The 288,358-nt window shown below is 38.2% G+C and overlaps 17 protein-coding genes and 1 long non-coding RNA gene across 24 annotated transcripts; 9 read left to right on the forward strand and 9 right to left on the reverse strand.

Annotated features, from left to right (window-relative positions):
• Positions 1–60,351: 60,351 nt before the first annotated feature.
• Positions 60,352–67,993, forward strand: si:cabz01068815.1 (solute carrier family 51 subunit beta). Its single transcript, XM_033987101.2, has 5 exons — positions 60,352–60,397; positions 61,250–61,633; positions 64,234–64,332; positions 66,341–66,431; positions 66,538–67,993. The coding sequence occupies exons 1-5, from the start codon at positions 60,358–60,360 to the stop codon at positions 66,929–66,931; spliced, it is 1,008 nt and encodes a 335-aa protein (XP_033842992.2). The 5' UTR covers positions 60,352–60,357; the 3' UTR covers positions 66,932–67,993.
• On the reverse strand, positions 67,943–82,611 carry rasl12 (RAS-like, family 12). The gene is made up of 5 exons (XM_033988780.2): positions 82,175–82,611; positions 80,124–80,180; positions 79,176–79,249; positions 75,855–76,045; positions 67,943–70,797 (listed from the first exon to the last, which is right to left on the reverse strand). The coding sequence occupies exons 1-5, from the start codon at positions 82,284–82,286 to the stop codon at positions 70,464–70,466; spliced, it is 768 nt and encodes a 255-aa protein (XP_033844671.1). The 5' UTR covers positions 82,287–82,611; the 3' UTR covers positions 67,943–70,463.
• Positions 82,612–84,614: 2,003 nt separating this feature from the next.
• kbtbd13a (kelch repeat and BTB domain containing 13a) lies at positions 84,615–86,274 on the forward strand. The gene has a single exon (XM_033991865.2). It carries the CDS (start codon positions 84,716–84,718, stop codon positions 86,204–86,206), a length of 1,491 nt encoding a protein of 496 aa, XP_033847756.2. The 5' UTR covers positions 84,615–84,715; the 3' UTR covers positions 86,207–86,274.
• A 1,531-nt stretch (positions 86,275–87,805) lies between these two features.
• Positions 87,806–99,273, reverse strand: ubap1lb (ubiquitin associated protein 1-like b). The gene is made up of 6 exons (XM_033989380.2): positions 99,237–99,273; positions 96,243–96,363; positions 95,243–95,809; positions 90,754–90,963; positions 88,960–89,061; positions 87,806–88,211 (listed from the first exon to the last, which is right to left on the reverse strand). The coding sequence occupies exons 2-6, from the start codon at positions 96,348–96,350 to the stop codon at positions 88,077–88,079; spliced, it is 1,122 nt and encodes a 373-aa protein (XP_033845271.1). The 5' UTR covers positions 96,351–96,363; positions 99,237–99,273; the 3' UTR covers positions 87,806–88,076.
• Positions 99,274–99,995: 722 nt separating this feature from the next.
• Positions 99,996–104,734, reverse strand: pdcd7 (programmed cell death 7). 2 transcript variants are annotated; one of them, XM_055230760.1, is made up of 7 exons: positions 104,485–104,734; positions 103,900–104,160; positions 102,911–103,641; positions 101,913–102,051; positions 101,017–101,247; positions 100,845–100,932; positions 100,107–100,325 (listed from the first exon to the last, which is right to left on the reverse strand). In XM_055230760.1, exons 1-7 carry the CDS (start codon positions 104,612–104,614, stop codon positions 100,181–100,183), a joined length of 1,725 nt encoding a protein of 574 aa, XP_055086735.1. In that variant the 5' UTR covers positions 104,615–104,734; the 3' UTR covers positions 100,107–100,180. The 2 variants fall into 2 exon arrangements, with proteins under 2 accessions (XP_033843141.1, XP_055086735.1); XM_033987250.2 differs by having other exon boundaries at positions 99,996–100,325; positions 102,911–104,160.
• On the forward strand, positions 104,735–112,709 carry spg21 (SPG21 abhydrolase domain containing, maspardin). Its single transcript, XM_033984546.2, has 9 exons — positions 104,735–105,039; positions 105,251–105,313; positions 107,991–108,152; positions 109,584–109,664; positions 109,749–109,894; positions 110,704–110,812; positions 110,931–111,038; positions 111,187–111,327; positions 112,220–112,709. The coding sequence occupies exons 2-9, from the start codon at positions 105,251–105,253 to the stop codon at positions 112,337–112,339; spliced, it is 930 nt and encodes a 309-aa protein (XP_033840437.1). The 5' UTR covers positions 104,735–105,039; the 3' UTR covers positions 112,340–112,709.
• Positions 112,710–113,339: 630 nt separating this feature from the next.
• Positions 113,340–120,055, reverse strand: shcbp1 (SHC SH2-domain binding protein 1). Its single transcript, XM_033984578.2, has 13 exons — positions 119,761–120,055; positions 119,197–119,409; positions 119,016–119,131; positions 118,616–118,824; positions 117,866–117,961; positions 117,329–117,559; positions 116,794–116,971; positions 115,883–116,003; positions 115,678–115,809; positions 115,484–115,602; positions 115,203–115,289; positions 114,962–115,100; positions 113,340–114,606 (listed from the first exon to the last, which is right to left on the reverse strand). Exons 1-13 carry the CDS (start codon positions 119,915–119,917, stop codon positions 114,296–114,298), a joined length of 2,109 nt encoding a protein of 702 aa, XP_033840469.1. The 5' UTR covers positions 119,918–120,055; the 3' UTR covers positions 113,340–114,295.
• A 706-nt stretch (positions 120,056–120,761) lies between these two features.
• On the forward strand, positions 120,762–124,386 carry tssc4 (tumor suppressing subtransferable candidate 4). Its single transcript, XM_033984567.2, has 2 exons — positions 120,762–120,848; positions 121,964–124,386. Exon 2 carries the CDS (start codon positions 121,992–121,994, stop codon positions 122,871–122,873), a length of 882 nt encoding a protein of 293 aa, XP_033840458.1. The 5' UTR covers positions 120,762–120,848; positions 121,964–121,991; the 3' UTR covers positions 122,874–124,386.
• Positions 124,387–126,260: 1,874 nt separating this feature from the next.
• Positions 126,261–141,716, forward strand: ano9b (anoctamin 9b). 2 transcript variants are annotated; one of them, XM_033990850.2, is made up of 24 exons: positions 126,261–126,594; positions 128,029–128,076; positions 129,540–129,665; positions 130,207–130,346; positions 130,515–130,564; positions 131,009–131,067; positions 131,140–131,219; positions 131,529–131,663; positions 131,854–131,947; positions 132,769–132,829; positions 132,924–133,006; positions 133,632–133,736; positions 134,435–134,599; positions 135,419–135,455; positions 135,543–135,654; positions 136,474–136,528; positions 136,623–136,720; positions 137,395–137,591; positions 138,199–138,351; positions 138,435–138,579; positions 138,921–139,043; positions 139,123–139,213; positions 139,884–139,996; positions 140,886–141,716. In XM_033990850.2, the coding sequence occupies exons 1-24, from the start codon at positions 126,526–126,528 to the stop codon at positions 140,917–140,919; spliced, it is 2,373 nt and encodes a 790-aa protein (XP_033846741.1). In that variant the 5' UTR covers positions 126,261–126,525; the 3' UTR covers positions 140,920–141,716. The 2 variants fall into 2 exon arrangements, with proteins under 2 accessions (XP_033846741.1, XP_055086498.1); XM_055230523.1 differs by lacking the exon at positions 128,029–128,076 and having other exon boundaries at positions 126,352–126,594; positions 140,886–141,175.
• On the reverse strand, positions 140,952–163,495 carry pkp3b (plakophilin 3b). Its single transcript, XM_033985446.2, has 13 exons — positions 163,138–163,495; positions 156,178–156,266; positions 154,807–155,420; positions 154,086–154,209; positions 153,801–154,005; positions 153,567–153,726; positions 152,950–153,058; positions 152,337–152,501; positions 150,455–150,637; positions 149,550–149,703; positions 148,765–148,960; positions 148,447–148,534; positions 140,952–142,736 (listed from the first exon to the last, which is right to left on the reverse strand). Exons 1-13 carry the CDS (start codon positions 163,343–163,345, stop codon positions 142,695–142,697), a joined length of 2,337 nt encoding a protein of 778 aa, XP_033841337.1. The 5' UTR covers positions 163,346–163,495; the 3' UTR covers positions 140,952–142,694.
• A 4,346-nt stretch (positions 163,496–167,841) lies between these two features.
• cd81a (CD81 molecule a) lies at positions 167,842–185,898 on the reverse strand. The gene is made up of 8 exons (XM_033985342.2): positions 185,705–185,898; positions 179,315–179,429; positions 171,974–172,071; positions 171,819–171,893; positions 171,202–171,324; positions 170,040–170,138; positions 169,705–169,788; positions 167,842–169,631 (listed from the first exon to the last, which is right to left on the reverse strand). Exons 1-8 carry the CDS (start codon positions 185,768–185,770, stop codon positions 169,569–169,571), a joined length of 723 nt encoding a protein of 240 aa, XP_033841233.1. The 5' UTR covers positions 185,771–185,898; the 3' UTR covers positions 167,842–169,568.
• A 1,672-nt stretch (positions 185,899–187,570) lies between these two features.
• Positions 187,571–194,497, reverse strand: LOC117393857 (tryptophan 5-hydroxylase 1-like). Of its 2 annotated transcripts, XM_033991866.2 has the most exons (11): positions 194,319–194,497; positions 193,552–193,701; positions 193,057–193,237; positions 192,883–192,983; positions 192,745–192,812; positions 191,857–192,053; positions 191,052–191,187; positions 190,256–190,382; positions 189,638–189,733; positions 188,862–188,995; positions 187,571–188,777 (listed from the first exon to the last, which is right to left on the reverse strand). In XM_033991866.2, exons 1-11 carry the CDS (start codon positions 194,403–194,405, stop codon positions 188,603–188,605), a joined length of 1,452 nt encoding a protein of 483 aa, XP_033847757.1. In that variant the 5' UTR covers positions 194,406–194,497; the 3' UTR covers positions 187,571–188,602. The 2 variants fall into 2 exon arrangements, with proteins under 2 accessions (XP_033847757.1, XP_055086361.1); XM_055230386.1 differs by lacking the exon at positions 193,552–193,701 and having other exon boundaries at positions 187,887–188,777.
• A 5,231-nt stretch (positions 194,498–199,728) lies between these two features.
• Positions 199,729–211,898, forward strand: LOC117386888 (AP-2 complex subunit alpha-2). 2 transcript variants are annotated; one of them, XM_055231149.1, is made up of 23 exons: positions 199,729–199,936; positions 202,274–202,342; positions 203,566–203,708; positions 203,787–203,980; positions 204,403–204,532; positions 205,017–205,118; positions 205,210–205,318; positions 205,409–205,559; positions 205,804–205,972; positions 206,613–206,750; positions 206,827–207,009; positions 207,857–207,954; positions 208,030–208,261; positions 209,115–209,294; positions 209,444–209,533; positions 209,641–209,777; positions 209,852–209,934; positions 210,036–210,124; positions 210,224–210,348; positions 210,423–210,539; positions 210,614–210,683; positions 210,828–210,962; positions 211,044–211,898. In XM_055231149.1, exons 1-23 carry the CDS (start codon positions 199,870–199,872, stop codon positions 211,119–211,121), a joined length of 2,889 nt encoding a protein of 962 aa, XP_055087124.1. In that variant the 5' UTR covers positions 199,729–199,869; the 3' UTR covers positions 211,122–211,898. The 2 variants fall into 2 exon arrangements, with proteins under 2 accessions (XP_055087124.1, XP_055087125.1); XM_055231150.1 differs by lacking the exon at positions 209,444–209,533 and having other exon boundaries at positions 199,730–199,936.
• A 329-nt stretch (positions 211,899–212,227) lies between these two features.
• On the reverse strand, positions 212,228–215,168 carry LOC117389825 (protein C19orf12 homolog). Its single transcript, XM_033987552.2, has 3 exons — positions 215,020–215,168; positions 212,759–212,920; positions 212,228–212,552 (listed from the first exon to the last, which is right to left on the reverse strand). The coding sequence occupies exons 2-3, from the start codon at positions 212,916–212,918 to the stop codon at positions 212,287–212,289; spliced, it is 426 nt and encodes a 141-aa protein (XP_033843443.1). The 5' UTR covers positions 212,919–212,920; positions 215,020–215,168; the 3' UTR covers positions 212,228–212,286.
• A 479-nt stretch (positions 215,169–215,647) lies between these two features.
• Positions 215,648–220,122, forward strand: si:ch211-260e23.9 (uncharacterized protein LOC555795 homolog). Its single transcript, XM_033985810.2, has 4 exons — positions 215,648–215,765; positions 217,617–217,747; positions 218,117–218,264; positions 218,599–220,122. Exons 2-4 carry the CDS (start codon positions 217,624–217,626, stop codon positions 218,834–218,836), a joined length of 510 nt encoding a protein of 169 aa, XP_033841701.1. The 5' UTR covers positions 215,648–215,765; positions 217,617–217,623; the 3' UTR covers positions 218,837–220,122.
• zgc:162297 (uncharacterized protein LOC555865 homolog) lies at positions 220,058–227,215 on the reverse strand. Of its 2 annotated transcripts, none has more exons than XM_033985820.2 (6): positions 226,681–227,215; positions 226,533–226,615; positions 226,276–226,456; positions 225,535–225,685; positions 224,849–224,976; positions 220,058–221,312 (listed from the first exon to the last, which is right to left on the reverse strand). In XM_033985820.2, the coding sequence occupies exons 1-6, from the start codon at positions 226,826–226,828 to the stop codon at positions 221,122–221,124; spliced, it is 882 nt and encodes a 293-aa protein (XP_033841711.2). In that variant the 5' UTR covers positions 226,829–227,215; the 3' UTR covers positions 220,058–221,121. The 2 variants fall into 2 exon arrangements, with proteins under 2 accessions (XP_033841711.2, XP_055088482.1); XM_055232507.1 differs by having other exon boundaries at positions 221,179–221,312; positions 224,849–224,956; positions 226,681–226,853.
• Positions 227,216–227,354: 139 nt separating this feature from the next.
• ccne1 (cyclin E1) lies at positions 227,355–233,935 on the forward strand. Of its 2 annotated transcripts, XM_033985799.2 has the most exons (12): positions 227,355–227,688; positions 228,214–228,262; positions 228,461–228,548; positions 228,839–228,901; positions 229,300–229,463; positions 229,574–229,709; positions 229,968–230,114; positions 230,205–230,300; positions 231,012–231,146; positions 231,326–231,437; positions 231,881–232,038; positions 232,983–233,935. In XM_033985799.2, exons 2-12 carry the CDS (start codon positions 228,249–228,251, stop codon positions 233,163–233,165), a joined length of 1,296 nt encoding a protein of 431 aa, XP_033841690.1. In that variant the 5' UTR covers positions 227,355–227,688; positions 228,214–228,248; the 3' UTR covers positions 233,166–233,935. The 2 variants fall into 2 exon arrangements, with proteins under 2 accessions (XP_033841690.1, XP_055086597.1); XM_055230622.1 differs by lacking the exon at positions 228,839–228,901 and having other exon boundaries at positions 227,379–227,688.
• A 17,005-nt stretch (positions 233,936–250,940) lies between these two features.
• LOC129457437 (uncharacterized) lies at positions 250,941–254,749 on the forward strand. Its single transcript, XR_008649255.1, has 3 exons — positions 250,941–251,021; positions 251,739–251,874; positions 254,676–254,749. It is a non-coding gene; the product is annotated as an uncharacterized LOC129457437 (long non-coding RNA).
• The last annotated feature ends 33,609 nt before the right edge of the window (positions 254,750–288,358 follow it).

Raw genomic sequence — 288,358 nt, forward strand, 5'->3', positions numbered from 1 at the left:
AGAAACTGTGAAAACATAGTGAGATAAAACAAATACAAAAGGGTAAAAGTTCTAAAACAAGGTGAACATCCTAAAAGACTAAAAAAAGAATGGACGTTCTGGTTTTAGTCTTTTGAGTGGACATCCTAAAAGACTAAAACCAGAATGTGTTAAAAAATAATTTATTACAAAAGCTAAAATATAATGAATAAAACAATTGGGCCCAATGATAAAATACGTGAAGTCCATTAAAATGGGATTCCAGGAATAAAATCCAGTGGACGTGCAGTCCGTTCTGTAAAACAAGGGAAGCAGGGGCAGTCAAACGTTCTTTACAATGGGGTTATTTAAAGCGCTGATGTGGCCAGGTAGTATAGTCCTGCCAGAGCTCTACAAAAATGGTACTTACAGGGCAGGCTGGCAGAGTTTCAGTGTCACGCTCTGGCTTCACTTCTTCTCTGTGTTCCATCCTCGCTCTAGTCTCCCAGATGGCCTCCTCGTCTCTAAGACAAGTACAGGCACTTTTTGACATGCACACAAAATAGGCAGCAGGGACAAATCAATCCTGCTGTATTCAGCATCACACTCTGATTTTACGTGGACACCTTGGCTCTGTCCACTGCTGCTCCTGGCTCCTCCCATGCACATGCCTTCTTTTGTCAATCCCACTGCGTCTGTCCTCCTTTGAATTTTCCCTTCCTATAAAGTGCTTGGTGCCAATTGACTTGCGCAAACAATCTGTAAGTTCATTGGCCAAAAACAGGAGGTAAAACTGTCAGCTACAGGTGAATAAAAACAGGAAGTAAAACACACAGCACTGCACACAGAAAAATAAAATAAAAAATAAAAGCATGTGGTATAAAAAAAACTAAACAAGTGTGCTGTGCATAAGCAACCTGTGACATTATGTAAATTTAACTTTGTACTAACTGAATACCAGCGATTAAGAGTATCACCAATTAAGAAAATAAAATTGGAGAACGAAGTAAGTACAAAGAAGTGGGCGCATATCGGGGACTGTGAAAACAGGAGTTGATGGGTAATATGGTGAAAATAAACAATTAAAGATTGCTCAAATGCATGAATGACTCCAAATATATCTTCGAGATCATAAATGGTGAGTGACAACAACTATAACATTGTTAAAAGGTCTAATAAGATGATTTTGTGTAATAGGTCTGGTTAACCATCTGCATCAGTCTTTGTCTCTTAACTCCAAATGTTGTGTTTTGTTTTGTTTATTTTTAGTTATAGTGGGATCAGACTGCACTGCTGTAACTGTCCTGCTTTGCTACAACAATGCTCAAACTTTTAGAAAACATTATTCCAGTGCATTTTGCAGGGAGAATCAAGAGTTGGTCTTGTTTCCTTTTCAGTGCCTTAGATGTCACTGTGCGTCGCATCGAATGAGATGACATTGTGCAAATGTGCAGAAAATCCATCACTGACTGCCAGATGAAGAGTGAGGGCAAAACACGGTAAGACTTCTTGCGTTGCACACAGGCTATAACCCGACCCTTAAGACCCCACTTTTCATCAGCCTTCTTTAACTTCTCTTCAAGATTATCAGCTGTGATATGGCGAGCAGGCATTGATCCTGTTAATAGGAAGAATGATTCTTATATCCCAGTCTGCGTTGATGTAATGGCTTGTGATTGGTAACTGGAGAACAGTCCAACAATACATAGTAATCATTACCCAATCCACTGACTCTAACTTCTCTTTCACTATATTTTTTTCTCAGATCTCCTACATACACATTGTGTGATTGCAGATCATGTTGTAATGGGGTTAAATTAGAGTCAGCTCTCAAAATTCCACAATGTCTGTGGGGATCAAGTCTTTCTCAGTTATACTGCAAATCCCCCAAGTTATTGATTTGACTTTTGCATCACTATGTTTTGACCTAACAACATGCTAATAGTAGATTTGGTCGAGGTTCTTGCAACCACACCAAAAATGGCCAAGAGCTAGCTTCTGAGGTGATGTAAAATGTGAAATATATTTAATCATGAGTATAGAACATGATTATTAATGAAGATGGTGGCTTAGAAAAAATGACTTCATCAGTAAACTCTTTAACTGCCATGTATCTGAAGTAAAAGTAGTTGTTATGTTGTGAATGATACACGGATATTCGAGTGAAGATGTCTTCCACATTTGAGAGACACAGGCTGCAAATTGCTGGCTGTGAGTGACACATCCCAAGGACAGTTGTTTGTGTGATTATAGACAGACTTTCTTACAGAAAGTAGGATGGACTGGCCGAGCAAAAAGATGTAATGACAATCCAATTTGATATAATTTCTGAGCCATTAATTATGCTAAATATGTAACCAAAAACATGTGCATTCCATTAGCGCTCGTTCATCTGTGACACACAACACTGTAATATTTGTTCTTCTTTGGGTGGGTTTGTTTGTTTTGGTCTTTTTAAGCCTGTCGTGATAATTACTACATCGACTTATAGTTCAATACATGATAGATGGAACAATTATTTTTGGACTTTTTCTTTGTACTAGTGGGGAACTTTTTGTTATTTTTCTGTACTTTAATAGGATTTGAGCTGTAGAGGGTTGAATAAATAACTTCTTTGAGTCATTAAATGTTTTGTTTATATACTGTAGTTCATTGTTAACTGTACACTTTGAGGTTTTGGGGGATTTTTTTTGGAGGAGAGGTGTCATTCAATATTATAGTTTATCATCTATAAGCAGTCTATCATACTTCAACGTGTTTGCTAATCCTCCAGCTGGGTACTCCTGGACATGACACTGCTACTGAGGAGTTGCTTTGGCAGAATTGAGGGACAGGTGAACTGCAATGTACAAATTTACCCCATAGGAACAATATAACCATTAACCTTATCTTGGAGCAATCTGCGTGTAGAGTTTGACATCAGATTCATTTTCTAAAATAAAATCTATCCATACACCCAGAGACGTACATACATTATTAAAAAGGTTATACTGAACTTATGAGCTTGTTATTGTGAAAAACACACCTCGAGTTGTTTCGTTTTATTCCTTCATCTGTTCCTTACACATGAGTACACTAGTCTGCTCTCATTCTTTTAAAATATTAGTTAAAAAGGGGGTATTATGCAAAATGTAGGTTTTTTTAGTTTCCTCCATGTTATATGTGACCGGTGGACTTCTGCGTTGTGTTGCGAGGTGCTAAGGAGCCACGAGACACAGCGGGAACTTTTGGAGACAGTCACCTTTAATCTGTTCCACAAAAGTACAAAACCTTATGAACATGTGTCAAATAAAATATAACCACAGATGTAAACAAAAGTAAAGATAATTACAAGAGGACACTTTAACATTGGGATCACAATAGATGACTGACCTCTTTCCAATACTGATTCGCAAAAGGAAGAGCCGGGAGTCAAACCCCGAATTTATACCAGGGGCAACACGAAGGACACACAAAAAAGAAAGTAAAACACAGAAGAAGCGGCTGGAGGACCAAGGCTGCACATAAAATTAAACAGCAGGTATGAACAAAACTGCGATAACAAAAGCAGCATTTTGTGTAATTAGACATATATATGAACCGGTTACATATATCATTCCCTCATCAAAAACATGTTGTCATCCATGCATGTTTCAGTAATTATCGATCTCTCCTGGACCCTATTCAATCCCTCCAGAAGGTTAGCTGTAAGATTTTGTCCAATGCTCAGCCCACAAACCTACATCAGTCACGCTCCCACACAGCAATTCTCCATAGATATACAAAAGCATGATACAAAACTGTACACAGCAACTTGACAAGTCTGATGCCATGAACAGTAGTTTCATTATAGGGAAAATGAAAAGGGGACTGACTTTGCGCAGGGAGCAAACAGAGGGGAGTCTCGGAGTGGCAAAAATGAAACTGAGAAATGAAAATGAAATATAGCATTTTCAAAACAATAAAAGATAATAACATGGTGATCTAAATATGTTATGTGCTAGCAGTTAACACCCCATAGAAGTAAAATACCCCTTCTTTAAAGTAAAAATAATGATTTTGCTGTTCAAAAGAGCACTACATGGCTGCCCCCTAGCTGCTGGCGTCTTCTTACTGCTGCTTTCAAATACTGGAGCTGGATTGGGTGAGGTGCATAGTGGGATTTGTCTTCACTATTTACTCTCAGGTCTACTGGAGACACTGGAGCTCTGCTTGGATGACCTCTGGCATTTTTCATCCTCTCCATCGTACATCTCTGTCTGAATTGCTTTTTAAAATGTAATGAGCTAACAGTGGTTGCAGTTGGGGGCACATGAAATAAGACTGTGGTCCAATATAAGGTTAGTTTTGTTATCAATGTAGGTGTTGTGTATTTTAAAAGTCCTATGCTATGCCAAAGAGACTATTTCAGCTTTTAATGGCAGGATAATGATGTTCCCTGTTTGGCAAATGTGTTTTTTACTCTACTGATTTCAAGATATTACAAATGGCGTGTTTTGATTCATGAATTCTTCACCCCAACATCTAATTTAAGCATTTCACCAACTCTGGAAAGTTTACTGATTAAACATTTTAGATGTATGATTAGTTCATTTTTTCATAACCAAATTCTTTCAACATTAAAATGCATAAAAGCACTGACACTGTTGTGCTCCTGCTGAGAAGGCGCACGCTTCCCACTCACAATTTTGAAATCAAAGTTAAAAGAGAACAGCACCTATTTTTGATTCTCTTTGTGGGACATTATAAAGCTGCATGCTACAGGTAGACTACAAATAGTACACTCCAAATAGACTACACTGACTTCAAGTGTGAAAGGCCAGGTTTTGGATACCATCACGTATATTACAAAGTGAATAGTTGGACAACAATAATCCTAAGGGAATTAAGCTGCTGAGTAATGTAATTGATGGAAGTCTGCAATGACAGAAAATTAATTTTAAAAATGAACTGCAAATCTGGAACCCGTCCACACAGCCTAAACAACTCGACTGTAAAAAATATGCAAATCAAAACAGGATATACTAACCTGGCCAGTAAGATGGATTCTCACTAAATTTATGAGGCTTCAACTGGTGCGACAGGGCCAAGCCACTAATGGGCTTTAGACTGGACAAGAGCAAAGGTGAAATACCCATTTGAACATAATTTTGTTTTTTAAGAAAAGGGAAGTGTATTTGTAGATGGGGAATATGTCTCCTTTTCTCTGAACTGTACCTAACCATAGATACAGTTCAGAGAAAAGGAGACATATTCCCCATCCACAAATACGCTTCCCTTTTCTTAAAAGAAAAAAAACAAAAAAACAACTGTATCTAACTATTTGCGGTAAAGAAGGAGCCGAGTCAAAAGCCAAAGCTCTCGATTTACCAGTCAGTTTATGTTCCCATCCTCACCTCTGGTCAAGAGCTTTGGGTAATGACCGAAAGGACAAGATCTTAGATACAAGCGGCCGAAATAGGCTTCCTCCGCAGGGTGGCGGCGTACTCCCTTAGAGATAGAGTGAGGAGCTCAGTCACTCAGGAGGAGCTCAGAGTAGAGCCGCTGTTCCTAACACATTAACAGGAACCAGCTCAGGTGGCTCGGGCATCTGCTCAGGATGAGGCCTGGACTTCTCCCTAGGGAGGTGTTCCGGGCATGACCCACTGGGAGGAGGCCCCGGGGAAGACCCAGGACACACTGGAGTGATTTGTGCATGTTGTACATGGATCGATGTATCTAACAAAAGACTGATCATTTGGCTTGTTGTGGTGCTTCGACCAATCAGCTGAACGTTACAATCACTGTTCCCTCTAAGCTGCGCGCGTGCACAATTGCGCACTGCTGACACGGTCTCCTTGCACAGAAAATCTGTACTGCACACAAAAAAATCAAACCGGAGTTGAAAATAAAATAAACACACAACAATTCATTCTGCGCTATTTTTCAATGTGAGTCAGTGAGTGTGACCGGTGACGAGCTGCTCCAGCCAATTATGTGATTCACATACGTATTTGCGCAGCTTATCGACGTCATTGAGAGGCGTCCTCATGTGCCGCTATCAGTGGCCGTGTCCCAATTCGCCAAACTGGCCTTAGGATCACGATTGGAAGTGCGCGTCGAAGGGCAGTTACGTAATGTCCGGCACGACAAGGGCTGTCCCATTTCAACCCACCCTACTGAATACGCCCACAAACCTGCCCTCCCCTTTCCACTGTTTCCATGGAGATCGGACGTGGCCGAAGCGTGCATCCGTGCACACTTCACGCACTTCTATATCCTATCATGCACCGCGACTACGTAAGAAAAAAGAAAATGGCCAGCATTGAGTACACACTTAAATGTAAGTACTGGTTCACGTGGATTCAACTGGTTACAGTGCGACATGAAACTGTTGCTACAAGAAACTGTTAGAATTAAATTCAGATCTGTATGAAGCGACTCAACTTAGTGAAGTCCTGTTAAATAGAGTTTACAGTAATCGCTGTGTAATGGGCTCGACACACGGGGAGCAACTAACGACAGTGTGCAGCGACACTCATCGCATAGGCTTTAAAATCGAACACACGGGCAGCGACAAACTGCAGCGACTAGCGGCAGCTTGTCACGTCGCGCTCTGTTCCAGAGCAGATCACGAGCCTCCTACATGTCTGATTGGCTGTTTATTTGGAGGGAATTTTGAGGTTAATAGCGGTAGATGGGAAAAAGACGCTAAAATGAAATCTCGTAAAGTTTTGCTTCATTTGACTAAAATATTACAATTGGTTGCACTCTACAAAACTAAAAACTAAAACCTTAAATAAATATATTTTTTTAATGTTGAATCAGTTTTTAATACATTTGGTTATTAGCCTCCATAGATTTATCTGAATTAACAAATTTGCGCATGTTAACTTACCACTCATATTCACCCTGGCACCAACGAGTTCCCAGGCAGCTGCTTTTTTTGATATATCTCGGTAGTCTCTTTGAGATATGTCAAAAAGAATTGGGAAATCTGACACCGTGAGTATAATTTTCTCCTCCATGATGTTTCTGAAGTGGACAGTGCATTGGCTCGTCAATCAAACTCTCGCTGATTGGCTGTTGTGCAGGCGACAGCGATAAAAGTAGAACATTTTTCAACTTTCATTAGTCGCGTTGCAGGCCCGTGTGTGCACGTCGACATGCACAAGCGCGAGGTTTTCATGTGCACAACTTTCGCTTGTTGCGAAGGTGAGAGAGACGAGCAATTTTGGCAGTGTCGCACAGAGACTATTGAAAATAAATGGAGAGCGAGCGAGGTCGCTTCCCGTGTCGAGCCCATTACTAACCAAACAATGATCGCTTACACTTGTATAATTGTGTATTAATCGTAATGTTTTATATTCTTCCTTATTTAAGAATATTCTTTTGTCTTTAGGGAGCAAGGAGCACACGGCGGAGCTCATCCGCCTGAGGGGGGAACATGCACACCTGTTTAGTGGGGCCAAATTCTCCACACAGGCGGCGTGGAAGTAAGGGCTAAAACACTGTGATATACCCAGATAATAAGAAGGACCCTAGAAATACAGACAAGTTGCCCTTACTGCGAATTTAATACCTTTACATTTGTACATATGTGGATAGTAATGACTTAACCTGCATTTCCCTATTTCATTCCCATCTTATCCACAGCCTGTACTTCTGTGAGCAGAAGCCTGTACTTCTGTGAGCAGAAGCCTGTACTTCTGTGAGCAGAAGCCTGTACTTCTGTGAGCAGAAGCCTGTACTTCTGTGAGCAGAAGCCTGTACTTCTGTGAGCAGAAGCCTGTACTTCTGTGAGCAGAAGCCTGTACTTCTGAGAGCAGAAGCCTGTACTTCTGAGAGCAGAAGTACAGAAGAGGCTAACTGATGGCCCTGAAGATGCCGATCTGAGATCATAGTGGAGAACTAAACGTACCCGTTTTTCAGTAGACTGTTGCTCACAAAAATGTGGCTATTATTCATTTGATCATCATCACAACTACCTTCTTTACCAAAGAAGACTCACAAATATGTTAAAACACACATAATGAACTACATAAATGGAATGAGAGAATGTTCTGCATAGTAACTGAACAAATGGAAATGTGTAACAGTGTTGTAGAACAACTGATTGTCATTGTATTATAGGCTGCTGTATTTATAATTGGGTAAATTGTGAATGATTTTCTGTCACTCAGAACAATACTGCAGAAGATGGGCCTGGAGGGGAAGGTGACACCCCTTCAGGCAAAAAAAAAAGGGGAAAATCTCCAAAAGAAATATAAAGTATGTACATGATCTGAATGTGTACTGTTTACATTTGTACTTATAAACCATTGTGTTAATGTTGTTTTCACATGTCTTGTATTAACATTTATTCTGTCAAAGGACTGCAAGTATCCAAAGAGCGGGGAAGGGGTGTCAGGGAAGGCCACTGCTGAGACTTGGCCCTGGTTTGTCCTCATGGATGAGGTGTTGGGGCAGAGGGCCTCCATCAACCCCCCTGTCCTCATCGCCTCTATCCCTGAGGACACACCAGGGCCAAGTACTGCCTGGCAGCAGCCGCTGGAGGAGGAGGAGGAGGAGGAGGAAGATGAGGAGGTGGTACAACAGCAGCAGGAGCAACAGCAGCAGGAGGAGGACCAGCAGCAACAAAAAGGAAGACGCAAAGGAAGAAAAGGAAACAGGAAAGTGAAATGGTCAAGCTATACCGTGAAGATTTACAAATGCAGCGGGAGCGTGATGAGAGGGATGCCCAGGAGAGGAGGGAGCGCTTTGATAAATTATTTGGTTTGCTTGAGAAATTAATTGATAAAAATTAAACATTTTGATTTTGAAACATTTATGAGTCTTTCTTTAAACATATTTACATTCATGTAACATGTGTTAAACAAAGGAAAATAAAGTACTATTTACAATTTCTTAACATAATAAGTTTAAACACTAAAGTAAAGTGCAAATGAATAAACCTGAGTGTGCCAGTGCCAGGTTTTAATCATGAAGACAGACTTCCAGGGAGCTTGGCAGTGCTAATCAACCTTCTCTGCCTGGATCGACTTGAGAGTGCTGAGATTGAGGTCTTCATCTTCTGGCTGGTAAGTGGGGCTCTCACACCGGGTGCTGCTCCACTGTCCACTGCATCGTTAATGGGCTGGGTTTGCAGGGCTGGCTGGGACAATAGATGACTGGCATGTCACTTTAGAGAAATCGGAAAGAATATTGATAATACTGCTCATGTTACATCATGTTACATGTATTTACAGTTACAGTGTTCAGTTGTACAGGTAATCACCCTGAAACACTTCCAATAAGAATTTTTAATTTTCTGTTATGTAAATACCTAGATATAATCATGATCCATGGGAAGCTCCTCCAGGGCAGAGACCTCCGCAGACAGCTGGTCCTGCCACTGTGCTCCAGCGACGGCCTCCACTTCATTGTCCCCCTCGTCCTCCACTACATTCTCCTCTGGCTCGTCCTCCAGGGCCACAGTGTCTCCTGCCCCAAGGCAGATGTTATGGAGGATGGCACAGGCAGTGATGACCTATGACAAGAAAATATGATTTAATCTTTCATCATCACATATTTCATGATATTTAATATTTCGCTTACATGTGGTGCAAAGGTGTGATGGACCTCCAGTGCATGAAAAAAGATGGCCTTGAATCTTGTGTTTTCATCATTCCAAAGGCATGCTGAATAATTGAACGTGCCTTGGAATGATGAAAATTGAACCGCTGGGCTCCCACACCTTGCACTGGCCGCTTGTAGGGAGTGATGAGGGGGAGTGGACGCTGGAGACAGGGGTACCCTGCATCTCCAAGGATGAAGTGCCCTGGAGGAGGATACAGTCCTCTCTGGTACAGAGGACTGTATCAAAGGACTCTGGCATCATGAACAGAACCAGGCCACCCCACGTAGGTGTCTATGAAGTGGCCCTGATGGTCACAGACAGCCTGAAGAATTATGCTGGGAAACAGTTTCCTGTTTCTGTAGCTCTGACCATCAGGGCCACTGGGTGGCCTGATTCTTACATGGCAGCCATCTATTGCCCCAGCTGCTCTCCTAAAGGCCTTGTGCCTCACCAGCCGTGCAAACCCAAGGGTCACTGCCTCAAAGTCATCATTGGTAAGGAGGTGGATGACTTTGTGACGCAGGGCCACCAGCTCCCCAGTGACCCTGTGGACGATGCGGTGGACAGTGGAGCGTGGTATCCCAAACACTCGGGAGACCACCCGGTATGACGTTCCACTTGCCAGCCATAAGAGGAAGACCAACACCTCAAGCTCAGCACCCCATCCATGCCGTCGGTCCAGCTCCAGAAGGCGCATTAGCACGGCCAAGGATTCCCTGCTCAGCCGAAAGTCAGGCCTTGTGTCTTCATGATTAAAGAACCATTCCAGCACTGGCACACTCAGGTTAATTTTGCAGTACAGTCTTCGGCGCTGGTTGGGGGAAAGAAACAGTTATATTCAATAAAGGTATTTGCAATTATTCCCTGACAATAAGAAGAAGAAGAAGAAGAATACATTATTCTTATTACAAGTTATTATTGCAGTAATAACAATGAGATGCAATTAACTGGCATAGAAGGTAAACAGCACTCTCTACTGGTATTAAACTGATTTAGCCATGGATCAAATCAAACCTGCCCCAAATATTGGACCATTAAAATACACAACATCCCACTTTGTACAAGTAATAAGTGTTGGTTTATAAACTGTGGTTTATAAACTATGAATGTAAAAATTATATTTGTTACCTCTGTTTCTGTTAGCGTATGGCGTATTAAGAAGGTATATTTTGTTAAAGTTATGAAGTAGCTACAAATGGGAAAACAATCACCTGGAACCTTACATTTGCCTATTGATATTCGACAGAAAACATGAATTACTTCTAAATCTAAAAAGAACTGAACACCTGCGATGACGACTCCTTAACTCTTCTTCTATCAAATGATGAAAAATTAAAAACAAAAACATCATTAATTGACTCTCCATTTTACACCTATGCTCACACATCCAACGGCGTATAGCTAATTAATCACCAGCCGTCACCTTTAGTAGGCATAACGTAAGCTATGTAACGTACACTCAAAGACAGCGTGGAAGTGCGGTCCCTGGTTTAGGCCTGTCCCACTTCAGCAAGATGGCGGCTACACTGAGGAGGACACACTCTCGACCGGAAGCTTGAAACCACACTTTGAGGAGTACCTCGAAGGGTCCCTTCAAAAGGTGCATTTGGCGAATTGAGACACAGCCAGTGTTTTAGCCGACGTGGAGTGAAAACTCGCTAATGATTCTAAGTGCTGTTTAACCCCTTTACGTTCCAACGGCCCGCCCTCTGGCAAAGATCTGCGCATAAAATTATGCACGCATAATTGTGTAATTTTACGCACTGTTTTGCAGCAGTTTTGCGTTTTAAACATGACGAAACGGACAGAACAAAGGGAGTACGCGACCGAGGACACTGTGGATGTTTGTACAAGTTAAACTAGAGGCATCTCGGACCTGGAGCGGTTCGTGGAACCGAGTGAAGATCTCACGGTGGACTGAGGAGTAGAGGACCTTATGATTTGATGGACTGGATGCTGTTCCTGATCGGTAAGCGTGGTTTATTCTGCTATTGACTTAATTGTGGGCCAAATGTGTATTATGTGTAATCATTAGCATTAGCTAATGCCAATCTGCGCCCCCGACCACCACCAATCATTCACTCACACACCACTTGGGTGAAGTGTCTTGCCTAAGGACAGAATGACAGAACTAAGGACACAATGACAGAAGTTGGTCCGAGCGGGACACGATCCTCCAACCTCTGTCACAGAATGACTGTCACACTGTCACATGTACAGTGTATTTTTAGTTTCCAGTGTGTGTTTGTTCACTGTTTGCAGTGTGTGGTTTGTAAATATATATATTTATTTTGACCCACACCACTTGTTTTGAATATATTTTATATACAAATACACATTATATATTGTGTTTTGATATGTTATGTAAATGTACAGTAATAGAGCAACTGTGCAGATACAGATTCCTCTCAGTGTGTATTGGTCGTTGAATACTGTCACTAGTTTATGAGTTGTAAAAATCAAATGATCGTGTCATATGCTGAAAAGAGTTAACGGACTGTCTCCCAGACACAGTAGGACAATCTCACGCTGCACAGCAGAAGCTTCACACAATGGCTTATACTCATAATACAAGTCAGAGCTTTATCATAAAAATGTTAAGTGTGTTTTCAACATTGGAGTTTACACTCATCTTGGTTTGGTTGGAAGCTCATGTTTTGCCATAATTAAAATTAAATATTTATATTTATTTATTGGTTTATTTGACAGGGACAATGTACATTAATAGTATTGCTGCAAATGCACCAGAATTAGCCAAAAGGCTATTTTTCATCTGTTGTCCCTGGACAGATGGCAGATGCCATAAAAACAAGAGTAAAAACATACGGCGAAAATTACAATACACTATAGAAAAAACATTAAAAACAGATATAACAAACACTGTCAACAAAAGTATTCAGAAACGACAAACAAAACACAGGCATCATACAAGACAGTCCACAGCCATTGCACAACATCCAACTCAAGAGAAAACACAAGTGCTCATCTGGTTAGTCAAGGGGAAGTCATTAGTATTGTTAATGCAGACATGTTTGATGTGTTATGAACCAGTTTTTTTAAATGTTTTTTTAACAGAATATAGGTGCTTATTTCTCTGATGTATACTTCCAATAGCATTAACATACTACACAGGTCATGAGCAAGATTTTTGTCATTTTCATTGTATAAGTGGCTAAAGCACTTAATTAAAAGTCTTATAACAGAAATGTAAATGCGGTAATTTGATTCTTTTAATAAACCATTTAACTTGGATGGATGCGATGCAGCATGACCACAGTGCACACGTCTGATGTCGCTCATAGTGGTCCATGGGATCGCTCAGGGAGTTTGTGTGTTTGCTCAGACTTGTGAAAAATTTGAGGGAACATTGGTTACAATGGTTTTCAGTGAGAGCGATTCCATATTGATGTGTAGAAATATTGTTCGGTATGCTACACATATCAGACATAAAGCTTTTAAATACAATTTTCTGTTTATTAAAGAGGTCAGAAGAAAACTGTTACTAAACCCTATTACTTAAAAATACTATAAAAGCTACAGTTTTAGTGTTTTACTTGTCTTTTCTTGGAGAACATTTCTTCTATCCAATCCATTGCTTAACCACAGCATTACTGCGAAGTGTGTGACAGTGACAGACAAGTCATTTCAGCTGACAGCCTCCCAAAATGAACTGACACAAAAACTGACAGAGGACTGATGAACACGAATCAGTGGGATGGAAATGCAACCCCAGAGATAGTTATGATATGTGGGCAGATCTGAACGTACAGGCCCCATAAATACTAATAGTCTGATATTTGAGCCAAAGAGCATAACAGAGAATGACAGGACTTATAGCAGCAGCCCGAGTCAAAAGGGAATGGAGACGTGGGTGTTGCCATGTCCAGTGCTACAGACTGACATTAAATATGAATATTTGCCTGGTGCTAAGGCGGCCTGTTAAAGCCAATCCAGGCACTGTTTGATCAGAACCCAAAGAGGAGAGTGACACCTCTGGCATTTCTACCACAAACAGTCACAGTCGCACTATAGCTCTAACAAGTCCATGGTAAGGTGGTGATATTTGCAAAAGGTGTAGGAAAGTCGACTTTTATTGGAGGAGAACTTTATCAAATGTGTCTTTTAAAAGTTCTTATTGTGATCACGGTGTCCAATATGAGCGCAAGTTCCCATTAACGCCACCACAACATGATGCTGAATTCTACATGTGTCACCGATTGACAAAATAAAATTAGATAATAAAGTAAGTACAAAGTATGTACAGTGACATCTTGAACACAGGCGTATAAAGATTACTCAAACGTGCATAAATCACTCTAAATACAACCTACATTTAATAATTTGATTTGCTACAGTCAACTACTATGCACAAAGTACTCCATAACTAAAATAGTATGTCTAAAAACTATCAATCTGTATCTGTGACTGCCACCATTAAAAATACATTTAAACAGATGCAAAGCAGGGGAAATGTATTGCCCAAGGACACAACAACAGTAAGCACTAGACGAAGCAAGGATTTAACAGCTGACTTTTTTGGGTTAGTGCGAAAACTATTTAACCATTGCACCACTGCCACTGAAGAGTGAACAAGTTTGGAAATTGCAGTCACTTAAGAATAACACCACAATGAAGTCAAAGCAACATGAGGCAAGTTTATTCATTTGAAATTCTTTGCAAAATTAAGTGAAAAAATAATAGAGTTGGTAATCAGTCAGATATTAACACATATTACATTACAAAAACACAATTAGATAATTACAATAAAGATGCATTTATGGAGATAATCTTTAAATCAAGGTAGAAAAGGTTTCAAAAGGTAAGACTAAGACCAGACAAATGAGGAATACACCAGCTCATAATTAAAATGCCTCTACCTGATTTTTTTCCGCATGTATTTGTGCAAAATGTCTCTTGCCCCAGAACAGATTTATTGTATAAGCAGCTTGTGAGGTTTTTTCAGTGACGTATGTGAAACGAAGGCCCTCATTGGTCACCTGTGTGGGGGAGCTGGCCCGATGTGGTCGAAGTAGGAGGCGGACTCAGAAAAATGTATGGTAAAGAATGGAAAAAATACATATTTCCAAAAAACTAGCTGTGCTCAACGAAAAACCAAAAGCAACAGAACTTAATGCCATGCTGGTAAACTGGACTCAAATGCAACACAAAGAGAACAGTCAAATGTCTTAGAAACTACAACAGAAAGTGTCCTTTAAGCAGGTAATTCAGAATATGGTAATTCAGGGACTAAACGACTGAGGAATAATGTCTTAATATCAACAAAAATCTCTTCCACACTGGGAATTCAATAAGGAAAACAGGCTGGGCAAAAAAACTCAGGAACAGGTAACTCAAACAGAGACAAATGCAGGTTCAGAATTTCAGAAACGCAAACAGGATAGTTCAGATATAGGGCTTTAGTGTTGCTTTTGACTGGTCAACAATCTCACAAGAACTGACAGAACAGAAGCCGTATATATAGACTACCCTGGGCTGATTAACAAAATGAGAGGCAGCTGCAGGGAAAACAGGGAGGTAACAAAAGAAGGGCCGGAACAGGCTGAAAAACGGAGCTGGACAGGGGAAAAAACATGCAAACAGGCAGGACTGTGACACTCAAGAAACTGAGGAAACACACTACATGTAACCTGGCTACACTGATGGTTTCCCCGAAAGACTGGCTTGCCCTTCTTTTATACCCTCTCAACCCAGAAGCAGCTCCCCCAGATAAACACCATTTAATTCTCAGGTATGGTAGGTACAACTTTAGCAGGATCTCATACTATACTGCTTTACTTATTAGGGTCAAAAAGTGTTTAAAATAAAACTATAAACACCTAAACATTACAAAATACAAAAAGACATTGAAAGAAAAAGAATTTAACTCAGTTCTTCGCTCATTGATTCTGCAGAGATCCGCAATTCTTTTCAGTCCCTGTGATATATTTTTCTTTTTGCCTTTCCATATTTGTTTTGATAGGGATGGATCATACATGTCCCTGATTGGCTAATCCACCTGTCAATCATGTCCACCTGAAAACTGGAAGATTCGCTGGTGACCTGATGCTCATCTTTGCAAGGAATTGATGAAGTGTGCATTCTGGGTGCCAGGCAATGTGAAAAGTGCTTTGAAACTCACCACAGTAAATAATTTGGATGTGCAGAATGCATAAGGTAAGTGAGGAATAACTCTGGACCGCTGCAGAATAGTTGTTTTTAAGAGAGTAAAAATCAGGTAGTGTCTTTAACTCCTCAAACAGCTCTGCATTAAAACAGTCAATATCAAATAAAGCTATGTACACATACAACCAATCACTTTTTATTCTCAAGCGACAGTTGTGAAAATTGGAATCTAGAGAATATGGCACGGAAGAATATTTCGTCTCCATGAAGTGCGAGTGCCAACTTTACAAAGCAAACAACAGCTGCTTCTAATAAATGCTGGCTTATGCATCGAAAAGTAGATGTTGCATTCTTTTTCACTTTCCTTTTTCCTAGTGAGGATGATTGTGGGATCTTTATTTATTTATTTATTTTGCAAACTTTAAAAACTGGAAGGTGGAGACGGCACAATACAGGAGCAGACGTAGGCAACTATTCAACTTCTCTAAATTGAAAAATCTTATCCTTTTTATTCAACGTAGTGATGCAGTGAGGCTCAATTGTGTTGCTTTGGTCTGCAGTAGATTTATTCAAACAGTTCAAACTCTTTTCAAGCTCTTTTATTTGTGGACGCTTACAAAAGATATAAAAGAGAAATATACTTAAAGGTGCTGTTCCTGATTTTTACGGTTTTAAAAATGGGAAAAATTGAATAAGTTGAATTGAAATTGTTTGCAGCGGCCCTCACTTATGCATTCCAAGCATCCTAATTATTCACCGCAATGAGTTTATAAGCTCTTTTCACAACTTCCAGAGACCAGAGCGGAGTTTTTTACCATCACGGCAACAGTAACAAGAACTAGCATGCCAACGTTCACTTCTTGATTCTCAAACTATGAAATACTTTATGAATAGACGCAAGCAGCATGAAATAGACTTTTACAATATAACTGTACTGGGGCAGTTATATTTGCTCGCTCAAACACGTGGGAAAATCGGGTACAGGGGCTTTAAATGCCCTTTCTTCACTTATCTACCACTGCCGGCTCTGAAAAATCCTTAAATCAAAGCAAACAAATCTTGGCTCTCAATTTGCTCCTTTCATGTTCTTGTATAATTATTCACTTGGCAGAAGCACACCTTAGTATTTTAAAAGTCGCAACGCTGTGCTATTTACATAAGCAAAGCTAATCCTGGGATTATTCCTCTAAAATATGTAATTACACTGAAAATATGTTCAATCGGCAAAGCTACACTTTTCTCCCTCATTTACACAGTGGCTCCCCAACGGGAAATCACTATGTACATACTTAATATTGGTTGGTATCATTTGGTCAGTTATGACATTGGCAGGTGGTGGTTCACTGTGGCAAAACAGATTCTGATATTACTACACTGTTTTTGTTTACAGTGTAGTTCTTTTGAGGTCCTTTATTTTGTTGACTTTTTGAGCATTTAACCGTATTACCATGTATCCTTATCCTTACCATGGAGGTTATTTCTGCTGTACTCCGCGGAGGAACATGTGGAAGTGTGTTGTGTGTTAAAACTGCTTTTTTAATGCTTACTGAACACCAAATCAAGGGGTAAATGGTTCAAGTGCCATTTGCTTATTTGTAACAGGAAAGGTGTAATTCTAACCAATCAGCTAGTGACCATTTTGCTGTTGGCAGTAGAACATTGACCCCTCAAACATAATAAACTGATGGAATTACACGCTTACTAGGTTGTATTTTCCTAGATAAAAATACCTCGGTGTGTCTGTTGTGGCTGTAGTACACATCCATCCATTTTCTTCTGCTTTATCTGAGGTGAATCATGGCGCAGCAGTCCAAGTGCACAAAAATACTTTCCAAACTAAATGTGAAAGGACATGTATAGGTTATTATTGCACATAGAAGCCAGCACAAAAGCATACAATGGCTAGTCTTTACCGTGGGCCATAAATGACCAACATGGCTGACCAATATGAGATATTGTTGGGGGGAACAATGTGCAGCAATTGTGTAGAAATAAGGAGAAAAATAAAGTGCACAGGCACTTCTATTCACTCCAGGTGCTTCAGATTCATGCATGCTCCTACACACATGTCTTTGGATGATGGAAAAAACCTCAGAAGCAATGGCAGCGGGTGAGAGAAGAACATCAAGACTGCACATGGAAAGCAGATCAACCTTACAGCTTTGAGGCACGAATGATAACTACCCCACCACAGCAGCTCCAGCACACAGTGGTCTTGGCATATTTCAAATCAACTGAGAATCAAAACTTTCACACCAAGTACAACCAAAGAAAAGATTTGGGTTTCTGAGAAATTAAGTGTATAACAGGACCATTATAGCTTTAATGTAGGACTAAACCAGGTCTAAATGTCATTTGTTGTTTTGAACAAGAAGTTATCCAAATGAAGTAAAGAAAGTGGATACAACTCTAAATTAGGCACAACAACATATGTACTACAGTTTGAGAAACACTTTCTCACTCAAATGGCTATGTGGCATATTTAACTCTACATGTTTGACCTGTAATGTGAATTGTTTCAGTTATACTGTCCAGGAGTCAAACTTCAACAGCCCCATCATCTGTCTGCCCACCACGGAGGCAATGAGAACTTCAGTATACGCAACAGGACTGGGGATGGGGGATAGGGGGTATGTGAAAGCAAACCTTTGAGTTCTAATACCTTGATTACAAGACAATATAGGATTACTAAAAGATGCATTAAAGTTATAATGTTTTTTATCATGTAATGTTTTCATTTTTATCTTTTTTATTATCTTATTATGTGTAAAAATTGCCAAAATTCACAATTTTTGGGACATTCAAAACAGAAATATGGAAAGAGCCAGGTTTAAGTTTCCTGCTTCTTTTTGTTGACATATTACATACTAAAAATATACAGAGGGAATTTTGAATATCTTATTTAGTGTTTGAGTGAACTAGATATGACAGAAAATTTGCCTAAAAATTTAAATTTCACTGAAATTTTTTGGGAGTTTGGAGTGTATAAAAAAATTTGAATTATACTTTTAAAAATACCATAAAAATACACACATTTTCAACAGTACTTGACTGTTTTCCTTAAAAGCTGTAGAATACCATATATTACCCAAGGTAATGCGCCGAAAGTCTGGGCAGGAGTCATAAGTTTGAATTAACGGTATAGTAATAATTGTCCTCTTGGAGCACATGTGTTTGGTCAGGTCTTTGTCTCATGACAGAGACATGACAGGGGTCAAAGTTCAGCTCTGATTCACCACTGCTGCACATGTATCTTCACATGGCTTTGGCTTTGTCTCTCCATTTGTAAAAAGGTCAGTGTAATCCTTTACATTAGGGGCAAATGTCTATGGGATGACTATATGGGATGACTTTGTAACAATATTAGTAATAGGATGGTTAATAGGATAGTTTATAACCTTCCTTTACCAACACTTGGTATTAACAAAATTTGTCAGATACGTTTTCTCAGAGAAACCAGCTGCACATTGTGTTAGTGTTAAATATGACGAGAGCAAAAGTGGCCAAAAGAGCAGAGGTCAGATGAATTTTACTCCCCCGTCTACTACACCCTGACACATTAAAACAGGATGGCATTGAATTTATAAAAGATGTTAGCGAGAATTTGTCAAAATATTCAGCTTGAAACAAAAGACAAATTACAGACAACACACACCTTCTTTATCCTACTTTATATTGTCCTTTAAATTCATTTTATTTAATATCATTGGTCAGAGATGCCTGAGAGACAATATGGAAGCACCACAAGTGACACGTGACTTGTGTTTTCAGGCTGCTACTTCTTGTTTGCACATGTGGGGGACGCAGGAGGAGCGAGTGTAGGTAAAACTTAAATATTTGAAATGACCTACATTTGACTTTGTTTTTTGGTATTTTTTTTAGATGGGAAGAAGTGGATTGATGTTTGTGCTTTTTTGTTTTCAGGTGTCCAGAGGATCTAAGATGTTATACAGAGGCAATATATTATCATAGGAATGAGACCATGTATAATGCATTGTTTCAAATATGTACAATTAACATTTAACTCTGTAAATGCCACAGCTGAGACAATACACTGTATGTGATCAGCACAATGACCAGTGCCCAGAGGAATAAATCGACTGTATAACATATTTTCAAATATGTACATGTTCCTGCAATCAAACTGATTAATAATTGTTGCATGGATTTGTATTTTAAATAAAACGTCATTGTTCCTAAGCTGCTGTGTATAAAGGAGATTTATTTTGAAAAGCGCAATAGCCTACCAATAAAGAGGCCGTACGATCTCCAACAGTAGTGGATGGTAAAAATAAAAATATGAATGGTAAGATACTGTACACCTGTATAAAGTAAGGAGTTTTTTCATCTTTCTTCAGTTCTTTCATCCATCATGCTTACCATAAACATACAGCTTTGTACAGGCAAATTTTACTGCCTGCCCTTTACCGTGTATTAACGCTAGTGTTTTTTACAGTGTAGACATAAAAAAAATCCTTCTGTACGTTTAGTCAAAAGTACAAGATTGGAAATGTTGGTGTACGTAGCCTCCCTCTGCCTGTCCGATCCTCAGACTTTATCGCAGTTTGAGATTAGACTGAAAACCCACCGCTTCTCCCTGGCAGTTAATACTAGCTAGACAGGATATCTTGGTGTTTTATTGTTCTTTTCCTTTGCGTCGTCTTATCTGTATATTTGTTTTTGTTTTTTTGTTTTTTTGTTGACTTTTATGTGAAGTACTTTAGTCAGCTGAGGTTGTTTTAAATGTGCTATGTAAAAATATATTATATTAAGTGTAGAGTGGAGAATTTTGTTGTTTCCACATGACCAAAAAACAACAAATTGAAAAAAAAAGAGTTTTACCTGTAGTGTCTCAGCCATAACATTTCCCTGGTGATAAAAGATGGTAGACTTCTTACCTGAAAAGTTTTGTAGTGCACCTTTAAATGAGCATGGATAACTTAAAACACAGAGCGAATACGTTTATTATTAGGGAGGAACATGGTTACAAGCTCATAAAAGTAGAATTAGCATGATATACCCACTAATCATTACTGCTGTGAAATTTGTACGGTACAGTAAACCCTTTTTGGCCACTGTCTTTTCAATATCCTTTAGTTCATTGAAAAGCAGGAAGCAGACACTTGTCCACTCCACTGTAATTGCAGCGTTTAGCGACTACAATTGGGCAAATTAAGAGATCGTGCGGGCGCGTGTGAGTGCATTAGTTATATCTCATCTCTTCTCAAAAAGACGCGAGACAGGCCCCACCTCCAATGTCTTTTCATAACACGTCTCCCCATCTGATACGTAACGCATTTGAACAGCGGTGTTGTTCGTAGGAGCACGCGGCTAATTCAGCGCGGCTTTATATTGTCGCCTGATCTTTCTGCATCTCATTTATAAACCAGGTATGGCGGAGGATAAGGATGGAAACGATTGGCTGATGAGTGCCTTCGCAACATAAGCTCCGTGCCCCCTTCAAGGAGAGGGTAATTGTCTGACCCTGGCTAATAAAGATTCCAGGAGGTGCGGAGATGGGAGTGATGAAGACACAAATGGACTAGGGAGCAATGTCACCTCCGCGCCACGCCATTCTTTGGGCAAACAGACACATTATATAGGCCTAATGGACACGTAACTGGCTTTTCTTTACCAGAAGCACTCCATCGGAAATTGCTGAATTATTTTCTCATTCTAAAGAGTATTTGTCAGGATGTAACTGAGAGCATTCAGTTATCGCCTGAAGCAATCTTTCTGCAAATGAAGTCCTAAGTAGTCCATTCTATCGCTCCACTCTTCATTTACAGTGGGGCAAGCGTTGGTTAAAGTGGTTCGGAAGGGATCATTGTCACTCAAATTTTTTGCTGCCTGTTTAAAGATGTTAGGGAAAGGCTTCTTCATATTCTGTAATGAAGGAAAGAAATGTATATTAAGTTGAAGAGTTTGAAAAAATTGGAAGTCAAACGAACAAAAGCTGATGAAAAGTAAAATCCATACCCTGCCTGGTTTGTATTATTCAATGCACCGTCTGTTTTAAGTACAACCTCAAATGGAGTAAGATGTGGTGCTTGGTTGGGTAATCATTTTTACTTTAGTTGTAACAAAGTATAAAAATTGCCTGAGATTACAGGCTCAGGACATTAACAAGTTCATTGTAGAGTAGATCGAGGCAAGGTTTAAACTTTTCATGACAGCATTGATTCTTTACAGTTGATTTTAAGTAGTTTTAACATCTCCATTGTTGTACTTCATTTCATCCTTCATCATCACAGTTCATAAAGTCCATTTTCTTGAAGTTTGTTGCACACTGGGGACATTTCATGGTCACAATAAGAGGGCAAGAAATTGGGAGTATGTCCATCGCACCTCATATGTAAACATAGATTATTACACTAATTAAAAGGCTGATGTCGACAGTGGGGTAAGTTTTGGCCACGAACCTGTAGCAGAGCAGTACACAGCTTTAACTTGAACACCCAGTTAATACACTGCATCATAATCTAAGCACAATACTACGCACTGCCGTCATCCACCCGGTACAGCTACAAACATCCTGGAGCTTGCCACATGCATTATACCATAGCGACACTTAAAAATACCAATTAATGTCACAACAAAAGTGCAACTCACGGATTAAGACTATATTTTCTCTACTACATGAGGATGAGGGTGACAGTAGATAACAACAAAAGGAGACCGGAAGTGTGTGAGGTCAGGGGGTGAGTGATATGAGTGAAGTGTGTATATTGACTGACAGCTGACAACCCATGAAATTAAAGCTCCTAAGTGGCAGATCCCGCCTGCAGCCTGTGCTGTCACAAAAATATACATACTTCACTTTCTCAATCAAGCTCCCCGTTTATTTCAAGCACTTTCTTAACATATGGTACGGATGGTTTCAGAAACAGTTATCTGGCCAATGTTTTTTTAATTGAGACATTTCGACTGCCATCCGTAAGTTATTTTCATTAGTATATCTGAATTTGTTCAGCTTCATGGCTTCAAAAGTTTAAGCACTGTTTATTATGCAAACAATGTTTTTCTTCCTTTTGGCCAAACTCCTAAGACAAAAAGAAAAATTAAAAATATAAATATTCAAAAAAGAAAGCCATTGTAGCTTTTTTTTTTTGGCATTCTACCCAGTTGGTTTCATATTAATTTAGTGGACTGTATTTTCATGTGCTGACGAAATTAACAGGCAGCACCACAGCCAAAAAGCCAGCTTAAATAAAAAGGAAAATGTAATTTTCAAAATTGTCCATTGGTCATGGAGACCAATTGTCACCAGTCCTTTTGTCAGTCTGGGAATCCAGCCTAAAGAAGTGAAATACCCTCCTATGGTAGTAAGTGCTCATATATTTCCCTGGAATCGAACGTTGTACACCACTTACTGGATGAGTTAGGCGAACCCTCTGAGGTATTTGCATAAAACGTATTTGACTGTCTGTTCCTCTACTTTTCCACATGACCTTGTTGACCTTTTTCGGGCCTGTGGAGAAATTACAGCAGGGGCATCAGAGGATGAATGAATACGATGGATCACTGGGCAAGTCTGTTACATTTATTTAAAAGATGAGCTGAATTCTTCCCTTTTGCACTCTGAGCACACTGTCTCTGCTGAGGGCCAGGGAAAAACATCCCTAAACTTCATCAATATAGAATCTGTAGCAAAGTTCTGTCGATGCGTTTGTTTACCCCAGTACTGGTCCATAAAGCTCCTCATTGGTCCCTTCTTCAACCTGAGTGCATTTTTTGTCAAAATTTAAGATTTAACTAGTTGACTTTGAGCACCAGCTTTTTCGTGCAGACAGGGTTTTCTATGTTTTATGAGACCCCTTTTTCCATTGTTTTCTCTTGGTGCAATGGTGATGCAATGTGGAGGACCGAGTAGTTGACACAATTTGCTTAAATCAGGACTGCAAGCTACAGATGAAGTGTTTACAGACACAGCTGCCAAAAGGACAGTAGTGGGGAATGTCTGTTTTCATTTTCATAAATCATCTGTCTTAGTGCAAACTGTGTGCTAATAGCTCAACAGTGTATTCTTACAGTAAAAGATATCTAGTGTCATCTTAACCTTAAAAGTACCTGGCTGCAAACTTTCTGTTTCTGATTTTGAAACTGACCTGTAATTGTCAAAGGAGCTTTATCAGATTTTTACTGTCTTAAAAACATGAAAAAGGCCTTATGCAGTTTCGGTGATGCCCCTTGACACTGCGAACCTTGAAATATGAAGTGCATATAAAACAAATTGATTATGGATAGCTTCTGACAAGAGACAAGACAATCAGTAACTGACTGACTGTGTTAAGGCCCTCACAAGTCTTCATTATCTGCTCAATTAAGGTAACAGCTGGGTTTTGGTAACCTGGCACATACACATTATCACTATGGGATGGCTCTAACTGAAAGTGGTCAGAAAACACGCAACATCGTGATGATTATTTCAGTCTGATTGACTGAAGTGTCATAACTTTTGTCCAGTTGTCTGTCCAGCTGAGAGAAAAGCACAGGCATCTTCTTTGTCCACAAACTTAACTTCTACATATTTTTCACAAAGAAAATAGTCTGTATTGACAGTAAAATAGACTGAAAAACGTCTGTTGGCATCACCATGTTTGTTTTAGTTCACTTGCGCACTTTGCCTTTGGCTTCAACACAAACCTCAATGGTGCTCTGTGATTGGTTTGCCCACCCATTTATCCTCACAGCGAGGACATGCCAAGATGGATTCTCATGAGTTTGTGAACTCACAAATATCGTGAGAATCCATCTTGCTGTGTAAGGTTAGGGTTTTGGGGAACCCCTGTAAAATTGTTTGCCCTTTTGAGTTGTTGTAAATATAATTTAGTTTTCTTTGTTTTGGTTGTTAACTCAGTGCCTCAACACACTTAAATCCCAGGGAATAGGTTGTAGGAGACAGTAGTTTTAGACATGTGAATGTGTGTGAATGGATGTGAGTAATTTTAGATTAGTTCTAACAACTTAAACAAAAATAAGTAAAAAAATAAGTAAATAAGTAAATTAAGTCTTAACTGTTAAATAAATATTAATCTAAATCATTTAGTTTCTCATCAGTTCACCTACTTGTATGACCTTAAAACGAGGTAAAGATTTAATTTTAAGGTTCCCTGTACTTTACCAAATCAGGGTGGTGGTGTTCAACTAAATTTGTCTGACCACTGTGGGTCAATTGTGGATCTACTTATTCTGGTTTAATTCATACGGCTACCAAACAGAAAGTATGCACCAGACATATTATTACCTCAAGAGCTGCATATACAATATATCTGTACTGGGGTAAGATACATTTTGCTGAAATACATTAGTAGATTTCTCCTGGGTTACAAAAGTGCTTTATTAGCATTGCCAGACAAGACCCTCTTCATACGCTTGAACGGAATCAATGATCTCTGGAGTTCCTATGTACAAGTACAGATATTTGTAATTTGATAATGTTGCAGCGCACATGCTAGCAGTGGGCAAAATATCTGGGTATAAATATCTAGCTTTTCAGAAAGTTTTCAGATAAAATAGTGTGTGGAGGGGAAAAAAACAATATACCAGTGCCTTGCGAGTGCTCTTAAGGTGTCTTAAGATGTGGATGTGTTCGGTGTTCTGTTTTGTTTTTTGTCTGTTGAACTGTTATTCGGCTGTCTCCAAATGTCAATGTCTCAATCTTTGGAGTTCGGATAAGTGGATTTGGGATTGACAGGTGCATTAGCCAAGAGAAACAGATAGTATGCTCTGTACCAAAACATTTGAAACAGGACCAACACAAAACACATGGAGGACTGCAGTAAAGAAGTAAAGAGCAGACTTCAGCTGAATCATCAGGTGAGGCACTAAACGCTGCTAATCAAAGGTTAGAGAACTTCACTGTGAATGATAGAGATAGTTTAGAGGAGATGGGACAGATAGTGCCTCTGTGGTGCTCAGAGTTTGTGACTGCGCTGCATGCACTGCCCTGACCAAATACACAAAATACAACCTTTTAAAAATTTCAAATTTAAGGGAGTGGAAGGATTTGCTGTGAAGAGAGCTTCAGACACTCCTGCTTTAACACGGAACGTAGAAGGGACGGCTGGCTTGCTAGGGTTTTACTCAAACTATAGAATGATTTTATAGAGCAGGGGTTGCCAGTAGGCGGCCTGCGGGCAAATCCCACCACCCAGTAGGATCCGGCTTGTAGTCCATTTGCCCATGATTTAATTTTAGTTTTTTCTGCAGTGCGAAGGGTCCCATTCATCTGATAACACTGTGTAAGTACACCTGTGCAATGCAGACACGGAGAATAATAATTGATGATTTGCTTTGAATGTAACATGCACAAGGGGCTCTGTGTGCTTTGAAGTGTGCTCGTTAACAAGGAGCATTACGTGCAACGGCATCAGAGAACTAAGGTTTGGACAAGTTTCGCACATGTCTGAGGCGTCATTGTTTGAATGGGGTTGACCTGTGACTGTGAGGTAGGAACACACTGCTGTACATGTATTAATAAAGCTGCATTTCTTCTTACTGTACCAATTAACAAAGCTATTTTATTGTGGTAGCCTGCTGTACTGGGCTCATAGCATCAACTGAACCAGATGTTGTAATGTCATTTACATTTAAGACCTGGGTAGTTCTGGTTTAGTCCTGCTTCAATGTTTTTAGACCTTTTTTAGGCTTGTTTAAGATGTGGTTAAGGCCTGATGGAATAATTTAGAGTAGCCCTACTCTAGACAAGGGTTAGTCTTGGTTCAGACCTGATAGTTCTCGTTTCTGCCGGAAAGAACCTTTCATTGAAAAAAATATACCCCATATAATTAATTTCCAATAATAAACTTTAATTTGCAGCTATAGATGTGCCGTCTGCTTCCTGAAATCAAAAACCACAGTTAAATCAGAACATCTCTGATCTTTCAGATTTCAGCCCATCTCTCCTGTCTCCCGTTGACCTAAAAAGTCTCTAGACGCCCAACCCTTTTTTTCTGATCTTTTGAACATTTTGAATATTACATGGCTCCTTGAAAACTAAAGTGAAGGACCTCTCACTTATATGCACTCAACGGTGCAACCTCCGACTTATAAAACAGAACTGCTTTTGGGATCACTTTCTTATATATTTTGAGTCTGTCTCGGACTAGTAACCCTACCTTCCACCTTATCTGATCTGATCCCCCCCAGGCGCTGACTTTTTGTTCAAAGCATTGCCGTGTCACTCACCCCGAAGCCCTTTCTGCCCATACAGCTGCTATAGACGCCCTTAAAATCTCGCCGCGGTGGCAAACGGAGCCGGAAACTTTGACACCTCTTGCGATTTATTCATGAGCCGTGCCGTATGAAGTGGAAAGAGTGCGAGAAGAAAAACACATTAAATAGAAATGTGGCATAAAGCGGAGATTGGTGAGAGCTGGCAGAATCGCATTAAGGGTAAAGAATCTCCGTGGAGCAGTGCGCGAGGAGGATTTAGGATCTGAGCCTTGCATATCATCGCAGGGTTGGGGCTGTATTTGTGAGTGGGCAGGCCTCTGACACATATTGTCGCTGCAAAGGGAGAGCAGACGAGATATGGAGAAGTGTGGAGAAGTAAGCGAAAATAAAGATTAAAGAGTAAAGACCCCGGTTGCACATGTACAGATATTTGTAATTTGTTATTTTCAACTGTTCAAGAATGTTGCAGCCCACATGCTAGCATTTGGCAAAATGTCTCAGCATAAATATTTCATTTTTCAGAAAGCTGTCACATATAATAATGTGTGGAGATTATTATTTTTTTTCCCCCACAGATAAAACAAATGCTACAATATACAGTGAGAAAATAGTCTAGTGCTTTGCAAGTGCTCTTAAGGTGACTAAGAGAAATACTACCAGCTGCTCTGTGAACCCTTACGTAAAATTAAAACTGCTGGATAAACAAATCAGATATAAAATTTAGGGCATTAGTCTTTCGAAGATGTGAATAGTATGTTTTTATTTACTTCTCTTTAACTGTTATTTACGCTGTCTCCAAATATAACGTCCGATAGAGCTGCATAATTTGGAAAAAATATATATAATTGCGATTAGTCTTACAAGTATTACAATTACACATATATTGCAAATCTAATTGTAATTCTGTTCAGTTCTCACTGTAAACAACTCTTGCAGCATTAACATTTGAGAGAAGACTGAAACATGAACTGATAAACTAATACAAGAATCCCATGAATTTCAGAATGTGTCTAAACTGCACATAAAAAGAGAGGAGATTTTGCTCTTTGCAGAGGACATTCTATTATCTAAATCACTGCAGGCTTTGTGGTTTTATAAATGCGCCAACTCAAATTTCAATTAGATTGAGGTATATTGTGCAGCCCTATTCAGGAGTCAGGACTATTACTTTTTATTTTTAGTGAGAATCATCCCTCGATAGACAAATTTGATGTAGTTTCTGCTACTGTTGTCATGATACTAAAATTTCAAACTTGATTCCGATACTAAGAAAGAGACTCGATACTCAATACCGATTCTGATACCGCGATAATAAAAAACACTCTTTATTTAGATAATGGAATGTCATTTTCAACATTAAATTGTAGTACTTTCCTTGATTCTACCATCAGGTCCTATATCTGTGTAATCCATCAAACGAACAGGTATGTTCCATAGTGGTTCATGGGCATTTATTTATGTGTGGTCTTTATTATGGCATTTATTATGTGGTCTTGTACTTGATCTGATACAGCTCAAAATCATGCTAAAGCTATTAAGGAAAGGTTCATATCTGTCCTGTGAATGTGACTTTTTTTGTATCAGCACCTGCTCAAATGAGTATATCGTTTGAGTATTAGTTTTTGTATTGATTAGTATCTGAGACCTGGAACATCAGCTGGTTTATGTTGGTATGACTTACCCACTTTCACGCTGATCAAAGCTGATTCTAATATCACACATGAATTAAAATAAAAAGATAAGAGCAGTGAGAGAAAGGGGGAGGGGCTGTGAGTGTAGCACATGCACTCATGTTAGCATTGGCACACGCTTCATCACGGCCCAGACACAGCTGATAAGGCAGCTCCAGCCCACTGCAAAGCAAATACCATTACTGTCGGATGAAGCAGAATTAATAAGTGCACGCTCAACCTTAACCGTCACTGATACATACCACTGCTCCAACCTCATTAGAACTCCCACTAATCCTAATTGTAACATTGGATCCTCCATCAAATTTCTTACCTTGAATTAACCCCATTCATTAACCTCTACTTAGGTTAAAATGCAATTTAACTCATCATATGATATTAGATCTAAGACGAAGGACTTGTATTAGACATGGTGTGTGGGTCAGGCAGAAGGGAGAGCTAACTCTAAGCATAGTAATTTTTAAAGTAATGACTTACAATGGCCTTGACTTATTGATAGCTCTATTAAAGATGTCATGTAAAACTGTGTTATATTTAAACACTGTAGAAATTTGAATGTTTTCATATTGTCACATGGTCTTTAGGACAGAGTATGCAAAGTCTTTTGTACAGAAAATTCATACATATTAAAGAACATTTTACTTATTGTGGCTTGAATTGCCTTTTAAACATGCTTTTGGTCACCTTGACACAATTTCTACTTCACTTTCTACTTCCTTCACATTTTCTAACTTAAAATAAAGCAAATAAAATATTTTATAAAATAAATAAATTTACATTAGAAAAATGTGCTCCATTTCCAATGAGGCATTTCGGCACTGGAGCTCCCTCTGCTGTCTGCAACAGGAATTAACATTTAGAAAGTAAACAGTTGAAGTCCTTATTCCCTATGAATGCTAGTCTAATAGGGCCATGCTTTGTTGTGAACACCATTTCATTGCAGAATGAGTCCGGTGAGGGCGTATGAGCTTAAAAACTGCACAGGAGAAGTCCTGGATTTTATTTATGACACAACTAAATGGGAAAATGCGAATAGAGCATTTTTGAGTACTTTAATTTTGGATTAAGGGATTCATTGAACAAGCATGAATTAAACAAAATATAACCCCAGGTATGTTTTGACAAGGGGACAGCATTATAATCAGGCTAAAAAGTTAAAGCCAGTTTTGCATAAAATGTGTTCTTTAAAGTATAAAAATATTCTTCACTCTTTTCTGGGACTAGAGGTTAAATGACTTTATGCTCTGTATTCCATTTTAGATGAGCAGATCATTATAGAGTTTGTGTTTCTTTTCATTGCAAAGGATATCATAAAACGATAGTAAAGTCGCGTTTCCACTTTTCACGTATGATTAACATAAGTACTAGTTTAATACTGTTTGTTTAAACCTTTGTGAAATTGGAATGTTTGTGGAAAAGGCTAATTGTTAACTAGTTTCTTATTAACTCCTCTGTTGAAGCAAATCGTTTCTGAGAGCCATTTGGTCTGACTAGTGTGAGCCAAGCTGCAGGAGTCCAAACTTCATGGAACCTCTCCAGCCTCATGTTGGTCCCCATAGACTCATTAGATTCTACTGCAGTGGTTCTACACTGGTTTTCTCTCAGAACCCAGATCTTTTTCCTTCTCATTTAGTTATGACCCACTTTTTAAAAGTTTTTGCTAATTTTAAAGGAGGAAAACTTTGTAAATAATTTTAACTTGAACATGCTATATTTCAGTATAGCAGACTAGCCATTAAAAGGCAGCAAATTATCCTGCAAAGAAAACAGCCGGACTACTTAAGATATTACAATACTACATATAAAGACACACTCCCCTCGAGGACTCTCACCTCACAACCAGAAGGTCAAATGTTCAGTTTGACCATTCTGATTGTCCAGCTCTTGAGTGAGGTTTGGTCATTACTATAGTTGAAAGATTTGCATTGTCAGTCATGCAAAGTAATAGCCTAGCAAATCCAGAGCACCACTTCGAGTCAGAACCAAACATGATCATGCAGTCAGATTTGTTTATTTCAGGGACACATGAGAAATGAAGGAGCTCATGGGTCACAAAAAAACATGACATTTTTCTCACCTCAGATTAACAGAGTTTAGTCCTTTATTCATTGATTCTGCAGAAATCTGCAATGATTTTCAGTCCCTTGCGATATATTTTTTTTTCATTTTCTACAGACGGACCATGCGTGTCCCGATTGCCTAATCCACCTGTCAATTATACCCATCTGAACTCAGGTAGATTCACTGGTGACCAGACTCACATCTTCATAAGATACCGAAGAAGTGTGTGTTCTGCATCCCAGGCAAGCAAAGTAAATTAAAGTTCGAGGTCATTTTGACCAAGATCCTGGCTTAAGATCCAGAGATGAGTCTGTGGGCACTGCAGTCACCCACAACATGTCTATATTTGTAAGTTATAATGTGCTATAGTTCTCTTAGCTTTTAGGTTGTTCAGTATTTTCTCTAAATATGTGGCAAATAAAAAGTAGAACATATTTTATACTATATGTTTTATAAGCCTGTATATACCACTTATAATCATAGCCCTAGAATATGATCATTCTAGCTTTTCCTGTTGCATCTTATTTTTGTTAAAGCTGGGATTAGGAGCTTTGAGTGCCCAAAGAATGCACCAGACAAAACAAATGTGTGTTCTGCCTTTGAGCATTCTGCACTGACCCAAAAGCAACGCACGCAGATGGAATTTTTTTTTACTTTTTATTGCTCTTAAGCTTTTAAACTGTATACATTTGTCTGCAGAGGAATGACCTAGAATAGCTAATTTAGCTATGACCTGAAAAGCATCACTCAAATTGCTAAAAAGCTCCTGTCTCCAACACAAGGTCAGTTGGACAGTTAGTGCCATTGATATTCATGAGTCGCTGGGATCAGTTGGTTTAGACAAATGCACATGAACAAAGCCGAAAAAAGTGAAAACCAATAAAAGGCGGAGAGAGCAGAATGGAAATGGACAAAGAGAAATTGACAGCCGGCTCTGTGCACAATACTTGGCAATCAAACCCATCATACATAATTAATTTCATGGAAAAACAATTATTGTCAACACAAACTGCGGAATAAATGCCACGTTTCATTGCAAAATGGTTGACAGCCTTGCTATCTTGATTGGGAGAGGGATATGCCAAGCAAGTTAATATACGGCATAGGCTATTAGCTTTACATTCTATACTCCAGTGCCGCAGTCTTCTGTATGATGACTAATTGAGCCCACAGTAATGTTCCCTGCCACCATATTGTACCACACACAAGGAAATCTTTCTACAAATGACAACTAATGGTGTGAAGAGGAGATAATGAATGGGAAAATTGCAGCAGTACAAACAAGACAAGCTAGAAACTTGGCTACATACTCATGGTTATTCCTAACAGCACACAGTGACGTAAACATGTAGCCCAGGAGTAATCAGTAGCCAACACTGACTTTTTAGGTGTCTTAATATTATTTATTATGCTTGCCCAAAACATAGGTCTATACTTAAGCCCACGCAACATCAGACCACTGCAAGAAGGAAAACCATCTCATGGATTGGGACAACACTAAATTCATAGACACAGAGAGCAACAAGTACCAGCATTGGATTGGGGAGGCCAAAGAGATCTGGAAACGCACCCACCAGACTGTAAATCGGGATGAAGGGGCATACCAACTTTTTCACACCTGGGATACAGTTCTGAAGAAGTCGAACTGCAGATGGCGCTATCATCCTGCTGCTCCAAGTAGGAAGACAACGCCAAAATCAGTTTAAATCAGCTGAGCAGACATGTCACAGCGGCATCACATGACACATCTGAGGAACGCAGTACAGCCAAAACTGTCAAGGAACGAAATATATAGAGGTATGTACATAAGAACCTAAAGTATAATTATATAAGAAGACTAAAAACCTGGATGTCAGACTGTTCCAGTGATGTCAGGATTGCCCCAACTACATTTTTGATAAATTCTCAATGCTCCAGTAGATGCAGCCTCAGGGCTCTCTGCTGATATTTAGTAGGATACAGATTTCATGCCGACTAAGGCTTGAAGACATGTCTAAAATATATTAGGCTACAGAAAATACTAAGGTTATGGTGCCCAGCAATGTAAAAAAACAAGTTTGATAAGTTCAAACCAAAAGGGATTTCATTCATTCAAACATAATTTACATTCATTTAAAGGCACTCTACCTGATTTTTGTTGTCTTAAATATGGGAAAAACTGAATTAGCCTACTTTATTTTGAAAGGCTTGAAGTGGTCCAAAGTTATTCCACACTTACCTTATGCATTCTGAGCAAATTATTCACTGTGATTTATAAGTTTATATGCGTTTTTCACCACTCTCAGAGGCTAGTAGTTTACATCACTGTAACACTAACAGCGTACTTCCTGGTTATTATAACAATAAAACACTTTATAATTACACACACAGTCTTATTCTTATCTCAAGATCTCCTTATACAATATATCTGTACTAAGGCAAAACAGATTTTGCTCAGTTATATGGAAAAAAAAATGGATACAAGCTCTTGAATAAGTTAACATTTAGTAAAGGTTATTTAATATCACCCAAACTAATGTTGAATGAATACTTGTGTCAGCATTTTTTTTATGTCCTTCCTACAGTTTTTTCTAACAACAAAGTAGCCGGAAAGCTAACGTTATACTTTGAGGTCCTTTGTACATAATTATAGTCTGTGTTATTACATAAATGACCAACATCAGGCAAGTATATTACCACCGAGGAGAAGTTTGTCTGCAGAATTTTGGGAGTAACGGCTGAGTGAAAGCAGTAATTAGGTAATTAACACATGTTCTCTTTCCAGATCATTACGGAGTCACAAATGTGGGGCATCCATCATTTTAGCAGTAGTTAACAGGACTGTGTTTGTGTCGTTTGTCTGCTGGATGGGCATACACCTCAGGCTTGGCAGCATTTCTGTACTATCAATGTCATTACAATTAATTATGCTACTCTATTATAATGGTTACATGTTGCCATTTACGCACCAGGTATTACTTCTCTGTTGATAGTCTATAGCCTATAACATCATAGAATGCAAAAGTTCTCAAATAACTTAACTGCAAACCTCTAGCTTTTAACTTAAAAAACATACCTGGAGTTGTTGTTTCATTTGCTCATTCAATCTCTCTAGACTTATTTTGGTGATTTGAGCTCTTTAATTTCCTTAGAAAAGAACCACAGCAAATTAGATTTAATGTTCACAGCTGCAACAACATCTTGAGTTCATTATTTTACGTAATGTGAAAGTGTCCAAAGATGTATAGTTTAAAAGGCTTCAATAATTAATGAAATAGAACCATTTAGCTCCTTTAGCCCACACCCCTTATAAGCAGTGTACATGTAAATACACGTACAAGAAACGCGTAATCAAAGTACACATTTTGAGAACTGTATTTTGCTACAGTTGCTCTTTTTTGGTGCTATTCAGAATGCAGTTATGTTCCTAAACAGCTCTTTGTGGTGCATGTGTGTTTTTTCTTCTCTATAAGAATATTTTAAGTACAGTGGTCCCTCGCTATATCGCGGTTCACCTTTTTTAGGGCAATTTTGCATGTTTTTTTTTTTGTTTTTTTTACACAAAACCCACAATGTCGATAAAACGTTCTGCACCGACAAATTTCAGAAACGCTTTGGACTTAAGTGTTTCTCTACACAGAGAGGCCGCCTCTGTAGATATCGCTGGAGCAGAGACACGTGAACAACAAATTTCAAGTGATCATCGAGGAAGGGGGATATAATATACAAATATACAACTTTGAGAGTGTTTAAACAAGAGAGAAATGGGATAAAATGTTAAATGAAAACACTAGGCCTACTATAATTGCCATGTAACAGAATACATTACAAAGTACATTTTAAAGCAACCCTAAGTTTCTGGAGATGTCAGTTTAATGATTCCATGGAATTAGAAAGTTAAAACCATAATTTGTAACTTTCCATGGAGATAAATGAGTTTTACGCCCTACTGTGAAAGACAACATTTCTATGGAGACAAGCAGGAGTAGGCCTTCCTTCAGGCCAAATGAGTGTCAGGTTTGTGTAGATGCAAGCCCGCCCAAGTAAGGACACATGTTTTTCTATGATTTTTAGTACAATAAAATGACATATACTGCTACTTTAATCCATGTATTCAGTATTCTCTATAAACATTTTCATAGTATCCCATATGCCCTATGAACATTTCCAATTTGTTTCATTTTCTCCATATATAAAGCGAGTTTGCAGACAGCTGGCTTATAGCAGGGCATGTGTTCATTCCTTGGGGCGATTTACTGTAGTGTCTTTGGGAGTAAACCTTTGAGAATCTATGATGGCCGCGGTGCTGTGATGTTAAATAATTAGCTGGAGATGTTCATGACAAAACACAAAGTGAAGCTGAAATTCAAATTATGGCAAACTCTTTGAAAAAATCCTCTACTCTCCGCTCTTTTGAAAATATGTCTTCTGTCCAGTCCTCTGCAGCATCCTTAATGAGCTCTTGGTGTTTCACTAGTGCCATCAACAGGACAAAATGTATATAAAACTAATTTCAAGTAAGGTCTGGTCTGATGAAAAATGTTCCAATTTGAATTAGCGGATCGATAAATGTTGTGTTTTTCGGCAAGATAATAGCGTTCATATCTTCTCTTATTTTGTGCAGTTTAATTAATCCCACAAGCTCTTTTGGCCGTCTGCAGCCCTGGTTTTACTTCATTTATCTGCTGTCAGCGCTAACGATTGGCAGCTAACCGAGAACCCTCCCAAGTGCATACAAGTGACCTTTTCAGTTTTGTGTTATTTTCTTAAACAGGTCATCATGATCAATGCTGAGCTCTTCTCTTTGGTCTTTTCTGAATTGATCGATAGCAATTAAAGGGCTGTGATGAAATGGTGCAGCGATAAATTGACAGCGCTCCCTCAGCCTCGTCTCCATTTACGGTCCGGTGGCAAGGAAAGTGCAGCCGCAAGAATAATTATGTACCTTTTACGGTTAATTGTGATTGATTGCATAGGGGGCTCATTTTAAAAACTGATACTCCCTGATTGAAACCCTGAGTTAGATTTTTGCATGAGGTATAGATGCAGATAGTACACAGCAGACTTATTTTGACCTCAAGAGCTACTTATATAATATATCTGCACTGGGGCAACACACATTTTACTGAAACACATGGGGAAAATTGGGTAACAAATTACACTGAAGTTAGAACTCCAATTAGGTTACATTCAGACCATTGTAAAAATGTTTGATATTATATTTTCAGATGGAGGGTGGGAGTATAAACCCCTATTGGCAATTCATTGACTTTGAAAGAAAACAGACCTAATAATCATAGAGATAGTCACTATACAATAGGTAAAAACATCCAGCAAAATCCTCTGGCTACGTAAAAGACAAATTCGGAATTTCTCCTGCTCAACTTTAAAATATGGGCTTAGAATGTTATGACATGACTTGAAGCAATTATTAAAAGACTCAACAATAGACATAAAACAGTAGACTAAAGCTATAAGGCTACAAAACTATTGTGCACAATAAGTGGTTATGGTTATGTATAATGCAATATATGGACAAGATTCAATAGCAAAATACACATTTTGACATGGCAAAATGTTTTATGATTTTTATTCTGTATATCTATTTGTTTGTAAAATTGCCTTATTATTGTTGTTTCCTTGGACCAGAAAGTATAATCCAGTGTTATTGATGCCCCGGAGGCATGGATAATATCACATCTTACACCCTATCACACCATAGCATCACTGGCTCATCTCTATAACATTTTACACTAGCCATCTGCCTGTGTTTCAGCCTTAGTGAGTCATTAATGACTCCTCTAAGTGAATAAAGTTTGTTCATTAATCTTAAAGCAAGCATTTGCATGATTCAAGTAGTAAAGATGACCCTGATTCATGCAGCTGAGGGACTTCTTTAAGGAATTTAAAGTGACATATTCACAAACATACTGTTCTTAGTCTGGTAGATCCTGGGCTAGAAAACAAACTCCAGCTTTAAACATACAGGTGTACGTCAATTTAATTTTACTTGTATGAGGGGAGAGTTAAGACCAGTGCACACAGCCATAATCTGACACTAATAGAAGTTGGTTAGCATTTAATTTTAACATAATTAGAAATAAATCATATTACATTTCTTGTTTAGCCTGGATGTTGACATGGTTTGGTGCTGTTCTAATCCTGGTGTAGTCCAGGTTTAGTCACAGTTTAGTACCATTTTTGTCATGTTGTGTGTATAAGTGTGTACCAAGTCTTACAGTGCAGCGCAGTAGACTATATGCAATGATTTTCAAAATAGTAATACGAAATATTTCTTAAATGGAATATCAATGACATTACCACATCTATTTTCAATCACATCTTATATTGTGTATCCATATATTTTCAGAAGACATAATGTTATAGGCCAATCATTTTTATTGTAGATGGGGGCAGCTAAAATGAATAGTGGGACATGGGACATGGGACATGCCCAGAACACCTCCCTAGGGAGGCATCCATGAGGCATTCTGAACAGATGCCTGAGCCACCTCAGATGGCTCCTCTCAAAGTGGAGGAGCAGCAGTTCTACTCCAAGCTCCTCTGGTGTGACCGAGCTACTCACTATATCTCTGAGGGAGCACCCAGCCACCCTCCAGAGGAAACCCATTTCGGCCACTTCTATCGGCGATCTTAAATAAAAACTTTGGACAAATGCCTTATCTTCCAAATTTTACAAGGTAGAATCATAAAACATGGGTTGCTTACACAAATCTCAAAATGACCTTTGTAGGCAGTATTAAACTTACACTCCCTTCTCTCCAGTACTTTTAGACTTTCTTCTTTCAGACTTCTTTCAGCAGACAGCCCATGTTTCTATGTGGATCAGTGGCTCTGAAATAATTTCCATGACCTTTTGTGAAGCCAATACTTTGAAGCTCACACTCTCAAATAAAAAGTGTCCTATTTCTAAAGTATGGGAAAGATGAATGAAAAGTGACGGCTTCTCAGACATTTCTTTAATTAGAGCGTCAATATGCCAGGATCACCTCACCACAATCTCCTCAGTAATAACGCTCAAGTGTCCAACTTCAATAACTCTTATTACCCAGGGCAAATAACTTTGTACAGCTCAGACGTGTCTGTTTGAGACTGGAGGGACTCAAAGCTGGCATCTTATATTGACCATTAAATATTAAAGATGATGGGATGAAAATACTGTTCCTGTGCATTGGGACAAGCTTTGCTCTACACAAAGCGACAGTATTGCAGTATGTTATAGGCGCAGTCTCCCACCAGCGAGATATGACATTTTTGCATAGTTATTTCCCATTTGCTCACAGACTTCAATCCTGGACAATTCTCATTTTGCAACAATGAAAGCAATTACAGTGCTGCTCTGAATACAATGTGCACAGTGAACTCCATGGGAACCCTAGCTTTAGAGCTCTACTGAACAGGGGTGGTCACTCAAATTAAAACTATTGTTTGGGAGTGATTTCACCTATTCAAGTCCATAAGAATGAAAGTGAGTTTTGCATTTTTCATATGATCTCTCTGAATCTCAACATAGTCAAGCAACATTAAACAACATTTTCAGGCTTTTATAACACAAAAAAAATAATAATCATAATAATAATAATCCATTCGATTGGTACAGGACTTTTTATATGTTCACTACATGGAACGTTACCATAACCACAGCTGACAGAAGTGAGGCTGTCAATCTGTGTCACTGGGCCCTCCAATCTCCCCAAATCACTCACACACCACTTTTATACTAGGTAATGTCATTGAAGTGTCTTGCCCAAGGACATAACGGCAACATTCACCAAACCACTGCTGCCCCACTAGGGAACCTGTCACTTTGATCAAACTGTATATGGGATTCTGATTAAGCATATGTACAAACACAAAACACAAATGTCCTCAGACTTGCTCACCAAAGTGGAAAATGTCATCTGTTTGAGCCTCATCTCTGAAGGCCCCAGGCAGGGTACAGAGTTTGTGGATTGCACATTTCAAGGTAAAATGGTCAGTAGTCACATTTTTATATAGCGCTTTTCCACCTTCAAGGCACTCAAAGCGCTTTACATCAAGAAACCGCTCACCCATTCACACACACATTCATACACCAGTGTACACAGACCCTGGAGGCGAGGTGGGTTAAGTGACTTGCACAAGGTCTCAATGACAGCATTTATCTGTGGAAGCTGGAATCGCACCGCCAACCTGTAGATCAGTGGACAAACACTACCAACTGAGCTACTGTTTCTCCAGTTGTCTTTTCAGTCACATCATCACATCACAAACCTAACATGAAAAGTTATGTAATAGTTTTGTATGTATTTAAGATTTATAAATGAGATCCAGTATTAACCCTTAGCTTCAGAAATCAGATGAGATTGGGCATTGTCATGGTCCTATGGCTTATGAATGTTCAATGCAAAGAATGACTTACTGTGTAGTAGATGTTTGGCGGAGTATTACATCAAATTGAAGAGATTAGCAGATTATATAAACAGATTTTGTGGCCAAACCTTGTCAAAGCCCGATCTCGTCAGATCTCAGAAGCTAAGCAGGGTAGAGCCTCGTTAATACTCACTGGGAATATCAGGTGCCACAGCAAACTGTTTTTGTGTCCATAGAAAAGATACTCCACTCACACAGCTTAGCATTAATGTGGTGTATGCTTGTGTTGGTGGTGGTCAGAGGAGCAGATGGAGCAGATGGAGCAGATCGGCAGCCTCTCTTCCATCAGTCTACCCCAGGGCAGCTGTGGTTACAATGGTAGCTTACCATCACTGGGTATGGAATGAATGAATGATGTAACAAAATTATTAAGCTATTGTGAGTGTTTGGAAAAGCATCATATAAGGCTACTCCACATGTCTTCAATGAGCAGAGTAAGATCAGCAAACCATTCGATTCTAGAAAGAGGGAACCAGTATAAGCTATACTGTATCCACTGTATGTCATCCCAGAGGACTGGAGTCAAGAGAAAGATCACCACAAGAGGCAAAGAGCTCTACTCAATCCATTCTCTTCAAGTCACTTCCAAAGCTCAGCGAATCACACGAGAGGATCAGACGTAAGCTTCCATCCACCTCCAAAGGCATAAGTGTGTCCATTGTGAGAGAGACCTCCACCATGAAGACTAGACATCCTATAGGGACTGGTACATGTCCAGGTTCATTCAAAAGTCAGAAGTTGTCAGTCAGTTATTATGCACTCAAGTGGGACTTCCAATGGACTTACTACTGTATCACTCCTCCGATGCTACATGTAGTTGCTTATGATTTATGGTATTGTAATTACACACAGGCACAAATAATGTTTTAGAATGTAAAATGGGCTACCAAACTTTTATCACTCAATTTTATAGCAGTATTTTGCAAGATAAGCTGAGGCTAATTACTGAGGCTTTTATTCAACGTGAAACCAGACGAAGGAGATGCGGGCCACTATTAAACTTTGGGATGACCGCTAATTGGTTGTGCAAAGGAAGGTTAGATTTTGGTTCAACCTTGTCCTAGTGAACAAGTAAAGCATGAAGACTCTATCTCCATATCTAAATCAGGATCACTGGAGGATTTGAGTATCGTGCATGTAGAGAACCTTTACTACTGGTACTACTCCTGCCATAACTAGTAGTGGTGTTTGGATGTGGCTGTAGCATTAAATTAGTGTGTAATGCACATCTCAACAATCAACCGTTGTATTACTTGTGAAGGTGTAAATCTATCTAACTCTCTATTACAAACAGCTCAAATAAACGACATGAATGAATGAAAAAAAAATAAATGCCCTGTACCTGATTATTTTGTACTTGAGCAAAATGTGTCTTGCCTGATTACAGATATTCTAAAGGGATGCAGCTCTTGAGGTCAGGAGGTAAAACAATTTATTGTATTAGCATCCTAACTGTTGTTAGCGTTACCGTCATGACAAAGAATGAAACTCATTGCGATGAATAGTTAGGATGCCTGGAACGCATAAGGTAAGTGAGGAATAACATTGAACCACTGCAAGTCAATTAAATTTAAATAATTATGTTTCTCACGTTTTTCAGACACTAAAAATCAGACACAGCACCTGCAAGTTTTAAGTTGATGTTACTCCCATCAACTTAAAACAATCAACTTTCTGAAGATTCTTATCATTTTCAAGGTATCCAGTACACTGACAACCAGGCTGAGGGCAGAGTCATTTTTTTTACCGTCTCTCTCTCCCACTGAATGATCTTGAGATGAAATCCAGGCCATGCTGACATTGTGAGTCCTGGGGCCAGTTCTCGGTGGAGTCTAATCCAAACATGATGCAATGTGCCTTTTACCTGTCAGCCCTACTTAGATCAACCCAAATATGTAAATCTATTCTCTCCCACGTGGATTCTGGATTGGTACACAGCCAGCACTTGGAATTAGGCTCATGGCAAAGAAATGAGGGTTTCTGTTTTTTCTCAAAATAATATTACTACTCGTTTTGATCTTGGCTTAAAGATACACTATGGAACATTAACTGTCACCGTGGAATTCCTGGGGTGTTCCACGTGTGTAATCAGACTTATCTATAATCAGGTAAGTTATAGGTCAGATCTGGGGAGAGGCGAACCTGCTCAATCTTTTCAAGGTATTTTTGAACCATAAAAACACTTGGAAACACTTGAATTGAAATAAATGTTAGATAAGTTTAGAGCTATACTGCAGAACATAACAAGCAAAACAATCATTTCTCCATGGAGTAGAAAAGTTACATAGTGCGTCTTTAATGGCTGGTATCAAATTACCTAACGTTTGAATTGCGCAGAGGATTATTTGTCATTGGAAGATATCTATGCAACTATGGGCCTTAGATAAGTTTTCTCTTAACACGATTTAGAGTCACCAACTTAACAAAAACACATCTCAAAGACTACATATAGAGTGGTGTTATGTTGGCAGTTGAAAATGACAAAGTTAAGGAAACTATTTGTCAGAGGAACAGCAGTCTCTTAATTAAGTCCTATAATGGAGGGGAAGGGGCGAGCCGGTTAATTAATGCAGATGGGAGGCTGGGGAATTGACTGATAATTAATAACTCCAGCGCTGCTTCATTGTCAAAGAGGGTGCAAAGCGTCACAAACAGGCACAGCACACAATAATACAATCCTCTTAATGGTAAAAACTGCTATTTACAATATTTCACAGAAGTTAGTATTGTCAGTAATTGTGTTTAGTTTATTGTTCTAGCTTTGTCTCATTACAATTGCAGTGTGCAGAAAATGACACAATTAGTCTTAGCACGTAATAATGATAGAAATAATGAGTCATTTTAACGGTGTTGGGCTTGGTAATAATGATTCACTATTCGTAAATAGGTAAAATTTACTGAGAGCAAGTCTTGTGAATGAAAAGAATATAGTCCTAGTTACTGACAGGATATGATATCACTCGAATTAAAGTTATAATACTGAACATTTTATATTGTATTTTTCCTGTAGTGGACACAAGTTTGTGGAACTAGTGGTTAAAATGCCATCTGCAGTCCAACTTCTTAAGAACTGTATCCAGGTGTGAGCCAGCAGAAAGGCCCCCTCATGCTGGTTTATGATCATGTGGGTGTGTTTTCTGTGTATTTCATCAAAATAATATTGCCTTACAAAGCACCACACTGTTATCATCGTTCATGCTGTCCTGGGGCAGGCCGATCAAAGCAAGGTTGTTAATCTGCACAGCCTTTCCGTTCACCTCCACTATCCCACGCACACCTAGGCAAAGTGTCTTGACTAAGGACACAACAACAATAACTTGGTCTGAGCGGTAATCAAAACTCAACCTTTGGATTGGTGAACAACTTCTCTAACCACTGAGCAACTGCAGCACCATTTCATATATATTTCATTCATACAATAAGTGTGTTATCCACTCTCCAAATAATATATATTTTATTTAGTGGGTGCAGTTTTGCTTTTTTTTTTTTTTGCTCCACAGTACATTCTGTTGCTTGTGGAGATATTCCTTTTAATTTATTCCTTTGTTCTTTTTGTGTGCTCATTTTTTGTGTTATCAAAATAGACATGTTTTATGCATGCCATACAGTGTGTGCAACTTTGTGGACCTCACATACACTAGTGTCTCAGTGGGGTTCTCAATTCATGATGAGGGAAAATACTCATGCCACTTGTCAAGACAAAAGACCCTTTAATAGAGACACTGTCTAAATTATGATACATGGAACGCTATTTCTAATTAAAACCTCACCCTACATTACCTTAACAAATTAAATATTTGAAGGCCACTTACGTCAACATTACCTTGATTAAATAGAGGTAGCAGCATGAGGGTCCTCTCAATGAGTCTGCGTGAAGCAAATCCCGAGCAGTGCAGTGCTTTGTAAATGCCACATCGTAAATGGTGTTTTATTAGTTCATGAAATAGACAAACTGGTACTGGAGAGAATAATAATCACGCGCCACATTTCTACACATCCCCCTTCTGCTACAGGCGTAGATAATAAACTGTCAGCTTCCCCACATCACACTGGCATCTCAGCTGTTTTTTTAACTCCCAAATATCTCCTTCCTGCGGGATTTGATTCTCTGCCGGCACATTGTAAATAATTAATTTCTCCAATAAGAAAGGGAGTCATTAATATATGTGACACTCCCAGCAGCTGTGATTTATTGCGGTCGCTGGTTAATTGCACATGATAAAATGTTGTTTACACCTTTTGCCCGTTTCTTTCTGGCCCCAAAGCTTTATTCCCGTCCACCGTATTTTTCACCTGCCAACGGCTGCGTCTGAATTATATGCTCAACTCATTGTGTTGGAAAGGATATACTAGTCTTTGACCTTGGAGTAAAAAGAGCAGAGCCCAGGTATGTTTCACCCAATTGTTCACCACTCGGCCGTAATTACACCTGTTTACTGCCAGTGGCGGCACTCAAGACAAATGACTAACTCCGTCTATTTGTTCCGGTTAACAAGTTAGGAAAGTTTTAAATGCAATGGAAAATTCTCACTGAAATGTTAGTGTAGCAATGATACATTGCGAGATATTAGGGCACAGTATTCTTACAGCTGCCTGGCATCCAGAATACACACTTCTCCAGTACTTTATGAACATTGTATTTTGGTCACCACTAAATTTCCTAGAGTTCAGATGGGCGTGATTGGGAGTGAGGTAGATTAGCCAATCAGAAGCATGCATGGCCTGTTTGTATCAAAACAAATATGCCACGCAAATATGCCACGCAAATATGCCACGCAAATATGCCACGCAAATATGCTTGTGAGGAAAAGGAAAGAAAATTAAAGCTGCAAGCGGCATTGAACGACCCTTGTAGACTGCGCTTCTCACTCCCTGACGCTGACTTGTCTTTGTTTTATTGTGACTTTAGACAGTACTTGTCACTAAACAAAGTCTACAGATGTTGATATGGGCATTTTGGCACATCGCCATGGCAACACGGTTCAAAAAAACAACATGGGTGTCATTGACCTTTTTGGGTTGGGATGATCAAGTGGAATTTTGCGTGAAGTTTCGCAACATTTCAGAAAACAACATTTTTGTCTCTCCATACAAATTTATTTGCTATTCTGTAGGGGGCGCTATCATGCCACTTTTGTTTCTTTCTTTCATTTAGGCAATTAAGTTGATTCAAATTTGAGCCCAATCAAATTTTGTATGCGCAAACGGGGGCAAATTTTGACATTTGAAAATGTCTAAAATTCGGATGGAATTTTGCGGCTTCGCAAACCATGATAAGCATCAAAATAAACTGGGTAACTTTTGATACCCCACTTGTCCAAATGATGTATAGTGATTTTCAACCCTGTCGGTGAAGCCCCCTCAGAGGAGTTAAAATGCAACATCAGCAAAAATGCTGACTCTGCAATTTGGAATTTTCAATCCAAGATGGCATACATCCGGTTTGTCAGGGGGCATGGCCATGATAATAATTTTTTGTTTGTCTACGGCAAAGTTGACATCGGTAAGTCTTCCAATGACATAATGTATTTAGACTTTTGCAGGTGGCGCTGTTGCGCCATTTTTTATGTAACGTATAAAAAGTAAAATTTTTCGGCAGACCTGAATTTTTGGGAGTTTTTGAATATGTTCAGGGGGTTCCTGCTCAAAGCGCAGAAGAATAAAAATTAAAGCTACAAGCAGCATTGAACGGCCCTTGCGCTTCGTACTCGGCAGACCCGGCACTCCCTAAGGGTGGCGCTAAAACACTGCTTGTCTCTGTGTTATAGTGGCTTTGAGCTGTACTTGTCACTAAATAAAGTCTACACACATTGGAAGGGCTGATGCACAAAATGCAATAACACAGGTTTTTGAGGCATTGTCATGGCAACATCATGGAAAATACTATCTTGGCTCCTCAGTCAATTTTCATGTTCTTCAATGAAGGTAATAAGCCATTATAAGACTTTGAAAATATAGGAAAATTTGGAAAATTTCCCATAAGGATAACATAGGGATTTGCCCTTTGACTCAATGTTGACGACGACGACATGTTCGCAAGAACAAATATGCATATGGCTACGGCACGGGTTGATAGGGTACTGGTGTCTGGGTAGGGGGAGAAGGAGTGGACAAAGTTGCGTGCCCATGTTTCGCCCATGCACTCATCGTTGCGGAACCAATAGGCCTTAGGCCCTATAGGGACTCCGGCCTAAAAAGAACACAGGGGACTGAAAAACATTGCAGATTTCTACAGAATCAATGCGCAAAACACTAAACTCTATTAATCTGAGGTGAGAGGAATGTCATTTTGTTCCAAATGATAGATGACCAATGAGCTCCTTTGTTTCACATGCATACTTATTCTGGCAATGGATACAATAGCTTATTATTAGATACTGACTCCACACTGCAATCTAATTTTGTCACATTGCTTTTTTCACAATATACTCTAAGGGAGAAAACACTAAATTTACTCATTTACAAGATAAGTATAGCGCTACTGGGTTTCACATTTTTTGCTAATTACATGTGTGTTTACAGCTAGTTTTGAAGCGTAGGACTAATGAGTAATTACGACCATTTGTTTCAGCTAACAGATTCCAAGTCTCCACAGGTATTGTTCATAACAAGCACAACAGCATTGCTTCGAAACTCACCTCCCAAGAGAGGCTTCTAAATGGGTGCCGTGCAAAGATACGCTGTGCCCCAAAGGCCCACATTCACACCATTCATTAATTATTCCCACTTGTTTTAGCATAAAAAATATAGCTGGAGGTTTTGAAAAGTTACTCATGCATTTTGGCACAGGGAAAGTAGAAATGTGCCCTGAATATATAGAGGGAAAAGCACTGTATAGGAAAATTAATGGTACAGGCTGGTAGCTTATGTGATTAATGAAAGATACAAAAATGCATTGTTTTTACCTAAATGTGACAGGTGCCAAATGTCAACAAATTGATATAGATTTGTATGATTATATGAGCTGGTGTCTTTTCCAATTGGGAATCCATGCAGAGAAAATTCAGTAATGGCCAACCCAGAGAGAGGCGCATGGAGTTTTTTTTTTTACAACCAATAAAGCATGTGGGAACATTGCAATGAAATACATTACAGTGTTCTTGTGGATTTTACCTGCACTATACAAGTGTAATGCCCCACAGTACAATTATGTAAGCAATGATATCTTTTGGGGTAACGATACAAGAAATACCAAACTGATTTTCAACTGACAATGATATATGCGTTTGTCTTTACTCATTTTGAAGCTTTACAGAGTGCTTTTGTATCTATATCGGCCCCTCTGACCATCAACAATCAATTGCTCTTTTACACACCACATTACGTCTAGTCAAGTTTGGTTAAGTATCATGACTAAACGGACTATTTGGTCGACCTCCTCCTGCTTGTTTCCATGGAAATATTGCTCCTTGGGTTATAATTTTCTAAAACTTACTGACTGACTGTTTTAACTTTCTATTTCCATGGAACTGTGAAGGTTACATACATGATTCATGAAAGTTACATACCATCGCTTAGTTAGTTATTTAAGATAAATACAGTGGTTTGCAATAAACTAAATATAAAATGATGAATATATCATATCATTTTGTGTATTTTCTTTATTTCAAAAAATGCATTTATAATTTTGACTGACTATTATCCATTGAAATAAATTCACATTATAAATCTTGACCATCAACATTATACATATAACGCACAAAATGCAAGTGGAGGCAACCTTGAGGGCACAGCCAGTGTAATTGGGGGAGATGAATGGTCAGGATTCTTGAAGCTAACAGGAGGAGCGCAGGTACGTAAACAACAAGTCAGCACAATAGTCGGTGGAGAGATGCATCTTCTGTGCTGTCACGACGACGGGAGAAAAGCACCGTGTTCCTTCCTGTCAGCAAGAAACAAGACGAGGAGTGTACAGCGGGGACATGCACACTGAGCTGGGTAACTGAAAGCTACTGTTCCATCGTCTGGCACACTCGTAATGATGTATAAAGGAAGTTTAAAGAAAAGTTTGGGAAGAAAGGAATGCAAATCAGCTGCACGTCTTGTTTCTTTCTTTAATGCCATTGCTTTTTGATAACACTAAAGTAAAGCCAGTGTTTTAATCCTTATAATGCATTACTTTTATATAGCACTTTTCCAAACATTCAAAGTCACTTTACAATTTCATGCATTATTCATTCACTCCATGTTTGGAGGTGGTAAGCCACAGCTGCCCTGTGGTAGACTGATAGAAGCGAGGCTGCCAAACTGCACCATCTGCCCCTCCAACCATCACCAGTCACTTACACACTATTTAATGCAGTAATGCATTTATGTCTGGACCAATAGGGACTTTACAACATATCGCATGACATATTGGTAGAGTGTTTGTCCACCGATTGGAAGGTTGGCGGTTAGAATCTCACGCTTGACATTAACATTATTGGCAGAGTGGTCAGATCCACTGACCCATAGGTTGACAGTGCGATTCCTGCTTCCACAAATGACTGCTGTCGTTGTGTCCTTGAGCAAGACATTTAACCCACCTTGCCCTGTATGAACATGTGTGTGAATGTGTGAGTGGTTTTGATGTACAGTGCTTTGAGTGCCTCGAAGGTGTAAAAGTGCTATATAAAAATGTGACCAAATTTGACCAAACGCATGGGGAAAATTGCCAAAATATGATGGGAGGGAGAGTTTGGTAGATTTGTGTATCTCTTTGTTGGTGAAGAGGACAAGGCGAGGAGGATGAAGGTTCTGTTGCTGCAGTGGAGACAAGGATGGAGGCCACATTTCTAACCTCAGGATGGCAGAATAAGAGAGAAGATCATGTTCTGACAGATATTTATTAATGTGAGCAAAATAATATTGAAACCACTCAGGGAAGTAATCTGCAGCTACACGAATTTAGAAGACCAAATATTACCTTGGACGACTGCACACAAGGGGATTGTAAGACATGACACGACCACAGACATAAGGACATTTTTCAACTATTATTTGTCTCACACAAGTGAAGGACAGTACTACACACTCGCCATCTTCAGGAAAGTTTTGGTACAAGCAGACGACTAGAAATCATGATTGAACAAGGTGTCATAATGAAAACAAATACACAAGGATACAAGCTGCCTTTCAATGTGCTCGAGTCTTATTCACGGTGAAAATTAAACAAAAAGAAGGTGTGTGTGGTTGAAATCTTGCTTGTAAAGGCCCACAGGAGCGCTGTACCCACTCTGCAGTGTGAGCTTAAGGTAAGGAGTTACAGTCATTGTAGTGGTGATGAGAAATAGCAAAGTTTGCACAAAGTCCACATTGGTGTGCTCGGCACTATTTCTACTTTTAAAGAGCCTAGAGCCACTAAAGTCAGCTGCTGTCTGGCTGTTCTAATTGACTGTTGTAAAGTTGATTTCAAGCAAGACAGTATGTAACACCCAATATGTTGGATTTGCTATTTTGTGTCATTTATATTTATTGTACTTTTTATGTTTGTAAATTTGTAGATGTGTACAGTACTGCACTTTGGGTGCCACAGGCTGTTGTAAATCAGTCAACCTTTTTTTACAAAGCATTTTTCATACAAAAAAGTAATGTTAGGAAAGATATCGGTGCTTAGCTATTCTGCATAACCATTGCCATAGTTTATTATTGTATTCCTATAGTTCATTATTGTAGCAGTGCTTATGAGAAGACAAGGACTTTATTACAGCTGTGTGACGCAGATATATGTTCAGGACATGTACAACATATTCTACATCTATTTATAAATCTATTCAAATAACTAAGCAGGGAAATGACTTATTGATAGGCATGTACTGACTCATGACTTGTCACCCTGGTTAAACCAACAAAACATGTGTCAGCAATCGGAGCAAGAGACAACAAGGATGTACAGCCTGATAAGACTGTGCAAAGTGCCAGAGGCCTGCCTGGCCTGTGCAGCAACGAAGAGGCGCTAAGTCTAAACCATGGTTGCCTCCCACTATAGTATGCGTATAAAAACTCATTGTATAGGCGTAAACATTTAGTCTCTGCCTGGGAATGTCAGTTACACAGACTCCATGTACAAGTATTGCTCTTTACTGGGTGATTGAGTAAATTCCTTTCTGAACTTTATCTCTGTTTCAAGGTTATTCTTTGTCTTAGCAGAAACTAATGAATCCGAGAGGAAAAGGCTAAATTCTTCAACAGTAACACAAAGTGCTTTACAGGCATTAAAAAATATCCCACCTTTCCTTCCTTCTACTCAACCCCCACAACTGCCCAACTCTATGCAACCAAACAACCCACACACAGATGCCATCACAAGCACAGTCTCACACACATGCAAGGACACACACACACTCTAAAATACATGAGGTTACGTAGAGTAAAACATGAGGCTGAGTACAGGCGACCCAGTCTGCACCAGGAGCATAGAGCCATGTGCTGCCACCAGGACACGACACAGGGCCCAGGACAGAGATGAGGCCGAAACACCAACCATTTCACCAGGGGCCCAAGAGACAGGCCCCACTCGCCTAGAAGTAAAGTTGAACATGACATACAATTACTACCCATGTTGTTTACTCATCAAAAACTTACTTGGAGTTGTGTTTTATTCACACAAATTCTGCATCTTTAGGCAGAGTTCTCTCAAAGTGAAAACACCTTAGGATGACATGTATAACCACATGGCATCACAAACTGCTCCACTGTGTTTTTAAACTCCATACACCTAAACATTATAACATGGCTTAAAGCTCACAATAATCCATTTTATATAATACAAGTCCTTTAAGTAAAGGAAAACACATTGGTTTGATTGAAGGCCTCCTTTGATAGACTGCTCAAATCTTGCATATATATTCAAATCCAAATGTTCCAAGCATATTTGTCTGTGTTCACAGCTACCCCCGCAGTCTGATCATGTTATCCTCCGTGTGACACCTCGCTCCGGGCTCACACTCAAGTGACACATTAGAATGAGTGCTGTCCCAGCCCCTGAAATACGGTATACCCTGTTCCCACACAGCTTCACAACAGGCTCCCAACAAATGAAAACACAAGTGAAAATTGAAAATATGGAAATTCATAGTCAAGGTGTATTTTTAACAAAGTCTGCAACTGTGGCTGCTGTTGAGATGAATACAGTGATCGGGACAAGAGGCGTGAATTGCAAAAAAACAAAATATAAAAAGTAGCTGATGCATAAAGATGGTATATTGGCATTAGAATGTAAGATTTTTTATTTTATTTTATTTTTCCAGTAAAACAGCTCTACTTTGACACAGGAAAATATGCTGTATGTTTTGCATGTGCTTTATGATTATTTGTTTAAAATTATGGGCTAAATTATTATTTTTAATTTGTGATGACAAGTGAAATTTAAACGATCCTAAGCCTGTACAAATGATTAAAAGCTGAATTGTGTCAAAATTGCCTACCCGGTTGTACAAACTTTTCAGTCATCATTCATTCTATTCTCAGATATATTACATAACCTTAAGATACACATGAGACCGCTGTGTGCTGTCTGCTTTTAATTTTAAAGAACCCGGAAGTGCGCTGTTAGCATGCTAATTGTTGATGACTAGAAAAACTCCTAGATCTGGCCTCTGAATGCTGTGAAAAGGGCTTATAAATTCATAGCAGTAAATAATTACAGTGCTGGGAATGTGTAAGGTAAGTGAGGAATATCTTTGGGCCTCTGCTATTTGCAACTCTTTTGAAAGTTTTCAGTTTCAGCCAATAAGACATCACAAAATCCCAAAAGTCTCCAGGGTTTAGCATCACCGACAAAATTGGTAATTAACCTAACTGGAGCGTGAGAAAGAACAAGAGACAGTTGTGATTGTAGAACCAACTTTGTAACACGACTGAACGTTCCATTTTGTCTGTAGAGTAGAGATGAAAATAACTGTCATTAATGAAAAGCAGTGGATCTTCTGATATTTTCAATAAAACATCAAACATGTAGACCAAGGTTAATTAGCTCTCTAGCCTCAAAGTCCATTGAAATGCTACAGAAGTAGCAGACTGGTGTAACACGAGACGTATTAATACCTAAAGGAGAAATACATTTGAAATCAGAAAATGTCTTTCTCTTATAATCCCAATCTTGAAATCATGTTGGAGCTATTGAACGTGTGCTTTATTAAATGCCTCATAGCTCTTTTCCACAAGTTTATAATCCTGTGGCATGTAGGATTAACAATAGCTGTCATTAACTATTATGCAAACTAAAGTGACGAGTTTTGTTCTGAATTTTAAAAAAAACATCAAAATGACTGCGTGATGCTGCCGATTCTTACGCGTGTCAGTGATTAAGAAAAGTAAATTGGAGAACGAAGTAAGTACAGAGCTTTGGGCATATACTGGTGCTGGGGAAAATAGGCTGATCTGTAAAATGGCATCATGAAAATAAGCGATTAAAAATGGCTCAAACATGCATGAATCACTCCAAACACAACTTTGGGGTTTAAATAGTGAGGGGAAACAACTATAACATGATAAAAAGCTCTGAGATTTTGCATAATAGGTCTAACCTTGCACAACAAGATGGATTCTCATGATATTTGTGAGTTCACAAGTTCATGAGAATCTCAATCCATCTTCAAAGACTATCCCGCTGTATCATGGGGCGAACCAATCACAGAGCAGCACTGAGGTTTATGCAGAAGTCAAAGGCCACACTTCTGCCTATTTTAGCATCAGACTATTTTGCAGAGGTAAAAGCTTTGTGCATTTGTGAACAGGGAAGATGCCTGTGCTTTTCTCTCAGCTGGATATAACAAATGCTACAACCAATCAGATTTAAATAATCGTCGAGCCATCCCAGAGTGATACTGTGCAGAACACAATTCAAAGTGCTACATACATCAGTCTGGTGTGAGAGGTCTGCTTTAACTATTCATCATCCTTGGCCCACAGAAACATAGAGGAAGTGTCAGCAGTCACCTCCAGTCTCTCTCTAAAACCTTCAAATCAGACTAGAAATCTAGGGGTAATAATGGACTCAGACTTGAACTTTAACAACCACATCAAATCAGTAACTGTTACGACCCAGCTCATGAGGAAAAGGGAAGTAACAAAAAGAAAACCAAGTTGGAGAAATGGTAAAATAATAAGTAATTTAATTAACAGGAATGTAAGGGTGAACTAAACCAATAGGGACTAAACATAGATAAATAAAAGGTTCCTTGCAAGGATTTAAACCTAAAACAAAGGTAAAGTTAACGAAGCACAAAGTTCATAACAAAATCTTACGAACAAACAGTCAGTACTGACAATTGAATGTGTGTCGTAACACAAAGCCACTACCCCTGTAGTGACTAAACCAAAAGAAGGTACGCACAATGGCAAACGGGCCATTCCAGGCCAGCAGCCCTGCACAGGTGTCCCCAATCTTCTTAAATGGGGTGGGAGGCGGCTGAAGGTGGGCAAGGCTGGAAGACTGCCCTTCAATCATGGCCCAGGGATCCAGCAGCCATGATCATGGGGAAAAAGAAGACTTGGGAACTCATACAAGAAACACAATGCACAAATAGAAACAACCAAAAAAAGGACTTAAGGCCCAGGGCTGCAACAGTAACATCTGCATCTTTTTACCACCAAAAAAAACATTGCAAAAATCAAAGGTATACTGTCAAAACCAGACTTAGAGAGACTTATCCATTCAGTTGTGTCAAGTAGGTTAGACTAATGTAACGGCCTGCTCACTGGCCTCTCCAAACGAACATTAAGACAGCTGCAGTATATCCAGGCTCAGGTCTCTGCACTGGCTTCCTGTGGCTCAAAGAATAAACTTTAAAGCAGCTCTGCTTGTGATCAAGTCTCTCCATGGACCAGCTACCAAAGTACATCTCTGACATGTTAGTGCCATATGAACCATCTCAGTCTGAGGACTTCAGGGACCGGCCTCCTGCTGGTGCCCAGAGTCACGACTAAACATGGAGAATCAGTGTTTCAGGTTTATGCAGTTAAAACCTGGAACAATCTTTCTGAAGATGTGAGACAGGCCTCTACTTTGACAATGTTTAAATCCAGGCTCAAAAATAGTTCTGTTTAGCTGTGCATATGACTGAAAGGGGTTTTTTTCTGCACTCTTCTGTTTTAATGTTAATTTTATGATGATTATTTGTGATTATTGTTTTGATTTGTATGATTTTAATGTCCTTCTTATTCTGTAAAGCACTTTGAATTACTTTGTGTGCGAATTGTGCTATACAAATAAACTTGCCTTGCCTTGCCTTCATTTACTAAATACGGCGTTTTACCATTTGAAGTAAGAAATGTAAATAAGGTGAGAATCTTTAGTGTACTCTCTGAAGAAATGTCCCAGTCTTTCTAGTACACCAATCCAATCAGTAGAAACATACATGAAACATTTGGTCACGCCCCATTTAAAAGCAGTTGACTTACTCACTTTGCTCTGAGATCCCAGTGGGTTACTTTTTGGAGCCCCTCCCTTTCTTTTCTAGACATTGCACTTACTGTTAGACACAGTAACCATTCCTCATCAATCGTCCACGCACATACAGCCTCCCACTAAGACAGCGCAGCCAGCCGGTAAACCAGCGCGTTTGCCAGATGACTTATGGGCGTTATATTTTTAAATTGGCCACTCTAGCACCTCTGATAAATCAACACAGAGGACATTAAACGGTTCATTATTATCCTGATATGATTCATGGTCAGTGGAGGCCCTGGTAGTCGTTGGAAGGAGCGTTACCGAGGGACGAGGGACATGACAAAACAGCTTCTCACCCAGACGCCGCTCCGTGTTGAGACAGGCGCGTCGCATTGATTTATGGTCCGGTGCAGACGAAGCTTTGGACTGAGCTCCGAGTGCAGCGGGGTGGAAGGTGACGCTCCGTACGCCGGGTGCACATGGATGAGCAGTGTGAACAAGCGTGGGGAATGAACAAGCAGGCACTTAGGAGATGTAGCATATGGCATGATACTGTACGCTTGGACGCACAGGTACGTAAGGATGAACTGCATATAGACTGTGGAGGAAAGGGAGTCTTGGAGAGATGGGGGGAGGTTTGTGCAAGTGGCAAATGATGTGAAGGTTGAGTAAATAGGGCTATAAATTGTCTCTGGTACGTCAAATAATTCAACCACGAGATTTACACATTTTGTCCTGTGTATTTGAGCAAAATTTATCTTGCCCCAGTACAGATAAATTGTATAATCAGCTCTTGAGGTCAGAATAGGAAGGAATCGGTAAACTTGGCACTGTTCTCTGTTGTGAAAAGCCCTTTTAAACTCATAGCATTGAATAATAAGGAGCTTGGAATGAATAAGGTAAGTGCTTGTCTCTCATTTGGCCTGGAGGAGGGCCCCCCACTGTTTGTTTCCATGGAAATGTTGTTCCTTTAGGTATAATATTACACAGTATGGGAGAAAAGGGAAAATATTCTGAAGTATGTGTGCAGGTGGGCTCTGTCTGTCTTTCTGTTGATTAGTGGTGACATCACCCACACCTCTCCCTTCCCTCACCCTCTGATCTCACGCTCTTACTTCCGGTTTGTTGACACCACTCATTCACCACTCTCAGTGCTCGCTGCCGTGTGCCCTCACAGTCCACAGCTTGAGAGCAATTGTGTTTCCCCTGTCACATCGGTTATCGGGTGGGCTGACTGTTTGGCGTGTGTCAGTCACAGCCTTCGGCGCACTCGCTCAGCCACTTATACTTATTTGAGCCATGGAGCTAAAAGTGCACTGATCCTGCCTTGCCTTTGCCTGTTTATTGTTTGTTTTCCTGAGATCTGAACTTGGACCTCCAGAAAGTTACATACTGCATGGTACCTTTAAAGCAGCCATTCATGTAATAAAGCAAAATGTGTTTAGTCCTGTACGGATGATTGTTTCTGGTGTAAGCATCAAAGAGGGCCGTAAATCTGAAATATAAACTCAGAAGGGTTTATTGAGTCCTTCATAGGTAAAATCTAGCAATGGAGCTAGGCAAAAGTTAACAGCGGAGCTACAGGCCCTCCAGAAAGAATAGAAGAAGAGCCCTGAGTCGCGTGAGTGTTTTTATAGAGTGTATCTGTGTGTGTATGATGAAGGAGCTTTTGGCCAGCGCAGTGTTGTCTTCGTGATCTCCCGTACAACAGCAAGGCCACAGGAATCCACAGTTCTGTCCTTGAGTCTAAGCAACAGTGTATTTTATTGTACTGTATTCTGTGTTTGCATCTTTTTATTGACCCGTCATTAACACTGGCATTAGTTCATGGACATACAGTAGTGCCTATTGATAAATGTGGATACTTTATAAATAGGCACAGTCAATTCAGATATACTTTTGTACAAGAGGAGAATCTGGATATGTCACTTCAATGAGAAATAAGCACACACATTGTACACACACACTAGCATCACTGAAAACAATGCTGTACCCTTCACTGTTTGCTGTGAGAGCTACAGCGTCTGCCGTGCGAATCTGATTGCTCACCTGTCAGTCTCTTACCTCATTCATCTGTCTTTTTGCAGTGATTTAATTCCTCTGATCTGCCCTGTCATTTCAGTGGCCTTTCTGGAAATAAATCGATGCTCACAGCTCGAGCCCAGGATAATACTGTGTCGCAGAGGTCAGCCATGGGTAGATTAACCTGTTGGCAGCAAAGAGTCACCGCTGGACACCTCTTAGCCTGACCCTGCTCCTATCTGGTCATTTTTGTATGTAACTGTGCCAGAAAATGTACAACACAACAGGGGAATTACAGAACGTGGCACAGAATGGAGAATGAAATGAAATAGAGTCTGAAATCTTGTGTGTATAGTGGCTGTTTATGGAGGTGTAGGCATGTTTACGGCACTATATTGCACAACTTTGTCTTTGTATTTCCTGCAGTATAAATTAAAATGAATTAAATGTCCTCAGTTTGCTTGCACGGGATTCTGAATACACACTTCTCCAATACTACAAAGATGTGCGTCTGGTCACCTTGGATTGACAGTGGATTAGCCAATCAGGGACACACATGGTCCATCAGTATCAAAATAAATATGGCTCCTACAAGAAAAAATATCACACGGAACTGAAAAAAATGGCCAATTTCTGCAGACTCAATGAGCGAAATGCTAAACTCTGTTAATCTGAGGTGAGATAAATTTGATTTTGTTCAAAAAGATGAGTCTGGAGAAGGTTTACAAAACACACAGGAAGCAGAGGGACTAAATATGAGGGATTACCAGTGTAGAGGAATAACAAAATATATACATACATACATACAGAGCACTTTCATTTGGTGGTATTCAGAATACAGAATAACTTTACTAAAATTAAGGCAGTAGTGGTTGATCTTAGAAGCTAGGATTCACACTACACTGATCTTGAGGTGAGAGAATGTGCAGTTTGTGAGAAATAAAAGCATCATTCAGTGAAACAAACACAAAGGTGTTTTTAAGCCTATGTTGTATTTTTACATTATAATATAATACATATTAATATAAGTATTCAGAATACAGTAGGCTACTCCAATTGGATACGTTACAAAATATATTTTCATGTAGGTATTCATTATTCTGTAAAGCTAACATAAGATTGCTTCAGCAACATCAAATTTAGCAATTCTAATGTGTTCAAATTAATATGACATTTCATATTCCAAAAACGGGAACGTCTGAACATTTTTACAATCAGTTACTGGGTGTTAACGGCCCGGAGATCAGTGATAAACGAAAATATTCTGCTAATCAAATATTTGAAATACCAGAAGGAACGGTTCTAATGGGTACAGTTTGTTTCGTAAATGTTTGGAAATGATAACATTATTTGGGGAAAAATAGCAGCTTGATTACGAGAGCACGCGGCATTATTGGCAGACAAACATTTGTATGACAAATGAAAAAGAAAAGATATGGTGTATATCCATTGCTATGTTAGATACTTGCACATACTTGACTGAATAAGTTGATCTGTATGTAACATTCGCCCTAAAACCTGAGGGTTAGTAGTTTCATCTCAGCTTCAAGCAGCGTATACTGTTGTTTTGTCCTTGATTGGTCGTGATGGGAGAGACTGTAGGCACAGAATGGCAACCTACCCAAGGCAGATGTAGCTACAGAATTAGTTTGTGTAAAGGATAAGTGATTTTGATTTTAAATCCCATAAACATGACCGAACTGTATCCCTAAATACAAGGTATACATGTTCAAGATAAAGCACTGGCAGTTGTGATTGTAGTATGTCAGTCTCTGTTCTGTTGTATGAAGAACAGGCGCAGAGGCTCCGGAGTCATTCTGTAGATTTTTATTGTACAGTCACGTTAAAGGCAGCATACAGCAAAATCCAGAGCAGAATCAAATGCAAAGTCTATGCAGAGTCTAACAAACTGAGATTACGTCAAATCCTCCCAGAGTCGGTGTCACGCACCCTGTATGAAAGAAGCTGTTGTGAAGACATGTGGCCTCGACCAAATGTAGCAATTATGTCTGAGTTTTCTGTGATTACGATAAATGACACTGTTATATGGGAAGCAAAACATTTTCTAAGCAATGTATTATATTTGTATATTGTTCACAAGTACCTTTTTTAAAAACTGCAAGAGTGCAGGCCTCATAGGGTCCTTTAAGGATATTTATTGCAATGTACCGTACTCACTTCTTCCATACGGCTTTTGAATCTCACATTTGTGCCCCATTAGAGCACATTATATCCCTTCAAGTGAACATTCGCCAAACAGATTGACATCTTTATACCACGATGCGCACACAAGGCTAAACGAACGCATGATAAAACCAATTTGAGTGCAGCCAAACAGGCAATTACTAGATCCGTGCCATTTTTGGATGGCTCCCAGGCATTCCAATTACAGATATCCGACTGCTGATGGCCTGCCAGATTATTAAAAGACAAGTGTACTCTGTGTGTATGTGTGTTTGCTTGGACCTCATCAGGTGGAATCATTACGAATCAGCAAAATGCCAAGACCACCAGGCAGGAAAGCTCCACTTACGAGAAAGCCTGTGTTCCGTGGAGACTCGGGAAGAAATGCATAGTCCTGACTAAGATGTATTTATATAAAAAGCTTGCCGGGGGATGGAATTCAACCTCAGCATAAAGGTACGTGGAGTGTGCCCAGTGTGAGTGACAGCATGGTGCAGAATGATAAGAACCGGAAAATTACATCATGTTCTTGTATTTGACCCCCCCAGTCACTATATTGCTTTTCTACACTAACTCCCAGAAGCTAACACAAACATGCTTGATGCTGTTTCATCCATCGGTAGCCTCCACTTTGAAATGTTTGTCTTATACAGGCACGCTATAGTGTGGGTCTTATTGAAATTTCCAATACTCAAGAGCTAGCTAGCGGTTTGGATGTGCTCTTATGATCTTGAGGCAGTTTCTTTGTTCATATAAAGACAGTGGGTTGTGGAGTCGAAAAGTGTCCCAGATAGCATAAGATATAAAGATTCTGAATTGATGTTTCAAAGCATTAAATTACAAAAATTACATAATGTTCTTGTATCGGCCCCCCAGTCAGCCCCCGCAAGCTAAAATGAAGATTCTTGACACAGTTTCATCCATCACTTGAAATGTTTGTAGCACATGCTATAGTTTGGATCTTATTGAAAATGTCCAATACTCAAGAGTGGAATAGCTAGAGGTTTGTGGGTGCGAATGTATGTAGCATGCGTCCCGTATTTGTTTAGTTCATAGGGACCTAAATAATGCTTATGCAAATTTTTATTTCCAAAATATTAATGTCATTTAACTGGAGACTTGAAACACTAGGCAGACGGACACTAATGAGCCTTAATGTATTCAGAGTAATTATGATACTACCTTTGCTTTTAGTCCTAAGTGATTGTGTGTTGTTTTATCTGAGCTAATATTTCAAGTTCAGAATAGAAATGACCATTGTAAATAGAGAAGGCTCAAGGCTAAAGAGAAAAAGCATAATATTGCTGCCTATTGGTCCCACTTGGATTAATCTGTCTAACAAATCCAGGTATAACCAAGTGTGGCTACGCAACACCAAGGTCATTCACCTTTCTGTATACAGCTGCAGCTATAAAAATACTATGCTTTAATGACCAAAAGAGTAAGTGTGCTTCAGACATTTGACCGGTGAGTCACTTGCCTCCACAAACAGCAAACAGCAAGGCTGTCTAAACAGTAACCCGGCAACAAGGTCATAGACCTGTACTTTACAAGCTGAACTTTGCTTTTAAAGCTTCTCCTGCTCTGTGCGCACGCAGTTCATTTGTGCCACAAGGGCACTGTTTGTGGTGAAATACACAACAACACGCTTGATTTTCTATTATATTGTATCCATTTGTCATAATTTACAGTGAATTCATTGCTTTCAGATGATTTGTGGTTTAATGTGTTTATTACAGAGACAGTGAAAAAGGGGAGTGATGATCAAATTCCATAGCTCCTCCCTACAATCGTCGGATGAGTCTTCAGCCTCCACTTAACAATCTTTACATCACCACCGGAGCAGGCATCACACGTGAGTACTCTAAAAACTATTGTAAATTGTATTTGTTTTGTTTAAATGTATATGATGTATACAATCTGCTGTATTCTTATTTAATTCAAATAATCGTTGACTATGCATGATAAATCCTACACATATAAAAATCAGGCCTTGATACCGGGCAAAAGTAATCACAATTGAATCAAAATCACAGTTTGAATTATTTCAGCCTTTTGTCAACTCTCCTGGAGGTGTTTAAAATGTGAACTTAGAACAGAGTTTTATTATTAAAACATAAATTCCAAATCAAATCGGTATTGCACTATTCAGAAAAATTGTAAAGATATTTTCCCTAAATCGTTCAGTCTACTTGAGCCATACCTTGGATTGGTAAATATTTCATCACAGAAAAGAGATTGTGGGGTGGAAAAAAGGGATTTAAGTACAGAGTACTGCTCCTGAGTCCCTTAAAAACAAGAGAATGTCAGTTTGGCTCATCAGCATGTGTCATTTCAGAGTGGCAGACCTTAGAGCTTTGCATACTATCAAAGTCTGCTTTTTCTAGTGCTACTATCAAGTCCAAACATTTTCTCATAACACCCAGCCCTATAGGATCTGCATGTGCTCCTCGTTGTTCAAAGACATAACAAGCTCAACAAAAATATAACATTTTAGAATGTGAGGAAATGCACTAAATGTGAACTGAGCGAGCTTAGTGAATGGCCCAGTTGTTGTGATTATTTTTCCCCATATCTGATGTATATAATTGACTTTTCTCATGTGCTGTTAGTAGTGTTTGCATTTTCATGATAAGCCAGGATGGCAACATGTCAACTGTTCCTTTTATAGTGTTTTAAAAGTTGCCTGTATCTTTGATTACTCACTTTTGAATTGGTCCTCTCTGGTGTATAGTAAAATGAAGTTTAAACTGAATGTTTTATCTTCTACAGATTCCACAATGTATCCCAAATGGTGTGTGCTATTTCTTCTGCTATCAGGTAAATTCATAATGAACTCAACAATTTGTTTACTTTATGAAATCAGCTTCTTTGGGCTTTATCATAATGTTTGTACCTCAAAACAAACTTTAGATTTTTGTGTAAGCATTTTTGTGTATTTGATTAAGATATTCAGCAAGTTCTCCTTTGTGTTTTTAAAGTCAAAACTCATTTGAGTACCTTAGTGACTTTCATTACATTTATATTTGTTTTGCCTTTTCAAAATGGTTTACTACCTGCTGTTGCCAGTAGAGGTCATCAGATACCAGGCCCAACTACTATTGTATTTGAAACTTTACATCGTACTATGTAACTTTTCTGGTGGGAGTTTGTCACTTGCCTTATGTTCATGCATGTGTTATTGCATTGCTTTGAATATTTCACTGTATGACATTAAAACTGTCATGTTTTTGATTGTACAACAGGTGTTTTTATTGTAAAACAAAATACAATAAAAAAAAAAAAAAAAAAAAGCATACATTCTTTCTGTGAGTGGGCTCACCCATCCACAGATTTACTCTGTAACTTGGCTTGGTGGCGTCACATGCTTGTCTCAGTGGAAAAAGATTTGGTATAGTTCAGTTAAGTTTAATTTCAAGTGTGCGCCACGGAAAGCTTTACAACATCATCTGAACAGACAAGAACTTTACTTGAAAAAATATAATTTAATTCCATACTGTGGAAAATTACAGGCCAAGCAATATCATTTCCATGGAGACAAGCGGGTGAGGCACCCTTGAACAGAAATGTTATGTTTGGTTCAAATCAATCTTAAAATGCCAGTACAAAGATAAGCAGAAAAAATATAACAACACATAAATCGTCAAATTATTCAACTCAACATATTTGCAGGTACACATGCTTTCATGATCCACAACATGGACCGGAGCCTGTGCCTGGATGAAGTGGCAGGAACCAGTGAAGTAGTGGCCAGAAAGTGCAGCCTGGACTCTGACTCTCAGCAGTGGACATGGGAGGAGCGGAGCCGCCTGGCCAACATGGCTAGCTCCAGGTGTATATCGGCCCACCACGTCCAGCCCATTCGTACCGAGCCCTGCCCTGAGCCCGGGGAGAGGGGTGTGGGGCTGGAGTGGGAGTGTGACAGAGACAGACTGATCAGCATGAACAACTCTCTGCTGCTGTCACTAAATGGCCGACGCTTGGTCCTTACTAATGAAAACAAGAACATCAAGTGGAGGTCGCTGGATAAGGGAGATATCTGCCAGGAAACGCTAAGTAAGTAGATTTCTTTCAATGACACCTGTCCTTGGATTAAAAATGAAGATTGTTGCCATAGAAATGAATAATTTAAAGGGCTCATATTGCACTATTTTCTGATTTATGCTACTATGTTTCCTCATCAAAAACATACCTGTAGTTGTGTTAGTGTCACACAAATGCTGCATATTTAGGCTGAATTCTTCTCTCAAACAGAAAACAATCCACCTTGTGATGTCATGTGGTAATATACGAATTGCTCCACTGTGTTTTTAAACTCCATACACCTTCACTAGGATCATTTGGATAATTTCAGCTCTGGAATTGTACATCTCTACTGAAGTAAGGTATAAGAGCTGTGTGGTTTAAAGATTATCTTTCACAATGTGGACACTTATCATAGAGAGCTCTTTTGAGTTTGTAACTGATTTCACTCATAAAATGGCAACTCACAGTTTTATTTATTAATATCCATCCATCCATCCATTTTCTTCCGCTTATCCGGGGCCGGGTCGCGGGGGCAGCAGTCTAAGCAGGGACTCCCAGACTTCCCTCACCCCGGACACGTCCTCCAGCTCCTCCGGTGGGACCCCAAGGCGTTCCCAGGCCAGCCGAGAGACATAGTCCCTCCAGCGTGTCCTGGGTCTTCCCTGTGGCCTCCTCCCGGTGGGACATGCCCAGAACACCTCCCTAGGGAGGCATCCAGGAGGCATCCTGAGCAGATGCCCGAGCCACCTCAGCTGGTTCCTCTCAACGTGTAGGAGCAGCGGCTCTACTCCGAGCTCCTCCCGTGTGACCGAGCTCCTCACCCTATCCCTAAGGGTGCGCCCGGCCACTCTGCGGAGGAAGCCCATTTCAGCCGCTTGTATCCGCGATCTTGTCCTTTCGGTCATTACCCAGAGCTCATGACCATAGGTGAGGGTAGGAACGTAGATTGACCGGTAAATCGAGAGCTTCGCCTTCCGGCTCAGCTCCTTCTTTACCACAACGGACCGATACAGCGACCGCATCACTGCAGACGCTGCACCGATCCGCCTGTCAATCTCACGCTCCATCCTTCCCTCACTCGTGAACAAGACCCCGAGATACTTGAACTCCTCCACTTGGGGCAGAGACTCACCACCCACCCGAAGAGAGCAAACCACCTTTTTCCGGTCGAGAACCATGGCCTCGGATTTGGAGGAGCTGATTCTCATCCCAGTCGCTTCACACTCGGCTGCAAACCGCCCCAGTGCCTGCTGCAGGTCCTGGCTCGAAGAAGCCATCAGGACAACATCATCTGCAAACAGCAGAGATGAAATCCTGTGGTTCCCAAACCAGGCCCCCTCCGGCCCCTGGCTGCGCCTAGAAATTCTGTCCATAAATATAATGAACAGAACCGGTGACAAAGGGCCGCCCTGGCGGAGTCCAACATGCACTGGGAACAGGTCTGACTTACTGCCGGCAATGCGAACACAGCTCCTGCTCCGGTCATACAGGGACCGGACAGCCCTTAGCAAAGAGCCCCGGACCCCATACTCCCAGAGCACCCCCCAAAGGACACCACGAGGGACACGGTCGAATGCCTTCTCCAGATCCACAAAACATTTATTTATTAATACACTATGTAAAACAGCATTATAATCTGTATGTTTACTTTATATCTGAGGACAGTTATAAAAAATTAAAAAAAAAAACATATCCTATACACATTACATTTATGATTGTACCATTAGAAAAATACCTATACTGTACAAAGACTATTTTATACACTGTGGAGCACGTACAGATGGTTTGAAAGAAAATGATATAAAACCCTGAATGGTATAAACTTGTGTAATTTTCAGAGGAAAATGAAATTACATGCACTGAACATTTTGTGTTTATTCTTATAACAAAATCGTATTTGAATATTTAAAAAAGGGGTATTGTGCAAAATAAATTTTTTTGAGCTTTCTACCATGTTATAACATTGTTCCCTCATTAAAAACATGCCAGAAGAGGTTTTATATGTCATCCATGTATGTTTGAGTAATCTAGTGATCTCTCCCTCCCTGTTCAGATCCTCCTTATTCTGGGCAATGCTCATCATCCATGCTCCCACACAGCCATATCTTATAAATATAGAAAAACATGATACAAAACTGCACACAGCAACTTAACAAACCTGATGTGATGTGCAGTAGTTTCATTAGCGGGATGTGCACTGATAGTGTTATGATAGTGCTCTGAAGGGGTAGCGCAGGGATCAAAGGGAGGGGAGACTCATAAAACAAGTTAATAAAGCAAATATAGCATTTTTAAAACAATATAAGGTAACATAGTGATCTAAATATGCCATATGTTAGCAGTTAAATACCCCATAGAAGTGTAACACCCCTTCTTCGACCAATGTACACAATTTATTTTATTGTGCATGAACCAGTTAACTGCACAGGGAAAAAGTCATTTATATTATTACTAGGAAATCATGTACAACCTTGTGTGGTGCAGTCATGCTTTATTTTAGCTTATTAATGAGCATAATAAGAAATGAACCCAGCGGCAAAGCAACACAACAATTTGGAATACAGTGTTTAGATAAATAAAAAAAATACCTACACAGGAGCTTACACGTCTGATTTGAATGTTCTTTTCAGGATCCAGGAGGGCGTCGGAGGAGTTTGAAATCGTCCCAAAGCCCACTCTGTCAGCAGAAGAGAGGGAGTACCTTCGCTGGTTTTATCGCACCGAGGATGGTAAGTTCATTTTATTATGGCAGGTTACACAGTTAGATTCTAGCGATCATTAAACATTCAGTATATTTAGGTTATTGTTTGGTTTCTTAAATACACGTGGTGATTTTGATTTGGTTTAGCTTGGCTCTATATGTTTTCTTTTTGTTTTTTGATTTAGAATTTAAAGGATCCATAATACACTTTTTTTTTTTTTTATCAATGTTATTATGTTGTTTCTTCATGAAAAACAGATCTGGAGTTCTGTTTTGTTTCATTCTTACATGTTTGACACACAAACACACTTGCATATTTAGGCTGAGTTCTTCTCTCAAACAGAAAACACAAGTTCAACCTTGTAATGTCATGTGGTTATACAGGAAGTGCTTGTCGGTTTCTGTTCTGTTGCATGAAGAATAGGTCCAGAGGCACAGACATGGTTCTGTAGATCTTTATTGTCAGTTACAGCAATACAGTCAAAGCAGAGTCAAGTGAGTATTGTCCTAAGCAGTGTCTGAAGCAGAGTCTAGTGCAGAGTCTAAGCAGAGTCTAATGCAAAGTCTAACAGGGTGAGATTCCACCAATGTTTTATACTACTTGAAGAGTGAGGGTTAAACATTCTACAGATGAGAAATTTAAAGCAAAGTTGAACAATGTGATTGCACAGTGTTCTATAATACCCAGAACATAGCTATTATTTTCCTTTAGTGTGATATATGGCCACTGCTGCATGGAAAGAAAGTAAGCAATATTACAGTATATCGTCCACATGCACTACTGTGTTTTTAAACGCCATACACCTTTAGTAGAATCATTTGGAAGATTTCAGCCCTGAAATTGCCAGTCTCTATTAAACAAAAGTCAAAAAGTATCTGCTGACTTGAAAAGTTCTGCTTCATGGTATCACAAGGTGGAACAGAGCATTTTGACCTTGGATGACGTAGACAGACTGAGACTAATAATAAATGGTTACTCAAACATGGGTGAATGAAACCAAACAGAAATCCAGGTATGTTTTTGAGGAGGTAACAACATTCATTAAAGCTCACATAAGTCAATTTTGTGTAATATAGGATCTTTAAATCTGCTTTTAAAGACTGAAAAAGGCCAAAATGGGACTTTTGCTATTTAATTGTGTACATGGTGTTTTAATAGCATTGACTACTATTACTTTACTTTTTATTTTTTACAATTTCAAAATTTTTGTTCAAACTAGGTAAGTATATTTGCATATTTCTGGTCAAAATCAGACGTGACAAAGATGTGGCTGCCAGTTTGCTGTTGGGCCTCTGCAATCACAAAGCACAGTGATACAATATGTCTTGCCAAAGGACGCAAGGCACTGGCCACACTACACACAGTTAGGATCGTACAACCAGCCCTCCAGTTATGAGGCAGCAGCATGAACAGTAAAAATCTGATAACTAGAATAATCTGATAACCCAATAATTAGATCAGATGATTTTTGGTGCGTGTTTACAGCACGAGAGCAATGTGATTATGAAAAACACCTGGGGACATGTGCTAGTTAATCCATGGATTTTTAGAGGAAGTGTTGTATTTGGAAGACAAAGTGCAAAGAATTTTAAAATAACTCATTCAATTTTTAACCTTCTCTCTTTCATGTCTGTCTTTGCTGCTTTATGTTGCCCTTTTGTGCCTACTTTTCCTTGTTAAAACCTCCACAGGTGTGAACAATCAGAAAGAAATCAGATTACTCACATCAGATATAACTGTTTATATGACATTTTAATAATCTGATAACTCCAGAAATCAGATAATGATCAGATTTTTGGCATGAATGTAAACATAGCCACTGCCACTCGCAAGTTATTCAGTCAGACTAAGAGAGAATTCATGTGGTTTGCAGATAAATGGATGAGAAAAAGTTGTGTCTAAACTACTAAACTCTAAAAGAATAGTGTGCTTGTGAAATGTAGTATGACACGATTAAGTATTAAATAAAAGAAAATGTAAAGTTTGCCCGTCAAAACACTGCACTAATGTTAATATGTTGTTTCTGTTTTCACAGCAGAGTATTGGAAGTTCTCAATCCTGGCACTGGCCTTCGTCTGCCTCCTTATTGGCTTCATGCTGTTGGGAATGGGCGTCATGGCCAACAAGTACTGACTGCTTTCCAGTTTTAAAATCAACTTTTCTTCATGTTACACATTTACACATCAGCATCCAAATGTAACTTGTCTGCGTGTGCGTTTTCTCCCCCTGCAGGAACAGAAAGAAGATAGCCAAGTACAAGGCAGTGGCTGCTCTGCTTCAGAAGAAAGATTGTGAGGAGTTGCGGGTCATATCACTGGAAGACACCAGCGCACCCAGCACGCCGCTAGCAAAGCCTCCCGCCTCCTTACCGCCAAATGGAGAGCTGAGCGACTGCGGGCCAGGGAACATTGTGCTCACATACAGAGACGGCAACACCTCCAGCTTGTACCCAGACACCACCACAGCAGCAGCAGCAGAAGTCAGCCTGACAGGGGAGGACAGGCAGGCCGAGGGTGCGGAGGAGGAGGCAGCGCTGGAGATAACTACACAGCCACACACACAGGAGGAGGAGGAGATGGAGGAGGAGAAGGAGGAGGAGAAGGTGGTGCCAGAGTGTAATGATTAAAGTTGAGATGCAGCTTAAAGAGCCTGTACCTGATTTTAATTTATTCTTGTCAAGATATATGGTCTTTACATAATGCATCGTATGGTAGAATCTGTTAAATAAGAGAAAAATCAAGCCTATGAAATATAATCTATTTATTTTACATAGAATTTTCTCCAGTAATAATTCAGGTGCTATTGACAGGAACACATTTTTTTTGTCAAATCAGGCCCATCGTTATTAAAATCATGGGCAAACTACCTGACACTATGGTGCAATATCACAGTGGCAGACAGGACTAAGTGGGTGGAGTTAAAAGTTCAAACTAAAACACGTTCCTGACTCATGGCTTGAAATCGGCTTGAAATCGGATACAGGCCCTTTTAAATAAGACATATACTTGTTTATGGGTGTTTACTATTAAACTATAGCACACATGGAAAATTATTTTACATTGTGTTCATTGTAAATCACAATATCGATTTCAAATGGCTCATAAAAGAAACAGGTTCATCGACCTCTTGTTCAGAATGGCAGAACTGATAAGCCCTGCCTCCTCATAATGGCATTTTAGCACAGTCAGCTGAAGATTTTCATTTCACCTGGAGACTTTTTTTTTGTTATAATTGTAATTTTTAAGTAAGTACGGACAAGTGGGTGGAGACAGAAGGCAGATGAACAAAATATGTATAGACAAGATTGTACAGGGTTAGTCAAATATGCATGAATCAAACAAAACACAACTTTGAGTATTGTAATGATGAGGAAAAACCACTATAACATTGTCAAAAGCTCATAAAAGTTTATTTTACGTAATATGTCCCCTATAAACTTCATATCAGAGTTTCAGAGATTGTGCAGGTCCTGGGCCAGTTTAATGATAAACAATACCAGATCTGCCGCTGGGAAGGTGTAGTAATTAATGTAGTTGTCTCATTTTTACAAGAGTATCCAGAATGTGAATCACTGAATGTCAAGTTTAGTACAAGTTTATAGCTGAAATACGATGACAAACGACAAAGGCAAACAGTAGAAATGTGTACAGTTTTATTTACAATAAACATAATTATAACGATTGAGTGGACATTTGTCTGTGTGTGCTTGTTTTTACGTTATAATGTGTTGTATTGAACTAAACTACGGAAAACAAAAGCCATAGATTATTGGGATGCTCCACATGCTGCAACAAACTGCCAAAATAAGGTTAAAAACAATAGCTACAAGTTCAAAGTTTAGATCTGTCAGTGCAGTATATTTGAGTGCAAAAATGATCAGAACAGAAATCTGATCGAGTTTGTACAGAGGAACAACCACCTAATGACATCACAAGGTGGAACTAAGCATTTTGACCTCTGGGGAGGGAGGAAGCAAGTTAAACAAACATTACTCTAAAGTTGTGTTTTTGTTTTTTGGTTGTTGTTTTTTTACAACTATATATATTTTTTTAAGTCTATTTATATAAAACTCTTCAAATACTGTAAAATGCAACTATATATTTGCAGTATCTGGTGAGTTTCTGACAGATGCTCTTGGTTCAGAAAGTGCACTTGAGTCTCTTGAGGGTTACAGGATTTCTTTATAGAATTATACAATTAAATAACAAGAGTGTGTTAATTAGCACAGGTCATTGGGGCTGAACCCATTACTGTCTTGCTTAGCTGTGAAACATAATTATAATAAGGGCGCTAAGACTTCCACACAAGTCTGAGTAGAAATGATGATTCTCTTTGATTTGTCACAGAGCCGGGGTTCAAAATGAGCTTTGTTTTATGAGCGGTGAGTGTGCCCGGATATCACCGCGGGAGCCTGCCATTAAAAATATAAGAGTTGGAACACAGCAAATACTGGGAACAATTATGCCAGCACTTTTGACATAATTTGTAATCCATCTTCTGCTGATGAAAGAGCAGACTTAAGCTTGTACTTTTATTTCAGGCATGGACTCTTTTTCTTACTTTTATATTGGCAACCGACTGCTGTAAAAGACAATGGGGAGTCATCAGTGAAACCATCAGCAGCCAGAATTGCGCTGTCCTTGTTCAAACTTTCTAACTTGTTTACAATATATATGCAAAGTAGGGCTTGATCCATCAGCTATACTGTAAAATAAATACAAATAAATGTTTAAAATGAATAACACAGTATTATCCAAGACCAGTTAAAAGGTTGATTGACCAGCCAGTCCCGTTTACATTCTGTTTCAATCCAAAGGTCTGGAATCGGACCAGAGTGTGAAAAATCCCACCACGGCCATGTTTATCATGTGTTTCTCAAATTCTTGTATTATTTAGAACAAAATATAGCCTATAATTTCTTTTGCCTGAGATAAACAACAGTTTGGTGCTTCGATTTTTGATTCTGCAGAAATCTGTGCTGTTTCGCTGTGTTTTTTGTTTCTTTTTTCTTTTTTTACTCACAACCCGCAATGTTTGTTTTGACACAAGCGGAGCATGTGTCTCCCTGATTGGTCAATCAACCCTTTGGAAATGGGGAGACAGGCTATCGTTCCAGACCCACTCTTTGTAAAGTTTTGTCAAAGAATGTGGTTCTGGCTGGCCAAGTTAAAAGACTGAATACCACTGTAATACATTTTGGTGTGAACTTCTTCATAACCTTATTCAGCAAGATGAATTAATGATATTTGTGAGTTTGCACACTTACAATGTTACGCAGAACTGAACTGAAGTTACCCATGTCAATTTGGCGTTTTTCAGGCTTCATACAATATAATTTTAAATCATTATAATGTAAATTTCCTTCTAAAAAGACATATAACAACTAAATGACTAAATGAGGAATGATAAAACACAAACTTTTTAACACAAAACACTATCAATGACCACAATATTATGCATTAGATCTGTGCTGTCAGAGGGTGGCCTCACTGACAATCCAGACGTCCTGTTCAGCACCACACTCAGGGTCAAGGTGTGACGAGGAACAAGGTCCACTGCCTATAGCTGTACTGACTCTATCTGACAAAAAACAATTAACACAAAAAACAAACAAATGGGAAACAGAAGGAGAGGGAAGGAAGGAGAAAAGGAAGTGTGTATAAAAAAAAGGAAATGAAAAGTTAAAAAAATGGAAGCACACTCACTAAATAATTTCTTTTTTCTGCTCTTTCTAAAATTTCCTCCCCTTCCCTCTTATTTCTTTCTTTTTCTGTTTTATTACTTACCTACCCATACACACACATGCACACAGCCAAAGACACACGCAAACACTTCCACTCCTATAAAAGAAGATAAGAAGAACAGATTATTGTCTCAACACCCTTTCAAACCTGGATGTATGCACTCCCTTTTCCCTCAAGTCAAAATGTTGAATGTCTTTTATTGTTTGTGTTGTCTCTAATATCACAATAAAGAAAAAAATATATATAAATCTGTGCTTTCATTTCAATAGTACTACTGATCACATTAGCTTGAGTCTTCTTGCTCAATTGTCACTTCCTTCCCCTTGTAGTAACTATACAGATAAATATCTTCTAGGATTTAGTCTAACAGTGCTTGGTGACCTCATTGTCAGTAGTTGAAAGGTCATAAGGAGGTCAGAAGATTTTGAAGCCTTTGAGCAGTGTGAGCGTGGCAGCCCTGCGTTTGCTCTGGGCTCTGGAAGTCTTCACCGTGACCAGCTTGGCAGTGGCCGGGGCAGGGAGCTCTTTGATACAGGGGGTCGTGAAGGCGGGAGGGGAGGGCAGTGTCAGAAGGCTCTTGTCTTCACTGATGTAAACCACACGTCCACACTCCCCCTCTCGTCTGGTTCTCCTCACTACATCATGGAAGATCTGCTGGACGTCCTGGAAGTCCATACAGGCCGAGATCTCATGGAACAGGCAGCCAAACCGCGACGCAAGCTCCTCTCCATCAGATTTACTCACCTGCCTGGAGAAGATAAAGTTACATTGGTTACTTAGTCAGATATGTTGAAGTAATTAGCCCAGTAGCCCAGTACAGGACACTAGGGATGGGACAAGATGCAATTCCAACATCATGAGATCGAGATGCAAGAGTCAGTGTACAAGAATGAGGCAAAAGTAAATTTCAAAATGTTAAAGTTTAATGTTTAACAATTTTTTATTTACTTATTTAATATTTCATGTCTTGGAACTACAGAGGTGTAACTCAGTAGGGTTAATAAATTGTTTGTCCAGTCCAAATTTAAACACCTGAAATAAAAAAAGATTATTTTTCACGTGTGCACAATCTTGGCAATTTTATCTCACAAGATGTTGTGGGATGAGATCTTGTTCCATTCCTAATGCAAAATCACAATGAGATGCTTCCATTGTAGGTAGTATTAAATCTTCCAATGACACAGACCAGAATAAAGATATCCATGTACAAATTCAAGTCAATAATGACCAGACTAGAGAAGTCCTTGGCGCATGTGTGCAATTTCAGTCAGTATACAATGAAAACTGCCTATTACAAAGCTAAATTGTTCCCGTAAGCAATGGCATTGAAGGGGCTCTTGAGGAGAAGAGCCTTCAAAGAGATTTCACAGCAAAAATAGCAAGTATATGCCTTGTATTAAATAATACACTTTAATGCTATGTTTGAAGAAAATCTGAAACTTATGTATGCAGCAAGTATAGACTAAAGGGCTTTTTGTTCTCTGGGGACCACAAGCAATTACCTTTCTTACCCACTGGCTTGGAACGCCCCTGCCTGTAAGAAAACGTATCGAGAATGAGGCTTTCTTGCTGTGAGTAAAAGATGCTTACAGTGCCAACAATATCTTTTGAGAAGGAATGCATGCAAACTTGTCCCTATATATCTCATAAGATAGTTTACTTATAAATGACAAACAGAAATATCTCCATAAACATCAAAGCGCCGCTGCAGATAAAATGTCCTGACACACAGTTTTTGCATGCTGTGCTGTCCTAGTAGGTGGTCTGAGCCCACAATGTATCTTTAATGTATCTATGTCCTTTCAGTCCAAATGAAAACATAAATTAATAATAATAATAATAATAATAATAATAATAATAATAATAATAATAATACCGGTAATAATAATAATAATATCACAAAAAACTGATGAAAACTCAACACATTGCAGTAGTATTGTCTATCTAGTCAATCTGCCTTTGTGTCAATTCTAGGAAATATTTTTTTCTTCTGATGAATCGGCTAGAAAGAACTATCCACAAAGAAATGTCAATAAGGACTGAACTAGAGAAGTCCTTGGTACATGTATGCTTTTTCAGTATACAATGAAAACTGCCTATTATAAAGCTTAATTGATCCTGGAAGTGCAGCCCATGTGGTCTTAATGTTTTGTCAAGTCACTAAAATCCAGTTTTATTTGCTAATACGATTGTACCTAAGTTTATTTTGGGTTGTTTTTGCCAGAGGTTTTTATTTTGGCGGTGCCACTACTTTCTGTGGAATCACGCGGTTCCCATCAGTAGCTATGAGAAAAGCAGAGTGGACATAAGCAGTGGATTTGCTCTTGTGAGTTAAATGTCCGTGATATTCATACTTGATTGTCCCTGATTTATAAGGCCTTTGCCATTGTCCCTGTTGGTAAAAGATGTGTGAAATGGCATTTTCTATGCAAATACATTGTATATGTACTTTATTCTATTTTATTCTCCTATTTTACTGTTTTAGTATGATTTTAACTTGTTTTAATTTGATTTTACTGGAAAGCACTGCGGTCACCTTGAGTGTTGTAAAGTGCTCGATAAATAAACGTTGATTGATTGATTGATATGCAAATACATGGGGCGATAGTGGCTCAGTGGTTAGAGTGTTGGTCTCCCAACCCATTCTGTCGTTGTGGCAAGGCACTTCACCCACATTCATCCTAGTATGACGGTATGGTGTGTGTGCGAATGATTGTTGGTGGTTGGAGGGGCCAATGGCGGAGATTGGCAGCCTTGCTACAATAGTAGCTTACCATCTCCAAGTGTGGAAATGAATGAATAATGAGTATAGTGTAGAGCGCTGAGAGGCTTTGACAAGCCTGTAAAGTGCATTACAAGTGTAAGCCATTATTAAATACATCACTTAGAAAAATGTACTAGCAAGTTAGCAAGTATATCTGTGGCACTTTCTGTGTCTCTCTGCAGATGTGTGGTATTTTTTGTATACCTAATTCTAAATGTAATTTCCTTTTTTATACCATTGTAATTAGGGATATTGTAAAAACACAAGAGTTGGTATGAGGAAAGCAGAGGGGAGATGTGTGTGGGATTGTGAGACCTGGAGAGGCTGTATTGTGGTAAATCCCCTCCTGAATGGCAATGTTCATCCATCTACACAACACAATGCAGGTCCTCTTGGGGTCCTACAATATCACAGAGGAGCTTTCAATCAGCTGGCACCCAACTTAACAGATCCCACACTGACAAAAACAAGTATATGCCTGACATTTACTTAAAAACTAATACACTTTAATGTTATGTTTGAAGAAATTCACAAACTTATGTATGACGCAAGTTGAAACTAAAGGACTGTTTCCTTTTTAGGGACCCCAAGCAATTACCTTTCTTGCCTATTGGCTTGGAACACCTCTTCCTGTATGGAAATGTATCAGGAATGAGGCTAAAAGCTGCTTACAGTGCTATCAAAAGATATTGTTAGCACGGTAAGGTGCAAAAAATATCTTTTGGGAAGGAATGCATACAAACTTACACTATAAGTACACTATACACCATGTGAAAATATAAAATAATCTTATAAATGCCAAACACAAATGTCTCCATAAACATTAAAGCACGGTTGCAGATAAAATGTCCTGACATGCAGTTTTTACATGCTGTGCTCTCCTAGTAGGTGGTGTATCTTTAATGTATCTATGTCCTTTCAGTCCACATAAATATATGTGGACTGACAGATAGATTATATATATATATATATATATATATATATATATATATATATATATATATATATATATATATATATATATATATATATAAACATGTACAATTTCAGTGAGTATACAATGAAAACTGCCTATTATAAATGTAAATTGCTCCTTGAAGCAGTGGCATTGAAGGTTCTCTTTGGGTCCCACAGTATCACAGAAAAGTCTCCAACCAGATTCAGTCTTACTAATAGCACTTACTATTACCCCAGTCAAAGAAATGGGTCTTGTTATGCCTCTGTGCTGTTGTGGCCAAGGAATGAAACTGCACTTCAGACAGTCAACATTTGAAGAAATTTACATATGGAGCAAGTATAGACTAAAGAAAAGGCTGGAAATCTTGTGAAATAATAAAGATAACTTACTTAAAAATAACTCATAGAAATTCTTCCACAAACATGGCAGCGCAGTCACAGATAAAACGTCCTAACATGCAGTTTTTACAAGCTGTGCTCATCCCAGTAGGTGGTCCGAGCCCGCCATGTATCTGTATCCTTTTAGTCCTGTAATGATGCTGAATAACCTGGCAACACATTCAATAATAACCTTCAAATTTACAATATTGACATTTTTACAGCGCACTATTTTGATACATGACTTAGAGGCTACACATTATGATCTTGCTGACACCATGTTTATATGAAAAATAGTTGCATAGCATTGCCCTGGGTTCAGACTTACTTTCAACCTTAAACAGCAGGGCGCGTGGTGGTAACTTCCTTGTTCAAGATACACTGCCAGTGGTGATCCCAGAGGGTTTTAGAGCTACAATGGCACACATAGCCGGTAGCTAGCACGCGCCTCTTTTGTAGCATCGCTCCCTATAGGCCATGTCTCTCTTGGTGCACAGTTCAGGTTCAAAATATTCTATTCTCACTGAACTGGAAGTCAAATAACATGGGAAGCAAATTACATTATTGCAGGGCATAGTTTGTGACAGTAATTTTTCAAGACTTTTCAGTTTGTTCAGCATAACCTTTGCTCAAATGGCCATGAGGTAATTGGAATATTAAATTGGTAAAATCTCCATAGCTTTTCTGACATTATATTGCCTAATATTTGAAGTGCAGCGTAATATAAGAAATACAGTGTTAAGATTATTTTATAGGTGCACTATGTACCTTTTCTGGAAGGTTAACCATGTTCTTGTCTTCATGAAGATGTCATTGTTTTGCCAATATTTCCCAGTATGGTATTAAATATATCTATCTCCATGGAGACAAACCGATGACAGGTTAGTTCAAGGGACCCCACTCATAGTAAGAATGTTTTTTAAGGTACTTTTGAGCAATAAAAACACCTGTAATTGAATAAATGCAAATAAATATTCTAAACAAAGTGTCATCTCCATGGAGACCTTCCAGAAAAGATGATTATTATCCCTTTAATTAACATGATCTCATATATTAAAATACTATATTATGCTTGTGTCCAATAAGATGCTATTGCTTTACCTGATACGTTTCACATTATGGCATTAAACATTTACATTTTATATTTATATTTGATCATTTAGGTGAATAATTAGATTATTTTTAAAGTATTAATTTTGTATTAGTATTGAGCAGAAAATCACCTGCTTGTCGCCATGGAGATAGATAATGCCATACTGTGAAAAGGTAAATCAATAATAACTCCATGGAGACACGCAGGTGACACATTCTCCACCAGAAAAGTTATACAGTGCATCTATAATGATTTTACTTCCCGCCCCCTATACAACCTACTCCCTCTGACCTATGAATTCTTGTAAAACAAAATGTAACTTTGCAAATAAATCATTAGACCTACTCTTTAAAAAGTTGACATTTGTACCTTTGTCTCCCCATATCTCAAGGACACTGTGCTGTGGTTGTGTTTGCATATCCGTTATTGAAGGTCACTTAATATAAAATGTGGTTAGGACTGAATATGTGCACATTACTTTAAATTGTTCATGAGCAAACTTTTTTTTACGAAACAGTAAAAATGAAATCGAATAACCACATTGTATTATTAAACTTGCCTTGGTTGCAAATTCATGAGTGCACATTGTAAATGTGTGGAGAAGGACACTCACCTGTAGCGCTCCATGTCCAGCTTGTTCCCCAGCAGGACTATAGGTATGTGGCTCTTGAATGTTTTATTGTGTACAGACAGCGTGTCCAGGTACTTGTGACAGACCTTGAAGCTGTCCTGGTTGTCAATACTGTAGACCACTATGAAAGCACTGGCCCAGGTCAGGTACCTCTCAGTGTTCACTGGACCGTCCTGAAATCACACAGTAAAACATGTATTCTCAGTAGATATCACATATTTACAGATGTTTTTTATAGGACTAAAGTAGGAGAGTTGGAAATGTAGGAGACTGTGAATTAATGGATTGTCTGCCCTCTAAGCATAACGAGATTGTTTTTACAGTGAATCAGTGACTATTGTTCGCCACCAGAGGGCACTGTGTATTCACAAATACAATCTGGTAAAGCGTAGTAATGTTTTACAATCTTTTTACAGCATCTACTAAAACATCATCAAATCAAATTACTCAAATTTGAATAGAATAGAATCAAATTAAATTAAATTTCTGTAAAAAAAAAAATCTGTAACTGGTGTTTTGGTTTCTGCAGTACTGGCTGTTTTTGTTCTTCTTCTGGTTCAGCAGTTTGCTCTGAGTACACCAACATGGAAATTTATTACATGAAATCACTGTATGAATTAGGGAACTCAAATTGGAATACTGTGTCACAGTGATTGAAAATCAAAGCTGTTTCCCAACCAAGGCTACGCAAACCCTGAGCGTTTGAGAGCACTTGCCAGGGAGTACATGCAATGAGGGAACTGAAATGTAATTGAATAAAAATGTTCTCTGTAGTACGCAATGATAGTTTCTGTGGGATAGTTTTGGCTTAAAGTGATAGTATGTAACTTTCTGGAAAGTCAACAGCATGGCGCGATTCCATGGAAATAGAAAGTTTAAACCATGCATCAGAACATTCTCTATGGAGATAGATGTTTTATGCCATATGTGGAATATTATAGCCAAAGGAACAACATTTCCATGGAAACAAATATCAGGTTTATAGCGATGCAAGCTCGCTCATAGTACACCTGTTTTTCTTTGTTTTTCAGTGCAATACATGCAACCAAGATGAAAAAAACATGCTTTATTCTAGTCCATTTTTTGGCAAAAAGTTGCATACTATGGCTTTAAATACAATGAAATAGTTACTAGTTAACAGATTTATATAATTAAAAAAACAAAACAAAAACAGTACATGATACAGGGGAGGATACTTATGAATGTGAGACTACACTTCGAAGGAAAGATGTAAATGTTGGGAACCACTGCTACTAACACACACACAAACATGAAATAAAGCTGTAATGACTGTAGAGCAATTAAAAGGAAATATTTAGATTCAGTCATGGTTTGGAGCAAAATTCAGACTTTTGAGGAAGAAATGTTACTATTTTTGTGTTAGAAGCAAATGAGTAAAATCTATATTGTTTATGTTCAGGAAATGGAAAGACATTCATCAAATCAAGATTAATTGATGAACAAGAAAATCTGGATTTGTCATATCGCTCAGTTCTAGTTACAATTAATAGTGTAAAGTCTGTATCTGTATTTTGTAAATAAATATGTTTATATATTTGTAGTATCTGAGACTTCATAAATACAGCACTATTTTCTTCTGCAGCTCCTCTCTTGCAGATGTATTTCTTCTTAATAATGGCACAGATGCAGTTCTTGGTTTTAATGATAATTAGAACAAGTTGATGAAGTGCTAACCTTCTTGAGTAAATAAATTCTGCGAAATCCTCTAGTGATATTTTTACAGCAGATTTTTCTTATTTTAAAAGTGGACTAAGTAACTTTTCAGGTATATGCTACCTACATGTCTCTATGGAGATGTTGTTGCTGCCTGAAATGTTCCACTGTGTGCCATTAAAGGTATCTATATTACATGTCTGCATTACAATCATTTCATTACGAGTGCCTTCACTGCTCATTGGGGTCTGGAGGGGAGAGTGAGGGGGGAGAAGGGGAGGGGTCTGGAGGACTAAAGGAAAGAGTGAGCGAGGAAGAGCGGAGGGATCTGGAGGATTAAAGAGGAGAGTAGTCAGGGGGGGAGGAGGCAAGGTGGGATCTGGAGGACTAAAGGGAAGAGTGGGGGGGGAGCATGGTCTGAGGGACTTAAGGGGAGATTAATGGATTAATGGGGGATGAGGGCTGGGGTCTGAAGGACTAAAGGGGAGAGTGAGTGGGGAGGCAAGGTGTGATCTGGAGGACTAAAGGAAAGAGTGAGTGGGGAGGCAAGGTGTGATCTGGAGGACTAAAGGAAAGAGTGAGTGGGGAGGCAAGGTGGGATCTGGAGGACTAAAGGGGAGAGTGTGTGTGTGTGTGTGGGGGGGGGGGGGGGGCATGGTCTGAGGGACTTAAGGGGAGATTAATGGGGAATGAGGGCTGGGGTCTGAAGGACTAAAGGGGAGAGTGAGTGGGGAGGCAAGGTGTGATCTGGAGGACTAAAGGAAAGAGTGAGTGGGGGGGAGAGGCAGGGCCAGGGGGATTAATGGAGAGAGTGAGGGGTCTAGAAGTACAAGAAGCACTGTGATTGGTCTGCCAAGTACAAACTCTTCAAACTCTGCCCCAGTAGCCAGGTGTTTCTAATGGAAGTTAGTAAGAGTCTCTTAAAAATATATTATCCACTGGAGACCTCAAGTCTGCAAATGAAAGGAACTGTATATAAGATTTTGTTTTTAAATTCCATAAACATGACCTAACTATGTCCCCAGATATGAGGGAGACCAGGTCAAATCAGATATAGCTTTTACTGATAACAGCTGTAATGCTGATTCATTCTTAGTTACAAAAACATTAGACATGATGGGCATGCTATAATTTGGTGTTTTGGTTCTCAAGATGATTATCTAGTGAGAAAGCAGAATGCGCCTCACATGAGTCTATCATTTGAGTTGCCAGTTCCAATGCTGAACTCAAGTTGGAAGCACTCATTTTGATCTGAATCATCACTGCCTAAACCTCAGCACCTGAAGCCAATTATTTATCAGTGCTAGTGCAGCCTCTGTAGTTCAGTGAGTGAATTCTGGAGGTTGGCCTATTGATATGTGCCTTCTATACAAGGTAAAGACAGCCCGGGTTCAGCTGTGATTGTAGTGTCTTTTTAAAACTGTAAGAGCACAGGCTACATACAGTTCCTTTAACCTAAACTGCACTAAAATTGAGAAAAAAAATACTGTACCGTAGACATTGTACACGACTATGTACACAATTTTGTAGTAAAATAGGCCTAGATGGTTTAGTGTTGAGTCCAACTTTAAGCACTCTAAAACAATGCCACACACATCTGTATTATTATGTGAGGCATTTTCTTCATACCTGATCATAGGTGTCCATCACTCGCACCACCACGGGCTGCTGGTCCACAATCTCCTCCGATGCATAAATATCCTCTGGGGCCGTGTGGAGAGAGCAGCGGAAAAGAGCTATTTACTTTCTCATTTTCGTTGTACGCCACATCCACCCTGCAATTTACTGTCAACACCCATTATATACAAACACTCACACACATGTAGAGCTTCAATGCTTCTTGGGGACATTACATCGACTTTCTATTTCATTTCCTGGAGATTGATCCTTACCTTAAAGGTGCGGTACCTGATTTTTTATTATCTTAAAAACGTGGAAAAACTGAACTACTTTGTTTTTGCAGTGGTCTAAAGTTATTCCTCACGTATCTTACACCAAACACCATAATTCTGAACATCCTCATCACTGTGAGGAGTTTACAAGCACAACTTTCCAGGCCAGAGTGGTGTTTTGCCGTCACGGAAATGCTAACAACAACTAGCATGCAAACAGCACACTTCCTGATTCTGATTAGATGGAGACAGAACACAGCAGACTCATTTTGACCTCAAGAGCTGCTTATAGAATATATCTAATGCGGCAAGACAGAATTAGCATGCTAAAAGTGTACCAGTGTTATTTCTTCATTTAGGCCACAATTAGACAGACAATTAGCACAAAACTATCAATTTTATCCTAAAAGCTGCTTTGTCAATAGGCTTATATGTGAACTGGGCCTTTTTTACTTTATTACATGAAAAAAAAATCTCCTTTAACCTATTTTAACCAATGTTGTTGATTTAATAATAAAGGATTTACATCATGGGGACCTGATTTTTGTCCATGTTAAGGAGGCAGGTCCTCATGATGTGAGTGTGTGTACAGATTTCAGTCTCCACAGTGCGATAAACACCCGCCCACACACACATACACACACACACACATATCAACATGATTCTATGCAGGCTGAAGACTCACCTAAGCGGGGGTCATACTCACTGATGAAGCGCTTTGTGAGGAACTTTACAATCAGTGCTGCAAAACAAACCAAGAGAAGAAAAATGTGGTAAGTAGAGCAGCAAGATAATGGTTGTTACTAAAGCAAATCACAAAGCCTGGTATTATTTAGGTTATATATAGTCCTCTGCAAAGACCGTCATGCCCCTGTGTCTCTCTACAGGGTCTCATTAAATAACCTATAGTTAAGACCCCTATTCTTCTTCTAAAATGCCTGATTCTTAGTTTATAATGTCACATTTCACTCTCCAATCCAAAGCTCCTGGACGTGTTTAAAGTTGCAATGTGTAATTTTTCTGGTTGAGGATCTGCCACCTGCTTGTTTCCTTGGAGATGTTGTCACTTTGCCTAGAATGTCCCACACTATGACGTTAAGCGTATCTGTTTCCATTGAGACAAGCATATGATGCCAGCAGGCCAAGTTACAGGTCAGATCTGTGGAGTGGCGAGACCTCTAACAGAATGAATGCATGTTTTTCAAGATAATAATAAAATAAATGCAAGATTGATACGTTTAATGACATGCCATGGAACACTGCAGGTAAAAAATAACTATATGTGTCTCCGTGGATACAAGCGGATGATGGACTCTTCATCAGAAAAAGTAGCATTGTACACCTTTAAATTGTGCTGAATCTATGTTTTAGACAGGCCCAATATTTTTTCAGAAAAATTGTAACTATATTTTTCTGAAACTGTGCCATAGTATAAAGAAGGAACAAAAAAATCTAAATGTACAGGCTGAGAGGAGAGGTCAGAGGGGCCATGAGAAAACCACTGCTGCGTAAACATTCCCATTTCCAGCCTAGTAGTGTAATAATCTAAATATGTGCTTCATTAAATATTTCATTATAATAGAAACGGGGGCATATTAGAGTTTTGTTGCTGTGGTTATGGTAAAAACTATTACATAAAAAGCCAAATGCTATATTTACAATGCAATAAGGAAACAGGGATAATGTAATTTAAAATATAGAATTATTCATTGTTAGTGCATGTGGTGAAGAAATCACCCATAGTTTAAAAAGCCACAAGGGCTGTGTGCTAAAAGTGGGCACAATCTAAATTACAATTTGAATCGTTGAAATGAGTCGAGCACAAAAGCAGCAATTATTCAGGTAATAGACTATAAAGCTCACTGCAGGGAACAACATGCAACATTTTTATTAGAAATGTTAGCCTTCTAGTACTTAAGGCAGTAAAAAAGTCATGGTTTTACATTAATGCATATTTTATGTAATGTGTACACTAATAGTAATATGGTAGTCAAGTGTAATTAGAATCAGAATTACTTTTAATCAGTTATTTAAACCTCTTAAGTTCCTCTACTTTGTGGCTTTGCGTTTTTAATATAAACAGTCCTTAAAGATATATTATGTAACTTTACACCTCCATAGAGATGTTATTAGCCTACAATGTTCCAGAGAATGACATTTAGCGTATATATCTTTATGGAAAATTGTAGTTGATACCACCATGCCATGTTAGGTCAGATCTGTGGAGAGGCGCTCACAGTAACAGTGCATGCTTTTTAAGTTGTTTTTGAGCCATAAAAAGATCTGTAATAAAAGAAATGCAAGATATACCTTTAAGGTCATATACTGCATATATATGTATACATGCAGGCAAACCAATAGTATCTCCATGGAGACAAGCTGATGGCCCACCCCCCACCTGAAAATTTAAACAGTGCACCTTTGACGTATTTCTTATTGATTTTAATTTTGTCTATGCAACACACACTTGCGGTATCAGCAGTTAAGTCATTTTGCATTTAGCTATGTATTAGTTTTGACTGCTCTCCTTTTAGTATAGACATTTCCTATCCTACTTGAAGATAACTTTAATTCTTCAAAAACAGTTGGAAGAAATACATTAAATCAAAGTTAAACAATGTAGGTCTAGTAAAACCATACAACATAGTCAAGATAACTCAAGTCAGATTAAAATGCTGAAATTAAGTAATGCCAACTAATGAACATTATGTTTTTTGTGGGGTAATGGAGTCTTACCTGATTTTCCTGACCCCGTTGCTCCCAGCAGCACTACGTTACATTCATTTGCACATCTCTCCGGCACGGCTGTTAAGTTACAAACCTTCACTTTCCCAAACATCACGGACATAGCTGTGCCTCCACGCTTCTTTAGGCTCCTTAATTCATAACATCTTCTCTTGCCTTCTTCAGATACAACCCATTCAAAATACAATACATTTTGATATGGACAGAAGATATTGATGAATCCATATTACATCTTATTAGGTGTATCACGTTATCAAAGCTAGAAAGTTGTCTCAAAGTTCCTCTCCGGTTGACTTAGCCAGAAAGTGGGCAGTGAGGAGTAGAGTATGTGGAAGAAAAAAAAAATTCCTGCTAGCATCTGATCAACGTCCTCTCCATTTTAGGGAAAACACTTCAAACGGAGCTCATAAACTGCAGACTGGATGAAAAGAAGGAGCACACATCCATGATCACTGTGGAGACTTGGACAGGGGCCAAACAAACTAAACACAAACAGCCTCAGTTTTTAGTCATTTCCTGTATGGTAAGAGCACACCCAAAATTCAAAGGGAACGCTAATACATGCCTCCATTACTAGCCTCGTGGGTATAGGCTTCTATTTTTGTTTTCATTAGGATATATTAGCAGTGGGGCTTACAGTAAAAATACATCGACCAAGAGCTAAGAAACTGAGCTGTGTTTAATTACTTCTACTTGCTGCTTTACATTTAGGATACTTTATTTTCTTGCCAACACTGCACTTTATTGTCTAGAGCATCTTAACAACTTCATTTGTTTATGTTTAATATATTGTAGATAGATTTGGGTGGACATCATTAAAGTGGCCATGTTAAACTATTTTCACATCTATAATAATGTTATCTCCTCAACAAAAACATACCTGGAGTTGCGTTTTAGTTCATTCACACATGTTTAAATGCACAAGTCCTGCATTTTTAAGATGTGTTCTTCTCTAAAACGGAAAACACTGTTCCACCTTGTGATGTCATAATAATACAGGAAGTGATCAACTGTGTTTTTAAACTCCATATACCTTGACTAGGATCATCTGGATCATTTCTAATCACTAAACTAAATGTACAAGGTAGCTTTTAACTTGGAAACCACCAATAAATGACATCACAAGGTGGAACAGAGCATTTTCAGCTTTTGAGATGTAGGCAGGCGAATAATAAAAGGTTACGCAAACGTATGTGAATAAACATGTGTGAATGAAACAAAACACAACTCCAAGTATGTTTTTGATGCGGTATCAAAATTCGCACGTAGCTTAAAGTTTACAAGAATCAATTTTTGTGTAATATCAGGACTTTAAGGAATTAGTAAGTTGGTTTTCCTTACATTTTTATCTGCTTTTTTATCTTTATCTTTCACAATTTTATTTATATTTTATTCTATTTTATTGAAATAATGCAGTCTACATTCTTTTATCTATTATTTAAGATCACTCTTGTGTGATTAAACTACCCCACCTCTGACTAAATGTAGCCTATAGAGTTGATAATAATAACTTGAACATAAGCTACAAAACTAAAGGTAATGTAGGGAAGGCTGTATAAGTTTATGATGTTGTTGATTTGCTTCCCTCGTTATATAGGAGGTGGTTTTTACACCTTTGGCTGGAACTGTGAACAAAATAGTGCACTGAAACAGAACTCTGAGGCTTTTTTGTTCATTAATCTCAGCATGGTCATCAACCAGAATGTTAGCTAACATCCAATGTAGTCCATACAGCAAGAGTTGACAGTAAAAAAATATACTTTTACAATGTATTCAGTGTATTTGTGAAGTATTTTCAATCCTAAACCTATGTATTTGTACAATAAAGATTTGTGTATAAAACTGCAGCTAAAACACACAGGGTAAAAGTTGAGCCTTAGCCTATTGTTTGTTTTTCATTGCATGTAGGCTACTGATTAGTTTTTCATCAGCTAATGACCGATACGCTATTAAAATGTGCTACACCTCAATGCAGGACATTAAATTCTAAACAAATGGCTAAATAACTCATTTCTTTTAGCTACTTCTCTGTCTCAGTGACCTATTGGTTACCGCCAAGAAACATTATGTTTTTTCTTTATAGTTTGAAAGATATAATGTCTAGTATGGCAGGCTATTGCAGTCTATTTTAAAAACAAATGAGCTCTAGAAAGTGGCATGAATAAAATGTGACCGAAAGAAACAACCCATTGTTTTAGTGTGTGCCACCCAAGGACAAGTTTCCAGCTGTCCCCCAACTGTCAACCCCGAACAAAGAGCAATATGAATCATCCGCACATCCAGTGGAGACGTGCCATTTATCCATCTCCTCTTTCAGCGGGCTACACGGGTTTCTCCTTTGGCTGCCTGTCATCATAATGTCTGCCTACTATGTATAGAGCCTGCTCTCACTGCAGTGGAAACATATCTACCATCTGCTTCGGACTAGATACAATATTGATGTACATGAGGTGAAACTGCAGATGTGCTCGAGTGTTTTCCTTTCAGACTTTCAGGAACTACATCTTGCTGACACCTTCACGTGGGGATGTAATGAGGATCTATTGCAAAGAAGTGATGGAGTCCAGCTGTTCAGTTCTCCAGCCAGGACAATGCAAGCTGATGCGGGTGAACGTTGACAACCATTATTTTGTAGTAAATAAAGATCTCCTCGTCCAGAACTGCGAGTACTTCCGAGCGTTGTTCCAGTCAGGAATGAAGGAATGCCAGGAGGATGAGATCTGCCTGCAATGCGTGGGGATTTTGGGGTTTCAAGTCATGATACAAGTTCTGGAAGGGCGTCAACCGATGCTCGACAGCGACCAAATTGTGGAAGCGATTGAATGCACGGCTTTTCTTCAAGTACCTATTCTTACCAAGCATCTAACTAACATAATTAACTTTGAAAACTGCTTGCTTATGTTCCACACTGCTTCCACATATGGAGTTTGGGACCTTTTCCACAACGCTGCACTTTTTATAAGAGATATGTATGCTGATTTGAAGGAAGACCTTTGCACCTTACCCAAAACATTAATCGATTACGTTGAATCGCTAATCCCGGCTAACTATATGGCCGTTTGCAGTCATTCACCGTCATCTGATGAGCTCGAGGATTTCCAAAGGACTATATGCTATTTGGATGAGGAACTTAAAGAATGGAAAGTGCTAACTCAGCTACCTTCGAACGCTAGCACCACTATGGCAGGTGTTACAGTTCTTGACAACAAACTTTACATCATTGGAGGGGTGCACGACGTGAGCAAGAACATCGTGCAAAGTGGATTCTGTTACAATCCGTTGAATAATTCTTGGTCAACTATTTGCAGACCCAATCAGTTGCGTTACAATCTCACGCTAGTAGGTCATGAAGGATGCCTCTACGCTATTGGCGGTGAGTTCGACCACAAAGAGTTATCGTCCGTGGAAAGGTACAAAGTTGCCAACAGTTGCTGGAGTAACGTTTCGCACCTACCACTTCCAGCTGCATCGGTAGTTTCAGCAATTGCGCTGAATAGGATTTTTATTTGTCTTTGGAAAGGTAGAGGCGCCACGGATATTTTCGAGTACTTACCGGAGAAAGATCAATGGATACTTGAAACTACACTTGTACGCGAACAAAGCTACGGTCTCTGCATGGTGCCGCATAAGGATAATTTGTATGTGATGCGGAATGGACCTTGCAATGACTTCTTGCTATGCGTCATGGATTGTTATAATCTAAGTTCGCACCAGTGGACAGCCGTGCCGGGCCAGTACGTTAACAGTAAGGGGTCCTTGTTCACTGCGGCGGTAAGGGGAGATTCGGTGTTCACTCTAAGTCGGAAAGTGACCACAGAATACACAATAGAGGATTACAAGTGGAAGAAGAAACGTGAGATGAGTGGGTTTGGCAGGATTGGATCTATATATACTTTTCTCATGAGGCTGCCCAAGGCCATGCTCTCTCTCACAGAAAGGTCAACGGTGACCGCGCCAAGCCAAAGATCTGGAAACATAGTTGGGCACCGCAGAAACTTTGTGCGATGTGTTGATAACCTTTGAGGTCAGGTAAGAAATAAGAAAAAGAAGTTTATTTTGAGGAATCTGTGTTTCTTATGCCGTGCTCTTAACAGAGGGTTTTAGTTTTTTAACTGAAGTATTCTATAAATATTGGCAGTGAAACCGCTCAGCTACTTTATGTTCTTTACTAGAGAGAACAGTTCTGCAGTTTGTGTTAATTATTCACAGACAACAAGTCACATTTTTTAAAAACTCTTGCTACTTTATATTCACTTTTTCTGTTGTTTTTTTTTTTTTTAATCTAGCATTTTGTAGTGCACCTTATTGTGGTTCTGTTAGAAGAACAATTCTCAGCAGTTTAGCCTTCTCTGTTGTTAATAGTTAGAAAACAAATATCCCTTCTGAAATGATAACATCTGTTCATAAAGTAAAAATAAACCACAAATGATTATAGTGTTCAAAATCTGAAAAAACACCCCTTTCAAATAAAGAGGATATTGTTAGCCTCATAGATCATTGACATTTTTCAAGGTTTTGGAAAAATACAACACTTTTCACTTGATATTCCAATGACTTATAGGCAGAAACTTTTTTGGCTGTAAAAATCTTTGTGATTGGCCAAGGACAGAGCCAGTGACACCTACAAATGCAGCGGGGTCTGGGTAATAGAATAAAACAGAAAACTCAGTTTGGACAAAAATTTATTGTTGGGCAGTTGTCTATATAAGTGTTTATATAAATAGTTTTCCCAACTATGAATCGTGGTGTCCACTGTATTGAATAAAGTGCCAACATTCAAAAAAATAATGAGTGCCTTGTGTCTGTTCTACAATTGTTTTGCATTGTAATGTTTTGTGTCCTTGTGATGCCGCTTTCAGTCAAACATCGGCATTTACTGCTTCATGCACATCTTTGTATATATTGGTGGTGGTATGAATTCCTTTGACTGGCATAGCTTGTTTGGACTTTGATAAAATTGCATAGGCTCAGTATTTTCCCAGAATAATTTTCAGGGGTCAGTTAAAGCAAATAAAGTAGAACCAAAGAATAATAGCATGACCAGTGCTTATGCCTTCACTCTAAAAATGTAAAGGAGGACAGCAAAGAATAGAAGTGTTTTTTATTGAAACTGATGGAAGAATAACTATCCAAACTTAAAGTTCATATGACAGATTAGAATATTTAGAATTAGAATAGACAAATTAGAATATTTGTATTTAGTTTAGCTCCTTATTTTACTTCCTGGTTGGACACTGGCAGCAGATGTGAAATACGTAAAGGTAATTCCAGTCCTGTTACCTAGCAACCATGATGTAAACAAGGGCCAAAACTACTTTTAATCACACAATAGTTGAACCTTTATTTTGTTAAATCATTGTTAAATCTCTCAGAAAATGAATGTCCTTGGTATTTTTGGTGTTGAATACATAGGTAGAGGTATTGCCAGGTTTCAGACGACATCACAACATTCTGTACGCCAATAATATTTAATACAGATGAGAGCAGCTAATATTGTTCAAAAGGCAGATATTTGTTTTGATACAGCAAGTTCTTGGGTCTAGTCGCTAATAGAAATGATCCGGTTCAACAGTTGTGCTTTTACCTTTTGAATATTTCATGACAAAGTACAGTGTAATCAATAGGGAAAAGTCGCTCTTGCCACCATCTGGGAGTATGACATCGTCACATAATAATTACAAAAACATGAAAACCTGTCATATGCACTTTAACTGTATTTCTTGATATGTGACTAAATTTGAATGTGATCAAGGATAACAAAAGACAAGATAAACAAAACAATAAAAAATCTATGTGCAAAATGATTTACATCCCATATACTATTTCCATTGCAAAGGCCACCACCATCTCATTTGCATGTGCAGTTCTTTGGGTTGGGATCTTCTCGTCTCTGTCACGCCACACGCATCATGAGCTCCTCCAGGGCCCTTTCACGGTGGTTTTCGTGCACAAGCAGCACTTCTTTGATGGCATTCTGCTGGAAGCCCATCTCATTGAACTGACTCAGGAGATGAAGGAACTCCTCAGCCTGCACATCAAGATATAATGAATCACTCAGAGCCCTTTTAACAAGTCAAAAGTGTTTACTCGCAGTCATGAGGAGAAGATTAAAGGAAGCCATAAGTAATACTATGGCTCCCAAATAACCTTGATGTGCTTTGAAATATTGGTTTGAGTAAGATGTCAACATGTCAGGGATTTGGACAGATTTTTCAGTCCAGTAATCTAATTTTTTCCATCTTTTAGTTTTATTTTCAAGTCAAGCTCAATAATAAATAAACTCCAAATTATTATTATTATTATTATTTTTTTTTTACATATTCCTAAAAAATAAATAATAATACAAACATAAAAATAAAAAATAAAATAAAAATCTCTTCCTCACCCTAAAACATATTGAATAAAATAAAATAACAATACCTTTTAAAATATGATATAGCTTTGTTTTAGAAAAGAACCGAAAAAGTGGCTTGGATGAGCAGCAAAACGTCTTCACTCCTATAACTTTAACTATAACAGATTTTATTTTTTTCTTTTGCTATGGACACACAGACATCTTTATCTCTAATCTTATTCAATCTAAATTTAAGATATTCTATTTATTATTAAACTGGTTACTTTGCTTATTTGAATATTGTGAATTGTCCCCAATTTGAGCTGAATAATTTTTTTGGCGAAATGGAAAATAGTTTGATAGCGGATTAGCACACAGCTCTGGGCAATGTTAAAAATAGTCTTGTTTTATTATATTGTCGACTGCGCGGTCAGTAATTTACCTTAGTCTCACAGTTCTGAAACATCTCCAGCGCCTCCTCCACCTGCAGTATATCATATCCCAGCTGGCAGAGGTGGTCGCAAGCCACTAAGTAGTTCAAGATCTGCAAAGACAAAACACACACACACTTACAAATCCAATCATGTGACTTACTTTCGCATTGACCTTAAGGATCTTCCTCGTAATCTCGTGCTGTTTACCCGAGCGCGCATTCATCAAAACAATCTCTAATTAGACATAGTAGATGTTTACCAGACTGGATTGTGGCCGTCCACCCTGTAATAACCTTAGCTTTTCAGCCTTATTCCTCTTATAGAAAGTCTGCAAGCTGCTCGAGCCTCTTTGCAATTAGCTGTCAATATGAATTAAATCCCTTTCAACAATTTGCTCTATTGAGTTATCATCTTGCGTGTGGGGGAATGAGCAATGACAGGCAAACAGACAAAAAAAACAAATTTGGAAATGCATTAACAGGCTAAGCACAAGTTAAGCCATGGCATTGTTACTGTGTTTCTCTGAGATTAAACAAATATGCCATGACATCAGCGCAGTGAAATACAATACGTGTGAGAGCGGGGTGACCTGGGCTCTGAGCGTGTTGCCAAATGTAAGACACAATATTCAGCTCATTAGGTAATTATGCCTTCCCAGCTAATTGGCTCCCATTAAAGCCATTTGCCAGCTGCCACATCATGTCTCGATGAGTGGCAAGAAGTCAAACCAAATGAGCGAATGTAAAGGAGTCAATAGGGGAACGTCAGATCGAAGCAAGGGTATTAAGCTTTCAATCACAATAAACGGAAATGGTGTAAAAACAGTCTTGGGTCTGTCAGTAATAAGAGTGATACATGTATAATTAGCTTGAAATATCAAAGATTGTGATGTGCTGCCTATCGATTTGTTGGCATTGTGATGAAGAAGACGATGTAATATAAAAAAAATTATATATACTGATGATTGTTCAAAAGATAATTACTTGAGAGAGGTGGGTTCAAAATGTGTTCCTTGCAAACCAAACTTCCCTCATAATATCGAAGCAATAGCTTGTCTAAATTGTGAAGAAATGCCATAATGGTTAGTACTCTTTCATTATGAAGTTTTGATACTAGTTTCAGCATTGATTATTATCTGAGTTAAGATTTATTTCACAGCCCTACTATATTTAAGTTGAATGCATGTCTGTCCATTGTCCAATTACATATGGATGTTATAGTAACTGCTTGTTTGTTGTAATAAATCCACAAAAAATAGACTAGAAGAAAACCATGTTTTGTTTGTTTTGTTTGTTTTTTGTTTTTTGTTTTGTTTTTTTCATTTTGGTTGTATTTATTGCCCTGAAAATCTTCCTTAGTGTATGTGGGCTTACATCCACAAACCTGACTCTTACTTGTCCTGGAGGAGGGCCTTCTGCTTGTGGTACCTTTGGCTATCATCTTCCATAGAATGGAATAAAATGTATCTATTTCCATGGAGAATGTTCTGAAATATGGTTTTGAATTTCTATTTCCATTGAATCATGCAGATGGTAAGCCACTTTCAGAAAGTTACATACTATATCTTTAATGTTAGAAAGCATGTTATTCTTAATTACTTAATTCAGCCTATTTTTGAAACAAATTTGTTCTTGTCTAGTTTATGTTAAACCACTATTACCATTTAAATCCCAATTATTTACAGCCACAGTGCAGGATTACATGTGCCCTCAGTCTTCTTAGAGGGATTAAACCTAACGCAAGTAAGTGAATGTCTGGTAGCCCTGAAAAGCCTGCTGCGGTATCGTATGTTGAGTGCTGACCTTCTCAGGGGCTTGCCGTCCAGTCTTCTGCAGGGCGATGAAGGCGGTTCTCAGAGGGTAACCCCGAGCTGTGATTACCCCCAGCAGCTCTCTCTCCTCCAGGCTTAGGGCTGAAAGGAGCTCTATGGACGAATCACAGGCAGCGGAGGAGAGACCCAGGGGGCGAGGGGCCACACTGGGTTCCGGGCAGGAATGTGGACTGATTGACTCCTGCAAGGGGAGAAAGAGAGTGAGAGATGTGTGCAGGGGTTAAAGAGCAACACAAGCTCTAAGGAAGAGACAAAGTTGAAGAGTGGGTCTTATGCTTGAAATGTAATAAGTTAATGGGGTGGCACTAATTGTTGGGAATCAATGTTGGGAACCAATTGGGCTAACTCTCCATTGCTTATGACTTATTTGAACTCATACACATGACTTCTTGTGTATGATGGGTATATACTCAAACAATCTAAATTTTGAATACATGAATAACATATATAGTTTGTGGAATGAAACTGAAAAAATACAGCAAATCTGATAAAACCGGTACCAAACCTTTTCCTTAGAATTGATTATGAAATTGTAGTATGACAACACTGTCTTATGACTTTTGCAATGCTTACTCAATCTCTAATAAAACTGTTAATATTCTACGGATTAAACGAATTTCAATTTGACTGATTTTTGGTAGGGCAGGAAGATAATACTTTTTTTTTTTTTTTTTTTTTACCCAAATTGCATATCTGATTGTAACTGGAGCTATAGATGTGGGTGGATTTGTATGTGTGTCACCTGACTGCACTCTGCAGCACAGAGGGCCTGGAGCACTGCTGAAAGACAGTACTTTCACCCGCTAATCCACTGAACCCTTTATAACCTGGCTGCATCCAGACACCAGATTTCACGCACACTATTTTTAGACTGCTGATCCCACTAAACATTTGGACTATTTCAACAGTTCCTTTTTGGTAATGCACCTGATTTAGATACAAAATCTCAATGTGTGCAAAATCTAAATGTATGCAACTTAATAGTGTTAATTTTGAAAAGAAATATTAATTAATTAATAAAAAAATAATAATCTGTAGAAGAATTGTTAATTCATTAATAAAAATATATATATAATCTGTTTTAGTAACTTAACTATTAGTTATTTTGACAATAATTATTTTTTGTTTTAGTTTATAAGAAGGTGATGCTAACTGTGTTGACTGAATCCATAATTAGCCAGCCAGAAAATATATGTGTTCTGACTATGATAATTCAGTTGTATAATTTCATTAGACTTGTTCATTGGATGTTAAGTTTGTTTATGGTCTGTTTTGGGGTTCTGGGATTGAAAAGTGGAACTTGGGTCTAGTCTTTACAAAGTATTTTAGTTGACAAAATTAGCACTGCAAGTAAATTATTAAATTGCAGGTAAAAAACAAGGTTAGTGAAGGCGAGTATGTTTTATATGTAGACTAAATAATGTATGCCAATCTGAAAATAAAGGGAGGGGTGCTAATTCCACATGTACTCTGCTGGCAGTAGAGCCGTTTAATAGTAAAGTGATCGGTGGCTTTTGCAGGCTTATGTGTGGAAATTTATAGTCTGTCTGAGGAGAAGCTAATGCCCCAGGCTTTAGCTTGTATTCATAGGCTGCTCCTGGGGAACAGAATGGGGATTATATATAGGCTTCCCGGCAATACTATCAATTCAAATTAAGCCACAGTAGTAGGTCCTATTTATGCACGAGATTAATCATAGTTAAACTGGCTTTCATGGACTTATTGTTGTTTACTTTAACGGTTGTATTGGCAGTATAATTTTAGCTCCCTATCTGCATAAAATCAAATCTAGTTCATCATGTTCCCACTAAATAGTGAAATGGAGCTCAACGGTCAAAGCCTGCTGAAGTTCAGAAATTCACCACACATTTTTCTCATTACTTTCCGAAAATTCAAATATTATGAGTTTAAGGCACAGTCATAGATTGTATATATAAATGGACATAGCTAACCCACAAGCAGCCACATTCCAAATAGGAAGAGAGCATCAAACACATCAAAAATGTTTTGATAATGTAGCAGTTTGTCACATTGCGGGGACAGATTAAATGAAATTACAGGTCTTGGTCATCTGATTCGCCTCCAGCAAGTTTTCTAAGATTGAATATTTGGAAAGTACATGGGAAAAATGAGTATGAGTGGTCACTGCTGAACTCCATACAGGCCTAGTGTCAGTGTCTGTCAGTTCTTCAGAGCGTCCAATAGAGGGCAACAAACTGCTCAATTACCCCCTCGTCTGGGATGCAATAGCTCAACATAAAGTAAACCTCTGCAGTGAGAAATTATGACAGGGCCAAGGCCATATAGTAAATAAAAACATGCAACGTAGCACAGTCAGAGGAAGAGCAATCTGTTCATATTATGGGCTACTAAGAGGGTATAAAAGCAACATGGCCTCTCAGATATGACGCAACAATATATCAGTCATACATGTACTCTATACCATTCATTTTAAGACAAATGCACATGCTACTGAACACAGATGTTTCAATGAAGTCAGGAGGTCTAGACATTTGAGGGATATGTTATCACTCCAGACTGCAATGACTGCACTATGTTACACTATATTACAGGTATATGATTTATAACTTGTGTCTTCTTACGTAACTATATTTATACAGGTTTAGAGATAGTACAATGTCTCTATGAAAATGAAAGTCCCTGACTAGAATATATTAACAACATGGACTGATTGTGCAGATGTGTGAAGCCCGAGTGGTTGTATATTGTCCAGTTCAACATGTTTTTCTTTTGTCTTTTGTTATGTCATACCTGTATGTCAATGCTGCTAAGCCCTACTCTGAGCCAAATTTCTCCATGAAGAAATGAAAATAAACAAAACCTGAAACTGAAACCTGATTTGTTCCTATTTTTTGAGCAAAAATTGTCCTAGTACAGATGTTGTATAAGCACGCAGCTTTTGATGTCAAAATAAGTCCATTGTGTACTGTCTGCATCTAATTTTAAAGAATTTTATTATCTGATAAACAGGAAGTGTGTGTTAGCATGCTAGCTGTTGTTAGCTTTACCATTACTGCAAAACTCTGCATTGGTCTCTGAGAACGAGGAATAACTTAAGACCACAGCAAATTGTTTAAAATTAACTAGCTTTGTTTTTCGTTTTTTAAGAGACTGAAAACCAGGTTGAGCTCCTTTAACTTATGTCTTACATGAAAATTGTAGGAACTAATCAACTTAACTGCGTTGCTTGAAAAATTATGTTTAATATAATTTTATTGAGGGTTGAGCTAATAAAGCAGTATTTCTGCTTTGTCCACCTTTTGCTCAAAACATCTGGTCAGCCTGGTGTACCACAACTATAAATCTTTTCTTCTATTATTAAATTGAAGATAAAATGAATGCAATAACTTTATAACTATACAACAAAGAGGTTGGTGTTGCTCTAGCATATTGCCACATGAATCATACAATGGCCCAAGATATTAGATTGCGATATTAAACGCCCTGTGTTTTATTTTTTATTTTTTTCATTTACTTTTTCATTTTCATTTTAACCTAATTTATCTTGCCCATGTACAGAGATATTTTATACGCAGTTTTTGTGGTCAAAGTATGTCCGCTGTGTACTGCCTCATCTAATTATGAAGCGTTTTATAATGTGTGTCCTATAATGAGGAAGCGTGCGCTAACAGTTAGTTGTGGTTAGTCTTACCATGACCTCTCCTCTTGTCTCTGAACTCATCTAAACTCATTGCAGTGTATATTTAGGATGCTTGGAATGCATAAGGTAAGTGAGGAATAAGTTTGGACCACTGCAAACAGTTTAAAATGTAGTACTGGTGTTTTTCAAGTTTTTAGAGCAGTAAAAATAAGGTACAACATCTTTAAATAGACTAATGATACAACTGTTCCATGAATGTGATTGGTGGAATAGAACTATACCAATATAATGGGGCCGCGGGGCTGTAGGCCTTTAGTCATTTAGTCAATGAATTGGTTAATAGAGTCATTTTATTAGATGACTAATTATATTGTTAGAGTTAGAAGTTTTAAATGGACCATAGCAGAAAGGACAAGACTTGTTTTTAGTTAGGATTTGGGTTAGGTTTGGAAATTTGGACATGTATTGTGTAAGTTTAATCTGCAGACAAATTTTTCATAGGTCATATAGTTTTCATAGGTCATATATATGAAATCAGAGAAATACTTGACAGGTTTGAGAGCTTTTGCTAGCACACAAGGTTTTGTAGTATCTGAATACAAAATGTTCTTCTATGTAGTCAGTGCATCTTTGAGAATGTTTTGGAGGATTTTGGACATCAGTATCATCATTAAATTAAAAAAAATAACAGTAATCATCAACAATATATTACTATGTCTGTGTAATCCCCTCAGTCATCCAGGTGTGATCCATAGCAAAAGAAAAATTCAATTCTGTCAACTGAACAAAAGTTGTAGAGTGAATGGATATAACAAAAGTGTGAAAGTAAGTATTTTACCTTTCCTAGCTTCTGGCTGCAGAGCTTGTCTACTGAGTCACTCCTGCTGAAGCCCTTTGGTGTGGACTGCTCATTGACCGCGTTCTGCTTGGTCGTCTCCAGCACAGACAGCGAGCACTGGCGGAGGTTTTTGCGGCGCTGGTGTGGTAAGCTGCTCAGACAGGTGGGTGGGTGGAGGAGGTCTGGGACAAAGGCCTTCTGGGCTTTCTTCTGGTTACGCTGAGTGATTGTGCAAGGCATATCAACATTCAAGTCTTTTTTCTCTGGCAACGGTATATTGACAGTTTCGACATTCTCTGATTCGTCTTCCGAGTCGGAGATGGTGAACTTGGCGCGCAGGACAGAGGGGTTGAGGGAGTAGGAGCGCTGCCGAGGGTTGGGCTCCCAGAAGTCGGAGCTGTGGCGGCTGGCGAGGCGACTCTGCTGGGGGCTGCGGAACATCATCCAGTATGGTGGACAGGTGGGCTGCAGAGAGGAGGAAGAAGAGGAGGAGGCGGAGGGATGATGGAGCTTCATGAAGCCGTTCTGAAGGCCTGTGAGTACCCATTTCTCCAGACTGAAGTCATACTGGGAGGAGAAAGAGGGAGCGAAAAAAAGGGACAGTGGGTGGGGAGTGAGGAGAGAAATTCAGCAATCCAGGAATTGATCTAACACAGTGGTAGTCATCATAATTCTGTGCACCATGTTGCGTGTCCATTACCAAAGATTCTCATATAAAATTCTAATTATATTTTGGTGTAATGAAAATGTAACTTTCATCTTTTAAGTGTACTGATTCCTTCTGATGAATAACCTTCACTGAGAGCTCATTTAATCTTACTATCAATGTTTCTTATTTGTAAATTGGACAGATGCTTGAAACTATTACACAGTTCCAGTTAATCACATCCTATAATAATCAATCACAATGTTCCACAAGTTAAACACATTTCCTTTATGGGGTGACATACTCTATTCTAAACTAAATCTATATTTACCTATCAGATATCACAGTGCTTACCTCTGTTTCTTGTAGTATTGTGAGGTAATCTGGGACAGTAACTTGCACATCTTCAACGAGTTCTTCTTGAGACGAATATTCTGGCATTTTCAGTGGAACTCCCTCCATACTGTTCAGCTCACTGCAAAAGAAATAGATACTAGTGAGGTGACGTTGGTGAATAAGTCGGCTCTTTTGAACAAGTCGGCTCTTTTGAACGGTTCCTTAATGTGAATGGCTGGATCCGTTTGCATCCATTTTTGTTTGCATTTATATACTGATTACTTTCCTCTCTGTGATTAGTTTCTCGTTAAAATTAGTTCTCATGTTGGCTTCTGTCATATGAATAAATTGTCTTTTGAAGAGCTGTTTGAAATGAACACATCCAAAAGATTCGGATCCCATAAAAGAGCCGAAAGTCCCATCACTAATAGATAAAAAATAGATATGTCAACAATCAAGAAGTAATTAGCCTGTCCTACTGGAACTGGGATTAGTGGGATGAAAATTTCAGACAGCTGGAGGGAGATTCGATCAACCTTTGTGTTAATCTCGTAGCAGTTTGCATGACTTACTAACAGTCATGAGAGCTCACCTAACTTAACCAACAAGGTCAAATGAGGAGATGGGTTACTCTGTGATCAAGCCACAGCCAGGTTTAATCAAAGTGGACAGTAGCTGTAAAAAGGCTTTCCTTTTCTCGAAATCTCACTATGTAAGCCTACGATGTTGTTTAAGTATGTTACACAAGTACTCACGTATCATGAATGGATTATTGGTTACAGCTAGTGTGAAAGTTAGTTTATGTAGCATGTTCATTCAGAATTGTAGCCCTAGATGCTCTGGTTTTCCTAGTTCACCTAAAACGCACAAAGCAGACTAAGCGCAAGATAAATAGAAATGAAGAATGAATAAAAAAGAGACACAGGGACAATAAAATATTCCTTAACTTACCGCCCATAATAACAATTTCAACCTGTGCTGGAAGTAGAAGAATTGTGTGGTAGAATTTGTCAAAAGGCTGATGTTTAGTCTTGGTTTATGTTCACTATCTCGGGATTTACTGGGTCTATACACATTAAACAAAAACTGGCAAATAAAAAGAAAGAAAAGAAATTCAATGTCTTCTCTTTCAGCACAAACTGAAGCGAAATTATTCTTGCAAGAGTTTCAGAACGTGGTGTAATTGTTTAAAAAGTAGGCAAGATTGTGATCAGTTAAATGGAATTCAAGATATGCGTTTATAATGGTGAGTTTGTGGACTATGTCATATATGCTCACGCAACACATTCATATAAGGATGAGGTGGCTTTCCTATGGACACAGCAATAATTTTTGCCACTGACACCCCGTTGTGGCACCTTGTATTCCCAGCAGTCTCCCATCCAAGTATTAACCACCATATTCACTTACCTCTATCAAAACAATGTGCCATCGAGTTACATTTGCCCCCCATATGAAACAATCAAACTGTAGAAAGATTATTATTATGTTATTATGAATACTAAAACTGAAATAACAAAATGTAATGCAATAACTATTTAACATCTGGCTGTGACAATGCTGCCGTGTGGCCATGAGTGAGCCATAAGGCAGACAGACCGGTGATGAGGTAAATAGCCTTCTGTTAAGTCTGTGGGATCCAGGCTGTCCTGAGAGGGCTAAAGGGATATCTGCTCTAGTAACACCCAAACCAGATGGTCCCTGCTGCCTCACAAGTATGGAGCACAGGTGTCCAATAAGGTCACTCTATTGTGCCATTAGACAGTGATGTGGCCCATGGAAGATACAGCAGGTATATGAAGGCAGGGTAAAGAGGAGGGATGAGGGAAGCAACAATAAGGATATGTACTTTTGTTAAAACAGCTATGTGATTTTAGAAAGTGAAGGCTTTTTTATTATGTGCAAAAAAGTAAATGGTAAAACTTGGAGGAAAGCAATTAAAGGTCCTATATTACACAAAATTGACTTGTGAGCTTTAAGCCATGTTCTAATGCTGTTACCTCCTCGGAAACAGACCTGGAGTAGTGTTTTGTTTCATTCACACATGTTTGAGTAACACTTTATTAGTCTGTCTACATCTCCAAAGCTCAAAATGCTCTGTTCCACCTTGTGATGTCATGAAGCAGTAGATTTCAAGTGGATGTCTAGATTGGCAATTTCAGGATTGATTCTAGTGAAGGTGTATGGAGTTTAAAAATACAGTGGAGCACGTATTACCACATGACATCACAAGGTGGAACATGCGGTGGAGTGTTTTCAGTCTGAGAGAAGAACTCAGCCTAAATATACAGGGTTTGTGTGTTAAACATGTGTGAATGAAACAAAACACAACTACAGGAATGTTTTTTGATAAGGAAGCAACATAATAGCATAGATCAGAAAAAGGCGTAATACAGGATCTTTAAATTATAACTCAAAGAACTTCCAAGATGCAGTTGTCAAAATGTTAAAGATTATAGCTCAATTTTGGCAGCACAATATATCACATATATATATATCACTAATGTCATTATGAAATTACAAGGGCTAATGCAAGAAGAAATAGTTGTTTAATTCTAATGTATATAATTTGACTTCATTTATTTGTAAAGCCTGGGGAAAGCGGCAGACTTTTATTTAAATTAGACCATTTTAAACTTTGTTAATGGTGTTTTATAAGCTCATGAAAAGGCTTTGTATATATGAATACAAGACACAATAATAAATTAAAATAAATCCATTCATTCATCGTAACAAGTTGTCAGTGGCTGTGTTTACATGCCCCCTACACTAAACAATAATCTGATTTCGACAGTAGTCAGATTATTGAAATGCCATGTAAATATCAAAATCTAATGTGAGTGATCTAATTTTTTTTTCCTGATCACTCATTCCTGTGCACCTGTTATTGCTCAAAAACGGAGTGAAAAGCCAACTAACGTACAACTGCATTTCTGATGTGCATGTAAACATAATGGCAGTTATCACATCATTATTAAAGCATTATTAAATACAAAAGAATGAAAATCTTACCTTTTAGAGGCAAAGACTTCACGTCCTGTATCTTGGACTGTGTTGACAGTTTATGGTTGACGGACACGTTTGACGTCTTAAGTTCACGTAGTCTGGTGCCAAAATAAGAGCGAGCTCCTTAAGAATAGCCTCCTGAACCACTTATCTGCTGACTTACTGTAGCCTAACCAAGCTTCACTGCTTCTGTGAATGGCCACTGTTTACATGAAAAAAGGAACTCCAAATTTAGCCATGAGGTCGTTTATGTCCAAGACCTCTATTGTGGTCTAAATGTTTTCCTATGTTTTAAATTGTGAGGTTTTGGATATAAATAAGTACTTCCTGTACACTGTATATGTTTTTTCTCATATTTTTGTGTATTTCATAGTAGTAGTTTAGTAAATAGTAAAACGTCAGTTATCTCAATGAATACAATACACACATCACAATGCAATTAGCATTAGATTACTATGACATATGGCCTTGGGTTTACTGAATGTTTACCTGCAATATGTGCAATCAAATAACTGATTAGAAAACAAAATATTATTCAGAGCATTTTTACAGATTCTACATTTCAGTAGTGTTAAACAGTGAGTTTCTGGTTGGACTAAACGTGCAGCTAGCTAATATAATATAGGGTATTCAATAAACTGAATGTTTGAGTATTTAAGATACTGTTGGTTGTGAGAAAATAACATATGTGAATCATCAAATGAAAATATGAATGTGTGATATTACTTTTCTTAGCTATACATATTAGATGCATAACTCATAACTTGAGAAAATATCCTTTATGTTATTAAAATTTAAATGTTGTCCATACAAATACATGTCATTACAGGAATGTAACACTTTTATTGTGATGTGTAAACAATTGATGTTAAATAATTTTAAAATGTCCAATATGGCTGAAAGTAGAATGTCACATGTAATGATTTCCCATAACAAGCTACAGTCAGTTTTTATACATCGTCACATTCTGTATCTGAGGTCTGTAGAGCAGAGGCCCAGGCCTGGTCTGAGGGAGGATCTGGTAAAACCCAGCCCTGAGGAATAGCAGAACCCTCAGGATGATCTGCAGGCACCAGGAAGGCATCCCACTCTCTCCTGGAAAAAACACACATTTGTTAAGTACACAGTAATCATCATTCATCACACTGCTGTAACACTCCCAATGAATCATTTTTGAGACGTACAGCAGAGGGCAGTAGAGCAGCTATATGGAAAACACGTTGAATATATTGTGTTTCATTGTTTGTACAAAATTAAGTTGTTCAATTTCACTCATATTAATATACAACCTTAGTTTCGAAGAACGCAAATGTTGGAATTTGTAAGAATTTCATAAAAGGAAGATACCAAATCTACTTGACAGTGTACTTCAAAATGATAGATGTTCTGTCTGAATTTATTACAATCACATTTTATTTATTGGAATTTCTTCATTTATTTTAATTATAGTGAAGACTGAAATTATTATTTGCAATTATTAGTGAAGATTATAGGGATCAACTGTACTGCCTTATGCTTTTAAGCACATCCAGTTATTTTGATTACATCAGATCAAAAAATAACTTGAAGTCTGCCAATTTTAATAATAAACCATACTAAGCACATACGCGGTACCTTATTTGTATTAAAGCTGGTAGTGATTCTTCACCCTGGGTGTAATACTGTCTGAAGGGTTGAATGAACGGATCAGGAGGCGTATCATCTGAAAAAAACAAACTCTTACCATCTGGACAAGAAAATTCAATGGGAAACATTTTGGTGATGATTTGGGCAGGGTGAAGCGTACCCCCAAACAATATAATGTCAGCTTTGCGTTTAATCAGCATCTGTTTGTCCCTCTCCCTCTTTCGTTTCAGCTCCAGCTCTCTCTTCCTCTCCTCCTCCTGCTCTCCCTCCAGCATCACCATCAGAGCCCTCTCCTCCGCTCCGTACACAGCGGTCCTTTTCTTAGCCACACTCCTCAGTTCCTCCAAGATTTTGTTGAAATTATCGTCCGACTGCTGATCAGTAAAAATACCTGCCAATGAAAAGAATTATACTTGAAAATAGAAGAGATATTGTGCTTATAGTTTTAAACTTAAAGTAAGTAGATCATTATTTTATATTTTGTTAATTTGCTATGGAACTTTTCTGGTGGGATGTCTGCCACTTGATTGTTTCTCTGGAGAAGTTATAGTAATTTGATATGTTGAGCAACAAAAACAATTATAACAGAATAATTGCTGGTTATATTAGCTTGAAGTGATATGATGGAACATTCTAGGTAAAGCAATAACATTTCCATAAAAAGAAACAAGTGACAAATTCCACTACTACTATTTACTTTAATGACATAAAACAGCATTACCCTATTGGTCAGTAATTTCATTTGTTGGATATCAGCGTGCATTTAGCACATATTAGTGTTCATGTGTCTGAATGAACAAGTCCTGCACTGTATCAATGCTTCTGCATAAGAAACAGTTAATTTTTAAACCACCAGATGGCACTATAGAATGCATCAACAAACCGTCATCAGTGTTGGAAATGTTACACACACTTTGAGGCATCATCTACACATCACTACAAAACATAACTCCAAGTATGTTTTTGATGGGGAAGCAACATTACAACATAAGATCAGAAAATTGCTTAATATAGGCCCTTTAAAGTCGATTGTGCAGAATATGTCCCAACTGCTACCTTTTCTGCCTGCGGCTTCTTTTCTCAGTTTTCTCAATTTTTCCAAAGATTTGAGAATGTCCTGTATTCTCTTCACATCTGCCTGCTTCTTTCGGACCTCACAAAGTACAGCATCTGCAGTCAGCTTTAGCTCCTCTTCCTGAAAACACAAATGAGTTTAGAGTCCAGGTAGGTTACATATTGGTCCATGGATGTATACTAGTCTGTGCGGTCTTATACTTGTTCTGACTGATACAGCTCAAGATCAATGTAAACTATTCATTTATTTTTAGTATTGATATCTACTTTTTCAAATTTTTAAAAAGCCTGTTCACATGACTTTAAAACTATAGACCTCTCCTCGAAGAATGAGGGATTACACCAACTGCTTTTACATATTATTTCTATTACAAGCTAAATGGTTAATAATATGGAAAACATCTTCTTTGTCTTCCTTGAAATAAGTGTGATGGAACACGTCCTCACCTTAATAACTCCTTTGCTGACATCTGTTGGAAAGATTTCAGGATGTATGGCCCTTAGCAAATCATAACTCAAAGCAGTAGGCTAGAAGAAAACTACCAACCCATCAAATGTTCAAATTGAACACCAAGTACAATTCGGGACACTTAAGGTATATTTCCTAGCTAGTAGTACTGGACTAACGGAGCTCGGCATCGTGTTGTAACACATCATTTAATTTTCACTTAGCTATCCTACTGAGATTTTAAGATGACAGATACCTAATTTAAAAGTATTTTGACAACATAGAGTGTCAGGTAAATGTTAGTGACCCAATAGCTTAGTATTGTTCCACTGCTTTCTTGTTCACTGTTTAAACAGCAGATAAAATACTTCTATGGGGTGCTGTTTAGATATATTTAGATTGTCATGTCATTAATGTCTGGGGTGAGGGAAGTCTGGGAGTTCCTGCTCAGACTGCTGCCCCTGCGACCCGGCCCCAGATAAGCGGAAGAAAATGGATGGATGGATGTTATTAATGTCCTGTGTACACTTACTTTCTTTTTCTCCTCCTCCTCTTGTATTTTCTTCAACCTCCACTTTTCTATATCAGCATCTTTTTCCGCTATTTGGGCTTCTCTCTGTTGCTTGTCCATTTGTAGCCGTTGTTTCGTTCTCTGTCTGCGGGTTTTCCTCTTGGCAATGGTGGCCAACTTTGCTTTCACTCTTTGCAAATTTTCATTGTCACTTAAAAGTTGTAGTCTGCTCTGGATTTCTTGTTTAATTTCAACAGCTTTTACATAAGAATTTGTCCATCCATTCTCACTGTCCACGTTTAGTTTCAGATTTTCACATATCATTGACATCTGTGACACAAGCTGAACAGTGGAGTACAATGTTTTTTTCATCTGGCAAATAGTAATTTGATCTGGTGTAAGACTTTCATTCATTTTGTAGAGCTTTTTTATTCTTCCCTTGGTTTCTAAGAACTGATTGATCCACTTCTGGTCGTCGCTACGCTGAATTGTTGCTTCGTCTTCAGAGTGGGGCCTTATGGTCGGTGCCACAAACATTTCTTTTTCACAAATAAATGTATTCCCACTCTCTGAAAACTTTTGATAATACTGATTTTGGTGTGGGGATTGAGCGGGTGATCTAGGCCGGTAGTTTGATTGCGAGAAAGGAGGACCGGAACTTGAACCAAGAAGTTGACCAGGAGGAGGACCCTGGTGAGGGCCAGGAAGAGTAAAAGAACGAGGACCGTGATGAGGACCAGGGTGAGAAGGACCTGGAAGAGGACCAGGAGGACCAGAGCAAGGACCAGGAAAAGAACCAGGAGGGCCTGGAACAGAACCAGGACCAGGTCCGGGAAGAGGACCTTCAGGTCCAGGACATGGCCCAGGACCAAGAAGAGGACCTGGAGGACGAGGAAGTTGACCAGGAAGAGAACCAGGAGGGACAAGAAATGGACCAGAAATAGAACCAGGAGGACCAGGAAGAGGGCTAGGAAGAGAACCTGGAGCACCAGGAGCACCAGATCGAGGACCAGGAAGAGAACCAGGAGGACCAGGAAGAGAACCAAGATGACCAGGAAGAGGGCCACGAAGAGGCACAGGATGAGGACCAGGAGAGGGGACAGGATGGATGCCTGGTGGTGGTGGGTATCCCATCTGAGGAGGTGGAAGAGCTGGGTTAAAGGGATGGGGAAAAGGCATAGGAGGGGCACCAAAGTTCCCTGATCCTGGAAATGATGGTGGACGAAAAGACATCTGTGAGGTGTTCCAAGTAGAAACGTGATGATTATCCCCTAGTGAACACACAGTGAGAAAGTGAGAAATTAGTCTAGTTTATGAGAACTTTCAAACTTCCTTATTATTGAGTACATTTGATAGCGTTGCCCTTTGCACAATATTTAATATTTCTTGTTTTATACTTCTAATTTTACAGTGGTAATGTACAATATGCCTGCTGGACATATATATTGTTTGCTGGACTTTTTTATTTTATTTGCTAAAACAGCTATTTTTGCTATTCAGCACATTTGATGGAAATAGCTCTTCACCATTAATGTTTAGTATTACATTGAACATATCATTTTACACAGTTAATAAAAGTGATAAAGCATGCTTACCCGGTGCGGATGTACTAGCCGTATGAGCATTAGCAGTCATGTTTTGTGGGGGTACCGGTGGTGCATAGTTATTACTGAAGCCCGGAGGTGGAGGGGCATCCGAAGCAGGGTACGGGTAAGTATCATCCATTTTAATTCACATCAAACAAATATAAAGTAGTAAATAACGCTAAAACGTGTGCTCTACGCTATGCACTGAATGGCTGCCATGTTTACATTCTGCACTTCCTTCTTCCACTGCGCATGCGCACTAGGGCTGATGGGGCCAAACAGCGCAAAAGGCTAAGCTAGTGCAGGAAGCGTGTTACAGTTTGTATGTGTGCTGTAAGCTAATTTAGACCAAATCCGGATGACCTAAACGCTTTCTATTCATGTGGGCAATAGATTCGGAGTTGGTCTAGCTGTGGTCGGCGTAAACGAAAAACAGGTAGAAGATTTTTTACGCGGAAGTCCTGTCTAAAGTGGGGTCATATGACCAAGCAGCACCCAGAGAAAATGCTACCTAGAAATGGATAGATTCCTCGGCCAGGGTGACTAACGTGCACAACGAAAACGGTAACATTGCAATCAGACATAGTTGATTTGCTGTGGTTCATAATTGGTTATTTTTTAACCAGCGCGACCACACTGGACAAAGTAGCTCCTTCACACATTGCCTTGTTTGACAGTTAACATTTAGCAAGTATAGTATGTTTTTAGAAGAGGAACTAGCTAATCTCACATGTCTAGTGATGTTTTGAAGCCTGATTTTGTATTTTCTGTGCAGATGGACGAGATCAAAGTGTCTCCTGACTATAACTGGTTTAGGAGCACAGTGCCACTGAAAAAGGTAAGTAAATAATTTGTTTGCATTTTAATTCACGTTTCTCATTGTATAAAGCTGTATAATTGCCTTAGAACTACTGCACACTGTCAATGTAAAGAACAGCTGGGCTTGCATTACATGAAAATGAACAAAACATGGATTGAATTAATAAAAAGATTGTGAAAATGTCTTGTGACTGTTTTATCTCACAAGGCATTCCTGAGCAGTGTATTAAAAGATTTGGGGCAGCGCATGACTTCTTGCAAAAAAAGTTGTGTCAAAAGATAAAAAAGCTAACAATGCAATAATGAAACATAGAACAACACTTTTCTATAGGGATATATGTCTGCTAAATAATAAACATTGCAGTAGTTATGTCCTTTTATAGATGAGCTGTGCTGACTTCCTTTCTTGAGTCAATTGCATTGCTCTTACTGGCCTCATCACATTACCTTCTCCCACATTAATCTCAGCTCATGGCAGTTGGATCAATACCTGCTCTTGTTTCTTTATAGCACTACTACGCTAAGGTGCTGGCCTAGAGATTTAAAATGTGTTTTACTTTACTTAGAAACATTCAGATTTCTAGGGTAAGAGTTGTGCTTCTCTTATAAATATAGGTCTTTTTGTCTTTCTAAAAACACATGTTGATCAGGAGGTGTATGCTGGCCACTGAGTCAGTCGGCCATGACATGCAATCACATGTTTACTGTAGGCTGATGTTGAAGAAGTTATTGGTGCCTCATTGATGTGTCATGTGAGATTAAAGGTGAAATTCTGCAATATTTTTAACTGGAAGTGTCATAGAGTTCAACAGGGAATGCTCACCACACCACACCAAAAGTAAATTGAATTTTTCCAGCAAATACAGCTTTCATGCTAGACTTTGTGACTGATATTGTTTTTTACTAAGGAATAGGCTCAATACTTTATACTGATTCCGATACCACAATTATAATAAAAGCACTTATTTAGACAATACAGTGTCATTTGGAAATCATAGTGTTTTCTTTTATATTACCATGTGACGTTATCTGTGTAATTCCTCAGTCACCCAGGTAGGTTTCCATAGTGATCCATGGGCTTATACTAGTCTATATGATCTTTCTAAAGGTTTTCAGGAAAGTTTTTTTTTTTTGTTCTGTGAATCTGACTTTATAATATTGATACCTGCTCAAATGAGTATTTAGTTTCACTAAACTAACTAACTAACTAACTAAAACTAGTTCTAGTTTAGTATCTGATTTTCAATACATTTGACAACCCTAGGAGCATCACAGGTAAGTTGGCATGAATTGAAACTCCACACTATGGACAACAAAAATAATTGAAAGAACAACAATGAGAATTATTCATTGTAATGAAAGGCAGGACACATTGTGATTTAATTATCAGTATACAAGGTGATAGAAAGTGAAATCGCATGTACCAGGCACTGACATTTTCCTTTTACAGTGTGTCAGACACACAGCCCAATCTTAAAGCAAAATGTCACCAAAGAAAATAGGAAGTGCTTGAGTGTGCGTCTCTGGATGACGGAGCAGAAAAAGCAGTAGATGTGAGAGCAGGGTGCATACACAGGTGTCAGCTGTCTGCCAAGTGAGAGTCATAACAAATACTGAGGTGGATCGAATACAAGTCTGTAAAGTCCGAGCATCAGAGCAACAGCCATAACAGTGACATCATACTGTTATACTAAAAGCAAAACAACTATTTATTACTATTTATGGCTATTACTTTGTGCAAGCCAGTATCAGTTCCAGTTGAAATGTGAAGTGAAAGTTCAACAGTACTTCATAATGTGATACTGTATGTAATCTCTCTTTAAACCAATTGAGAGAGTATCATAAAGAAATTATATGGGAGAAGGGGGTGAACAAAATGCAGTTTTAGTCTCTACTTAAATCTATTTTGTTAATTCCATTAATAATATTCGGACAGTGAAATGTCCTGAGGCAGAAATGTGCTGTCTTAAGTATCAGACAAATGGGAAATGGCTGTAAAAAGTGCAGAAGTTTAAAACATATTTTTTCACATTTTCATTTTTAATCTACTCTTTTTGCGTTGGTTTTATTATAAACAATTTACTTAATGTTCTAATTCAGGTTATCTTCAAAAACATTGATAATGGTGCCAATAATCAGATAATCAGCCCACCTCTGCTCACCTCCCCTAGCTAATATCAGTTCTAGTTGAAACTTGGAAGTGAAATTTCTAGAATACTAAAGAATAATACAGTAATCTAGAATAATAAAGTCATCCTGTTTATATTTAACGTATATTTGCATTCTTATCTTGAAAGCATAGTCGGTGTCTCGTGGCTGCAGCAAACTAACAAACTGCATACAACAGTCCTTTTGAGCTGTTAGAATCAGCCAACATGAAGATTTTAGTGTTAGTGTTTTAGTGTTTAGTGCTAGTAAACACTTAACTGTTTGAAATAATATGACAGCACTAATAGCACTAAAGGCTCATCAGGGCAAACAATGCATTTTTACTAATCGGTTTGCCCCCCTAGTCCCCATAGTTTCACAATAAATTATACTTCAACATTTTTTTATATTGCTGCATCCCTCTGTTTGACACTATAGAAGTAATTTCCCCATATAATTTTTGAATTTTGAAGTTAGACATTCTGTAACATTGTTCAGTGCTGATATTTTACTCATTTACAAGACTTTGCATTTGTGATATTCCTCAGATCATTGTCGACGATGATGACAGTAAGGTGTGGTCGCTGTATGATGCCGGGCCGAAGAATATCCGATGTCCCATCATCTTCCTCCCTCCAGTCAGCGGAACAGCCGAGGTCTTCTTCCAGCAAGTCCTAGCTCTGACCGGCTGGGGCTACCGAGTCATCTCTGTGAGTTCAACATAAACAGGGCTGGGGAGATATTTCTTTGGGATTCCTTTGATAATGAAAGTCCTGTTATATTTTTGCAACAAATCAGAATTGGTATTGCACACATGTGAATAGTGGTGGTCTGGTGTGAATTTTTACCCGAGCTGATCCCAGTGTTTGGAAAATATTAGCCTGAAAGATCGCAATATTTTAAAACCATTCATTCATTTCACGAATTATATTAAAAGTCTGTGATATATTATAATTAATTTCTTGTGTTTTTGTGCTTGTGTAAACTTTAGAGCCGTCTTTTCATCTTCATCACTATTTAACAAAAAAAAAATCTGAGCTATATATGGAGAAAATACTACATATCGATGGCATGTCCAATATCAACATTAGCACAGATATTTTCCATCCTGTGTGAATAGACTGTAAAATTAAACATATCAGATTAGTGTTATAGGCTGATGGTGTCTGAAGATTATAAGGATAGCAGAAAGGAGAATGTATGGAGTAAGATGGCTGGAGTTTTGGGAGGGAGTGTAGAGTTGAATCTGCTTTTTCACTTATCAAGATGCTGTTACTAGAACTTTTTGGTATATGTATTTGTATTTTGTGAATTAACCTAAAAATGTTGAATTTTTGCCAAGGCCACACCAGATCTCCTTAGTTGACTAAAGATATGCCCTGTGTATGAATTAATCAACTAAGAATTTCTTCAGTTAAATACAGCCCTGCCGCAGATCTTGTTTTATAGAATGTTTTTTTTTTTCCATCTTATTGACATAATAGACAATATACTTAATTTTGCATATATTCGAAACTCTTCTTTTTCTCCTATGAAATACAGTGTGTTTTGAGAGCCCACTGTCATTTAGTGTCTATGCCCTGTGCCCACACCAGGCTGAGTCACCCACTGAAGCTGAGCACAGATTTGGCATGAAAAGAACCAGATCTGCTTGAGTGAAATCTATTAAACCCCCCGCACAGTTCACTCAAAGTTCAACATATCAAGGCTTACTCTTATTGCTCACTTTATATGCACCCACCCGCTGTTCTATCAGAATAGATACTGAGTTCTATCAAGAGGTGGGCCATGTTCTAAGTCTTAGATAATATATGATGTTGCTTTGAAGATATGTAAAATTAGGATATAGGATTAAATATAGGATTGTTTACAGGATATTGTTTATAGGATTTTTTAACAGATCAAAAGGAACCATGTCTTACATCCATGCCAGCCATCACTGTTACATAAAAAAAAACACATAAAAACATTTTTTTTACTTGGATAAGCTTCTTTTAAAAAAACTTTTGTTTGAGCCACACATTGATAAACCTGCTTCTGTGTAAGACATTTAAGTCAAACAAGTGAGAACTATATCTATTTACCCAGTTGAAGTAGTTCAAGCTTTGGTTACCTAACTTTTTTGTGGCTTTGTTTTTCAGTTGCAGTACCCCGTCTACTGGGACCTTATGGAGTTCTGTGATGGCTTCCGCAAGCTGCTTGATCATCTCCAACTAGATAAAGTTAGCCGCTGTTTTTCTGTACTGTTGGTTCTATTTATGTATTCAGAGTCTATAATAAGTCTTTTTTTCTTCACCTGATTTTAGGTCCATTTATTTGGGGCCTCTCTTGGGGGATTCTTGGCCCAGAAGTTTGCAGAGACAACACACAAGTCTCCGCGGGTGCACTCGCTCATATTGTGCAATTCTTTTAGTGACACATCAATCTTTAACCACACATGGACAGCAAACAGGTCAGTATTCATAGCTTGAATATTTATCATATGAGTATATGTTACAGGAGCTGGAAAACAGAACTAGTTCACTTTAAATGGTTTGCAGCGGTCCAGTAATTATTTTTTGCTTTTTACTTTTTTAATGTATTTCGAGCATTCTAATTATTCACCGTAGTGAGTTTATACACACTTTTATGAACTTTCAGAGCCTGAGCGGAGTTTTTCCATTACAATAATGCTAACAACAACTAGCATGCTAACAGCACACAATTAAAGTGCTTCATATAGACACAGACAGAGCACAGCAGTCTCATTTTGACCCCAAGAGCCAGGAATGTAACGATAACTGAAATATTGTGATATTGTATTGTCAAAAATCTCATAATTGGGTCATCATAATGTATATCGAATTACATGTTTGTTTGCTTAAATTGTTTTAATCCAGCAATAGCTAAAAAGAACAGAGGGAATTACATAGACCATGCTCCTTTCCTCTGTTTCAGTGCAGATTACATAAATCTTTTAAATCTTAATTCTTTGGATTATGACAGAACCAAAGTTAAGAATTAGATTTTTAATAAGATTAAAAATCATATTCTCAATTTTGTTAGCCTTCACAAAATATTGCAATAAATATTGTACCGTGAGATGTATATTGTGAAACTATTGTACAGAGAGATTTGGATATTGTTATATTCCTACTGATTTTACAATATATCTGTAGGCTATTTATATAAAACACATTTTACTTTGTTACATGAAAAAAATCAGGCACATCCCCTTTAACACTGGCTTTAAGGTACTCATATCATGTCTTCTTTGTGCAGCTTTTGGCTAATGCCGGCTTTCATGTTGAAGAAAATTGTCCTGGGAAACTTTGCTAAAGGGCCTGTGGATCCCAAGATGGCAGATGCTATTGACTTTATGGTTGACAGAGTGAGTGATATTTTTGTAAAACAGTCACTTTGTGTTAGTAATAAAAACTATTGCAATAATACTTTTACACTGTAACTTGGGTAATTAGTATTTTTTTAATCTTTTCCATTAATCACAGTTGGAAACTTTAAACCAAAGTGAACTAGCATCCCGGCTAACTCTGAACTGCCAGAACTCCTATGTGGAGCCACACAAAATCAAGGATGTTGCTGTCACCATTATAGACGTAAGTATTTCCCTGTTGCATTTGACATTGTCCAGATTAATACATTCATTCATTCAAATTTACAACATTATTTATATATATTTGATGTGATATGTCAGTGAAGATGTGGTTATACATTCATAATTTACGTTTGGCTGTTTGTGTTTAGGTTTTTGACCAGAGTGCTTTGTCGTCTGAAGCTAAAGAAGAGATGTATAAGCTGTATCCAAACGCTAGGAGGGCACATTTAAAAACAGGAGGAAACTTTCCCTATCTGTGTCGCAGTGCTGAGGTCAATCTTTATATACAGGTAGGGTTTAATGGAGTCATCTTATACCACAGATTTTATCCATATAAATTCTACTTAGAAATACCCTTTTATTGTTGTTTTAACTGGTAGTCAGTTCAGAGGTGGTTTAGGTTTTATTTACTTAGTTTGCCTTTCCATTGCTAATTTTTCCTTGTCTTTATTTTTCATTAGTTTCATTTGTTCTAAATGTGAATGTGTTATATGTTAGAGATTCCCATACAGAAGAACAAAAGTAGGAAGAAAGCCACGTCTTTTTAACCCCTATTCCATTCTATTCACAGTGAATGGAAAATCAATATAGATGTCCTCCTTTTACCTATAAATGGAAACAGCATGTATTTAATTACACAGCAGAAAATTGCAGGAAGGTTTATGTACATAATAGGAAATGTGCTCCTGTGTCTACGACTGTTATTGTAATCTCCACAGAAGCCAGCAGATGTCACCAAAAGTATAGGCACTGCTTAATATGGTTTAATCATTAGCAAAGTTATAGATCTAGCTCTGTGTGACTGACAGTGTCTGAATGCATGCATTGACTTATTTCATTCATGCATTTTCTCCGCTTTCTCCATCCCTCTTTATCAGATAGACTCAACTTCCCAGAACAGTCATGCCATGGTTCAGTGAATGTCCAAAGGCTGCTGCTCAGTCACTCCTTTGATAAATATTGAATCTATTAATCAGACATTTTTTGGCTTGTTGAATACTTGATGATTAAATGGTACTGGTGTTAAAAATAATACAGGTTGGGCTCTTGCAGTAATATGTTCTCCACTAACCAGTTTTTTTGTTTTTAAAATCACTTCAACAAACATTGTTGGTAATTTACTTTAATTCCAAACTGTAGCATAGTGACTAATGTCACTTGTCACGTGTTTCATCACTACAGATTCATTTGAGACAGTTCCACGGGACGAGATATGCCGCCATAAGCCCTGAGATGGTGAACGCCGAGGAGCTGCAGGTGCAGGAGAGCAGTCTGGCCCACAGCTCTGAGGATGACCAGTGAAACAGGCCACTACAGAGAGGACAGACAATATTAAACTGTGGCCATTCGGAACTGCTAACAACCTCCTCAATATTTTTTCTGGCCTGATCATTTCACAAGACATCTGGAAAACCTGTCAATCAAACTACACCGGAGTATATTTTTATTTTACAGAAAAAGCAATATTTTCATAGTTTTTGTATATATTAAATATACTACAGTACTCTGCTTTAAAGAAAACAAGAAGACTTTGCCTTATGTGAAAAGGATTTGAGAAACATTGCACTCATAAATGCCTAATGTTGTTGCCTCAAAGTGTACAGAATTACATACAAATAATGCACTGGAACCAGATTATGTTTCTAAATTAAAAATCATAATACAGTTTTCATTCGTTTCTCTATAGCTCATATTTGTATTATGTAATGTGCTTTTTGCATTCAGATGCCAAACAAGTTAATTCAAATCAATACTATAACTTGAGTCAGAAGTAACTGTGAAGATTATAAGACATTTGCAGTGGTTTAGTTTTGCAAATTTATGTATTTGATATTGTTCATATGCAAAAGCACCTCATTGATTTATGTATTGTGCCTTTAACTTAGTATCTCTTCGTTATTGGTGTAACTGCATAGGGAAATTTTATCAAACCATTTTCCTGTGACCTGTTTCAATGCTGGAATCTAACATTTAAGATGCACACTATAAAAGAACTGCCTGTGCTTACTGTTTGATAAAAGGTATTGCAATCACAATTGAACCTGGGTTGCCAGTGCTGTAACCTGCAAGTGGAGTAGACACAAAGCTCAGAACCTTTCACTGGGCTACAGATGCTGGGGTTTAGATAGGGAAGGTTCAGATCAGAGTCCTTTTAGGTTTAAGTGAACAAACTTTCAGCATTGAAACTGACATCCCCTTTTCCTTTGATTGCCATTTTGGCTCTATCCAAATTATAACGAATAAATGGGATATCATTTCCAGTGTTTTTGTAAAAGAATAAAAAAACGTAATGTTTTTGTTTATGGGTAAAAGCTGTTTTTAATTTTAACATGTCGATCTTATATCTGGAGACACAAGTCAAGTTTATGCTATTTAAATCAGAATCTTACAGCTCCTTGAAAGTGTTACAACGTTTTGTCCACACCATCAGTACCAGGAGAGTGATACACTTTTAGCATTCATGTGATATTCATAGCATAATTGCAATTACTTCCTATGACATACATTATTAAGTACAATGAAAATATCAAGTAATGTCAACTAAAAAAAACATTGTATGGAACACAAGGACCTTTATTGGTGTACTTTTGTGTACATGTATCTTTTTACTAAACTGGTTAATACCCTGCAGAATTTCACTAATCAGAAAAGTATTATAGACATTAGGATTTCAACAGTATTTTAATCTTTCACATTTTTACAAATAAAAGATTAAATAATTTAGTAAAATCTCAAGTTGATCAGTTTTATCCAAGCCGCTGAACAAAGATGAATTTAAAAAAACAAATGCATCAGAATTAATTAAAAATACACCAGTGGCTTTGTGAAAAACAAAAGAAAATTAAGAACTCCATATAACGTGAACTTGTTCATAGTGTGACATTCTCGGTGCACATTTGAACGGCCCATTACCTCTCCAAAAACACATTTATTACAGCAAAAATTTGATTCCAAAGTGACAAGTGTTCTCCGAAGTTATATGTATATAAAAAAAATTAAAACGCCAGACGTATTGTTAGCCCATAGGAATAAATAAGATAAAAGCATTTGTGCAACTTCAAAAGTGCCCATTCACTGCACAATTTCTAAGGGCTCAGTATGTTCAGGAGTGCAGCTTCAAAATATGGCTATAATTAAGTGAGACGGCTCAGTCCAAAGCAAAAATACTCTTCGGATACATTATATTTACAACTGCAGTAGCGACCTATATGGACTTGTGTTAAAGACATAGGGGGCGGTAAAGAGCCAGGTAACAGTTCAGCAGATGAAGGTGCCAAAGTCACCCATCCCGTTGCGTCTGAACTGGTTTCCCTGAATGGACACGAAGATCTCATGGTTGAGTAGATCCTGGACGGGCCGGCTACACGTGGCCTCTTTACTTCGGCTCAGCTGTCGACACAGCTGCCACTTTCGGGCGGAGGCAGAGAGCAGGTCACCGTCGGCGCTGAGACTACCATCACCCACCTGGTCCTCCAATGTGGGTTTGGTTGGGGGAGTTGCAACGGTGGTGATGATTTCAGGTTCGGCAACTGGTCCTGGTGGTTTCTCTGTTGGTTTGATCGTGTTTTCTGGAAGACAAAAAAAGTGCTACTTAATGACAGAATTGAGACAAACTGTCTCCACAAAGTCATCATGAACTACCACTTTTCAAAACACAATGTCCCTTGTTTTTGTCAAGTACCGGTAGTATAAATGACACAACTTCACAGTATACTGTCATATTGGGGCATTTATGATCATACTTTCAGCATTAGAAAGGTGCATATAAATAAAATGGTTTATCATTATACTGTTAAAATTTCATACCATCCCTATTGAGGACTGAGTTAGAAATGAATGGCTGAATAAGACCCAAGTATCTCACTAATCCAAATCAGCTGAAAGCAGTTTACAGTAACAAATCCAACAGGCACATGACCTTACCTTCAATCTTTTCAAGGGGAACAGTCTGGTCCTCCCCAGTGCTGGGTTTAACCAGTATCACTCCATAGCCCTCATTGTTATGAATTACATTGTTTTCCATGGTGATTGATGGCAGCACATCAAGTTCATCAGCAAAGTCCTGTGAAGATTAAATATTGTTAAAAGCACAGATCAACGGATAAAGACAATAGTGGCACTGAAATGATAGTACTGTAGTTTAAGATAGTGCTGGTCAGCTCACCTTGATGAGGATCCCATCTTTGCAGTGGTGGATGCCATTTCCAACCAGACTGCACACACTGCCAGGGTAGACCTCTATGCCAGCTCCCTGTAGAAACAGTTAAAATCAAGCTAATTGCAACATTACAGGTTGTTTTCACTTCAATCCTGACAGAACTTTCACTGTGCACATACAACATAAAAGCAAGAGTAGTTGTCTCCATTTCAGGTGGAAAAGAAAATCTGCAAAGTCAACTCAGGAGGACGTGAGTAATACTATAATGTACAACTGTGCTAGTTTACCTTGGATCCATAGAGGTCACAGATGTTCATGGTGAGGTGGGCTGATGTCCTGACAATGACTCCGGTGGTCTCACACTGTAACACACAGTTCTCCAGGTAGAGGTTCCCCTGACGCACACCTAAACAGACAACACATCACTCAAACGCTGCTTTTTACTGACAAGTTAAACCAGCACAAATTCAACCACACTTACAAACAATGCCCTCAATAGCATCGTGCTGGATAAACTTGATGTTGGATATTTTAACATTTACTCCGGTGGATTCAATGAATGAGTCTCCTTTGCCCTTCTTTTCAATCACCACCTCATCTGGAAGTCCAAAGCCTAGAAACAAAGAGTAATGAAAATAATACATATATATTTTTACACTTTCTACATGCTTTAAGCTTAGTATTACCTTCTACTGTAATTGAATCTGGTAGGTTGATTGAGCTGGTGACATTAAAGACACCTGGTAAAACTATGACCACATCACCCTCATGGCAAGAGTCCACTGCTGAAACTGGGTCCCCGTAAAACTAAAAACACAAGAGGTGGTGAGTTTTTTTTCCCAATTTGTTGTTGTTATTTTACACACTGGGATAGGCCCTACAATATTGTTACCTTGCTAGCCAGAACCACAAGCTTTAACAAAACCTGTCAAAGCGTATACTGTCTCCCCAATTTCAGAGGGCAACAACCATAAAAGGACTGAGAAACAGCACAGACTTTTGCAGAATCAACAATCAACACCATGTGCTTATTCATCTCAGGCAAAATAAGTTATATATTGTTCTGAATGTTATGAGAATTTTTTGACAGGCGACATCTTTTGCATTTGAGAGACACGTGATACAAATTAGCGACTGTGGTTGGACTGTGTCAAGTCAGAACGAAGGATTTTCACCCTCTATTGTCCGGTTCCAGACTCTTCTGGATTCAATCGGAATGTAGAAGGGACAGACTGTTCAGGCAAGCATCACTGAATTCAAATGTCAAAGAACGTGACTGCCTCCTAACGTTCTTTGTTAAATTTAAGACTCTCGTTGAGACCTCGTTAACGCTCTACATGATGGATGTGATATGTCTTTTGAGCAGGTTTCTTGCGGATGTTGTAACGCTAGTGTAATTTAACCACTTCTGACTGTTGCAGTGTCCGGGAAAAATAGATCCGCTAATAGATTCTGCAGCCCACAGCTCTCCCAGACTCACAAGTGTTCAGCAGACCAAGTGTTTTGAATAGTAGTGTTGCTCTAGAGTCATAGAAGCTTTAAAGCTCAGAAACTTGGTTCCACTGAATGAGTATTTTATATTTCATTCAAGACTTGCCTTTATTTCTGTGTCCTCATTAGAATACATGGGCAGCAGTTTGTCATTGAGGAGAGACTGGAGCTGTGAAGCGGTGCAAGAGGATGCGACCACATGAACCACCTTCAACCCAGACTCTCTGGGGCCACGGCTCTGTACAAACTGCTGTCTGGCATTACCTTTATACCCTAGAACATATCTGGAAAAACAAAACACTATGTAAACAACATAACACAATCAAATCAAAATTGTACTTTAAATTGGCAGGAAATATCAAATCACAAAGGCTGCACTTAGATAATGGGATATGTTCTTTGCAGAGTTTTAGGATGACCCTTCTGACTGTCTTTTTACAGAACAATCCTCTACAAACATGTTCTGCAATTCACAGGATTCTTGTATCAGTTTCAGGTCATATTTCAGTCAGGAGTCGTTTACAACGTGCACTCCGAACAGAATCATTCTTTTTTAACAGTATTGCCAATCTAATCGCGATTTAAAAATATACAATTCACCAAAATCGTGCAGCCCCAGTTGGAATCTAAATTTAAACTACCGTAATAAGGGGTTTTCAATGATGTGCAGCTTGCGTTTGTATGTTTCTAGCAGGTCATAGAGTTTGAGGCCCTCCACCATGGACACGTTGTCTAGTTCAGAGTCAGAATCACAGCACATGCCGCTGCGCAGAACAGAGAACTGCTCGAAGACCTTGGAGCAGTTGTCCAGTAACGTCTGGTACTCCATGACCAAACCTGCAGGCACTCGGTCCTCCAAGATGTCATAAAACCTAATGAGCAAATAAGATAAGATATGCCTTTATTAGTCCCACAATGGGGAAATTCCAGTATTGCACCGCACAGTTAAAGAACAGAAGGAAAATGGTACATGTAATAAAACAAGATAATAGATAAATAGTTTATTTTTAAGTAAATTTTTTAAATTATTTTAAACTAAAAATAGACTAATATAACATCTTCGTAAAGTGACTTAAGTATTGCACATAGGTATGGATGAATGACACATGACAAATAAAATGATTAGAAGATAAAGCAGAACAATATTTAACATAGCAAGAAGAACTGAGGTTACTTACAATCTCAGGCGAGGCTCTACACATCGCACAAAGTAGTCAAAGTCATCGTCTTCATCCTCTTCATCCCATCGCCGCCAAATGTGTTCGTAGAAAAATCTAAAACAGCAGCAGTCAATTGAACTTACTGGGCCATATCTAAAAATGTATATTATGGCTTTAGGTTACGGTAGGATTAGCATTTTCTTTATTCATTCAACCATTTGTTTTGCATGTTCATGTCTATTGAGATTTTGAGTGAGAAACAGGCTTGTAGATATCTTCACTGACAAAAATTGAGACCACAAGAGTTGGATTCTTTTAAAATAAACCTGTACACAAGTTTAACATGTTTAACAGATTGCCAATTCGCAGTAAGTATTTTCAAAACTCTCTCAAGCCTTGGCTAGCAATATTTCATAGCATTCTACTTGCTTGATACAGTTTGTTAGTTCTCTGTATATATAGTTTTTGTAAGAGATCCTACTAATTTTAAGAGTGCCAGCACCATACCACACCCTCTCTTGGTTGGCTCAAGATATGCTCTGTTCATCCATTAATCAAATAAGAATTTCTTGTCTTCACGTTGATAACGCAAATCGTATTTGCGTTTTGTGTGATATCTGAATTGACAAAAAAAAAACGATTCTACTGATGTCCATTCATTTTAAACTAATTGGGTTATCAATTTTTTTTTCTTTTGTTTTCTTGTAAACACATTTTGTGTGTCCATTTTTGTCACACCGTCACATCTTTGTAGACAGAAAAGCGCACCGGAGATGTTCAATGGCGAGTGCGGTCTCGTCAAACTCTCCGGATTCCTCGTAGACTGCGTGGAGCTCCTTCAGAGGGACATGGTGCTGTGTGGCCTCCAGCACAGACTTCATGTTGTCCTCAGTCAACTCACAGCCTTTAGCCTCACACTGCATGGGCAACACCAGGCGCACCACAGCCTTCAGCTCCTTAAAGTCCACATCCTGAACCTACAAGGATGAGCAGCAGTTTGAGGTCAGCAGGTGTTCATACAGAGGACTGCTTGTTGATTTGCTCAGTTTCTCAAAGCTTCAGATAGTCTTATGTATCTTATCTATCGTACATTTTGTTTTGAATGATAGATATGAGCTAAAGCTGTAAAATAAATAAATAATAAAATGTACACATAACAAAAACTTACCTCTACCAAAACATCAAAGACATCAGTGCACCACAAGGCTTGCCAGTCACACACCTCTACCACCTTCTCAAGATAATCTGCTGTGAAGGCTTTGACCTCTGATGGCTTACAGTCACCTGTAAGATGTCAATGTTAATTTAATTTCATTTTAAGTCTAAAAATAGTAAGGTGGGAGTATTACCCAGCACATAGTCTTGGTAGGCCTTGAACCTCTCGTAGAAGAGTAGGTGGCTGGTCTGGAAAGTGTCTGGGAGACTGGAGTTTGATTCTGTTTTGTGTTCACATCTCTGCAGCTGTGTGCCTGACCGCTCTGTGCCAAAGGGGTCTGTGCCGCTGTCATCTCCACTGCTTTCACTGTCCGCATCTTCGTCCTCCTCTGCATCCTGGAACAGAGCTTTGTGGACAGAATACCAACATGAAACTACATTGTTTTGGTGCTTCCCAAGTCAGCTCCTTTAGATTTCTCCAGGCCTAGAGTAACCAGTAACACTAGTATGCATGACTGTCACTAAGTTGCCCAGTATCTGTTGCAAGCCATGAGCAGTAGTGGGCTAATAAATCACGCAGTCAGCTACAAAGCATTCAAATAAATTCTTTGCTATAATAAATTACATAGCAAAGTCAATTCATTATTATAGGTTGTGAAACATTGTATGATTGCAAAAAACTCACATCAGTGCTTACTTATATCAAACTAAAAGGATCTTTCAAACTGTCAAAACGCTGCATTGACATTTTCACAAACCTTGGGTGACGGGGGCCTCGCTGCGTCCCTCGTCTGAGCTGGCGATGCGGTTGTTGTTTTCCACTTCAATCTCAACGTGAACGTACGAATCTATATCCGACACCACCACCTCAGCCATGCCTCCATCAACAAGCAAACGTTTCTCACAAGACTCCATCAAATTCAGCACAGACGGAGCCCAAAGGAAACGTCTGTGTAGCCGTAAACAGCTGTGAAATGTGTAACTTAACTGCGCGGTATACACACCCAGGCCAGTTTCAAACTTTCCCCGGGTTGCAGAGCCGAGCCAATCGAGAAAAGTGAAACAGCGCAGCTCCCTCCCTCTTTCATAACAACCTGCCCAATGACGACAGCGACACTGAGCATGCGCACAAGACCAATGAGCGTATATATATATATATATATATATATATATATATATATATATATATATATATATATATATATATATATATATCTCCGACAAAAAGAAACATGGACTGATGGACTTTTATTAGACATAGTAAAGTGACAGGAAAGTATTTGAGAAATGACAGGAAAGTTTTTTGGGGTTTTTTGTAAAGTAATGGGAAAGTTCTTAAGCTGAGCAAGACAGTGTTTAAAGAGAGAGAGAGAGTGAGAGAGAGTTTTTAAAGGGTGCAAACGAGTGGGTGAGAGAGTTGCAGATTGGGTGATTATTTATGTTTTGATTTGTGTGATTTTAATGTCTTTCTTATTCCGTAAAGCACTTTGAATTACCTTGTGTACGAATTGTGCTATACAAATAAACTTACCTTGCATTGTCTATGTCAAAATAATAAAGTAGACACTTTAGTTAGCATATCTTAAGTGCCTAAAATGCGTTTTAAAAATCTGACTCTACAATAACTAATCGAAAAAAATAAAATAATTGTTTCAACCTTACATCCAATACAAACTAGGCCTACTTCTACTTTTACACCAAATAGTAGTCTTTGTGTGTAATTCTTATCTATTGCCACTAGATAGCGCTCCTGCCGTAAATACAGTTGTGCAACTGCCTCCCATCATCAGTAGAAGAATCTGTAGCTGGCGACACAACCTGCACAGGTCGTTGTGCCAGCGAAAAGGTAAAAGATGACCATCTGTCATCAACCTAATTCATGTCGCAGTGGCATTGTGCTCTGCAGACAAAGTCCTTATATCGGGCCGTCGGTCATCCAAGTGTACGACGTTTTTCAGTCTTTGCAGCGCACAATGTCGCAGTGGTTAGCATTAGCACGCTAACCTAGCAAGCTAACGTGAAAACAACAGGCATGTCACTGCCACGAACTTGCCCATTTCCCAGCTACACAAGAAACGTGTTTGTTTTATACACATTTAAATTATTTATATCTGAGAAGAAACCAGTTAACCGTGTGTCCTACTTACACGCAGACACTCAAAATATAATCCATGTTAGACTTCCATTGTTATACTCTAAAACTATTTGTATATCTATTTGTTGTGTTTAGCCTTCAAGAAAGATTTCAGTCTGTTTCACTGTTAAAACACTGGTTAAAATGATAGAGGGGTCCTGCGTAAATAGTAACAGAATCACATGACGATTATTTACGATCATGTCATGTTAGACCTACATACACTTGCATCTGAAACAAATTAAATTATAAATTTTATATGGCCTATGTGCTATTGTTACTCTTACATGTAGGAAAATTATCAGTAAGATTTTTTTAATCACCAAACAAGAGCTGGCCACAATATGTAAAAATAATATTTATGTTCAATTTAAAGTTTAGTTTTTTCCAGAATGTAAAGTGACTCAATAAGGCATGCCCCCCAAATTCTTCTCTTTGTACATTTTATCTTTATGGTCAAGGTTAACCCTAGCCTGACCTCTAAACGAGTACATCCAGTAGAACATGTTATATATAGTACTTGTGTTTTTGTGCTAGCAGGTAACTTGAAGTCAAAACGTTAACATGCTACATTTATGGTTTGCTGCAATGGAAAACACACCACGAAGGGAATAAGGGATCTGTATACTGACACTCATAAATTTAAAGATTTACAAAATTAGTATATCTAACCTTTGGAGTAATATCATCTCTTCACTAGACATTGTTAGATGGTCTAATTTTCTATTAAGTAAAGCGTAAAAGTATGGCAAATTACCTGTGCCTGTGTTTATGAGTAAATATTGCTTTATGATTCATTCTAATGTTTTTGTCTATTTTTTTCCTAGACTTTTGATAACACTTCCTTGTGAAAAAATGTGTGACGACAAACATGGCAAGTCACCGAAGAGTGATGACGAGAATGAGCTGTCGGCCAGTGATGAGTCCGAGCCAGAGGAGGCCCCCAGTGGCGCACCCTTTGACCCAGAGCTAGATGCTGAGGATGATGATGATGAAGCCGATGACCGCAACAAGCCGGCAGTGAACGTTCAAGATGGCGCTCCGAAAGCCAACCCTTTCAGCCTCAAAGGTGGGAGCTCGGGGTTCTCCAGCCGCAGTCACAGCATCTTCGACTGCCTGGATAGCATGGCCAAGATGACGTCTTCTACTCTGGGCCAGGATAAAGTCATAGATGGCGTGTTTGCCCGACCTGTAGCTCCACCTCCCAGCCGCAAAACGAGCCACCCCCCTCCAACCAGCCCCACCCCAGCAAAGAAACGTGGGGTGCCCGATTACATGGTGAACCCGGATCGCTGGACTCGCTACAGTCTGGAAGATACAGCTGAAACTAGCGATCAGGGCAATAGCAGGGTGGCGCATCAATATCTGGCAAGTCTGCTGCAAAAGAAAGACGAGCCAGTGAATAGGGACTCCTGTAATCTCCACGAGAAAATTATCTTCTCCAAGCCTAGCCGAGTAGGGAAGGAACCACCCACCAACAAGTCAGAGAAGCAGAGCAAGGAAAAGGGCATGCGTTTAACCCATTTGAACGAAGAGGAGGAGGAAGAAGAGGACAAGAAAGATTTACAAATTACACAAAAGAAAGATGAGTCGGACATTAAGAAAAAACTGAACGTGGAGGGAGATGGTGATGACGTAACACAAGAGGCAATACAGGCGAATGCAGGATTCGGTGCATTTAAGAAAACGCATCACAAAATGTACAGGAAGAGCGCAGAGGAGAGTAGCCACAACTAGGCCCATGTTAGGCACTATGAAATAAGAATATTGTACAATGTTGTGTGTAGAGTTACAAGGCAGCATATCATTTGAATTTAAGGTGCATTGTGTGACTTTTGTGGTTAGGGGTCCACAATCCTGGATATCCATTGCTTTGTCTGAAATGTTCTGTGCTATGGCTTTTAGCTTGCCTGTAATTAAATAAATGTTAGACAGATGTTTTATATTGTTAAAAATACCTTGGAAAACTTGCATTCCTACTGTATGTGGAAACACCTCACCACAGATCTGACCTTTAACTTGTTTAACCTGGTAATGTTATCTGCTTGTCTCCATGGAGATAAGTAGATGCCATACTGATAAGTTTAATGCCATTTTGTGTTATATTCCAGGCAAAACAATAACATCTCCATAAGATAAGCAGCTGGCGTACCCTCCACCAGAAAAGTGACTTCTTAATGCACTTTAAGCTGTATCATTGCATATACATTTGTCTTCCATGTAAATATGGGCCCATATGTGGAAAGTAGAAAAATGCATGCATTGCTTAGTAAAGTTTATCGTATTGTATCACTCCTTTAAACGTGTAAATAGAATCAAACTGACTTGTTCGGGTTCTTAAATCTTTTTGTAACGCTAGTGCTCCCTGAGTTTTTTTCTTTTTTTTTTGTTTATGTGCCTTCTATTTAAATGAATGGACTAAAGCAATACCACTGTAGACTTTTATTTTGTAAGCTGGTTTTGAATAATTTGTGTCTATCTTCAATGTTGTCATTAGCTCTTGGCTGAAACGTAGCATTGCCTGCATAACATTGCCTGCCAATCATAATTAACACAAAAGTACCGTATTTAGGTTTGTAGGTAGGCAGCAGGCACTTGATGTTTTGTTTATAGTTTCTGATTTGGCAAAGGTCCAATTATATTTTCCGGTTTTGAGAAAGCAAAACTGTTTTATAGCCTGCTAATTCCTCATCTTCCAAATCATCCCCTGCAATGGCGCGACCAATAGGCTAATTACTAAGGTGAACTGCATGCACTGTTTAACTATAGATCTAGATGTAAAAATATGTATATGGTTTGCTGGCATAGGGCCTTATTTTTAGAGCTATCTTGTATGTCAAATAAAACAATATTGTCTACGACTTGTTATATTTAGTGTGGTTAAGAAATTGTATAAATCATCTTTCAGAATTAAAAAAGCTCAGTTGTTTTTTTTAAAGAATTGTGCAGTGTGTTTTGTTTAAACCTACTGCTTGTTCTCGCGGGATCCTTACAAGGCTAACGTGTTTAATCAAATGTATGTTAACATTCAGGTTGGCTAAGTTTGATAAAAGCTGGTTCATTTGCATGTTATCTGAAGCGGTTTGTTTGGATAGGCCACATTCACATGGCTCCAAGCAGTTAGTGAATAGGTACTCTTGTTTTGGTGCAATTAAATTTATCTTTTCAGGGATAAAAAATTTGCATGGCTTGGTTGGCATTCCATTGTAAACCTGGAAGAAAACCTGACATTAAATTAAAATGAATCCTTTTTTTTCTTTTTTTAATCTACTTCCTTTAAAACAGTCATACTTACTTAATAAAATAAAATAAGGCAAAGAAGTTTGAAGACATTTTGGGACAGAGACTATCCCCATTATTCATAGAGACGCTGATGCATGCTTTTATCACCAGTCGTATAGATTACTGTAATGCCCTGCTCTCTGGTCTTCCCAAAAAGGCGATTTCAGGTCTACAATTATTACAAAACTCAGCAGCACGTGTCCTGACTAAGACCAGGGGGCGGGGCCACATTACACCGGTTTTAGAATCCCTGCATTGCCTCCCTGTGTGTTTCATGATCGATTTTAAAGTTCTTTTACTGGTTTTTAAATGTCTTAATGGTCTTGGGCCTTCTTATCTTACAGAACTGCTTTTATCCTATGAACCCTCGCGGCCCCTGTGCTCCTCCGGCAGCAGGCTCCTAGTCATCCCCAAAGTCAGGACACACACACATGGAGAGGCCTCTTTCCAGTTTTATGGCCCCCGTCTCGTCGGTTTTTAAAAGCAGGCTCAAGACCCACCTTTTTAGCATAGCTTTTGATTAGTATTTATCATTATAGTTTACTTCTCTATTTATTTAGTCTTATTTAGGCTGGCTAGTGTGTTTATGTTTTACTTATGTTTTATTTACTTGTTTAGTTTTGACTTATTTTATTATTTATTTATTATTTTATTATTTATTTATTGACTTATTTATTGACTTATTTATTGACTTATTTATTAGTTTTGACTTATTTTATTATTTTTAATCATTTTAGATTTGCCAGTGTTTCCTCTGAGGAGCCCTCTGCACCGGGAGCTGTGGTTGGCTGTGGCTGCTGGGCCCTGGCTCGTGGGCCCTGGAGGTTTGGTCTTGACCTCATCTCTTCTCTGGGCCCTGGGCTGGTGTCCTGTGGCTGTGTGTGACCCTGCTCCTGGTGCAGATGGTTCCTCTGGTAGCGGTCTCTCATCTGGTTCATCTTTATCCAGCCTATTGCATCAAACATATTTTAAATGAAACCAAAGGTATTTTAACATGTGTTGGGGTGGGGGGTTGTTCGGTTGTGTTTATTGATGTGTTGGGGTTGGGTTGTTTGGCTGTGGGGTGGTTTGGTGGGTTTGGTGGGTGGGACTGATTTTAATGTTTTGTAAAGCACTTTGTGTTACATTTTTTTGTATGAAAAGCGCTTCATAAATAAAGTTTGATTTGATTCAAAAGGTGTGTTTTTTTCTATTTCCGTTTGTAAGGTCATCGTAAGGACAGTGTTTGTTTACTTTATAAAGGTTTAGGTGTGTTCAGAGGCTTTCCTTGGAACTGAGCATGATACCAGTTATAGACAAAACCAGAAAATCTACTACTGGAAACCACAGTCATTTAAGTCATTGTCATTATGCTTCAGGACAAACTACTCAAGCAAATACAACAAAATACATCAAAATTATTCAATCTGATGTTGGTTTAAGCATGTTTCATGTGTGTACACCCATGTGAACTAGGACAGTCAAACCACAAAAACGTGATCACATATTTGGGAACACATTTTTGTGGTTCAACCTTAACCTTGTGATTGATGTTAAGTTCCTCAAACATTAGTTGAGGAACTGTATGTGGAGGCTATCAGAAGCTTTTAACCCATGTGTAGAGTTGACCCATTATCTTAAGTAAGCAACCTAATCCATAAAAAGACTTATTATATACACATTCGTCCCGATCCAGGCGTCTCTTTCCAACAGAAAGCAGCCTATGCCTAACATTTCACGGTAAGTGTTTTATTACTGTTTAAATTCAAATGTATGTGAAACTGACTGTCATATTTCCCATACTTTACGTGCAGACTGAACGCGTCTTTACGTTGAACTGGAGCGGCGCGCGAGGAGGGTGACGTCACAGATGGCCCAGGTAACAACAGCCACGCCTTAAACTTTACTTCACTGAAAGTAACACGTGTCTTGAACCCGATATCACCTGTGCAGAGGCTCATAACAATGCGGAAGGACAGGTAGTACAGTTATACACAAGATTAGGGTAAGAGAGGTGCTCTTTGTGGCAGAGGTGTAGCCTAATCACACCGCCGGGAGGATGGAACCCTTAGTCCGTGCCTCCGCGCCGAAACTGGGCTAAACTTTGAGAGAATGTTGACTCTGGTTGATGTCAGTGTCTGCTGAGCCTGCAGGAAACTTTGATTCGACTTACAACATGTTTTTCAGTGCGTCTGAGGTAAGCAACTTGATCTGAAAGTGGCTATCTGAAAAGGCGGGTAGGGCTAATGTGCCAAGAGTGTGTGTGTGTGTGTGTGTGTGGGTGTGTGTGTGGGGGTGTGTGTGTGTGTGTGTGTGTGTTTTTACTCCTGTGTTGTTTTTGTACATGGCAGTTTTCATATTAGCCACATGCACATATAGGTGTAACTTGACTATTTGTTTAACATTATTTTCAATAAGATAAGATTAACAATGCTATCTGAAACCCCTCTTTCCATAATAAGGATAAATGCATCTTGGCTATTTACTAAAGATATGCCTATATTTTTGTAAATGTGCCAGGGCTATTGGACATCATTAGCAAGGTTTAGGTTCACCCAGTTAAGGCTTAAGTAATGAAGTATAAGCTATGATCATATGTATTTATTTAGGCCTGCTGTCTTTCCTTTCAGCAAAACAAAAGTGAAACATTGTGGTGTAGTTTACTTTGCTCACACATTCACTGTCAACAAATTGCAACTTTGGCCTTGCAGAACATATTAAGTGTTTAACTTGAGTATTCTGCCCTGATCTTTATTGTATCAGCGCTAAACAAAGTGTGGATTAAAGGGCGGTGGAGTTTCTGTTGTAAACTAGTTATGGAGCAATATAGGATTGGTCACACCTAGCTAAAGGTTTATCCTCCCAATAAAACTGGAAAATGGCTATAGTTTAAAGTTATCTCCCTAACGTCTGTAAACTTAAGACAGAAGAAAGCCTGTGGGCGGAAAACTGCTAAACAAATGTGGGGCATGCTGAGGTTTCACTGGCTGACAGGTTAGGGCATGCTCCCTGTAGTGTGGGGACAGATACCCATCTTACCTCCATAATGTAACACATGCATGGAGGTATTTACAAAAGATAATACTTGAGTAAAAAGTTAATTATTTTAGTTAAGTTAGGCTGTAAAAGCAATACCCAGATAGTAATCAACACCAAAACAAGTGGCCTATCTGAACTAAATAGAGTATAGCCCTATACATTTTGTGCAATAAAATCTGATATTTTTTCAATAGCTTTATTTATTTATTTTCTGCACAAATTAGAACTGATTTATCCATGGGTTAGTCTACATTAATTGTTAATTTTTAATTTATTCTAAAGCCTTGGTTACAATGCCCTTCATGGACAGCTGTGGATTCTACTAGTATAATTGTTAACCTGACAACTTGTAGGCATGATTTGATCAGATATTACAATTTTGGGGGGTTAATTGGATTGTATAAATGAGTGTGATCCACCAAATTTGAAATGACTAGGCCTACAGAACAAAAGAATACAATACCAGAAATCTCTTAAAATATCAGGGTTTGTGCTATGCTACTATTTCTGATAATCAACAATACGAAGTAGGGCATACTGTAATCCATATTACATGAGATATAAATGAACCACCAAGATGTTTGTGCAACAGAATATTGAGATGGAGAACCAAGACAAGGAGCCTCTTCTCCCACGTACGGTAAGCCTCACCTTACACCTGTCCTCACCCATGTGCTTACACTACCACTCAGCAGGATTTTTTTGTCTAAATATAACAGTGTTATCTTTATATTCAGGATTCAATTATTTTATGACATTGTCATAAAGAAAACAGGTGCAGGTATCAGTGCCACTTTATTCTTAATCATCCTTAACAGAATCTGACCTGTTGTTCAATAGAACAGGTGTAGTAGTGTTAGAAAATAATTCAGCGTTGACTCAGTGAATAAAAGTGCAACTGGCGTATGGAGTAACAAGCCCCAACATGTTTTCTCAGACTTTTCCTTTGTGGTTAAGCCTGGGTCTTACATAGTAAACATCAGCACACTTTTTTTTTTATCTAATTCCTCTAATACCTCTATACTACCTATGCCAAGGGTGTGAAACACATTTTCACCGAGGGCCACATCAGCAAATTGGCTGTTCTCAAAGGGCCAGATGTAAAATAAATCTAACTAACTGTTTCTGTATTTATTACTTATTCAAGTTACAAATATTGCATATGCATTTGCCTAGATGTAAAAATATGGCTGTGTAACTGTGTATCTCCTGATAAAATGACATTTTAAGACCATCATACCTTTTATTTTACTCTGTCGAGGGTCACATAAAATGATGTGGAGGGCCATATTTGACCCACGGGCCTTGAGTTTGACACATGTGACCTATGCCATCCAGTAAGCAAATATAGAAATATTGGGTCACACAAGAATATGCACTTGTCTTGAATGGATCCATGCCACCATCTCTTAGTTCTGTGTTGGTTCACTTCTAAAGCGGCAGAGTTGTAACTCTCTCCTCCTGTTTAGTAAACAGATTTTAGTGGCTGTGGTTACATGTGCTCTGTTAATCTGATTATTATCACATTTTTGAAGTTTATAATATTATAAATATGACATACAAATAGCAAACTCTGATTCAAGTAATCTGATTTCTTTCTGATCATGGTCACTATTGTATTCACATGACAGCATAACATTTTGTGATTCCCAAAGCTTCAAACTGAACAGGAGGTCAGGTTTTTTAAGTATAAGATTGCAGATTTGTTGACCTGGTTTATGGTTAATATCTCTGTAATTACTGGGCCTATCCACATAAGACAAAGTTCAACAATTTCAGTATAAATAAACAAAAGTGAAATTATTTGTTCACTATGGATTCAGAGCGTGATCCCATTATTCAACGCCAAAGTCCCAAAGGTTTAAAGCACTTTAAGCAATAAGCTTAATATGGCAAGTTTGTGGAGCCAATACCAAACATTATAAGGTTCAACAACAATGTCTAAACTTATGAATGACTTATGACTTAAGCAGTGAATCTTCCTTAGAATTATATAATAGAGTCATATAGGCCCCTGCCCTGCACCTGAAATTATGACATCATCATATACTTTAATGTTAACATAACCTACGTTAAAATGTGCTTTCATATGATAATTTCCAGCCTGTTCAGAGGACATTTGACTATGTGCTGGTATCTCCCAAACACGAAGAAGACGACGACGACCTGAAGATCCAAAGAGCCCAAGCCTTCATCCGTCAGTTGGAGAAGAAAAACTTTACTGTGATTGTGAGTTTCTACTGACACCATGCTCAGTACAGGAATGGAATCAATTGAAGTAAATGTCATTGGTGTAAAATATACTAGCTCAGTAGTTCACAAACCTCTCACAACAAGTATCGGTACCACGTAAGAAAAATATTTGGCCGTCTGAGTACCATCAGATTTAAACCAGGTTTAAACAGGACTATAAATGAGTGTAAATGAGGGCTAAACCACATCTAAAAAAGCTAGGGATACACAGTTGTTATATTGGTTCGAAATGAGGATTAACCACAAAAAAATTACAGCAATTGCAGCATTGAAAGATAGGTCATTGTAAGATATACTTTTAGGAAATGCTATGTGTGGATAACATATAAAACCATATCACACATGTTTTTGACGTGGGAGTAACATTATAAAATTGAACCACCTGATTAACCTTAACTTTAAATTCAAGTACTACAGTTTGAGAACCACTACACTAGCTTCTTTGGTTGTATTACACCATCTTCTAATGAATGTCTTTTAACCGAAAAATAACTTCTGTTTTTTATTATTTGTACAGAGGATTCAACATGAAGAGAAGATATTCTATGGCCTGCGGGCACCAAACGATATATTTGAAGACTACACGTACCTGCTCAAAGTATCGGACTCCTGTAACTGGAGCGGGGTTCTCAAAGGAGAAGTAACGCAGGCCACAAGGTACTGCTATCCAAACACACACGCCTTTTGTCATATGGCTTGGCCATTCACCTTTGACCTACTTAAGACTGAAATCAGCCTTGGTTTTATGACTATTTATTATTATTAAACGGAAGGATTAAGGAAAGCTTGTAAAGTTGTTTCACTAACTCTTGCCAATTTCTTTAGAATACGGATTGTACATTTTATCCTCCACAACACCTTCACCATATCTGGAGGTGAGTGCTTATAGTTTTTAGGATTTTAAAGGTGCATTATATAACATTTCTGGTGGAGGGTCCGTCACCTGCTTGTCTCTAGAAATATTTTGCTTTCCCTGCAAATTTCTGCAGTATGGCATTAACCATGCCATGGAGACACGCAGGTGACTCCACCAGGCCAAGTCATGGGTCAGATCTGTGGAGAGGGAGGAAAGCCCACTGTATGTTCAAGGTAATTCTTTTTCAGCAATGAAAACTACCTAAAGGAATAAATGCAAGGTAGATAAGTTTAATTCAATACCATACTGTCGAACATTCCAGGCACAATAAAAATATCTCCATGGAGACAAGTGGATGGTGGACTACCTATCAGAAGTTACATAGTGAACCTTTAAATACATTTAAAATGAACTGCTTAATTAGAGTCAAATAAGCAAGTTTCCCTGTAATTTTTCCACACAGAGAACCTGAAAGAACTCCTAGAGAAAGATGTGTTTGAGACAACATTCTGCCTTCACGAGGTTTGTTTGATTCCGATTATTGTACGTGACATTGTGCCTTTGTCAAAACTTGATTGTGTGGCGCTGTTGTAGAGAAAGGAGCAGAAGAAACTGAGGCAGAAGTGGGCTCGATGGACCGGACTGTTCAAACCGCAGCCACTGTCTAGTGTCAAGTGAGTTTTCGTATTTTTAGATCAGTGGTTCTCAAACTTTAACACCAAGTACCACCTAAGATAGTATTTGGCTTTCCGAATACCACCAGATATAAACCTAGACTTTATCAGGTTTATATTAGGACTGAGCATGGACTAAAATGAGAGTAACCCATGGAAAATGCATGCAAGTATTTTAGATTTTAAGATGATAAGATGACATTACCAAAAGCACATGGCAAAATGCAAAAAAAACACACACACTCGCCTCATACTGATCATTGATTTGACCCATAACATAACACTAATTAGCTTTTTTTCTCTGGACAGGCAATACTTTGGGGAGAAGGTGGCTCTCTACTATCTATGGTTGAGCTGGTACACAATGCTGCTAGTGCCAGCAGCTGCACTGGGAGTGGTAGTTTTCCTGTACGGTCTAGCGTTTTTTCGGACCAACCCACTAATGTAAGTCTGTTGCCTTCTATAATCTAAATAACAGTGGTGTTGATCGGTGTAGATTTTTTACTGTATAATCTGAGCTGCCAATAACATGGAAGTCATTAAAATCTCGTTATTCAAGTTTGATGTAGTAATGAAACACTTATAATAACATGGTGTAATTTTACATTGACTCATCTTCTTTGTATTTTCTCAGTAATGAAGTATGTGAGTCCAGTATCATCATGTGTCCGCGTTGTGACAAACCGTGTAAAGTGTGGCAGCTCTCAGACACATGCACGTATGCCAAGGTATTCTAATTATGCCTTTTTGCTTACTTTCATGTTGTGGTTAGATAATGGTTTTCATTTCTTTTTAAATCCAGGCTCAAAACATATTTATTCAGACTGGCCTTCAACACCTAGTAATGTTGTGACACATTATAATTATTTATATTTTGTTGTATTAATGTATTTTATTCTATTTTATTCTCCTATTTTACTGTTTTAGTATGATTTTAACTTGTTTTAATTTGATTTTACTGGGAAGCACTTTGGTCACTTTGAGTGTTGTAAAGTGCTCTACAAATAAATGTTGATTGATTGATTTCATTTTCAAAAAGTTCACTATGTAGCTTTTTTGGTTGCGGGCCCGCTACCTGCTTGTTTCTATTATTGATTTGTTGGAATGAATGGAATGTGCCACAGCATGACATTAAACATATCTAACTTGCATTTATTCAGTAGATTGCCTCCATGATGTAGAATTTGTGGGTATTACTATATGGGATATTTGCTGTATTTGAAATATCCAAATTGACTATGATCATAACTGGGGAAAAATGTATTTCACTTTTGTTTATGTATACATAAACAAAAGTGAGAACTTACAGAGGATATATTGAGCTTAGTTTGGTGTATATAAACCCAGTAATAACAGAGCTATTAACCATAAACCAGATCAGTAAAAAAGCAAATTCCACCAAAGAATCAATATGTTTAATACCATACTAGGGAATTTTATTGGCAAAACAAAAACATCTCCAAGAAGACAAGCAGTGGAAAATTGCACAGAATTTGAAAGGCATTTTACATAAATGTGTTATATTAAAACATGTTATTTGTCTCTACAGGTCAGTCTTCTATTTGACAATGAGGGCACTGTGGCATTTGCTATGTTCATGGCCATCTGGGGTGGGTGTCTTTTCAATTTCTCACACCCTGGATTTTTTTTTTTTTTATTTTTTTTTTCAAAATCTTTAATTATCTAATTTTGCTTTTGTTTTAGCCACCTTGTTCTTAGAGTTATGGAAAAGACACAGAGCAAGGCATGTTTCAAAATGGAAGGTGTATGACTGGTGTGAGGAGGAGGTAAGCACTGTTTAATAAAATACATAATAACAAGGGTAAGGGTTTGATGGCAACCTCAAGTCTTACTTGACTTAGTCAAGGCAGACTTCCTTTTTTTTTGGATTGAAAAAAATGCAAAATTCATACACATTTATATTCAAAATGCCTGTTGCCACCCGATGTTTCCCAACTCTAAAATTGTTGGTTAATTAATTACATAAATTACTTAAAACTACTGGACATGGTTAAGTGCGCTTTATTTATGGTACCAATAAATTACAAAATTCTTATGATAATTTATTTGTCAAACTGGTAAAAGCTTAAGGTTATGATTTGAGTTATATTTTGGTTAAGATTATTATTTGGGTTGGATTTAAGGTTAGGGTATCTTTAACAGCAACAACTTTAAACATTGATTGTACCTGTGGTGCCGTACATTAACAAAGACATAAAGTGCAACAGTTTTGTCCTACCATCCTGGTTCATTCTATACAAAGTGAAAGTTAAGATGGGCATCAAAATGTGGTGTCCCTAAGCACATGCTTTCCTCTATGTTTTGCTTCTCTGGTAGAAATTCATGGTCTTGTTATACTTTGTTTCCAGATTGAAATAACTAATTGCTTGGATTTGTTTTGGGTCTCGACAGGAAGAACTAATATTGGAAATCGTCAACGATCCATCCTGCAGTCCCAAGCAATTCCGACACTCATACTTCCGCAGCACACTTGTCCTCATTCTGGTGACCCTGATGGTGAGAAAAATAAAACTCACTCAGCCACTGCAGTTGTTTCACAGATAAACCTGATATGACGCTTTTTATACAGGCACTTAGGTGTTTTGTGCACTGTGTGAAAACTGAAAGTTGATAGCCTTATATAGCCTCCCCCCAGTGCAGGGAAAAGCTATATAAGGCTATCAACTCAGAATTACAGGAATGCATACAGACGACTTTTGATCTTGCCTAACAACATCATTATATACTACCCCATTTGCATTTAAAGCCACGGTATGTAACTTTTTAGCCAAGAGGAGGGTCTTCTCCTGCTTCTTTCCATTGAAATGTTGTTCCTTTGGCTATAATATTCCACACTATGGCATAAAACATATCTATCTTTATGGGGGTGTTTTGAAGTATGATGTTAGCTATTTCCATGGAATCCTGCATATTTCATGGAATCACCATTTTTTTATATTACCGGTAAACAAAATCAAAATGCAGAGGTGTGAAAATTACTCTACAGAGCTAACCTTGTGCAGAATTCATCTTGTACTGTTCCCACTGGTACATTTGATCATGCAATGACATTGCAACTTTTAGGGGCAGGTTGTTTTGATTTGATAGTGAGAAGTGGGCAAATAAAAAAATCATCATGGAAACTCAAAAGAGTGTATGTACTATATAGTGCTATTGACTGTATTTCTAATTGTGATTGCTGTGCTGTCTTTTAGCTTATGATCATCATAGGCCTGGCTCATGCTCTGGTGGTCTTCAGAGTGGTGGCTGCCGCTCTCTTGTCAAACGCCGACTGGGAGTTCATCAGGGACCAGCCCCACTCTGTGGCTGTGATGCTGGGAGCCGTGCTGCACTATCTAACCATTCAGATTATGACAAGGGTAAGTGAGAACCAAACACTCCTGCATCACATTAGATACACATATATAATTTACTGTGGGGAAATTATTTTTGCTTTACTACAAGAAAAGGCTCAGGGCATTTAAACATGTTGTGGAGAATTAGTTTTTCATTTTAGGGACATTTTAGGGTCTGCAAAATAGCTCTTGTACTTTAAATTAAGAGTCTAGCTACTGCCGCTGTATGAAGTGGAGGTTGGGCGCATTTGGGGGTAAATAATTGTTTTTATGTTGGGAAGATTTTATTAATTCAGTTCAGAACTGAAGAAGCGGCTTGGATGAGCAGCGAAACGTCTTCACTCCTGCAAGATTTGTCCAGTTGACAGATTTAACTTCGTTGTTGGCTATGGGTCAGACCTGGACGACTGAGGGGCTACACAGACACAATCCACAAAGTTCAGTCCTCATTGGCAGCAGAGGGCACTAGACTCTTAATCAAGCATTCTCTGTGAAACTGGATTGAAAGATTTTACATAATTGCACTTTCAAACATTTTAAGTTATGAAATATGAAACCAGAAGAAGCACAGGCAGTGTAGTTATAGTTTTATGATGCTTTTCTGTACCAAATTGTGACCTATTTTGAATTGACAACTACTTTAACTGGAGTGCTGCCTAAATTCCACAAAAACAATGCAGCAATAGTGTTCAGATAAAAAGTATGTGAGAGTAATGGAAATGTAAACAAAGCAATACTGTGTTATTAGTACATTATCACAGAATGTAAACAATAACATCTAAATACAAAAAGCTACTGTTAGTGATTTTTTTAAAATCTTTTTACATTGTATTGTTCTTATAGGTAAACAGATGGGTGGCCCTCAAGCTTTGTCACATAGGTGAGTTTTTTGTTGTTGTTTTTTTTTCCATTAGGCAAAAGTAATTCAATATAATAATTTGACCATGTGTTTTGTTTGTATTTATAGAGAAGACCAACTCCTTTGCATCAACAGAGAGAAGCTTCACAGTTAAAATGTTTACTTTCCAGTTCTTCACTCTCTTCTCCTCTCTGTTTTATGTGGCCTTCTTCCTGGGCAGGTAAATGCATCTATTAACCTGGTTCTAAAAAAAATATGTAAAAGAAATATTTAAATGTGCACTGTGTAGCTTTTCTTGTGGGGTATTTGCCACCTGCTGGTCTCCATGGAGATGTTATTGCTTTGCCTGGAATGTTCCACAGTATGGCAAAAAAAACTGTATCTCCATTTAGAGAGTAAGAACGCATTTAAAATATATATATATATATATATATATATATATATATATATATATATATATATATATATATATATATATATATATATATATATATATATATATATATATATATATATATATATATATATATATATATATATATATATATATATATATTAGCAATAAACACACTGTACTTGAATAAATGCAAGATGGATACACTTAATGCCATATTGTGGAACATTCCAGGAAAAGGAATGGCCTCTGCATAGAAACAGTACAGACCCCTAAGCAGAACAGTTACATAGTTAAATTATCTTTTTAACAACCAATATCAAAATCATTGAGGCCTGATTCACAGAGGTAATCTGACTAATTTGTGGCTTGAAAGATTTCATATGTTCATTTTTTAAATTTATTTTTATAAATTATTTTAAATTACACTGTTCAAGATTTCCAGATGCTAAAAAGTTGGGAATGCTTCATGTCATATTTTTCCACATTTGAGTGGTTTGCAAACATTAAAACTGCTATTATGGTTATATATTTACTGTTAGAGCCTTTTGCATTAGTAAGATAAAACACCAGGGGAAGAAGTTATTTAAATAGTTTTTAGTTTAGGTTTTACTCTATAACCATTGAATATTTTTCCCTTTTAAGGATAAATGGACATCCAGGAAACTATACAAGAATTGCAACCTGGCGACTGGAAGAGGTGAGCCATCTATATTCATTCTTGTGTTAATATGTTCTTAATGGAAAAATCCGCACAAATACATAAGTTAAATGTATATGTCTTCATCCTTCAGTGCCATCCCAGCGGCTGCCTGACGGACCTGTTCATCCAAATGGCTGTCATCTTGCTGCTTAAACAGACCCTCAACAACATCTTTGAATTCACTATCCCGTGGGTGACTGCTGCTCCACTGTCTGTGATGGGTTGCATCCACGTTTTAGATAGAATTTGATAATGTCAGAATTTCAAATATAGGACAAGGACTTACTTTTATGGGATATGGGTTTTTGGAAGAAGTATAATATAATAATATACTTATGATACTTATGAACCTTATCATTATTTGTTAGGGATTGACTCCACAAACCTTCCATATTAATATTATGGCTGACAGATTAATATGACAATGAATGACACATTTAGAGTTGAATAATGGCACCACTTTCTGTAGCTATTATATTATAGCTAAAAAAATTATTTCACTTTAGTTTTATACTAACAGAAGACATGGAACTCCAGTTTTTGTTTTATGTGGACAAGCCCCAGTAATTACAAATATTAACCACAAACCAGGTCAACAAATCTGCAATCTGCCTTTTAAACTAAATTCCACCACATAACTTTTATGTGTCCTCCAGCTTAATGTAAATAATAGAGATTCTAGAACATATTAATAGATAATTATTTTCAGAGCAAGGTTTGTTTTCATACTAACCTGACAGATTTTATTTTTTTTTTCAAAAATATTAATCTAAATCAATGGAAGACCAGATGAACCGCATTGGAGAGTCTAGAATGTTGGATTTGACGTGAACACAACCTATTGTTTTCTTGATGTGTTGCAGATGGGTGAAAAGCTTGTTCAGTAAAAACGCTTCGAAGAGTCTGAGGAGGAAATGTGGTCACTGCTACAGAAAGGCCTGTCGCGATGAGCAGGGCCGCGTGGAGCCGTGTGACATCTGCAAGCTGAGGGACTGGCTCAGGAACTACCACCTGACCAACACAGATGCTTTCAGCCTCTTCAATGAGTTCCTGGAGATGGGTGAGTCAAATAGTATAGAGCCTCAATTTGCTAAAGCAGTGGTTCTGAAACTTTTAACGCCAAAGAAAATATTTAGCCCTCTGAGTACCTAATCTACACCAGGCCTGTAATGGAATTATTCCAGGTTCAAACTTGGGCTAAACTAGGTCGAAACAAGTTTGCTTACCACAGTTTGAGGGTTCAGAGGGATTTCAGGGGACACATACAAGATTCTCTCATTCTCAGTATATGGACATCCTATACTGAGGCTGCACAAGCACTGGTTAATGATTGGCTGCAGGTGCTGGGGTTCAGATAGTGAGGATTCAGATCAGAGAGAGTCCCTTTAGGTTTAATCAACTGGATTTCAGCATTGAAACTGGGAACCCAAATGAGAGACTGATGTTACATACAGTTTATTTAAGAAACATTGGTCACACAATAATATTACATCTACTACAACATATTTTATGTTTTGTTAAGTTAATACTAAACTCACTACTACTGTAATGCCTTACATTTGTCATCTCGCATATATTAAATGCACTCACCACATTACACCGAAATCGGACTTGTTTACGAAATGTAGTCTACAGATTGTTTATTTAACAATATATTTCTCTTTCAGTGGTTCAGTTTAGTTTCACCACTATATTTGTGGCAGCGTTCCCTCTGGCTCCACTGCTGGCTCTCCTCAATAACATCTTTGAGATCCGTCTCGATGCAATTAAGATGGTGCGACTGGAGCGCCGTCTCGTGCCCAGGAAAACAAATGACATTGGTAAACATCGGCTCATATTTCAGTCTGATGTACTGAGTAGTTGTATGTCATTAAGTCATCTGATGTTTGTGATGTTGTTTTAGGTGTTTGGACCCAGGTGTTGGAGGCCATCGGGGTGCTCGCGGTCATAGCCAATGGTCTGGTCATTGGGATCACGTCTGACTTTATCCCACGTCTCGTCTATCGTTACCGCTATGGGCCTTGTGCCGCTGGAAATGCAACCACAAAGTAATAATTCACTACTATTTCACTCCTTTCATATACAACAAAAAGTGCAAACCCTCATCAGATGGATAGATTTACAGATTGATTTTTCTTTCTGCTTTTTGTTAGGTTCACTTTAAACACTGCTGTTTGTCTTGAAAATCAATATTAACCATATTAGAATTTCAAACAAACAGCAGAGTATCAATTTGTTTCATTCACGCATGTTTAAGTGATTAGCACTTCTCTTTCTGACTAGAAGAAACATAAACCTGCAGACTCTGCTGTTGTGTACTCTTAGTGTTATCTTATTAATAGCTATGCTGCTCTTTAGCATTTCAAAAACATTTTTCACTTGATTGCAGTTGTATGTCCGGCTACATTAATGACACACTGACCACGGTCTATCAGTCCCATACGGCTGCGTGGGGTGACTTCACCGAGGCACAGATGAAGACAGAGACAGGCATGAATGTCACCCAGTGCAGGTACAAACCATTCTCTGAGCTCATATTACTATTACACCTCAAACTCTAAATAAAAAATAAATGTGTCTTTTACCCACAGTTATAGAGATTATCGTGATGAGAACTACACTTTGACCTCTCAATTCTGGTTGGTCCTGGCTGTGAGATTTGCATTTGTCATTCTTTTTGAGGTAATACTTATTCCACCTCTCTCACAATAATCATGTGTAGGGATTTCACTATATCAGATTTTAGTATTATAATTATTATAGGGCTGCAACAATTAATGATTATTTTGCTAATCAGTTGACCTAGCGATCTCGGTCAGAGCTGCTAAAGTAATCTAAACCATTCCGAATGACATATTATATGACTTTTTTTCATTGAAACACTACACTATGTTTTTTGTGTTATGCTCTAACTCATGAGGCTCACAGCACATAGTATGTTTTGGAGTCTGTTAATGTTGCTGCCAATAGCACTTAATCGATTCCAAAACTAGTTGACGATTATCTCAATAACCAGTTGGTTGCAATTACTCAATCCGTCTCAGTCTAGATTACTGTGAGAAGAAAAATCGTGATTTTGTGTATATTTTTTATCATTGGCACAATGACCAAACATCAGTGAAATCACTTTCTTTTCCTTTGTCAAATGGCTGTTTATAATTTTATCATTTATAAACTGATCAATAAAGTTAATGTGCCATAAACAGGCAGATCAAGATAATAATGAATAGACTTCTAAAATTATCACAAATATTACTTTTTTTTGCTTTTACGATTGTATATGTATCTGTATATTCACAATAATCTTGACAAAGCTATTTACATGTCTTGAAATATCATGTCTTCTTTACAGCACGTGGTCGTAGTGTGTAAATTTATAGCCGCCTGGTTTGTTCCCAATAATCCCATACAAGTGAAGAATGAAAGGCTCCGTGACAAACTAGCACGGCTTAAAGAAGAGCTACGGTAAGCAATACCAATTTTTATTTATTTTTTTTACACATTTGTACCATATTGGGAAAAAAATGCACCATAGTCAGAAGTTTGGACACACTGTTTGTTTTTTTTATTTATTTCATGACTATTTACATTGTGAATTCTCATCAAAACTGCATGAACACATGGAATGTAATAAACAAAAAAAGTGAGAAATAACTCTTTGTGCAAAGCAGTAATTAAAGCACTCTTTGTATTCCACTAATGAGCCCTGACAAGGAACACCTATGAATTGAGCCAGGGTTTGCAGCGCTGTCAACAAAGCAAAGAGTGGCTGCAATGAGAAATCTGAATTTAAAGTCCAATATTACTAAGTACAAAATTGACTCTTGTGAGCTTCTACCCTTCTATGTTATAATGTTGTTACCTCAACATTCCTTATGTAAAAAAACACTGGAGCACTTCCTATATTACCACATAACATCACATGGTGGATTTTTCCGTTTAAGAGAAGAACTCTAAAATCTGCAGGATTTGTGTGTTAAACATGTGAATGAGACAAAACACAATTCCATGTATGTTTCTGATGAGGAAACAAGATTATAATTATAATACTGTAATATAGGCTCTTTAAAATCTTACACATATTTAGTCATTTAATTTTTATTTTCTTTGCTACATAATGTCATAAATCTTGCTTCTGTATGTATCCACAATGTTGAAATAAGTAAACCTAAATGTGAATGCCTGTCCATACATTTGACTAGTAGTGTATGCATCAGTTATCAAATATGTTTTGTTTATAAATTTCACAACACAAAAATGTCCATTAGAATGAGAAAACAAAGTATAAAATTAAATGTATTTCTGTATGTTTTTTATGTGTATCACTTAAAGATTTTAAATTCTTCTTTTTCAGTGAAATAAGAAGTTGCAAGTCCACAGAGGTCTAACTTCCCTTGTGTTTTCACACATTGAGCCTTAAGTATGTCTCTTCAGAATGGATGCTTAAGTATTCACACTATTGGTTAACATTACATTTTATAAGGTCAGTTACTGTAAGGTACTGTCATATGAAAGTGCCTTTAGAAGTCATTGACTTGAAAGAAACTTTTACTCTGTATGTTTTGTGATATGACCTATTTATTAATTCTTTAGAAAATGTGTTTGTACTTTGTAAATATAAAAAATAAATTCACTGTAAACTGGAAATGTCATACAGGCTTTTGTGTTTACACTTGTATTTGAATATTTTTAATTGCTTAGAAATCTAGTTAACTCATAAATATTGTCCGTGTTCAGGGTCCTCACCTCCTAAAATGTGAGGCTAAAATTTACATCAAACTGTAAACTAAATTGTACTTGAATAATATTGTACAAAGTTCAATCTGCCATTTCATTTACTATTAAAACATATTTCTGTAATGTTTTTATTGTTATTTTATTAACAGTTCTTAAAAATGTAAAGTTATATGACCAGCAGAGGGTGCCAACAACATCTGAAACATAAAACTACTCCAGTGCATAACTTTATTATTGAGTTACACTTTATACTGAGTTTAGGCCTGTCATGATAAATACTAATTCAATCTATCATTCAATAAATTATAGATGGAAAGATATTTATCACGTGTACCTTTTTCTTTCTACTTGTGGAAAAATTGGGGTTATTTTTTTGTAATATGATTTGAACTGTAAAAGTTTGATTTATGAACTTCTATGACTCATTATAGATCCAAACTGCTTACTTACGCATTGTGTTCTGTTATTTATTTATTGCATTATGTGTTTTAACAATGTTGTACATTTAGAATAATGTTTTGGGTTTATTTTCAATATTATCGTTTATCGTCTATATTTTCCTCAGCAATACTGTATATCACACTTCATGACAGGCCTAACTGGGTTCATAATTAACTGGCTTTTTCCGCCCTCTGGTTTAGCTATTCAGTTTTGTTGTTTTTTTTTTTCATTCTCTTACATCAATAAGCAACTTTCAATTCATTTTTTGAAGAAGCCATAATTAAACACAGTAAAATAATACATCCAGTATTTATCTGTTCTATTTGAGCTTCTCAGCAAATAATGTGCACTCTACACAATACTAACATCAGCCTACAGCAACAGATCCCTGGATCATAAGCATGTAATGTGGCATTAAATCTTATTAAGCATTTGAAAATACAAATTGTTAGCCTCATAGCATAATTGCATAGTCATTTTTCAACATTTTCATATGTCAGTTAAATCATTGAGGCATTTCTGTTTTCTGGGCTGTAAAAACCTTTCTGACTGGCCAAGGATGGAGCCAGTGACACCTAGAGATATAGAGTCTGGAGAGTAAAATGTGACTGGAAACTCAATTTGGCCCAAAAATGACTTAATGCAGTTGTTCTATGAGGCCATCAAAATATGACTTTTGTTAAGACAGAGATTGCAGTTACACAACAGACTGATGCTTTCCATGATAAACACAATCTCCCAAATGTTAATAGACAAGCAGAAAATACTGTGGACAAAAACATTAACTGCTCACTACAGAAGAGGTCCACTATTTCCGTAAGTCCATGTTGCCACATCACTAAAATGTTACACGCACAAATAAAACCTTGGGCTGTTGTTGCCAAGTCCATTGTTTGTCTGTCTGTAGTTACACTTAAATCTCTGCTGATGCGCCTCGTGTTCTCTGCATCCTTGACCAGAATATGCTTCGTTGTAACGCTGGAGATTAGATGGTGGCATCTGTGAAATCTCGACGGGAAAATCCTTTCTGCAAGAAATAATCAAACATTTCATCAGACACATGCCACATCACAAAAATTAATCATGTGATGACAATAAAATCAATGTATTTATGCCATCTACATCTTCGTTTTGATATAATCCTCTTTTAAGATACCAAGTACTAAGATAGCACAGTATAGGCAGACATTAACATGAGCTACAAATATATAATACAGTCAAGTCTAATGTTAGAGTCAACTTTGTTTAAATGATCTTGTTTATTAAGTAGGGTGATCTTTTTATCGACTAAATAAACCTTGTGCAATCCTAATTTAACAATAGACAGTCTATCAAAAAGTACCATGTTGACAGTGGCCAGAGCAGACACACTCCGTTTGCTGAGCTGGGTCACTGCTCTGTGGACTATCTGAGGTTACAGCACCCACTGTCGGACCAGACCACCAAACACTGTGCACTTTTATTTCTCCCAGAGGACTGGAGCCAGACAAGCCCCCAGATCCCATCCAAATTCTCCACATTCCTGCTGAGTACCATCACCCAAAAAACACTAAAGTCAATAGGAACAAGCTCAAACAGACACAGATTCACAGAGGTGGTGTTGGGACAGTTAAGACTCCAATACCTCTACAGAATAAGAGTACCTTTCTGTTTATGATTATTCATAATGATCCATTCAATCATGATAAAGATAAAACATGCACAATGGGGATGGGATAAGGTCTTGCGAGATAAAATTAACAAGATTGTGAACATGTGGAAAATGTTCTTGTGAGATTTCTGTTTGTGTTTACACTTGGCACAGATACAAAAGGGCTATGCTCTGGTTAGTTACTTCAGTATCTTCAGAAGCTGTGGTTCATAAAAACAGTGCTACAATGACAGTAAAAAAAACTTAAAATGCATTTGACCGTAAGGCTGCAGTCAACTAAAGAAATCCTTGGTCTATCAATTAATCGACTAAAAAGGGGGCGTGAAAAAGCTCAGAAAAGTATTCTTTTGGGTCTACCTGCACTGTTCATGCAATTTATGTATAAAAAGTACTAGGGATGCATGTACAATGTAGTTGTATAAAGATAGATTAAACTTGTGAATTGTGAGTTTAATCTGCCTTTTTACACATAAACACGAAACAACTAACTATTGGTGAGCTAACTCACCAATGTCTCCTTTCTGCTATGGCCCCATAGAAATCCTTATAATCTAAATAAAACCTAAAATAATTCATCAACTAATACATCTTTTGGTTGACTGAGACACCATTGGCCAATTAATCGATTAATTATGATATTTTTATTAGTTTTATCATAACTATTGTGCAATTTAGATAAGCTTTGGCCCTTGTTTACATTATGGATGCTAGATAGAAGTCATGGAGTTTCCTCTACATATGTCATATCTGCTGCCAGTGTCTAACCAGGAAGTTATAAACCTCCAAAAAAAAAAAAAAAAAATAGGCAAGATTAGAGTTAAATATGTTGAAGTGAAATAACTAGTGTGCATTTCAAATAGCACAATGTATTTATTATAAATATTCTAAATTTGTCCCACACGTTTTGTCATTTATACTTTTTCATCTTGTAGCATGACAATTTGAAATATTAAAATATTCTGTCTATTCAAGTTACTTTGTTCACTCTTGTCTGATGAAACAGTATGAACACTAAAAAGGAAGTGTTTTTTTTCCCAATTTAGATTAAAATTAAGTATGTTACACCACTCTTGATTTCACATTCAATGACATGACAGTGAGTGATAGTCACTCCCAAATTCTGAAGAATTTCACTTTAACATAATTGCTCTCAGCTACAAAGAAAATATTTGACTTTGCTGAGCCAAAATCCCTTGATAAGGCTAGGGGGCTAACAAGATCCAGACGTCGGGATCCAGAGTAGGGAGGAGAAGGTGGGCGGAACAGAATCCAATGGAAACGGAGCAGAGGAGGTCAAGTGGGAACCAGGCGGATATATGTGGACATCAACTGAAAAGCCATCTGGAAGTTTTTTAACACCCACTTGAAACGTTATCATTCTAACAAATAGTAGAATATTACAGTTAAAGGGCCTGTACTTTAATTTATTCTTGTTAAGGTAAATGCTCTTTACATAATGCATTGTACGCTAAAAACTGTGAAAAAGACTTAGACTGTAACCCATACATTTTGCATGGCTTTCTCTCAGGTAGTAGCTACTATAGAAGTTGCTGACAGTAAGAATGTGCCTGACTGAATGAAAAAGGTGATCCTAAGAATTATGGTAAACCAACTGCATGACACTATCACAGACACTTGGCGCTCTGTCATGGTGTATTTTCAAGAGCTGAATTATAATTACAACTGCACGACATTAGTATCCCAGAGTTTCCGTGTTATGGTTCAACATCACAGCAGCAGAATGGTCAAAGTGGGCTGGGCTAACATGTTCCTGACTGTTGCGGTCTAGGCCTTAAGTTCTTTTTGTTTGTATTTGTCCATTATGTTTTGTCTTTGTGTCCCTGAGTCTTCTTCTTTCCCCATAATCATGGCTGTTGGATCCCTTGGCCGTGATTGGAGGACAGTTTTCCAGCCTTGCCCACCTTCAGCCGCCTCCCACCCTACTTAAGAAGATTCGGGACACCTGTTCGGGGCTGCTGGCCTGGTGTGGCCAGTTTGCCATTGTGCATGTCTCTTTTGGTCTAGTCACTACAGGGGTAGTGGCTTTGTGTTATGAGACACTTCGTTGTCAGTACTGACTGTTTACTTACAGTGAAATTTATGTTGTAGTTAACTTTACTTTTGTTTTTGTTTAAACCCTTGCAAGGTACCCTTTGCTTATATATGTTTAGCCCCTTTTTGTTTAGTTTACCCTTATTATCCCCGTTAATTAAATTACTTCTTACGTTACCATTTTTCCATCTTGGTTTTCTTTTGTTACTTCCCTGTCCCTACACGAGCTGAGTCGTAACACTGACTCACATTTAAAATTAAGTTCAGGCCCTTTAAGTCATGTGTATAATTAGTAATGTGTAAATGTGAAGTACAGCACAACACAGTTAGCATGTTTGGCAACAGTAGTTGTATTGAGCAGCATACACCCAGAGGATGTACTTCCTTTAGCCTCTGAGGAAGTCCACTGTGTCACGGTAGCTTCTGATGCTAATAAACACATGATTCACAGTCTACAGCTGAGTCTCAGCCAACCAAAAATCAAACAATAGATTCAACCACGTTCCATCATAGTGCAAATATTGCTACAACAGATTGTTTGGTCAGTAAAAGATCTAACTTGCAACTTTAATATCATCACTTTAAAGGTGCATTATGTAACATTATGTGGAGTGTCTGCCACATGCTTGTTTCCATGAAGATGATATTGCATTGCCTGAAATATTCCACAGTATGAATTAAACTTTTCTACCTGAGAAAGCATGTTTTTCAAGATATTTCTGAGCAATAAAACCACCTACAAATTAATAAATGCATGATAGATAAGTTAAAACTTTGCAACATTATGGGTAAAGCAATAATATCTCCACGGTGGCAAACCACTGACCACAAAAGTTACACAGTGAACCTTTAATGTCTAATATGAAGTAAAAATAGTTGTAAGCATAGTAGCATGTGGCTGCAAACTAGGTTTTGACAACACCTGGAAATAAAGCATTCCAATGGGAAAAAGCTTGTTTTTCTGTGTCAATAAAAAAGTTAAGTTATAAATTGTATCCCACACATGTTTTTTTAAGAAGACACTAACTTTTGTTATTTAAAACATAAGGCTGATTTGTAGCTGTAGAATGCATTTGTGGAGTCAACACAGAAACTGAATAAATAAGTAATCACAAGTTAAAAGCTTTGACTAACTCAATAAGCAGATTTTTTGTTGACTGTTGAGTAGTTGTACTGCTCAATAAACCTGTTGCATTTATTGCTTACATATCTTAACTCTGCATTACACTATAGCCCTCACTTTGACAATAGAAAACATAGCACTTCTATCTTATATCTTGTGACATGATACAGATTTTCTGTTAGCTTTCATTGTGGGTCACATGCAGGACAATGGAAAATCCAGAGCTGCAGCCTCGTAACCTTCCCACACTTCCACAGTAATCCATCTTTGTGAGACAGAACCACGGGTGTTACTTTTGCGGGGGGCTATCTCTGCGTTTATCACAAGTTTGAAGAAGGTCAAAAAGAACCAAGCCAAACACACAGCTCCTTAGAAAAACAAAGCAGAGGGGCTGCGATTTCCTGTCTGTAAACATCAAGTATCACCTATTCAGTTCAGGTTTGTGCTGCAGTTAGAGTGGAGCCCACATCTTACAAGATAATAATTTTCTATGTAAAGCTTATTTGAACAAGGGCTAGGTGATTTGGCAATAATAATTTCACCCACTCTTCCTATTGGTCAGTCTGATTTAGGTTACATGTAAATTACAATATAAAGTTTTGGCATATCACCCACCTTTCAGGCTTATTATTAGATCTGAATATTCCAGCAATAACAACTCCCAGAATAATGACATTAATAGGACAACAAGTCACCAGATCAAAAGCACGTTTGTAAGCTAACTATTGTCACAGCATTGCAAGCGTGATGGCAAAGTAATAGGTAAGAATAACAAAATTACATCAAAAGTAATTGCCAGATCATGGGGAGACAACTGAGATACAAATGCATGCTTCGAGAATCACACCAGATGAACCATTCAGATGGACTTCACATACATGTAATACTAGTTGTTCCATCCATTATTACCTACTTAATACTACTTACTCATAGAAAGAGTGCCACACAATGGGCAAACCACCTTGACAGCACAATATCAAATCACTTTAAATCGGTGTTGGAATGAATGTGCTTACATGGTATTAAATAATAATTGCTCCTAAACAAAAAAATCAAAATTTCCTGCACAAAGTAGTTTAAAATACTGCAATTTAAAAACAAAAATGTCCTATAGTCCTGTTCTGCCAGGATGTGTATGACTGTGGTGGCCTAAAGTGCAGAACAACCCCATGAATAGCTTTGGTAAATCAGCCCAAACAAATGGTGCGATGGAGTCTGGGCCTGGCAGGAGACTGGAGGATGGCATTGCCAGCACACAGATCTAGAAGAGTGATGTGAAGCTGTTTGCACACAGAGGTGTCTTAGGTCCCAGGACAGAGCCAGTATTGTGGAGCTGGTGGAGGGTGGTGGTGCAAACAGTGAGTTATGTTGTGGACGGCCCTGACATTGTGAAGCAAAGCCTTAAAAAGTTCCCGTTACCATGGGCAACGCCTCTATTCACATGGGCTTCTGAAGCATGTGGTCCTCTCAAAACACTGTAAAAGAGGGGCCCTGGTCTTGTATTGGAGAGACAAGTCTTCAGCTGACTTTATGCAACTACTGGAGGAAAGTGTTCAAGCAGAGCAAGTTTAGTTACTAATAAGTATGTATATTGTAAATTGGTCCACTAGAAAACAAGACGAAGCCTGCACACTTACTCCCAACTGTACTTAATAGAGTGACAATGTTTCGATCAGTGGATCTTCCTCAGGTCATGGTTTTCTTTGTGTGCCTCTCACATATTTGGGCCGGAGAGAGTCATACAGTTGCATTCTGGAGCTCGGAGCCTGTGCACTCCCTGTCATGGCTTTACTGTGTGTGGTCAGATAGATGCACAGGCCTTCCTCGAATTAAGTAGTAAATTCCCCAGTTATCAGTAATGTTTACCCAGAACTGTGATTTCACTGCATAACTGTGTGTAATGATTCTCACCAGTTTGTAGTCTCTGTGCAGTTTGCTGTACTGGAACATGTTGCAGAGGACAGTGGAGGCTGCCCTGGCTGCTTTCAAACTCCCAGCACTAAAAAAAAAACCACACACACACTGTTTGAGAGGGAAACAAGCAAGAAGCACCATGTCGGAAATTCCAAATAAATTAAATTTGTCATAAATGATTGACAAGGCCCAGTTAAGGAGCAAAAGGTTACAAGTTTGTCTCGGAGTGCTACACAACGTGACAAGCAAGGCATAAACAGGATGCAGGGTTGATCTAAGGATAGTTAGCTTATTGTGATATGGAATGGGCCCCACCTGTTATCATGGGTGCCTTTGAGGCCCACCAGTTTGGGAAGACCATTGAAGTAGGAGATGTCCCGGGCTGCAAGGGAGCTGCAGGCAACCAGGTGATTGAGAGCGCCACAGATGTTGACCACCACTTCACTGCAGGGGGATTTCTGAAGGCCATCAGAGGGGAGCTTAGACACCAGCACGTTCACCATGTTTTTGGCTGCAAAGGGCCAGACATGCGGTTTGTAGATAAATGATGTCACAAAGTTGGAATAACAATGGCAGAAACAATGGCCTTTCCTAATCTTAATAGGAGTAGAATTTTCACTACTTGGTGAGTGTGTTTACAGAGGGAAACAGAAATTGTGAAATTGTGGGAACAGATGGTTGTATAGTAAGTTGTATTTACCTCTGAACTTTCAGACCACTAATCTTTGCCATCAGCACATGTAGACATTTAATGGAGTTTAACAGTGATGACTAACTTTTTTTTAAATCCAGAAATTCTGGGAAATTCATCTTGTGGGGGTGGAAAAAAAAAGTTTTAAAGCTTGTTTTTCTACAGGCTGCATTAACCAACCTCAAAATGCTGGCAAATGTTATTGACCTTCAGTTGCTCTAGATTCTGAAAAACGATGCACTTCACTGGAAATGACAGTATTTCTTCAGAATATGGAGATTATTAGGAAACAGCAAAGGGTTTCAAAGGGCATCTGGATACAAACATTCTCTACACTGAACCACTCCTGGATGAATAAGGGATTACACCATCTCCCACTATAGAATTTGCTGACTGGTGGATGTCTCACCAAGATGATCCTTGTTGGAGGCGTGACGTGCCAGGTTCCGGAGCAGACCAGTGAGTGGCTTCAGCTCGGTGTCATTGTTGGAGTCCAGGAGCTCCAGTAGAATTGGCAGCATCCTCTCCTGCTCCAGCACCACACAGGTCAGAACCGAGGGCCACTGGAATAATACAATATAAATAGAACTTATAGATATAGGACAATTAACCATCAAACTTCAATTTTTGTCAGATAAAACATTTCAGGTCAAGTCACGAAACATCACTAACTTAAACATTTGCAACACTGCAAGATGATACACCAGTAGACCAAAGTACTAAGTAACATATTAACCAAGAATATCAGTGGGACCACGGCTGAACAAACAACAAACAAACCCATATTAAAACTTCCTTGTTTTTATATATATATATATATATATATATTTTTTTTTTTTTTTTTTTTTGGACAAATTTGCTCTGTTTCTGAGTGACATGGTATCAGAATTATACATTTGAAAAATAAAGGTTCATTCTAAAGATGCATGTCGTAACTTTTCTGGTGCTTTTGTCCATAGAGGTGTTATTTTTTGGAATGTTCTACAGTATGACATTTAACTTATCGATCTCCATGGAGACAAGCAGCCGTTACATGTTAGATCTGTGGGGAGGTGATCCTGCCCACAAGTTGTTTTTTTTCAAGTTTTTTTTTTTTTTTTTGAGCAATAAAAACACCTGTAATTCAATAAAAGTGGATAGATGAGTTGTCATGTCATACGGTTGAACATTTTAAGCAAAGCAAACAGATGGTTACCCCAATATGCATTTATAATAAACATTTGTCATGCTTGTTCATTACTAGAACATCACTTATCTTAACCTTACAACCCTACATTCCAGAGGTGTAATGGAGGACAGGGGACCCTAGCCTACCCGTGAGTCTCCCGCTGTGATGTTCTGAAGTGCTCCAAGGGTCGCCTCTCGACTTGTGGAGCTGCAGTCATTGTTCTGCAGCACCATTTTGTACAGCCCGACAATCTTAGGGTGCCACAACCACTCGGCTCCTCTGGGCTGCCGGGACACCTCAGACAGAATGGACAGGTTCTGGTTTCGCTGCTAGAGGCCACAGTGACCAAAAAGTGACAGAGATAAGGTTACAAATTGTTAGATCAAAATATCACAATAACACACAACTAACATGCCTCTTCTTCAGTGTATGAACAAATGAATATGAGCTTTTACATGTATGATAGTTTGTTGCTGTGGGGTTGATGGTTCAATGCTAGTCAGTGCTTGCTATTGAGGTGTGTAACGTGAGACAGACTTCTCTATGTTGCATTAGTAAATGATCCTCCCTGTGGGCTGGAGAATAGTTCTAGAGTTTCTGATTGCTTGGATGCTTCTTATGAGCAGCACCAGAGGAAGCCTAACAAGCATCACCTATTCCAATATGGGGAAACAATGAAGTTTGGAACATTCAGGTAATAGCACAACTGTAAATGCTAAACCAAGTCGACAAGCACTTTTCTTTTTAAACATATTATAGACTCTATAATAGGCATATTTTGGCTGATGATGAGTGCAAAATATTCTTGGATTTTAGGGTTTAGTCATTAATAGAAATGATAAGGTTCAAAATTTGTGAATCTATCTTTTGGATATTTGTATGAGTATGTATTGTATGTGGTTTAGATCAAATACCTAAACTGGCAAAATTAATCTAATAAACCTCTGAAACCAACATTACCCTAAGGCCTAGCAATGAATAGCACTAATCCGCCTATATCAGTGTTTCATAGTCACTTGTTACATGAACTAGACACAAACACTGCGCCGTCCCTGGTGGCAACGACAGGAGGTCATCTAGCCTGGGAGCTGAAAACAGACATGTAAACATTTTAACTGTTGTATGAGTAATGCCAGTAATGTTTTTTAGGGAGTGCGCTGTGAGTTTCCCATTTGAACGGTGCAACACTTAAACTATTTGGAGCACAGCCAGCAGACCCTCCTATTTCCTGACCCTTTCTTTCTGACCTGATTTTCCTTTGTCTAAATCAGGTTAGTCGTAATGTGATGTCAGAAAAGCCTTAAAACCTCCTGGGAATGAAAACTCACTCAGACTTGTAGTAACTCACAATCATAACACTCCCAAAGTATCTCTGTTGAATTTAACACCAATTATCTTATGTTAACCAGTCACACCAGTGTACTAGTATTTTTTATCTGTTTTAAATCATTTCTGTGTAAAATGCACTCTAATCTCTACATTTAAACTATCCTTTAATACTTTTGGGGCAACTTATCAGGAGCAGGAGGGATGACGGTACTGAGCCCAGTTACCTTGAACAAAGTGCTATACTGTAGGTAATAATTCTCATCTCTTTACCACTTTTAAAACTTACTACTAACTTTATCTGTTTTTAATTGTATAGTAATTATAGTATGCACTCAATTGTGTCTAGGCATGGGCAATTAATCACATTTTAATAGAAATCGAGATTCTGTCATGTCTAATCATAAATAATATGCTAGCGGTATCCCGACCTCTGTCAATATCAGCATGCGCTTTGGAGCAGAGTTTAGACTTTGGAGGAAAACATTTGGCTATTGTTGGTCGCTTTAGCACTGAATGTTTTGTTCATTAAATCAATACTAGAAGTATTTTGTTTTTGAAAGAAAATAAAAGTGAGTTGAAAATGGAGATACATCAATATGAAGAAATTATTATTATTTTTTTTATCATATCACCCAACCCTAATTGTGTCCATGCAGTTTTTGTGCAAATGGTAAAATAGCGATGCTGCTATGCTAATACCTCTGTGTTTTTTCGGTTGTAGAGAGTGAAACAGCCAATGGGCTCAATTTCCTTGTAAGAAGATGATCTCCTTGGGCCTTCTAGACGGAGCTGTACAGTGGGAGGAAGCTCAGAGTACAGCTGATAGGACAGATTCCTCAGAACACACAAGCAATTTTCCAATCCCTGGAAGAAAAGACACTTCTCAATCCGATTCTGTTCTTTGTATAAAATGTAGCACCTCATGTAGCTACCTTTAAGAAATACTTAGCTAACATTTGTATATGAAATGGTGGTGAGATACAGTAAGAGATGATACTGTTATCACAGGAGGCTGATGTGTTTATCCAATCCCTCCATCTGGTAGAAGGTTCATCCACATGTGTGCAAAGTATTTCGGGGTGTGTTGCTTGTTGACAGGGCTCTAATTCAAGTCAAATGTGCCAGACCACAATGAGGGAGGAAAAATGCAATCTGGCTTTGCAACCATCAAATTGTATGTCACTTGTCATTTACGGCTTTGGAGCTAAATGTTTTGCACAATCTTTGCGATAAACAGTTTTAGTATCATCACTGTCAAGTTTGGATCTGTTACACAGTGAGGCGATGCTATTATTAGTCTATCAGGTGTTACCTTGTCATCCGCCCTCTCCTCTTGTTGAACGTATGACACCAGAGAGTCCACTAGACCGCGCATATCTCTCATCTTCTGCCTTGTCCTCTCATTAACTGAGCTCAGGTTCCTGCACAGCACAACTCAAACGTATGTTACAACAGCCCCTGTCATTGGAGTCATACACACAGTTCCACATATTTGTTATTTTAATTAGTCATATTTCTCTCTTTCTATAATTTATCTGTGATTTTAACAGCCTACTTTCACACACTATTGAAAAATGGTGGAAAGTTAAAAAAAGTAGTACTCTTCGGGAACTGTACTCACTTAAGTGAATACTGTTTAATTTTACTTCACTATATTTTCAGAGCAAGTATCTTTCTACTCCCCCATATCATGGTTTAAATGGGTATTTACATTTTTTTCGTGATAAAAGTAGTAATTACTGCAAATAATTTATAGCTCCCGTGTCTGTACTTTTACTTAAGTAACAAAACAGAGTACTCCTTTAGCTGCTGCTATTGAAGCTATTTATGTTTGTTTCTATTTATGTTTTGCCAGAACTGTTGAGCCCCCATCATCACTTGAAACACATGCATTACTGTATTGACTAACAGTACAGTATGTGCCATTACCGTAGACATCCAGTGGTATTGTAGAAGATGTCTTTTTCAGACGGACTGAGAGGGATACTGCTGCACAAAGGAATCATGACTTTATCTGTCAGCTCTGATAAAGCTTCTTTAGACAGCTTTTCTTTCAGATTATCTCGAGACGAAAGATTCCACAAGACACCTGCAGACAATGAGGAAATCGATTGAACTTAGACACTAAATCAATACAATTCAAGTCAGGCATGCTGTATTTACCGGTGATGTTTTTCCTCAGCTCTTCATCGGGTTCACCCAGTATACTGACGAGGCGTGCCACTCCCCCAGCCTCTATCAGTGCCACCTTGTTGTCCGCATTCTCGTAGATGAGATTTCGAGTGGCACCAGTTGCGTATCGCTGCACTTCTTGATTGTCGCTGGAGAATAGCTGAACCAAAGCTGGAATTGCATGTAAAGTTCGAACCTGCGGCGAGAATGCTCCAGGTTAAAAAAATATGGAAAATGTCAATCAAACATTAGTGTAGGAATGCAGAGGAGAGTTACCTGGATTTTGGCCTCACTGCTATGGTAACACTGATGTTGGATATACGCTGCTCCTAAAACTTGCAAGCCACTGTCAGACTCGGAGAGATATTTGACAGCTGTGGCCATGTCCAAACTCTGCATGCTACAGACACCCAATGTGGTTACTAATTATATTATTTTGCATATTTTTTGACACACACACACACCAGTGAATTGAATCACTTTGCCATAATGCTGTCTGCGTCACATCAGCTGCAAGTTTTGTTTTGTTGTAACTATGTCTGACTGCATTGTCCCTGCCAAATAAATAAATAATATTTGGATTATGTCAGTGTCAGCAGTATTTCAAACAGGATTCTATAGGTAATCCTTATTTTAACGATTTCACTGAATATATATTTTATAACAATGTTTATTGTGTTTTCTGATCAAAGAAAGGCAGCTTAAGGATGAAATGTAGTTACTTCTGTATCTTACTCAGGAAAAAAGTATTCAGCCATTTGTATTCTGCTAGTTTTAGATAATATGGGTAAAGGTTAGATGTGTATCATTTCCATTGTGTAACATATGAAGTTCTGAAAATCTATGACAAATCAATCATGACACAGTACATGCATATTCTTGTACAGTAGGAAAACAGTACATCCTTACTGCTATACAGTTTCTTAAATTTGAAGCACATCAAAATCTTAATTGTGTAGTAGGTCTATTTAAAACAATTTGACACCATCTTACTCACCCGCCTAAAGGATCATTGCTGTGTATGGACGCTCCATCTAGCACGTCCCCTCCTTTCCCCACACTCCTCACACTGCGCACGGAGCCCGCCCGGTTCAGGCCTTGGTACTGTCCTGTCCCAAACCCCTGGTTGGATCTGGACATCTGCTGGTGCCACTGTGCCCCCCAACCATCTCCCACCACAGGCATCCCTCTGCCTGTGCCAACCCAACCCTCTTGGCCATACCCGGAGTTGTGTTGGTAATGCTGCTGTCTGTTGGTGATGCGGCTGATGGTGCGGTGAGAGGGGCCTTTGTAAATGTATTGGTAGGGTACATCCTCGTCCTGCCACTGCCCCCTGCCCTGGGCTAGTGTTCCACTGAGGCTGCGTCGGAGACTGCCTGGGGGTGGCGCAGGAAGGGTGTGGGCGCTACTCTCTGGAGAAGGCAAGACAGTGAGAGGGAATACTTCCTGATCTGCCTGACAAAAGGATCTGGAGCGGCTGCTTCTTGTGCGGGACTGTGTGGCCTGGTAACTAGTATGGACTGCGCTGGTTCCAACATGGTTTGTTTTAGAGTTGTTTTCCACAGCAGAGCGAGAGGAGAAACCAGAGGAGTGGAGTGGGGCTGTGGGGACCTGCAAGAGCATGGAGGTTAATATATTTAGCTATGCAAAACTGTATAGGACAGCAACAGCTGGCATTGGCTGGTGTTTCTTAAGCAGTTTAAGTGACATAAGAAAGGACGCAACAACTATTGTTTCAGAAGCTAAAACGATCACGCAATAAGGACTTCTTGAGTTAGCAAATTTTACAGACACGGAAAATGTTCTATTAAAACCAGAAAATATATATATATATATAAGCTTACTGAATATCCTCTGTGATCCATTGTATCATTCTGACCCACCACTCTGTCCTATCTGTACATGTTGAATGAACTCTATGAAGCGCAAACTCATTTTTATCCAATACTTGCAGGAGGTTAAGGCAACACCTTTTGTTTATGCATTAGTTTCTTGTTACATTGTTCGCAGTAACAAGCTTCCATTTTCCTTTGTGCAACACCAAGACAATTAGACGTGGACGTACAGGAAGGAAACAGTTTTCAACTACAATACTTGCCTGCTTTTTCAAGCGCATGTGTGTGCTCTTGATTTTAGAATATATTCTGTTTTAAAGATATTTTCAAATTGTTGAAAAAGCAAGCAATTTAGTGTAGTGTTTAAACTCCAGATTTTTGTGTGAGGCAAAATCTAATGTGACCTTGCATTCACAATTGCATAAACCAAAGAATCAAGTCCCACACAGACAAACCCAGGAGATGCATGAAAATACCAAACTACTGTTGAAAGTCACCCCTATTGTTGTAACTGTGAGACCAACCACACTTACAGCCATCACTCTGCTGGGTGTATTGATCATGGACCGGGAACTAAAGCCATGGTTCGACAAAAAGCCTCTGGATGTCTGGAAATTGTAGTCTAGAAAAAATAAAACACACAATTATTAATAGTAAATACACATAAAATCTATATAACCACAAAATGGTTAAAGATGAGATTAAGGAGGCTTAGAGGAAAAGGAGGACGCATAAGGTTGTATAAGACGGAAGGAAGAGGGGAGGGACAGAGGAGAAGCAGCTAATGAAGGGGGCAGTGGGGCCGCATGCCTGAATGTAAGCATCACTGGGTCAAGGGAGCTCCACCACAACTTTACAGCACATAAACATACCATAGTACAAGGGCTGGACAATGTAACGTTTTTCCTTGTATTGATCCATTAATAACAGTGTTATTAAGAACAAACAATACAGACTAGGGCTAGGAAATATGGTGATAAAATCGAATTATAGTCTGATCCCTGTGACAATATGCTATTTTGGTACAAATTGTCATATCATGTTTCACAAATTTCCCTTGAACGCAGTTCAGTGCTCAAATACAGCCACTTTTTTCCACCCACTTCTCTTATTGAACAGCTTCTTAATGGCTCTGAGTGAGTGACACCAGCTTTAACCAATCACAGTGAAGTGCAAACCTTCAGAAGAAGCAGATGACTTTTTTCGCATCTTAAAAGCCATATTTTCCATGCCAATACACATTTACTCATTGAATAGAATTCAATTCAATAGAAAAACTAAATACATTTCTTCCTCCAAAGTCAGAACAAAGGAGACCTCTCCATTAAAAAGACCCATGCTTATCATTGACGGGTAGAAAATGGTTACTTAGCAAGAGAGGCCTTCTGTGTGGAGTTTTCACCTCCTATTTTCAAAGTCGGGATGGATAGCAGTACAAGTGATTATTTTTTGATATGACACCAAATACTTATTTGCATATCTATATTTGTATATATCAGTCCAATACATGGACATCAATGTGTTTTACAAAAGAAATTCTGTTTCGAGTGTTGGTTGGCCAATACATCGGGCCAATAATTGCACTTTTTAGCATATTGGCTATTGGCCTTAAAAATCTAAAAGATCCCCATATTTGGTTTAGGCAGACAAACTGCCTAAGGAATAAGTATAAAGCTTTATTTGAACCCTTTAGTGCAAAGAGGGTACTGCAAAAAATGCTCTTATCTAGTTTGTACTAAAACAGGTTTGTGGATGGTTTGCAGTAAATTTAATTAACCTAATTTGGGTGAAATAATCATAATCGGCCCTACATATTGGCAAAGCTTATCGGCCATAATTTTTTTCTGGTTTCCAAACAATCTGCACCAGCATCGGCCATGAAAAAGAATGAATCAGTTGATCTCTCCTTTGAAACTCTACTATTAGAGGAATGGCTATCATAAGACACATTCACTTTTAATTCAAATGTGCTAACCCAGGCTCAAATTACTAAAACTTTAAAGAATTCACAGCAGCACACAGTTTCACTTTGATACTGTCCAAATTTATAGCTAACACATAAAAAAGAGGTATACATATGAGAAACTGCTCTAGTCCTCTCTAGTCATGACCCTGATGTGTGGGAGTACAGTATATACAGAGAATATCAACGTATAGCCGTGTACCCTCCTTCCTCCAACCCAGACTGCAGCTAATTCACATTGCCTGGTGCATTCTTTACCCCTATATGTGTCTCCTTAGTTCACATGAAGTCAATAAATCAGAAAACTCAAGTCTGGGAGAAAGTAAAACTCGAAAGAAAAAGACTGAATAAAAAAATGCAAGGCTAAACAAGAAAGTTTAGAAGTTGCAGAATTCTAAATAAAATGGGAGCAGTCAAACCCGCTATCTAAAGCATGGCTTCAATTAAATCCTCTCCTAAGTTTTTATCACTATAATTAAGACCATCTTCCAACAGGCGGATCTACCACTTTGGCTTCTGCAAATGAGGGAGCACTGAGTTTTGTTCTTTTTTGACTCCAATTTTCATATCTCAAAAAGGATTCAGGCAGCCAAGCCAATGAAGACAGATGAATTTTTGTAGGTTCTCATGGTCAATTTGCAATGTTCAGTGAATAAAAGTAAACAACTTGAGTTAAAGTTGAGAAGTGTAAGAATCTGCATGTTTGAAGACATAAAAGTAGCATCAAATCTCTTTCTTGGGTGTAAATATTTGACAAAACAAAACATGGATACTTAAGACTGCAAAGAGCTTACATGCCAGCATTCAGAGAACTCAAAAAACTGCATTTTTCTCATAACTGAAAAATGTAAATTAGAAATTAATTGGAACCACTATGGATCAGAGATAGGGAAAAAACATCTATCTTTCTGACAAGTATTGTGATTTGATTTTCGATGAGTAGGATTCTGTTCAGAGTGCACATTGTAAACAACTCCATAAACATTTGAGAGGAGACTGAAATATGAACTGACAAACTAATACAAGAATCCCATGTATTTCAGAACATGTCTGCAGAGGTGTACAAAAATACATGGTACTTTGTTCTTTGGAAAAGAACAAAGTACCTAAATCACTGCATGCCTTTGTGATTTGACAATTGTGCAAACTCAAATTGCAATTTCAATTCAACTGTGATATAGTGTTAGTAGGAACAACGCTACAGTTTAGTTTTTTCATAACCTAATGGTATACCTTTGTAAGTCTATCAGTTATAAAAGGTTAAATATGGCCAGACATTGGATGAAAGCATCTGTCCAAAATAGCCACTGATAACATAAGAGGACATAGGAAAAGAATGTGCCACACTCCAGGCCGGTAAATGGAGTGAGCTGAGTAATGTTTTTCTTTTGTCTAAGCAAAAAAAAAAAAAAAAAAAAAGAGCACAAAGCAGCTTAACATGAGACATCCAACATTCCTTCTAAGTCTGCATCACTTTGCCCTTTCAATTACCTGTAGCCATATATCCTCATAATCCAATTGACAGGAAAGAGCACACACAGCACTCTGCTTTAGCTCAATAGTAAAGTAATGAAAGTAATGTTTTTATAATATGATTGTAGAGCACTCATCAAAAAGTATCAAAGGTCAATTGTGACAAAATATAAATACTTCTCTGTCAAAGAGGAAAAGAGGAATGCAAAATTAGAACATTCAGAATGTTGACTATAACAGTGTTTCTCACACTGTAGTAATTTAGCACTGGTAGTACACAGATTATTTGTTTTGTTTTTTAAGGACAAATATCCATGTTTTTGTTCTCCTTTGGGTTAATAATTATTTAGAGCTACCTTATCCATGGTTAAGTCTAATTTTAGACTTGGTTTAGCCATAAATTACTGACAGAAAATAGGTGGTAGTCAGAAAGCCAATTATCTAACTTATCGGTGGTAGTTGGTGTAAAAACATTTGAGAACCACTGCTCTATAGTAAATACTATTTTAAAGGGACTGCAAAACAAGCCAATTGAAAATAAAACTAAACTTGCAACGTAATCTTTAAAACAAGGGCATAAAGGGTTAATTTTACAGTTCACTTACAGGGACAGTTTTGCACATTTCTGCTGGACTGCCATAGTATTGTCTCAATATTGACATCAGGATAATAATATATACTGAGAATAGGGCTGCAACTATTAATTTAAATGTACATTTAGATTTTCAAAACAAATTTAACCAAACCTGAGTTGAAATATGGTTTCCAACGAGAGAATGTGTACTACTTGATTTCCAATGAGAGAATATGCACTATGTTTTATTGATGAATGAATACGACTGTCTTTGTCATAAAAGGTCTTTTTGTATGTGTTTTAAAGTCCATAAGTGTACATAACGATGACTGTTAAAGTAAGACTAGATTATCACAGTTACTCAACTGATTCTGTATTTGTGATTATTTATGTTTTGATTTGTGTGATTTTAATTTCTTTCTTATTCTGTAAAGCACTTTGGATTACCTTGTGTACGAATTGTGCTATACAAATAAACTTGCCTTGCCTTGCCTATTCTTTGTTCAAATAACTTGTTCATGTACACTGGCAGCATACATTGTATTATAGTGCATTAGTCCATTCAAAACAGGTTGTATTAAGTGGAAACAATCCAAAACGAAGTCACCGAGTAGCTTTTCAAATATTTTTCAAGGCAGACAGAGGACTGATTTTGGCTTGGGATGTTTGCCTTCAGCTATTTTTCTAATGAGTTTTTCAACTTTTACTCTTTTTGGACAACATCCTGCCTCCAACTGGGCTACTGAAGTAGTCTGTTTTCATTACAGGCTGGAGTGGCTGTAGTAAGGAGGCGGGTGCTGTCCTTCCTGTTAACTTCTGCACAGACCAAAGCTAGGTTAACAGAACCCTGGGACGAAACTGATGAAAGATGACAAGTGTTACACTGGCCAAAAGAATCATTACAACTTCCCAGGGTGGCTGACTGCTGTTGGACACCTGCAGACAGGAGCTGGACGGAGGGCTATTTGCTGATGTGTGAACATGAAAAACTACATATTAATCTGTAGACAACCCAGGATGTCATGCAAGTTTCCACAGAGGGAAAAAACACAGGAAGATACCAGGAAATAACTGCATCGGGGGTTCCCAACATGCTAACTGGAAAAGACAACATCTAGTAGGAATAACCATAGATTTGTATAGTCTACAGCATGTTTTCTTTTGGTAATCAAAGTTACTCATAACATAAAAAGCGACAAAGGATTTGTTAATACTGATTCATTGAACAGACATTAGATTCTGCCCACTACAATCTGCTTATGTAATTCTCATCCAAGAGGAACAATGAAAATTCCCCACCCAAATGCCTATGTGAATACTGAATACTATATGATCTTTTTTTTGTTTCTATGTGCATATTTAAAAGATGATGTATTATGTTTTTCTTAAGGCCCAGTACTTTACAATAAGCCTGTATCCACAATTGTCCTGGTTTAGTTTTGGTTTGATCCTGGTTTGTTCTCGCCCTGAAGTCCTCTAGTCAAGGTAGGGTGGGTAGTTAGTATGTTTTTAAGAGGCAACTAAAGCAACCTGTTGTTTCGAAAGATTTCACGCTTCACTATGATTGGTTAAACCTATCACTTACTGAGAGCATGATTAGAGGCTGACCTATAGGACGTTAGGGAGTAGAAAGGTCAGAAGCACTGAATCACATTATGACCATATCACCAAATTGTCAAAAATGGATTGATCGCTATTCGATTTTTATCACCAGCCAAAAGTTGAGGTTTAGTTTTTTTGTTCAGTTCTGGACTTTCTGAGTTATGATGTGATGGCCCATTTGAATCCCATGCCATCTTAACATTTGGTGTATGGTATGCAACATATTTCATGTAAGATGCAGAGACCATGACTACATAGCTCTTCTACTTCTGGTTACGTGATAAAGGAATTTCAAACGGTATTAAAAACAATCGCTTTTGTTATACTTAAGAATCAAAAAGCATAATTTTGGTTGGTTGGTTCTCAATGACATTCTTTCCTCACTGATTCCTTCAAAAATGCAAGAAGCAAATGACAGAAACTGCTTTAGGCGTTTTAGCTTGTGTTTTGTGTCTGTCAAGGAAACCCCTGACTCTGGAACTGATCCCCAAACCCCTTTATACATGTGAAGTCATGTCACACAATACCATAACTTGCCATGGTTATCACAAAACAAACACGAAACATATTTAAGCCGAATTCTTCTCTCAAACAGAAAACACTGTCCCACCTTGCGATGTCATGTTGTAAGATGGGAAGCGCTTCACAGTGTTTTTAAACTTAATACACCTTCACTGAACTCATTTGTGTAATTTCGTCCCTAGAATCTCCAATCTCTACTGAATTTGAGGTAAAGTATGGGTATTGTTGAGATGAAAACTACCGCTTCATGACATCACAAAGTGGAACATAGCATTTTGAACCTAGGAGATGTTGCCTTCTAATAATAAAGGTTTACTCAAACATGTGTGAATGAAACAAAACACAACTCCAGTACATTCTAACATTGCTTAAAGCTCAAAAGAGTCAATTTTACATAATTAGGACCTTTAAATGTGATTAGGATTATTTTTTATGAGTGATAAGTCAATTAACTGTTGCAGCCCTACTAGCTAGGCTATTTCTATAATAATGGCAAGTAGCCCTATGCAGTTTCAACACCTTTAATGTCCAAAATACAGAGAGATGAGAAGATTTGATGATAGACACACAAAAAGATGATTATAGAGAAGATTTCTATCTATACCCCAATGCTTAAAGGTCTATTTGTCTTTGACCTTATATGACCCACTGTCACCTAGTCTACTGCTGTTGCTCTTAACAACTTACTACAAAAACGTATGCCTTTATTTAGTAATTGAGTTTCAAGGATATAAATTTTGACTTTAAATCACACAGTTAAAACAGTTCATAGAAACCTAATTTTATCTAATTGTATCACGCGCTTCTCTAAACTAAACAGATGCATGCACGCGCCACGTTGTTCATTAAAATAGTTATTTGTGAAACAACTGACGTTTTTCTCTCCTAAATACATCTTAATTGTACTGAAAATTTGAGTCTTAATTGCTCAAAAGGGTAAGTTCAGTTTTTTTAAGTTAGTTTTTTAGTTTGTATTTCGCTCTATAAAAGAAAACATTAAAAAGTCGTCATTTATAAGTACTTATTGGTCCGTTAGCTAACATGTTCTGTTGTCACACATTAGCAACAGTTTTACACTTTTCGGGTAATGAGAATATATAGTGACGGTCAATAGAGGGGGAAAAAAACGAAATATAATAAAACATCCGAAGTACCAGATCAGTCTCTATCTTTTTTTCCCCAAAATATGTAAGCTATGTTTTCTTTTTCAGTAACGGGACCAAACTGACATTGCTAGCTTCTTGCGCACGCACCTGTTGTTAATTAGCCAAATACAACCGTGTAATACGCTGTCAGTTAAGCTCTAGTTTTCTGTTATCTCTATCTGCCACCGTTCAGCAACAGGGCACTACGACTCACCTGTTGACCCCACCGTCGAGTCGTCCAGTCGGGTCATTGAAGAGGACTTGTTCTTCTCAGCCAGTCGCCTCCGAACCTGCTCCTGGACCCTCCTGGCTTTGGCCGCCTGGTCTGAACTCGGACCGTCCGAGGGAACCACATAGGCGGTGCAAGACGTGTTGGGCTGCAGGGCCGTCAGAAAGCAGCCCTCCGCCACCGCTACACTCATCTTCACGGTGCAAAGCAAATGGGACTTTATCCAGAGGTAAAGGTACAGGCGCGCAGGCAGCAAATGAGTCCCCCGGGCGAGTGCGTAGAGTTGGGTATGTGTCCAGAGAGGGAGTGACTTGGTTACTGTCCGCTGTGTGAAATGGAGAGTTCAGTTCGGAGACAGAGAAGTCCGTTCGTTTGTAGGCGGGACCTCTGGGGCTGGGGTAGGGGCCAAGCACAAATCCACCTGCTCATTTACAGGGCGAGAACATTGGGCACTTTTGAACAGCCCACATGCTGTCACAAAAAAGAGGTGGTTTAGAAGTTCTGACAAGGGAGTAATAGTATGTTACAAAGCCACCTTTACAACTTTTACTTCAAATTCAACATAATAGCCTTATACTAGAAGAGTTGTTGAAACAAGGCAGCCTAAAGCCAATTTAAAGGCCTACTATGTAACTTTTCTGGTGAAGGGTCTGACACAAGCTTGCCTCTAGGAAGATGCAATTGTTAAGTTATGTGGAGTGTTATTGAAGTACAGATTTTATTGTTGTTATAAAAAAGCACCTTAGAACATGCATTCTTGCTGGGAGCGGCGTCACATTTCCACCTATACCTTGACCTGGTGGTGTTCCCTGCATGAAAGCTGCTGTACTGGGGAGCATTAAAGACAGGGCAATACCATCCCCATGGAGACAAGCTGGTGGCTGACCCTTAACCAGAAAAGTTACATAATGCCCCGCCAATATTACCTTCAGTAGACTTCCCTCTGGGCTCCAAGACTCCCCTGAAAATGTGATTTAAAATCTCAGTCAGACTTTAATGATTCTATGACTATAGTAATATAAAGCAGAGTATAAAGCAGAGCTATCAAATGCATTAGGTCTGTTGGATAGGGTTTAAAATCTGTAAGCTAGATGCCGATTTCAGTGTTGTAACATACATGGTGGAAATGTTCTGGTGCTCATGCTTCTTTGGGTGAATGATGAATATAATACCAATGTAGAAGTAAGGTTGCCTGCCTGTGTATAGCAGACTTTGTATAGAACTGTTACTTTAGCTGTCTAATATTAAAGACATGTAAAAATAATCCAACAAATGCAATACATAAGTGGTTGCATCATTTGATTAAATTAAGCTGTCATAGAGTTGGAGGTTAGTAAGAATTGATAGTGTCATGCTAGTGAGTGGAAAATGCAGGGATGTGTGTACTAGTGAAAAGGAGGGACTGGGAGGAGGGTGGGGTTTGAGTCAGAGAGTTGAAACAAGGTTTGAGATAAACAAGCAAAAAGTCCAGCACAGCAGTCCCTGAGTTTGATAAAGTGAGCTCCAAGGTGCAAGAAGGATTAAGCCAAGAATGCACAGTCCCATTCACATCTAAAGCAGTTTATTGTTTTTTTTTTCCAATTGGGGCAAAAGGAGTTGCATGTTAGCCAGTCTGGTCCTATAGTTGTTTAAACCTCCAAGAATGTGGAAATTACTTCATCGCCCTGAGCGTACATGAGAAATCTTTTGGGGATGGTTTGGGAATCTGAGAGTGAGTGTGAAGAGCGGTGATGTGTCAGGATGTGAGAGGTCCAGGGAGGGGACTGTGTCAGAAACGGTGGGGCCATGTGGCTTTTGCACTATTACAGAGAAAAAAACATTCACTCCATGTGGGTGTGGGTGAGACCAAGAACACGTCAAATCAGAGATTATTGTAGCACTACGTGGGCTACAACAGGTCATGACCTTTCCTCTTTCAACAATGCATCTAAAACATGTGATGCAGAATCTGTGACTAACTATGTCAGTCATATGCAGTGGACCAACCAAGTTTTCAGTCACATTTGGTATAATTAAAGACCTGACAAGTTTATTTACTGTATCCTCAGAAGGCTATTTGTACAGCCATCAACATTAGTGGTTTTAATTAAGTTGTAATTAAGTTTTATATTCCCTATTATGAAAGGCTGTGGCCCAAATTCTGGCAGTGCAACTATTTATCAGTATAGTTGATGCTGAATGCTAGTTTGGAGAAAAAAGGAAAGGGGATTTTGGCGTTGCAGTGGATTATAGCAGACCAGTGTTGGAATCCAGTGACTCCAAGTCTATTACTGTCAACTCTAAGTCACAAAATAAACACAAGCATGTGAAAAACTATAAACTAGAGGAGAATATTGATGGCAGAGTTGCAATATCAAATCAGTTACTTTGGAATCTCCCTTCCACAAATGTTATATAGTTTAAATGTCTAGACTGTCTAGTTCTAGACATTTCAACATAGCATAAAACATTAAGATTCCATTCAATTAGATATGTGCTAATATGGCATTTTTTCTCAAGGTGTCCAAGATGGTGCTGGGTGTGTATCTTCAAAGGCATTCCTCAGACCAGATGCATTGTCAGCGCTCATGTGGATCATATTCTCCACAGAGATATGGAGGGACCACGGTGAGTAAAGACGGTGGGGAAAGAAAGTGAGTAAAGCAAGTTCTTGGCAAGATTGATTATATATATATATATATATATATATATATATATATATATATATATATATATATATATATATATATATATATATATATATATATATATATATATATATATATATATTATATATATATATATATTATATATATATATATATTATATATATATTATATATATATATATATATATATATATATATATATAATCAATCCTTGTTGGAGGTACTGAACCCCACCAGTTTCATATGCACATTCACCGAACCCTTCTTTATTGAAAAATAAAATATTATTTTTTTTCTAATTCAAGACATATGTATGTTTTACTGGTGCACAAAATGAACCGTGCATTAACATCACTGTGTTCAAAGAATAAAACCAATACAATGCATGAACTCACAACAAATTACATGCATACCTTTTTACAAAGACATGACCTTTTTTAATACTACCACACTGAAATGATTTAAATTTTTAACCTTATGTATTCCAATAATGAACTTATCGTATTTATGCTATTTATTATTTTTTACATTTTAACACACACCCATCACCTAATTTCCATCACACTAGAATAATAATGAATATTTACTGCAAATCAGTATAACTTCTGCTGTTGCCTTTGAGAGACCAGTTCAGAAATGCATGGCTTCACCTTGACAAGTGCCACTCTCATGTCATTTTCACAGCAAAGTCTGTTCCTTTTCTTCATTTTTATATCGTTTTGTTTTGATGCTGTTCAAACGGCTCATTTAAGTTGGGCGGGTACTGCGATAAGCACATCAAAGGCTGCATTTGTTGAATTGGGACATGGCCAGCGTGTGGAGACGCTCGCAGTCCGCGAGTCATATGAGTCGGGTGCATGTCTTGACCTCTGCCGAACCCCTAGGGTTTGATCGATATATACATATATACATATATACATATATATACATATATACATATATATATATACATATACATATATATATATATATACATATACATATACATATATACATATATATATATATATATATATACATATATATATATATATATATATATATATATATGACTTTTCTGGAAACTTGACATGCTCTTCTGTTACAAACAATATGCTGAAAAAAATTGCAAGAAAGTGTTTTTAATACCAAGTAGTGATACTGTGGTATAAAGTCCTACAGTGCCATCTGGTGGCTCCATCTCAGATTGTAAATGCAAAATAGTTTTTACTCTCAACATTGTAAATTTGATTTTGCCTTTTAGAAACACAGAAAATGGTAATCAATACTATACAATGTTCAAATTATGTGAAAATCAGATTTCACAGTTGCGCAGCACCACCACCAGAGTCACTTAAATACTCATAGACATGCATGGTAAGAACATTTAGCTTGTTTGGAGTGAGCAAAAAAATAATAAATATAATATTGACTCAATTTAAGTATTAAATAGTTTGGTGTCATATTACAATGTGTCTGCGTTTGTTATTATTGTATTTTACATCTCAGTTTTTGTCCAGTTGACAGATTTTATATTTTTCTTTTACTACGGATCATACCTGGACGACTGAGGGATTGAAATACTGAGATTTACATCTCAATGTTCTTAAATTCCTCCTCTGGGACAAATAAAGTTTGATTGATTGATTTGAAAAAATATGTCAGTCAAATAAAGTTTTCCATCTTTATTTGTAAAATACATCAAATCCCTTTATATTTGGGCAAACCAAACGTCTGCAAGAGAAGGAAGGTGAGATTTGAGTGGCAGAAGAACTGGTGTTGATCTTCAAATCCAAAAGATGAGTAGAGCTTGTACTTGTTGTTCTTCCAATGCCTTAGTAGGGTATATCAAAACTTTTCTGAGCAGGCACACAAATTTTGAGCTTTCCTGAATTGTTTTAGAAAGGTCTTTCAGAATTAGAATAAGAATATTAATACTATGTAAACTACTATAGTTTAATATTGCTGAAAAGTACATTTGAGTGTTTTTATTCTTATTGTGGTATCAAATCAGTGTTGAGTAGGATTTTCCTAAATACACTTTGAAATATGGGTATTTTAACAACACAAGCCCTTTACATCAGACACTCTAGGCACTGCCACAAATCCCCCTCCCTTCAGGCAGACTCCTTTAACAACGTACCAGACAAAGATATCACAATACAAAGAGAAAAAGGCATATAATAAGGTTTTCTACAGCCTTCATGATCTTCATTAGTACAATACTTCAGAGCTGTAAATATTACAAGACACTTAACTGTTTGTCAGTTCAAGAACACATTGACACGACATAGCTTTTAGTTGGTTGACACAAGAGTGTGGTAATGCAGGTTACACGTGTTAAGTCTGAGCTTGGTAAGAGTGAGAAATGAATTTGGCAGTTGGCTCTAGAAAAAAAAAAAAAAAACCTACATTAGCCAATAACCCTAGTTAGTACTGTATTAGTGGGGCTACACTGCCTTCTACTGGTACAAATATGGCCATAGCTAACATTGGAAAAAACACTTCAAATACACATTACCACAGTCACTTGGATTTTCACAAATTATGTAAATTAAATTACCCCATCATAGCAGATATAAATGCTTTTGTTTTCAACATTTCTCTTGGCATGTGACATAATAGTCTGGATTCATTAGTAAAGCTAATGCAAGTTGGATAAATCCTGAATGACTGGCTGAAAAGATGGTGTTAAAGTTATTTGGGATACTGTGGTAAGGCTATTACAATACCAATGTGTCAACTGTTGATCTGGTAGGTCCTTAGCTAGTGAGCATAGAAGATGCAGCTGTGTGCAAACTGACTAACATAATTGCAATAGTTAAACATGACACTTGTACAGTGAAATGTAAATGTACAGTAAAATGACACAACCAGCCTATATGTAGCCAATTTGAGATTATGACTCCTTCATCAAATGCATTTTAAATTTTTCAACCTTTATAACACCACAAACCAAATACCTTTGTTTTTTGATCATGCCAAATAAAGATAAGATGCATTAAATTTAAAACTGCATCTATTACAATAAGAGTTACTCTGAGCTTTAGGCTACATCTTACTCCTTCAAGAATAGATTTGAACATGAGATGAACAACCATCAGTCAAAAACAAATAAACATCAAACCCGCATCCAGTCAAAATGACTATTCACTTTGACTTTGGTTCCATAGGTAAAACTATAGACATTCCTTATTTAGTAGACTACTGTATCCATCATATGGCAACGTGGACAAAGATAATGGTCTTTGGGACGGGGAAGCCTACACTAGTACTACACTAGTGCTCTTCTTATATCCACAGTCTGCTTTAGTTTGAGGGCAAGGCATTCAAGCAGACAGTTGAGGATAAGAATCTACTGTAATACAATATCCATGCTCAGGCAGTCATAAAGCACTGTTAATATATATATTTATATACAGTTTATACAGTGAAAAGAACATCCATAAAACTAAGAATATAAGAGCATGTTTATAGGCATGAAAGCAGTAGATCACTAAACAATTAGGGCAGCGATGAACTGGGCTTCTTTCATAAGAGTGATATAAAATCTACACTTCAGGTTAGAATAGCACTGGTCAAATATGCATAACAGCATTTGTGACTAACAAAAAAATCAGTGTAAAAAAACTAAAACAAAAAACAAAAAAAAGAAGATGGTTTTGTCTAAGGCTGACTAAGTCCAGCGAGCAATATATATATGAGGGTTCCTGCATATAAAAAGACAAAAAAGAAAACTAAAGAAACCACTTCTTTCCATTGATTTAATAAGAGTATGGCAGCCTGATCTTTAGTAGACTGGGCTGTTTCGGATCCCACAGCACAGCACCATACTGAAGATCATCTCAAAGATCTAAAGAAAAAGAAGACTATTAGACTATTCTTCTATCTATATGCAAATTACAACTTACTGTAGCACAGCTTACCATAATCACTGCAATTACAAGTGCGGAAATTCCAATGAGATAAATCTTGTCTGAGAACAACTCTGTGAGTCTAGTATGGCAGCTCTGCAAAGATAAACAAATAAACATACATTATATTCATGGCTTCACAAAACATTTTAAGGCAAAGGACACCCACAACCCAATCTGTTATACATTATTTTTATTAGCTTATTAGCAAAGAGTATCAGGATAATAGCTTGAAGATTAACTTAGGCTTATGTGTCTTCAACAAATTTACTTATAAACCGCTTTACAATTTTGCTAAAATGGTGATGCAGTGAAAATGCACAGCTCAAATCAATATACAAACTTACAACTGTGGTAAAAGAACTTGGGCAGATGTCATTGATGCCAGTAGCCTGAGTGAAGATTGTGAACAGCTGATCAGCTCCACCTTTACCGCAGCATTGGAGCTGTAACACAAAAAAACACATATGATCAATTTCAGCGTGTAAATGTACATTACAGAGCATAACCAAAAATAGAAAGAATCACTTAATATTCATACAATATCAATATTCTCCACTTCATAGCAAAATCCTAAGCATTTTCTTTTAGAGCTTACTTATAAATCAGCAATTGCATAAGTGTCAAAGATGAACACCTTCTCTTCATTTCTTACAAGTTTTAGACTTTCCACCTGCATTCATTCCAATTTGCTTCATACAAGTTATAATTCAACACCCACAATCGGCATACTAGTCTCCGGGACACATTAAGCAGACCTGAATCCATTCTTACCCATTAAATCCCTGCATATGTATCATTCTATTATGAATATTAAATGTCATTAGGTATTTTTCTAGCATTAGATGAAAAACCAACACCCTCCGCCAGTGTTTTGCAGCAACGAATATTTGTTGGTATTTTCTAGACAGTCATCATTCTAGGTTATACTTAAATAAGCCAGGGATTAAATGTCCAAAAGTATACATAAATACATGACCTTATATGACTTGAAGTTGATACTTGTTGTTTATTCTTCTACTGTTAATCTCTTTTGTATCCAAGTTGTAAAATGAACCTAGATTGCACTCGCAAGTCTGAGTCACGGGGAACATCTGTCAGAGCTGATTAGTATTACTCGTGCTCCACTTCCCAACTAATGGATGCTGAAAGCAAATCACCACGTTGCACCAAGTTTCACCCTTGCTGTGTCCTGTTCTGTGTGTGTCTGCTCCCTACTTTGATTGTAGAACACTCCAACCATGAAGGAGGAGCTAGCCTTCACCATAAATAGCTTTGATGTATAATCTGTATAGTATAGGATAAACATGGTCCAGCCTTTATCCTTCTGCAATATTAGCAATTAGCACTACCTAATGGTAAAAGAAAGAATAGCAACTCATTTATATCTGGGTCACACCTGCTGCACTGGTCAAGCTCTCAGCTGTCACAACATACTTTAAATTCACAAATTATTGCATCTATTTATGATATATTAGCATGTTGTTTGGAGAGTGGATTTGGTCATACCGTTTCATGGAAGAGCTTGAGCACAGTGGCGAGGGTTTTCTTCCTCTCGTCAGGGCCAGAGAAGTCTGTTTTTGTGGCCTGATTGTAAAGTGAGTCATAGAAGGTTATCATCTCCCTTGACACCTTAAAAGGGGACAAGAAAAGGACCAGTGAGAAAATAACACACTTCATGCTTTATTTCATGCACTTTAAAAAAAAAAAAAAAAATTATTGGCAATAGGAATGTCAAGATTATTTTGAACAGTTACAACTATCGATAAAACTGTCACAAAGTAAAAGAAAATAACTAATTGCGAAAAATTTTAGAAGCAAAATTCATAATTTCATGTAATTTCTATTCAATCTTAATAGTCTAAAAAGTAAACAAATGTAAAAAGCTTTTCATCTGGTTGCACATTATCATACTGGAGGAATGGTATTAAATAGGTATTAGAAAGATTTGTTGTTTGGTGGTATCAAAAATTGCAAATAATTGTTAAATTCAATAATCATAACACTAAAATTTGATATTATGACATCCTTTTTTAAAACAACTTCAATTGAAAAGCAAAGAAAATGTTGTGTGTTAGAGACAGCTATAGCAATAATATTTTGAATATGTGTGTTTGAAGTATTACCGTTTCTTTGTTCATGTAGCCCCAGATTCCAGCTGCAACCTCACAGGCAAACAGAATGACCAGGCAGGCAAAGAACTGTAAGAAACAATGTAACCATCATCTTTTTGCTGTATTAAAAAACTACATTTTAAAAAGGAAAACAATGCCAAACTCACAGTCCCCAAAAGACACTGGGACTCCTGGATTGCGCCATAGCATCCAAGGAAGCCAACCACCATCATAACAGCTCCAACAGCGATCAGAATGTGGACACCTACACAAAAAAAGAGAAAAAACACACATCATTAAGTTATTCACAAAATGTATTAAAACATATAAAACCATCTGGAATACTAGATGAGCAAATGCAAATTTCCAAAAACTGCAGTGGCACTAGTTGACCAGAAGGGGTCGTGAAAGTTGTTGGCATAACAGGACCATGACTCCCTCTGTTCAACATATCCAAGTTCTATATCAATATCTCTCCATTTTTATTTATATATATATATATATATATATGGATGCTGGCTAATGAATGTAAAGGTCAGAGGTCAGGGTTTAGCTCAGGACAAGGAAAGATTTCACCAGTAATAAGGAAGTTAAAAAAAGACTGCACATTTTTCACGCCTTATTTGGGAAAACATAATGTAAATGATGACATCTTGGGATTCCTTAGCACCAATAATATCCCTTTTTAACTTTATGTGGGTGTTCAAAGATTTCTTTTTTGCCCTATTGGTGTAGCTTAAGCATTGCGGTGTGAATTATCTTGTAGACTTCAAAGCACATTCGCCATAATTAATGCAATAAATAGTCCCGAAGCAAAAGCCTTTTATAATTGCAGTTCATTACAATAGATATTAATAAGGGATGGAAACAAGATGTATGACCACATATTACTACCACTGTAAGTAAGAAATGCAGAACAGCAGAAAAATCCACATGATGCTTGCCTAACTCATTTCAGCATGCATAATTCTATGTTCTTAACATAAAAAGTTTCTAGTCTGATCAAAGTAGTCCTAAAAGCTCTGGAATGCCACTTACACCCCCTTAGCTCTCGCTTATCTATACAAAAGGTGGGACCAGGATGGCTAAATTATAAAGGTAACCTAAGGAGTTTTACCACAATCTATGCCATTACCTTACAACAAAACCTAAAGCTTGTCATTATGAAATGTTTGCAACAGACAGTAGGGAACCAGTGACATCACTGCACCGACCAGAGCATTCTCCCGGAGTTTTCCTGTTCTTCATCACAGAGGCAAAGGAGCTCTTTGTGTCCAGCCCTACATCATCAGTCCTGCTTGTCAGTTCAGACCTAATCATATTCTGAGCCACTAACTGGGATGGTACCTCCCTGTCCCTTCCCCCCACCTCTGCTCCAGCCACAAGACCACTTTTCTCTCACACCGCCGCCACACTGAAGGCTAATTTCTAAATCGATAGCTTGGCGACTGACCAAGTAGCCGCGCCATCTCTTACTCTGGCTCTTTAGTCTGACGGTCACTCGTTTGAATAACAGCAATCTAAATCTCTGGCACAGCGCCACAAACACCACCCATTTGTCCTTTCCATGTAATGGTTGGCCCATTCCAAATTATGCCATCAATAATTTTATTTACTTGAATGTCTTTTCCTGTCTGACTTGATACAATCTGCTTGTGGATCCTCTCCCTTTACAGATGCTGTCAGCCTGTATTCACCAGCTTTGTATGTCACCCAGAGAGGATAAAAACATTGTTGTTGTTTTTTAGGTTAGCAACATCAAAATGCAATTTAAGACATTTTGGCTTATTCTTAAGAATATTCAATAATATAATATTTGTACATTAAATTAAATCAAATCTATTTTAAATAACTGTAAGGACAAATCTTTACATTTGGACATCTGGACATTTGGAGGACTGTATTTTACTTGTATATTGATATTTGTGGCAATTTCTTCTTGTTTGATCATTTTTAAGAACTTTAAGAGATCTGAATGCCATATTTGTAGAAAGAAAATTATTATCTATTTATTTTTTTTAACTACAACATTGGTAATCTTTACCAATGGTTTTGGCTAGGTTTATTTAAAACATCAAATTTTTTAAAAGTACTTATACATAGGCATTAACAAAATCATTGTTTGAAAAAGCACTCAGTAGAAGTGGCCATGCTACTCCCTAGTCACTAATTGCTACAGTACAGAAAAGTCCTCAGGGGAATAACCAAGGATGAAGCCAATTGAGCAATGTATACATCCAGTAATTTATCCAGATGTGATCTGTTCCACGTGTCATCCGAGAATTGTTTATGGCACAATGAAAGCGCAACCGTCACCAGCTTCCTGTTTCTGATGCATTTTATTTTTAATGCAGCACAAAAGCCAGTAAATGTCTCAGTTCTATATTAGAGGACATTCAATGAAAAAGGCTGCTATTGCCACTACTCCTAATATTAATAAAACCAATAGTATTTGTACTAGTTATTACTAGTTTTGCTTCCTTAAAAATAAAGTTCAGTTCTTCTTTTGGCATTACAATTTTATTTTCATCAAATTGCAGGTCATCTGATTTCTGAAAGGTTAAGAAGACTCGGACCTTCCTCAGGTCAGAGGGACCGAAATGTTGTATTAATAAAAGTGAACAACCAAGTGAAACTGTGTGCGAGAGTCTTCTTAACCTTCCAGTCAAGTGCATCTCCTCCGACGCACCTGTTGCCCAGTCAGGTGTGCAGTGTCCTCATAGAAACGAGGTCATCTGATTTCAAAATGTTTGAGACAATCAGTGTGACACTACTATAGGAAAAAATTCAATTGCTAATAGCTCTTTATTTAGATTTTGAATGTAGACAACTTGTACCATTGTACCACTGTTGCTGCTATTGCCACTGCTCCTAATATTAATAAAACCAATTCTACTTTTACTAGGTACTAGTTTTGCAATCCAGACTCTGGTCACTGTTACTGTCAACTCATACAGTCACCATTACTACTCCTTCTTCTGCAATAACACTCTACTTCTACTGCAGCGGCTAATGGTGCAACTATAAAGAAATATCTGATCTAATATTTAGGACATATGCCAAAATGATAAAATATATTGGCTCCAATCACAGTGATTGTATAGGCATCTCTCCAAGTAATAAATGACAATAGGATTTTCAAAGTAATAGCTTCCTTAAGAGCTTCCTCTAGTCATACATGATTCTTTGCCCTTGGTACAAATGTTATAACTATATATTTACAACTACTATCACTAATTAATCTACTACAGTGCAATTAAATACTGTAACAACACCCTAAATCTAAGTACATTTCACGTTATTGCAATAAAAATGTCCCAAGCCTAGAATGTATTACTCATATTCACAATGAGGGTGTGGAAGTGACTTTCCAAATACAAAATGAAATGGTGTGCTTTACTGTCACGTTATCCTAAGGGCAAAAAGATGTTTTTGTCCTTGCAAAATACAACAGAATACCTTCCAGTTTTTCATACCGCAATTGCAATGTATGAATTTATAAAGATCAAAAATTAAATAAAATACATACATCAAATGCATGTTTTAGTTGCCATCAGTTATGTCATAATGAATCCCTAACAGTTTGGGTAATATAATATATGAGTGAATATTTTACTGTCAACCTGAGTCAAGTGGTTGCAGTAATGACTTCCTGAGGGCTTCCTCCACTCATCTGAAGGCAGGAGATGTGTTTGGTAGTGGCTGAATTACCTGCTCTCTGGCCGTACATAGCCCATTACATGGCCGTGTAAGGCTTATGGTTACACATTATGTGGGAAAAGTGCTTTAGAGCTCAAACCATGAAGCGTGGGGCTGAGTGCAGCTGTTCTTCTCATTAGGCCTGCTCTCTTCTGAAACATGAGGAATCACACCCAGAGAGGCCCTATATGTACAAGAGGGCATGCATAAAGAATACCCCGTAGCCACACAGCAATTTCTACTCTCAGAAATTAAAACAAGCATTCATCATGTGACGCCTCAAATGTAATCAACATGTCTGAACCCAATGTCCTATTGATCGGCCACGCCCAGAATCCAAAGTAAAATGCTGTTACAATGTGGAATGTATTTGTGCTGCTTGCCCGAGTTTAATTAGATTCTCCTCAGTGGCCACAGATGATGCCAAAACAATGCTTAGTTTGTGTGTTTGTCAAAAGCTCATTTGTGAATGTTTAAAAATAAAGTTCAGTTCGTTTTTTGGCATTACACTTTTATTTTTTATCAAGTTACAGGTCATCTGATTTCAAAATGTTTAAGACAATCAGTGTGGCACTGCTACACTAAAGAATTCAATTACTAATAGCTCTTTATTTAGATTTTGACGTTGTTTTATTAACAAATGTGAAAGGTTTGCCTTTTGTCCTTTTGAACTTAACTGCTAGTAACTAACCAACTGCTATAATCATGTAAAACATTCAACAGTGAAGCTAAACTTAACAAAACACACAACACTTAAAACAATGGATTTGGAGGGAAGCCTTGCCCTGTACGGTAGACGAAAACATTTGCTGGGTAATTGTATGCGCGCGGGTGAGGGAGGGAGAAGGGGGGGTTAAAAAAAAGTAGTCTCCATATTGAAAAGTTCCTGGCAGCAGGGGATGGAGAGAGCAGGAGGAGGGGCGCAGACAAAGAAATGGCGAACAACAAGAGGAAAAGAAAAAGGAGAAGCACTGAGACGGGGCGACCAAAAACAGTAACCACAACCAGATGGGGAAGTGTACGAGAGCGACAGTGGAAAGAAACCAACCCGGAGAGGGAAACTTTCACAGATGAAGGAGGAAAGGAGGGAGGAACAGAGAGAGGGAGGAGGACAAGGGAGGGCCAGTGAAGAATTTTTTCCTACACCGAACTGAGCTTTTTCTTCTCTCTTTGGGAATGAGAGGAAGGCTTTATGTAATGTTTAGGACGCAATCACCCAGGAGAAAAAAAGTCCCTCAGTAGTTTCCCCTTTGAATCGAGAGAAGGCTTCTTTTGGGACCAAACCACAGCTATGCCCCGCTAGAAGACAACAAGCACAAGACGCCAAACAACCACTGTATTTCAGAAACACAGAAATTCTACTTTTGATTTCAGGTTCCTCACAGAGCACCAGGTCAGGTTGTTGGGGAAGCACAGAAGCAGAATGATTGAATGCAGGTTGTTGAGCTTTGAGAGAGGAGTGGGTCATGTGTTTTTGAAGTCTCATGATAAAGAGGCCGTGTGTGAGAGTGCTGTTGGGGCCAGCCAGTCACAAGTTGCTGGTGTTCCCATTGAGGTGTGGTCACTCGACTTCATTAGAACATTTGTGACACCACTTGACATATTCACATGTGGGGACTGCTGAAAGCTGTGAGAGAAGGCAGCGATTTGTGTTGATGGATTTGAAATGTCGTGAAATTTTTAGATAAAAATTTTGTGGCAGTTGGGCCAAAACAAATGTGTAAGCAATTATCTTTTGTTTGCTGTGCTGACACATTTACAGCATGGGTTTCTAGAGAATCAAAAGTTATATTTAACAAAGTTGCTGTAGAAACTCAAAAGAATGTTCAGAAATAAATCATGAAATTATCTGTAACTTAAACTAAAAATCTCCAAATTTTAAAAGTTTGCACATTTTTCAACGCAAATCTGCACTATTTAATACAGAAAGTATGCCTCCCTTCAAACATGGATTTTAAACTTAATATATTTTGTTTTCTTTATCTTTATAATAATAACAACTTCTTTTTATTTATTATTATAATAATTATTGCTGTCTGTGACATCCCTAACAGCCAAGTTCATGTTGTGGTTAGATCATTATGGAAAAGCATATGGTACTACTCATAAAGGATTAGCAGCTTAGAGCAGACACTAATTTAGCAAATTTAATTAGGATGACTCTGCTTTATCTACACATTTTGTAATGGCACTTAGGTGTAACCAGAATGATTTGGCCCTTTTCAGGAAATTTAGGAAGTTTTAAGGTTTGATCAACCTGTCAAAGCACTGTTGCTATCAAATTTATAGGCTCTTAAAATGTCACCTCTTTCTCTTTAGCTTATTAATAATGAATATTACTTTTTGTCTTAATCAATACAGCCTCACCAATAAAAGCATGTCCATTTGCGAAGACCATTAATATTGATGTGGCCTATCATTACATATCATTTCACTTGCAGTAGTAGTGTTAGTGTATGAAACTATATATACTATATGCCACGTCCAATTAATCCTAATGTCAATGCTAGCTCCCATAATGCATTATCTTGATCTCACAGACAGCAGAATTTTGTATTTTGTCCAAATTTCACAAATACATTTTATTAGTTAACTTTTTCCCTTAAATTTAAGCCAATGTTATTTAACTACAAGACCAACTGTGTGGTCTGATGCTGGCTATGGTTATTTCCAGGTGTTTTCCTTTTACAAGACACAAGTTAATGTTTTCTTTCCACCCAGTAAGCACAAAGTAAGGCAGAGACATTCATTTTAATTCTTGTCCGAGGCAGCAAGGCATTTTGTGGAAACTATGACCTACGGGTACACTGTATAAAACACGAAGAGGCCATCAGTATTCATTAAAATTACTTCATATAACTTAATATAACTTTTAACTGTATTATTCTATTCAACCAACACTACCAAAAGTTTGGATACATCCTCTCATGCAATGTTTTTTTTTTTTTTTGCTTTCATTTTATTACTTTCTACATTTTATATACATATGGAAGACATCACATATTATAATTTTTTTAATATTTTATTTTCAAACCCTTAAAGTAGCCACCCATTGCTTTGTTGAAAAATATTTAGTAGTGTCCAAACTTTTGACAGGAAGTGTATTTTAAACAACTGCAGTTAAAAGTTTGGACACACCCTCTCATTCATTCGTTTTTTTTTTATTATTTTTTACTACTTTCTACATTTTTGATACATACATTTTAAACATCAAATATATAAAGCAAGGTATATGGAATCATGCAGAAAGAAAATTTGTTAAATAAGGCAAAGAAAGTGGATGCAAAAATAGTTTAAAAAAAATAAATAAAGAAAAAAAAACACTGAATGCGAGGGTGTGTCCAAACTTTTGACTGGTAGTGTATATTACTAGATTTGTGACTTTTTTTTTTTTTGAGGACAATTGTTGATGCTGGGAATGAACCTCACAATGCTCAAGCCAACACATAGTCTGGCATGTGCTGCTACTTAAACTACTTGACTATCAGGCAGCGCAACAAAGTTTTTCCACTGGCAGATAATTTTGTTCGTGATAAGTATAAAATATATGGAAACCCGGGAAGAAATGACAAGCAGCATTCCAGAGTAGGAAAAAACCTAGAGTTAAAAACCATGGATGAAGGGTTGAACATAAACTAAAAAATCAGTTAAGCCATCAACAAACCAGGCTAATAATTGAGCCATAATTACTATATAAAGCTAAACTTGTGAAAACACAGCGTTATTAGGAATTCAGGCTAATTTCCCAATAAAAGTTTGTTTTTTGCTCAAGTATGACTCTATAAAACTGGATGTGCAATGATACATACTGATGTAGAATGTGTTGGGCGCTTGGGCTCCTTCATACTGGATTCCAAGCAGTGTACTGGTCTTCTGGTCTTGCCGCAGCCACAGGGCCACACCCAGGATCACACCTCCTGCAAGCTGGAACATAAACACAATGCTTATTTTCTTTAAAACCATTTAAAAACCGCAACATAAAAATAATTTACTAAACCAATTATGCACATTAAAGCCAACCCACAAGAGGTGATTTGGGGTGACTGTAGTGTAGCTTACATAAGACCATTTATAGTGTAAACAAAAGACTACTACAAACTACAAACTACTTCAAAGCTAAACGCACAATCCAAAACACTATAAACTATGTAATTCAACTGTAACTTTTTTGTATTGCTTCCTCAAAAACAGAAAGTTTGGATAATGTCTGGGTGGAATAAAAAAAAAAAAAAGATCAAATCAACCGATTGCGGTTGATTTGATCGTATTAAAAGTGAAAATTGGTTCTCAGTATTAATTTACCACCACAGAAACAATGCAGTACTTTAAATAATTGTTATTTAACTTAAAAACTTCTTCCAAAATCTGAATTTCAAACCACATGCTTTTACAGGATTGGCTACAGACCTCTCAATTACAAAATAAAAGACTAAACCATATAATTGACCCTAGAAATGACAGAATGGGGATCTAGATTAAAATTTGAGAACATTGTATCAACAAGTACATTCTGGTACACTAAAAATGTTTTCAGGTTTTGCTTTTTCAGCAAGAAAAATATATTTAACAGTCCTGTATTGCACAAAATTGAGTATTGAGAGCTTTAAGCTATATTATAATGTTGTTATCTCATCTCATCTCATGTTGTGTTTCATTCACACATGTTTGAGTAATCCTTTATTATTTGTCTACATTTCCAAAGCTCAAAATGCGCTGTCTCACCTTGTGATGTCAGGAAGTGGTAGCTTTCATGTTAACAGCTACCTCTTACCTTTTGTTCAGTAAGACTGGCAATTCTAGAGCTGAAATTACCCAAATGATTCCAGTGAAGGTGTATAGAGTTTAAAAACACATGACAACACAAGGTGGAACAGGGTGTTTTTCATGTTGAGAGAACAACTTGTTTGAGAAACAAAACTCTGGGTATGTTTTTGATGAAGAAACAACATTATAAGATGTATCAGAGCATAGCAGATAGGTTCTTATATTAACTGTATCCTTAAAGGGCCTAAGCTTCAAAGTCTTTGTTTTTACTTTTCACTTCTTTATTTTGTCAATTTCCTTGAGGAAAACTGTCAGATGTAGCAGCTGTGAAACATTGTTCTCAACATAGGTTTACATTGGCTTCACTTTTTTGTTTAGACAAAAGAAATCCTAAATATAACTTACACATAGCACAACTTAAATAAACTTTTTCTGTAACACCTTACTCAAGTTTTAAACATCTACGGAGAACCAAAATAAAGAAATCAACTGATCCAAATCTAAATGTCAACACAGGACTTGTTAGCACTGGTTGGAGCCATTAAAATTGTACTGCCTAGCAACCAGATCAACACCGTAACTGCTACGAGCACAGAAATTCAACACACATACACAGGAGCGCCACCGCAAAATGACTTTCTAACCAAGTGAACTCCCAACTCCTCACCGCATGGGCGAGATGATTCACTACAAGTATGACTGTGAAAACTATATACATTTTTATTTTTTAAATATGACTAGAGTTTATGCATTAAATGAGGTAGTTGTGATTAATGACTAGTGACTTAAGGAGAGTGTAGGCATTTCACAATTACAACATTACAAATAGCCTACAAGAATAGGCATAAAGCAGCTCATCAAAAATCTATGGAACGGCATTGAGCCGTCATTATGGTATGTGGGAAATCTGAGTCACTTTGGGGGAAGCCTCACATTGCTCCTTCTAGGCTGGAATCACAGTAACATGGCAGAAATTCGCCTGTGGTTAGTTCCAACAGTGAAGACTGCTACAGCACCAGGAAACGCTCCATTAGAAAGGAGTTGGTTCAAAATTTTGCCATTTCTGTAATTTAAAAAAAAAACAATTCCAAGTCAAATGATTACACTGCAATACACTACAATAATAAAGAAACAGCTGCAATTTTAATTCAAAACATTTAATGTAGCTTGTTATGGCATTCTGCAAAATACAAGCATTTTATTGGTTAAAAGTGTTATTTTTCAGTTTCTCAATAGCCATATCCTAACTCTAGTTTAGTTTAATATGTAATGCGAGCATTTTTTCCATGTTTAACAAATAGTTCCCTTTCCCTCTTCTTGACTCTTATCAATGTTACAAAACTGGGTTTTCCATAGAAACATGTTTGTCTAGAGATAAAGCCACTAATTTATGCAGACGTTTGTTTATTTTAATAAATACTGAACCCCGGTAACCAGCCGCCAAACACATATTTATGACAGTCTTGTTCCACAAACTTTTCTATGAGTATTGGAAACTTTACACAACCTATTTGGTTACTGGAAAGCCTCTGTTTGAAAAGCCAAAAGGCATATCTTAATATCTTAACAGAAAATGGACTGACCTGGTCAGTGATTTCATTACTTTTATTTAATCCCACCACACTGTGATCTCTAATGCTAATCATAACTAAATTCTATAACAGGATATTGCAATTACTAAAGTGGTAATTATGAATAATAATGCATTGTTAGCCGCTTTGCCAGACAGTAGCGGGCCTACTTGCACAAAGCTAAATAAGATTATGTAGCTACCCAAATAAGTAACACTAAAGTCGTTATAGGCAGCCTAGCATGTGTTTCTCATTAAAACAATGCATTCGTTGGTGTAAGACGTAAAACATGACGTGATAGTGTCATCACATTTACAAGACTCTGCTATCAGCAGATGCAGGCTCACATATATCATTTTTCCACAACGCTTATGATAGATAAGAATGAGTCATTATGTTCGTGTTTGTTGCCCCAAAGCAACAGGAGTGCCATCGCATTCTTTAAAACTAATGAGCTATTTAGGACTCCATAATGAATGTTTTACATTACATCTATTAATAATTAAATATATAAATTTTTACGTGTTTTACACTGCTAGTTTATAGACGATGTAACATTTTTATATCTTGTATCTTATCTTATATTTTTATAACTTGAGAGAAGTAGCGTATAACAAGCATAAACTAGGCAAGTAATTGAAATAATATCTTCCAAAAAGACAAAATTAAACTGAATGCATTACATAATTTTAAAATTTCACTTTCAAAATAGAAACAGCCATCATATCATCTTTAGATCTTCACTCTCCTGGTTCAACTCCCCCTGTGTCTATTTCTGCCTGTTGCCCGGCATACAGGGCTGTTGCAGAATGCGGGGCACGTTGAAGTGGGTGGTATGGGGGGATGGGGTGTGGTCTGCTGTTCCCATAAGACCACGCCGAGCCGCTGCCTCTCCCCTCTCCCAGTAACCTTTTAACCCTCTCAATGTCCACTTTGATTTATGGAAACAGGAGGGCTTCCTTTTTAAAGCGCCAGTCTGCAGTGCTAGCCTCTCCACGGAGCCTTTGCGGCCGCACATCACAGCCCACCTCTTCACCCGTGTGCCGGACTTGTTCAGCTCTGACAGATACACTGGCAAAAGCACTTTAGAGCAGCCAATAAAACTAAAAGGCCTAAAGTGGGCTTTTTGTGTTAAAGCAGGAGGAGGAGCTAGCCTACACGGGCGCGGTAATGCATCAACAATCGCATTACAATCACTTTTCACAAGGATTAGCAATAGCTCTTACCAACGACTAAACCAAACCTGGTAATCTAGTCTATTTTTCCATTTTAACTAACATCTACACAAGATACACAAGATAATCAGACTGTTTATGCAAATGAAATGGAGAGGCACAACCAGCACTCTATGGGTCCATTTCAGGATTATTTATTTGCATTTATGAGATCATCTTAATTACTTGAAAGCATAGGATTTCCTAGCACAGGAGATATTGTAATTTATTCGGGCCTTCCTGGCAAAACACATGTTAAATTTAAAAAATCGAATTAGAATATAAAGAATAATAATCTCAGCATAATGTCTATCTTGCATACAACTATTTATCAAAGTTTGGTCAACTATGCTTAAAGGGGCAGTACATATTTTTTACAACTGTGCAATAAAGTAAAATTTGTCTTGTCCTAGTACAGATATATTGTAAAAGCAGCTCTTAGGGTCAACACGAGACTGTCATATATGTTAAAGTCTAATTATAATTCGAGCTCTTAACAGGAAGTATTACTAAGAAAAAGAGAGAAGTAAGACAGTAAGAGAGAGTAAGAAATAAAGTACAGTGTAAATTATTTACAAAGAAACTAGCTCTGTTTTTCATATTCTGAATACTGTAAAAATGAAGCTAAATAAGAAATTAAAGAAAAATCATTGTATAGTATATTCCTACTACTACTCCTACTTTCCTACGCCACACCCACTTTATCATGCTCCCATCACATCTGGAAAATATTATTTAAATGAGTCAGAAAGATCACTGCATTTAACTCAAAAGTAGCGAGGTGGAAGCTCACCATTTGCTAAGATAATGCTACACTAAATCCATTCATTTCAAGTAGAGGTTTTGACAAAAATGGTTACAGCTGTAGAAGAATCTGTCCATATTTTTATCTATTGTATTTTTCAACTTTATAAGAGTTTGTGTGTCTGCATTCTTACATTTTGAAGAAGAAATGTGTGCAGACTACTTCTCATAAACTTCCACTAAATCTAAATCTCGGCACCAACTGTCACGACTGACAGCAGTGAATGGTGAAACCAAAAATGTTATTTATATTTTTAGCTCTGTATTTTCACTTTTACTTAGAGGATATATAAGCTACAGTTCACCAAGGGCATATCCAAATTTTAATAAAGTCTATCCAATCATATCCAATCAGTAAAGTCTCGAAAAAGGCACAGATTAGCACTAACATCTCTGGCAGTCTGCCCCATGGCAGATGTGGCTTCAGTAGTAGCTGGCAAACACCATAAGGGGCTTTAGAGGACATGCATTATCTTTCTTATATGGCCCTGTTCAGATATTAGTACAGACTCTTAGAGATTCATAAATTGTTGGTAACTCACAATATGTGTTCCTCTGAATTTCTACCATAGCATAAAAGACATGTTACCAGCAACAGCTTTCATCTGCCACGGCCAGCTTATTGCTTATTTCCAGCAAAGCCTTTATTATACAAAGCTGTCTGCAACATGTCAGCCTGTCGCCCGTAATGCACCATAACTAACATAATGTGTCCAGACACTGTCCAGTAACGGGAAGGGTGAGGAAAGGGCCAGGCATGGGCAGCAATTCAGTCTTCATTTAGCAGGTATGGACATTCACTGAGCAATGTAAATCAGAAGCTTTAAACTTGGCAAATAAAATACAATTTAGGCTAGATGCTAGGCTTGGTGGGGTGACGTCACAGATTGGCCACAGCCCTAACAGTACATTTCTATCAAGAACAGTAACTATCAAGTACTGCAGTGAAGTAAAAAAAAAAAAAAAAAAAAAAAAACTTTACATTTTCTCATTGTTGGACATTGTTCAAAAAGCAAAAAGTAGACTATAAGACCTGTTTGGGATCTAGCTACAAGAAGGATACCAGACTGGCTCTTTTAATTGTCCATTCACATAGTAATTCAGATTTCAAAAAAGGAGGATACCATCTAAACACTCACTAAATCTTTCCATGATCCATCAACCAGCACTGGGCCTTGAGTCACCAAATGGAAACCACCATGGCCCCCCTAAACTCCACCTCCTACGCGCACACACACGTGCACTCTCAAAAGTTGGGTGGAGGATGGAATCTAAACAAAGCCATTCCCCAAAGCCTCAGACAGACGGACTTCACTTTGCCCTGACCATGCTTGCTCTAAGAGAATCCCAAAGTACCATATTTCTTATTATTCTCATTTAGGTGAATTCAAAGCCAAATTGCAAGAGACCTTCACGTACATTTTTTTTTAGCAAGAAGAAGTGCATCTATGTGGCATAAGGATGAGGGCTCATGAAGGTTTCTACGCAATTCTGTGTTAATTTAGGCTTTTGTCGCGTGTCTAAACCATTTCACCTAATACAGTAAAGTGATTTTACCGCCTCATAGCGATCAGTGCTTATTAACAGCCAATTGGAGTGCAATGAACGAGGTGCCCCGTTATTCGGCTTTACGCAATACGCAACCACATTTGCTATGAAGAAAAAGAACTAAAGTGTTGTATGTGCCCAAGACTTCGCATGATAATGTTTTCCCTGTATCCACGCTATTTTCGATGAGCAAATCAACCAAACCGCAAGACAAGAAAGGATCTGGCGACGCGCACACACTCGCGACATGGTCCAAAAACAAGGTTGCTATGTGGTTATATATAAGCTTATTCCTTACCCAGAAGATGAAGTTGAAGAAGAAAAGCAGGTATTTGACACATTTGGTGCAGCCTTCGACTCCCATGGTGGTGCGCACGGTAAAGGAGAGATATTCAGAGATATGCGGAGTTAACGGGACGGCGGCGGTAAGAGCAGGCCAGGCAGCGTGCTTCAATCCTCACTGAAGTGCTCGCTGGATCTGTGAGACAGAGGCAACACCCAACTCCGCCCCCTCCTCCCTCAGAGATGGTGTCAAGGCACGTAAGGCACTCTGAAAAACGTATCTTTCCACAGGATATGCCATAATAAAGCACGCGTAATGACGTTGGAGGTCTCAAAAACGAGACAGATGTTATCAGGACATGGTTGGAATTATTTACCGTGCTTCATTTGAAAGATATGAAATTGACAAGATCACTGAGTCAAGTCTTCCACTCACTTGTCTCCATGGAAATGTTGTGTCTTTGCTTAGGATGTTTCACAGTAGCAGATGGCACAACCATACCAAGTTGCAGGTCAGATCTGTGGAGAGGCGACCCCTATCACAGTAAGGATGCATGTTTTGAAGGTATTTTTGTGCAATAAAACACTTTTAATTAAATAAATGCAAGCTAAACAGTTTTATGCCTACTTTGGAACATTCCAAACAAAGCCATATCCATGGAGAGAAACAGGTTGTGGACTCCCACCAGAAAGGTTATTTTATAGAGACTATAGTATATGATCATAAATAATCTTAGAATAATGGCCTTTCAATTGTGAACAACAGGAAACATTCATCTTCGTAAAAGCTACTTTGCCTTTGGTGCTAAGTTGTAATGCGCTTACCAGAAGTGCCAGTGGAGCCTGCATTTTTGGTTAACTTTTGTAACACATGTGGCCACCAGTCCTCCACCACCACTTGGGGCTGTTGTGTGGCAGGCAAGAATTTAATAGTCCCAAATCCAGCCATTTTAAAATAATCTTTGAAACTAACTTTTTTTTTTTTTTCTCATTTTTACTAATGTGTTGATGTTTTTAGAGAGAGCTTAAGTCAATCTGGTAAGATGTCACTCTGCATCCCGCATGTAATGTTTGCCTGAGGTACCTCCATAAAAGTCTTTTTTGCATGGTTGCTGCTTGAAAAAAATCAACATGCCATCTCTTGACTTACGAAGTGGTGTGAAGGTTACAACGACCGTCGATGATGTGACCAAAAAAATGTGACCTGCTTATGACAGAAGGTCACATTTTTAATGACTCTAGCTCAATTCACAACCACAAAGCAGTTTCTTTTCCTATGATGTAAAAAGGAACTACTCTCTAGTTATGATTTCCTGTGGTAGTATATCTGAAGAAGCAGCTAAGATGAGCAGCGAAACGTTTTCACCTACAACTTTTTTTCCAGTTAACAGATTTAACTTTGGCTTTTAATATGGACCTTTTGAACAACAACTAAATGTAAAGCAACATTGTGGCATTAAGGCTATAAGATGGTTTGTCAGCCAGAAGTGCACTGTTATAGAATAGCCAGTACTACTATATACTTGAATAATGATTGGAATTTGCTTATGCTCTGTAGTAGTAGTAGCAGTAGTAGTAGTAGTAGTAGCAGTAGTAGCAGTAGTGGTGGTCAATAGTGTTTGAAGAACGTAGCCACCAGCCTGACCTCTGGAGGGCACTGTACACCCAGCAGGCCTATGTAACAGTTCACAGTTATAGATTAGGAGGTCTACTTTACACTGCTTGTTCTTTCCCCAGAGGATGTAGGGACCACATCATCAGGCAAAAGTTCACCATAATTTAAAAGTTTTAAGCAAAAGTTCAGCTCTTCAACCCTGAAACATACACAACTCATTATACATACATTGTATGCTTTCCAATAAAAAAACACAACAACACATCAACATTAGTAACAACAGAATTTTATTACTGCAAGGCCTTCATAATAAATATAGGGGAAAGTGGGTCACTTCAGTTTGGAGCTCAGACCAGTCACACAGACAGTATGTAAGCAACAGGATTGGCATCATCCACATTAAGCCTTTCTCTATCCAATTAACAGACGGACAGTTGAGTCTCGTTGTGTAACTCTCAAAGAAAGCATGTTCCAACAATAAAAAACAAACAAACAAACATAAACTTACTTACTTACTTTACAAAGTAATTTCAAAACAATCCAAACCAAAATCCGTCACTACAGATCCTTTAAAACCCTGGTAGATGTTACATATTGACACTTAACAATTAAAAAAAGAACAACTAAGCAGAGAATTAAAAAGATGAGTACTGTGTAGCACTAGTAGTTCTTGGAAATAAAACAGTATCTCAAGCATGTCGCAAATGTCCTCTATGCAAGCACTGACATTCCACAATCCACATGTGTGATTGTTGGCGTCTTTCATATCTATTACATTGGTGAAGAGTTTGACTAAGAGTTTGACTTAACACAAAGACATTCTCAAGCTCAGTCCCATCTTACAGAGCACAACAAAATGACCATTGTATACATTTTAGACAATACCCTTCCAGAGGGAGATAGTACTCAGTTACATTTACTTGAGAGTGACTTTTTGGAGAAATTGTACTTTTTAGAGTAGTTGTCTCACACCATACTCTTCTTGCATATTATTTTGTTTACAATATTCTTACTTGAGTAAAAGTCGTGGCTATTTTTCCCATGGTGAGTAAATCTGCTTTTTGGCTTTTTGGTATTTTTGTGTCTATTCTTTAGAAATACCATAATCTCTGCATTATTTAATATTTCGTCTATCTGATTACATTAGTTCATAAATTCAGTAAAATCAATTTTAGATATATTTTATGCATTACGCTACCCGCCGCTTTCTCTTTTCTCCAGTACATCTGAAGCATATTACTCTAACATGAGGCCCAAGGCACCTCCTCCCCTCCCCCGCTCTACTAGAGACAGGACAGGTCATGCTCTCAGATGTTTGTTCAGTCTGTTCAAAGCGTCCTCCACTATGTCCAGCTCATGTCGGATGTCCTTCACCATGCTGTTGATGCTGTTGGTGTCCTTCAGCACATCCACACTCTGGGTATAAGGATTGTACCTCAATGAGAATGGACGCCGGATGGTCTTTGCAAACTCCCTAAAAAAATACCATGAATTTAAACATGTAATTGGTTTTATTATATGCATTAGATTGTTAGACCTATTTGTTAGTTATGCTGACCTCATTTTGTCTTTTGCCTCCTCAAAACTCTCTGAAACAAAGTAGACATCTTGGAATGTGGTTATCTTGCACTCCTGATTGCAGGTCACCACAGGGTCAAATGGGAGGATATGGGCTTTGCCAGACAAAGCATGCTGGTGGTAAAACAGTATTAGATTACCAAAGTTAAGACATACACAACTTTATTCCATACGGTGTCACAACATGACGCTCTAATCAAACTGAGCAATGCACCTGTATATATGCAAATTTTTGGATCCAAAGAAGAATAAAGGATAACTGCTGAAAATGTCTCCCTTTGGTGTTTCTCACAGCTGTAAATGGTCACATTTTTATATAGCTCCTTTCTCCCTTAAAGGCACTCAATCGCTTTTACATCAAGAAACCTCTCACTTCACACATTCATACACCAGTGTACGCAGATACTGGGGGCAAGGTGGGTTAAGTGTTTTCATCTGCGGGAGCTGGAATCGCAATGCCAACCTGAGGGTCAGTGGATCTGACCACTCAACTAATGAGGTTTATGTCGAGAGTGGGATTTGAACCACCAACCTTCAGATCTGTGGGCAAATACTTGTGTTGCTTTAAATGTTCTTCTGAAGTAGGACAAAAGAATTTGCGATATGCATTATAAATGTGAAATTAGCATAAAAAGAAAGAATACAGCATGATTTATATATATATATATATATATATATATATATATATATATATATATATATATATATATATATATATATATATATATATATATATAAATTATTTTTATTTTTTACCTTAAGCTCACTGCCAGATGAAAGAAGTCCAGCCCCATACGCCCTGAGCCTGTCGTTCTGTTTACATAGACCAAATTCCACTGTGAAAAAGTAACACTGCAACACAACACAAGAGACAAGTTTAAAACAATATTTTCATGCCTGACATCATTGTATAGTTCAAAATGTATACACTATTGGATAGATTTTCATCAATGTGATCATCAAACTATATTCGGTATTTGATATTTATTGCTGCAACAACTATCAAGTTGACCATCCCAACAGGAACAATTTTAAAACATTTCAGGAAGAATAACTAAAGAAGAAGCTATCACTGGTGTTGTACAGACGTTTTCTGGTGGTAAATACCCTGATATTGATTAGCTTATCAAAACACTGATATTACATGAGTTCAGCCCAGGAGATAGCTCTTGTATAAACGTTTAATAAGTGACTAATTTCAGACATGATTCCATCCTGGTGTCAACTTTTTAGTCCTGTTTGTGTTGCAGGTAAAATTTAGCATTGTCCTGGTTTAGGGTAATTTTCGTTGTTAACATAACAGCCTAATATTTCATGAGGTGATAAGTTTGTGAATCCTTGATCTCTGGTGTATGTGTTGAGGGGGTTTCTCACAGTGGCCAGTTTCTGTACAGCGTCGTCAGAGGCTCCTAGTGAAGCCAGCCCGATCTCCTGAGAGAACTGAGCAAAGCTGGGCTCAGCCAGCAGAGGCACGTGACCCAGTAGCTCATGGCAAGTGTCTCTGTAATGGACAATCATATTAATGACTCCACACTAACGTCAGACAGTACTATTCCTGGGCTAGTATTAGGTCCTAAATAGTGCGACTTGGAGATAATTGGAACATAACTTGCTGTCTAAAATGTAGCTTGTATTTGGTCAAAGTTTGGTTCATTTCAAATATCTTAGTTTATGCATGCCTTGTTGATCTTCTTTTATATTTTACTATTTTTACTATTACTACTCATTACACAGTATCACCGATTTTGATCACTGACAAAAACATTTTTCTGAATTTGAAAAAGGTCCAACTGGATTTGTCATGAGCAGTGATATTTTTACATACACAGCAACAAACGTGTAGATTACAGCTAAAACAATTATTTATTTTAATATTTTTTTTATTTGGAAACAACAGTATATTTGCCCTTTTTGTTTTAAACTTTAAAGAAAAAATATATATATACTGTCCCTCTTTGTCAAACAATTACTTCTTTCTATGAGGAAACTTTGTTTTAACTTTTCATGTAATTTCACTATCAAGTATCATTCAACACCCATTATGTACATTTGGATATAGGCCTTTATTTTTTTCAAGAATTAAGTCAGTAGAACTCTTAATACACATTTAAGCAATAATTTTGTTTCAAATGTCATGCCCTTTAGATCCTCTGTCCTGTTGTGTACTCACGGTTCTGGGGTGTACAGTGGCTCTGAGCTGTGGCGGATATACTGTGTACAGTGGAATACTCTGAAGGCCAGACCTGCCAGAAAGTCTCTGGGTGAAAGGTAACCAGCCACTGGCCTTATGATGAAGCCCGAACGCTCTGTCATAAACATGGAACACAACATGCATCAAGTGTTTAAAGAGTCAAAAGGTACAGCAACAACCTATATTATTTTCAGTAAATATTTACAATTTACATGACAGTATTATATACAATTTACTCAGTATTTTGGCACTGTGGGCATTAAGGAGAGTTCAGTAGCCTGTTAATCACAAAACTGGGATAAATACTGGAAATATCAACACTCTTAGTCAACAAAAAACTCACATTTTAGTCAGTTTTAGTGATTATGATGTGCATGTGTGTAAACTACAATATACTTATAAATAGGTCTTCTTTCGTACATTCAAGATAGATGAGTTTCATTTTCTTGTAAATAGATTTTCTGAGATCTTGTATTCTCTATGTTAGCCAATTAAGTGTTAAACTTCAGTCTAAACCTATGTGGTCAGTAGAATAACTGAAGTGTCATGTGTTATCTTTGTTCTATTCCTGAATCATCATTATTCATGATTATGTCAATTGACTGAAGAAAATAAAGTAACAAACTAACATCACATTAATGATTAACCCTATTCTTGCAAAATCTAATTTTTCCAAGTAAAAAAACAAAACAAAGCAAAGCAACATTTGAATGTATCTATTGCGATGACTCACAAATTAATAAATAACCCATTTCATTCAAAAACATACACTTTGTCCCATTACCTTTGAGGAAGTTCGACACGTCCTCCAGCTGGGGTATGTTGTCCTCGGTGTAGTTGCAGTGTTTGGTCAGCAGGGGCAGGTTCTTCAGATACTCCTTACAGGCGTGAGTGGGGTAGAGCTTATTGAGCTCTCTGAACACCACTCCCCAGGTACCCACCTCCTCAGCTGTGAAGTCGATGTGTGGAATAGGCTCCCCACTGGCAACACAAAGGCTAGTTAGATTTACCGAACCCATAAAAGAGTTTTCCTCTCCGGCACAGCATCCTAATGTGCTTTCTGTTCTTTACAAAGGATCAGCCCAGTCCCTGTTGATTTGAGTTAGCTTTCCAGAGGGGAGAGCAAATGACCACAGAATGAACCACCTTTGATTGCAATTGGATTCTCAGTGCTGGTTCACAACAAGAAACAAAGCATTGAAAATACACTGTCCAAATAAAAGACAATGATGTTGATTCAAGCTTTAAGAACAGTTTGGCTCCAATCAACTTTCTTTTGATTAAATAACTACTACTAATTTAACAAATCCAGTGAGACAACTTTATATAATTTATTTATAAATTATCTTAGAAATTTACAGAGAACAAAAAATAAACAGTCTCAATGAGGTCCAACACATAATATGAGACCTAAAAAGGAAAACATTGTGACATGTGATTTTTACATTTTAACATGAAATATTTCAGTGTTTTCAAATGTTAATGCTCTTGCATATTTTTTTAAGGTTAAGATTAAGTTAGACTTTATTGTGTCTCTAGGCACAATATCTGTCTTCATTTCCCAGATCTTTCAATGCCACTAGAGTAGGGGTAGTGGGTGACACATTGCACCACCTGCCCACCAAGTCCTTAGCCAAACTACATGCTGTGGTAGAGTCAATAAGATACTCACTGTTTGTAGCTCATGGCCAAGTCTGCAAAATATTTCCTTCTTTTACGATATATGTTGTCTTTGAAACCCTGTAAAAGAAAAGAATATATCATTGATTTTTTTAGTTCACTGTCAACTTTAAATATTTTTATCACTTACTGGGTGATCTGCATCCAAGTCTGACCCATACATCAGAACTCTGTTTGCACATAGATCCAAGTCGCTGATCTTTATTGGAAACCAGGGCACTTCAGACATCACTGGGCAGCAAACCATACAGTACACAATTTACCAACTAAAATATTTATCGTAAATATTATAATAATAACATACCATCTTCAGACAGACCAGATTCAGATGGATAAACATCGACAATTTCTGCATGTTTTTTCAGAAGTTGAGTTAGCTCTTTCATTTGAATGTGGTCGCTGTCACAGTCAACAAAAATCTCAAAATCAGAGTTCCTTCTTCTGGATTTTCGAGACTCTATATGGACCAGGTTTACGTGCTTGTCCTGCAAATTAACCAAAATATTAATAACATATTTATAACATGACACACACTCAAGTAATATCTGTTGAATTAGGGCTGCACAATATATATATATATCAATCCAATTGAGCCTATACAAATGTTCTGAAATGCATAGGATTTTTGTTTATCAGTTTGTTTTCTTTCTTGTTAATGAAGACAGTCCTATTATTAAACATATATCGGAAAGCGAATCACAATCGCAATACTTCGTGCAGCCCTATGTTGAAATAATATGAATTAATATGAGACAACACATCACTAACACAACACTTAGATTTCTAACCTAAAGCTTACTTGGAAAAATTTTAGAGCCTTAATAAGTCCCCCAACTTCATTTTTTAGCGAGAATAGGATGGTAGATCCACTTTTGTCAGAGCTTGAAGCCCTTCTAGATGCTGCGCTCCATTTGTCCTTTTTCTCATTACTGACATCAAGTTTATGCATCTAAAAACACAACCATAACGCATGTGTCATAAAGTTACAGTTACAGACCATGTTGGCCTATACATTTGGCTTATTGTAGTGACATAATATAAACTTTGGACGCTCTTAAATCAGCTTTGGTAGTCCCAGTGTAATCCCTGTGTACGATAACAGATTACAAGGAATAATCTGTATGCTCATTCATTTTAATGTACCTACATAAGGGTCACTTAGTTCAACTGGGCTATATTTTGAATATATTGTCACTGTAAGAGTATGCTTTACCACACACTGTCTTACACTTGTCAGGCATTGCTTCAGAAGGCAAAAAATACATAAATAACAGATGAAACAAAGAAATTTATATTTTTAAAAAGATGATGTTTTTGAACTTCTGAAAAATAAATCAACATGTTGAAAATCAATGTAAAAGTTATAGAAAAGATGACTCACCAAATATATTTCAGTGGTAGAGTTTGGAATCATGTCTTTTGTAAGTGAGAAGACTTGATTAACTTGATTAAAACTAAACTAAAACGAAATACTAAAAAGTTAGGCATAAAAGGCGAAATCACAATTTTGCAAATTGAGATAAGAATTTGTTGAATTGAAGAAGCAATATTTATTTCAATACATACCTCAGTGTTAATCTGTTCCTCATATATCGTGTCCACTGGGTCACAGTGGCGTCCATTTTGGGCTTCTTCGGCCTTGTTGGCATACATATTTCAGTCCTAATAATCCGAGTGAAGTTGACAGAGTGGGTAGCCTTAAAGTGGGCAGGAGCGGGTAGAACAGGAGTGAGCATGGACCAGTTGGCAGCAGCTCAAGCAGAGAGCCCAGGAGCTGTATTTATATGGCCGATCTGAAGGGAGGGTGTGCTGAGAGGGGGTACGCAATTATTTTAGCAAGAGACTGATTAGGACCAGGTTGGTGATTAAGAAAAGGGCTTTGACGTGACATCAGAAGCCAGGAGTGACCTTTTAAGTTGTAACCAATTTACCAAACTAAAATTCAAAGTTGGTAGCTAATAAAACAAGATCAATAGCTTTGATCATGTGAAGAACAGTAATAATGACAATTTCAGGGAATTTAAGCCTATACATTACATACATATAATGTTCAGAACATAAAAAGGCCATATACTGTACAAGCTATTGGTTGGAAGACACGCGCTCACTGTGAATGCATGCATTATGAGTGTTCTCATAATGTTGGGGGCTGAACAGCCGTGAAATAAATGAGTAATGTTCATACGGCTAATTTTCTACAATGTGGTGCCATGAGCAATATGCTTTTATTGCAAGTGTTGGAGTTTGAACTGCTGTTATGATGCTGAGAAGCACTGGGGTGTGACGTATTTTGTCAGGATTATTAGCAGGAGGTAGACCACACCACACAAATACTTTTATAATGGTGCCAGAGCTGGGTCTAAGTAAAGCCCAGTTTGCAAGGGCTCAGCAATTTCCATGCCTCCCGGTGACATGCCTGTTCTCTCTAATTCTTAATGGCCTCTAACATTGCCATCAGATATTATCATTGCGACAGTGTCAATCTGATATTATGTATGTATTTTTGACCCGTACCATAAGTTTCTTGGTTGCATAGTGGTGGCAATTTGAGCATTGCAAAGATGTAGCTGTATGGTGTTTCAAAAGATGATCTTTATAGTTTTGTATGTTAACCTTTTTAAAACTATTATGGGCCCTTGCCAGTAATGAGGTGTATTGTTTTATAAAATGGACATCATGAGAATGTTCGGGCCCCTATAGGAGAGGAGACAAGCTACTTTTGGCATAAACTCACAAAATTCAGAACAGTGACAGGTCCATGAGACAAGCCTAAAATGAATTGAAACACTGCTCTATGATGAACAGGAAGTCAGCCATGTTGAATAAAAAATGTGTCACTGTTTGACTGTGTGTTTATAAAATGTATCTAGTCCTTGGTTTGTGGTCCAAATGAGCTCAGATTTGACATGCCACATCAAAAGTTATCAATTTTTTTGGTGGGATGTTTTTACGGTTTCTAAGTAACTAATGTAACTATGGTTCTATGAATCAGGGATGCAAAGTGATTGAAAATTGACACATTGATATTATTTAGGTCCCTCCAGACAAAAAGGTCAATTACACCACACTGAGCAACTGTAGGGAAGGCAGAATGGCATCCCGGGCAGTCACATACAGAGGTGGCTTTAATTTACTCTTTTGTTGTTGTCCCAGTTCATAATAATGTCAACTGGACTGATTGTCCTAATTTTGTGTTTTGTGTGTGTGTTTTTGTTTTGTTTTGTTTTTTAGACAACTGGTAGTCCCTCTTTGGCCCTCAATGTAGATCTCACCTTTAAAACAAAGAGAATTACTTAAATTATGATGCTTTGAACCCAAACAAACAGACTTCAGATTATACAATGTTTGTATGATGTATTATGATTAGCCTGAATCTCTTGTAACAACAAATTGAATGTCTTGTGTAATGTTTGTAAGATGTTTAAAGAATTGTTCTGAGTCATTCTAAAATTCTGACTAAAAATACCTTTCCTTAGAATGTAATGGTCGCCGTGTTCTAACCCCACACATTTTACCCATTTAAGCGAAATGCTATAAAAACAAAAGTAATTGTGTCTTGATCATTACAGTCAAAGTGATGAATCATGATTACAGAGACAGGAAGTCTTGTTGCTAATTCTCCTAGTGTGAGTGGTGAAGGCTCTCGAGGCCTGGCCGCTCTAAAAGACATTTACAGCCGGATATGAGCTGCTGCCTCCCTCGGAGAACAAAACAAATGATGCAGGTTCAGAAGAAACTAGTTCTGGGTTGCAGGATTTGGTGATTAGTAAATCTGACCTTGGTGAAGCTCTGCTCCTTTGAGAGGCTTAATGAAAAGCAATCTCAGAGTGAGATCCATCTGCCCTGTCTTTATAAAATTAGACTACCTTTTATGGACCACACAGATTGGGTTTTCTATTCTACCAGTCATGACACACTCCCAAAGACTTGTCAATGAATCTTTAGATGCACAAACTTACTTATAATACAGCCAGATTTCTTACTTAAATGGTTTCTTAAAAATGCAGTGTCGCATTTCAAAATATGTCATTAAACTCTATCTTGCATTCATCCAATTACAGGTGTTACTATGAGCAAGACAGATATGACTTGTCACTTGGCCTTGTGGCATCTCCTCGCTGGGTCCGAAGAGATAGTTAAGTTTAATGCTATTCTTCAACCATAAATGTTATACCCGTCTTCATGGTGCGATTCAAACTAACCTCCTCTTTAAATGATGAGGTTGCATAGGCTATAAGGTTGGTCTGGGCTTCAAAGGTTCACCAAAATGTACCTCGAGTGTAGGCTTCTGGCAGTTGACAGCATAGTTTTGGTTTCTCTTCCCACTGTCTATAAGTCTATAATTGACAAAATTTTACATGCAATACCATAATACAATTGTGGTTCTTGCACCACTCTTTACAATATGATTTAGCTTTTCATATTTTTGGTTTATTCTTTTGAAATAGCCTACCTCATTTTGTGCATTATTTAAGGTTTTGTCCTCACAATTAAATAACTTCAGAGATTATTATTAATTATAAAGAAGATGTTATGTCCATACAGTTATTTTCACAATATTCTTATTTGAGTAGTAGTATCTCCAAATACTGTTTGCCTTTTCTTGAGTCATTTCTTGGAGTAGGCTACTAGCCTGCTTTGTCCACCCCACTATCACAGACATGTCAGACTCAGGTCCGTGAGCCAAATTTGGCCCTTGTTAAAATTAGATTTGGCACGCGAGATCATGTCAAATATGTATTAGAGCTGGCCCGCCGACTGTGCGCCAGTGTAGCGCATGCACCTCTAATACTTCGAATCCCAGGATGCTTTGCAAATGTGTTGGCACCAGCTCCCACCACTTCTGTTGATACTTATTAGCATTTGCTAACTGTCGCCTCACTCAAATTGAATCCACCCCTTCTGAAAAACATGCAGATGTTGTTGAAATTTTTCATTATATATTTAGTTTGGCCCACGACTTAGTCACAGTTTTTAAATTTGACCCTCTGTGAATTTGAGTTTGACACCCCTGTACTATCAGATACGCTATGAAAATAGTGTTAATATTTTGACATTCAAGTCTTAATTTACTGAGAATAGTGTCAGCCAGAAAAAAGACGCAATTTTACCAAAAGTAAAGTCAACAAAAGATTTTGGGGTCGACACCGAATCAAAGCGAACACAGACTGCAAAAGACTTGCGCTTTGATGAGTTAAAAGCTTATCCAAATGCCCATAAAGGAGGTCAAACTTTGAAATGCTGACATTTATACGTCCCATATGTCTGTAAGTTATTAAACAGATCACAACCGCAGTTTAGCAGCCACCTCTCAGCTTGTACGCATCAGTCACAAACTGAGGAGTCTCAGGGCAATTTTTACACATACTCCACTAAACAGGTGGAGGAGTCTCTTTACCCATACTCCACTAAACAGGTGGAGGAGTCTCTTTACCCATACTCCGCTTCGCTTCTCTACTATTCTAGCCGTGGGGCACTTTGCACATCGTTGCTCATTGTGGATAACTTTAGTCCCTCGTTATAGGTTTGTGGAGCTGTGCGCACTGGGCAGTTTAACGCACCGACTATAATGTATTCTAATCCCTATTGCCACTGCGTTGTGCTGTTTCTGTCTCCAGATGTGTCGGCCTACAGTTTAGTGCAATGCACAGAGCTGAAACTGGTGCGAGTCCCTGATCCCGAATTCTTTATACGGAATCGACCACAGCATACTGTCTGCGCTATTCTCCTGTACAGGATCTGGAACACTGCGTCCGCCCCGTATCCGTGAAAGGTACAGACTGCGTAAACTTGAGCTGCCACTGCCTGGGTGCGCACGGCTCCACAAGGCCGTAAGCACGTGTAAGGCTCAAATCCAAGGGAACGGATTTTCCTCCATCTTGGTGAAGAATCGTTGTGCCCGAATGCATTGACATTAAATCAAAAATACCCTTTTTGTCTATTCTCCAAAGACACCTCTTGAAACATTTCAATGAACGGCAATTCCAAAGATTAATGGTGAAAATCACGCCAACACTCCTTCACCTGTATTTGGCTGTGGATCGGAAGCCCAGGGAAATAAGTAAAGACTTTTGGACCAAACCCGGGAAGTGACACGCGTACAATCACGCACAGAGGGGAAAGCGTGGAGTAGCCAGTCCAAACGTGAGGAGAACAATGAGCGAGAGCCTTCAGTGATTACAAACTATAGGAAAGTCGCGTATTGTGCTATTTTGACACAGCGGAGAGCAGCACAGACGTCTTGGTTTCATCAAGTGTCAAATTACCAAAGTTAAGCTTGCAGACAAAATAACTGCAAAAACACTGTCAAAATGTTATGTATTTTGGTCTGTATGTTGGCCTTGTCCTTCCCAGAACCACTTGAGAAATGCCCTCTGCATACAGCCATAACAACAGCGTAGGGTACTGTCATTTACTTTAAATCCAATCACAGCCATTTGATATATAATACAAAAATTATATATAATCACATAATCCACATCTGTTGACATATTTGCTCGCCAGCGCTAAACCACTCAAACTCTTTACACCCGCCTAACACTGCTTCTGATTGATCTTTTTTTCCCCTGTTTATCTGTATTTTAGCTAATCACCGTCAAACTCATGCCTCGTCTTACTTCCGGTTACGTCCCAAAACAAAGACAAAAACTTAGTAACGTCTCTAGGCTCCCGTTGTCATGACGACAGTGCCAGGGAAAGTTCAATAGTTTGGATTTGAGGAAGTAGTGGGAAGGCAAAAATTCAGGAAACGAACGAACATAATAAAACACTCTGTAAATTGTAAGTTCTTGGTGCGGACTTTCAGGTGTTAATCAACTCTTTCAGATATGGATGTATTAAATATGAATTTAAGATATGCCTCAGTTTAGCCAATGTTGTGCAGAAGACAGCCCTCTAGCGGCGATGTGCGGAGCTGCGCGCACGAGCCGCCGAACGCCTCTCGCTCCCGCCCGCCTCGGTCTGTCTGGTTCACGTCTCCGTCACTTTTCCAGCGGGGCACCCAGGACTACACTCTCTGCGCCTGCCTGCTAGCTAGTTAGCGGTACACACACACACACACAAAGTTGTTTCACGTTGCTCATACCACGCTGAAGACGACACTTTTTGCGAGATCAACATGCCAGCGGTGTCTAAAGGGGACGGGATGCGTGGCCTGGCTGTCTTCATCTCTGATATCAGGAACTGTAAGTAGTTTTGTGTTTATTACTCTCTTATTTCTCCTCATACTTCTTCACCTCGTTTGTCTTTAAGTTACTTTACGTATTCACATCGAACATGCGCGTCCTTTCAGAGTCTGACAATCACGTGTAAAGCGAGTAATTGCAGTTCAGGTCGAATTTAAGTGATGAAATATGGACAGAGTTTTGACAGCCCACAGCTGGTTAGCCTACACCAGCAAATTAGGCTAACTACTACTAGCTCTCTGATGCTAACGTCATGTGGAAGGGCGTGGACCGCACACTCAATGAAAGATAACGCGCTTATAACTGTCATATTTTGGACTTAGTTGGAATTTAAGAAATAGTTTAGGTTTAAAAATGATTGGTGCGTTTGTGGGAAGGTTCATTGAAAAGTACGAATAAGTTTTGGTAGTGAGTCTTTCATTCAAAACCAAAGGGACAGAAGGTAAACAACTGGGGTAGGCAGCTGGCTATGTGAGCTACACCTCTCCCATCTGCAACAAATTATGAGAAAGTAGGTTTTTTTTCTATTCTGTTATAAGCATACAACAAAGAAGACGTGTTTTAAAAATGCCTATATTAATTATGAATGTTTTTTTTTTTTTTTTTTTTTTTTTTTTTTTTTTTGCATAAAGCATGTTAAATAGCCTAGATTGGGTTATATTTCATACCATGTTGACAATATATGGATAAGACAAAACGGTAAAACCACCCACTCCATACACTTACTCATTTGTCCTCTTGGTCTCTCAGATCCTTAAGGCACTTTATTCTGTGTTTATTATAGGTTTCATACACCAGCCAGTAATAATGTTATATCTAATCTCCCCTAATGACAGCTTGTGGCTCCCAGGCCTTTTCTCCCACTACTACAAACCATTTATTTTCCTAATACCATAAATATGTTACACAAAGAAAGCATACCGTTTCTCATATCAAACAGGAACTTAACCATATTGTTTATACAAAATATTGGCTCATACTTGGAAGTTGGATGTTCTGCAGTTTGCTACCTTGTTTATGAATATTAAGGAAGTCGGTATCAAATTTTTACTAAATGTGGATTATTAGCATTAACACTATACAAAAAATACATTTATTCATTTGATTGCATATTTATACAACAGATTTAAATCTTTTTTTTTTTTTCAATTAAGATTACATTTGCAATTTATGTTTAATAATATAATACTGTTCAAACTCAAAGTTCACATTTTAAACACATCCAGAAGAATTGACAAACTAATACAAGAATCACATTTCAGAACATGTTTGTACAGATCTAATCTACAGGGTTAGCAGTTTTTTTTATGCAGAAAAAGACAGGTTATTTTGTTCTACCGATGCAATTTAAACTAGATTTTTATTTATTTTTTCCATATTATGTCATTTAAATTACTACAAACTCACTTACAGTCCTTTTTTTAATCGTGAGCTTATAAGAGAGCAGTTTAGTCATGTTGTGTTCCAATAAAGCACTGTATGCATTCTTTAGGCATCACGTCAGCCAAAACTATATATTGGCCTCTGCAAGAGATTTAAGGCCAATAGCCAATTCATTAAAAAGTGCAAAGTGCAGCACATGTTACATCATCTGCTGCAGCAGAGATGAGATCCTGTGGTCCCCAAACCAGCCCCCTTCCGGCCTCTGACTGCACCTAGAAAATCTGTCCATAAATACAATAAACAGGACTGATGACAAAGGGTCGGGTGGAGTCCAACTTTCACTGGTAACAGGTCTGACTTACTGCTGGCAATATGAACACAGCTCCTGATCTGGTCATACAGGGACCAGACAACCTGTAGCAAAGGGCCCCAGATCCCATACTCCCAGAGCACTCGATGGAGGGTATTGAGCTGGTCCAGTGTTCCGTCAAGGTCAGCGGCTCTCCACCCACACTGAAAATGGTGTTGGTGAAGCACTGCTTCCCCCTCCTGAGGCGCAGGACAGTTTGCCAGAATTTCTTTGAGGCCGGCCAATAGTCCTCGTCCATGGCCCCCACAAATTCCTCCCAACCCCAAGTTTTTGCCTCTGCAACTGCAAGAGCTGCGGCACCTGGAGAGGGGTGGCCTATCACCCCTCTCCAGGTGTTGGGGGTGGGCGTTAAAGCTCAGTAGAACAATGTCCCGGATTGGTGCGCTTGGAGGAAATTATTGTACTTGCTTACTTAATTATTATACTTAATAATTAATAAAAAATATACTTAATAATTAAAAAAATATTGAATTTTCTGTCATTTGCTAATTGCGTCCATTCAAATTGTAATTAATCTTGCAGCTCTACATTGTAGTTGTAATTGAATATTGCATAAGCGTATCATGTTTTGTACTTTTTGGCAGGCAAAAGTAAAGAAGCTGAGATCAAGAGGATAAACAAAGAACTTGCCAATATCCGTTCAAAGTTTAAAGGTAAGCCTGTGATGGATGATTTTAGGACATTTTAGGACACTTCAGACCTGTTATGCTTACATGGACATGGTGTGCCATGTTGTTTTTAAAAGTTCAAATGCATCACTCCTGTGTCTCTGCCACCTGTTACAGTCAGTCTAAAATTAGTTTGCAGGCCTGTTCCCATTGCACTGACCATACTGATCTCCCTGATATCCTCTCCTTTATTGCGTCCAGACATCAATTTCCTTTGCCACGCAATGGTCCAAATTTCATAGTGGCTTTATATCACTGAATACGTATGTCCAATGGATACCTGAAGACTTGTCCATATCACTGTTTCAGAATCATAGTGGGATTCATATTACTATTTTACAAGTGGATCACAAAGTACATATGTGGTTGTGGTGGCTGATAGTGCTGAGTCAGTTCCAGGCTTCAGTTCAAGGCAAACAAACGGAAACATGCTCTTCTTCCTGACTACAACTTCTCAACCATTTAGAAAATGCACACTCAGAACAACTGGCTGATATTACTTCGAGGTTAAATCAGGATACATTTTGGCATAGTAACTCTCCTCTAGTGTTGTAGCCTTTCTTTTTAAACCTTTTTTTTTGTTTAGTTTGGGGAATGGTTAGTATTTTTAAATGGTGTATCTTATTCTTTAGTGTCTTTTTATTGTTTGAACCACAGTCATTAGCATTGTCATCAAAACTAATAGATAAAAAGCATGCAAAGCTATATGCGAAAATACTAGAAAGTGACTTGCTGAATTGGAAAGCCTTTGAAAAAAAAAAAAAAAAAAATCTTGCACCATATGTGTTGAAAAAATTGAAACAGTTTCGCAACTGATGCATAATTGCCAACATAGCTGGAAATTTCACCACACTGATTATAATATGCACATTTCCCCTGTTCTGCACATTTTTATTATTAGGTTGGATATCTGACCAAACCCATAAAAATCAGTATCCAGTTAATATATTACATAGTTATTATATATGATTAGTCACAATTCAATTGAGTTGACCTTAAACTGCATATTGCTTTGTTTTTTCCCAAAATAATGTTGCCTTTCTCTTTTCAATAGAAAAATAATTACATTTTTCATTAAGCATATGCATTTGAATGTGTTCCCTAGAGATGCAAGCCATACATTAAATATGCAAGTATGGGTATGAATAATAGAGTATCACTTAATTCCATATGGATACGTTTCATCGATTGCTCTCATTCAAAAACAGGAGACAAGGCTCTGGATGGCTACAGCAAGAAGAAGTATGTGTGCAAGCTGCTCTTCATCTTCCTCCTGGGACATGACATTGACTTTGGACACATGGAGGCTGTTAACCTACTCAGCTCCAACAAATATACTGAGAAACAAATAGTGAGCAACATAATCTGCATGTTTTAGTATGGTATGGCAAAACAGTGGGCAATTATATCATTTTCCATGTGCTTCTAGGGTTATCTTTTCATCTCGGTGCTGGTGAACTCCAACAGTGACCTTATCCGGCTAATCAACAATGCCATTAAGAACGACCTGGGCAGCCGCAACCCCACCTTCATGAACCTGGCCCTGCACTGCATTGCTAACGTGGGCAGCAGGGAAATGGCAGAGGCCTTTGCTTCCGAAATTCCACGGATTTTAGTGGCAGGGTGTGTGCACAAATAACACATCCCCACAAATCCACCCCATTTTTTGCACAATATTTGTCTAGCTGCTGTGGCCGATAACAATCAATATCAATATTATGATTTCAAAACACATAGCAAGGCACACAAAATAGATTTATTTGAGATATAAAATAATTTGTGCATACATATAACCATATTGACATTTGCCATATGTGTTGAGTATAACCTGGAAATGACGTATTGATACGTGAAGACCGGGGCATCTATAACAAATATTGTTGCACAACCAACAACACTTTTTATATCAGACCCATATATCAATACTTGCTATGGGAAACACCTCTATCTGATGCTAGAACCAATACATTGCCCATCCTTAAAACTAGATGCATAAAAAGATTATTTTGAATATTTACTGAATATGTGTATTTTTTTTTAAACAGGGACACTATGGACAGTGTTAAGCAGAGTGCAGCTTTGTGCCTTCTCAGACTTAACAGGACATCTCCTGACCTGGTGCCTATGGGAGAGTGGACAGCACGTGTGGTCCATTTATTAAATGATCAGCATTTGGTAAGTCTTATTTTATAAAACAAGTACCAGTAGCATTTAAGCTGCAGATGTACTGCTCCTTGGCCTGATATCGACTGCTTTTTATGAGTAGATTAGCAAGGATTAACATTAGCAAAGTCTGTGCTGAAGTTGCTTTCATTGCTACAGGCCAGAGCAGTAAGCTTACACTATAAAAGATGGCCGATACTTAATGTTGTACTTAATGACTCTGTAAGCTTATATCAACTTGACACATCCTCCATGCTGTATGCAACACTGATGTCAATTATTATGGGCCTCTAAGGTACTTGGAACCGTAATGGAACTTCCACTCTGTTTATTTCCTTGTTGACTGACACACAAGTATTATACTCTAGCTGATCCACACCACATATATACATTCAGGGCAATTACTTTTGATAACTTAAAATACAGATATTGAACCAGTATCAATCATTTCACTAATTCTGTACATATTGTTTAACTTGTGTCTGTGTAATTTCAGGGGGTGGTAACAGCAGCCACGAGTCTCATAACCACTTTGGCACAGAAGAGTCCCGATGACTTCAAAACCGCCATCTCATTGGCTGTGACCCGCCTCAGTAGAGTATGTATTTTCCTATAGCTCTTACATAATACCACATTGGTGATTATATTGGAAATTAACTGGGATACATTGTATATTCTTTCTCATGCAGATAGTAACTTCAGCATGCATAGACTTACAGGACTACACATACTACTTTGTTGCTGCCCCCTGGCTGTCTGTCAAATTGTTACGTCTTCTACAGTGTTATCCCCCGCCTGGTATCAAAACAGCCCACACAATTTAAAGTGTAATTATTCCATGATTACTGTTTACTGCTTAAATAATTGTACTAATCGTTATTGATTCAGAGGACGCTGCTTTGAGAAGTCGCCTTACTGAGTGCCTGGAGACCATCCTAAATAAAGCCCAAGAGCCACCCAAGTCTAAGAAAGTGCAGCACTCCAATGCAAAGAACGCTGTACTGTTTGAAGCCATTTCTCTCATCATCCACCACGACAGGTTGGTCATATCTAAACTAAACAGCACCTGCACCAAAACAAGCCTAAATTTGAATTAATTGAGTACATTATGACTGGAATTTAACAACAAATCGCAGCACATTTAAATTTTTAAGCGTGATAAGAAAAACAATCTTCTTTTCCTGCAATTTGGATATTATCATCTTATATGTTGATGATGATTGTTTTGTTTGTTTGTTTCTACGGCCCTAATACATTTTGCTTACATGTTTTGTGGACCACAGTGAGCCCACTTTGTTGGTGCGAGCTTGTAACCAGCTGGGTCAGTTCCTGCAGCACAGAGAGACTAACCTGCGGTACCTGGCCTTGGAGAGCATGTGCACACTGGCCAGCTCTGAGTTCTCCCATGAGGCCGTCAAGACCCACATGGAGACAGTCATCAATGCCTTAAAGGTGAGATAAGCACTGCTGCTTTATACTGAGCAACTGTTTTTTTATTGTTATTATTTGTGTTCTACAAGGATTGCTCATTTCGAAACAGCAGGAGACAAAAAACAATAGACAGTACAAAAACACTGAAGAACATTTTTCAAATGCATCAGTGATGATGATTGCAGTATTTTGATGTAGTGTTGGATACTTCTGTTGTACTGCCATCTTGTGGTGTTAAAAGGCAGTTCCAGCAAATACTTAAAATAGTTGACACAATGCACAATAACCTTGATAACCTTATCCTTTAAACTTTAAAATCTCTTTGGTACGTTACTGCTACATTCTAGACAAAATTCACAAAATGTTTTGTTTTGAGGTTTTTCATATAAAATTGACATACAAGTGAAGTGAGAAAGTTGCGCAATACTAAATATGTTCAAAATTTTTATTCAGCCTTTTACCAGGTTATTGAGAACACCTTCTCAATGATGACCTGGCCAAGAAGTAGCACAAGAACACTTCATAACATCCTATAGTATCACAGTATCTGTAGAATGATCTATTCTAATAATCTATTCTTATTCATAAAAGAGGTGAAGAAGTTAAATGTTGAAAAACATTTAGCCTGCATTTTGTTGAGCATGTACATTTGCCATTACAGACGGAACGAGACGTGAGCGTTCGCCAGCGTGCTGTGGACCTGCTCTATGCCATGTGCGACCGCAGCAACTCCAAGCAGATTGTGGCCGAGATGCTGAGCTACTTAGAGACAGCTGACTACTCAATCAGAGAAGAGATAGTGAGGGCTTGTATTTTACTATAAGCGTCTTCATTATTGAGTAATAAAACTAGGTATAAGTATCACTATTTCCTAGGTGCTCAAAGTGGCCATCCTGGCAGAGAAATACGCTGTTGATTACACATGGTACGTGGACACCATTCTCAACCTCATCCGTATCGCCGGAGACTACGTGAGCGAAGAGGTGTGGTACAGAGTCATACAAATCGTCATAAACAGAGATGATGTGCAGGGCTATGCAGCTAAGACTGTCTTTGAGGTGAGTGTTTGGATGCTACGTCATCAGTATTATCTGTGGTATTCTTCCTCATAAAGATGTTGTGTTTTTCAACCACCACAAATTGAACTGTGGGCCGGATGGGGTTTGTCAAAAACTTTCTGTGGTTCCTAATGCACATGAATCATTTCTATACTTGATAAGCAGTTCAGATAATGTTACAGTGTAGGAGATAAATTGAGTAAGTCATTACTATAGAGGCATAATGCATTGTGGGAAGACTAGAGGAGATTATTTGTTCTAAATCAAGCCCCATCTATGACCTAATCTCATTATTTGGAGACTTTTGGAAACATTTGTGTATATCGATTGATTAAAGTGCTCAAACTATGTACAGTCAGCTGTTTATAGCAGTTAACAGATTATCACTCATCACGCAGACTTTGTGTTTTTAACCACAGTTTGAAGTATCTGATAAGAAATCCTTGGTGCGCTGGAAAATAAATAAATAAATATACAAATTGAGTAATGTTGCTAAATTTTTCATCTTGGTTTTAGTTTATGTCATGCTAAATTTCCCTCCAAACTATTTTGACACCTGTTCTCTAGCCAGACATTTGTTTATGTACATTAAATCATCCACATTTAACCAAAATAAAAACATAGTGCTTATGGAATTTTGTAAACTCAAACTCAGTTAAGAAAGCAAATTATATCAAGCAGGACCGTGCTGAACTTGGGTGGGCAAGACTGAAATTTTACATGTGTATTTGTATTAGGTAGTACGTTTGATTCGATGGGCAAGAATTTCTTTTGGGTCTATATTGTCTATAGCTAGAGCCAACCCTGGACCAAAATAATCTTAATCTGAATTTTAAAAATTTCACAGGCACTACAGGCCCCTGCTTGCCACGAGAACCTAGTTAAAGTTGGAGGCTACATTTTAGGAGAATTTGGTAACCTGATTGCTGGTGACTCCCGCTCAAGGTAGAAATGGCTCAACTTTTTACTTGTATTGGAAAACAGTAAAATAATAGCTAATTTATTTATTTAACTCCTCAGTCCTCTAGTGCAGTTCAATCTCCTCCACTCAAAGTTCCACCTGTGCTCCGTACCGACCCGGGCCCTGCTGCTGTCCGCCTACATCAAGTTTATCAACCTGTTCCCTGAAGTAAAGGGCACCATCCAGGACGTGCTGCGCTCTGACAGTCAGCTTCGCAACGCCGATGTGGAGCTCCAGCAAAGGGCAGTGGAGTACCTGAGACTCAGCTGTATCGCCAGCACAGACATACTGGTCAGTCTGGACACACGCACACACACTGTTGGTGCATGCAAATAGATACATAAATGGAGCTATGCAGGAAAAACAGCAGCTAACTTTATCTAGTTGGAGGTTATCAAGTTATCAACTCCAGTAGATGAGGTTGTGGAACTGAAATATAAAGCCACAAAACATTAGGAAACCAAAGCTACTACTGCGAATAAATGTATTTATTTATCTATCTTTTATAGGGGGTTGTAGTCGACAAAATTAATTCTTGGTTGACTCAAGGGCCCGAGATGTGGGCGCTGACAAATGCTTTCGAAACTATTAAGTATCTCTATGATCTGACCGAATATCTCACCAAAACTGCACTTAAAAGTCCACACTCAGTTATTTTTTTTAAGTACTAGTAATCTAGTTATTCACATGTTAAAAAAAACTCCCAATTTACTCCTCTTATAATTCCAGTAAAATAATTAAATAAATCAAATAAAACATTTGATAAACAAAGAGACCTACAGCTGTGGTAATTTATTGATGTGTCTGTGCCATTTGTATACAGTAATTGTATCTCTAGACTTTATTGTACCCATAAAGAAATTTGTTCTCTGCATATAATCTGTCCTCTCACCAGTTCATATGCTGTCAAGGTCTGAGACTTATCTCCAGATCTTGGTCAGAAATTCTTAGCCAGAGGATAGGTCTCTATCGATAGCTCAATTATGGCAAAAAACATGATCATGATTATTTTACTCATTTGACTCAGTTACCTCTAACTTGTTCCAATTATCCTGTAGAGAAAGTAGTGACCTAATATATTTTACTAGTCATTTTTGGTTGTAATTCCTATCTTGTACCATTTACATATACTTTCTATTCTCAGGCCACAGTCCTAGAAGAGATGCCTCCGTTCCCAGAGAGGGAGTCTTCAATCCTGGCCAAGTTGAAGAAGAAAAAAGGTTCTATGAATGTTCCAGACATCGACGATTCGAAAAAGAACATGAATGGCAATGGAAATGTAGAGCACAACAACAACAATGAGCCCAATGAAGTCACAACCAAGGTATATGTCCGTATGTGAGTGTAGAGCAATGACAGTGCTGACCAGTCTCTCCCTCCAGCTACTATTTCTCTGTACTTGACCTGCTTCACTTTTCCTTTTCCATTCTCTCTTCCTCTCTTCTTTCTCTTTCATTCTTGTTTCCTTATCAGTCCCCTGCTGCAGTGGTGGCTGCTCTTATTCCTACCAACAGACCACGCCCTACATCTTCTAGTCCCATCATGCTCTCTGCTGGGATTATGGTATATGCACTGTACTGTGTGCTATAGCTTCATCTGTTCCTTTTGTAACAGACTCTTACTGTTTGCCTTGCTTAAAAGCAGAAATGATATAATATTTGTCTCCACAGAGTGCCTCCCACCCCTTCACAGACCTGTTAAACCTGAACTCGCCACCGGCTTCTGGAGGGGGCAGTCTGCTAGTCGATGTGTTTTCTGACTTCTCCAGCCAAGCTCCTGCTGAAATGTCTGAGGAAAACTTTTCTAGGTGCACACACATTTTATACTCTGTCCTTTACACCAAGAGTAAGGTAAAAAAAATGACATGCTTTGCTTCAAAAGGTTTGTGTGCAAGAACAATGGTGTTCTATATGAGAACCAACTACTGCAGATTGGACTCAAGTCTGAGTACAGACAGAATCTGGGTGAGTTTGATGCCACTAGCTTCTCAGTGGCTCACGCTGAAATGCTAAGAGCCTCAGACCAAAGCAGGCTCACAGATTCAGCCCTGTGATGTGTCTTTTAGGTCGAATGTATGTGTTCTATGGAAACAAGACTTCTACTCAGTTCATCAGTTTTACTTCATCAGTGAGCTGTACAGACACACTCAAAGCTCATATCCTTTAAATAAAAATGTTCTGACGGTGGCTGCTGTGACTGAACTCTGCTATAATTGAGAAAGTTAATCTTGTGTAGGCCTTAACCAGTGTCCCACAGCTGATAGTGCACGCTAAAGCAGTGGAGCCTGTGATTGAGGGAGGAGCTCAGATGCAGCAGATCTTCAACATCGAGTGTGTCTCTGATTTCACTGATGCTCCGGTGCTCAACATCCAGTTCAGGTCAGAGCACTGCATTCTCCTTTTAGCTATAAAGTTATCAGTGCCTTGTCCTCACATGTTTTTATTATGAACAGATATGGCGGAGCTCTCCAAAACATTGCTGTCAAACTCCCTGTGATGCTCAACAAGTTTTTCCAGCCCACAGACATGACATCACAAGAATTCTTCCAGCGCTGGAAACAGTTGGGAGCGTAAGAAGAAGATTTTGAATCGTTAACAATGGTGCTACTTGTATCTTTGACTAAATCTGCTTTTTTCTCTTAAGTCCTCAGCAGGAAGTTCAGAAAATATTTAAGTCTCAGCACCCTATGGACTCTGATGTTACAAAAGCCAAGGTAAGAATCAGTGTTGGTCTTTATGAACAAGATTTAGTTTAGTTTTATATGGTCTATGACACAAATTAACTTTTGTGACATCATTAAATCTGACACTAAACCTGACACTGGTGTTTGTTGTTGTTGACTTTATTGTCCATGCAGATCATAGGTTTTGGTGTTGCTCTCTTGGATGGAGTTGATCCAAATCCTGCAAACTTTGTTGGGGCAGGAGTCATCCATACAAAGACCACTCAGGTGGGCTGCCTGCTCAGACTGGAGCCCAACACACAGGCACAGGTAAATGTAAAGGTCATGTACAGCACGGTAACTCTACTGATTTGTTGAGTTTGTAATAAGTCCTTTATGTTTTGTGTGCAGATGTACCGCCTGACCCTGCGGACCAGTCGGGACTCTGTTTCTCAGAGACTCTGTGATCTCCTCTCAGAACAGTTTTAGACAGTATTTCAGCGCCTTTACTCAGCTAGTATCACTTTAGAGCAATTTATGTGTTGTACAGTGTAAAGTCTTTTTTAAGTTCATTTTAGGTTGTGTGAAACATGATTTGAAATTGAAATGTATTTTGTCTCAGCTTTACTAATGTGCCACTGCTTTAAACCTGCCTGTGTACTCACACTGTGAGCACTTTAGCCGACAGTCGGTGACAGTGCACGGAGCATCTTTGTGTTCTGAAGCTCCAATGTTTGCAACTCTTTATGTTTAAGAGGAGAGCTTTATACAGACTTGGAACAAACAAAATCAAATCAAACCAATGTTGCACGCCAAAGGGTAATGATCTCTCCCACTGAACTTGCACTTGTTAGATAGAAAATCACACCAATAGCTCACTAGACATCACATAGATTGTAAAGTACGATTCTTGTGACCGAGGCCTTTTTTTGCCACTTTATTCTGTCCATCTCAGGAGCAGGTGTAGAGCAGACTTACTGTTGATCAGTCTCGTGTTACTGCCAACTATAGAACATATTTGGATGTTCTGTGCATTAATCCAGGGTTCTGCAGATAATGAAACCACACTAAGTAGCAGCTGGTGAGTGATGTCTCCAGATGCTGGGCCTATTTCTGACACAGTGGTGCCTTTGTATTGGAAGAGGAGTCTTTACTGTCCAAGAACTGCTACACTTTTACACTAATGCCTGAATGCATCACAAAGAGCACTGCCAAACTGCTAAAGTTTCTATATTTCTATGTTTTATAAATTGTATACTTGTCTTACCTGATAAGTGTCTTGTTTTATTACACTTTAAAGAAATGGTGTTTATTGCTGTATTCTTACCTCCCCGCTTATGGGAATCTTAGAATAGTTACTCAGAACTACCGTAATTATCAAAGAGACCACAAGGTTTAAAACCTGAGAAATGCATACATTTTATTTCAAACTGAACATATCACCCTGATACAGAGTATTCCTTTTTAAAAACTTGTTTTCATCAAAATAAGTACCAAAGAAAACTCTACTGCTGGTTTTGTTTTTACATTTTACAACATGATGAGACACTGCCATGTTGCCATGATTTGTATTTCAATAGGACAAAAATGGTCTCATCACCAACCAAAGGCACATCTTTGTACTGAAGATTTAAAATGGGTAAATTATGTTATGTCAGTCTCCGTAGCGCACCTCGGCCTTCAGTTCACTAGTAACATAGTTGAGGAGTGCTGCTGTGACCTGTTGTTGCAGGGTTGCGTTGCCCATCACCAGGGCAATGAGCTGGGCTGCGTCTGTCCAGTCCAGATTTCCCAGGATGGCCACTATGTCCTGGTACAGTCTGTCCCTCTGTGATGGGGGCAGCTCCATCAAGATCTGAGGTAAAGGCCGGAACTGTCCACTGGTTAGCCAGCTGCCCAACAGACCACCTACTGCCCCGCCTGGCAACACAATTTGTATTAAGTCCTAAAGTATAACTGTAAAAGAAGCCTTGTCTCAAATGTCTCACTCTAAAGCATCTAAAATTATTTTAAGCAGGTGTGGTTGCACCATTGAAACTGACAGGAAGGCAGCAATAGTCGGGGTTAAGATCACATGTGGTGTAGACCAGATTTTCTTTTTTGTGTACTGACTGTATGAATCTTACCAACAGCAATTCCTGGTGGTCCAGCCAATAGTGCTCCAACAAAAGCACTGCCTCCTGCCACCAGAGCACCTTTGGTAGCATTCTTCACTGCAACCTTAATCTGTTCATGGGCTGACAACTCACAACATAGCCGCATCACATCATCAATCCGTGGGGCCATCTCTATAAACACAAAGACACAAAGGTGCTGAATAATGCATGTGGCAAATGATAAAGAAACTGAGGTGATAGCCAAGCCATTCCATTTGGAACAATCTTGCTCATTTGTTGGTGATGAGTTTGGAGCATACAGTATTCTTATAACCAGTTCTGCAAATGGACTTATAAAAAACATAGTCAAATATAGCTAATAGGACTTGATGTTTCATTCCCTGATTTGAGTCATTGATTTTAATCATGGCCTGGAGTTCAGAGGGTAAGATATTGGGGTCATCGGGTGGGCACCCTGCTTTCTTGATGTTTCATTGATGAGCCTATGACATCTCCTGAGGGCTCAACGGTGATACATGGCAACCCCCTCAGCATCTTGTCCTCCTGCTTTATTTAACAGCCCAGATCTTGACCCCAATTGCTGCTCCTTTCTGCTGCAATTGACAAGGACTTGGTGATTTGTTGGAGGGAGGACCCTCTTAACCCAACTTTCTTTAACAGATAGTTGCCATTAACATTTAAGTTGCCACAAATCCCCTACATCCTACTTCAACTGGAGAGATGTTTATTTTCTATAAATTTTTGGCTGCTTGCAATACTAACTCTAGATATTTGGTCTTTTTCATCTCATAGGCTTCCTCAATGCCCTCTTCCCATGAGACTGTTGATTCTATCACTAGTGGCAAGGCAAGGCAAGGCAAGTTTCTTTGTATAGCACAGTTCATACAGTTCATACAAAGTAATTCAAAGTGCTCTACAGAATAAGAAAGGCATTAAAATCACACAAATCAAAACATAAATAATCACAAATTATCATCATAAATTTGCCATTAAAACAGAAGAGTGCAGAATGAGCACAGCTAAACAGAACTGTTTTGAACCTGGATTTAAACATTGTCAAAGTAGAGGCCTGGCTCACATCTTCAGCAAGATTGTTCCAGGTTTTACCTATGTAAAACTGAAATGCTGATTACCCCCGTATACTCCTGACTCTGGGCATCAGCAGGAGTCCGGTCCCTAAAGTCCTCAGAGAGCAAGATGGTTCATATGGCACGATCATGTCAGAGATGTACTTTGGTGCTAGGCCATGGAGAGACTTGTTCACAAGCAGACTTGCTTTAAAGTCTATTCTCTGAGCCACAGGAAGCCAGTGCAGAGACCTGAACACAGGACTTATGTGCTCGTACTTCCTGGTTCTAGTCAGGACCCAAGCAACAGTGTTCTGGATGTACTGCAGTTCTCTTAATGCTCCTTTGGAGAGGCCAGTGAACAGGCCATTACAGTAGTCTAACTTATTGGAGACAAATGCATGGATAAGTCACTCCAAGTCTGGCTTTGACAGTATACCTTTGATTTTTGCAATGTTTTGTGGCTTTTAAAATTCAAGTCTGAGGTGGAGACTGAAGGTGACTGCTGGCACTTTCTCTATGTTTCTGTGGGCCAAAGACTATGACTTCAGTCTTGTCTGGGTTTAGCTGGAGAAAGTTGTTTTGCATCCACACACTGATCTGTTGGATGCAGTGGCTGAGTGAATCCACTGGTCCATATTCACCTAGTGCCTACTTTATGGCTGCTGACCACAACACCATATCTGGACGGAGGGTCGTGGCCACAATTTCTAGAGGCACCACCAACTTTTGATCTAAGTCAGCTGTTAATTTACAATCCCGTGTGACCTGTAGGATAGTCACTCTCTTTGGTGTGCTGTGGTGTTTTATTGAGTAAGCTGCTGGTACAAACATGGGCTGTCTGCTCCTTACTGAAATTTGTGGCAGATAATTTACATCGGGTCGCCTTTTAATACCGTCCCAAGTATACCGTCCCAGAAAAATAACTTTTACTTCCATTTTCACTCTCTGGGACTAGCTATGTCAAATTACATGTTAATTAATCTACAATTTAGCTTTATTGTATCAGCTAGGCATAGATCGATTGTGGGCCCAGTAATTACAGAGACATTAGCCATAAACCAGGTGAAATTATGCAACTGTACCACTTAAAACTGTCGTACCAACCCCATGAACTCATAGCTACATTAATACGAGCTGCTGTACCCGGCGAAGCTTTCTATAACTTTGTACATTTACGGGAAATAAATGAAAACCACTAACCTGGTCACATGAAGTCAAGCGGAGGTCAAAGAGTACTTCTTGTATCTAATCTCTTCTTTTCTTGTCTCGCTTTTGAGTTAGTTTCGCATTTCACCCACAAAACCAAAACACATTACTCTGCAAAGGATTCTGGGACAGTCGGCTCCGCTTCCGTTCAAAGATCACACACCACGGGTCAAAGACAAGAGAGTTAAATGCTACAAACAAAAAAGGACACAGCAGGCTGTATTTTTTATATTCAGGACAAAATCTACTTTCAACTCGATAAAAAATAATAAAATGCTCTAATAAACAAATAGTAAGAACTGACCACATTGCAAAAAAACAACAACAACAACGCATTTTATGACAGACAAACATGGCCTGTTGTTTTTGTTTCCTTTTTTTCCCCTTTCTTTTTACTGAAAACCACAAACTATAACAACTACATACAACATAATAACATAATGTCAGATAGAGCCTATGAAAAATAATAAATCTGATCAAAAATCTTTCATAAAAATAATAATAAATAAATTAAAACCAAATTTTTACGCTGCATCAGGAAACAGATGACATTTGACAGACGCAGTGTGGCCACGCCTTGAGTGGGCGGGGCGTGGTTACGTATTAGGACGCTAGGAGGACTCTCGCCGATAAACAACTTTGAGATCAAAACAATCTGTGAGGAACTCAACATAGCGGAATACTTTGTGATCTGCGACTACACCCGAAGAAACATAGCCTAGACTCTCTCATTTGTTTTGGTAAGTTGTGCAATTACACTTTCTATGCTTTTTTGTGCAAAGAGAAAGAGCCTCCTATCTTCCTTTGTCCTTTGTTCTCGTAAATCCTCTCAGCTGTGTGATATCTGCTGCACAGTCTTTTGTTTAAAATTACTTATTTTTTAACTTTGAATCCTTAAGAAAACTGTTATTACAAAATTTATCTCGCATAGCAGGCAGTTGTTCAGGAGTGCACTGTATAATGTAGTCAGAGATGGTAAAGAATAAGCTCCCTGCAAAACACTGATAAAAGTCAAGACAAGTTCTAATAATGAGTAGACATGTAGGTGAGGGGGTAAAGGACATTTGGGTAAAGGGACTGGGGTCTGTATTTATCTCCAGGGAGGGGCTTGATATTCCAGTCAGCAGACAGGCATCTGGGGGAAAAACTCAACTCTATTTATGGATCTATTTTAGTCTACAAAAACAACACAATATGTCAGCTTTTTCCAAGAATTTTGATGAACATTTTTAGACATGTAAGTACATTGCTGATAAATTCCGCTGTGGACCTAAACACCAAAAATAATATGTGTTACATATTTTACAGTGGTGGAAAGTAACTAATTACAAATACTCACAATACTATAATTGAGTCGATTTTGGGCTGTAATTACTTTTTTTTTGGTAGATTTTTAAAAAAAACGTATAATTGTAATTGAGTATAATTCTGGTAATGTAATTGTAATTAGTTACATTTTAACTCATAGAAGTTACTGAGTGCTGTACAAGTCCCAATCTGCTCTTTTCTTTACCAACAAACACACATAATTGCTCAGGTTTTCTGTAAAAGCGTGATCTAAAATGCTTCTAAAATTGTTTTTAAAAATAGTCACTAGTACTCTGATGAGTTTTTTCATGTGTACATGTACTTATAATTGAGTATATTGAGTATATTATTCAAGTAACTGTACTTGTACTTGAGTACACATTTTCAGTAATTAAAAACATTAGAAAGTGTTCCATTTGAAAACATCAGGAAGTGGACACATACATAAGGAAGTAATGTAATCCTGTGTATACTTTGTTTGTCTTGACTACAACCACATTCAAAATTGATTATATATCCTGTCAAAAGCCAAGTTAGGCTAGTGAGTCATCTTGTTTTGCTCCTCACCTTTAATGCACTCTCCCCTCCTCTTATTTCGTATACGTCTAGTACTAGGAATATGTAATCTGTATAAATCATATGATTACCTAACTGTTCCTGGGGCAGTGTGAACTCAGGTTATTGGGTAACATTTATGTTCCAACTCGAAATGTTTTAAAGTGACTGCGTCACTGTGATGTAACAGCCCCAAGTGTTCACGTAACTGGACCAATGCAATGGAAACAGACGACAGCTGGTGATAACAGTCTGGGAGTGAACTGTGAAGCCACTAGATGGAGCCATGAGCATAATACTTTCAAATGAGTGGAGAGGACAATATGCCAAAAAAAGTCATATCATGGTTTTAGAGCCAAGATCAAGATTTTGATTTGATCACAACCGAAGCAGTTGGTTACTTCTTAATAACCTGTATAAAAATACTAAGTCATCTACCGCTTTTTAGAGATTACACTTGATGAGTTAAATCCAGTTGTCACTCACTCAGAGCACAATGTGGCCTGATCAATAGGAAGACTGGGCGGGGAAAAGTGTGTGTTCGAACGTAGTATATCGTGACAGGGATCAGATCACGATTTGTTTTTTATCGGCAGCAAGGCAGCCATTGTGTACTATATAATAAATGACAGAATGATTAAGAATTATAAAACATAATTTTGTCTTCTGAAATATTAACAAAGCATCTATAACTATATATGTTTTTAAATGTATGTATGGTATTACAGAGCCAAGATGCTGGGAAAGATCCTCTCTCACCTCCTGGGCAGTGCTGTGGATGAGCTGGAGGCAGCAGAAGACACTGTGGAAGACCTGATGGAGTTTGAGGAAGGAGGATGGGTCATTGTCAATATGCCAGGTGAGAAAAATATATATGTATGTACTGACAAAGTACTTTGAATACTTTGATTGAACTAAGCCCTAATCTAATCTCAATATATAAATCAGTTAATATGCACTTTTTATTGGCCATATATCTTCAGCAACTTGCTTTTAACAATTTACACACTTTTTGTAGTAAAACAGGGCTGTGGATGAGTTTGTATTTTATTTTATGATCAAAATCGACCCAAAAATATCGGCAGATCTTAGTGGCCACCAATAAGGATCCTAACACTCTGCACTGACATTGGCCATGACTGAGCTCAACCTCTAGCTCAATCTCTAGTACCATCACTGCTATTATTATTATTATTACAATGCATACTCACTTACTGTCTTACAACAGAGGGTGGGCAGCTGTCCGTGCCAGAGGTGGACCCCCTGGAGAACCTGCTGATCGAGCACCCCAGCATGTCCGTGTACCAGATCAGACACAGGGTCAGTGGAGCCGAGGAGGAGGCCAGCTCTGAAGAGGAGGAAGAAGACTCACCAAGGTTAATATGAACACAGTAACTTCATGGCACATCTAATGCCTGGTAATGACTGATTAGCCAGAGTGCAAAATTGTTAAGTTTAGTATAAAATATCTAAAATACTACTAAAAGTAAAAGCAACTAGTACTTTCAGTAGTTATTTATTCCTCCATGCAAAATTTTCATCCAAAAATCTGAGAGAAATGGATGGAAATTTTACCTTCCAGAAGTGTTCCCCTCCAAGGTTGGGCTTCATAGGTCAAAAACGACAAACTGGGACTGCTAACTAAACTTACTTGCATGTTTCAAACTAACAAAGCTAAATGTCCAATGTGGTCCATGTGTGTTGTTCCAGGCCTGTAGCAGTGAGGCGGCACCTCTCGTGGCGTTTGGCTGCCTGGGGGGTCCCTCTGCCCTGTAACCTCCAGCTCCTCACCCTCCAGAGCGTGCAAAGGGCCAAGACTCAGGGCGAGCGTAAGAAACTGAGCCGCAGCAGCCTCCACAGGCAGAACATGGCCAAGACCCGATTCTGCGCTGCTGAACGCCGCTATGGCCACTTCAAGCAGCCCTGCCAACGCCTCTACAACTACTGAGTGGCTGGAGAACAGTAGTGTGCAGGCTTGGCTTCAGTAATTCTTCTGTTATTATAATGGCCCACTCAGGTTTCCATTGTGGTATATAGTTGAAAAGCTGTTTACCTCTCACAAGTACTGTATTCAATGTAAGGGATTCTATCCAAATTAGAAAATTAGGAATCTCTCACCAGGAAAAAACTGCTTATATCCCCTGCTTTTGTAGTTGACTGATTGATATATTTTGTATTTAAGACATTTCAGACACTGGCTATGTTTACATGCACACCAGAAATCTGATTCTTAGAGTTATCAGATTATTGAAAGGTCATGTAAACAGTTGCATCACCATGTGAGTGATCAGATTTCTTTCTGATTGTTCACACTTGTGCAGGTTTTGACAAGAACAATTATGCAAAACAGGGCAAACTAATGTTTCAAAGACAGAAAACCAAGCAGAAAATATCCTCAGATTATTTGAGTTATCTCATTTTTACTGGCCATGTAAATGTATTCAACGACAGATGACAATTTGATTTTCATAACGGTCATGCCCCTTAATTTACTTATGAATGCATACATTTGTACAATATTTACAACCTTTTGAAACCAGATCCTAATCACATTTTATCTTTTAATCTATCTGTTATCTTTATTTTATATTTTAATCTACCAAACTATTTCCGTATTGGTTTTTATACAAAGCCAACCTGCACTGAAGCCCTGATATGAAAACCTTATGTGAACACTGATATTTGATTTACACGTGACACCATTTACTCTACGGGACAAATTAAAGTTTGTGCATATTATCTATTCTGTTATTATTAATATTATGATATGCTAGGGACAGTTTAGTAGATTATTTAGATTAAGTTGTAGAATTGTATCTATTTGTGGAAGATATTTGCGTGCTATTGTTACTGTGTGAAAAGCAATGAAAACATGTAAAAATATAGTTTGTACTTTTTGGTGACCGGTGTGCTTTTAAATGATGTGCCTTAGCTTTAGAAACAAAAAACAAAAAGTGAATGTTATGCCTCAAGAACCTGTACAGCTTTTTTGCTAATGTTAATTTTGTGAAATTTTGACAACCTCAGTGAAATTGTTTCTTTTCAGTGTTTTATCATAGCCAATTATAATACGCCTGGTTACTTTCCTTTCTACTGTTTTATACAACTACTCCTTTCATTACAGAACGTTCATTTTGTGTGTAAATAATGTTTAAAGTGATGTTTTTTCTATGTGGCTATTTATAAAATGTGCAAAAAAATTATAATAAATATTGTTTTGATAGAAAAATGAAATGAGCATGGAACAAAAGTCATTATTAAGACACTGTAAATAGTAGGGTGTAGTTCCTAGTTTCTGCCTACCTACACCGTTTAAACAAAGTGAAAAACTTTGACATTTTAATATGTAAATACTCAATTTTCATGGCTGCATTACAAGAAATGGCATAAGTGTTTTTCAAGTTTAGATTATTTTAGGTTTGGGCCCAGTTCGAGCCCTCATGTAGATTTGTTTGGTTCAATTCTAAATTTAGTCCTAGTCTAGTCCAGGGTTAGTTCCCGGTTTAATCCCAGTTTAGTCCCAGTTTGGATGTATGAATACACCCTTATACTCAAATGATTTCAATTTATGAAAATATATTGACATATCTGTGCATCTGATGTTATTAACTTTTTATTTCAAGCACTGCTATATTGTACTAAATTAGGGATAAAATAGTAAGGCCTAACAGTTAGTATTCATAATTCAGTCATGTCACAATATTATTTTACTGTTTTTCTTAAGAGGTGCACTATGTTATTGCTTTGCATTAAATTAAATTTAAGACACTCCATTTATTCAATTTCACATGTTTTTGCCACAAAAAAAAAAAAAAAGAAACATAGAAACAACATCAGATTTGTACTCTCCACAGAGCTGAGGACATCACCACGTTATCTGTAATTTTCTGGAGGTGCCACGTCACTTGCAAGATACTGATAAATAGCCAAAGAACAACATTTCCATGGAAACAAGCAGGAGGAAGTCCTCCTCCAGGCCAAGTAAGACTCAGGTGTGGAGATGCAAGCCCACTCACAGTAAGGACACATATTTTCAGTTTTTTCGTGCATTAATAGGTTATTGTACAGCAGTTTTAAAGATAGACTAGTTTACCGTGTAACACTTTGGGGTAAGCAATGACATCTCCATGAAAGCACGCATGTGGTGTGACTTCCTTCATAAAAGTTATACAGTGCACCTTTAAGTGCAAACTATGTTAGTTCTGATATTTTATTTTAGTTCTGAACCAGTTCTCATTGTCTAAGTTCTTGTACCTTCTTCATAAACCTCTTCACCCTCTGTGGATCTACTGCATTGGGCCAGTGCCCATCCTTCTTAAAATGTGACCCTATGATCATTGCATTTGCCTCCATATAATCTTCCACATTCTCATAGGTCACCCCAGAGCCAATCAGAACAGGTATCTTCATAGACTCGGAAACCTCTGCAAAACAGAAAAAAATACACTTTTAACCGTAAAGTGCATATGACAGGTTTCATGTTTTTATAATTATGATTGAAATATTTATCATAGTTTTACATCAGTTAAATGCCAGTTTGTGTAAACAAAAAAGTAGTAGGGAGTAGCGCTGGGTTCTAAAATGGAACACCTCGACCTATGTCATCAGCACCAAAAATCTCACCCAAATTCAGAGACAATTTATACACAGGGAACACATTGTTCTGACAGATTAAACAGAAAATACACATTATTACATACATTTACATTTTTATTTGTCTAATCTAGGGTTAACAAACGTATTTAAAATCAGATAATAATCAATACTAAAACTAGTATCAAAACTAGAGCGGGTACCAATACTGGAAAAGTCACATTGACAAGACAGAAATGAACCATCCCGGTAATATAAAAGAGAGTACAACGATTTAAAGTTGAAAATTACATTCTGTTATCTAAATATAATAACAACAGCAACAACAACAATACTACTACTACTACTACTAATAATAATAAAAAATTATCATTGTGGTATTGGAATTGGTATTGCATATTGCGTCTGTTCATCAGGATCAAAATCGTGTTTGAAATTTTTGTATCGTGAACACTAGTCTAATCGTAACTATTGAGCAATTTAGACAAGTTTTGACACTTGTAAACTTTATGGTTGCTAGGTAGCATGTTTTAGTGAAAATCTACAAGTCATGTGCACTTTAATTCATTTACACCTTTAATAAAAACTAACAACTCTGAACTTGACAAAAACAAATGATGATGATTCAGCAGCGGTCATGGCTGTCAGAATACACCCAGTGAACCTGGTCAGAGTTGAGTCTGTCCTGCTGGTATGTGCACGGTGGTATCACTAACATACAGTAGGCTACATGGTAGCATTTATTTATGTTATTAAAGATAGACACCACACGTGCTTGCCCCTATCCCCTAACAGCACTCTGTTTACAGAGGGCTCAGCTGAGCTGGAGTGATAAAAATAGTGAAAGAGTGCTACTAGCACGGGTGACAGTTCACAGGTTCAACACAGGAAAAACAATAGTATTTACTCACCACTCCTTTAGCTTGCGAGTGTGTATGCGCTTGTTTGTACATGGGGGTGAGACTGTGCCTGTGACTGTCTCTGTGTAGGCTGTATGATTGTGGGGGGTAAAGGGCATGTGGGATTATTTTTAATTATTTATTTTTATTATTTAAACCACTTTGCATAATATTTGTATGAAAAGCACCTTATAAATAAAATTAGATTTAATAACACAATGGTCTGAGTAATTATGCTGTAAAATATTTAAACTTTTCTTGATGTGTAGTGCATTTATTGTGTTTTGAAATGAAATGCATAGTCAGCAGCTATGTTTACAATACACACATCATCATCTGATTAATGGAGTTATCAGATTATTCATGTAAACATTTACACCTGATATGAGTATTCTGATTTCTTTTTTTGTTCACACCAGAGACTTTCTGTGACTTTCTGGAGGGAGCAGATCACCTACATGAATCAATGGAAATAGAAAGATAAAGCCAGATCATTTATATGCCACATGCTGTGGAAGATTATAGAGGTGTTAGGTGTGTCACTTCAGGGTCCAAGGCAGGCAGCATTGTAGCAAAATAATTACCAAAAAAAAAAACTAGAAAGCAGTGGTGAAGTTGTCAGTTGTCAATTCTATAGCCATGGAAACAACATTTCCATGGAAATAAGTAGATAGTAGTTAAAAATTATCTGATTATTCTAATTACCAGATTTTTGGACGGCCATGTTTAAATGTACCAATTGAATATTATGCATCCCTTGTAATATATTCATGATCATAATTATCAATATTAAATCAGGCTTTTTAGAATTTCTTATGAAAGAATTACAAAAGTAAATGAGAGGTTGTGAAAAGAGTTTAATGTTTTGAGCTTCAAAATAACAGGTTGTAGATGTCCATTAAGGCACTATATTATTATATCAATCATTCCTTTATCGGTTTTGTGTGAAAAATGGTTAAATAAGTCTTTGATCATTTAATATTTGTCCTACTAGGTGCTTTGCATTGTAATTCCATCATCACTATCTATATAGTCACTAAATTATTAGTTAATTTAGTGATTATAAAAATTCAAATTATTCATGTATGCAGTTCTATGAACTTAATAACTTTGTCATGAAGGATTTGCATGCAGGAGTCAAGGATGAGGGACAGCTTTATAGAATAACCTAAAGTCTATTGTGCATCCATGGCACAAACTCCAAAAACTGATCACAACAAAATCCTTATTGCCAGTTATTAGTTCAACACTGACATCTGCTGGTCAAACAATAAAATGCAATAGGTAATAGATTCTTGCTTTGAAATTTCCCTCGACTGTTTGTGCATATCATGTCCTTCATAAGTTATAAGTAGGGCTGAATAATATGGTATAAAATATATATCTTGGTCAGTCACTATTTTTATTCAGTTTAGTTTTGTCTGATTACAACGAATAAAATATCTTTCAATTTCCTGAACAAAAACAAAACACTTTTTTCCATTTAAGAAAAGGCTGTAGTAAACTCCCCGATTAAAAACACCCAAACTGATCATTGACATTGACAATTAGAAAAGGCTGAATTTAAAGCATCAGTATGAAACTTTTTAGGCAAAGAACTAAACAAATATATATAAGCATGTTTTTTTTGTTTTTTTTAACTTGGTGTTTGTTACACTGAAAAACATAGAAAAGCATGCTACTGTTACGGCCCTGGGCCTTAAGTTCCTTTTTGTTGTTTGTATTTATATATTTTGTTTATCATGTGTGTCCCCAAGCCTTCTTTGTCCCCTTTAAACATGGCCGCCGGATCCCTGGGCCGTGATTGGAGGACCGTCTTGAAGCCTCGCCCACCTCCAGCCGCCTCCCTCCCCATTTAATAGGATTGGGGACACCTGCTCGGGGCTGCTGGCCTGGAGTGGCCAGTATGCCTTTGTTGTGTGTAGTCTCAAATTCAGTCACTACAGGGGAAGTGGCTTTTGTTTTGAGACACTTTGATTGACAGTTGTGACTGTGTTTGTCTGTGTGCAAGATTTTGTTACTGTTAAATTTGTGTTTTAGTTACTTTACCTTTGTTTTTTGGTTTAATCCCTTGCAAGGAACCTTTGTTTATATATGTTTAGTTCCCTTTTGTTTAATTCACCCTTACACTCCTGTAAATTAAATTACCTCTTATTTTACCATTTTTCGATCTTGGTTTTCTTCTTTTGTTACTTCCCTTCTCCACACGAGCTGGGTTGTAACACTACTATGAGTGGGCTTGCAAACCTAAATCTTATTGTTTTAATGGAAATAATGTGTGGCTATAATCTTCAGTTTGTCATAAAACTTACCTAGAATGCTCAGAAGTATGGTTTTAACTCTTATTACCATGGAATCATGTAGGTGATGTAACCTTCAGAAAGTTACAAACTATACCTTTAATGAATTACCCAGCACTAATTACTTGCACTACCTTAGCTCAGACATTAGAGGCTTGACTGCAGTACCTTTGAGTTGCTGTGGGTCTGCCTGCACTCCAGTGGCACTTCCTGTGATAATGAGTCCATCTGACAGGAAGAACTCTGCAGCCCGAGCTGTTTCTGCAATGCTCACATCTGAGGTCAGAGCATGTGAACTGTAGAAGATTTACAGTGAATTTTTCAATAAACTATTGCCATTTTCAACTTTCTGTTTAGAGGCAACATAGAACTTTTTTCACCAATGCACAATATATATATAATATTTTGTTTTTAATTGTCAGTTGCTATTAGGGCTGTTGTTCTGCCAAACGATTAGTTGATTAAAAAGGGTGAGGGGAAAAGCCTTAAAAGTTATTAAGTAACAATGCATCTGACACCACTGATCTCGCAAGACTACACCTGTACTGGAGTTCTAACAAAAAATATTTATGCAGAAAAGTACCAGGAAACACAGTTTGTATTTGTACTTTTGTGACCCAGGAGTTTACCATGATGGCATATTGTCCATGATGTTATTTTGTTAATTTATTTCATAGGGACAGTGGATATTTGTGAATAATGTAACAGTTCATAACAGTGTAAATATGGCATTTAGATTTTACTGTAATACTGATATTGTTACATTCCTTGGTGTTTAACCAACCATGAGCATCTAGTATGAATATGACAGCATTTTGTGAATATTTTTTATAGCACTTTTGTGTAACCTTTACCTGTGTTTCTTTTTGATGTCTGTAAAAACGTGCACATGCTCTGCTCCAATCTGCTTACGATATCTGAGTAACTCTCCAGCACATGCATTCAACAGGCCCTCATCAGCCACGTGAGAGAAGACAAAGCCCTCTGCTCTGATGAAATCAAGACCTATGACCATTTCAGAAGAAAATTTAATGTTTTGTCATTGATCAGTCATGATTAGTGTAGACCTAAGTAAGGTATTGAGGAGCAGTGCCGTTAACCACTAAAAGCTTGTAATTAAATGACCTCTGAACAAAAAGCTGGCAGTTACTCATCCCATTCAGCTGCAAACAAACAAATGCACTGACTATAAAATTAAGAGTGGTCCTTCATGTACTTTAATCCTGTCAGCGTGAGAGCGTATTGTCTATTAAAAATAATACTTAGTAGAAGTCGAAGTAAAAAAGTAGGGCTTCTCGTCCAAATGATATAATAATATAGTATAGGTCTGTTAAAACTGCCACTAGAGGTAAAATGTATATGTATAATTTCTTTAAAAGTTTCACAAGTAAACTCAATGAAACTAATGACCACAAGGTGACACTTAATTTAAATGCAAACTCAATATGTTAACTAAAGTAATCTATTTTCAAAGTCTACTGGGTAATCTGACTCCAGAGCCATGAGTACTGTGCTTTAAATGTCCCTTTTAAAGTAAGAAAGCCTAAGCAAGTGAAAAGTCAGTGGATTGCCTGATGATGGTCTAACATTCATACCTGACGCTAAAGCGACAGCCAGGGCCTGGTGGTTAGCAGAGGACAGGATTTGGACCCCCAGGGGCAAAAATGGACACTGGTTCCTCACAGCTGAGCAGACAACAGTCATACACGCAGTCACCTCTGGGCCCACACTGAATATGTACGGGATGTCATGCATGTTCTCAATAATCAGACCATCCTGAAAATAAGGTGCAGTGTCAAGTATAACTTACTCTCCCCATTAGGACTTGTGGACTCAAAGTGACTCTGCTTACCACTCCTGCGTCACTGTAGATCTCAGCCTCTCTACAAGCCTCCTCTGTGATTTCAGACATTTTCATAGAAGAAAGTGGTGTTCCTGTAATATAAACAGTTTTAGCCTAGAATCATTCACTGTTAATCCACATTAAGAGATTATGTTACCTGGTAAGGCTTTTACATGGACCATTCCAATAACCACAGATTTGAGGCGACCAAACAGACTAAAAAACTTCATGATTACTCTAGGCAGAAGCAACTTGGAAAAAGCAGACAAATCCGCATTTGGTTTTACTGAACTAAACGTGGACATCACGTGACTGGCCAAGGGTCAATTTGCCCCTTTTTGAATAAATAGTGGTCCTAATCAAAACAAATTAGGAAATTAAAATGTTATTCATTTTGAGTTGATATAAGTTACACATAATATGATCTGAATATTTTGTTTGTCGCGATCATGTCGGGGTGTTACAAAGAAGGATAGACCCAAACATGGCAACCCCCACTAGAAAAGAACGCCTCGGCAAACACAGGAGCGAGCTAACGTGTTTTTAAGTGAATAAATGAGTGCGGCTACTATGACAACCGCTGAACACGTCCACCAAACATTGAAGTCTATATACGCTTAGCAAAAGTTGTTAAATTTGGTCGAAATAAGCTTTATTTCAGGCTTAAACTGCGTGACTTTCCCTTTGTTTACATCTGACACACTAGCCACGCGGTTGTTCAGGCACTTCCTCTTCTGAAGCCCCGCCCCGACAGCTGTCACTGCCGCGGCCACGCCCCCCATGTACCGGCAAACTGTATAAACTCCACTTTCCATCTTCTTTACTTGACTTTCTACAACATATTGCGCTTACATCTGCTCTATTGACTATCTGTCTTTACGCACGGGTCCGTAAATGCTGAAAACCAACACGTTAAACCGAAGTGAAGCCAGTGATTTAGCGCCAAGTGAAATCACCTCCTCCCTGACGTTGATGCTTCGGGTCATCTGTTTCCTACAAGGCGCCCGCTCAGAGGAACTAGCTCCCCGGCCTGAGCGCACTCACAGAGCACCTCATCCAGCCTGAAACACCGCTACTAAACCCCGCAAACAACAACAGCAACACCACGCTCGTTTACTTTGCCATCGTGGAGGAAAAGAGTGAACTTCAAGAGCAGAAACTTGAGGTAATCGTGCGTAACTTTCTCGCGGGTTAGCATAGGCGCCACTTAGAGAGCTGCAACAAGTGTGATTGTGAATGGAAAGATCACGATCCAACACGAATTAACACAGGAATAGGTGCATACACAGCTCAAATTAAGTATAAAGTGTCACTCGGGTTGTTTTTTGCCGGTTATTCTGTTGTTAAAGGGTGGCGTCCCAGCTGCACCGGGTTCGGCCATTATCTGGGAGGCAAGCCAGCTGTCCAAAGTTAACCAAGGAAATAGTCAAGTTCTATGTACAAATATAACAATCTGGCAAGCTTTGAGTGTTATATAGACCCTGATGTCTGTCCTCAATCTGCTTTCTTGGACCTCCGCTCGTATTTGGTGAACTTTTACTGAGTTAAAACATCGCGTACCATTTCCATTTCCCCGCGCCCGGGCTGAGCTGGGCTTTGTCAGAAGGAGGGAGTTGAGAGTGGGGGTTGGGACTGGCTCAATGTGTGTTAAAAGCTTAAAATAAAGCTTAAAATCGTGTTTATTCCACAGGTTTACTCCAACACAGACGGACAAGCTCGTGTATAATGCTTGGAAACCGGTGAGTTGTGTGTTTAAAACGATTCACTTTGTCAAATGTCAGTCACAGTGCGGAAAAAGTTTGCATGGATGCAGCCCCAGCCATTCAGCTAGTTAGCTTGATGCTATGGTACTTTTGAGTAAGAAATACCACACGACACCCGCTGATTGGCAACTTTATGTGTTAATCTATGTTCATGGATTCTTGTTTTTGTTCTAGGGAAGAGACAGAACCGAAATCTGTTCCTCCCGAGGTGTCCAAAGAATCAGCAGTACGAACGAGAAAGAGGAAGGCAGATGTTGCCATTGTAAGTAGCCCACAAGGCGTCACACTGGCCCACTCTAGACGCAACCTCATTAAAACTTCATTTATGTGTGGTATACAGTAGTCTATTGTAAAGTTTTTTTCTCTAGTTGTTGATGGAGTTGTACTGTGAGAAGGTTGAGGCAGCTATCAGACGTCTATGAATTGACACTTGTGTTTGGGGAATGAAATCTGTGCATACAAAGAGATGGATTATAGATGGTGGATGCCTTTTGTCCCCCCCTTTTTAAACAAACTGTCAAATGATCGTTCTATTTCTTGTCTGATTTTCAGTTTTTGCATGACATTGACGAAGAGGTAGCAGAGATGACAAAGAAGAAACACCGTGACTGTGAGGTAGGTTTGGCAGGTCATGAGTTAGGGTTGAATGATTTGGATTGTATTTGTGATTTATGTTGTAGTTATAGGATTCTGTTCAGAGTTCACATTTTAAATACATTCAGAAGAATTGATAAAACAAGACTAAAATATGAAAGGACAATCTAATACAAGAATCACATTTCAGAACATGTTTGTACAGATTTAAACTACTCAGTTAGCAGTTTATGCAGAACAGGACAGGAGATTTAGTTGGTGGAGGAAGTTATGGTACTTCCAAAACTGCAGCCTTTGCAATTTGCTATGGCTACAGTTCACATTTTGATTCAATTCCAAATAATCTTGCGGACCTATCTTGAGTGTCACATGTGTGTTAAGTATCTTCTCAAATGTATTAACTTTTACTGTGCATTCAGAGTTGGAGCCTGGACGCTGGCTATACCAGTCCCCCACGGTGGATCCCCACACCTGACCATGAGGACAACCAGCCAGTCAGCCTGATAAATGCGGGTTTCCCCCACTACAGCTTTAACAACATACTGGCGACCCCAGTGCATTGTGCCCCGCTCCCTGCTTTGTGGTGAGTATTGTTGTAGTCGTCTTTGATGTTGCTCAGCTACCTTTCACTTAAAATATTTGAATGAGCTTTTTGTACTTCATTTTAACCTGTGGTTCTCTTCCTGTAACCAGTTGGGCGAGTAAAGATGTGGTTTGGAGCAACATGCTGGCAAAAGACAAGACCTACACTAGAGATGTCAAAGTGATGGACAAACACCCACACCTACAGCCCAAGATGAGGGCCATTCTATTAGACTGGCTCATGGAGGTTTGTCACTTTATTAATCTAATTTTACAAAGTTTACAACATAATTTAATCGTCATCATCGTTTTATTTATTTATTAAATGTACTTTTTATTTACATGTAAATTTTAAAATGGGAATTTAGCTTCAACACACAATTTTTAATTTCCATGTTATTAGATGATGAAATATTATGGTGATATTTATATGGGAACAACGTGTTTGTTAACCTGTTTCAATAAAAACTAACCCAACAATAATGGTTTTGTTTTTCCACTGAAGGTGAGTGAAGTGTACAAACTCCACCGGGAGACGTATCACCTGGCTCAAGACTACTTTGATCGCTTCATGGCCACACAGAGAAATGTCTTTAAGTCAACACTACAGCTCATAGGCATAACCTGCCTGTTTATTGCAGCTAAAGTTGAGGTAAGAGCCCGGAGGCATTAAAGTGTGAACTTGTGTTTACATGGCTGGCATCACAATGATCTTAATGTATTTTCTCATATCTGTCCACAGGAAATGTACCCTCCCAAACTGCACCAGTTTGCTTATGTCACAGATGAGGCCTGCACAGAGGATGAGATTCTCAGTATGGAAATAATAATCATGAAGGTGAATAATCTCATTATGCAGTTTTTCACAACTGGGGGTTTGCAAGCACTTACCTACTACTTGAAGAAGTTATATTTTAAGTATCATAAATCACTCATTAGTCATACATTTTTAGGTATATTTCTGGTTTTATCTTGTCCAGGGGTAGAGGAAAAATTATAGAGCTTTTGTTATCGTTTGCAAGAAATTGAGTTGAGGTAACGGTGACGGCCTTAGATGGGGTGCAGTTGGCTGCCTATAAACATAAACCATTACCCATTTATTAATGCGCAAAGTTAGTCATCTAAAGTGCACATTTACAATGGTAATAGCCGTGGGATGAGTTATTCAGTATTTATAAATATTATTCCTATATCCTTTGTGGGTTACTTGGGGAAGAGAGCTACTGGTAGCCCCTGAGCTACAGGTTGGGGACCCCTGATCTAAGTAATGTACTTTAACAGTTTTTTATATCCCAAAGCCTAGTTTTGAGGAGCGTTACATTTTGATACACTGCTATGAAAACGTAAAATGATGTGCTAGATTTGGTTTACATTATACTTTTTATACTTGATAGTAAGCTGTTTTTTTTTGTTTTGTTTTTCCATGCGATTTTACTTCAGTATTTTACACAATGAAGCAGAGACTTGCATGAGCAAACTTTGACAAACAAACTAGCATACGTTCCCAAAGCAGTGCACCTGTACTAATATCGGTCTTGTGTGTGGACAGGAGCTGAACTGGAGCCTTTGCCCTCAGACGCCCATCTCCTGGCTCAATGTTTACATGCAGGTGGCCTTCCTCAAGGAGACCGACGAGCTGCTCATCCCCAAATACCCCCAAGCTACCTTCACACAGATTGCTGAGGTGTGTTCCACTGGCACGCACATACATGATCCAGCTGTACTCAAGTATTTTCTGTTGGAAAGAAGAATTTGACATATTGTGTAATGCTACATGTAATATTTGTCTTGCGGTAGTTTGGATGCAAGTTTTCACACTGGTTGTTGCCAGGAGAAAAAAATAACTTTGGTAATGTTTTCCAGCTGTTGGATTTGTGCATGCTGGATGTCCGTTGTCTGGAGTTTTCCAATGGGGTCCTAGCCGCCTCAGCTCTGTTTCACTTCTCCTCTCTAGAACTTGTGGAAAATGTCTCAGGTAAGAATCTACTTGTATATTATATATTTCAATCCTGATTGTTCTAGGTTATTAAAGGACTTTGTAATTTTTCTGATGGGTCCACTCGTCTCTATGGAGAGGCTATTGCCTTGCCTGGAGTGTTGCACAGTATGGCATTACACAAATGTACCTTTTTTAATTTATTTCAGTACAGGTGGTTCTATTACTCAAACATGCCTTGAAAAACATTCAGTATCACTTCTCCACAGATCTAACCTGTAACTAGGCTTGGTGGTGTCTCCTGCTCTTCCTCAGAGACTAATGTGTTTTTAATGACATACTGTGGAACAATCCAAGCAAAGTATTAACATCTCAATGGAGACGAGCAGAAAAAGCTGTACCTTTTTTTTTTTTCTTTTTTTTTTTTAATGTATATTTTGCCATTATGAGCCAGTTAAGACTTTTCTGTTTGTTTCTTGCAGCTTTGAAAGGATCTGAGGTTGAAGAGTGTGTGCGGTGGATGGTACCTTTTGCCATGGCACTCAGGGAAAATAGTGCCAGACCAATGAAAACGTTCATGGGCATATCAGCTGATAACATGCACAACATCCAGACACATATGGCCTACCTAACATGGCTGGTGAGTCCTAGATACAAAACAATTCCATACATAAAATTGTACTTTATTAGTCTAAGCCCCCTACACTATAAAGGTACAATGACACACTCTGTGTACTCTTTTTGGGACAGTGTGAAGTAGGGTTGTCACAAATATTAAAAAAAATCACATACTAGTAGATACTCATTTGAGCAAGTATCAATACTGAATGAAATCACAAATGGGACTGAAGTGCCCATTCCTGGATAGTTTTAGAATGATTTTGAGCATATTAGAATTGGTATAACTACTACTACTACTGCTATCACATAGTAAGATTAAGAGTCTGATTTACTGTCTGATTATCAAAATCTGTATTGTGTATTGAGCCTGTTCATTATTGCTGAAATCGTTTGAAAACACTTGTATACTTCAAAATTCACACTGAACCTATTTCATTAATGCATCAGCATTCCTGGCAAGTTGGGTAAAGTCAGTTGCCCAGCACCATGATGCCTGTGTGTAGTGTTGGTGTACTTTCTGTTCTTTTCAATTACAGTGGGACTAATTCACATTATAAAGTAACTAGAAAATGGGCAGCTATGAAGGTGACATTACCACCCCCTGCATTGTCATGTTAACCTCCTATGCTTATTGTTAAAAGCATTGCATTCCCTCAGCTCCTTCTAGTCACAATGGTTCACACACTATTATACAGTCCAAATTCTAAAAAATGAATAAGATCAGATTTTTGGATAACATTATATTTTGTCTGACATTTCCTGAACATAATACAAACATTTTAACCAGTGCAACCTAGCACAAAATATATTCAAATGTCTTCCTCCAGTCGGAACACTGACAATTGGAAGTAACTGAATCGCTGCCTATATTACACTTTTATTCTGTACAATTAATCCAATTTTAATACATTTCTAATCAAATAAAGTCTGTAATAAGTAACCGTATTTGTGTTTTCTTTCCAGGACAAAGCTTACTCGTATCAGGATGCAGAACTACAGCATCATGGGAGTTATTCTGTTCCTTCTGGGGTACTGACTCCACCGCTGAGCAGTGAGAAGAGTGAGGACCAGAACAGAGTGGAGCCTGCCGTGCCCAAAGTCATACCTAGGATGCACACAGTGTCTCCCCAGCGCCAACACGTCTGACGGGCAAAGAACTGAATTATGTGAGCAGCAAAGAGCAAAGACTTCTGCCACTGCTGTTACAGACAACTCATCAGGAGTGGGCAAAGAGTTTTATTTTTTTAAGTTCCAATTTTTCAGGACCAGTCTATTGTTGGGAGGAACTGTGTGGCCATGCATAACCTTGCACTTCAAATGCAAGAGTGGTAGTTTGCTTCAGCATGGGTGACAAATGGTGGATTTTTTTTCCTTTTTTTTATCAGCAATGCACACAAAATGCTTTCCAACCAACCACATCGCCTGAAGTGGTTTTGTGCTTTTATTTCCTCTGCAGAAGCCAAATGGAAAGGACATTTTATGGACTCTTTTATGAACTTGGATGTTTGTGATTAAATGAATGGTGTTTTACTTTCCTTAGCTCAAACAGCCCATCGACTATTCTAGAGCCACACTTGGCTCTATTTGCTGCTATAAAAGTGGGCTTTGCTAATGGAGGAGTGGTGAATGGCTGCATGTGTGTGAATATGAATTTTTTTTGTTTGTTTTTTACAAAATTACTTTTGTCAATTTTTAGACAAAACGTGGCCATGCTTTGCTTGGGGACTAGTAGCTTTGCTATTTGACTTAAACAAGTAAAACAGCCAGGCTTGAGAAGCTAAAATGATTGTATTTAACTTTATTTTTTATCAGAACCCACAATTTCTCGTCACCTCCAAAATGTAAATTTTATTTGACATTATATAATAAATTGCTGCTGCTACATATTTTCAATAAAATTGTTTGCAGAATTTTCAGTTTATAGAATATGGTCACATTTATAGTATACAATGACAGTATGCAGCCGTGGGACCTGGGATCGGGCTAGTGTATCTGGCCGCTCTAGCAACTTGGCTAATGTTGGGAGCCTTGGGCTGAAATCTTGCAAATCCATGTAACTGAAGATAACTGAGATAAGAGCACGAATACATAGATTAAATATCTGAGTCAGTGGCATTGCATCATGAATATTGGTTAAAAATATGCTTTTTATGTTAAAATTCGAAAGGATATTAGATGAGGTGCTTCAGCAATGAATTACTGCTGCCTACAAAATTTAGTCCACTAGATGTCAGTGTGACACTGCCATTAAAAAGGAACCCATCTGCCCAAAGAAGGCTCAGGATCGAGTTCATTTAGTTTCTTGCGTAGAACCACTTAATTACCATCTATAAAAGATACAACAACAAAAAATCTAAAACATTTACTGCAGTGAATATTGCATAAAAATAATCAAAAACACCACTGACCAACATGTTAGACTTGTCTAAATTGCTGTCTTCTTCCAATTTACAAGTCAATCTCAAGGATGAAGAGAGTAGTGAAAATGTACATTTTCTGCCACCAAATATGTACTTGAGAAAGTATTTAGGATGCAAGAAAAATATTACTCAAAGTACTAGATACTACTTTTAACTGAATTTTAGCACCATTCTATATCTTAAAAAGTTATTTTAAACCAGTCTGAGTACTCTCTAAGCTCTGGCCAATCATGGGTGATGATCCAGTAATGTAATTTGTGTTTGTAGGTGTACAAACTAGAAACGAGCGGAGTACACCAGGACTTGTAAATGTCTACATTGAAAATAATAGGACTTAATGAGTACGGTACTATTACATGGCTAGAATTATACCAATTTACAAGTACTGATTTGAAAATCTACTGAAAAAGTTCAATTACCATAACTTGATTATTTGACATGAGTAACTTTCCACCTCAGCAAAGCACCAAGCTGCATTCAGACTATATTGATAATGAGATGGATATAGTGAGCCACACAGAATGTAACCCACCAGTGTGATACCACTGGTCTGATCACACACATTTGTACAGCTCTGTAGAGAGTTTTATGTGTGTTAAAAGTGTTGTTTTCTCTTCTGACTGCAGTTTCAAACCAGGCCAGACCTCCCCATGGGCCCTGCCACCATCCCATGTAAACAAGTGTATATTAGCAGCCACTTTGATGTCACAATCTGACTTAGTTTCCCTTCTCTTACTCTTCAATATTTTATACATTTAGACTTGCATATTCAATATAAACAGCCATTTCCCACAATAACATTACTGGCTTGAAAGGCTAAAAAGCAGTTGGAATTGTCGCAATCAGCAAACCTCAAAATTCTCCATTTCAGATTTTGATTTGTGAACATCGTGAGAGACCAGTGGACTTTTACCTGTGACATCATAATCCTGGGAAATCCAAAACCACATGTTTTATGGGGCTTAGAGGGAGAGGTAATTAAGTTAGAGGCAAATTTACTAAAAAAGGATTCAAACAAGTGTGAATAAAGATGGTTTAAAAATATATCCATAAAAACAAACACACGCACACACACACACACACACACACATATATATGTATGTGTATATATACATATATATATATATATATATATATATATATATATATATATATATATATAACATTTTATCCACTGCAATCACCAACATGTAGTGTATTTATGGGGATCTTATTCTGAATTTGCTGGCCATAGTTCAGAGCACAACCAAAAAATTCTGAAATTCCTGTGATTCTTGAAGGTGAACTATGCAACCTCTGCTAATCTGAGCGGGGTCCATACAGCTGACTTGTAACCACCTGCTTGTCTCAGAACTTTAAGTTTAGTAGGTCATATTTCTCCTGGTGTTTAAACAGGCGTTCACTTAATCCCCATTTGAAAAAGTAAATTGTAAATGTAACTACAATTCTTATACTTATTAGAAACAATCTGGCTATTTTCCAAAAATGTTCATCCATTTAGCTTGCACAACACAATAGCCTCCATGCTCGGAGTATGCAAAACCATAGCGTGGTCCAGACAGTGTGATTGCATGTTGATTAATTTGAGCTACAGAATGGACAGTTATTGTTCAGGGCCGCACCGGGTCACTAAAGGGCCCTTATATTGCCAGAAGCATGTCAGAAAGCTTGGGGGCCCATAACGCACACGCTGCTCTTTCAGTCATGCTGTGTTAAATGTGGGTCTGCCTCCCCCTTGTGGCTACTTTAATTTAATACAGGGGCACTTGATGGACCAACCACAGTCTCCCTCCTGTCTCTTTGCAGCACAATGAGGAAGACGGATATGTGAATGCATAGGAAATATTCAGTGGAAGGCAGGTTTGCTTGTCTGTTTTGCTAATAACACTGTTTTTAATTGCGCTGTAGTAAGTCAGCTAGTCATTTATTGGATCGTTTAGTGCCTCACTTAATAAAGGTACACTATGTAAGTTTTCTAGTAGGCGGTCCGTTATCATGGGGGTGTTAATGATTTGCCTGGAATATTCCACACGTGTTGTTATTGCAAAAAGATGCTTTGAAAACACACATGCTTACTGTAAGCGGAGTTACCTCTCATGAAGATAGATACGTTTAAAGCCATACTGTGGAATATTCCAGGCAAAGCAATAGCATCTTCAGATGGGAGTGACTGACAGGTGGATTGGCCAATCAGGGAAACACATGGTCTGTCGATATTGGAACAAATAAAGGAAAAAAATATCACTGGAGACTGAAATACACTGTGAATTTCTGCAGATTCAATGAGAGAAGCACTAAATTTTATTTGTACATGATAGGTGAAAAATGAGCTCCTTTGTTTCACATTAACACATGATCCTTTTCTTGAATGAGCCTTATGAGTTAACTTTAAAGAACAGTTGAGCATAGAGCTGGGTGTTATGGCAAAGGAATCCTTGTGACAATATACTTTTTATACATAATCTCATATTGTGGATCAGAGCTTGATACATTTCCTCACCCATGTGACATGCATAGAGAAAGTTGAAGAAATATTTACGTCCAGTTCTACCTCTGTGGGTCTTCTCTGACTGACCACTTTCTAACTATTGGGCCACACTACAAACTGCTATCAAACATCCCCAACTGAAACACTATAAAGCTCCATTTCTGCTTTTTGTAACTCCTCTCATCTGCATATCATAGCGTTTAAAGGCATACACTGACTTCTAAAAATCCCCTGGCAAGTGGCTCTTTCCCCGCGTTCTGAAAGATCAAATAAAAACACTCTTATTACCATTCTCCCGAGACGCTGCGGCAGGATCTAATATTTGCTCGTCATTAATTTTGTTGTCCGTGCTTAATCAAACAAATACCTTATGAAATTGTATTTAGGGATTTGCTATTTGTTCAAGAGATATTTGCCTTTGTTCTTGCGCGCTTTTGTCGTGCTCCCAGACATTACTAAAGTATCTATGTCGCGGTGAGAAAAGGGGGGGCCATATTTGGTGTAAATCTTAGAGGCGGATAGGACAATAGAGCATGTGCGGATTAGGCCTATTTAATAATACGAGCACAAAGGCATTCTGTTCTTTTTAAATCTTTACGGGATTTCATAACGCGTGTGAATGGGCGTGCACGTGGGGGCCGTACGCGCTCGCTCCGTCAATACCACTCTGCTTCCTTTCCCATTGTAATTCCTTTAATTAAAGTGATTTTATTCACAGGCACACAGCTGGCACCGGCTACTTTTCCATTAGCCATCTGAGTGGACGGCTCGTTCAGATCGCGGCTGCTCTGGGGCGACTTCCTATGGCGCGCACAATACTATTTTCCTCTCCCAGCTGAGTTTGTTGTGTGTTTTGAATTTATTAATCATTGATTTTAATGCGCCGCCTCTTGACAGTGGCAGCTACCCACGCATTAATTAATTCCCGGCTTCCCGCGCCTTATCCAAATGGCATTTAAGAAACAATGAGAGGTCGGCTAGTGTTTCCTCTGACCTATAAATGGAACGCGTCAAAAAAGCAAAATGTCAAAATTTGCTTTTATTTGTTCTTCCCTCACGGATGTTATTGCCGCGTCTTTTTTGATTTTGCCGGGGTTATTTTAGGTCTATTGAAAGTAGGAGTAAATACAGTTGTGTCACCTTTAATATTGTGCCGCGCATCGTTTTGGGAAGGCTTGCTTGAAATGCAATAATGTGTCTATTGTCGAACGTGCTCCCCTCCGCTCTCCTGCTTTGCATACAGCATCTGCCAAGGAGCCCTCTCTGAGCAACTGTGGGTCTTAAGTTGGGGATAAAGGTGCGTCACCACTGACAATAGCTACTGTGTTTATCCTTTGAGGTCTTAAACAAGTATGTGTACAAAGATTTGCCTGGTGTGAATTGGCTCAGAAATGGGAAGTATATTATGGAAGTATATTCTTTTTCTAAAATTTATCTAGCAGACCTTGCATTGTTTCTCCATTTAAAGAACAAATGCTATTGGTCTTTAAAGATGCTTTTGAGTACCTTTGCTTTGGTATTTCATTTATTAAAATGTAAAGTAATAGCTATCTTCAAACAATAGACACCTTGTTTCTACAGTATTTTTACAATACTTGGAACTGGGGTTATTATGTTTGAAAAATCTCTAGCTAGATCTAGCAACTTTTTCTGACATGCTAACAGAAGCATGCAGTTATAATGAACGTGATTTAATGCAAAAATGGTCAAATTTGGTTCCTTCTTTTTACCTGTGATGTAACAATCCATGGAAATTCAAAATCAGGTTTTTTCTTTAAGACCGGACCAGACCGGACTTACTAAACAAGCATGAAATTAAAATTCAGCTCCTGCTATGTTGTTGATGAGGGAATAACATTAACATGGATAAAAGCTCAAAAAAAGTACAATTTGCATAATATGTGCTCTGTAAAGTGACAAAAGGTCAACAAAGGGTCAAAATGGATCCCTCTGATTTGAAAAACCTTTTCGTGTGTCACATTCACGTCACATTCATGTCACATTCTCAGATTATCCAGTATTCCTGGATCCATCATATACAACAAAATATCCAAAAGTACTCTCAAAGCAACTGGGGTCTTAAGTTGGGGATAAAGGTGCGTCGCTAGTAACAATAGGTACTGTGTTTATCCTTTGAGGTCTTAAAAAACTATGCACAAAGGTATGCCGGGTGCGAGTTGGCTCAGCAATACAAAACCACAGATTAGATCTTTTAAATTAAGCATATGGTTCCAGGAATTTGAATGGAGTTGGGATTTGAACGCATTTATGGAAGTGTATTCTTTTTCTTATTTATCAGGCAGACCTTGCATTGTTCCTCCATTTAAATGAGTGACTGGTCGCTTGTGTTTGAAGAGATAAAAGCGCTCTCCTGTAATCCTTATTGACACTCTGGGATGCTTAAAGACAGCTATGGCTAAGTCGCTAGCGGTTACCCTTCCCCTCTGAAAACGCCTCATCCCCTATTCACACTGTGTTGTTTAAAGCTAAAGATTTCCCGACAGATTGCTTTCAACGGATTGATGAGCATGTGTACGGAGAACTTAGCCAACTACGTTTTTATGTTTTGTTACCGTAACTGTGCGTGTGTGTGCAAAAATGCGTCGGCCGCCCCCAAACTGCAAAGGTAGACAGAGAGCTTATCATATCCTTCAAAAAGAATTTGAAAATGCTAAAATGGAAAAAAAGCCAGCAGACATAACCTGGTGGCATTCAGGAAGAGCCCCGTGGAGCTCTGGCAACAAAACGTTCAAACAGTGCTGACAGCTGCAGATAGATAATGCACTCTCTCTTTCTCGCTCACGTCTCAGCTCACCTCTATCATTCTCCCAAAAGCTGTTGTGGCAAGAGGAAAGTAAATAGATACCAGGACTAGACGCACACTCACTTTAAATGTGACAGAAAAGGCTTATGACTTCCAGACACAGAGGGAAAGGTAGAAGGTTTCAGGTATATTTTGCAGTTACATGTTGTTACGATACTGCAATTTCAAACTCGACGCTTTGATGCTTAAGAAAATGCTTGATATTCGATACAGACTTTGATAGTTAAAGGCAGTGTATCCGACTTTAAAACAGAACTAGTGCATTTTAAAGAGTTTGCAGTGGGCCAAAGTTATTCCTCACTTACATTATGCATCATGAGCTTTCTAATTATTCACAGCGATGAGTTTATAAGCACTTTTCACAGCTGTAAAAATTTTGTCTTCACAGAAAAGCTAACAACAACTAGCTGCTAATGTACAATTCCTGATTATTAGACAATAAAACGCTTAGATACAGACAACATGCAGCTGCCATATTTTGACCTCAAGAACGAGAAAAATTTTGCTCTAATACATGTACAGAGCCTTTAATATTCAATACAGATTCCAGTACCACAGTGAAAACTAACTTTTTGGGAAGAAAACTAAAAACATGTGCTGAAAATACATATCCAGAATACTAACTTGTGACTGTCCAGTACTGTTACTCTTTCATTTGGTTACTTTACTTAAATCAGAGGACACTGCACATGCATTTGATCACACAAGTTAGGATTGACACATTACATACATTTTAACGCTGGTATTCTGTAACTGCATACATTTTCAAAGTATTCCTCCAAAGCCACTCTTACAATCTGATTTTCAACACAAAATAATAGTAGTTTCCTTCGTCATGACCCCGCTCCAAGCCATGACAGAAAATACGCCAAAGAACATATCAAGTTATTTAACAAATGCATTAATTTAAAGAAAGGTTTTACGAGGCGTGGATGTCTGTAAATGTCAGGGGTGTAAGTGTGAGTGTGTGACTTGAGAAGTGTGTGTGCAGTGTTGTATGTTGTAAATTAAAGTAATATAAAGAGAATGGATTAGCCAGTATGAGCTCCTGGCGTGCATAAGCTTTTAAAGGTGCAGTGCGTCGGGCGGTTGAAGCATGCACCAGGACTACACCAAACTCCACCACACTCCACCTACACACAAAATAATAGTAATAATACCACACAACAGTTCCTCAAAGGATGGGGCTGTGATACTTTACATTACTATGTGTTCTTATACTGTACAAGTTCTGATCTAGATCAAAACTATTCTAAAACTACTCTGAAAAGCTCCAACTTTATCCTATCCTTTATCCTGTTTTATGCAATTTATTTGTTTAAAGGAACATTTTGATTCGACATAAATTTTAGGACCAATTATTTTTTTTTTTGACAACTTTAGTTACAAGAATCCAAAGGTACAAATTACCTGAAGAATGATGACCCAAAAGTGTGTCTATCTATCATTACAAATGCATAGTCTTGAAAGAACATATTGTATAAATTATGTCATATATATTCTTCCACAACAGCTGGGGGCTCAGAGCAAATCCCTTATAAGTCCATCCGGCAGGGGAACATCTGGCACAAATGGCATACAAAGATGACTTGTAGTTTACAGCTTAAACCACATATTATATCGTGTCATTGTATATAGCCAGTTAAAGACAGTTAGCCACAAGCACGTTGGTTAGAAATCAATATAAAGGATTTAAACCGCAGTGCCATTGGGGTGTGGTGCTATGTCATAGCTGATATGTTTTACAGCTTCTTGCAGAAACTAAATTGATAAATGATGTTATGAATATTTTTATAATACAATGCTGTGGGTCAAAAAGGATCTCTCTGATTTGAAAAAGTTGTGGTTGATTTTGTCAAACTCTCAGTTGACCCACGATCTCTGTAAAAATTATAAAAGTAAAAGTACAATTGTTGTTGGACCCTGATCATTTGATTTCATTTGGAGGAGTTGAAATAAACTGTCCAATTTTATGTGGCTGCATAACAGTTTGGACAGAAGTGGAACCAAAAACTAATAATATTTATCTGTGACCTGTACAAGATGCCTTCAGGGGCCTTCAGTTTGCCAAAATCTATATCACAAGCATCTACAGTGTCATACAGTACTGTTTAGAATAATAAATAAAAATAAAAAGAATAAAATAAAAATGCTAACCTTTACACTTTAAGATGTGGAATCGATTTTTTTTTTCTGGACAAGCAGGCACACTGGAAATATGATTCGGTAGCACATTATATATCCCTAATATGCTGATATTGTTCTAAGCAATAGACACTCACCTTTTGTGGGGCCCCCTATGGCTGGTGGGGCATTGTGCATTTGTACACTGCCAGAGAACAGTACTGACTTGAAATGCCATGCTATGGAATATTCTAGGCCAAGCTATGACATCTGTTTGGAGATAAACAGGTGGCGGACCCTCTTATCACAAACGTTACATTGTGCACCTTTGATTCAGCAGTCACATATTATATTCAAAAGCAATAGCACAATTCTTTCTACATTGTGTCTGATGGAAAACTGTTTGGCCCATTCAACTAGACTCTTGTGCCAGAGATAATTGTTGCTTTAAAGAGCAGTCTAGCCCCTCCTTATATCAACTTAATGCACCTTTGAATCCTTTAGGACAGTCCAACCTCTCCCCCATCTTATCCCTGCCCTCCTGTTCAACTGTGCTCTGACAGACAGAGGGAGATCCATCGATCCATCACAGGCAATCGTTCAGCCGCGCACATGCTCCGCCCCCTGCCTCACATTGTTTTTATCTCATCTCTCAACCCTGTTGCCATGGCACTGAAGATGGCACTTCAACCCTTGTGCTTAATGATCTCTTGGATGATAGCCTACTTGTCAAGCATTCATGCCCCGTTCTGTTGAAACGCAAGACACAGAGGAATGAGTAGACGAGGGGAGGGCCTGCTTATTGGATGGTGTCTTTGAGCTTAAAGGGACATTGTGGGATATTTCCACCAAAAATGAGAAGAGTTTAACATTTGAATCACTAATACAGAATTAGTCATGCCAACAAAATTACTTTATATCAATACTGCTATGAATAGGGAGGATGTGTCCACAGCTGTTTAGGTTAAATGTGTAAGGATTATGTAAGTACACTTTTTGTTACTTTTTAATATGTTCTGTTTATGTTTAATGTTTACAAGTATTTCAATATTTCATAAGTACTTAACTTATATATAGAGCTATAACATAGAACTAACACGCAGCTTGACTTCCTACATTCTCTTATGCATCAGAACTATCTACAGAAAATAGATGGCTGTGAAAAATAGGAAATAGCAGCCTGTGTGAGAAAGCAACAGTGGCTCATTTGGTATTATAAGAACTATAAGTTTTGTGGTTCAATCTGAGCCCCATACACTGTGTCCTCCACCTCTGTGAATGCTGCAAGTGAGACATTGGTGGGGCACAGAGAGGCAGCTGAATTCGTAGCATAACACTAGCCTATATAAAATGATATTAGTTTTTGCATTTTCATTATGGTAAATGGAAAAAAGCTTTAATTTTTGCACTACACAACACATTACTGTATTGGAAAGTGCTTTAAAATGCTATGAAACCCTCTTGGTCTGTATTCCTGTGACTAACACTACAAGCTGAACCTTCAAATAGCCAAAATAAAGCCAATTTGTTTTCATTCATTTTGCATTACTTTAAATTCCATCCCCCTCTTCTGGCACTTAAGCAAAGGGCTCAGAGATTACCACCCTTATATAAATAGCTGCCATTGATTTGACTAAGAGAATACTCTGTGTCATTACCAAGGCAGAAAATCCTAATTTGGAAATCGGAACACAAAGCAAACTGGGAGCGGAGCGTCGCAATTCATATCCATAATCCGCCATATTGCATGAAATCGGGGGTGTCATGTTACAATGGTTGATTTTAGTCATCGCTGTGATAGAGACAAAGGTAGCGCCCGGAGCCATCATGGCGGTGCTACTCAGTAAAGGAATGTGTCATTTTATTATGTTTTATCTGGCAACCTCCCCCTGTGCTTGGCTGCGACGAAATGCCTGGGAATCTGAAACGGAAGCCAGTAATACATGTTAAAAAGTACAAACTGGCGGCGAAGAGATTGGGCATTCAAATGTACGTATATGCACCATTTGTTTAATACAGCTTTCTCTACACTCAATCGTTTTCTTTTTTTCTAGCGGGTGAAGAAGTCGTGCCTAATCACATATGACTGGAGGGAGATGATGTGTGCAACAATAACCCAACCCCCCCTTGCGTTATTTAAATATGGATTCAGGCGCCTCACTCAGTCAAAGACATTAGTGACTGCTTATTGATTGAAATTCCTGGAAAAAGAAGAGATATGCCGGCTCGCCATGACTGCAGATAGAGCCGTTCGATCACATTTGACCTATTATGTACAGTATGCGTGGGGATGAGGAGGACTTGAATGGGCAGGCCACTTTTTATGCAACCTGTTATGCCTCTGTGATGGTGTTCGGATTTCAGTTGATATATCAGAGAGAGGTTGTTGTATGCTACTGTCTGTCATCCAAAATCTGCTTTGTCAAATGAAGAATGGTTAATAGAACATTAGTTTTAGTAACATCAGTATTAGCCCAGTGCTTCATCTGTTAGTACTGATACTTTGGAGCTGATGTCATCAACTTTCCCTGGGGGTGTGATGCTAACTAGAGGCACTGCTTTGAAGCTCTGTTACTTAAGTTAGACTTTAATCTGAGCTTTGTTTTAATACAGTCTCACTAAAAAGAACTGATTTAGATGGAATTACAACAGGTGAGCTCATTTGTGCTGTTAAAAAAGTCTTTTACATAACATTGCAATCACAAACTAGTTAGTATTAGACAACAGTTTTCTTTTAGTAAGTCATTCTCACATTTTTTGTGGAAAATCAAACACCTAAATTAGACCAATAGCATTCGTATTGATCAGAGACGCACAAAACGGTGTTGCTTCAATCCATTTTGCATTTTTTGAGTTTCTAAATGATCTCGTGTAAAATTGGTCCTCTGCATTTGACCCATTCTTCAGTGTTGCTGGGACAACCTGTCAGGAGTAGTGGATGGCAAACTGCAGGAGGATTTTGCCTGAACACCCAAAGAAAACCTAGCCACCCACAGGAGAAAATTGTAAACTTGGTACCTTAGGTCGCACAGCATGGCACCCTTTTGCTTGGAGGCGAGCACTAACCACTCAAACACTGCTCCTGCAACTATGGTTAATGCTACATACAGAATGCGGTGTCAAAGGCCTCATGTTAGACACCTTTGTATTTAAGGGCAGACGCTTGAAACGAGTCAACGAGCTGTGAATTTCACCAAAAATTCAGCTTTTCCAACAATAGCATTTGACGCAGGACGTGTGAACGCTCAAACTGCTGCGTGATGCTGGTAAAACAGATGCATTTGACACAGAAATACTGTCTGGTCTGAATGCAGCATAAGCTAACCACATGTTTTCGGAGGTAGTGACAACACGGAGCACATGGGGAGAGTATATAAAACTCAGCACAGAAAATCTAAACCAACTTTATTTATGTATCACATTTTATAAACATACAACATTTTCCAAAGTGCCGCAAGGAAAGGCCCTGTGTGGCTTGGATGTTGAACCCATGACCTTCTTGCTATGAGTCTTGTGCCAAGTTGTCAAGAAGGTTCAGGTACTTTGTTAAATCCATAAAGACGTTTGACCTCTGAATTTGGACCACCCCTCATCCTGTGCTACTGGCCAGCTGTAGCACTGCCTAAGGACCCTTCAACATTTAGAAACAGGATCTGTGTCTGTAGTACCAAGCTGAAGGATTAGTCATAGACAGGTTGAGTAAACTCCGTACAGAAAAGTATAAGTGTCTCTTTTAGATATAATTAAGTTATAGTAATGAGACATACCAATAGAAAAGCATGTCTGGTGGAGGGTCCTGTTAATCCTACGTCTGGAATTTTCCACAGTTTGGCATTAAGCGTATCATTCAAGCATTTATTCAGCTATGTGTTTTTACTGCTCATAAATACCTTGAGCGCATCTGCCTTTCCACAGATCTGACCTGTAACTTGGTCTGATGGCATCACCTGCTTGTAATCATGGATCGAGGCAAGTTCAAAGCCATAATGTGAATTTTTTTAGTCTACTGTATATTTAAAATCTCTAAAAATGCATAATTTGTGCACTGTAAATCAGCCACAGCCCCTCTACGCTGTACCTCTCCCCTGAAGTAAATTATTGCACAGAAGTGTATCTGTTGTAGACTCTGCCCTGGTCTGACCTGCAAAGTAATGCTCCAGAGGAAATGCAGCTAAAGTTAAGTTAAATGTGTTATTTTGATTTCTGACTCTGAAACCCACATAATGCACTACCTCTTATGGAATAAAAAGCACATCTATTTTATCTGCTTTTATCTCACTTTGTACTGAAAGAAGCCAGCCCATACCTCTCCACACTTCCTATAATGCAATTGGCTGAATGCTTCCTGTGTCATAAATAAGATATTGAAAGGCCCAACTGAATTAAACTAAAAGACATAGACAGTGAAGGAGTAGGGGAGTAGTTTTTCTCGCGTTCTACAGATTTGTTGTAAACTGACACTCAAATGGTTTGTCTGGCGAAAGCTTCCTGTCTTAAAGTGCATATGACAGGTTGGACTTCTCAATTCACCATAGTTAACACATTTACATTCAAGATTTTGCTCATATTTTCCTAGTTTGACATTTTAATTCTTGGTAGGAGATAGACAGCTGATGTGACATAAATAAGAGGTAATTCCTTAATTGTTATCAAGCACCGGTGTACAGTACAAAGGGGCTCATTTACACAATAGTTATGATTTGACATCTATACAGAAGGTTCCAAAGTATGGTTTTAATTACTCATTTCTATGGAGTCATGCAGGTGACATGCGGCCTCCATAAAGTTAAGCAGTGGTGCTTTAAATGAAGGTTTTAACTGTCAGAAACAAATGGTCATGTAAATTGCCTTTGTATTTTGTATGGAATTTTGTTTATTCATAACATAGATGGTGGAGCTACTTGTCATTTTCAACTTTTATTTTCAACTTTTCTGCACAAACTGCCTCTTCACTGTAAGAGACTGTAAGTAATAGATATAAAGACGTGCAAACCTGTCATATGCCCCTAAAGCTATGCCTTCTCAGCTGTGGTCAGTAGACTCCACACACCCCCAGTGCAGGCGAGTATCATGCATATTAACTGGCCTTGGGCAAATAGAGAATAAATGGGACAGAAATGGAGTAAATGAGATATGCTCCGTCTCTAAGCGAGCGTTTCCCCTCATCAGTGAGCAGTCGACTGAGGCCTGATGTCTTTATGACGTGGACACACACAATTAGCTGACCAGGGCCTCTGCTCTTTTTTCATACACTGATGTTACCACTCTTTTCTGTCTAATACTATGTAGTGGAGTGAATGGAATAAAAAGAGCCAATATTGGTGTTTTCCAGCTTTCTAGCATGTTATAGTATTGTTCTCTTATCAGCAACATAGTTTTGGATTATGTTTTGCCACGCCATTCAAGACAACACACTTCTACCATAATACAAAGATGTCTGGACACTTTCACACATACATATTTCTCATTCTCATTATATGGACAAACCATGTCCTGTGCGAAAGCTCAGAACCTCCAGAATTCCCTCACTGAGCTGTAGAGGCTGCACTGATTAGTGATTGACTGAAGATGCTAGGGTTTAGGTAATGTGAATTCCCATTTAAAGGTGCTGTAACTGATTTTCTTAAAAACGTGAAAAATAAAACTAGTCCCTTTTAAATGATTTGCAGCTGTCCAAAGTTACTCCTCACTTACCTTACGCATTCCAAAAATCCTATAATTATTCACCTGCAAAGCCCTTTTCACAGCTCTCAGAAACCAGTGCGGAGTTTTACCTTCACAGTAAAGCTAACAACAAGTAGCATGCTAATGTGCACTTCCTGATCATCATGTGCCATGTGTTCACCTGCCCAGGGACTGCAGATCAAAAGTAGCAGTAGGTCTGATCTAAATCATCATTTCTTTTATAAGATTAATGAATTTGTACATGCTCCCTGACAAATAAAGAATAAAGAAAGAAAGAAATGTTTAAGAATAAATAAAACACTACAATTGTTATCAGAAAAAATATTGGATTTCATCATGTCTACCTTGTAGCTTATCTGCAGACAAAAATAGGTCATGTTACTTTACTATAATAGCATATAGAGTCATCCGGACTTCAATGCCAGGTCAACGTCCAAAGACTTGCACTAATGCTGTCACTTTTTGCTATCAAACTTCATAATATTCCTTAACTTGAAAAAGATAAGACAACTTTAACCCATACTTGTAAATAAGAACACTATACATTATGTAACTGCGATGCATTTTTGATCCGTTTGACAGTAAATGTTTATTCCACACAGATTTCTTCCCTATCTTTTAAAACCAGCCGACAGAGAGTTTGCACATTCTGATCTTGTGAAATGTAGGTTAGATGTTTCGCGGAACTTGCATCACTGTTTAGTCGACTGTCGCCCCTCGCCTCTTGCAGTGCATTGTGGGGATTGTCTTCCTTCGAGTGGCAACTGTCAGGGAATATTTTGGTGCGTGTGGAAAAAAAGAACGGCGTCTTGAATACACATGCTATAAATAATTAACACTGCGCTTTATTCCCCTTTGAATGTTATTATGCAGTATTAATATTTCATACGGGTACAGCGGGCCTTACATGACAACCCGGCTAAGACAAAGGATAGTAATAGCACAAAGTTTGACAAGTCTTTCTGGGCTTGCCCTAAAATCATTGGCCTTCATCATATATTTAACATGCCACCAGATGAATCTCTATATTTTTGCTTTGCCTGCTTTTTCATGCATGAATTCTGTTTTCCCACCCATATGTGCAAAATATAAGATTTGAACGGAGGATGCACGGCGGTAGGCTTCCTGTGCGGAGATGCTAGCTGTCACCGGCTTAACTTGAGTCTTGTGATCAGTTATCAGACCATAGCTGTTAGCCCTGGAGCTAGTGGAGGTACCCAGGGACAGAGGTATAGTGGATCTGTGGCAGGCAGCTCCACCTCTCCCATGAAAGGGGCTTGAAGGTGTGAAGTGTCTATGTGTCTATTGTGCTTTAGCAATGAACACGGGCGGCATGTAATGAGCAGAACGGAGCCATAGATACTTTCTTTAGAACCCTTCAAAACTTGCAACTGTATAATGGGCCTTACTATAGCTTAATGTTTAAAAAAAATATACAATCACAGCTGAACCGGGTTGCCAATGTCTAAAACTGCAGGACACGCACAATTGTTTTATTCTCAGTATATGAACAGGCCGTGCCTCATGTGAAAACTCATGGCTTCACTAGCACTGATTCATGATTGGCTGATTGGCGATGGAGTTTAGGTAGTGACTCAGATCAGAGAGAGCTCTTTTAGGTTTAAAACAACTGGATTTCAGCATTAGAGCTTGCAACCCAAATGAGAGACTCATATGAGGTTCATTCTGCTTTCTGATCATCATCATCTTCTTGAGAACCTAACACACACACAAATACAGTTTTTTTTTCACATGCAATAGGAGACACAACCCTCCTCAAATGTAGATAATCTAACCAGGACACCCTCAGCTTATCCTAACCTCTGCTCAATCAGTTAGTTTGAAATAAAAGAGTTAATTGTGTATTAATTTCACATCTGTGGCCCATACACTGTTTATCTGTATCTTCCTTTCTTCTTTGAAAAGCCTACTTTGGGGAATGTAGGATTTGTAGCTTGATCGACCAGACATGTCCAAACAAAGAAGGCAGTTGAGCCCTTTTTACTTGTGATTCATGTTGGGTGTGATATATATTTAGGCTTATGGTTCCATTCAGTTGGTCTTTTTTAAACTACCTTTGAAACAGAAAACATTAAAATCTAAATTAATGTAAGTCACAGCTTTTTCAAACTTCAAAATTGAAAGTTGAAATTGGCTATAAAACCCCTTTAGAACTGCCTTGTACCTCTCCTTTACAGTTCCTCTCTTCACCCCCTCTCACACGTTGGCCTTTCTTTTCTTGCATGACTCTCTTGTCTCATGATATACCACAGAGAGACACAATTATCCACTTCATTTGAGTTGTGCCACTAATGGTCCGGCCTGGCCTCTGGGGGGAGCCGGGGTGCGAGGGGTGATGGCGATAGGTAGCAGTAATTGTAAACGGTGTAATGAGTGTGGAATGGGCGCGCTATTACAGGTGACCCCCCCACACGGCGACAACAAGTGAGCCCCCGCCTCTCCTTCAGGGTTGACAGAAGACAGGGGAAATATTAGCCTCACACACCATTACTCCCAAGTGGTTTGGCTGTCAGGGCGCGCCTCATAACACAAGTGCCCCCTCCACCGCCTGCGCCGCGCCGTCTGTGCCTCCAATCTGACATCCTCAAGGAGTTTTATTCCTCTGTCACATTTCACACTTAGCCAAAGATATATTTGCATGTTTGCATAAAACAGGCATGATGATTTAGAACATAGACTCCCAAAACTTGGTCCTTATCACTATGGACTCACAGTGTTAGACTACCCTGACAGTATCATTTTAATGTAAAGAATAACCTAAAAGGCCTAACATTCAGATGCAACGTGTGTACATTTATAAGAGTGAAGGCTACTTATTCAGGCTTGATTTGCTGGGTTTCAGATGACATCACAGTATTCTATAGGCCAATAATATGTAATACAGATGAAATGTATTTTGTTACAATGCAGACTTGTGCTGTAATTCAACAAGATCTTGGTTCTAGTCATTGATAGAAATGATCAGCTTGAGCATTTGTGCATTTACATTTTGGATATTTCATGGCAAAGTACAATGTTATTAAGAGGAAAAACTAGCTCTCGCTACTTCCTCATCTGGAAGTATGGCATCATCAAAGTTCTAGATGTGAAAACCACTGGGATATGAGATTTGAAGTGTAGCTGGTTGTTCCCAAAGTCCGTTGCCCCCTGGGGGGGCTCAGTGGCACTGCAGGGGGAGCTTACAAGAAAACTGAATTGCATTGCATTGAGCCTAAAGAGAAGGCTATTTAGTCTTATTTGTACATTTATTATGTTAAGGCGGTAGCACTACTGCATGCAGCCTTCAGGCTTGGCTGTGGTAGGCTAATGTCTGTTACCTACTCTACGTACTTCTCTTGGATATGAGGCTAGCACTTAGAGTAGGCTATGGTCCTAATCCAGGTTCAGTGCTCTCTTCTCCACAGACTACAGAAAGCAGCATGTCCTCAGTCCAATAGTGGGTAAGTACAGCTAATTGGCTCAGCTGAATGTAGCTGACATGCTGACTCACTAGCATACAACTCACTAACACTGCACTTTGTAACAATTAGCTTCTCTGTATTAAATTACACAGCTTGTCTGCTAGCAGGCTATTTAACAGCATTTTGTGTTGGGCTCTGCTTGAAGCATAGGCTACTACAGTAACATGAATGACTTGTAAACAGGATGTCTAAATTTGTTTTATTAGCATTAACTTGTTATTTTTGCTAATGGTAGAATCAGCCTTGCATTTTAAAATGTCAGTAAAGATGCTAATTAGCATGCTCCTGCATGCTAACTTTAACTAGTTTTAACTAATTTAGCTCATCTGGTGAACTGAGGCTTTATCATAAACATAGTAAGTTTGATTGAACTACAAATTTAAGTGGTAGAAAATATTTTACCTACAAGGTTTTTAATGTAATGTAGCTTACCTAGTATATTTATTACAGTAGGCTATGGCTACTAAATTTGGTTTGTCATAGCCCTACTTGAGTAAACTTTTCTGACATTAGCCGTCATAAACAGCAACAAAGAACCTCCTCTTTTTCTTGACACTTCTGGTGTCTTGACAATTCTTGACAATTCTGGTGTCTATGTGGCTTAACTGTTTAATGGTAGTAGCATGCAGTTATTTTATCTTACAGTTTTAACATTCTTTCTAACTCCACCTTCACCTTGTGCTTTTCCTATTAAAGATCATTAATGACTTAACGCACTTCCAAATGACTGTGGGCAGCTGCTTGGGAGGTGCGTGTTGCCCAGAGGAGGAGGGAGAGAGACGGATGTAGAGCTGGCCCTGTCTGCGGCGCCCAGGCACCTGTGTGGAGACAGGTGAGTGAGCGTTCTGACGTCCCCCAATTATCACAAGTGACACAGTGTCAGCGAATTAGCTCCTGCTCAGCACCTCCTGGAGAGCAGGCAGCCAGCGGGAGGCCATGGCACACCTCCGGCTACATTCATCCTACACCCCTGTCGTCTCGCATTTACTCTTTATTCCTCCTATTCCACTTATGAGGCGCGCAGAGTTATATCAACATGAGAACTGTTTTGGAAGTTGATGTTTATATGCCAGATTATAAAAAATATACTGAATCTATATATTTTTTTATGACCTAAATTAAACTTGAGAGTAGCCTAAATTCATGTCAGGACTAAATGCAAGAGTAGAGCAGGACCATTGAAACATTTTCACAGAATACACTTGCTTTGGGGTGCTTACAAAAAGCAAATCTCGAAACTCAAGTGTTTCCCTGTTGATCCATTATATCTTGCTGGTTTCATGCATATTAAGTTCCCCTCTGAACCAAGAAAATAAGCTCATGCATGGAGGGGACAACTTTGCATTAGAGGGATGTGGAAATAAAAAGTGTTCTAATTTTGATATCTCTTCTTTTGCTATGGCCCCATCATAAAATGTATAAACACATGGACAACATTTCACTAGTGATGGTAAAACCGAAACCTCATGAAACATTGAACCACTTTGAGACAACTGCACTGAATATGACACACTGCTTCAAATCATTTGACACCTGCTGGATTTGTCTGTAATGCATTTGTGTGGATATGATGTAAAGCTTCTGTGAACCTCGCTCCTTCCTCTAACCCCCACTCCCCTTTTCTGTGACTTTTGTCTGAATGAATTTTATCACTTCCATTTTATTTTTATTCTCTTATAACTTATTCTCCTGTTTATTATGATACATGAATACGTAACGAGGCTTCGGTTTCATGTCACGTGATTTTTGGCGTGGTGAAGTGCGTATGGAAACAATGCTCAGCAACACTTCCGCTTCATAGGGTTGGTACAGTGTTGAGCTGAGAGGCTCGATAGTAACATCTCTACATTTCACACAACAAACTGAAGAAGTACTTTTATTGATACTCATTAACACCCATAACATAATGTAACTCTTACATTTAAAGACAGTTGACATTTGAGTTGTAGGATTCATATCCTTTTGGCAATGGGCTCTTGTTGTTTCCAGCCATGGGATTGTTAGGAATCAAAATGAAAGTGACTACTGGCCTAAGAACAAAACCTAGACTACTAATTATCTAGACTTCTGTTACTTAACTGGAAGGGAGACATACTGGCTTACAATGTCCTGACAAGCTTTTGTATTAGTCAAGGCTATGGCCTGCTAATTCATACATAGGTTTGTCTTGCTTTGTACATAAGCAAGTAGGATTGAGAGTTTTTGATTGTAACATAATTTTGGACTAGCTTACTTCAACTCTTTACCTACTCTTTGGTACATTTTACACTTTTAATACGTCTATATCACCTTTAGGCTGATCCGTGGACAGTTGCTCCTCTGCACCCTGCGTCTCATCTCCTCTCAGACACTAACACACCCCTTTCCCGGTGAAGTGAGTGCGATGAGCTGCTTATCGTGGATTCCTGCTGTTTCGGAGTACACGGGAGCGATATGTGCTCATTTTAAAATTCCTCTCTTAATTAACCGCTACTTCCCTCTCTCACCCGTCAATTCAGCCCAGCCCTGCTCGCTTTTGTAAGGACAGTCACGTCTGCCATTTGAAGTCCTAGAAAGTGTCTTTTCATTTCAAAATAAGCAAGATGAGTAGTTTAGCCACAACATAACACTTAAACTGTAATTGGCACAGAGGTTACTGGTTGTAAGGTGTGGTTGGACTGTTGATGGAGTTCTCTTACTTTATTTTAATGGCATGCACTGTATTACATTCATTTAATGTGAGCCGTAAAAACAGACAAATGAAAGGCAAGAATAGCCAAAGTTCTGCTTCATCCAAGGGTTGTGGGTTCAATGCCAAGACCAGCTGGTGAAGACCCCCTCTGTTCATGCAAGTATAGTAAACTGCTTTATTTGTCATCATTATACACACAAGTAGTACAACACAGTTACAAAAATCAGATGGAGAGTTCCTGCAGTTACTATGAGTCAACCTGAGCCACTGCTTTTGGATGTAGGGAACGAATAACTACCAGACACGTGTGGAACATGTATAGGTAACTTTCTACCCGCAAGTAGAATTGGTTTGCAGTTGAAGCTGACTTACAATCCTACATACAACCACTCAAAGGGTCACAGATTCCAGACAGTGAGAGAAGCCGTTCATGTCTACAACATTGTGTTTCTTTTTGTTCTTGTATTTCAACTTTTAAATCCAGAGCCAGATGATTGCTGGTACAAATCCCACTTTCTGTAAGACACTTCACCCAATTTACCCACTTTAGTGATAGTAACTGTTTAGGATGGGGAAAAGACACTCTAACCACTGTGCAATTGGTTTGCTGAGGGGGAGCTTAATGTATGATGTCTCTCTAATGGTTTGAATTCTTAAAGTTTTATTTTATTTTTATTTTTTTACCAGTAGATGTGAAACCTGTTCCCCCTTCTCTCACCTGGCCTTTATTCACTGCATCTAAGTAGGAATGAATTGTACTACTTTCCAAAGTCCAGTTCAGTGTGTTTGCTTGTGAAATATTAGAAAATCATTTAAGCATTTTAAATATATTACATACATATTATTTCTTTCAATATTTCAAACAAACAAATCTAACTCTGACTCAAATGGTAACTCTAAAGCCTCTTGATTAACTACAGTCATACAGTATGCATGTGTATGTGTGCGTGTGTTCTCTGCAGGAGCAGTTGTTGGCATCTGCTGAGAGACAAAAGTCCAGAAATAGGAGCAACTCTGAAACCACCTCTCTCACTGAGAACCTGAGAGAGAAGATACAACACCACCGGCCTATTCCCCATTACACTCCACTGGCCTACAACTCCCAAAAAGCTTTGCACCATGCTGTCATTAAGTGAAGGGGTATGTGACAGATAGAGATGTAACAAGTTTGGTTTTATGCTTATACTATACTATTATAATATCAATTAATTCACAAAGTTCTCACAGATCATAATGACATTAGTCAGTCTCATATAGATCAAAAATTAAATGCTTTGTTGTGGTAGTGAATAGCAAATTATGCACAGATCACAAACTCGCTCTGTTTCAGTGCAACCAGCATGACATTACTGTTATAACTATAACTGTATAATTGATTATATATTGTCAATCTTGGCATTTAATCCACACAAACATAAAAATCTTAGGCCCTATTTAAGAATTTAAGTGAAACGGTTACATTTTTATAATCTGAAACTGCACATGATAAAATGGTAACAAGTAGACAAATTTCTCTTACAGTAATTAGTTTCCTTAAGTATATATACTTTTTGACAAAAAGGTAGTTAACATATTAATACATTTGAGATTATACTAAATTGTGCATACATTGTACCTGTATTTTAGAAGGATTTTTTGTTGTTGATGACATAGAGGTATTACTTTTTAAAACTCACTGCTACTTCAATGTTTTTTTCCACAAACTTCCACTTAACTTACAGGTACTATCCCACCAAACCAAGTAATAATTTGGAAAACATGAAAAACATATTATTTTATCAGTCATATGCACTTTAAAAGTCTACTACAACAACCTTCTATTTAACTATAAACTTTTACTGTAATAAGTCACTGCTTATTTTGACTTTCACCTTGCATGTAACAGTTAAATAAAACTATGTATGCATTGGTTTCTTTGTAAAATAAAAAAACAAATGTTTATACATGCCACATTTTCAAATATTTAATGTCCCAGTAGTTTCTACATACAAGAGTTAATTAAATATGCAGCAGTGTTTGTTTTTGCAATAGTACAATTGATTCTTTTGACCCAAATTAAATCTACACTGACCTTGGCCTACTATTCACGGGATAAAGTCTCCAATAAAGAACCAACTAATCAATTTTAATGCTGCTTGCACTGAAGTATTATTATTGAGTGCATATTTTCTGTTAAGACGGAAAGATTAAAAAATGCAGAGGACTATATGTTAATCTAAAGATCCTGTGATAAAATCTGAGTTAGTTTTGATAGAAGGAATCCATAAGCACTATTTGGAAGAGCAGGGTATACAGAATATATTTATAGTAAGTATTAGTACCATTATAAAGTAAATTTTCAAAATCATTCATTACAAAAAACAGAAAAAGAATCCATGGATTTCAGAATGAAAATTAGGACTGTCAATTAACAATTTAAAACTAAATATTTTATCTTTTGAATATGGAAAGTTTGCAAATAACTGGAAGTTGAAGCCCATGAATATTTGCCATTTTAATCAGTATACTTTCTTTGCAAGCAACAATTATAATATTCTCATATCATTTTACTTTTGTTTTTCATATTCTGGCTAACTTTTTTTTTTACTTAAAAGTGCAATGCACCTTTCTGGAGGTGACACATCACCTACATGATTTCCTGTGAATAGAAAGTTAAAACCATACATACCCCATATTTTTGGTGGGAAAAGCTGGCTAGATGCGGTCAAAGTAGGAGGCAGACTTTCATCAAAAGTGTCTTTTACCAGACAAAATGTATTAAAAAAAAAACTTAAATTGTGAATGCAAAATGACTTATTCACAACATAAACTGTCCACAAAAACAACCATAAAATAAGTGCCTTTAATTCAATCCAACACAACAACCAAATGTACACAACACTATCTCTCCCCAAATGAACTTGAAACAGTTTACCCATCCAAGTGGTCTGGTCCAAGACCTCACCCAGAGGTTACAAAAATGGCCAACATTGGGGACGCCCCCTCTTTGTCACTGGACCATGTGGTGAATTAGATAAGTATTGGATATATGTCAACGTATATAACTGAAATGTTTTAGCAAATAAAAGCATATTTAAATTAACAATGTCTCATAATTAACTGCAACTGAATAAACAGAATCTAGGATTGTAATGTCAAGCTGTTTTAGTTACATATGGAAAATTTAGAAAATGAAATGATTAAAGTGGCAAATGTAATGATGGGATAAAGTGACCTCAAAACTTACTTTCTCACATATTTTTTTTAGCTGAAAAGATACATACTGTGGCTTTAATTTTAAATATTTGCTTGCAATCTTTTACATACACTTCGAAAACAATTTCTGTTCCAACAACCTTCTTTTCTCTTTCAGCAGCAGTTCCTGATCTCTCCAGTTGGGTGCGGTATTGGCACTTGTTTCTCAGCTGCGGCCTTTGGGATAGACACACCAAATGCCAGCGCTGTCTTCAGAGACCTCGGAGGAGCGATGCAGTTCAGAGGTACGGGGGCATGCGGTTAGGTGAAGGGGGGTCAGGGGGAGCTCTCAAACCAACCCAACCAGCCCGACCAGCCCGCGGTATCACATTTGCCTTATAGTTTTAACACAGGCAGGAGCAGCAGCAGCAGTGATTGTTATTCAAAGTTCTGCGTGGAGGTCGTTAACCAGTCGATGACAAGATTTCTCCATCCCTCACCGAAGCAGGCATCCATCTCAATTCCCCCAACATATGTGTGCGAGCGGCAAATAAATCATGCTTCATCATCACACGCTCAAAACACTGTCACTCACCCAACATGTTCACGCTTTAAACCTGAAATTGTTTTGTAGGATTAAGATGAAAATACCTAATAGTAGTATATATTGTAATAGAAATCATTTGTGGAGAAAATAACATAGCATAGGCATGGTTATCCAAGTGTTTATTGGATGTGAAAGCACTAGAAGCCTAGGCCTGTTTTATGGCCATATTTGGCCAAGGAAATTTTTGTAGTGGTGTAGTCTAGTAGTAGTAAGCGTTTATATATGGATTGAATTATGTATTCTTTAAGCAGAATATGTTTTTACTTCACATCCTCAAACTCACGTCCACAATAAGAGCTATTATAAGCTGTTGGATGATTGATTTAATAACTTTAAACTTAAAATGACTGTATTTTAAGGGAATATATTTTATCAGAGGTTTTGGTTAAGGCACATGAAATTAGAGAAATATATGCATGTACTATTCAAGGAAGGAATGGAAGTTTTTCACTGAAATGATCAGGGATAAAATTGTGTCCAGACAAATTTAAGTCCATGTGGGCAGGTTACTTAACTGTAAAATTGGACAAATCCTACATTGCAAAATAAATGGCTCTATCACCAAGTTCAGGCTTAGCAGTGACGTGGTCAGTATATTTTGACGGGAAATAACTGTGTTGACCTCTTATCTATATCATCAACAAGGTCTATTCATGTTGACAAATCAGGTAATGTCCCTATGACTCTGGACAAGAGGCCATTTTACAAGCTTGAAATTGGTCAATGTTCCACTAGCAAGTCCTTTTAAAACCCTCAATGATTTCTTCCACAGATGAAATACGTTATGCTTTTAAATATTCCCTACTTTCCCTTGACCATCGCTTCTTTTACAGCTTTATCTGGTCAAGTGAAAGCTCTGACCCCCTCCCGCTGCATTGATCCACCCTCGCAGAAACATGCCCTTAGTAAAATACCGCTGCTTTCTCTTTTTATTATTTGATTTTTTTATATTCCAGTGGATTTAAAGTCGGTCAGGCACATTATCGGACTGGGCCCAGCCGAGCAGAAACATTCCATAACCCCAACCTTGGCTCTGACCCCTCCCTCGCCTTTAACAACTGCCGACATAGTTTGGCTCTGTTATGTGATCATGCTTGGATGAAATCTGTCAAACAGCTCCCTGAGTTATTAGGCTGTCTGCGCCTGACCTTTCCGCAATCAAAGATATATGACTTAAGGGCTCGGATTTGCCATGGCAACGGCTCCAATTTGCCGCCGTGAGAAAAGGTCTAATTGTTGCAGAAATTTAATGATCTAGCCCCGACATCAGGGGCTGTGAGATTTTATGAACTGTTTACGCTATAATTTTCTTTTGTTAATGCATTCCGCCTTAACCCCTTCTTCCCCGCTGACTGCCTGCAGGGAGATGGGGTGCATGTGTGTGTGAGTGTGTGTGAATGTACGGGGTGAGGGAGGGCTAAAAAGGAGAGAGAGAGAGCGCGAGAGAGGGAGGGAGAGAGGGAAAATAAGGGAAGTGAATTCTGCCCTCAACAGTTCAGAGTCGGATCTATCGGATTTGTGTTTGGGCAATACACTGCTAAATATTATTACTTACGGCCTGATTATAATGAAATGTAAATTTTTATATTTAAGAGAGGAAAAAATAAGAAAAATATGGGTGAATTTATTGATGATGATGGCGTAATGCTTTGTTCATCATGCATCACCTGTGTTTATTTAGTTTAGAGAAAATTAAAGCAGTGTGATTATCATAATTGTTCAAAATTGACCAAATAAAAGTAAATCACTTGCACTCACACAATAGGAATAAGGTTTATTTTTGTATATTATATCTTAATGAATGAATAATTAAAAGAATAATTGTTATTTTAACCAGTTGTATATGCTTATATAAAAAGTTAGTATTGCACTTCTGAACTCAGACCTGTAAGTTGAAGCTGGTGACTCTGTAATCTGTCATTTTTATTTGACACAGTAAGATTCAGAATCTCTTTAAGAGGAATCCTGGTCCTAAGTACACACTATTGTACATGTTCTACTGGTAGGGCACCCGGAGTAAAGGAATACAGGCATGAAAAGGCCACTTGACCTGGGAATGAAACCACAGAGTTTATAGTTGTGAGGCATGGTTGCAGACTGCTGTGCCACTGTGCTGTAGGAGAGTTTGACAAGTTTGTGGTAGAGAATGTGAAAATAACTATTTTTATAGCAACATTTTGATTCCTATAATGACTTGTAAAATTACATCTAAAACCTATTGGCTTATAGTAAATAATCATCATTAAAAAAAAATCCTGCTAAGTTCATCAAAGATCATCTAATTGACATAAATTATTCTTACATTATTTTGCCTATCAGCTGCCTAATCATTCTGAATATATTTTATGAATTAGTTTCACAATTCCATCTCAAAAATAAGTCTTTTCCATGTACTCCTCCCTCCACCTGTTACCTCTTTATCTCTCCCCCGTTTCTCCCCCAAAAAACGGTCAGTTATGCTCTTAAGCCCACGCCGCCACTGCCCGCCCGCCGCACTATCTGCTCTCAGCAAAGTAGACATCAGTAATATATTCTACAAGGTCAAAGACAAGTGAGATTAAAACGTCTAATCAGTTAATTTGTTTTATTGAGAAGGACTGCCGTGTGATTGGACACACGGAGAGATAGAGGGAAGGGGGAAGAAAGCTGGAGGGGTGGAGGTGGGTAGAGAGGAAGAGTAGGACGGGGGGGGCACATTTGCACATTGGTATTTGGGCTTGCGATTGCGGGAGGGGGGCAACAATATGGCTACCCGGTTATAGCATGCTGATGAAGCCCCCTGACAACCCTTTGTTTTTCTCCCCATCTCCTCTCCTCCCCGCCATTCACTTTCAATCTACGCCACATTCATACAAGACTGATTTTATTAGTCGGCGAAATAGACTTATACTTTATATCTCATTAAATATTCAAAATAAATTCAGCATATTTGAGCTGTTCATACATATTCAGTTTGGGTAACTAGGATCCGAATATTTTGATTGAGTCGGTATAGCGCAGACGTTTAGAGTTTCGCCGGGTTTTGTGTGCACATAATTCCGTTCAGATGACTGGAGTTGAATCACAATTGATCTCATTGTTTTCTCTTCCCTTCGCTTACAATTAAATGTGCTGGAATATATTTTCGCTGGATACAGTGCGGACCAGCGATTTCAGCACTTCTATAAAGCAAAAATAGGCTTAGAATGGGCAGTTTTGAAGTTTCTAGAATATGTCGTCATTCTCCCAGATGGGGGGCAAAAGCCAGATTTTCCAATTGATTATTTTGTATTTTGCTATGAAATATCCAAAATGTAAATTTACAAATGTTTTACCTGATCACTTCTAGTGACTTGACCCATGAACTTGCAGTATTACAACAAAAATCTGTATTTTAACAATATATACATTATTGCCCTATTGCTGGGTTTTAGGTAATATCACAGCATTCTACAGGCCAATAATATATATACATTGTTTGTATTGTAAGAACCACTCAACTTATATTTTAACTTGGGTACTCCCCCTACTCCAATCTGATGTAGGACTCCATCTATTGAGCAGCAGAGGGAATTAACACGAAAAAAAAGTACCTCTTAACTAACGATGAACATGCCCCGACATGTTGGTGCAAGCACATAATTGTAATTTACATGATCTGAGCACAGAAAGGCTTAAAATGAGTCTGGCAATGATTTAGAGACTTAAAAACTGCACAGAGTCTCTACCTCTGGCATAACAATATTGGGAAATTTCAGAGTTTTTTGTGACTGCTCTGGCTGTGGACTTGCTACACAGCCTTACAACAACTCCAGGTACATGCATGTTTGATGAGGGAACAATGTTGTCATATGGTTAAAAAAGTCCAAAAAGTCAGTTTGGCATATGCGTCCTTTAAAGATGAGAAGCAGCTAAAAAGAATGCAGATTTTTCCAGTAACTAAATAAAATAATCTGGTTTAGTATTTGTGCATTCACATTTTATATATTTCATGGCACAGTACAATGTAATCAATAGGGTATACTGTCTCTTGCCCCCCCATCTGAAAGTATAACATCACATTATATATATTAAAAACCACTAATAGAATGTTGTGATGTCATATGAAACCCAGCAATAGACTTCCTTACCGCGTACCACTTTAACTTTGCACTTACAAGTATGTATTAATGACCTTACCGCCTCCTAATGACCTATATCAGCATGTAGGTTACAAGTGTGAGGGAGCACTTTCTAATTAATTTGGTGGAATAAGATCTTCTAATTGCTAATGTTACCGTTACACACTGGGCTGCTTTTAACAAATGAAGATTCAGCCAGAGCACCATACTGTTTAAGTGAGAATGATTTTAAAATTTGCACTTTATTATAGGCGGCATAGATGAACAACACAGTAGGAGATTCTTAAGTGCACTTTAATATTGTGCAAACTCAACTTCAATTATAAAAATGGTGATTCTTTCTTTTTTTTTTTTTTATTCCTACCAGGGATAAATTGACGGATCAACAAAAATAAGCCAAGGAAGTTTTGCATCTTCAACAAAATGTCTTCATGTCCAAAAATGAGTTAGTAAAATTAATTCAAATGTATCTATATTTAAATGTGGTTAACTTATTTTAATATTAATGTCATTAATATAAATTATGCATTTTTTTTGTTTTTTTTTTGCTAAAATTCTTTTTAAAGGTGCTCCGTGTAACTTTTCTGCTCAAGGGTATGCCACCTGCTTGTTTTGATAGAGATGCAATTTCTTTACCATGTTTCAGTGTGGCATCAAACTTTACTATATTGCATTTATTTATTTAATCTAACATGCATTCTTACTGTGCATAACGTTGCCTCTCCACAGATCTGACCTGTAACTTGCCTTGGTGAGGTCACCTACTTGTTTCCATGAAGATAAGTTTAATGCCTTACTGTAGAACATTCTAGACTAAGAAATTTGGTGAAGAAAGTTGGTGGCGGACCCTCCATTAGAAAAGTTATACCTTTTAATAAACATTTACTGTCAGATTGTCACCATTTCAACTTGTCCACACTGTCTGTTATGTAAAAAGCTATAGGCCTATCCCTTTAAAAAAAATAATTCAAGAGACTTCTATTGCCTTGCCTATAATGTTAATTCACCTTAACATTGAAAATGGCAGTGGACAAATATAAATGTGCATTAATAAATTGGCATAGAACCCAGTGGATGTTTTGACATTCAGTCCACAGTACCTTGTGTTAAAATGACTTAATATTTACCCTTTAAGTCTATTGTAAATCTTACCTTGTCAGTATGTCATATGTGATTTGCTCACTGTACTTCTAAGTGCATGCTTTTATACAATTTAAATGCACGGATCTGTTAAAAGCCTATATCCATGCCACATCAACACAAACACAACACTGTAGCTGATAATACATTAACACAACATTTTCCATTTTAGATCTGAAGCTGTATTTACCCATTATTCTAAATAGGCTAATATTGTATTTTGCATGTAGGTGACAAGTGATTTGTCCATTGTGCTTTCTATTACAAACATGTTTTTATGCTTAGTTGCAAAGGCATTAACCAGACTGTATTGTGGTTTTACATTTTGTTTTGAACCACCAGACCAGCTGTGTTGAAAAGGGCTGTGTTCAGATGAAATCATGACATTTTAGAGTCCCTATAGTTTAAAACTGAGCTGGAAGACAGGTCAGAAAGTGGCACAAAGTTCAATGTCTTCTGTCAGCATAAATAAACCAAAAACAAATATTTTTTAAAATAATATAGCTTCAGAAATTGCTGCCATTATTCAACTCCAAAGATGTGGTTGTTAGCGGAAAAGTCTTTAGGATATGTGATTAAACTTGCGATACACATGGTATCATATTAGATATTTCTTTCAAAAACAGTCTCCTGTAGCATAGGCCCCAGTGCTCCATCTGCAATTATGACATCAAATTCTAAAATATGTTGTCATAATCTCAGATGAGGGACAAGAGCCAGTTTTTCATATTGATTACACTGTACTTTGCCATGAAAAATCCAAATAATAAATTATCAAATGTTGAACCTGATCATTTCTCCTACTGACTGGACCTAAGACCTCACTATATATCAGGAATATGCATTTCAACTTTATTAATTTTAACTGCCCCTCATCTGTATTTATTATTATTGACCTATTATAGAATGTTGTGATGTCACCTCAAACCCAGCTATGTGTGTGAGTGAGTGTGACCTCCATCAGGAGCAGTTTGTTTCCCGGGGAAGAGGGGCCATGGCAAACGGGCCCTTGATTTATTAGAACCAGGAGCCAAGTGACCATGATGAAGTGCATTTCCATTTTAAAAGACTATACAGCCCTCACAGACAGAGGAGACGAGGAAGTAGAGGAGAAATACCACCGTGATGGACCAGTGGTGGCTGCAATTACGGAGATACATGTAAGTAGGTACGAAGCAATCAAAGCACTAATTATATCTGCTCTGGCAAGTTTGGGAGTGGTCAAATGAAATGCATAAATAGTGCAAGTAAATATTTGATCATGATTATTTTTAAGGTGCCTGTTTTTTACTTAAATACACACAAAATGGAACTAGTTCATTTTAAACAGTTTGTGCTGGCTGTTCCTCACTTGCCTTATACAATCCAGGTAGATTATTCACCTCAATGAGTTTATAAGAGTTTCTCACAACTGTCAGAGACTAGTGCAGAGTTTTGCTGTTACTGTAAATCTAACAGCTAGCATGCTAACATGCACTTACTGATTATCAGACAATAAAATGCATTTTAATTACCGTAGATGCAGACAGCACGTAGGTGATATATTTTGGTCTCAAGAGCTGCTCAAATAAATGGGAAAAAATAACTTTAATAGATTATAATACTTTTATTTTACTCATTTTAATTTTGTAATATAATGTACACCTAGTATTTCATGGTCATCAGTTGATTAAAATATGAATAATGAAAAAAATATGAATAATGAAAACTGATATGATCAAGATTCAAATAGGAAATGTAAACATTGAGTAAGACACATATTTCTCAGACTATGGTGGCACAGACATATATATATATATATATATATATATATATATATATATATATATATATATATATATATATATATATATATATATATATATATATATATATATATATATATATATATATATATATATATATATATATACACATATATACACATACACACACACACACCCACCCCCACACAGACACACACATTTTTGTGGAAGAAATCTTGTCTTTATTATTTTTTAACAAAATGGCTGTTTAATTTGTTGTACTAACTTATTGTCCAGCTTTTAAAAAAATAAACAGAAAATTAGACCACTATTGTCCCTCAGCAGGAAACGCCACAATAGTGTTGTTGGATATTGTTTTTCTACACATAATATTTACATGATGTTATTAGAAGATTGTCTCCCCTATTTCACAAAGGTTAAATTGTTAATTAACAAATGCTTTTTACTTAAGTGTACCCTCCAGCATATTACAGTATTAAGACGCTAAACAAATATCAACAAAGTAGCTACGCAACTAAGAGAAATAAATATATACTCCAAGTAAATGTTTACGAATGTGATATAGCTTTAAAAAAATCAATTGCTATGCAGAGTTTTCCTAGCCTTAAGATTTAACCACATGCTTGTTTTGCATTGAACACTTTTAAGAGACGTATTAAGTGCACTCCTTAGGGAAATAAAAGCCTGGATAATAATATTTAATTTTCTTAGCGCCAACATAAAAGCAAATCTGGGTTAATTGTAATGCACCAGAGTAAATGATTCTGAGATGAAGAAAAATATGTTTACCAAAGGGACACTGATATTAGATGTTTAATCCTTGCTGAAGTTGTTAACATAGACTAATGCCACGTACATAAGCAGGAAAACATTTTGGGACAGCCAGTGCCAAACCCTGCAATCATGCAAGGGTTGTGTTATGAAAGTAGGGCTTTGGCAGTGCGGCGCTGCCATGTCGACTTAAACCCGCCGGGATATTACTTCTTTAAGTGACTCCGGCATCTGCAAACTCTCCATGGAATCCTCTATTGACTGAAGGGGAGACAACACACACTGTCAACTGTTTTTGTTTTTTTGGGCTCTCATAAAAGCTTTCGCATGGAAACAATATTGTCCAATTTGACCCTAAAGATGTTTTATTTAATTCAATCAACTTGCATCAAGTTATATGAAACATGTTGACTTCAAAGGACGTTTTCTCAAAATGCATTTTTCTCCCATAGGGACATGATGACCAGTCCCTAAAGTAGCAACTACATACATCAAAAGTTTACAATATTATACATTGTACAACAAGATTTTGACAGATTGTACAGAAGGATTTGTTATTTAATTCTTAACCTGATCTCCTAAATGTTTTTTGGAAGTTCCAAAAAAATTATGTGAATTTTTCGATAAAATCTTGTTTACTCAAATACTAAAGATACACAAAATCCCCTGTGTGTTTTTTATCTGTCAACAAAATAAAGCAAAAAATACATATTTAAATATGGCTCTGTCCACTTTTCAGAATCATATGTCACAAATAAGGTTAATTTTGCTATTTTTTATATATGAAAACATTACATGATGATGAAGTTGTGATACATTTTTTTTACATTCATAAATACTTCTTCTGTGGTTTACTCAAAGTTTAACTTTTTTCCTGTTCACCTGCCAAGTCTTGTCTTAACAAAAAGACAAAAAAAAAAAAAAAAAAAATCAAGAGAAAAATGGCATTTGAAGGTGGCTCTGCATGGCTCGGTCGAAGCGGAACAAACAAACAAGCTGCCATGCATTGCACGCCATGATGAAGTGTCTCTTAAATGAAAATACACCTGTCTTTAGGACAAATATGTGCCACTAATTACCTGTCTAACCTAAATCTCTGGGCGCCAGATGTTACTAAAACACAGCGAGACAGAGACTGATGGCGGCATGCTGTCGGAGGCCCGCACGTAAATATAGTCGAGGCTTAAATCATCTTTTCCTTGACCCTGTTACAGAAGTTGTTCAATGTGATTTCAGAGTGCCCGGTTCGGAGACTAATTGTAAAGATAGGGTAAGGTTATTACGGTAGCATCCAGGCTTTGCTGCAGCTGCTATCTTTGGCCTAAATGAGCAATAGGAGCCATATGAATAGACCATGTCAAAGCAAAGATTATGAAAAAGCACAACCACAAAACAGTGAAAACAAATACAAAGGATAAAACCAAAACAAGTCTATAAATGGCAAGCCTATAAAACAACAAAACAAACATATTGGTGATATAACGTAAAATCAAGTATGACATAAAACACAACACGTAATAAGACAAAAATAAAATTTGAGAGCAAAGCAAAGTAACTATTTTTTTTCTTTTTGGTAAATCTTGATTACCTGAAAACCTGCTGAACAGAACATATTAGAATAAGGCTGAACAGAAATGTATCTTATTGTATTCTCTGAAATATTACCATCACAATTATTATATCAGAAATTATTATATCAAAATTCAGTTTACAGTGGAGATTTGTTTACATTTACACTAATAAAGACTGAAGTATGACCTACTAAACTCAAGGATCACATGCATTTATACATAACAGAACCCCATATATTACAAAACCAAGAAAAACTTGATAAACATACTTACTATGAGTGTGGTTGCCTCTCCATCGATCTAACCTGTAACTTTGCCATTTGAAAAGTTACAGTGAGCAAATCAAACCCGAGACAAAGACGGATATTAGATTTTTATTCACATGGTCACTGCTTTACAAAGCAAAGCTAGTATCAGATATCAACTACTAAGAACAAATCAAACCAAAGAAACATTAAAAAGAATTCAAGTACTACTAGCTTAAACCTTATTTTCCTTGACCCTGTTACACAAGTTACTCAGTGTGATTTTCCGGCTTTGAAACTAATTGTAAAGATAGGCTAAGGTATCACAGTATCACATCATCTGCGCCGCTCTCTTTGGCCCCATAAGCAGGATTACATTTTGATCTGTATCCTTGCTTCCAATTCAGATTTCTATTTCAGTTACGCCTCTTCCTCTCCTCCCCACCTCCCCCTCTCCCTTCAGCCACTGTCTTGGCCGGTCTGGAGAAAAACATATCTTTGATGACTTGTAAAGCGGTGAAGAATTTAAAATCGCAGACAACCTTGAGAGAAAGTTTCCAAGTGTAAATTTCAGTAACCCAATAAGAATGCTTTCATGCTGCTCACTCATTTACTTACTGTTAGCTTAGCGTTTTTTTGCTTCTTCTACAGGCCTCTCACCTAACATCTCTGGTCAGATATCGAGTCGCTGCTCTGCCCACATTAAACGCTATTTTAATGGACATTCTTTGCAGCCAGTTTATAGCGAAGATGGATTACTACATAGGCACGAAGGAGAGGAATGATACAGCCCCCGAGCCAGACCCTTTAATGTGACTGTTTTTAACATTGAACCATCCGGATCATATTTTTATGTCCTCAGATGTATTTTATAGACTATTAACGCTGTTGAATTGATGCGTTTTTCCACGAAGATTCTATGGTAATGGTATTGAAGTTGGGTGTGTAGTATAGATTAATTTAACTGATGACAGTACAACACAGGAGAAATGCATGTTAAACACAAACACCAAATGAAAAGCACCAAAAAATAAATGTTAGAGTTCATTAAAAAAAAGACAAACTTGAAAAAAAAAAAATCCGCACATATTTGTATTCATGTGTTCCTATTCTTTTTTTAATATAACGCCATAATTTTATAAAATTTTTAGATGTAATGTGCTGTCCAGGGTATCATATAAAAATAATAATAATAATCAATTGTTTGTGTTTAAATGAAAAACACTTACAGCACACACTTTTATTCTAAACTGGGGTGCCTAGCTGGAGGTAAAACCTATTGTGCATCTTTTAGATCAATGAGGAAAACCTTGGACAAAGAGGAACAACATGCAAAATCTACACAGAAAGTCCCCGGGTATCGAACCCAAAACCATCTCGCTGTGAGGTAAAAACACTTAACTACATGACCACCGCTCTAATGACTCTAATCACATGCAATTGAATACAACAGGACAGTGTACACAATTTCACACTTGATTCTGTTTCAATGTAAAAGGCCTGTGATTTTTTTTATTTTTTTATTTAGATTTATGATTTATTTAAAATTATTCAGGTAAGGTTCAGTGTTGTCCAACTTTTTTCAGTGTTGACAGTTAAATAAGTATAGTTTCTTATGTTGGTGTCAATTACTATCTGAGTATCATCTTTTTTGACAACCCTAGTGGGACTCAAATCCTAATTTTAATCAAACCGATCCTTACTGCTTACCCTAAGATATCTCTGGCCGCATCCTTCCACATTTTTTCCCTCGTGTGACTCGCTAAATAAAACATTCCATTGCATTACAAGTCAAACTGAGTGGTTGTCGAAACACAAGTCTACACATCCTGTAAGCTGCTGTCTATGATATGTCTGCATTAAACCCCTGCACACTTGGCACAAATGAAGGGCTTTCCAATCCCTCTTCCCTTTCTCACCGTGTCTGTTTTCCTCCATTTCCTCAACGTCCACATTGGAATTATAAGTGAATGGGTAATAATAATAGGCACACCACAAACAGCAACGCACGGCTTTTCCTTAAAGGACAGGATAATGAGAGCGGCTATCTATTTGCTCAGCGTAATATGTGTGTGTGTGTGCCTGTTTCGCTCTCTTCTTCACTCTCACTCTTTCTCTCTTTCTGCCGTGGTGAGAGGTGGGCCTGCGAGGGGGATTACGAGCTTAAAAATCATACGCTGCCTTGATTTTTCTCACTGTCATGTTTTAACTCCTTCCCCCCATTTATTCCAGTAGAGTCAAGATAGAGACAGAAGTCACATTACAGGATCAATTGTTTTTGACAGATGGCTATGTGTCCCAAGTTGTATGGAGTTGAGGTTTACTAGTAATTCTGAGTACATTTAGAGCTAAAAGTGAAGTTTATCTGTAACATCATGCATGTGTAAGGATTTTGAGTTTGATAACTAAGGACTTTAAATTAAAGTCTATTGAATTTACAGTGGTGTAAAACCTTTTATTCTTGCTACTGTTGTTACCTCGTTCACCCACGTGATAACAGAAATAGTTACTACTACCATTTTGCAAATATGTATCACCAATTTAACAACCCCTGTCGTTTGTAAGTTACCATCTGAAGTCAAAATCATGTATTTTTTTTCCATTAACCATTTGTTACTTACTACTTTGGAATATCTTTTTATTGATTATCTTTCATTATCAGATCTCTGATATCAGATATCAGATTTAACTTCGCCTTTTGCTATCTGTCATTATTGTCAACATTGTAAGAGGCACTTTATTCACTGGATATATGAATTGAGTTTTTATACCTTAATCTGTTCCCAGGAGCCAAAAATCTATTGGTCTAAAACTGTTTCAGAATGGATTTGGAATAAATAACTACATTTGTGGTGAAGTGGCAATAGAGAAATACTTTAAATCCTGCAACAAGACTTGCCTATGAACCAGGTCATATTTCCATTCTACTTGAGGAACAGGAAGTGCCCTGGATTGGTGCTCCTGCCTGTCAGTCTTAATCACAGATCACCAATATGCAGCAAAGGTAAATATGTCCATTAAGGGCCCCCGGGGGCGGGATTATAAGTGGCCAGCCGCCTATGAAATGCAGATTTGCCCATTCAGAATGCTGCACACACTGCCCTCCTGTGTGATATCAGCCATGAGTGCTCATTCTAATTATTTGGGCAAATGTACTAATTAGCTATCAGGTGCCCCCGCTCGCCCGCCTGCACCCCCGCCCTCACTTATCATCCTCCCCCGACATCTTTTGTATTCAAAATAGATTCCCGGCTTGGTTGGAATTTTTCCGGCCATCAGCAAATATTTACCAGTTCCATCTCATTATGTTGAGGGCTAAAATGCTGGCGGTGAATATCTTAAGGCCCCTGGTACGCGACCATCTAAACTTTGCCTTGACCTTTTGTTGCCGGCTGTCCGCACTGGCACTCTCTGTAGACACACTCTGTAGATGTAGCCGCATATACTTACACAGGCTCCTCGCACATTAACAAGTGCGTATGTCATCACAGCACACTTAAGAGCAAAACAAAGTGATGATTATGCATATGCACCTTCCTCCGCATGGTTACCCTCGCCGTCTCCCTGCCTTCTGCTCTGATCCTTCCATTAACTTACACACACGCCGCCTCCTGTATTTCTTTAACATATCCGATCAACAGAAGTGCTGACGGACCTCATTTCTTAGGCTTTGGCGATTAGCAACTCTCTCCCTGTCAATACAATAGTAATGAATGAGCCAGATAAATGTGATTTGGGGGCATAATCATTTTTTTGTGATAGTTTGATATTGCTGCTCTGCATTTTTGCTTAAAACGCAAAGTGATTAATCAATAATTAATTTTGAAGCAGGGGCACTGATAGAGGCAAAACGATGAAAACATTCGCCATAAATCTGCACTTTATTGCCGCTGCTATTGAAGGATCCAGAGTAACACCTCGTCATTCTCTGTAAGTATATAGGCTATGTTGTGCGCATTTTTTGTACGCTTTGCAAAATAGCTGAGCAAAAATATTCATGTGTCATATTTACGACCGAACGACTCTTTATGCAGCGAATATTTGTGTACTTATCAATTTTCTTTTAACTAGGAGCTCGTATTTGCAAAGTGTGGCATAGTAAGTCAAGTGAGGCTGTGCAGTTAGAGTTCTGCAGTACAGTCCGCATAGACCAGATGGAAGTTCTGTAGTGGTGGTAGTAGTGGTAGTGTTTCTGTATTAGTCTGGTTTTGCTCACATAACCATTTGTGTTGATCACAAAGACTAACAACGAAGTAGACTTTATCTGGTTAGAAGCCTTTTTTAGAAAGTTGCTACTTATTTTATGTATTGTGTTAGCCAATATAGCTGTATTGGTACTTTTACAATAATTGAGAAGACGAAATTAATCTGTTAAGTATATAACATCAAGGTCATCTTGTAAACGATGTTTAGATCTTTGTCAGAATTCTCCTAAAGTCTTGGTTTAGCCTGGTAATTTTTTTTTTATTTTTTTTATTTTTTTGTGTTTTTAATGCTGGTATATTATTAATTTAACTAGTTTGTTAAATTTAATTGGATGCACTTTGTAAAGTATATTATAATATTGTAATGTTGTTATCACAATGCAAAACCTATGTATCCAAATCATTAACATGGTTCCTGACAAATATATAAACAATATTTCCCTAGTTTTGATAATGGGATTTTACTAATTTGGTGCTTGTTGGTAACAGTCCAAAAAACACTTTTTTTTTCAAACGGTTAGGTTGAAGGTTTTTGCAGCAGTGGATTCTGTATGCTGTGCTTCAGACAAAGTGGTTGTGTAAAGAAGTTCAACAGGTCACGTAGTTGCACCTAATTTCCTTTTTTTTAGGATCTCTTTGGGATTTTGAGGAAGCACAACAATAGTTTCTTTCTTTTTAATCTTTTTTATGGTTGAAGTATTTTGTGGGCAGTGATTTCCTGTAATAAATATTCAACTTCAAAGCATTGTAACTGCACTGTTTATACAACAGCAGCTTGTTCTGTAGCTTTTGTTAAACTACATACATGTTTATACAGTAAAACTATTACTGTACCTTAAAAGCACTGTACCTTAAACATGAACAGTATGTCTTCCACGTTTTAATGGTTTGCAGCGGTCTGAAGTAATTCTTCACTTACCTTACGCAGTCATAGCATCCTTGTTATTCACGACAATTAGTATAAACTCATCGAAGTGAATAACAAGTGCTTTTCACAACTGTCAGAGGTCAGATCAGAGTTTTGCTGTTGACAACTAGCATGCTAACCACATACTTCCTGAGAAGAAAACATTTTGTAAGTGGATGCAGGTAGTACACAGACTTATTTTGACCTTAATAGCTGCTTACACAGTATATTTGTACTGCTCAAATATGTGGTAAAAACAACAGGTACAGGGCCTTTAACCAGCAGCCAACATCATACTAGAGAAAAAGCAAATTCACAACATAAATCTTTCTTAAAAACTCAAAGTTGGTGCCTGCTAGCTAATATAGATCAGAGCCTGCTCATAATATCACATTCATATTCTCTGTACATTTGAATTCAATCTCTAAACTTTTAGAGCTCAAGAGGTCCTCACAAGGATTTTAAAAATCTTTGGTCAGGCCCAAGCTGCAGTTTCCCCTGTTTGTATTGATCTAAACAAACAACTGCACTTGTATTGTGTTGCATTGATTCACAAAGAGTGAAAATAATTCCCTGAACGCTGAAGTAAAATGCCTTAAACATTGCATAGTTAAAGGATTAGCTCAGTTTTGTACATGTTGTTCTACCTCTGAATGCTTAATTTGGATTGCTGTAGAAGTATATAAGTAGCAGTATAGTACAATGTAATATAGAACGGTCTGCAGTGCTCCAAAGCTATTCCTCCCCTATCTTATTCATTCTGAACATTCTAATTATTCACCGTGATGAGTTTATAAGTACTTAGTTTCCAGAGGCCAGAGCAGACTTTTGCAGTCACAGTAATGCTATAAATAACATGCTAAGTGTGCACTTCCTGGTTCTCGACAAGTCAGCCATACAGTTAATATGGCATGTTTGTGTTTGGGATCAGGCTCAACATTTGTAGATCACAAGTTCAGACATTTCTTTCAAAAACAATGAATCTCCCATAGTTATATTCATGGTGTTTTGGTGAGGACCTTTTACCATTACAAAAAAAAAAAATATTTTTTTTTAATTGCTTAACTGCTATGGTGAGTTTGAAACCTATTAATAGGCCCCTGCTCTCCCTCTGAAATGATGATGATAAATTTGTGAAGACAACCTACTCTATGGTTCTCAGAGATCACAATACAATTTTCCTAGATATATTTCTCTTACTACTACTACTACATTCTTTTTACTTTTTTGAATATTTTTGATAATACCTCTTTAAAATACACCAGTTTATCCATTTAACTGCAGCCCTTTTGACTTCTTTCCAAAAAGCTTCTATTGATTGTACACCATCTTTTCTGCCTCTAGCTCTTTGCATCCCTCTCATTCTGCAAAATCACAAATCAGCTTTTCCTTCTCAAAATACTCCTCTACATCATCATTTCTCAACATATAGCTCTGTGTCCTCTCTGTGTGTACGTCTTTAAAGCCGACAATGGTGTGAATTTAAAGACAATGCCGAGTGCTTGCCAGTGCTTTGAAGCCACGCCAAGCCCCCATCGCTCCCAGAGGTATTTTCCATGGGCTCTTCCTACCACATTGTTAAACACTACCTCTGTACGCTTTTATAACACCATTGTTAGCTTTTTATTTGTCTCCCCCCACCCCCTTGCGCTTGCTCGATCTCCGACGCTAACAGCTTGGTTGTGTTTGCATTGGCCTGTCCTTTCACCTGGAAGTGTCTAGGTGAGTATTTATAGTTCCTTAGACAGCAGACACGGAGACCCCAGACCAAACATCCTCTTCCTCTCTCTGGGAATGGCAGACAGGCGCTTCTTGAGTCTACTGGTAAAAGCTTAAAATATACCCAAGCGTCATTATATTAGTGGGAACTTTTCAATGGTCGCTGTGACAAAAGATAAGGTTTAATTAAGGGTGATATTAGGATATGATTAAGCCAAGGGAATGAGTTTTTGCAAAAGACGGTGATCGAGTCGGATTGGATTTCAGGGCCTGAATACTTCAAATAAAATAAAAACTTTGGTCATTAGAATTGTCTTAGTACATCTTTATCATTACCCTTTCTTTTCAATGCCAAGTAATTTACATAGGAAAGCCTTATTCATCTATGGTTCAAAATGGATACCGTAACCCTGCACTTAAGTTACAGCAAAATAATGGTATAATTGCAAGTAATTGACCAAAAACCCTATATAAAATGTATTTTTATTCTTATTATAAGGAAATTACATACATACGCCTAGATTGGCCACTTGTTCTTCTTTTAGTTACCCTGCAAAGACATTTTTATTTTGAGAAGATTCCACTTCTTCACTAGTGCCACCTGCTTTGGATCAAAATGAAATCAGAATGACATAAACATTTCTGGATGTCATTTGTAATATATTGCGGCCAGTCTCTACTATGTACTGTGCTTGATAAAAAACAGAACATTACAAGGTTTTATTTCAGTTATTATGCATAAACGTAAAATCATCATGTTCCACCACATTGCAAAACTTGTCCCACTTTTACTACAATTTAATGCAGTCACTGTAAAGTTATAACAATTCAGTGTCATACCACAGTGCAAATATTTCCTGTTTTTATAGTTTATTTAGTAAGGATTGTTGTGCATTCTCAATTGGTTGAAAAGACTCTCACTCCAAAATGTAAATTATGCATTTAAATGCATCTGTGAATTAACTGAAGTTTGAATTAACCCACATAATCTTGACAAACTGATGCTATAGCTCTTAAAGGTCCCGAGCCATGTTATAATGCTGTTACCTCCTCAAGAACGAATACAGAGTTGTGTTTTGTTTCATTCACATGTTTGAGTACCCCTGATTTACATGTACATCTCCAAAGCTCAAATTCTACCTTGTGATGTCATGTAGTGGTATTTTTCCAGTTAACAGCCATCTTTTACCTTTAATTCAGTAGACTGGAAACCAAATTTCAGGGCTGAAATGATCCAAATGATTCTAGTGAAGATGTATTTATATTAAAAACACAGTGGAGCTTTTCTTGTATTTTCTTGCTTTTCTTGTATAAAAGGTTTGTTTTTGATCTAGTCTTCATACCCAAAGGCTGTTCCATAGTCTGGGCATTGCCACAGAAAAAGCTCGGTCACCTCTGGTTTTTAGCCTGACTTTGGCCACAGCCAACAGGAGCTGGTCAGCTGACCTCTGGGCTCTGGGTGGAGTATAGGGCTGTGGTAAGTCCTTCAAATAAAGAGGGCCTATAGAGTGCAGACATTTAAATGCATTAACATTTTTAATTGCACCCAATATGAAATGGGGAGCCAGTACATCTTGCACATCACAAGTGTGATGCATTCTCGTTCTAGACATTGTGTAAGCGCTGCAGGGAGCCCTGATCCAGCCCCCCACATACAAACAATTACAATAATCCAGATGCAATGTGGAAGGTAAGGCTTTAAATGCCCAAGCAGTGAGTTTGTTTGGCCAAATGCCTCAGTTTTATTTTGATTTAAATTCAGGAAGATTGTGGTTTGGCTGTCATTTGCAGTCACTGGCAGATATATTTGAACGTCATCTGCAAAACAATGAAATGTGACATTGTACTTTTGAAAAACATCACCCAGGGAAGCATGTATAAACCAAAGAAAACCAACACTAATGTCGAACCTTGAGGCAGACCGTACTCTAAGGGAGACAAAAGTGGAGTTCTGTCACAGAAAAACTCCTGTCTGACAGACAGGATCAAACCAGGATTAGGTGAGGTACCCTTAATGCCCACATGTGTCTCTATGCAAGGCAGATGGTGAGATCCACCGTGTCGAAGGCAGCTGATAACTTTAAAAGCAAAAGAACTGTGGATTTCTCAGAGGTTTGTTTTAGTTGAGGAAACAACATTATAACATAAATCAGAAAATGTCGTAATATAAGTGCTTTAAATATAAACAGTATCATTTTCAAAGCAAAAATATTGTACCTTTTGCCATCATACTCATATTTTATTATGTTGAACCTTACAAATCAAGTAGCCTAATAAAAGTGTCTACATGTATGGGACAGTATAGCTTTTGGATGAAGGTGCCTGGACCATCTGTTGTCACTTCCCAGCTGCAGCAGCGGTAGAAGGTGAAGTCTGTCCACATCCATCCTCTGGCCCCACATCACAGAGCAGCCTTTGGCCCGGACACTGGCCCTCTGTCACTGTGTGTGTCTCTCTTTCACTGTATATGTGTTTGTGTGTGAGAGGAAGAGGGGGAGAAAGAGATATGGAGATGGAGAGTCAGATGGAGAGAGGGATGGGGAAGGAGAGTGAGAGAGAGAGAGACGAAGAGACACACAAAAAGAAACAGAGAGACAGAAAGAGAGGGACTGGTTGCTATGGTCAAAACAGTCCACATAAAATATACACCAGGCACTATCACATGATAACATTTACTTGTCAAAACTCTCACAATTTTACTGGAAACTTGCAGGACCGTATGAATATCAACTTTGTGTATCCTGGAAACTTCTATAATGCTTTTTTTGGGTATTGCTTACTTTATGTTTTGTTGGCAGGGATAACAAGTCACGACACGGGGACATGGTTGTTAGCATTCTCACCTCACAGTAAGAAGGCCCTGAGTTAAATTCAGGGACTTTTGGTGTCTGGGAATAAATGTGTAGATTGTATTTTTACATTTTCACACCTTTATAGAGCACAGGAAAGGTGCAAAATTGTTCCACTTGAGAATTCCATAAACCAATTATTAAGAACACAGTACAGGTTTTAGCTTGTTCACACTTCATTTGCACAGAAAGCAGAACTGTGTTAGAAGAACTCTTTAGGTGACTGGGAGTAGCACTTCTGAATGCCTGAATAAAATGTTGTTCACTGTCCCATCCTTCCTACTCTGCTCTCATGACAAAATACAAACCATTTCTCATTGGTTGGTAAAGTTGATGATTCAGTCTCAGCTCTCACCAATTTATACTGATGTTGTGTCCTTGGGCAAAATACTTCACCCACCTTGCCACCTTAAAGGCACTCTACTATTTTTACTGTCCTAAAATCGTGAAGAACAGAACTAGTTCATTTTAAACAGTTTACGGATGTCCAGATGTACAGTTATTCCTCACTTACATTATTCATTCTGAGCATCCTAATTATTCACCATGACAAATTTATTAGCACTTTTCACAACTTTCCGAGACCAGAGCAGACATGACATGCCAACTGCACGCTTCCTGATTCTCAAAAAAAAGGCTTTATAATTATAATTGCAGACAGTACACAGTGGACTTATTTTGACCCCAAGAGCTGCTTATACATATATATCTGTACTTGGACACGATTTTGTTCAAATACATGGGGAAAAATTGGTACAGGCCTTTAATTTTTGGAAATGATGTTGATGACACATGAAAGAACTCTCCTGGATGCCCATGTTCTTGAGTCTTGGAGGAATTTTGGGAGCCCTTTGAAAGAATGGCACCAGAAAATGCTAATGCGCCGAGTGTGAGAGGCCTGGTCTGTCGGCTGGCCAGAGTGGCAGTGTTTTAATGATGCATCTGCTGGTGTCAAATGATTCTGGGCACATGGCAGAACCCAGGGCGGCTGGCCTCTTTGATGTCACACACACAGACATACAGCGGCGCTCGTGCACGTGAAGATGCTCCCGTGCACGCTCCCATACAGCTCCACACCGGGCAGAGGTTCACTCAGGCCCCCTCTGGTGCTGTGGTGGCTGGTTTTAATGTCCCTGCCTAATGATCTGGCACGCGTCGAAAGGTAAATGATAATTTGCTTTAAGTGGAGCCTTTAGGCGGAAAAGCCTGGTAGGGCTGAGCTGTCTCCTAGAAATGACTGTTTACCACAAGCAGCTCTCCACTCATTCCATTTCAAATATGATTTCTTCATCTCTACACGCATGCATCTGTATGTCCCGTGTTTGGGAGATCCTCCATGAACATGTTTGAAGATGGTTCATTTGGATAGACTCTGACGGACAGTTGTGAGAATCACCAGATCGACAAAGTAGAAGAATGATTTTTGTACTGCAGGCTGTGAAAGCACATTCTGAACACCAGCCTTGTGGTGTGTCTTTGTAGGAGAAATCTGGGCACTTCCAATGATTTTCTCATCACTGAAGAGGGGACTCATTATCACTTTTGTATACTCTCTCCATTCCATGTCTTCATCAGGCTTTGTAAGCACAAAAAGTGCTAAAGCCGTTTTTTTGTTGCCTGATTCTCCGCACTTGTAAATCAGTCGAGAGTTACTTATGTGGCGTTCGAGTGGGGGAGAACTGCTGAAAGTAAATGTCTTAACACCACAACATGTTGGGAACGTGACAGCTTTCGGTCTTTTGCAAATAGAATTGATCACATTTTGGGTTGTGCCAGACGGATAAACTGTAAACAAAACGCCAGAATTCCTTTTTTGTCAGTATCTAGTCAAATACTTTCAACTCATCAAGCTCTTACAGTTCCTAAATGAGTTCCTAAAAAAACATCACGACTGGAGTGTTTATTTGCCGAGCGATTTCTCCATTTGAATGAACTCATCTCGAGACGTGACGGCGGCAGCCCGGAGCAGGAGCTGGGAGAAACAGGCAGGGAGTAGAGGAGGTGACGGTAAACATGAAAGAAAGGTGAGGAAAATACATGGCAGCTCGGTGAACCACAAAAGCTGTCGAGATCATAGACAACAAGACGTGGAAGGAGCACTTGACAGCAGATCTGTGCACGTGGCTCTGGGCGGATGTCCTGTGCCGTTTCCTTTAAGCGCGGTTGTTTTATCCTCCGTAGGTGAAGTCATTTCTTGTTTTTCTCCATCCTTCCTCCTTCCAAATGTCAGAAAATCACTTCTCACCTCTGCACCTCTTTGGCTACCCCACAGTGCTTGCTCAGGTTCACCTCTTGACACATCCACACCTTCTGCCCCCAGCCCCTTCAACTTTGACAGCTATGCAAAAATATGAGTTTTTTTTGCTACTACTAAAATCTCCCCTATATTTAAAGGGCTTGTACCTGATATTTTCATGTATTTGAACACATTTTTAGGTCTGTTGTACTCTTTGCATTATATAGTCCGAGAATGAGGTTGTTGCATTAATATTGTGACACTTATAATAATTTTGATACAATATCAATATTGTGGGTTGCTGTATTGACATATCACATGAGCATTTTTTGTTACAGTTCATAAAATTGTATTGTGGTGGCACTACAATTTTTAGCTTACTTAGAGACATGAACATTTATGTAATGCAGTATTCATTGGTTTGATATTAAATTACAGATTGAATTTATTTTCTTCTTCTATTCTGTGTTGAAACACATAGTCTTGTTTTTAGGGCACATGCAAGATGGCAAACCATGGACATTTTGGCATTCTTATTTTTAAGACTATACTTGAAATAATCTTCCTTTTCACCAAAAAGTTTGCACATGGGTTTGAGCAGTCTGCATGTTCTGCATGCTTACAGCTCAGTCCCAACAGATGGATACAAGCATCTATAAGTCAACTAAAGACTATAAATATCCCACAGTAAAAACCTTGTTTGTCAGTAATATCTAATATCTCATAATTTTAACAATCTAATGAGATTTAGCTTTTAAGATTTGGCTATGCATTTTAAGTGATTGTTACCATTAGCTTGTGAACTTGCCCCTCTCTCAGCAACACAGAGGTCCATTCTAGTGAACCACACCATATTGCAGAGATACTATGACAACCTTTGTGATTATTAGCCATAGTCCAGCTGCTCTATGCACTTGCAGCTGCATTAGCCAGTCTTTTGCACTGAAGAAGCAGTTTCTTACAATCTGGCAATTTCTCACATTGTTCGCAAACAAAACAAAAGTCTACTTGATTAATTTCCAAATCTATTAGTGTATATTTTGGTTTGCAAGTTTGGCTAAAGCCCACCTGCACATGGGAACTGGCACACAAAGCCCTTAACTCTAGATTTTTGCAGTAAGTTTGCATGGACCACCAAAGACTTTTTATCCCACATTTGCCATTACTCCTCACATTTATTGATATTTGGAAATAACATAATATATAAGGAAATTTACCATCTGGGAAAAGCAAATGAGATGTACTATATTCTAATCAAGTGGCATCACGCAAGTCCTCAAAATTTAGAGAAGTTATAAAAGGAATGAGTGAGTTGTGAGGGCTAAATCGGTAAGAGAATCTCCAAAATGGCACCTTGAGTGTTCCCAGTTGCAGTATTTCGTATCGCTCCAAAGTGGTTCATGTAAGAAACTATGGCAAAATGGGTGAGAGGTCATCTAGTTGGAAAGAACACTGCCATTTGTGGGGCAATCCAACAAATAAGATGTGATTTCTTATCTTGGCAAAGCAGCTGAATTTTAACTTTGTGAGTGACTTTGCTGTAGTAAGGTTCAACTTCTCTCAGTAGAGTTCATCCTAAAGTTTAGATCACTACTATACTGTATTCCATGTTCTCCTTTGTGTGTCTGTAAAATATTTTTACCATTTAATGGCAGTCATTGGGTAGGGCTGGCGGTGGACCAAAATATATATTTTTTCCCTCACATTCAATTGCATTTTTTTATTTTTTATTTTTTTACTATTTTTAATGAAGCCAAATAAAATGGCTTTTAATATTAATTTCCTGAACATACAGTGGGGCAAAAAAGTATTTAGTGAGCCACCAATTGTGCAAGTTCTCCCACTCACCTACAACAAGCAAGACAGTCTTGGTGTGAAGAAATCAACTGTGAGAGCAATTATTCGAAAATGGAAGACATACAAGACCACTGATAATCTCCCTCGGTCTGAGACTCCACACAAGATCTCACCCCGTGTAGTCAAAATGATCACAAGAACGGTGAGCAAAAATCCCAGAACCACACCTAGACAATGACCTGCAGAGAGCTGGGACCAAAGTAACAAAGGCTACCATCAGTAACACACTACACCGCCAGGGACTCAAATCCTGCAGTGCTAGACGTATCCCCCTGCTTAAGCCAGTACATGTCCAGGCCTGTCTTAAGTTAACTTTTTGGTAAAAACTCAACTTGTCGTGTTTGGAAGAGAAAGAATGCTGAGTTGCATCCACAGAACACCATACCCACTGTGAAGCATGAGGGCGGAAACATCATGCTTTCAGGCCTGTTTTTCTGCAAAGGGACCAGGACGACTGTTCCATTTAAGGGAAAGAATGAATGGAGCCATGTATTGTGAGATTTTGAATGAAAACCTCCTTCCATGAGCACGGGCATTAAAGATGAAACATGGCTGGGTCTTTCAGCATGACAATGATCCCAAACACACCACCTGAGCAACGAAGGAGTAGCTTCGTAAGAAGCATTTCAAGGTCCTGGAGTGGCCTAGCCAGTCTCCAGATCTCAACCCCATAGAAAATCTTTGGAGGGAGTTGAAAGTCCATGTTGCCCAGCGACAGCCCCAAAACATCACTGCTCTAGAGGAGATCTGCAGGAGGAAAGGGCCAAACTACCAGCGACAGTGTGTGAAAACCTTATGGAGACATACAGAAAACGTTTGACCTGTGTCATTGCCAACAAATGGTATATAACAAAGTATTGAGATGAAGGCGCAGTTGGCTACCTGTTTTACTATGAAATGTCTCAAAATATGAAAAAAGGATGTGTTCATTTGAGAAAGCTGTCTGCAGTGGTTCAAACTTATTCCTCACTAAAGCATTGGGAACATCCTAATTATTCAACGTGATGAGTTTATATGTTATCTTTTTAGAGGCCAGAGCAGAGTTAGCCGTCACAGTAATGCTAACAACTACTAGCATACTAACAGCGCACCAGCCTTACCTTCTGGTTAGTGGGAAATACATGAGTTTCAGAAACAGGACTGCTGCCATAGTGAACAATTTAAAATAAAATACATCTTTTGAATGGAAAAAAGTCCTTAAAATAATGCACATAATGGGAAGCTAAAACCCATAAATAAAAACTTTCTGTAGGTCTACTGGGGCAACACTAATTTTACTTACTTACATGAAAAATCAGGTCCAGCCCTTTTAAATTAAAGCTACTAGTTTCTGCTTTAGTGAGTGCATCCAAGTTAATTGCGCATCAATTCTATTTCAGTTTCCAGAAGACCTATAACATAAAGATATCAGACCTTTTTGGCGTATTCCTCTTGAATTCTCACATCTCGTAGGTGCTTTTGCTGACTATGCTGGAGGTTGCCGCGCTCCCAGACAGGAGATTGACAGAGAGTGTGGAGAAACACACCGGAGACTGACACTGGCAGAGACAGAGAGAGGTAGACACAAGATCAGACTGCACAGTTAGCATGTCACTCACTCATCTGATTCCAACCAAAGCAGCCCTGTCACCACTAAACTCTTTCTCCCCGTCACCCTAGGAGCCTGTCAGTCACTGCCTGTCGAACCTACTCCGCACCAATGGTATAAACACTACTATTGCCTTTCTCAAAACCGTCTTGACAACACGTCTTTAGTAGCTCTCGACTTGTCTGACGTGCTTTTAAAGGCACTGTACCTGTTTTATGCCACCTTCAAACTGTGAAAAACAGAACTATTTCATTTTAAACAGTTTTCAGTGGTTGTGCAAGTTATTCCTCACTTACCTTATGCATTCCCAGCATCTTAATTACTGACTGCGATGAGTTTACAAGCATGCGGACATGCACTTCCAGATTATCAAACAAAGTGCTTCATAATTTGATGCAGACAACACATAGTGAACATTTTGACCTCAGGAGCTGGTTATACAATATATATGTACTGTGGTAAGACCATACACTGTATAAAGAAGTGGACTAAGGTAGTGTTACCCATAGTGTACGATTTGGTCATTGCTAATGCTGGCAGGAAAAGAAAGCATCCTATTTGTCTATTATTAATGTTCATATTTTGATTAAGGGATAAAATTGTGAAATAAAAACAATAAGACCATGTAGAGAGGGTTAATGAAACATTTTAAGACCAAAATGGCCGGACGCACGGCCATGCTCACTTGTTATTTGGAATGCGGAGGCTAGCGTGTTAAGCTATATCCATTTATATATACAGTCTATGGGCAAGACTTATTTTGCTCAAATACATGGACAAAATTGGGTACAGGGCCTTAAATGATAGTGTTTAAATGTGATTTTGTCAGCATTAGCGGTACATCTGTTGGGTCGGAGTAGCCGCGGGGAAGAGGGAGGCTTCCTATTTCTTCCTGTTAAAGGCGCAAAGATGGTGGCCCCAGGGGAGGCTCTAGGCCTGGGGAGATGTCTGGGTTGCTCTTAAGAAGCTGTTTCTCTGCGCTGTAATGGAGTGTGCTGCATGGAGAGGCACAGGCATAGTGGGAGAATGTTCACTTCATGTTTACTTAAGTGGGGGAAAAACAGGAGACGCGAGGAGTACTGTATGTGCTTTGTATAGGCTCATGTTCATATGTCATTTGATACAGTTAAGTTGGGCATTTCACAAGCATTTTTCTGAACCTGTTAAACCATCTTGATTTTATTTTTGTTGAATTTTAGTGTCCTTTCATGTAACCTACTTAAGATTTATTTATTTTTTACATTTGTGGAGAGCTGCAAAAAGACCCCATTATGTTTGAGATTCTTGGTCAACAAGGGGAGTCTAGATGAACGTATAACGTATAATATTCATAATAATGCATATAAATGTTTCCCTTGTCTAAAGTTGCATTATGTAACTTTTCTAGTGGGGAACTGTCACCTGCTTGTTTCCATGGAATTGCCTTTTTCATTATATGGCATCAAAATGATATTGTCTTGCATTAATTAAATTTCATGCTTTCTTTCTGAGTGAGCTTGTCTTAAACTCGATTTTGATACTAGCAAATAGATTCCATCCGCAGTACCGGTTCTGATACTACAATGATAATAAAAACGCTCTTTATTTAGACAATAGTAATTTTCAACATTAAATCGTAGCACTTTCTTTTATGTTACCATCTGGCTTTATATCTGTGTCTTTCCTCAGTCGTACAGAGAGGCTCCATAGTGGTCCATGAGCGTATAGTAGGCTGTGTGGTCTTACACTTGTTCTGATACTGCTCAAGATCATTCTCAATCTGTTCAATTACCTTTTCAAATAAGTATCTAGTTTCACTACTACTTTTAATATTGATTAGTATCTGATTTTCGATACTTTTGACAACCAAATTCTGCCATATTTTGGTACATTCCAGGCAATGCACAACATCTCAATTGAAACAAGTTATATACCTTACGTACCTTTAATTAATTACCTCTTTTGTTTGTTGATGTCGCAGCATGAGTTTAGAAAAGTACTGTATAAAACCTCAACACACGTACACATGACAGCAAAAAAATTCAAATATGGAGTTCAAATAGATTTCTCATACATTTCTGCTTCTGACATCACCAATTATAATTCCTCTCTCTGGACCATCGTGAGGTTTCAGTTATTTCTCAGTCGCTGCAAACATTTGGTGTGAAGTGAAAGTTGTTGATAAGCACTTCTGCGCGTGATAGATGTTTTGCTTGTTCCTCTGTGTTCCCAGTGTGGCCTCCGCCCAAGTCCATTTATTTAAAGACACTGGCCGATTCCAATTATGTCAGAGCGCTGTCCTTTGATTGGCTCTCTCCCCTTTCTTCATCGGCCATCTTTGATTCCTGGTGCGGGCCCGCCTCCCCTCGCACACAGCTGCCTCCTCTCTTGTTGTTCTTGGCAGGGCATCCAAAAGTCCTCCAGCCTTTCCGCGGTCCCCTCCAAAAGCCAAGAGGGACATCAAAAGCAGTCACCCAGTCTTCCATGTCTGTGTTAGGACGGGGAGAGTGGAGAGAGGGAGATAGCGAGAGAAAGGAGGAGGAAGAGATGGAAAAAAAAGGGGAAGAAGAGCTGGAAAGAGAGGAAGATGCGGAGAAAGGGGGAGGAAGAGGGAGAAAGAGAGAGAAAGGGGGTGGGCGAGGGAGAATGAGATGTGAGAGAATGGGGAGGAAAAGAGACAGGGGGAGGAAGACAAAGTAAGCGAGAGAGGGGAATAAGAAAGAGGGAGGAAGAGGGAGAAGGAGAGAAATGGGAGGAAGATGGAGAATGAGAGAGAAAGGGGGAGAAAGTAAGGAAGAGGAAGAGAGATAAAGGGGGAAAGAAAAGGACTTTGCCTCTTAACAATACATTTATTTTATTTTAGAAAAGGGGAGGAAGGGAGAGGTAGGTGAGGGAGTGACGCCCCCTTTGGCTTCTTTTATGTAAAAACACAGCTAATGCCGGCTCTGTCTGCTACACCAAAAGCCTCAGGTTAAGTCTTCAATTCACTCATCGTCTTCCAAGCATCCACATTCCTCCTCTCGCATATATCCCTCTTTCCTCTCATTCCCTGCCATTCCGATCCATGCCGGGTTATTTTTCCCCAGTCAGGCCAAATACACTGCAAAACAGTGTCTGGGATAATTTAAATAGCTGGAATTCTTAATATTTTGAGTTTTTTCGTTTAGTGTTTTTTTGTTTATTTTAGTGCATATGACAGATTTACATGCTGTTTTTCTAAATATTACTTTTTTTGATGGCATAGAACCACTGCATTATTTACACAAGGGGTAATTTGGGAAGAAGTTAAGAAAAATCTGTCGAAAAATGAGGAAACAGTTATTGAGCAAGAAACATTCAGTTAAAAAAATAAAGGTGCTGTCACATATTATTGTTTGTCAAATAATAACTATTGTTTACTGTAAGGTTGCTAAATAACAGTTATGGGATTACCTCAGCGTATGTCACATCTGCTTGCCTTGTCCAACCAGTAAGTATAGAATAGTCACTATGGAAAACTGTGTATGATTTTAGCATAGTCCTATATTGATCTTGATTTTAACTTCTCAGGCCTAGATTCTTTTGTTGTTTGGTGTTTTTTGATATTAACTGGTTTCAGTGTAATTTATGTTTACTCTGCATTATCAGTGGTTACTTTCTATTTTAATTTTGAGTGCATTTTTGTTCCTCCTCAGCCTTTTTTTTATTTTTTATTTTTTTAGAATTTTTAGAACATAAATGCCTCAAAATCAAAATATAATGTACTAATACAAGCTAAACATTCTACTTTCTATACTTCATAAGCAAATCAATTTCGACTCAAAACTACTCAGATCAAGATTAAAATTCCAAATTCAATACAATCCAGGTTTTGTTTAATGTTTTTTGCAGTGTATCAGTGTATGTCTTGAACAAACAGGTGGCGGCCGGACCCTGAATGTTGGTAGGGATTATATATTTAGCCGTGTCTTTTGTTGAAGAAGTAGCATTGGCTTTTTTCCATTCTTGTTTTTCCTCAGCACGATCGTCATTTACAAAGCACCTTTATTCCTCCAGCTGCGAGTCGTGCTCACCAGCAGATTACAGCACGCACCGACGAGATGCAGAGGAAATGAACAAGAATCTCAATTGTATTCTTCTAAGCTTTTGTGTTCTTAAGATGTTACTCAAATCTGTTACCTAAATCTTTGCAATAGGGCTCAAATTACTTAAACTGGAAATAGATGAATTTTACCTTTTGTAGACAAATATTTTCTGAAGAAATTTGAATTTTCAGTTATGCTTTATCGTAGGGCTGTGCAAGAAATTTTAATCGATGCTTGGGTCTTTTTAATGGAGAGGTCTACAGCCAATCCTCTGTGAGTAAAAGCATGTGGTTTGGAGCAGAGTGACTCTTTCTTTCTGTTAATAACCAATTATTTAAAGCATGTATTATTTATGTTCAGGAAATTAATAGAGAAAGCCATTTTATTTGTTTTTAATAAGACATAATTAAATCTCATGAAAAATTAAGACTGATCAATGTGAGGTTAAAAAAAGTGATTTTGTCATTATATTGTCACTTTGATGTGCTAGTGTATTGACACATTTCCCAATAAGGGACACTATTGGTGAAGATAGGACACAGCAGTAAAAGTCAATAGCATAGGACTGTTATATATTTATCTCAGATTTAGTTGATTATTCAAGCGACAAAAGCAAATAAAATAAAATGAAACGATATGGAACCATTGTTTTTTCAATGGGTGTAAAGTTAACTGCTGAATGTGCTCTCTACATGGTCAATACTCAATGCTCATATTTTATTTATGTATTTTTTCAACTTTATTTATTAAACATTTTAACAAGAACAGAAAGAGTGCATTAATCAGATATCACAATGAAGACAATTTTCAAAGGACACAAATAAATGTCAAATTAAACCTCTTGTTTTTAAAAGTACCCGTGTATATGAGTAAAATTTGTCTGGCCTCAGTACAGATATATTGTATAAGCAGCTCTTGAGGTTAAAAAGTCCACTGTGTACTGTCTGTATCTAATTATACAGTGTGCTTTATTGTCCGATAATCAAGAAGTGTGCCTTAGCATGCTAGTTGTTTTTAGCTTTACTGTCATGGGAGTTCTGCTTTTTCACGTTTTTAAGTCAGTAATAATCAAGTATAGCACCTTTTAATAGAATTTGACATAAGGCCCCAGCTGCATCTGACATGTTCATTAGTGAGAAAAAAATCGGCAAAGAAATGATCTTGTTTTTCGTTGCCAGTCTGAAGCAGACATTTCTGCACATTGCCGGTCAAAGTTCAAAGGTCAGAGCTGTCCGTGTCCGGTCTGCCGTCTGCATATGTCTGTACAACTGGGTGCAAACGTGCATTACTACTGTTGTGTTGTGGCCTCGGCAGCCCATTCTCGGTGATAATAGACCTGGCACCGAATCGGGCGAGGAAGGGGGCGGGGCCTGGATGGTCATGTGACTCTTGTGTATGTATGTGTGTGTGTGCGTGTTGCCGCGGTTACCAGGGAAATGGATGTGTTGGCCTCATCAGAGAGTCTCCAGCTGGTGGAGGGGCTTCGGAAGCGGAGCCTTGGCAGCGGCCCGGTCAGGGGGGAGTTTGCATCTGTGCTGCCTTGGCACGGGGCTGCGGCGTGCCCGTGCTGCGAGTGGATGGAGGTGGCTCTATGTGTGCGTGCGTGTGTTGATCTCGTGAGGGGTAAGGGGTGGGGTGGATGGATGGGTGGTTTTTTGGGGATGTTTTGATGGAAAGTGCAGAACCATCACTCTTTTTTTTACCTTTGAGTCAGGGGAAAGTAACTGTCTAATTGTGTCTAATTTGGCAATGTATGTGATCTTTATTTGTCTTTATCTTTATTTGTTGTATTGTGATTTTAATGTCTTACTTATTCTCTAAAGCACTTTAAATTACTTTGTATAAGATTTTTTTTTAGATATTAAAA

The sequence above is a fragment of the Periophthalmus magnuspinnatus genome, chromosome 3, assembly GCF_009829125.3.
Source record: "Periophthalmus magnuspinnatus isolate fPerMag1 chromosome 3, fPerMag1.2.pri, whole genome shotgun sequence".
Classification (NCBI taxonomy): domain Eukaryota; kingdom Metazoa; phylum Chordata; class Actinopteri; order Gobiiformes; family Gobiidae; genus Periophthalmus; species Periophthalmus magnuspinnatus.

What these genes read in the sequence shown, in the direction of transcription:
- si:cabz01068815.1 (XM_033987101.2), top strand. Translation starts at nt 60,358, where the DNA reads ATGTATCCCAAATGGTGTGTGCTATTTCTTCTGCTATCAG. An exon ending in TATCTGCCAGGAAACGCTAA is followed by an intron (nt 61,634 to 64,233) that starts GTAAGTAGATTT and finishes TGTTCTTTTCAG; the next exon opens with GATCCAGGAGGGCGTCGGAG. An exon ending in ATGGGCGTCATGGCCAACAA is followed by an intron (nt 66,432 to 66,537) that starts GTACTGACTGCT and finishes CTCCCCCTGCAG; the next exon opens with GAACAGAAAGAAGATAGCCA.
- rasl12 (XM_033988780.2), bottom strand. Translation starts at nt 82,286, where the DNA reads ATGTCCGTGATGTTTGGGAAAGTGAAGGTTTGTAACTTAACAGCCGTG. An exon ending in TGAGTATGACCCCCGCTTAG is followed by an intron (nt 79,250 to 80,123) that starts GTGAGTCTTCAG and finishes ACACGGCCCCAG; the next exon opens with AGGATATTTATGCATCGGAG. An exon ending in TGATGGACACCTATGATCAG is followed by an intron (nt 76,046 to 79,175) that starts GTATGAAGAAAA and finishes GTGTGATTTCAG; the next exon opens with GACGGTCCAGTGAACACTGA.
- kbtbd13a (XM_033991865.2), top strand. Translation starts at nt 84,716, where the DNA reads ATGAGGATCTATTGCAAAGAAGTGATGGAGTCCAGCTGTTCAGTTCTC.
- ubap1lb (XM_033989380.2), bottom strand. Translation starts at nt 96,350, where the DNA reads ATGGAGGGAGTTCCACTGAAAATGCCAGAATATTCGTCTCAAGAAGAA. An exon ending in CAATACTACAAGAAACAGAG is followed by an intron (nt 95,810 to 96,242) that starts GTAAGCACTGTG and finishes TTCTCCTCCCAG; the next exon opens with TATGACTTCAGTCTGGAGAA. An exon ending in TTCAGAACTGTGAGACTAAG is followed by an intron (nt 88,212 to 88,959) that starts GTAAATTACTGA and finishes CTTGATGTGCAG; the next exon opens with GCTGAGGAGTTCCTTCATCT.
- pdcd7 (XM_033987250.2), bottom strand. Translation starts at nt 104,614, where the DNA reads ATGGATGATACTTACCCGTACCCTGCTTCGGATGCCCCTCCACCTCCG. An exon ending in AGAAGCCGCAGGCAGAAAAG is followed by an intron (nt 101,248 to 101,912) that starts GTAGCAGTTGGG and finishes TTTCATTGGCAG; the next exon opens with GTATTTTTACTGATCAGCAG. An exon ending in CCAGCTTTAATACAAATAAG is followed by an intron (nt 100,326 to 100,844) that starts GTACCGCGTATG and finishes TGTTTTTTCCAG; the next exon opens with GAGAGAGTGGGATGCCTTCC.
- spg21 (XM_033984546.2), top strand. Translation starts at nt 105,251, where the DNA reads ATGGACGAGATCAAAGTGTCTCCTGACTATAACTGGTTTAGGAGCACA. An exon ending in GGGGCTACCGAGTCATCTCT is followed by an intron (nt 108,153 to 109,583) that starts GTGAGTTCAACA and finishes TTTGTTTTTCAG; the next exon opens with TTGCAGTACCCCGTCTACTG. An exon ending in AGGTCAATCTTTATATACAG is followed by an intron (nt 111,328 to 112,219) that starts GTAGGGTTTAAT and finishes TCATCACTACAG; the next exon opens with ATTCATTTGAGACAGTTCCA.
- shcbp1 (XM_033984578.2), bottom strand. Translation starts at nt 119,917, where the DNA reads ATGGAGTCTTGTGAGAAACGTTTGCTTGTTGATGGAGGCATGGCTGAG. An exon ending in AGATTCAATTACAGTAGAAG is followed by an intron (nt 115,810 to 115,882) that starts GTAATACTAAGC and finishes CTTTGTTTCTAG; the next exon opens with GCTTTGGACTTCCAGATGAG. An exon ending in GTGACCTCTATGGATCCAAG is followed by an intron (nt 115,290 to 115,483) that starts GTAAACTAGCAC and finishes CTGTTTCTACAG; the next exon opens with GGAGCTGGCATAGAGGTCTA.
- tssc4 (XM_033984567.2), top strand. Translation starts at nt 121,992, where the DNA reads ATGTGTGACGACAAACATGGCAAGTCACCGAAGAGTGATGACGAGAAT.
- ano9b (XM_033990850.2), top strand. Translation starts at nt 126,526, where the DNA reads ATGTCAGTGTCTGCTGAGCCTGCAGGAAACTTTGATTCGACTTACAAC. An exon ending in CAGCCACTGTCTAGTGTCAA is followed by an intron (nt 131,220 to 131,528) that starts GTGAGTTTTCGT and finishes TTCTCTGGACAG; the next exon opens with GCAATACTTTGGGGAGAAGG. An exon ending in ATCTTTGAATTCACTATCCC is followed by an intron (nt 136,721 to 137,394) that starts GTGGGTGACTGC and finishes GATGTGTTGCAG; the next exon opens with ATGGGTGAAAAGCTTGTTCA.
- pkp3b (XM_033985446.2), bottom strand. Translation starts at nt 163,345, where the DNA reads ATGAGTGTAGCGGTGGCGGAGGGCTGCTTTCTGACGGCCCTGCAGCCC. An exon ending in AATACCACTGGATGTCTACG is followed by an intron (nt 153,059 to 153,566) that starts GTAATGGCACAT and finishes TGTGCTGTGCAG; the next exon opens with GAACCTGAGCTCAGTTAATG. An exon ending in TGCACAGAGACTACAAACTG is followed by an intron (nt 142,737 to 148,446) that starts GTGAGAATCATT and finishes TATTTCTTGCAG; the next exon opens with AAAGGATTTTCCCGTCGAGA.
- cd81a (XM_033985342.2), bottom strand. Translation starts at nt 185,770, where the DNA reads ATGGGAGTCGAAGGCTGCACCAAATGTGTCAAATACCTGCTTTTCTTC. An exon ending in GCCCAACACATTCTACATCA is followed by an intron (nt 172,072 to 179,314) that starts GTATGTATCATT and finishes TTTTTTGTGTAG; the next exon opens with GTGTCCACATTCTGATCGCT. An exon ending in TTGTAATTGCAGTGATTATG is followed by an intron (nt 169,632 to 169,704) that starts GTAAGCTGTGCT and finishes CTTTTTCTTTAG; the next exon opens with ATCTTTGAGATGATCTTCAG.
- LOC117393857 (XM_033991866.2), bottom strand. Translation starts at nt 194,405, where the DNA reads ATGTATGCCAACAAGGCCGAAGAAGCCCAAAATGGACGCCACTGTGAC. An exon ending in CTGTACAGAAACTGGCCACT is followed by an intron (nt 189,734 to 190,255) that starts GTGAGAAACCCC and finishes GTTGTGTTGCAG; the next exon opens with TGTTACTTTTTCACAGTGGA. An exon ending in GAGGCAAAAGACAAAATGAG is followed by an intron (nt 188,778 to 188,861) that starts GTCAGCATAACT and finishes GTATTTTTTTAG; the next exon opens with GGAGTTTGCAAAGACCATCC.
- LOC117386888 (XM_055231149.1), top strand. Translation starts at nt 199,870, where the DNA reads ATGCCAGCGGTGTCTAAAGGGGACGGGATGCGTGGCCTGGCTGTCTTC. An exon ending in ACTCAATCAGAGAAGAGATA is followed by an intron (nt 206,751 to 206,826) that starts GTGAGGGCTTGT and finishes ACTATTTCCTAG; the next exon opens with GTGCTCAAAGTGGCCATCCT. An exon ending in GTGCTCAACATCCAGTTCAG is followed by an intron (nt 210,349 to 210,422) that starts GTCAGAGCACTG and finishes TATTATGAACAG; the next exon opens with ATATGGCGGAGCTCTCCAAA.
- LOC117389825 (XM_033987552.2), bottom strand. Translation starts at nt 212,918, where the DNA reads ATGGCCCCACGGATTGATGATGTGATGCGGCTATGTTGTGAGTTGTCA. An exon ending in ACCACCAGGAATTGCTGTTG is followed by an intron (nt 212,553 to 212,758) that starts GTAAGATTCATA and finishes TTGTGTTGCCAG; the next exon opens with GCGGGGCAGTAGGTGGTCTG.
- si:ch211-260e23.9 (XM_033985810.2), top strand. Translation starts at nt 217,624, where the DNA reads ATGCTGGGAAAGATCCTCTCTCACCTCCTGGGCAGTGCTGTGGATGAG. An exon ending in GGTCATTGTCAATATGCCAG is followed by an intron (nt 217,748 to 218,116) that starts GTGAGAAAAATA and finishes GTCTTACAACAG; the next exon opens with AGGGTGGGCAGCTGTCCGTG. An exon ending in GAGGAAGAAGACTCACCAAG is followed by an intron (nt 218,265 to 218,598) that starts GTTAATATGAAC and finishes GTGTTGTTCCAG; the next exon opens with GCCTGTAGCAGTGAGGCGGC.
- zgc:162297 (XM_033985820.2), bottom strand. Translation starts at nt 226,828, where the DNA reads ATGTCCACGTTTAGTTCAGTAAAACCAAATGCGGATTTGTCTGCTTTT. An exon ending in TCTACAGTGACGCAGGAGTG is followed by an intron (nt 226,457 to 226,532) that starts GTAAGCAGAGTC and finishes CCTTATTTTCAG; the next exon opens with GATGGTCTGATTATTGAGAA. An exon ending in GGCTGTCGCTTTAGCGTCAG is followed by an intron (nt 225,686 to 226,275) that starts GTATGAATGTTA and finishes AAATGGTCATAG; the next exon opens with GTCTTGATTTCATCAGAGCA.
- ccne1 (XM_033985799.2), top strand. An exon ending in GCCCCGCTCCCTGCTTTGTG is followed by an intron (nt 229,464 to 229,573) that starts GTGAGTATTGTT and finishes TCCTGTAACCAG; the next exon opens with TTGGGCGAGTAAAGATGTGG. An exon ending in ACTTGTGGAAAATGTCTCAG is followed by an intron (nt 231,438 to 231,880) that starts GTAAGAATCTAC and finishes TGTTTCTTGCAG; the next exon opens with CTTTGAAAGGATCTGAGGTT.